Here is a 219,384-nt window from a genome sequence, read left to right on the forward strand (position 1 = left end):
AGAGAGAGAGAGAGGAGAGAGAGAAAAAGAAACTCACCAGTTCTCTGATGCGCCGTCGCGTGGTCCTTGATCACTACTCCACCCTCTCAGGCGGACTGCAGCCGCTCCTCCCCAGGCGGACCGGATTCAGACCTCCGACCCCCAGCGGACAGAACGCCCCTCCGCGTTCCCGGCGTCCCGTGGGGACTCTCCTCCGCCCCTGGCAGTGGCCCTACCACTCCAGGCGGTCAGGGAGTCACTTCGCTCCTCCCCCCGCGGACGGCGGTGTTCTCTCGACCCCTCCGCGTTCCCGGGGGACGGCAGGGCACTCCTCCGCCCCCGGCAGCGGCTCCCTCGCTCCAGGCGGTCGGGGAGTCCCGTCTCCACTCGCCTCGCGGACGGCGGCCGTTCCCCGCGTCCGGGTGGTCGGGCTACTCCGTCCCCCGTTGGACGGCAGCGGCGCTCCCCTGGGTGGACGGCAGTGTCGAGGATCCTGCGACGGGAATCCCTTCTCCTTCCCGGGTTTCGGCACCAGTGTAAGGGGGTTCAGTGGAAAGGAGGAGGCGAGAACCGGCTTGACAACTTAAATAACAATTTATTAACCAAAAAAAACACAACTAAACCCACACAGTACAGCTGTCTACAATCCTCTCTCTCTCGAACTGTCGTCCCCGGCCACCTTTATCCCTCGCGCGCCCATCAGGCTGATTGGGGACCGGGTGTGTCTCATTCCAGCCCGGCCCCGCCCTCCTCGGCTCTACAGTTATATTTTTAAGTTAGAATATTATTGTACACAGTATCTGTACATAAAACATTTTTGTTATATTTTGTGCCAAATTTGAAAACTTAGAGAATGTAAAAAAAAAAAAAAAAATTATATATATATATATATATATGTATGAAGTCATGTAAAATGTATTATAGGTGTTTGTAAATGTATAACAGGTCATAAACAGGTTTTTGTTTTTGAAAATAAAATTTAAAATCATAAAAAAAAGTATAAAGTTACGATTTTAAAATAAAGGTCATAAAATAAAAGGTGGAAAGGTGTTGTATAAGTTAAATGCAATTTCAGTTACATTGCATTGTTATAACATCATTACATATCCTAGAGAATAAGCCATTTATGGCTTTACATGTTTGTTTTTGTACTATATATTTCTACTTGTTTGACAATATTAAGTTACATCTGGATAAAGCTACACGTTTTTATAGCCACAGAGTAATCTGTTTTTCACCAGCCTTAGTCTGTTTCACACTTTAGAGACACTCCCTACCTTTGCCTGCCGAATGTCTAACGAATGTCCAATATAAAAACAACTTTACCGCAGTATGCGCGTGTGATCCGAGAACGCTCGTAACACGGATACACACGTTAAATACATTAAAAAAAATTAGTGAGGTATTCGTGTAAACTTAGAGAGTGATGTCTAAAGGGAACGTAAACACTGGGGGAAAAAGCTGATTTGTATCAAAGCATCAGACTTGTAAGTGTTAATGTAACTTAATAGACCTGCTGCTGTCTGTGTTGTTAATTTCAAACAACCATAAGAAAACCACTCACTGTTCTTGGCTGGATAACTTTATTAGCTTTAAAAAAGTATTAATGTATTATACAGTACATTATACAGTGAAGACCAGTAGTTTTATTTAGCATTTCATTCTGAATCCATTACTTGAATACTTGATACTGCTGTTAAAAACATTTGAAGCTGTTAACAAAAGCACTGTTTTATTAATTTTGTATTTTGTTTTTGTATTTTATTTTTATTTTTTTATATATATATATATATTTTTTTTTTGTTCTATTACTTTTAATTTACTTCTATTCATGGCTGTATTGTTATTTTATTACTGACTGTTTAGTAGTCTTGAATAATTATTTGAGTACAGTTCATACATAACAAAATAGTTATTATTTGTTTTGATAATCTGGTATCACGAATTGTAAAATTTCACTAACAACTACAGAAATTTTGGTATTGTGACAATATATATTGTGTATGGTAGATCTTGCGGCAATAACATGAAAAAGTAGATCTCATTCCATAGAAGTGTGAGCACCCCTGCAGTAGATAATGGAATGAACTACATGGAGATGGGGGCTTTTCTTTCTTTGACTACCGTACGTAACGTAATATAACTATGACAATAGGCTCCTCTCCTGCCCAGTGCAGTTTACATTTCTGTTACGGAGAATCGAGTTGATTGCATAAGTGTACTTTCAGCAGAGCCATTTCTAAGCATGTGGGGGTCCTAAGCGAAATCCTTTTTGGAGGCCACCCGCAATAATATTATTTACAAATTAGACGTTGGGGAGTCCAGCAATACGACCTACATTACACAAATGCCTGTTTTCCCCATTCTCCAATATCCCTTAATATAAATACTAAAACTAAAACAAAAACTAAATGTACTGGAAAAACTAAACATATAACTAACAAACAAAACGAAAACTAAACTAAATTGGAGTGAAAATTTGAAAATGAAATGGTAATAAAAACTAAATTAAAAATTTTAAATTATTATAACCTTGGTTGGAACAAGGGTAAATGATGACAGATTTTTCATTTTAAGGTAAACTGACCATTTAATCTCTAAATGTAAACCTATGATGTGTTGGAGTGCTGTTGGACAACACAGCATTTTAGGTTGTATACTGTAAGATGTAAACAATGTTTTGCCAGTGTAATCGCTCATCTAATCCTATTTTTACCTCATTTAACTCTTCATTTGCATTTGAGCCGTTATCTTCAGCCACCATCTGTTACTCTTCCTTCTCAAGTCTTTATTGTGGCAGTTCATTCATGAGGAGTTCAGATTCCTAACATTGCACAGAAGAGCCAGCTAGTTTCGAAAAAAGGACACTGCTTATTGATTCACTTTCAATTGCCACTCATTTTACTGTGTGTACTGTTTTTTTTTGGTCACACAATGCAATTTATGTTCATCCCTGCTGTCCCCTTTACTCCCTTTTTATCTATTTTTATCAATACAGCATGTACACTAGTGGCCAAAAGTTTGGAATAATGTACAGATTTTGCTGTTTCGGAAGGAAATTTGTACTTTAATTCACCAAAGTGGCATTCAACTGATCACAAAGTATAGTCAGGACATTACTGATGTAAAAAACAGCACCATCTCTATTTGAAAAAAGTCATTTCTGATCAAATCTAGACAGACCCCATTTCCAGCAGCCATCACTCCAACACCTTATCCTTGAGTAATCATGCTAAATTGCTAATTTGGTACTAGAAAATCACTTGCTATTATATCAAACACAGTTGAAAGCTAATTGGTTCATTAAATGAAGCTGAACATTGTCTTTGTGTTTGTTTTTGAGTTGCCACAGTATGCAATAGACTGGCATGTCTTAAGGTCAATATTAGGTAAAAAATGACAAAAAAGAAACAGCTTTCTCTAGAAACTCATCAGTCAATCATTGTTTTGAGGAATGAAGGCTATACAGTGCTTGAAATTGCCAAAAAAAAATGAAGATTTCATACAAAGGTGTACACTACAGTCTTCAAAGACAAAGGACAACTGGCTCTAACAAGGACAGAAAGAGAAGTAAAGGCCAGATGTACAACTAAACAAGAGGATAAGTACATCAGAGTCTCTAGTTTGAGAAATAGACGCCTCACATGTCCTCAGCTGACAGCTTCATTGAATTCTACCTGCTCAACAACAGTGTCATGTACAACAGTAAAGAGAAGACTCAGGGGTGCAGGCCTTATGGGAAGAATTGCAAAGAAAAAGCCACTTTTGAAACAGAAAAACAAAATGAAAAGGTTAGAGTGGGCAAAGAAACACAGACACTGGACAACAGATAATTGGAAAAGAGTGTTATGGATCTTAACCCCATTGAGCTTTTGTGGGATCAGCTAGACTGTAAGGTGCGTGAGAAGTGCCCGACAAGACAGCCACATCTATGACAAGTGCTACAGGAAGTGTGGGGTGAAATGTCACTTGAGTATCTGGACAAACTGATAGCTAGAATGCCAAGGATCTGCAAAGCTGTCATTGCTGCACATGGAGCATTTTTTGATGAGAACTTTTTGAAGAAGTTCTGAACATGTTTTTCAAATTGTAATAGTAATTTCACGTTAGTAATGTCCTGACTATACATTATGATCAGTTGAATGCCACTTTGGTGAATAAAAGTACCAATTTCTTTCCATAAGAGCAAAATCTGTACATTATTCCAAACCTTTGGCCGCCAGTGTATTTCCCCAATATGCACTATTCCAGTCCAGTCCTGCATATGTATTATCATTCAGTTGTTTATCAAAAAAAATAAAAAAAATCCTTGATTATGGGAAGACAATAATAATAATAAATAATCATTTATTGCTTATGACAAAGCAATAAAGCCAATCTGGACTGAGCACAACAGTATCAGTGGTAAAGGAGCTGTGTTGGAGTGTGTTTCATGACCTCTGCTCTGTTACAGGATCTCTTACATGTTCTTGATAACCTCTGTTGGCAACGCATCTAAACAGCGCATTTTGCATAGCACATCTTGTAGTTGTACTTGCCTGTTCATGATTAGGTGGCTCATATTAACAGCATGACTCATACTGCAGATGGCTGTGAGAATTTGTGTCATTGCTGATACTTGGCTGTCAATGTAGCATTTAAAGTGAATCTCACCAAACTGATTTTTGATTTAGTACACTTAAAGGAATAGTTCCCCCAAAAGTGGAAAGTTTGTCAGAATTTACTCACCCTCATGTTGCTCTAAACCCATATGACATTCTTTCTTATGTGAAACACATAAGGGAAAATATTAATGAATATCCCGGTCTTTTCAAGACATTAAAGTCTGCAGACAGGACACTTCAGCTATGCTTTTTCATTGAAGTCTGTTCTTCCTCTGTACATAATCGCTGGCCAGGCAGAGGGAGACAAAGCTTGTATTAGCGGCTCTCAACGGGAGTTCATTAATCGACTCCCCAGTAACGTAACGGGAAAAAACAAGGCAGTCTCTTGTGTTCTGTTCAAGTGACCGATGAGCAGCAGCTTTTACTGAAGAACTGACAAGACGTCAAGCTGATCTGAACGTTTTAATCACACTCAACTGCACATTATCACAAACGCTGATTGTAATCCGTGATACTGCCTTTTTTCCCCTTTACTAAAATGACATCAGGAAGCAAAGCCACAACAGTCTGTTTGTATTGAATTGAATTTCTTTACTCACAGAAAGCTGCACATTCTACACACACTTTCACAAGGTATGTTACACCATGAATCACACACCTGGCTCGTTAGGTCAGTTTATCACTGTAATAGGGTCAGTTTATCAGCCTTTTGACAGTTATATTGTATAGATCGATCTTCATGATTGCTTGCTTCCTTTGGATAGCGGCAGAACAGACACGGATATAAACGTGGCTTCACTCTCTGTGTGTGTGCAGGCGCAGGAGAGAGAGCTCTGTGACTGTGAGAGCAGGTAATTTTCAATGCAGAAATAATGCAAAAGCAACTAATGACGGATAAAAAGAACCACAATGGAAAGTTTACAGTTTTGGTCCATTTTAAAATATAACCTTTTGAAAGCGAATTGAACCATGAAGAAAATGCAACATTGTAACTATTTTATCCTGTTTCGGAACAAATAAAGCAAGCTTCAGGTCTGGAAATGCCCTAAATCTCTCCATAAGAATTGTTTATGCTCACGCGATACTCCTGTTGTAATTTCGGCGAGTTCCACGTGACAGGGATTAAGAGTGAGAGAGTTGCGGTAAGTTGGTATCTTTGTCACCACTGCACCAGTTTGTAATGGCAAGTATGTCATGCATCCGGCTGAAGAGAGCGAGATCTCAGGAAAACAGTCTTCAAGTTTTACACCTTTGGCCCAAATCGAGTCGTTTTGAGCCTGCTAGTGTGACACCACCTTAAATGTTCAGACAATGTGAAGGACAAGCAATGTGACCTTCATGTTGTCCGTTTTTGATGTTGTTTTTCTTTAGCAAAACCATGTTGTTTTCAGGTTAGCTCAATACAGTTTTGCACTGACACTCTATTTTTTCTGTTTTAGATTTGCGTGCTGCTCTTCAGTTGCCTGTACATCTTGTCCCACCTCATTCTCACTCACTTCAAGAAGAATGCGGAGTTTGTCACCGGTAAGTTTGACTGACACCCCCTCCTTGTGGGACCCTCAACAGTTGTTTGTCTTCATATTGTCAGTCCGATCCGTCAAAGCACCTGTGATTGCAACCTTTCTGAGAACTAAGCAACAATAAACTATTTCTAAACTTTGTGTGTCAGCACAACCTGACATGGTCGCGCTCCTGCCCATTCCTAAAATGTTATTTAGTTACTAACTGTACCTTCATGTTCAGATAGTGAAGCATGCTTTCTTCTGCTATTTGGCAAATAGTTTTGGTGCATTTTCGGATCTTTCGCTGTTAAATTATAATTAAATAGAATCATAGACAATATAGATCATTTGATTGCTTCAGAAAGAAGTTATATAACATTTGAGGGAGGACAGCAGAGGGGATGAGGAATGTTCCTGTGAGATAAACATAGCCCCCCTGTGTGAACACTGCCTGAGGTTTCATAAGAGAACACTACCTCATGTTTTGGAGTACACCCCATAATTGAACTCTCTGCTCTGTCTCTCTCTCTATTTTCAGTGGAAAATCTGTAGGCTGTTTCTTGTTTTGTAGTGCCCAAAAAGAATATTTGCCAAAAAAGAAGACATGTTTAAAACACATCAGGCTTTTTTGAACTGTGGAGGATTGTTTTCTTTATTTTTCCATAGTATTATGGTAGCTGATATGTCAAGCACTGACTGCAGTGTCCTGCAGTGACATGCTTTAACCCATCTAAAGCACTACTTTAAACAATATATTTATGACGTCATAAACTACATGTATAATAATTATTCAGTCTCTCAATTAATTTATGTAATGCATTTGTCACACTACAGGACTATTTAAAGGAATGTTCCAGGTTCAATTCAGGTCAAGTTCAATCGACAGCATTTGTGGCATATATTGATTAGCACAAAAAAATAATTTAGACCTATAAATAATCTGTCCTTGTTTATTTAAAAAGTTGTTTTTTATTGACGTTACAGAATTTACCGGTGTAACATCGTCATGACCAAGACGTAGCCTACTATTGGATATAACTTTACACAGAAAAGTTGAGCAAGCGGTCTATCACACTAAAATCATGTAAACATGTATAACCTTTACATTTTGTGGCAATACCTTTGAAACAGTGAGTATTTTAACGTTAAAAAATTGGCCCCATTCACTTCCTTAGTCAAGACCTCACGTTTCCAAAAAAAATTTTTTTTAAACAAGAGAAAAGCAGTGTTATTATCATTAACAAAAACTAAAACAAAACCTAAATTAAAAATGTTTTCGTTAACTGAAATAAAATTAAAAACTAAAATTATTGGGGGGGGGGGGGGAAGAGGGGAAGAGACTAAACTAAAATACTTTTCAAAAACTCCAAAACTAACTGACCTTGAAATAATTTCAGTTTTTGTTTTTATACACAGTAGGGTGAATATGGGCAAAGTGGGACACTTTTGGAAATTTTACTTTTTTCACTTTTTTAATTATGATCCAAATGCCACATAACCTGACATTATACCTTTTACAGAAAGCTGTATATGTCTCCTAATACTGGGAAGAACCTTTGGAGACCCTTTTTTTTTCAACACTGCATTGGTAAAGTGGGACAGAGGAAAAATTATTCTATTGGAAAATCTACAAATTATTTGAAATACATTTTTATATTTTCTTAAATACTTTCATGTCATAAATCATCATATGTAGCATTTGCAAAAACATTTGCCTCAAATTTTTGTCATTTTCTTTACCATTGCTTTTCCCACTGGTGGTCATGAAATGAGTACAAACATTCTGATGTAAAATCATCAGTTTAAAACCTTAAAAATTAATTGTTTACTTTTCAAAGATTAGTTTAGCAGTGATTTTTACCCATTTAAGGAAATAAATATGGATACAATAGGGGTCAAGCTTAACTTTCCCACTTTGCCTATCTTCACCCTATATTATAAAATTTGAAACATTTACAATCTACCTTAATTAAACATAAAAATGCCACTAGATAGAGGAAACACAAGACAATGCCATTAAATGCTTTAGCAGCCATAAAATACTAAAACTAAAATGAAAACTAGCTAAACTGAAACTAGAAAACACAGAGAAAACTAAAGCGTGACAAAGTGTCAAAACTAACCAAAATCGAAATGACAAATTGAATATAAAATAGAAATAAAAACTAAATTAAAAATCCAAAACAATAATAACCCCGTGGACTTAATTATTCTTTGTGCTTATCAACATTATGCCACAAACAATGTCGATTGAGCTTAACATGTATCACATCTGGAATATTCCTGGAGCAACTGCAAAAAAGATAGAAAATGCTGAATGCATTTTTAACTGTTAAAATGTGATTAAAAACGGCTGAAAGGGGGGCCTAGGTAGCTCAGCGAGTATTGACGCTGACTACCACCCCTGGAGTCACGAGTTCAAATCCAGGGTGTGCTGAGTGACTCCAGCCAGGTCTCCTAAGCAACCAAATTGGCCCGGTTGCTAGGGAGGTTAGACTCACATGGGGTAACCTCGTCGTGGTCGCTATAATGTGGTTCTCGCTCTCGGTGGGGCGCATGGTGAGTTGTGTGTGGATGCCGCGGAGAATAACGTGAAGCCTCCACATGCGCTATGTCTCCACGGTAATGCGCTCCACAAGCCACATGATAAGATACACGGATTGATGGTCTCAGATGCGGAGGAAACTGAGATTTGTGACCAAATGCGACCAACAATAATTTATTGCGACTATAATTTCAAATCTAGTCGCCAATGGCGACAGTCGGGTTGTGTGCGTTCATATGCGGTTTCGTCAGAAATCATCTTGTGAGTTACTGAATACATCTTTAGAGTGTGCACCAGTGTGTTTCGCGCCACTTTTCTCCCGTTCTGTTGTGGTGATGAGCTCATTGCACCACACCCAACAACAACAACAAACCCAGTGCGAGAGAGTCGTGACCAAATGACTCTTTTGAACCGGATCTTTTTCATGAATCATCTGAAAAGAACTGAGGGTTTGAATTCAGGAGCTCAGGTTAGCAGTTTGAATCAGATTCACTTTCTCATCAGCCGTCAGTGAGCTCACAACTGGGAGAGCAGACATTTCAAAATAAGAGTCCCATGTGTATTTCGGGCTTCTTTATAATTAAAAGTCCTGAATTGTGTACCACTTTTTTTCTTCTGGCAATTATTGATTGGGATTGGAGTAGCATAGTAAACTGCATCTGGGATTTCATTAAATTTGCACTCTTGTAGTCTCTGTGTCTGGGCCATCTGGTAACAGTAAAAGACTAAGGCAATAGACCTTATTCACGCTAGCGCCATCTTTGATTTTTAATAGGAATGACAACGAGGCTGTGAGGGATAGACTTACAGTCTCTTCAATGGCACGAACGGTGTAAAGCTGTAAAAAGCTCCTAGATCACATCTGATTTTCCACAACTCATGTTTTCTGGAATTCTTTGTATATTGAATGTTCTTGGACAGACATTTTATCTATGTTTTGTCCGCGGAATGATCCAAAGACACTTTAAACTGCAGTAAAGCCCATTGAAGAGATAAGTCTATCCCTCACAGCCTTGTTGTCATTCCCATTAAAAAATCAAAGATGGCGCTACTGTGAATAAGGTCTATATTGTAAAACAATATATATATATATATATTAGGGATGCATCAATCCGATACCTGGATCGGTATCGGCTCCGATACTGATGTTTTTAGATGTATCGGGTATTGGTCCGACGAGCCCGATCCAAATCCTATACTGTGTGTTAGTCATGTTCGTTCCTGTCAAGCTCCAAAAATGACATAAAAGAACCATATAAACACCACTGAAGTAGTTCATATGACTCGTGCATTTTATTCAAAGCCGCTTGAAAACGTGCTATAGCTCTGTGAATCACAAAAGGCTGTGTTTAATAAGTAAATATATAATATGCACGTGTTATTGAATGCCGCTGCTCTGTTTACACACACACTATTTTTAGTCTTAACGCATTGCGCAACATTTGAGCGCTATTCACGAACAACATCACAGATGTAGATGCTCAATAGTTCGGTTCACTTATAATATGCATTTAGAACGGCACCGGAGATGCATTTTACCAGAATTTGAATAAAAAGCGAATTAAACTACTGTGAACTTGCCTACAAACAGACACATACAGGACTTCCTGGAGAGTTCAGAATGTCAAAATAAAAGCGTGAGGTTTTTAAAGTTAAAGGTTCACAATTGAAATATATTACTGTTGTATTTAAAAGAATATTTTAAATTATTACTATTATTATTATTATTATTTGTTTACATATTACAACAATATTTAAGTTTAATGGGTTCCAAAAAATAACTGTGAATGAAAATTGAACTAAAATGGAGATCTGAATCCTTTAAAGTCCAGATACAAGTTGTAAATTTCTTTGCACAAAAAAACAAAACAAAAAAAACTGCCTTCTTTTCTACTGAACACTTTGCTGCAGCATTATCCAGTAGACTAGTTAACAAAGTTTTTCTTAATAGTTTGTACATTTTAAATTGAAATAATGTGTAGTTAAAGGTTTGTGTTTCTTTACATATAATTAGCATCACTCATTGAGGTATAGATATCCTAAACTGATTATGAATAAAAAACAACACTGGTATTGGATTGGTATTGGCCAATACTGAGATTTTAGATGTCGGATCGGAAGAGAAAGTGGTATCGATGCATCCCTAATATATATAGATCAAGCTTTTGACACTTAGGACAATTGAGGGACTTGTTCACAACTATTACACAAGTTGCAAACATTCATTGATGCTCAAGAAGACAACAAACTACTATATGCCTACTATACTTTATGTAATTATCTGTGATGTATATTGTGAAGAGCAGTATTAAATTAAACAATTTTTTTTTATATAAATTATGAAAGATGTGTGAACATTTATGAGACAAAAGGGAATGCAAACTTATCTTGTCAACTATATATACTGTTTATTAAACCTTAGATTAATGGGTTATCAGCTGTCTTCCTTTTCTTCTGCTTTCTGTCTTGTTTCTGAGCAACAATCTAAATCAAGCAATTCTGTGATTTGGTGACTAAAAACAGCCATTTCACTCCTTATTGTTTCAGTTTAGGAGCCAATGGCTCCTAAGTCATTTTTTCCAGTCTGTAGCCCTGCATTGGTTTTTTTGAAGCATATGTGCAAAAACCTGTTCTGCATTAGGCTGTTACACATTTGTACCCTGCAGCTCTGCCACACCTGACATGTTTTGTTGTTTTTCGAATAGTTTTAGATTTATTTTTCATTCTGTCTTCATGTACTCCATGTGTACCTATTAATGAGACTAACTGATCTTCATATACGTATTGTTTTCATGCGTATGTGATGTCAAATAGCTTTTCGAGATCAAATAAATCTAGTTGTGTTCTAATAATCTAAAAATGTGTTATGGTTACTTCACTGCAGCTACGAGATTTGGGTCATTGTATAAGCTTGTATTTATCATTTTGATAAATTTAAGAGTTTCAAGGCTGAACTGTGAGTCTAGACATCAATATGTCTGCAGTAGATTAGTGTTGTTGACCAACTCACATCAATTTCCTTTCCCTTATTGTCCACAGATGACATTGAGGATGCCATTGTCAACAGAATTGCGTAAGTGATCAAAACTCAACTACATGTGTTAAATCTGGATGTTTAGAAAAAAAAATTTCTCTCTAAGGAAACAAAAGTGCTAAGGATACACTTCTTATTAGATTGCCCTAAATGGTTGTAAGTGCACAATTTGCCCTTTGGTCCTCCAGCGTGGCATTTTACAACCCCCTCCCTTCAAAGCTGGCACAATGTCAAAGTAAAGGGCCTGCTGCAATGCTTTAACACACATCCTCTCTGTTATTTCCCTGTTTTTCTCACTCTTCAGGCTGTGGCTGTGTACATTCACTCTCTCTGTGGCCGTGTGTGCAGTGCTGCTCTTGCCCATCTCCATTCTGTCCAATGAAGTTCTGCTCACATTCCCACACAGTTACTACATGCAGTGGCTCAATGGATCACTCATCCGTGGTACGCACACGTAAATGAATAACTAATCAGTTCACTTTGATTGCACAAGCCTAAGTCTGTCGCGATTATTTGATCTAATTGCTATTATTTGAGATTCATCTGTCATTAATATTTGCAAAATGCGCTCCAAAAATTAAGGTTAGGATGGCCGGGGAAGGCTCATTAATCTTGACGAGGAAAGTGCTAACTGAATGGTCAGTGAGACTTTCTGTTTACATGCCATCCTACGTTTCTGAAATTAGCTTGCGGAGTCGCAGGCCAAATGAAATGAGGTGGCGTGCCAGATTCAACCTTGAGTTTGACACTTGTGTTCTACATACTTATATATATATATATATATATATATGTATATATATAAAGTTAAATTACGGTAAAATATTGGCAGTTGTGGTTGCCATAAATTTACCCTAAAAAATACGGTGACCATGTTTCTGGATTTAAGGTATGTAATTTTGATGCCCGTATATTTTACGGTTCACTACCATTTATTTTAGTAAATGATATACTATACTATATATTATTAGTATCTTAATATACTAACCTTCTGGAACTATAAAAGTAAATGTATTGTTAATCACCATGGGAACTACAAAAGGCCACATGATGACTCAAATTTCATCAAGAGTGGCTCTTCCAGGAGCAATAATTGATACACATGAAGAGACATGGGTAACACATGTGACACTAAAATAATGCAATAAACATTAACTAAACTACATTAAAAAAAAACACGGATTACCCCAATGTGCATACAGTAACTGATATTAAAATAAGAAACAACATACCTATTCCCATAAAATATTATGAAATGTGATGGGTTACGCAGGGAATTCTGGGAAAGCCCAGCTATTGTTTTTTACTGCAGTTTTAACAATAGTTGTAATGTGTTCTCTTGTTAAACATAGTAAACTATTTTACCGTTAATTATACGGTAAAATCATCCTTTTTACATAAAAAAATAAATAAATACATTGTACAACAATTTATCATAAAATTACATTTTGTCTTAAATTATTTTATAATTTTTTACCGTATATGTGTTACGGTAACTACCTGTTAACCAATTAATGTTTTTTTACTATATCTTTTTTACATTCTTTAACCGTTAAAATTACGGAATTTATTTTTACAGTGTACCCCTGTGCAATATATAAAGTTTTTAAAGCCTCAAAGGTAATCATATGTCCCTATTTTATTATTTGTTTTCTAAGTTTAAAATGAATTAGTAACTTCTTGGTGTTTGTGTGTGAAGCTAATGTACATCTTAAGAAGGATGACAATTTGTTTTGCAAAAACACAGCCCTAAAACAGACATTTTAGCATCAATGTGGGCATCATTAGGGGTGGGTAAAAATATTGTTTTTCCATTTAATTGCGATCTTGATTTGAACGATCTCGATATGGATTCTTAATCCCAAGATCGATCTTTCACTCAATGCTCAACCCTCCACTACAGTGTGAGGAAATCACTCACATTTGCAACCAAATTTTGCGCTATGCGACTAAAGTGAATATATCTGGCAACTGGCTAGTAAATGTTTACATTTCACTCACCAGTAACTGTGTAGTTTAGTCGTGAAGTGTTCAGCAGCGAGATCCGTTCACAGCATGTTGAGAGTTGTTCCGTGTAATGTGTGTCCAAGACAAGATCCACGCAACCCATTTTTCATTGAATACTGTCTCTTTTAATACGCTTTCTGTTCTTTACAGTCAGTTGTAGATAAAAAATAAATAAACTACAAAAAAACATTTAATTCTAATCATGCATCGCACAGATGAGGTAAAGCCATTCGAGTCCTCTCTAGTTAACATGCGCGCATTTAAAAGCGCTGTTTACAGAAATACCGTTTTTTGTTAGTCAGTACCACTTTTAGCATCTGTTAAAAAAATCTATGAAAATACTTGTAAATAGTACAAATTATGCAATTTAACAATAAATATGTAACAAACATATATGAAATATAATATCTTATTGATTGAATACATTTATTTGTTCATTTTTAAAAAGCCAAAATGTGACAAATGATGAAAAAGTAATAAAATATAATTAGTAAAATTTATATTTTCCTAATGTACCTTGTAAAATGTCCCCTGTATAATTAACAGCATTAGCTGAGAAATTATTTATTTTATATATAAGCAAAGGGACCTTATAATTGTTTGTGAATCTGAATCTAATTGAATCAGGAAATCTGTATCAATACCCAACCCAAGTCATCATATCCTCTTAACTGCAATGACAATTTATTGTCAGGTTAATTTCATACTTGTGACAGCCCTACAAATGCAAATTGTGTGACTCTAACCAGGGGGTATCTGGGACAGAATGGCGTTCAACAAAGGGGAAAAAATGACATCAGTCATTTCCATTTCCAGTGTGCTGTGATCCAGTTTATTGTTTGATCCAATTCACACAATCCATCTCCAGTTTTCCATTGTACTTGTTTTTTTTCCTCCCCTTTTCTCCCCAATTTGGAATGTCCAATTCCCAATGTGCTCCAAGTCCTCGTAGTGGCATAGTAACTCACCTCAATCCGGGTGGCGAGGACGAATCTCAGTTGCCTCCATGTCTGAGACCATCAGTCCGTACATCTTATCATGTGGCTTGTTGAGCACATTACCGCGTAGGCGTGGTGCATGTGGGGCCCACGCTATTCTTCGCGGCATCCACGCACAACTCACCACACGCCCCACCGAGAGCGAGAACCACACATTATAGTGACCACGAGGAGTTTACCCCATGTGACTCTACCCTCCCTAGCAACTGGGTCAATTTGGTTGCTTAGGAGACTTGGCTGGAGTCACTCAGCACACCCTGGATTCGAACTCGCGACTCCAGGGGTGGTAGTCAGCGTCAATACTCGCTGAGCTACCCAGGCCCCCTTCCAGTGTACTTGTTTAAAAAAAAAAAAAACAACAACATCAAAATAAATACTAAAGTTCATTACATTTAAGTATTGTGCTTCCCTAAGGGAGTTACAAAAGGAATCCATTATAACTCAGTTACAACTCCATCAGGTTCCCCAACAGTCTCAAATAGTATTTTCTAGCTTGAAATAAATGTAACTCTACTCACCAATATGTAAATGTTTTTTAATTCCCTCAAGGACTTGGTGTGGAAAAAAATCTAACAGCTCTGTTATGTCTCTGTTCTTATCACATGTGTTGGACATGATAGAGGATCCTCCTGCCAGAGAATCCGAAACGTTATGGTTGTAACTTCAAGGCCAACTACTGTAGCTTAAACTCAGTTGCACAGATTTGTAATTTGCTATTCAAATTTCTATACTTAAGTGAAAATAGGACACTCACGTCCAGTGTTCTATAGTGCTGTGTAACACCAGACGTCATAAGCTGCGAGGATTGTATTTAATAACAATAGAATTAGCCAACCAATTTCAGGCCAAGTTAGAAATAAACACAACAAAAGGCTTTATATGACACTTAACTTGGATGAAGAGGCAATTAGAGTTACCATGGAAAGTGGTTGCCCTCTAGTAGTTTATAAAAGTTATGTTATTCTTCATAATGCATCTATGTATCTTGCAGTTTGTCTTAACACACACTATGAATAATACATTTTTAGAATATTACTGTGACTTAAATGCACACAAGTGCAAATCTGTATTATGTTGAGATATTTAAGTCTCATCTCATTAATTCTCTCTTTCTCTTACTTAGGCTTGTGGAACCTAGTCTTCTTATTTTCAAACCTCTCTCTGGTCTTCCTCATGCCATTTGCCTACTTTTTTACTGAGTCTGAAGGGTTTGCAGGGTCCAAAAAGGTAAAACTATGAATTAATTCATAAGTAAATGCTTCTTCCCATTATTTCAGTTCAGTTTACTGTAGTTTTGTAGCTGGTCTCCATTGATATGTATTTGTTTTAGGGTGTTATGGCACGGGTGTATGAGACTGCAGTGATGCTGCTGCTACTCAGTTTGCTGATACTGGGCATTGTATGGGTGGCATCAGCTCTCCTCCATCACAACACTGCCCGTGAGAGTCTTTATGGTAAGGGCGTATGTGCTGCTTGTGTGCCTGTGCAAAATTATTGCCTATGTGCTGCACTGTTAAGCTTGTATCTGTAGATTGATTGGGTAGTGCACAGCTTATGATGTAGGAGATTGTTACCCAGGCTTGCTAGAATTATTCACCTTTTCTTCAATGCTTTGTAAAATAGATAATTAAAATAGTCAGCTTTAGTAACAGACTCTGCTGTTTCCATCGCTACAGATCTGTGGGAATATTACCTGCCTCATCTCTACTCTGGAATCTCACTCTTTGGAGTTCTGTTGCTCTTGTGTAAGTATATCATAAAGAGTCTCACTGAGATGGTTATAGCTTTTCTTATATGTTGTTGATGGGTTCCTGTGGGTTTTTTTGTCACTTATTGTTCTAACAATACTGTATATAGTTTCATATTAAGGTTTAATTTGATTTCCTGTAGCATCTAATTTCCTTATTTGTCTCAACAGTGTGTACACCCTTTGGGCTGTCACGTATGTTTAGTGTCACTGGGAGCTTATTGGTCAAACCTCGGGTAGGTGGATTAAGATATCTTTTAAAATGACTTCTTGATTGTGGGGTATTTGAAGTGAAGGATAAAATCTTTTGCTGGTCATTGCACAGTAATTAATTGATAAATGCACACAAAACACTTTTGTGTTTGTGTGTCTATGGCATTAAATTTGATCTTTCTTGTCTTCTACTAGTTGTTAGAGAATGTGGAGGAGACAATGAACTGTGCAGCATTTGAAGAGGCCTCTCTCTCCAGGAAGCTGAACAGTGAGTGTCAGGATGTGAAAAAGACATACTGAACTGCTGTTAAGGAAATGGCCCAACCTTATAAAGATTTCTCTCTCTCGCTGTGTCTTAAGATTTCATATTTAAAGAAGCTTTAATGGCACAATAAACAAGGATTTACATTGCCAAAACCTTTCATGTTTGTTTGTCTTTAATGTTTCAGGTAACACCTCCTGCTGGATCAGTGTCAATGTAGATGCCATCAACAAGCAATTTTTGAGTGTACGGGCCAAACGCATTGCTTTAGGTGAAAATATGCCACTCACTATTCAAACTGTTGAACACATTTAAGTTAACTATACTTTATGCATTGCTCATCATCTTATTTTTTTCCCATTCCAGAATTGCGGAAGAGAGCATCTCCTTGGCAGCGCAACCTGGGATACCCACTGGCTATGCTGCTGCTTTTAGCTTTAACTGTAAGAACAAACCTTTTGAAATAAAAAAAACAAAAAACAGACGTGTTTTCAGCTGGTTCTTGAACGTTGAGAAGGTAACAGCAGGCTGCAACTGTGCCATTTTGCTAAAACCAAATTTACTGTCTTACACAGGCGGTGTGTGTGCTGATGGTGTGTTTTCATGTACTTGAACTTCTTTTTGATGAGTCTGCAATGCCTAGAGGAATGGAGGTGAGACATGAGTATAATGCAAAAACAGCTACATTTATATTTGCCATCTCTCATACTGGAATCATTAATGGGCCTGTTACTGTAAGGGAGACCAGGAACTGTTGCAGCCCTCTAAATTTCTAGTGCTTCTGTACTGTGCAAAAGAGGGAGCTATTGTACCATTCTGACTTGTATTAAATTCAGTTTTCTGATGAAGTCTTTCTCAATGTAAATATATTATGGTACTGTTACATTTGGGCATATAGGGGTCATTCAGTTAAGTTATTCAACAAATATGCAATTACAAAACAGATACTTGAAAACAATACATGCTTTCAGTTTCTGAGTTCAAAGTCACTTCGGTATTATTTTTTCTTGGCCTTAAAATAAAAATGTTTAAGTGGTGTAACTGTTTGGAGACAGTAAAAAAATATATAATAAAAGTCTCACTGAAAGCTGATTTTTTTTTTTTTTTTTTTTAAAGAAATATTTGCAAAAGTAGTTTGGAATAATCTTTGAGAAAAATAAGCAAAAAAATTTTTTTAAATAAAAATAAGCAATTAGAAAAATAAGCAATGAAGCACTTTTTTTTTTTTTTTTTTTTTTTAACTTTTATTACCATTTAAAAAAAATTTTGTCCACCAAATCAAAGTCAGATGGTGTAACCAACATTCAAGTATCCATTCTGTTGTCATGTGTCAAAAAAAAGCAATAAATAAAAATAAAAAAAACTTTTTTTTATCTCAGGCAACCTTAAATGTCCATTATCAATAAATGTTTCTTATACTAAAAGATAGCAGGTAGATTTGTACTCGTCTGTGCGTAATTAAGGAATTGCCATTGATTTTGATAAGCTAATGCTCCCAACTTCAGTTGTATTTCCATAGTTCTACAATGAGTGCTTCTCTTTGTTTCAGGACCCTCACCTGGGGCTTGCTTCTTTCTCCATGCTTGGCTCTTTGGGAGCTGCAGTGCAGGTGGTTATTATCCTGTATCTCATGGTCTCTTCAGTCGTTGGCTTCTACAGCTCTCCGCTCTTTACTGGTTTACTGCCGCGTGCACAGGACACCACCCTCACACAGGTACAGAGATGCATTTCCATAAAGACAGCATTAGGGGGACTGGGCTGTCACATATTCAGATACTCTTAGACATGGCTGTAAAGAGCCTCAACATCAATGTTGTATGTCTCTCCACAGATTATAGGGAACTGTGTGTCTCTTCTAATACTCAGTTCAGCTCTGCCTGTCTTCTCTCGCACACTGGGTAAGCGCATTAATAATATTCATCATTCTTGCACTGCTCTTTGGAATAATTGATTCCGATTGGTCAGTGGCAGCATTCTAGGGTCAAATATCGCATTCTGTGTAGTTCTTACATAGTTGTGCTAGACTCATGTCTCTTCCCGTGTTATAAAATCACAGCCAGACATTATCATAAAATAAACTGCTTGTCAAGGTTTATTTTGGGATAATGACTGGTGGATTGTACAGGTTTAATATTTAAAACTTTAGTTAAAAATAGTGTTTTGATTCAGGTTTGTGTGTCAGATATTTGCTAGTTTTAATTTCACATCACAGTGCTAATAAACCTATGTGTTCGACACATTGGTGAACTTAGAATAGCGTGCAGCATTTTCTTTTCTGTCCACAAGAGGGCGCGTGGTAGCAAAGTTCCTTTCGTGTCCACTGTATTACAGATGTTGAAATGAAATACATTTAGCTTGATGTTCCTCTCTTTCCATTTAATGATGTTTAGGAATCACAAGATTTGATCTTCTTGGAGACTTTGGACGGTACAACTGGCTCGGCAATTTCCACATTGTTTTCTTGTACAACATGATGTTTGCTGGACTCGCCTCGGCCTGCCTCATTAACACAGTCACATGGGCCTTACAAAGAGAACTCATCCGAGCCTTTGGTTAGTCATCATATTTGTATTTTCTAAGCATGTATTTGTTTTTATTTGAATAAAAGCTGGTCCCTTTTTCACTTTTTTGTACTTCCTTAAATATTCTTGTGTTGGCCAGCTTGACTTTATAATTCAGGAGTTCATTCTGACATTATCTCACAAGGAAATAGTGTGAGGGGCAAGATTCATGTGCACACATTGTATCTTAAAGAACAAGGGGTGTGCTACACTGCCAGTGTTTGTTGTATGCCTTTGGGTGAGGTGTTCCCATTGCAGGCCATGTTTCTCTATGGGTAGGTCTCTTTCCTCAGATAGAAAAAGCACAATTCTCTCAGGAAAGTGAGAGGGGACAGGAGGGGAGAAGGGTTCCTTAGGGACCTAGGGGCTCTGCCGTCAAACCCCTTCTGGAGCACGCACACCCTTTGCCCTCCGCCCAACACAAACAACACTGCTTAACATAACCAGCAATCCCCCTCCCGCTCACACTTGCACAGACCATCTTCTCAAGGCAGATAGCATCTCCCCTTGTCTCCTTTTCTTTACTCCCCCAACTGGCTTTTGTTCTTTGATTGATTTGCATGTTTTTAGCCCAAACATTGCTTGCCAAAATGACCTTTCCTGTGTGTTAGATCAAGGTTACACCTCTAATGTGGTGTACTCTCCCTTTTCCTTTCTCCAGGTCTCCACCGGCTGCCTTTAACAGTGTCTCGATCCACCATCCCCCTCAAACTTCTCCTGGCCAATGGGCTCTCAAAGATTCAGTGAAGAGCAATCATCTAATTGGTCATATCAATGGCTGTTGAACGCCTTTACCTTCTGGAGAAGATTCCTGTGGCTTCTGTGTCCTTGTGGACCAGTACCATGTTGTGTTCAGTCCATGACTGGTGAAAAGTCACCAAAGCTGTCATCTCACTGGTTGGCTGATCAATATACTTTAGTATGTTGACCAATTGGTTCTTCTCGGTGGGATTTTGCTTCTACATTTTAATGTAAATGTTTACCGTAGTAATATTAAGCATATTGCTACATTTTAAAACAGGAAAAAAGGGATCTTTCTGTAGCACCTTCTTAATGGCAGATCACTGAAGACCACTTGAACAAATGCCTTATGAAAAATTAACAATGGCTTTTGACATGTCCAGACAGCAGAGCTATTTCAGATGATGACATCACAGCCATGACCGGGTTTCCTTTTCCTGGTGGTGGAATGAGAGTGTTGAGTTCTCTCCTGGTGGGCCCCCACGCTTTCCCCTTGTATACTACTATTTTTGGTGTCATCCAACGAATCCAGTCCCTGTTGTACTGTGGGAGCTTACTGCACTGCTAGAGGGAGAGATTCACAGGACGTTCAGTCTGACATATGATGGGGTTTGTCTACTTACTAAAACAAAAAGAAACTTTTTGGGGAAAGGATGAAACTGGACCAACGCTGAACTTGTTAGAGATTATATACCCGGTTTGAGGAACAAATGGGTATAAGGTTTAAAAGAAAAACACATTTTGAGGATACGTCTTGGAGCGTTCAGGTTTTAAAATGTATGCAAAAAAGAAGTAATGCAAGCATGATGGCTGGTTCTGGTTTCTAGCTTTAGGCCAAGTTAACTGTGAATGTTTGGGGTTTTCCCTGTGTTTGTTATTCCATATGTGAATCTTTAATATGCAATATGATATTGTCAAGTTAATACACCATTATGCAAATCTAACTTGATTTGTTCAGATGACCAAATGAGGCATGCTTGTGTCTGTTCTAATTAAAGACATTGTTCCCCCTAAATTAAAATTATCTCATCATTTATTCACAGTCATGTTGTTCCAAACCTGTATGACTGAATGACTTCTTTGGGACACAGAAGCCTCTGCATCAGTCACCATTGACTTTCATTGTATGGAAAAAAAGATGCAATGCTAGTGCATGGTGACTGGAGCTAACATTCTGCCTAACCTCATGATGTGTTCCACGGAAGACAAAGTCATGTGGGTTTGAAGGGTGAGTTAATGATGACAGACTTTTAATTTTTGGGTGAACTATCTCTTTAAGAACATCCAGATTGGGAAGGTCAAAGTTTGGTTAGTTTGGAACTTTTTAGGTTGAGCTATGTAGAAGGACAATCAATGCACATGACCATTTCCTTTTTCATGGATACTAGGGTGCTGTGATTTAGATAAATGTGTCTTTCTGATATGATAATCACTCATCATTATTTTATATGGTGCAGTATTATTTATGGTGTGCACATTTGATTTGCTGATCACTGTCATTTGTATGATTCCGTTATTTATATACAAAGTTTTTCTGTAACAGCATCATTTTAATCAAATCTCTTTCAAGTGGTGGCCAGTAGGGGACAGTATGTCACAAATGCATTACATTTTAGCTCTTTACATCTCAGACTTTTGGAATCTTTAGAAATCTGTTTTTCTCTTAAGTCTAAGCATACATTGTAACTTTCACATGTTGTTTACGAGATACTTGCATAAATCAGAATGTGATATTTTCTTTTTCACTGAGTATTATTTACTGTCCTGTAGCTAGATAGTTTACCAAAAATTAGAATTCTGTCATTTACTCACCCTCATGTTGTTCTAAACCCATGTGCCTTTCTTCTCTAAGGCAAAATGACAGTGTCAGTCACCATTGACTTTCATGGTGTTGGAAAAAAGATGCAATGAAAGTAAATCATGACTGAGGCTGCTCAATTCTGCCAATATCACTTTTTGTGTTGTACGGAAGTCAGGTTTGGTTCAAAAAGAGGGTGAGTAAATGATAAAAATAAAAAAAAAATACTTTTTGGGTGAACTATCTCTTTAAGACCAGTCTTGGTACACATAATTGCTTAAGTGTTTTGGAAAAATGGGCATTTTTAAAGAATGCCTGGGTAAGGATGGTAATGCAAAAGAGAGATGTTTGAGCTCTGATGGGCTATATGTCCTGCATTGATTGATTAATCATAAGGTGATCACTTTTCCAATATTAGTGGCAAAACAATGTGATAGACAAAGAAAATACTGTGTGCACAATTTATTTTAAAGAAATGTCTGACATTTTAGTAGTTTGAATATATTAGCAAATCCAGCTGAATCTCTTAAGAAAAGCCAGCAAATGTGACAAACTGACATTTTGTTAACCAAGAATTGAGTAGAAAACAATAAATGTGTTTTTCTGTTTCTAACCAATGTGTCATTTGAGTAAATATTGTTCTTATTATGGGGCAAGCGCAAAATAAGTTTTCGACTAAATCGTCCTATGGCCATTTCATAGAGGTCAGCATACATTTCTTGCCATTTGAGCACCTGACCATTGCTTTGATTGCGCTGTTGTGGTCATGTTTAGCTCTGGTCTTAGTGTGCTTGTTTTTCCATACATCTTCCCCAGCTGTCCCTCCACCCCGTAGCTGCTTAGCTTTAATCAGGGTCTTTATTTTGCCCTGGGTCTGTCAGCAGGCCTGTAGTAATGCTGCTGGTGACCCATCCCGTGCTTTCCCTGCACGGATGCCCGTGGCAGATAAAACCTCTGCATCATCAGTAGAGTGCACGCCACTCGCTTTCTCTCTCTCACCACCCCCCCACCCCACCTCTATATCGTCCATCCGTTTTCCTTGTTGAGTGTTCATTTCCTTTTCCCCTTTTCTCTTAGAGCAGAAAAAGAAATCCCTCTGATTATGATTTGTCTGTCTTGATTTTTGTTTTCCCTCCATGTCTTGCACTCTTTTGTTGGATGTCTTAATGAATCTAAAATTTGGTAGTATGTTTGATGTTGAATTTCCTCTGCTAAAACCTCTTTATGAAAAAGGTTTTTAACAAAAGACCAGAAGTCATTGTGTGGGGTTCTTGGGTTAATTTCTTGAGTAGATTATTAAAGTTATGGCTTCTCCAGAAATAAACAAGTGAAACTGAATTAAATACACTATTATTATTATTATTATTATTATTAAGATTCATGCAAATTATCATGTTGAATTAAGTAATCTTTAATCTAATAAAACAAATTTATTTAGTTTAAAAAGTATTCCAATTAACCACCAAAATGTTTTCACATTTAGCAGTACTCCAAAAATTATTTTAAGAATAATGCATTTCAATTTCATAACAAAATTCCATCAAATTGAATTGAGTAATCTTTAATAAAATAAAATTCAAGTTTAGGTCAAATTGAATTGAGTAATCTTTAATAAAATAAAATTCAAGTTTAGGTACATAGTTTGTTGTGAAATTTAAATGTGTAAATCTTAAAAATGGGGTGAAATGACTTTTATACAAAGAAGTGATTCATCATGTTGAACATGAGGCCAGAGATGAAAGAGAGACACAGTGAGAAAATAGTGACAGAATAGTTTAAGAATACTGTAGTTTTCTTCAGAATTAGTTGTGCAATATAGTGCACAGAGAAATGTGCATAGATGTTTCTAGAAGGTGGTGAGAGACTCAACTGTTCCTCAAGGGTTGGGAGATTCAAAATAATATAACACCTTTACATTTAGTTTTTTAAACATGTTGTTCCATCACTTTTAAACAAATATACAGTTGAAGTCAGAAGTTTACATACACCATAGCCAAATACATTTAAACTCAGTTTTTCACAATTCCTGACATTTATTCGTAGAAATCATTCCCTGTATTAGGTCAGTTAGGAACACTACTTTATTTTAAGAATGTGAAATATCAGAATAATAGTAGAGAGAACGGTCTATTTCAGCTTTTATTTCTTTCATCACATTCCCAGTGGGTCAGAAGTTCAATTACACTTTGTTAGTATTTGGTAGCATTGCCTTTAAATTGTTTAACTTGGGTCAAACATTTTGGGTAGCCTTCCACAAGCTTCTCATAAAAAGTTGCTGGAATTTTGGCCCATTCCTCCAGACAGAACTGGTGTAACTGAGTCAGATTTGTAGGCCTCCTTGCTCGCACATGCTTTTTCAGTTCTGCCCACAAATGTTCTATCAGATTGAGGTCAGGGCTTTGTGATGACCACTCCAATACCTTGACTTTGTTGTCCTTAAGCCATTTTGCCACAACTTTGGAGGTATGCTTGGGGTCACTGTCCATTTGCAAGACCCATTTGTGACCGCGCTTTAACTTCCTGGCTGATTTCTTGGGATGTTGCTTCAATATATCCACATCATTTTCCTTTCTCATGATGCCATCTATTTTGTGAATTGCACCAGTCCCTCCTGCAGCAAAGCACCCCCACAACATGATGCTGCCACCCCCATGCTTCACAGTTGGGATGGTGTTCTTCGGCTTGCATGCCACACCCTTTTTCCTCCAAACATAATGATTGTCATTATGGCCAAACAGTTAAATTTTTGTAGGACATTTCTCCAAAAAGTAAGATCTTTGTCCCCATGTGCACTTGCAAACTGTAGTCTGGCTTTTTATGGCAGTTTTGGAGCAATGGCTTCTTCCTTGCTGAGTAGCATTTCAGGTTATGTCAATATAGGACTCGTTTTACTGTGGATATAGATACTTGTCTACCTGTTTCCTCCAGCATCTTCACAAGGTCCTTTGCTGTTGTTCTGGGATTGATTTGCACTTTTCGCACCAAACTACGTTCATCTCTAGGAGACAGAATGCATCTCCTTCCTGAGTGGTATGATAGCTGTGTGGTCCCATGGTGTTTATACTTGCGTACTATTGTTTGTACAGATGAGCATGGTACCTTCAGGCGTTTGGAAAATGCTCCCAAGGATGAACCAGACTTGTGGAGGTCCACAATTTTTTTTTCTGAGGTCTTGGCTGATTTCTTTTGATTTTCTCATGAAAATCAAGCAAAGAGGCACTGAGTTTGAAGGTAGGCCTTAAAATACATCCACAGGTACACCTCCAATTCAGTACAAAGCTAATTGTCTAAAGGCTTGACATTTTCTGGAATTATCCAAGATGCTTAAAGGCACAGTTTCTGTGCCACTGGATGTGTGATATAGTCAATTAAAAGTGAAACAATCTGTCTGTAAACAATTATTTGATAAATGACTTGTGTCATGGACAAAGTAGATGTCCTAAACAACTTGCCAAAACTATTGATTGCTAATATTAAATCTGTGGAGTGGTTAAAAAAATCGTTTTAATGACTTCAACCTAAGTGTATGTAAACTTCTGACTTCAACTGTATATGTACTGTTCACAAGGCACGTTTACCTAAAACTGAGAGAGTTAGAATTAAACTACAGTATATTTGGTGGACACATGTCACTCCTATTTAGCAACTAAAGGAATTTGACTGGTTCAAATTGTTTTAGCACATCAGACATGAGGAAGACAGCCTGTCTTTCACAGGTCGTGATAGGCTATCTTTATTGTCAAAACACAAGAATGAAGGGGAAAAAGACCGATTAGGTTTCCCGGTGGTTGTTTGAAGTTTGTGCCAAAGTGCATTAGAAGATATTATTCCTTCTGGAAAATAGAAAACTCATGGCCGGAAAAGACTTTCTTGCTAATCAACTGATAATGGGCCGCAATGCCTGCCTGCAATATGACATCCACACCCACCTTGCACACTCATGGCACACTCTGTTCACACACTCAAGAGCCTTTGTCACATACACCTCAAGAAATGCATTTGACCTGGTGAATTATTATTAATAAAAGCAACACAGCAAATTTTGTGAATAGTGTCAGTCCTCACACTATTGTAAACAGAGAAGATCATTTCCATGCAAATCGGCCCATATTTGGGTGATTCTTCAATAAGGGGTCCTTATTGTACAACTTTAAAAAAAATAAAAAAAAATCTCTGTTGAATCATTTTTTAAAGAAATCATATTAAAATACTACTAACCAATTTTTGGTGGCCTTAATTAGAAATTCTCAAGTAAAGTTTATTTTGCCATACTCTTTGTTTGTAAATTTTTACTCAAGCAAATGTTGCACTGAACTAAGCCATGCATTTAAAAATGTTTTATGCATTATAATGTTTTTTAACGTACTTAGTCATGTACCACATGACACATGGAAGCCTGGCATGCTCATATGTAGTCTAATACACCTTGCTTTAATAACAACAGAATGAAGATCCAGAGCTGTGGACACAGACCTGAACACTTGGTACACAAAACACAATGATGGTAACAATCAACAGATACTATTTTTGATCATGAATGGGTAATTTTAAATAGAAAATGAACTTCAGACTTTAGAAGTTATCAAATGTAACAACAAAATCGACAATAAAAAAGGTGTAAATCAACTTGCAAACCTGCAAGCTCATCAGCTATTCAAGCCAATTATTTAAGCATGCTGGAAACACCTGCTTTGAAAAGTAAACTTTATTTCATTTACCTGTGAAATTTACTCAAATAAGCAAATAAATATGACAAGGTTTCCTCCTTTCGGATTAATACATGATGACACATTGTAAAGATAAAAAACCATTATAAAACAATATTTACTTATGTGGCCATGTGAAGAAATTTCATGAAATGTAACTAGACATAAATTGGACATGGCCCCTTTAAGAACTGGAGTTTTACAACACCTGTTTTCCACTATCTTGTGTTGTCCATGTGTGTTGGTTAGAAACATGAGAACATGTACTGTGCAAGAGAGCTCCTGGTTTTTTTCATTCTTGAGTAAATATCTAATTTTGCACAAAATGCTTATAAATTGCATTAAATATATGTTCAGAAGAGTTGTATGTTAAAATTGAGTGTTTGTTATGGATAATTTTTGAATGATGCATATGGATTGTGTGGAGTTTGACCACATTTTGCACACATGTGAGGACTGGGTATGTAAATATAAAATTACTTATATCTTATTTAATGATTTATAGCCCATAGTGTTTTCCAATTATGTGAACATGTGCAATGAGAATTTTTTGGTTTAAACTGTTATACATTTATTTAAAGCCTGGTTAAAAAAATAATTTAAGCAAGTGTTAAATGCATAAAATGCTGTGAATGTTATAAGCATGTTTTTAGATGATGTTTGCTGATGAAGCATATGGGTAGGCTAATGCCCTGTTTGTATTTTCATTTAACATCAGCCTCTACCGTATTTCATTTCCGTATTTAATTTTTTGTATTTCATTTCCATATTTCATTGTACTGTATTTCATATTTTGTATTTTCTTTTTTCTTTTTCTTTTTTTTTATACAATAAACATCGACCGCTGTTTTTTATTTTATTTAAACAGCCATCAAAATAAAACCCCAAAATATATTTTTGTATCCATGTTGTTTCTTCTACACTGTATAAGCTAATCATAGCGGTAATTTTTACATGTTTGAATTGAGTACAAATGCTGAATATACTTAATATTTATATATTAACATTTATACATTTATACATTATTTATACATTAACGCTTTAATTTATTAATGTAGAAAGTACGTAATATTTTCTGCTATATGTACTTAACACAATATTTTTTTTTTCAGTGTTTTTGCTGGTAAAAAGTATAGCTATGCTGGTCCAGCAGCTAGACCAGCACCAAACCAGAACTTAACAGCATAAACCAGCATGGAAATTGGATGCTGGTTAAGCTGGTCTTTGTGGCAGGGAGGGGACAGAAAAGTTCTCTTAACTGAAGAATCATACATTTATAGTCACTATCAACAAAAATTGGAATGTTAAAGGTGTAAAAAGGTGCATCTGTCATGTTTTGAATACATTTTTTTAAAATAGATACTCAACAGGTCAAAGGAAGTGTTCTAAATTGTGTTTTATTTAATATTTTTTTTAAAACAGATAAGTTATTTGCAGTTAATAAATGAGCCATACAAAAGCATAGGTTTTCATTTTAAATTAATATCCTGAGTAAACAGAGTTTCTGGAATCTTATTTTTGAGTTAGTAATGCACTGATGTAAAAATACTGTTTCTAAATCTGGTCAGCATGATAGCAGGTACAGTACATTATATGAGGTATTATCTCTATCTCTTCTTCTGACCTTTAACCTGTTTGTTTCAGGTCAGGAAGTTCCACCCTGATCTGCCATTGTTCTGCCAGTTGTTGAATTACAAAAACTATTATTTAGGCAAATTTCTATTACTTGTAAAAGACTTGCGCAGCATAAGAATATAGAGGTTTCATGATGTGACAACTATAGGCCATATTGCAGCACAGTGTCACTTTGCACAGCTATGACAGATCTTGCTGTTTATCCATGATCCCTTGTCGCATTGCACTGGACTGCGATAAGCATGTTGTTTAAGGTAAGAGGCAGCCAATGAAGCTGTATGTTACCGCTGTCAAGTTCCAGAGCCAGAAATCATGTGCTTTCAGTGTAGCACCGTTAGACACACCGCCCTGCTTCTTCCTGCACTGATAACAGGGTGAGGGACGATAGAAATGACCACTGGTAGCGGTCTTAAATGAGTGTCAGCACCTTGACTCTTCTTGGCCATGCCCCCAACTCCCTGGTCCCCACCAATAGAAGGAAACTTATTCTGTTTAGTGACTAGTCAGCATGTTCCCCCAAATCTAACCAACAATGCTCAAGTGGCTCTCCCTTCTTTACAAGCCCTTGTACATAAATCTGTTCTGTATAACTTTGAAGATGATTGATTGAACACCATCACCCCAAAGATCAGCTGACTATTCAAGGCAGTTGCAATCGAGGGCTTTTAAGAATGACGCAGCATCTAATTTTGCTGAGGCCAAGGAAAAGAGCATGAGCTGAAAGGCAGTTTACTATTAAAAGGCCAGGTGTAGTCGCAATCCCTCTGTAACGGGAAAACGAGGGCCAGAGTCACTCTGGCAGGAAAGATCTAATTTTCTGCACTGTGGCTGCTCAGGAAACTCAGCCATTCTCTGTTCTATATACTCCCATCCTGAAATGGGGGAGTGAGGCCCGTTATGAGGCTAAGGGGTGGGGGGAATACAGAAATACTAATAGCAATTACACCGTTTCCATTTTGAAACAGTTATGTTTATTTTCATTGTCATCTCCTGCCTTTAATGTTTAATAGCAGCTATTTTCTCTATTTCCCCTCTTTAGAATGGCAGTATCACTGATTGTGTACTTGAAAGTGTTTGTCCTTTTGACTGAGCCATTTGCGGTCATTTGTCATGTCAGGATGTGTGATTGAATCTGAACGACAGGAAGATGATGCACACAGCTACTTTCAACAGAGTGGGTGAAAATATTGAAGATTCTTAATTGTATTTATACTGTATTGTAAAAACTATTTCATGACGGATACAATATTGATTTATGCACATTTTAAAACTACTTTGACAAAATAGTTCCTCCATTTGTATAGTATAGTATCTTATGTCGCTTCAAACCTGCATGACTATTTGTTGTGTGGAAAACTAAAGGAAATGCTTGGTAGAATGGCAGACTCAGTCACCATTCATTGATACTATTTTGTTCAAGTAGTTTTAAAATAAACTGGAAAAACATTAGTATAAGATGACAGAAGTTTAATTTCTGAGTGAACTATCCCTTTAAAATAGTGGTCATAGTCATTGTTTATACATAGTTTATAGGCTGAGAGCTTTCCTAAGGACTAACCTTAACCTTTTATACTCTTTGTGTTTGCGTGTAAATTAATTGTCTGAGATGTCAGAGTTCTGGATGCATCTCACAGGTCAGCGGAAATCATTTTGATATTTTGCAGCTCTTTATTTTTCTTCCTCTTGCTCACATTGCAATATTGACTCAAGATATTATTTATTGTCTTCTGATTTTGAGCCATTGTTGATAAAGCATGGGGGTTAACGGCTCAGAGGTCTTCTGGTGTATGTCAGCCAGTGTCTTCTGCTAAAAGTGAAAAACAAAGAGAGAAATTAATGTGTCATAGAAATGTAGCACATAACTAACAATATCTCTTAGCAGGAAGCTGCCAGAGATAGCCTAGATGTCAATGACCCTCACCTGGATTTAAATACAGTAGAGAGAGGCCAATGGACTGAAAGTTTAAATAGACAGTTTTAAGCACTTTTTATACTATTCCTAGAAGGGAAGACAGGGGTTAGTTGTCACATGGGGACCCTCACCTGGATTTACTGTAAACACACTAGAGAGAGACTAATGGACTGAAAGCTTAAAAAGACAGTTTTAAACACTTTTTATACTATTGGGAAGCCAGGGATTAGTTGTCACGTGGGGACATTTTTACAAGGGCTATATCTCAGTGAGTCAAAAGTCTGTTACACACATGTTTGTTTTCCATAGCAGTGTGTAACAGGGCCAGCCCCAAAATACATTTAAACAACTATTTTTAAAATAAATTTGGGTGCCAGACAGGTTTAGGGCCTGTCAAAATATCTTTTGAGCCTGGATACCTTTTAGAAATCACCGGTTACTGCGATATTAGAAATCTTTTTACTGTACTGGGGAATTACCACCAGTGAAATTATCTCTTTAAAGATTTAATTTTAAACAAAAACTAAAATGCTAATCATATAATTAAATGAAAATCACACAATAAACTATAAACACCATTACTACATCAAATAACTGAAGTTAAACACATGGCTGTGTGCAGGGTGTGAGTGTAAGGGAGACAGGTCAGGCTCTCAGAGTTATGTAAATGAGTGTGTGCTGGGTCATGAAGGCTGCATGTTGCAGTGTGTGATACACTGGTTAGCAGGAACGCAGAGGGAGAGTCAGAAATAAGGGGATGGCAGGCCAGAAGACCAAAACAATCACATTTAGCTTTAGATGCTTGGTTCCATCACAACTCTGTTGCAGAGCACTTCGGCGGCCAGCAGACTCTTTGTAGATCCCCGTTACTCACGCCACTCCACGTTAACAACTAAAGTTATTTGTTTGACGGCAAACGCTTTTAAGTGCAGAGTGCTTGTAATCTGTGGTAGAAATATTAATATGAATATAAAAGTTTTTAAATAGAACTTAAATAGACAAATCATATATCAAATGAAAGCTCTGACTGTATGGTTTATTTTGATGCATTAATACAACAGTTTTCAAGATTTTCAGAATAATCACAAGTGAAATATGAAATACATCAAATACAAACATCCCTTTTATGTGCCTATAACTGCTGCTGTAAGCCCCAAATAGCTAAAAACCTTATATCTGCTTTTACCTCAGGCAGTTCCCTAAAAATGAGCCATTGTTTACTTGTCTCTGAGTTTGCTATGTGAATAATCCAATGTTATATCTTAGATGTCCAGAACAAAATATGCGGTCCCGCAGGAAAAGCATGCTAAACAAATCATCATGTTATTGCCTATCGACAGAGGTGGAAAGTAACGAATTACAACTACTCTCGTTACAGTACTTGAGTACATTTTTTAAATTTTTCTACTTTAAATATAAATAAATAATAGTAGGTTACTTTTACTTTTTTTTTTCTCCCCAATTTGGAATGCCCAATTCCCAATGCACGCCGCATGGTGGCGTATTGACTCGCCTCAATCTGGGTGGCGGAGGACGAATCTCAGCTGCCTCCGCGTCTGAGACTGTCAACCCGCACATCTTATCTTATTTATGAATTTTTGGGAAGAAGAAATCGGAAAGTTATAAGTGCTAAATCTGTTTATAAACTAAAACGTGCTGTGCACAGCACAAAGGAAGCCCGCAGGGCACAGCATCATGAGCACAGCAGCTTGCATAAACTGCCACCAATGTCCTCTCTTCTCTAGCTTCTCCAAGACTTTCCGCCCTCTCACTATACAAGAACTGTAATACTGTGATTTTCTGCAAATTTAATTTTATTCTGGAAAGTAGCTGTTCATTCAGGTACGAGGGAACCGTCTTAACACATTTAACCACTGATCAAACTTCACTTGTTTTTTAAGGTAGGCAATGTTTTAACTGTGTCAAACATTAAAAGATTGACATATATATGGGGATATCTTGTTTACTTGCTACAATATGTCTAAACAAAATTTTAAATACCTTAGAAAGATACAATGCCATAGTGTTGGAAATTAATGGGGATTCGGGGCAAAAAGGCCACTGAAATTTACAAAATTATCCCTGAAATTCAAAATATGGGGGCAAAAAATGACCACGCAACAAGTTCCTGTGTTTTATTAATAATATCTGATATAGTTACAATTACATACATTGCAATCTTCTTTGGTTCACAGACAGGCTCTCCACTTCTATCAATCCGCATCAGTTCAGTATTGTACTCCCAAGTTAAATTCCGTAACCGTTCGCCCCTCTTGTTCAAAATAAACTCTCCTAGCGGATAACACTTTCGCTCACGGTGCTGTACTGTACTTCCCTGCTCTGTGCTGCTGTGTCTGAAAAGCCTCACCTGCTAGAGGCCAAAATTGTGCAAGGGATGGATGTTATATAAAGAAGGTATGAGAAATCACAAAACATAATGTAGCCAAATGCTACAATTTACTTATAAATGATTGTAATAATATCTCAATATGTTAACCATAATGTTAATAAAGACTTTATTATTGCAACTGTAATGCAATGATATTTGATTATCGAGCAAACAGGTTTGTGGATGATGCAGTCAACATGGGATTGCATCATATCCTGCAACATCTGGACAGACCAGGGACATATGCAAGGATCCTTTTTGTGGACTTCAGTTCGGCTTTCAACACCATCATCCCAGCTATACTCCAGAATAAATTACACCAACTCTCTGATCCCATGTCTATCTGTCAGTGGATTACCAGCTTTCTGACAGACAGGCAGCAGCTTGTGAGACAGGGGAAATTCACTTCTAGCACCTGTACAATCAGCACTGGTGCACCCCAGTGATGTGTGCTCTCCCCACTACTCTTCTCCCTCTACACCAATGACTGCATCACCAAGGACCACTCTGTCAAGCTCCTGAAGTTTGCAGACGACACCACTGTCATCGGCCTCATCCGAGATGACGATGAGTCTGCATACAGAAGAGAGGTTAAACAGTTGGCTGTTTGGTGCAGTCAAAACAACCTTGAGCTGAACACGCTCAAAACAGTGGAGATGATAGTGGACTTTAGGAGGAACCCCCCAACACTGTCCCCTCTCACCATTCTAAACAGCACTGTGGCAGCAGTGGAGTCATTCAGGTTCCTGGGCACTACCATCTCACAGGACCTGAAGTGGGAGACCCACATTGACCCACATTGCGATAAAGGCCCAGCAGAGGTTGTACTTCCTTCGCCAGCTGAGGAAATTCAACCTGCCCCAGGCGCTGCTGATACAGTTTTACTCAGCAGTCATTGAGTCTGTCCTCTGCACTTCAATAACTGTCTGGTTTGGTTCAGCTATGAAATCAGACATCAGAAGACTACAAAGGACAGTTCGGACTGCTGAGAGGATTATTGGTTGCCCCCTGCCCCCCCTTCAAGAACTATACACTTCCAGAGTGAGGAAAAAGGCTGGAAAAATCACTCTGGACCCCACTCACCCTGCCCACTACCTTTTTGAACTGTTGCCTTCTGGCCAACACTTCAGAGCTCTGAGAACCAGAACCATCAGGCACAGGAACAGTTTTTCCCCCCAGGCTAATCATCTCATGAACAGTTAAAACTGCCCCTTTGAGCAATAATTAATGTGCAGTACACAGCTTAGTCTTTTTATATTATCCAACACATCCTACCTCTTCTGCCATTACATTCCCTTGCACTGTACATAACCGATTTGTATTTAGATTTGCACTACGTATGTGTATGTGTGTATGTGTGTACACTACCGGTCAAAAGTTTTGAAACACTTACTCATTCTTCATTATAATTTTTGTTTTCATATTTTAGAATAATAGTAAAGTCATTAAAACTATGGAATAACATAAATGGAACTATATGAATTGTGTTGTGACTAAACAAAATCCAAAATAAATCAAAACTGTGTTATATTTTAGCATCTTCAAAGTAGTCACCCTTTGCCTAGAATTTGCAGACATGTACTCTTGACATTTTCTGAACCATCTTCTTGAGGTATCACCCTGGGATGCTTTTTAAACAGTACTGAAGGAGTTCCCATCTATGTTGGGCACTTATTGGCTGTTTTTCTTTATTATTTGGTCCAAGTCATCAATTTCAAAAACTTTTTTTTTTTTTAATTAAATTTTAGATTTATAATTAAATAAATTAATATGGTGGCACAATTATAATGTTGTCTACAAAACTAATTTCAAACATTTAAGCATACGCCCATATTTAGAAGCTGCTAGTTTAGGACCTGTGAGGAGTCTGTTATCAAACTAGAGACTGTGATTAACTTTTTTTGTGCATCTGGCCATCCACTTCCCTCTCTATCCTGGTTAGAGATTCTTTTTTCAAAACAGTAATGCATGGAAAAGCCTTCATCTCTCTAAAACGATAGACTTTAGGAGAAAATAGAATTTCAGGAGAAATGTGCTTCTTTTTGCCTATTTTTAAAACCAAAATATGACTTGCAAGTGTAAAGCAAATTGTAAGAACTCAATACCTCAGCAAATGGTGAAAAAACCCACTGCACTGTGATTTCTGCATGGTAGCGCAACCATTTTCAATTGTTCTAATAATAAGAATATTTTCTTGAGTACCAAATTAGCACTTTAGAATGCTTTTCTAAGGAATAGGTGGCACAGTATATGTTTGCCATCATGGGTAAAGAAAAAATGGAATAAATACCACTTAAAACAATTATTTCAAACCGTAATAATAATTTGCAGTTAATGATTTTGGCAGTATTTAAGATCAGTTGAATCCATCCTTGGTGAAAAGAAGCACCAGTTTCTTTCAAGAACAAAAATGTCTTTGTGTTCTAAAAATGGAAGCGTATATACTATATATAATATAATTTTCTTAAAGTAACTTGTAACGTAATTACTTGAGTAGTTTTTCAGCAAACTGTTTAGTCTTACTTGAGTCATAATATTTCTCAGTACTTCTACTTGTACTCAAGTGAATTGTGTCTTCAGTAGCAGTGCTTTTACTTAAGTAAAAACAATTACACCAATTTTTGGCAATTACTCCACAATATGTGTAAATGGTATGCTTTGAAGAGGACAAGGTGGATTTTCACTCCCCCACAAGTTTTCTAACACCTGTATTAATTTAGAATAATTTTGTGTATTGTAGTCTCTAAACTAAAATGACATTATCATCATGTTTTTATAATAGCTCACTCAGCTTTGTTTTAAGATTTAAGCATTTCAATTTGATAACAAAATTTCATCAAATTGAATTGTGTAATGTTTAACTAAATTAAATGAATTAAACTATTTATAGTTTTTTTTTTTTCTTCTTCATTTTGTTTTATTAAAGAATACTCAGTTCAATATAAGGACATTTTGTTATGAAATTGAAATGCGTAAATTGTCAAATAATTTTTTGAGTGCTGTTGGGTAAACAAATGAACACATTAAAATCAAACACTGACATATATTCAGGCGCAAGTAATACAGTATGCTGAAGGTAGATTTTAACTGAAAGGTTGAACTGTGTGGATGTCAGGACATTTCATAAATGTCAGGTCGGGGCAAGTTGTCGCGTGTTTAATATGTAATAATTGTGTACAATTTATTACAATTTCTGTTGATCAAAACCATGGTATTTTTGCATGTAACCTTTTCAATTTTTGCTCTTTCGTGAACTGTTTTGTGTTTTGTGTTTCATAATTGTTTTACTGTTTAAATTTGTCCGAAAAGCCAATCTATTTAATAGAATGTTCCCAAAATTTTCACTGACTGGAAGTAGTATGAAAACCATCCACATTCTCGCCTCCCAAATGTCTCAAAAAAGAGACAAACATTTTGAAATCACAACACGGCAAAGTAAAAAGAATTGCAAGCAGTGTCTGCTCGTTGTAATACATTGTATAAACTTCATAACTGCATGCATGACTGGAAACGCGCGCGAGGAGGCGTGTGCGCTACTGTCCTTGGAGCGCGCGCTCAGGAAGGGAGGGCAATCGTTGTCCGGTCACAAATACTCAATGGTTAAAAGCGCTCAGTGTCGAGACGGGAACAAACACATGTCGAACCATAGTCAGAGCACTCAGACTCAAAGAATGAAATTATGTTTGAGCGCGACTATAAGGCAAGAGATACAGAGAGACGCGCTTTGAAAGCTATTTCAGAAAACGTTTTGTGCGGAGCTGTCCAAGGTGGAGTAGGATGATGGAATGAAGCACCTGTTGCTATGCATATGTCTGCAAGAGATAACGAGGATGCATTTAATCCATCTCGACTTGGAATGCTGTCACCAAAAGTTATAAATGGATTGGCAACTGTGTTACCTGTGATTTATGTGTAAGCTACTTCAGACCTAGGTGTTTTTTATGTTACAATTGGACACTTTTTAACCGAAATGTGTAACTGCGATCAATCTCTTCATGGCTGGGTGACACTTATGAGAAAAATGCATGTTATGGAATTTGATGTTTAGATGGTAGCTAGGCTGTAAATATTCAGGTTAATCTGGAAACCATTACACGTTGGTCAATGATTTACGAGCCTAATCCTTAGGAGTGCCCATTTTAATTCGAGATCGTGATATGGACATGGAAAAAGTCAGGTGCGTTAATGAGATGCAACGAGGTGCTGGGAGAGACGCTCGCGCTGCAGGCTCTGCGGCTCGCTGATGCCTTGGCACACTTCACGCGCGTCAATGACGCTAGCTCCGTGGTTAAAGCTGTCACGGCTCATCCTGCTGACTGCGTGTTTTTATTCGTGGCTGGCGGTCCAGGGATGCGGGCCGGGCCCCGGCTATGGCAACCGCCCCAGGCAGCGCAAGTTGACTCCGATGTCGTACAAGCAATACGTGCCTGGTGTATCTGAGAACAATCTGGGTGCGAGCGGAAGAGCGGAGGGCAGGATCACGCGCAATTCGGAGCGCTTCAATGAGCTGGTGTGCAACTACAACACTGACATTGACTTCAAAGACGAGGAGCATACCAAAGCCGACCGGTTCATGACCAAGGTAAAGGAAATCCGTGTGTAGGCTAATGGTTAATAGAATCAACTGAACAGGAAGCTGTAGCCTATTAAATTGCGCCCCATGTACAATGTACCCATTTCATGCTTATGCAGATACACCTGGTGGCCCTTTCAACTCTCTCAGCCATCCATGGCATACTTCATGCACAGTTAAACAGTACTTGAAAATAAAGGGGTTTTGTTATTCCTGTAATTCAGCTGTGTTTGACTGTTATACTTTTTGTGTTGCCAATTAATGCAAATTACTATGATGGAAAAAGCAGTGACAGAAGATGAATCTGCAATTAAAAGGTCCTGCAAAATCAGTTTACCTTAAAGAAAGTCCTAATTTGTGCATCTGCAACAGGGGACCACTGAGATTTTGATTTAGATTAGAAAACCATCATAATATAGAATCCTTGACATTGATTGAATGTTTAGCCATGTTTCTGTAGGTATTTTTTATTTACTTACCTCCTCAATGTAAAACGTGACAATAGGACTGTCTGGAGTGCCATGCTCCATTTAATCTTTAACTAAGTTCTTTGTTGGTGAGCTATAAAATGATCACTACACCACTACTTCCTTAGCCTGAGTATGTTCCCCTATATAAACATGAAGGTAGGTGAAGTAGATAACATTGTGAACAACAGAGAATACACTGATTTGTATTATTATTACTATTTTACAATATATACATGTGGCCAAAAATGAAGCAGGTCGAATGTGATTTTCATTTTTAGTTGAATATTTATTATGACCAGTATATAATAAAAAAATACATTATGCCATGAATTGTTTGGCATGGGTTAATGCATCACGGTACCATAGGTCGTTTTGAGATATAACTGATAAGTTTAATATCACTGATCGTAAGTTTGTTGATATCATTGTAGATTAGCATCAAGTTAACTGAGAGTACCCTTCTGGAAGTGCTTAGAGTTGGTGTGTGTACATATGCATATGCCCTCTTGTTGCCCAACTCCGAAAGCTATCCTTTGTGTATCTTTTCAAGCCTCTGTTGGGTCTCCTGTGCAGAATTCTCGCCTGTTGAAGTAATGGCACCATCGGAAAAGCCTCTATTGTAGTTTTGACAATTAAACGCCTCTGTCTGACAGCATTGCGAGAAACATTTCCCTGGTTTGTTTTCTTCCCCTCTTGATTCCTCACTCTTGCTGTTACATTCCCAAGTACATATCTAATTCAAACATTCCATCCATCTACCCTCTCACTCAGACTGGTTCTTGCTTTCTTTTCTCTCTTCTTGACTTTTCGACTTTGTCTTTGTCTTTCGCCTTTTCCCATACCCTCTCAATACCTCGCTCTGTGCTTCAAAACATGACAGAGGTCACATAAATTACTATTTTCACTGAGAAAAGTACTACTTTTTTCACAGCTCCCCCATTATATCTGGTGTAGATAGGCACACCTTTTTGTCCTTGTGGAGAATCATAGAAGAACGCCTAAATGCTGTAATACAAAGTTTGCTTGGGCTGACACTGGGGTCATTCAAAAGGTTGTGTGAAAGTGTTCACATCGTGTGAAGTTGAAAAAAGAATTGACCTTGACTTTACTCTCTGACACAGCTGAAGTGTCCGAAGAATGTTGGGAAGTAGCTTTGTTCTTATTGTTAGACATTGGGGGGGTAGATGTGGCCTTTAGCAGAGCTTAATATTCTGTACAAAAATTTGCTGATGTCTACCAGTGAAAATTTCAGCCAAAATTGAGAAAACATGCTTTCTGCATTTTACACCTCTTATTTGAATCAGTGGCACCATGCACCTATTTTGCAAGGTGGCACCAGTGGCAGCATATACTGTATATGCAACTTGACCAAATACAGTATATATGTGACTTGATTGGACTTTGTAGATATTGTGACTTGATTGAATATATATATATATACACTACCGGTCAAAAGTTTTGAAACACTTATCCTTTATTATAATTTTTTTTCACATTTTAGAATAAAAATAAGTCATCAAAACTATGGAATAACATAAATGGAACTATGGGAATTATGTTGTGACTAAACAAAATCCATAATAAATCAAAACTGTGTTATATTTTAGCATCTTCAAAGTAGTCACCCTTTGCCTAGAATTTGCAGACATGTACTTTTTACATTTTCTCAACCAACTTCTTGAGGTATCACCCTGGGATACTTTTTAAGCAATATTGAAAGAGTTCCCATCTATGTTGGGCACTTATTGGCTGCTTTTCTTTATTATTTGGTCCAAGTCATTAATTTCTAAAACTTTTTTTTTTTTTTTACATTTTAGTTTTATAATGAAATAAATTATATGTTGGCACAATTATATTTTTGTCTACAAAACTAATTTCAAACATTTAAGCATACGCCTTCATATCAAAAGATATTTAAGATCATGAGAAACATTTCAGTCAAGTGTTTCAAAACTTTTGACTGGTAGTGTGTGTGTGTGTGTGTGTATATATATATATATATATATATATATATATATATATATATATATATAGATGCAAATGCAGTACTGTGCAAAAGTTTTAGGCACTTGTGAAAAATTTTGCATAGTGAGTATATCTTTAAAATATAATGCCCTAAATAGTTTTCATTTATCAAATAATGTCATACAAAGTCCAGTAAACATAAAAATGTTTAATCAATATTTGGTGTGACAACCTTTGCCTTCAAAACAGCACCAATTCTCCTAAGTACATCTGGACACAGTTTTTCTTGGTTGTTGGCAGATAGGATGTTTTAAGCTCCTTGGAGAACTTGCCACAGTTCTTCTATCTATTTAGGCTGTCTCGATTACTTCTGTCTCTTCATGCAATCCCAGACTGACTCAATGATGTTGAAATCCGGGCTCTGTGGGGGCCATACCATCTGTTGTAGGGCTCCTTGTTCTTCTTCTATTCAATTCTGTTTGCAAAGGGAATGATACATAAAAAGCAGAATATATTAAAACAACCATCTTAAATGGTTTTGTGAAAAATATAATGTGCTTTTGCGCAGTATTATATGTATATATGTACATACAATATTGCAGTATATATGCAATTTGACCTAATACAGCATATATGTGACCTGGTTAGACTGATCAAAGTTAGACATGTGTATAAGTGATTTCTGCCACAGCTTTTTAGACCATGTTTTATTTACAGCTACAATAATAGTGCATGTTCATTATCAAAGGCATATATTTTTGAAAGTTGCAATCAAAAGCCGCTAGTTCAAAAAACTGAAGCTGGCACATGACACTCAGTTTGAATGGGCATGTATGAATCATTGGTAAGGCAAGAGGGCTGCAAACAGTTAAATAATCATGTGTGTCTTCCATTTGCTATTTGTCAAAACGACTGCCCTCTAGAATTTGACGATCCAATACAGTTATGTAGAGAGCTTGGAAAAAAAACACTTCAGCCATTCTCTGTGGTTTATGTGATTTTTCTCACACTCGTTTCAGCGTTGCAAGGACTGCCTTAATAAATTGGCCATAGCAGTGATGAACCAGTGGCCTGGGGTCCGACTGCGAGTAACAGAGGCCTGGGATGAGGATGGGCATCACCCACCTGGTTCTTTGCATTATGAGGGCCGTGCTGTCGACATCACCACCTCAGACCGGGACACCAAAAAATATGGCCTTCTTGCGCAGTTGGCAGTGGAGGCTGGATTTGACTGGGTACACTACGAATCCAAATATCACGTGCACTGCTCTGTCAAAGCTGGTAAGCTCCAAAAGCTCAGCTATTAATGTGTCTTTACCAACCTTTTCAAACATTGTAAGTCCTGAAATGTTTTTAAGTAACTTATAACTCTTAAAGGGGTAGTTTACCCATAAATAAAAATGATGTCATCATTTACACGCCCTCATGTTGTTCCAAACTCTTTTTTGACTATTTTCTTTTCCTGTGGAACACAAAAGACAACATTTTTGGATTTTCGTTCACTTTTATTGAATGGAAAAAGATGCAATGAGAGTGAATGGTGACTGAGGCCGTCAGTCCCTAACATTCTGCCTTTTGTGTTCTACGGAAGAAAGAAAGTCACACGAGCCAGAAACAAAATGAGGGTGTGTAAATTATTCGATCATTTTACAGTTTTTTTGGGTGAACTATCCCTGTAGAGTATTATTGGAATATGATTTCCAGTCAATTTACTGTAATAACCATTTCTAATTTTTCCAGATCAATCTGTAGCAGTGGAGAAAGGGGGCTGCTTTTCAGGATCAGGACTTGTGACAATGGCTGGGGGTGCGCAAAAACCTATGTCATGTTTGCTGCCTGGAGAGAAGGTGCTTTCCTTGTCCGGGTCAGGTGAAATTGTTCTCAGCCGTGTACTTCTCTTTCTACATCGAGATAGTGAGAGCAGATCCACTTTTCTCATTTTTGGCACAGAAAATGGACAACAAATGGCACTTACTCCCAACCATCTCATATTTGTGACTCCCAGTTTCAAGCTGCACCACGAGTATCATGCTATATTTGCCAGAAGAGTTAGGATTGGGGACTATATACTTACTACTGGAGGGGATAGAGGAATTCGGCCATCCAAGGTAGTCTCTATTTTATTGGAGGAGAGGATGGGGGTTTATGCCCCTTTGACAGAACATGGGAATTTATTTGTGGATGGCGTGCTGGCTTCCAACTACGCTTCTGTTGAGGATCACAGACTCGCACACTGGGCATTTTGGCCGTTCCGCCTCCTGTTTGGCTTTTCCCATTTAGAGATGGAAGAGAACTCACAAACAATGATACTTAAAAGCAGTGCCAACGTCTCTATCTGTTCCACAGATCTGACCTTCCTCACAAATGTGATTCACAATAGTTCAGGCACGTCTTCCAGCACATGCAGCAAATTCCAAGATGCCACAGATGGAATGGAAAATAAACACAGTTTTTTGCAACACTGTGATTGGGCAGATGGCCCAAAAAAGGTTTACTGGTATGCAAGGCTTTTGCACACATTAGGACAAATATTTCTTGACCCTCAGAAGTTTTACTGATGGTCAAAACAGAATATGTGGGCTTAATACCAACTACACCTGTCTGTGAGGGCTATAAAACCATTTGTCTTTTAAAAGATATATTTTTAAACTACTGACCAAAAAAGAAATGCAGTAGGCACTAAAGCTTGTATAATTAAACACCAAATATAACATGCAGTTACAATTATTTCACTCTTAAGAATGTCATTTTTGTTGTCGTTAAGCATACATGTGAAATATTGTGTAACTTAAAAACTGTATTTAAAAAAAAAAAAAAAAAAAAAATTCAAATATGGACATGATTTCTTTAAAATATTCTCCCTTTAGATCATTTTGAGATTCAAAATGCAAATTTGTATTATGTTGTTTGTCAAGAAAATATTTTCAAAGTGTAATAAATATTTATTTTTATACCTTTTGATTCATAATATATACAGTATATTTCATGTTAAACTGTTTGTTCATATAGTTGTGATTATGGCCTGAGACCCTTTGCTATTGCAGCAAACGCTACAGTTGTTGTATTCTTATTTTTTTTTACTGAAAATTCTTGTATTTTGTTGCAAAATAAACCTGATCTGGTTTAATTTTGTTCACACAAAACACCACACTAGAGTTGTACTGAGTCCACAATAACATATCAGTTAATGACAAAACACCTTAATATATTTGTCCTGCACTTGCCATTTTTCCAAAGAATAAAAAGTTTTCTAAGTTCTTTCTAAGACGTTCCAAGTAGAAATGAATTACCAACTAATTATTGATTTAACATTGTATTTACTCAAGTTTATCAAACGTGACTTCATGAAATTGTGCGGCCTGACAAATTATGGTCAATTTCAACTGTCCTCATGAATTCTACAGCCAGTTGCAATACTGGCATTAACAGGTTGCCTTTTACAAATTGTAGAGCACACCCTTGTGGACTTTTTTAAAAAGTACACCGCATGAATTACTAAACCCATTTGTTCTGGAAAAAATGCACCCTGAAATAAAATACATAGCAATAGATTAGCATTATTTGTGCTAATATATAAGACTGTTTGTGTTAAAAATTATTTTTTTTCTGCATAAATTATAAATACGATCTTGGGCAAAGCCTCTTTTGTTTTTTTATTTTATTTAGCAGCCTTATGCTAAAATGCTTTAAATATTATTATTTTTTCCACATCAATCTACACTCCATACCCCATAATGACAAAGCAAAAAAATGATTTTTGATAACTGCAAATTTATTAAAAAGTAAAAACTGAAATATCACATTGACACAAGTATTCAGACCCTTTGCTCTGACACTTGAAATTTAGCTCAGGTGCATCCCATTTCTCTGGATCATCTTTGAGATGTATCTACACTTTGATTGGAGTCCACCTGTGGCAAATTTAATTGATTGGACATGATTTGGAAAGGCACACACCTGTCTATTTAAGGTCTCACAGCTGGAAATGCATATCAGAGCAAAAACCAAGTCAAGAGGTTAAAAGTACTGCCTGCAGAGCTTAGAGACAGGATTGTGTCGAGGCACAGGTCTGGGGAAGGCTACAAAAATTTCCGGTTGCATTGAAGGTTCCCAAGAGCAGAGTGGCCTCCATAATTCTTAAATGGTAGATGTAGACTCTTCCTAGAGCTGGCCGCCTGGACAAACTGAGCAATCAGGGGAGAAGAGACTTGATAAGAGAGGTGACCAAGAACCAGATGGTCACTCTGGTTGAGCTCCAGAGATCAGGTGTGGAGATGGGAGAAGCTTGCAGAAGGACAACCATCACTGCAACACTCCACTGAGCTGGGCTTTATGGCAGAGTGGCCAGACGGAAGCCTCTCCTCAGTGCAAGACACATGAAAGCCTTTTCAGTGCAAGACCCTGCTTGGAATTTGCAAAAAAGCACCTAAAGGACTCTCAGACTGTGAGAAACAAGAATCTCTGGTCTGATGAAATGAAGATTGAACTGTTTGGCCTCAATTCCCAGCATCATGTCTAGAGGAAACCAGGCACTGCTCATCACCTGCGCAATACCATCCCAATGCATGGTGGTGGTAGCATCAAGCTGTGGGGGTGTTTTTCAGTGGCAGAGACTGGGGGACTGGTCAGGGTTGAAGGAAAGCTAAACGTAGCAAAATACAGAGATATCCTTCATGAAAACCTGGTCCAGAGTGCTCAGGACTTCAGACTGGGCCGAAGGTTCACTTTCCAAAAGGACAGTTACCCTAAGCACACAGCCAAGACAATGCAAGAGTGGCTTAGGGACAACTCTGTGAATGTCCTTGAGTGGTCCAGCCAGAGCCCGGACTTGAACCCAATCGAACATCTCTGGAGAGACCTGAAAATGGCTGTCCACCGATGGTCCCCATCCAACCTGACAGAGCCTGAGAGAATCTGCTAAAAAGAATGGCAGAAAATCCCCAAATCTAGGTGTGTAAAGCTTGTCGCATCATACCCAAAAAGACTTGAGGCTGTAATCGCTGCCAAAGGTGCTTCAACTAAGTACTGAGTTAACGGTCTGAATACTTTTGTGAATGTGATATTTCAGCTTTTTCTTTTCTTACATTTGCAAAGTTATGAAAAATCTGTTTTTTGCTTTGTCATTATGGGGTATGGAGTGTAGATTGATGTGGGGAAAAAATTTTTTTTAAAGCATTTTAGCATAAGGCTGCAACATGACAAAATGTGAAAAAAATGAAGGGGTCTGAATACTTTCTGAATGCACTGTATATACAGTGTATATAAATACACGCATATATATAAATAGTACAATTAAGTACTATTTAGCTAAAGTGCTGCATTATTTAAATTAACAGTCGACAATGTAAACAATTAATTGTTTTAAAAATAAAATGATGGTTTTAAAATAACTGTTGATTTTGTTGTAACCGCATGTTTTTTCCTCTTTATTTTTCACAGCTGTTAAGGTATACAAGAGGATTATTTGGGACATGGAGGGGGCAGATGGACATGCACCCCCCACTGGAGTGGAGATGTTCTAAAATCCAGAACAGGCCAATGGCAGGGACTGTAATGTAGGCCCGCCCAACCATTACCTTTAGTGAACCAATCAGATTTCAAATATAAGCTTAGTAAGGCTCTCTTCAAACCTTTCCTGTTCAAACTAATCCTGGTGAAAGCTGGGAAGGAGTTATTAATCTTGCACATGACCATGGGGTAGCATGATCAGGAAATACAGAGAAAAAGCAGTGTCCCATCGGGTTATGTTTTATAAAGAGTCAGTATATCAGTTTGAAATCTAAAAGAACAAACTGAACTGCTGTGCACAGAATAGGCCTGTGCTATGTAACTGAATGGTGCAATATCAGATTTTCAGTTTCCATCTTTAAAACAGGCATGATGATCTAATACAGCATGCTTGAGTAATAGCGATTACATGAATACATATGACTGCATATTCACAAATGGCCATTGTTCATTATAGTCTTCTCCACTGAATTAATTATATAATCTGTTTTGATCTGTTGGGTGTGTTGAGTGCCATTTTGGTTGCTTGTGACCCAAACTATGCCACTAAGGTATTTAAATGGCTTGTCAGCCTAAACAACAACAAATCTAAACCTGCTTGGTTTCTTCCACTAGATAAGAAACAAGTTATTATTCAGCAATGCATACAGTATCTCCTATAGAGAAGGAAAAGACAATATTGATAATATTTCATAAAATATTAAATTATTATCATTTTACATTTGAGCTCATTCATGGTTGTATTGGTTCCCCTTTTCATTCTTTGACAAACACTTTTTTTAAATTAAGAAATATGGAAAAATATGTTGTATTATATCACGCCTTAGTTGTACAGACTCGTAATACGGACAACTTTATTTCAAAATGGGCAGCTCATGCATTTCCACTGTGGGATCAATGAAGTCTGTCTCATTATCAATTTATACTTGTCAGTCTATGGAGTAGCCCAGTAGTTGACCTTTGATCAAGGAATATTTTGTGGTTTCATCTGCTCTCATTTTTACACAGTGTATAATGAATAAATGTGTCTTTACAGAGAGCAGTGTCTGTGAGCACTATAGCCAGGTAATAAACTTCCCTCTACAAATACCTACCTTTTTATAATTTATTTACACAAACAATATATAAACAGAATACATGAAATAACAGATAATTTATGATTTGTTTATTTATTCAGACAGACAAGTAGACAGACAGACAGACAGACAGGTAGGTAGACAGACAGACAGATAGATAGACAGACTGACAGAGAGACAGACAGACAGACAGACAGACAGATAGATAGATAGATAGACAGACAGATAGGTAGGTAGCTAGACAGACAGACAGATACAGTAGATAGACAGACAGGTAGATAGATATGTAGATAGGTACTGTATGTAGACAGACAGACAGACAGGTAGATAGACAGGCAGGCAGACAGACAGGTAAGTATATAGACAAACAGATATGTAGAGATACAGACAGACAAACAGACAGATAGATAGACAGACAAGTAAAGAGACAGACAGACAAACAGACAGACTATAGATAGATAGATAGACAGACAAACAGATAGGTAGGTAGCTAGCTAGACAGACAGGTAGATAGATATGTAGATAGATACTGTATGTAGACAGACAGACAGATGGACAGATAGATAGATAGATAGATAGATAGATAGATAGATAGATAGATATTATTAATACAGAAAGGCAAGCTAAGTATATTAAAATGATATGGGGGAAAAAATGTTACCAAAAAAAAAAAAAAAAGAAAGAAAGAAAAGAAGAAAAAAAAGAGTTTCAACCGGTTTACTCACCCTGACTGTGCTTTAACAGCATCTCTCCAACAGTGTGTGTGGGACTGCACTTACAGAATGAATACCTAAGCACTAACATGACCCAGAGGAAGTATTGCACCCCTAATTTGTTTTTCCTGTCAAAAGCAGGGGTCGCAGTTGTACTCAAAATTGGTGTTAACCTTCTGCAGCCTGTACTCTGACTCTGACACTTCAAACTCTATTACAAGAAGTTCATTCAAACAAGCTTGCCACATTTCTCCAGTTTAAAGACTTTGGTGTGAGTTCATCAAAGCTTCTCAGGCTGGATGATAGAAGCAAGCATGAAAGTACAGTATGATGAACTCATTTGATTCATTGGTATCGGCCAGCCAAATCTTAATATCAGGTAGTTTTGTAAACGTTTGCTCGCCCGACAGCACTTCCCCCATCAACAACAATCTAGTAAACCCTGCCTAGCCAAAGCTAGCTTAATGAAATGAAACGGACCCCAGCGAATATTATCAGGAGGACTGTTCCGATTATGTACGAGGACGTTAGCAGCGCAGTGTAGGTGAGTGATAAAAGTAGTATGTATTTTTAATATAAAAATATAGACTTGCAGAATAATTACCTTAGCGATACTCGGGCCCCCTTCCACGTCCATTAAGCGAAGTGAGCGCGACTCTGTCGGCCGAAATGAATCTGCTGTTGGCCTCCTACGTACCGATGCGTTTACAAGATTTAATATTAAAAACACTTGTACGGGCTAGTACGAGTGTTATGAATGCATGCGATGTTTGTTTTGTTGTTGTCGTTGTTTTTTGCGCTGACAGTTGGCCTTCTTTTATGATTGATCGTTGTGTTTTTAGTTTAGTGTGATGCACAAGTGTTTGTGTCCTTGGTAAATGGGAAAGCCATATTTTTAGCAAGCCAGAGTCCCCGTACCGTCCGTCATTTAGACCTTAATAACACTGAAACCACCAAAGCTAAACAGTAGATTTGAGAGTTAGTATGCTGTTTATCGTTTCCATGGTCGTATCGTGATATTAGGAGCACTTTGTTTATTAGCTGAGGCGTTAAAACTGGTCTATTTGTTGCGATTGGAAAGAGCAACAGCATTCTGGAGTATAAAAGTGTCTAATGGCTAGCAGGCTGGGTTAGCACACCAGATGTAAACTGAGTAATTTTTTTACTTTTTTTTTTTTTTTTTTTTTTTGCAAAAGTGGAGCTGTTAATAAAATAGGAGGTTTGGCTACCACATGTCGGTTTACAGCTACGATTGCATCTATTTTATGTTTCGTAGAGGCTAACTCTTGATGCTTCCAGCCTGTTAGCACTGCATTAAAAGCAATCCGTTCGGTTACTTTTTAATAGTTGCCTCTTTATGCACGTGAAAAACAATTGAAAATGCTATAATACAGAGACGAGTTTATATAGACATTTTGGCATCAACAGCGTGTGTGTGCTTGTCAGCTAGCGTGTTGGGAACTGCTTGGGAAACATGTCAACAAATTAGTATGATAGGATTTAGCATGACACTTTATTCCAAGTTTTAGGTCAAACGTGGACAATGTAGTGTGCTAAATAATTTAGTCAGTGTTGGATTTTAATTTAGATAGCCAAATAAAAATCAAACGCAGTGGCAGCCATGTCCCATATATTGGAATTAGCTACGCACTTGAAAGATGAATTGGGGAAGGAGTGTCTAACAGGATTAGTTATTTGGCGATACACAGTTCCTTAAGTGATGATGATGTTAACTAAACAAAGACATTTAATTAAAACATTGAACTTTTCCACTCTTGTTCTTTCATAAAATTACATTGACAGCAAGCATAGATTTTGTTTCCTGAATAGCCTTCTAGCATATGAGGTGGACCAGTCACAAGGGCGTAGATTTGGCTTGAGCATTTTATGGTTTCCCCTTTAACAATAGCGGTCTTACCTCCTTATGTTAAATTATTTTTAAAGGTGCACTCAGTAATTTTTTCTCATTAAAAAAGTTTTAAGCTTAAAGAAATTAATTGTGATTTTGGAACTTATGTATAAAATCATGATTACTCACTTGCGATGAAGACTCCAGTCATATCAATAACCTTATTAAAGCTGTTTTATTCTATATGTGGAGGGTCCCCTCATGGGGGCTGCCATATTAGTAGGGTGACCATATTCTGGTTTTCCAAAATGGAATAATAGGGTTCAAAACAGTGTTACTATGAATGCAAACTTTAATACAGTGAAAAGACACTCTATTAGCATAACATAAATATACATAAATAAAAATGTCCAACATTCCATATACTGGCCATGTCCATATACTAAAATATAATATTTGATGCCATGAGTGTACCTTCATTTACTATTACTGTTGTTTTGAATGGCCGTGGAAAATGAAGCAATGTGATAACAGTTTTACCAGGTCACAAAAAGTAGTCCGTTAATTTACCTGATGAACTTTCACCTTTTGCTGACCCGTTATGCTTTGCAGAGCTAATGTGCGCATTCGATGTTTGTTTTTTTGTTGTTGTTGTTTTTTGCACTGACAGTTGGCCTTCCTTTATGATTGATCGTTGTGTTTTTAGTTTAGTGTGATGCACAAGTGTTTGTGTCCTTGGTAAATGGGAAAGCCATATTTTTAGCAAGCCAGAGTCCCCGTACTGTCTGTCATTTAGACCTTAATAACACTGAAACCACCAAAGCTAAACAGTAGATTTGAGAGTTAGTATGTTGTTTATCATTTCCATGGTCGTATCGTGATATTAGGAGCACTTTGTTTATTAGCTGAGGCATTATGTGTGCTTCTAAATCACTTGCACCTTTATTAGCAACTGACACATAATTGCCAGCTTTACATGTCATACATTCTGCTTCCCACGGATCTCGAACTGGATGAAAGCATGGGAATTTTTTGTGCAAATCTTCTGTAAATTTGCACTTTCGTTTGGCCATTGTTTCCACTCAGATGTCATTTGCTGCTACTGTCAAGCAACTGTTTGATGCCGAACACCACAGCGCTTCGCGCATTCGCGGAGAGATTGACAGGCAGGAATTCGGCCAATAGTTGCTGCAAGCCTCTTATAATCGACCAATTGGTGTGCGAGAAGGCGGGACTTACAAAGAGGGGTATGCGTGCACACACAATGAAGTATTAGACCAGATGCACATCATAATGCAACTAAAGCCGAATCCCGGACATTTTCGCAAATTTTGAAATCCCGGCCGGACGCTTTTTTAAGGTCTGAAAAAGAGGACATGTCCTGGAAAAAGAGGACGTATGGTCACCCCAATGTTAGAATCACATGACCAGCTGAATACGACTGGCTTAATCTCAGTAACTGCCCTGTTATTGGATATTTTCACTCTTAGATTCAATTAATCATGGCTTACTGTGAATAATGAATTTCTTCAATGGCATCTGTAACTGAAAACTTTTGCGTTTGAATGATGCTGCATCCAGGCCCCTAGTGTGTCAGTGTAAGTCCAAGAAGACGTAAATAAATCATTACTGAGTGCACCTTTAAAATTGATATGTATCTGTAACATTAAGTAATTGCCATATCTCTTGTAAACATTCACACACTCATAACTGGAGGTCATCTATCACACAATTGGGGTTTGAAAAACTGGCCTAATCAAAATTGTGATATCTGAAGAATTTTGTATATTTGTAGTTTAGATGACTTTAGATGAAGAACAGACCTGAAAGAGCTGTATGTGTGTGTGTAAGTACATCTTTAATGGATTTCCTTTGTATCAATCATAAAGCCACTGAACCTGTCACTATAAATCTACAGCTTGCCATATCCCTCTCTTGCTAAATACAATTTTCAAATGTCTAGATGTTGCTGTTTCCCTCAAAGGTCTTTTGTCATGGGAGGAAACAGACATGTAAATTAGGAGATGTTATTGCAAGGGCCCTAACAAAGGGGATGTGCAATAAAGAGAGACAGGACATTGTGTTTCAGTCAGTTTAATTTTTTCTTCTTCTTTATACACATTATGCAACCTGTAACTGACTTCCATTTCCTTGTGAACTGATAATATGAGGTGACATTCATACCAAGCTCTGGCTACTGATGACCTAATTCATGCTCACGTTTTTTAACGTGTGCAGTGTTGTTTTAAATACACTATATATACGTAAGGCTGGACTAATCACATTCGTTGTGGTTCAATTTTGTTAATATGACTAAATATAAGTACAAAAATGTGCACTTGTGCACATACGAAAAATGTTCCGCGCTATCACTCGCGGAACTAAATACTGATGCCAACGTTTCAGGCCGACCCCGTTTTGTGTCTCACAGGAAACGTGCTACACGGAAGTTGTATTTTCTTTGTGTTTCTCTCTTTAGCGTCGTTTTACATAAAGAAAGTAACGCAATATCTTAGTTATGCACTAAGTTATACCGTTTTATTGACCGCGCGTCATCACTAAACACCAGAGCCGTGTATACGTGTCTTTATTGGCCCAATTTGGCGATGGGCGACTGGATTATTTTGCAGAGAGTTTGTTAACCCCGGTCAGAAAGCTAGCACGTTAGCCGCTTCCAGGCACTTCTGTAAACCGATCAGAACGACGTAGCTGCGGGATCTCACAAATTTAATTAACCTACGAACCATTGTTTATCCATCAGCTTTAACCAAATCGGACAAAATGCACCGAACACGCGAATCCACCTCATGGTTCGTATTTAATCACTTGCTTTATGCTGTGTTTTCCTATATCCACCAATGTTTGCGTATTTAGGTGTGGAGTAATGTGAACTTTGCAGGATTATGCACATTTATTACGCAGTTGCTGAACAGGCGCGGTATGGCTAGGTATTTGCAAATGCAGCTGGTCCGATGGTTTGCAATGTCCAGATAGAAGTTACTACCAGATAATCAATATAACTTTCCTATTACTGCTTTTCGAGAGGCTTAAACGTGTTATGAACGAGTGTCCGTTGTATGCATTGCAAGCACGAAAGATACACTTTTTGTTACATCCTAAATATAATAACACAGTGTTTTGTGGCTGTATGACATTGTGAAACTTGAATTTGTTTGTGCACATCTCTTCTTGGGCAGTTTTATGAATTGGTCTCTACTGTTACGTCATGTTACTTTCCTCATTGGTGGAAATCTATCTGTTTCAGATCTCTTTAATAGAGATCTTCAGGAGTAGGAATGGACGAGCAGAAATCAACCTGCGAAGAAAATGATTCAGAAAATGCAGGTCAGTAAATGTATTTAAATTTGATTTGCATAAGATAGGTTTTACCCCTAATTTCTTCAGCCGTTTCATTGGGTTCATAAATGTGGACCACCATGCTGTGAACTTTACTGTATTAAGCATGCATGCAAACTGTACTCTACTGTATATTTTAATAACTATGTATACTCTTTCATGTTCGCAGTTTAATGGAAATGTATAAGTCAAAATGCATTAATATTTAGTCCTTTCAAACTGAACTCGTTAAAATCTAATATATTTTGTACTGTCATTTGAAGCAGGGATGATACATACATTTTTGCACAGCAGTAAATATTTCTTAAAGTGAGTCTTCTCCAGCATCTGGATTTTACTTGAAGTCTCTGTGACACAAGGGCACATTTATATCTGCATCTCCAATTCATTAACTTATGGCTGCTATATTTCTCACAGCTGATGATGGGACCCCTCCAAAGGAGAGCGTCCAGGTTGAGGGGGAACTGAGTGCTCCTGTTTCTGCAGAGGACATCTCAGGCACTACTGTGGACACTTCCAGCTCATCAGTGTAAGGCCTGCTATAAATATTGCGGTTTGCAGTGCTTTGCATAAAATGTAGGTCATGGTTGAATAGCTTGGTTTTATAGAAAAGAGCTATCTTCATTAAATAGAACATAATGTTGCATGGACAAATTGGACCGATATTGCAGACATAGTTCTAACAGGCACAGAGAGAATTAATAATTAACCTAAGTCCAGCTGAGGTATTGTGAACATAGTTGAGGGAATTTCTGACTGCGATTATGTTGGTGTTTTGTAGGGAGACTGTCAGGGCCTGTGCTCTGTGTAACTGTGTGGAGCGTAGTCTGCATGGACAACGGGAGCTCAGATGTTTTGGATCCTCTTCCGATCGGCCCAGCTTGGAGGCCTCCGTCTCCTCTCTGCCAGCAGCTGGAAACGATGACCTGTCTTCCATTGGATTCTCTGAATCCACCTGTCTGGCATCTCTCTTTGATGACACGGGTATAATCAGCAAATCAATAGGTTTGAATTACAGTGATGTCACTTCTGATTTTAAAGGTGCATTTGGTCATATTTTTACTTTGATGAGCAATCATTAGTAGACCAGTGGTAGATTGATTCTCAGTTGCTTGATATGATAGTCTGATATATATACAGTTGAAGTCAGAAGTTTACAAACACTTAGGCTGAAGTCATATAAACTCTTTATAAAAAAAATTTTAACCACTCCACAGATTTCATATTAGCAAACTATAGTTTTGGCATGTCATTTAGGACATCTACTTTGTGCATGACACAAGTAAGTTTTCCAACAATTGTTTACAGACAGATTGTTTCACTTTTAATTGAGTATATCACAATTCCAGTGGGTCAGAAGTTTACATACACTAAGGGTACGTTTACAAGACAACAATGTACTAAAAACAGAAAAGTTTTTCCTTTGCATTTTTGAAAAGATTCGCATACAGACGACAACGTTGACAAAACGATCCCCGTTCACACGGATCCGCGAAAATGACTAAAAACGTTGTATTATGCATTCCAGGCCAGTAGTTGGCGATGTCACTTTGTAAAGAAACACTACGTGCCTGCGCACATAAGCATTCTTCCACAGAGCGGTGAATATAAACAATGAAGATGGTGAAAGCATCGAGCAGTTTTGTCTGGACGGACGATGAGGTTGTTTTATTACTACAAGTGACCCTGGACTATAAAGTGTGCCACCTTTTAAGGACTCCAACTGGTGTTCTCATGTTGGTCTGTTCACCCTGGAGGTAAGGACGAAGTTCTTGTAGTTCATGCCTGTAGACTGAACACGTAAAACGCGTGCGCATGACGTCATCGTTTTCACAAATTCGCGTTTTTGTATGTTTACACTGAGACGATAACGGCATAGTTTTCAAAAACTTGCACTTTGAAACCCGTTTTCAAAAGTTTGCGTTTTCAGGCCCCAAAACGCCATTGTCGTGTAAACGAACATCCAAAACGCATAAAAAGTTTTCAGTTTTTAGTTGAAAACTTTGTTGTGTAAATGAAAATTAACTGTGCCTTTTGGCAGCTTGGAAAATTCCAGAAAATGATGTCAAGCCTTTAGGCAATTAGCCAATTACCTTCTGATAGGTTAATTACAGTCAATTGGAGGTGTACTTGTGGATGTATTTTAAGGCCTACCTTCAAACTCAGTCCCTCTTTGCTTGACATCATGGGAAAATAAAAAAAAATCACCCACAAGACCTCCACAAGTCTGGTTCATCCTTGGGAGCAATTTCCAAATGCCTGAAGATGCCACGTTCATCTGTACAAACAATAGCACGCAAGTATAAACACCATGGGACCACACAGCTATCATACCACTCAGGAAGGAGACGCATTCTGTCTCCTAGAGACGAGCGTAGTTTGGTGCGAAAAGTGCAAATCAGTCCCAGAACAACAGCAAAGGACCTTGTGAAGATGCTGGAGGAAACAGGTAAACAAGTATCTATATCCACAGTAAAACGAGTCCTATATCGACATAACCTGAAAGGCTGCTCAGCAAGGAAGAAGCCACTGCTTCAAAACCTCCATAAAAAAGCCAGACTACAGTTTGCAAGTGCACATGGGGACAAAGATCTTACTTTTTGGAGAAATGTCCTCTGGTCTGATGAAACAAAAATTGAAGTGTTTGGCCATAATGACCATCGTTATGTTTGGAGGAAAAAGGTTGAGGCTTGCAAGCCGAAGAACACCATCCCAACCGTGAAGCATGGGGGTGGCAGCATCATGTCGTGGGGGTGCTTTGCTGCAGGAGGGACTGGTGCACTTCACAAAATAGATGTCATCATGAGGAAGGAAAATTATGTGGATACATTGAAGCAAAATCTCAATACATCAGCCAGGAAGTTAAAGCTCGGTCACAAATGGGTTTTCCAAATGGACAATGACCCCAAGCATACCTCAAGTTGTGGCAAAATGGCTTAAGGACAACAAAGTCAAGGTATTGGAGTGGCCATCACAAAGCCCTGACCTCAGAAAATTTGTGGGCAGAACTGAAAAGGCGTGTGCGAGCAAGGATGTCTACAAACCTGCCTCAGTTACACCAGTTCTGTCAGGAGGAATGGGCTAAAATTCCAGCAGCTTATTGCGAGAAGCTTGTGGAAGGCTACCCAAAACGTTTGACCCAAGTTAAACAATATAAAGGTAATGCTACCAAATACTAACAAAGTGTATGTAAACTACTGACCCACAGGGAATGTGATGAAAGAAATAAAAGCTGATATAAATAATTCTCTCTAATATTATTCTGACATTTCACATTCTTAAAATACAGTGATCCTAACTGACCTAAGACAAGTAATGTTTTCTGTGATTAAATGTCAGGAATTGTGAAAAACTGAGTTTAAATGTATTTTGCTAAGGTGTATGTAAAATTCTGACTTCAACTGTATAAGTCATGTGTAACCTAAGTAAAAAAAAAAAACATGAGTTTCAAATGACACTATCCATTCTCATCTCTTTTTAAGGATAGGTGGTAAATGTGCATATGCAGCATTGCAGATGCCAGTGTTTAAATTGTTGTGGTGAATGATTAAAATTGGGCTTTAACAGTAAACCTCATAAGCATTGCCTGTAAAATGTTTATTTTATTATAACTAGGGTGTGGCGATTTTGCTAAAGCTATTACAGGGTTCCCATGGATCCTTAAAAAGTCTTAATGTCTTAAATTCAGTTTTCCAAAATTTAAGGTCATAAAAAGTCTTAAATATCTTAAACGATACAACAAAAGTCTTAATTATAATTTAAAGAGGTCTTAAATTTGGGGGTGGAAAGACAGGAATCGTGATGTGATCTAATGTGATTATCAAACTTCAAAAGAATACGATCTGATAAAATAAATGCATGCGCTATGTCCTTCAGAGTGAAAACGTGACACTCCAAGCACACCGGGGCTTGTGAGTGTTTTCAGCTGTTGCAGAGCAGTTCACAATCATTAAGCCATATTGGAAATTTATGACAAGCGATGACTGATGATCAACTGTTGAAGATGATGATGTAGTGTTGATGAAATATGACTGTTCACTTTTAATTGTTTATATTGTAATACGTTGTAGATTATTGTAGGAGTGCACATTTTATTTCCATTATCTGTTTAAATGAGCAGCTGGAAGCAGTGAATCGCAAACATTTCAAAATAAGAGTCCCTGATGTATTTCAGCCTCTGAAGTTAAAAGTTCCACACTATTAATCAGATCCCCCCCCCCGCCCCCCCATGGTTATTGGTATTTTGGTTGCACCATAAACTGCATCTGGAATTTTATTCAATATGGACTCTTGTAGCCTCTGTCTGACCCCTCCCCATCACAGGAAGAAAAGACTAAGAACATTTAATATAGGCAACCAATTTGAAAAACTATTAGCAGATTAATTGCCTTTCAACACATTCTTATATCAGCAACCATCCAATATCAATATCGGACGACCTCTAAATTGTATTTATTTGTATAATCGTTCATAAACTAATTTTAATGTGATATAAATGTGGAAAACATGTATTGAGTATTTAAAACTTGCATATAGCCTTTCCTGTTTTACTGATAATCATTAAGGCATTGTTGAATGTGTGCCCCTGCCTGTTTAAGTAACAGTCTGTGATACATGATTTATTTTGAGATTGTGTTAGATTGTGTTGGTATGGGGATATGGTATTCATTTTATTTTTTCAGGTCTTGAAAAAGATGCAGCAACCCTTTTTTGTGTGTGTGTGTGCTTTTTTTCATACTTTTGAATAAGTATGTGTGTATGTATGTATGTGTGTATTCTGAAATGGTTGAACCATTCCATTTAAAAATAAATAAATAAATACTGGAACCAAATTATTTTCTTGACTTTCGGTTCCGTTAACAGTTCTTGAACATGTATTCTTTTGCCAATACGGACAGGACACCGAAATATGCTCTTGACAGCGTTTCCTGCTACCACTCAGCTGCACTGCTACACCGTTATTGAATTAGCAGTGTGAAACATGCAGTGCGACTAGTGTAGTCTTGTTCCTAAATGACTGACTGTAATGAGCTGGTTCATTTGATTCTAAATCGCAAAACATATGGCACTTTCTACCAAACAAATTACTTCCATCAACGCACTCTTTTTTTTTTTTTTTTTTTGTGAATCACAAACTTGCTGAACTGCAAGTCATTTATTTAGTCATGTCCGACTTGAAATTAACCAAGAATTCAGAGTAATTACTGGATAGTTGCTGATATGACAATGTGTAGTTAAATATACACACTGAGTTTTTTTTAAACTAGTGGAATTTTATAAAAATGGACAAATATATAAAATATCTTAATTACATCCAAATAATATTTATGTGAATTTAAATGAGTAAATTAAGTTTACATTCTACAAATGTACAAATAAAAAGCACATGAAGTCATTGTAGTATTCATAATGTTGCTTAATTTTATATTGCCAGCAAAAACACTGGAGATTTAAATTTTACCCAGTCCTATTTATAACTGAAAATCCTTTCCAAATGAAACAGGGAGCTGCTGGGTTCACCACTGGTGTGCCGTGTGGTCAGAGGGAGTGGAACAGACTGAGGGTGAGGTGCTGATAAACGTGGATAAGGCAGTCATCTCAGGGATACAGCGGGTAGGCTGAGAGCTTTCTTTATTGAAGCATTAAACCTTAGAAATATTGCTTAACGGCAGGCAAATTAACAACTTCTTTTACCTGTCCTATTTTATCTCTGTTTCAGCCTTGTGATTATTGTAAACGGATGGGTGCTACCATTCGGTGCCGGGCCGAAGGCTGCTCACGTTTCTACCACTTCCCCTGCTCAGCTGCAAGTGGATCATTCCAGTCCATGAAGCAGCTGGCGCTCCTCTGTCCAGAGCACATCGACAAGGCTGAGGAGATCGGTATGAAATTACAGGAGAGATATCATCAGTAAATAATGTTTGTGGTTGCTGAAATGACTCTGTGCTTGTTTTTCAGCCGGCGAGGAGGCGTGGTGTGCAGTGTGTGACTCCGCAGGGGACCTGTCAGGTCTGCTATACTGCACGGGCTGTGGGCAGCATTATCATGACGCCTGTCTTGAAATCAGTGCCACACCACTTCAGCGTTCTGGCTGGCAGTGTCCAGAGTGCAAGGTGTGCCAGACCTGCAGGTATGTTTTTACACTTTGTGGTAAATAAAAGAATAGTTCACCCATAAAAGAAAGTTCTGTCATCCTTTACTCACCCTCATGTTATTGCTCTCTTCAATGTAGCACAAACAGAGATGTTAAAGGAATATTCCGGGTTCAAGACAAGTTAAGCTCAATCGACAGCTTTTGTGGCATAATGTTGATTACCACAAAAATTTGTTTTGACTTGCCCCTCTTCTTCTTTAAAAAAAGCAAAAATCGAGGTTACAGTGACGCACTTGCAATGGAAGTGAATGGGGCCAATTTGTGAATGTTAAAATACTTTTTCAAATTTAAAAGTTTTAGACACAAAACGCAAACAATGTGTGTTAACTTGATCTTAGTGTGATAAAATCTCCTACTAACCTTTTACTGTGAGAAGTTATAGCCAAATTTACAACTTCGTTGTCATGACGATGTAATGTCAACAAATCCTAAAATGACTGTATAAATGACATTTTAAACAACTTTACAGCTCAAATAATACATGAGTTTTAACAGAAGAAATAATGTAAGTACTTTCATAAAATGATAAGCTTCACATTTCTGCCATTAAACCCTCCAAAAATTGGCCATTGTAAGTGCCTCACAGTGACATCTACTTTTTGTTTTTGTTAAAGAAAAGGAGGGACGGTTCAAAATGAATTTTTGTGGTAATCAACATTTTGCCACAAATGCTGTAGATCGAGCTGAACTTTTATTGAACCAGAAATATTTCTTTTAAGCAGAATGTTAGCCTCGGTCACAATTTATTTTCATTGCATCTTTTTTTCCATACAATGAAATTGAATGGTGATTGTGGCTATCATTCTGCCTAACATCTCCTTTTGTCTTCCATTGAAGAAAGTCATGTGGATTTGAAACGACATGAGGGTAAGAAAATGATTTATGTACACAGATCAGCCACAACATTAAAACCGCCTGCCTGATATTGTGTAGGTCCCCCTTGTGCCACCAAAACAGCGCCAACCCGCATCTCAGAACTGCATTCTGAGATGCTATTCTTCTCACCACAGTTGTACAGAGCTCTAACCCTAACCTTATCTGTTGTTACCATAGACTTTGTCAGTTCTAACCAGTCTGGCCATTCTCTGTTGACCTCTCTCATCAACAAGGCATTTCCATCCGCAGAACTGCCCCTCACTTGATGTTTTTTGTTTTTGGCATCATTCACAGAGTATATCCTAGAGACTGTTGTGCGTGAAAATCTGAGAAGGTCAGCAGTTACAGAAGTACTCATATCAGCCCAGCTGGCACTAACAATCATCCATGCGATTATCTAATCAGCCAATTGTGTGGTAGCATTGTAGTTCATAAAATCATGCAGATATCGGTCAGGAGCTTCAGTTAATGTTCACATCAACCATCAGAATGGGGAAAAAGTTTTATCTCAGTGATTTGGACCGTGGCATGATTGTTGGTGCCATACAGGCTGGTTTGAGTGTTTCTGTAACTGCTGATCTCCTGGGATTATCACACACAACAGTTTCTAGAATTTACTCAGAATGGTGCCAAAAACAAAAAACATCCAGAACGGAAGCGCCTTGTTGATGAGAGTGGTCAACAGAGAATGGCCAGACTGGTTCAAGCTGTCAAAGTCTACGGTAACTCGGATAACTGCTCTGTACAATTGTGGTGAGAAGAATATAATCTCTGAATGCTATTCTGAGATGCAGGTTGGTGCTGTTTTGGCGGCACGAGGGGGACCTACACAATATTAGGCAGGTGGTTTTAATGTTGTGGCTGATCAGTGTATATGTCTGAATTGTCTTATCGGACTTCGTGGATAATTTTATATCTTTATTTGTAGGGGTGGGTAAAAATATTGTTTTTCCGTTTGATTGCGATCTTCATTTGAACGATCTCGATATGGATTCTTAATCCCAAGATCGATCTTTCACTCAATGCTCAACCCTCCATTACAGTGAGAGTAAATCACTCACATTTGAAACCAGATTTCACGCTATGCGACTAAAGTGAATATATCTGGCAACTGGCTGGTAAATGTCTACATTTCACTCACCAGTAATTGTGTAGTTTAGTCGTGAAGTGTTCAGCAGCGAGATCCATTCACAGCATGTTGAGAGTTGTTCCGTGTAATGTGTGTCCAAGACGAGATCCACGCAACCCATTTTTCATTGAATATTGTCTCTTTTAATACCCTTTCTGTTCTTTACAGTCAGTTGTTGATCAAAAACAACTACAAAAAAACATGTAATTTTAATCATGCATCACACAGATGAGGTAAAGCCATTTGAGTCCTCTCTAGTTAACATGCTAATTTAAAGGCATTATTTACAGAAATCTGTTGGAGCTTGTAGATCGAAATGTCATGTTTGTTAATTTCTGTGGTGAACTCATTAAATTTTTTGGGAGCAACAGTGTGCTGACTTTCCTGGGGTTTTTGTGGATGTTCGTTTTTGGTCATGCACCTGTATTCATTATATTGTTTGGATGTGCATACTTTCTACGACTTTTGTTTACAGATGCCGTTTTTTTTTTTTGTTAAGAGAGAGTATCGCTTTTAGCACATGTTCAGCAAATCAATGGAAATACTTGTAAATAGTACAAATTGTGCAATTTAGCAATAAATACGTAACAAAAATAATATATTGAATTGATTGAATACATTTATTTGTTGGTTTTTAAAAAGCCAAAATGTGACCAAAATGATGATGAAGTAATAAAACATAATTAGTCAAATTAATAATTTCCTAATGAACCTAGTTCAAAGGTCCCCTGTATAACTAACAGCATTAGCTGAGAAATAATTTCTTGTAAGCAAAAGGGACGTTTTAACTGAAATAAACCCAAATGAATCGATATTGAATCAAATCGAATCGAGAGCTTGTGAATCGGAATCGATGTATCAATACCCAGCCCTATTTATTTGTGATGTCCAGGCAACCAGGTGAAGATTCAAAGATGCTGGTTTGTGATGCTTGTGACAAGGGCTACCACACCTTCTGTCTACTGCCAGCGATGGACTCGGTACCCCCTGACTCATGGAAGTGCAAAGTAAGCTCATTCCCATGACTAATTCTTACATGCCCTTCATCTGTGTAATATCACCATTTAAGGTAGAATTTAGACCTCTGCATTTGATTTACATAGCAGATGGCAAACTCAACTCTTGTCTTTGGCCCAAAACTGAATAAAGAAATCACTTGAAATTTTCAATTGTATACTTTTAATAAATAAAATGTGTCATTTAAGCAGTTTTAAAGGAATGGTTCTCTCACCCTCATATTGTTCCAAACTTATATAATGTTCTTCTGTGAAACAAAAGATGTTATGTAGAATTTTAGCCTCACTCACCATTCACTTTCTTTGATTGAAAAGAAGATGCAATGAAAGTGAATGGTGACTGAGGCTGACACTCTACCTAACATCTTTTGTTTCCATTTTGGGTGGAACTGTCCCTTTAAGGAAGCAAAAGATGTGGGTTGTGCCTTTTGCGATAGGACTAGGAGACACTGTGGCTTGTAATGGTGATATCAGTTGATGCAGATGTTTGGTTAATAGTAAAATGAGATTTTTGTGAGTAAAATATCACTCAATTGGTTTGGTTGACCTCATTTGCATGTCTGTCTCAGCGTTGTCGAGTGTGTATTGACTGTGGCGTGCGAGGACTGAAGCTTCCTGGCTCTGAACAATGGTTCGAGAGCTACACAGTATGTGAAGGCTGCCAGCGCAGGCGCATCTCTGTCTGCGGTGTTTGCAGTAAAGCCACAGAGCTCTCTGTCTCCCTGCAACATCGCTGTGCCATCTGCCACAGGTCAGTTTGTGCTGTAAAGAATCAGCAAGGTATTTTATGGAGGAGAACGTCTTGTTCTGTTCACAAATTGTTTACTAATTGCTGTAGCTAAAATGGAGTTGACCTTAAAAAGTTATCTTGTGTCAAAAGTCAAGTTTTGCCTCAAAGAAACACGAGATTTGCTTTCATCTGTATCTGCATATTTTTAACTGTCATGTTTGATCTATTTCTGTCCTCCTCAGATGGGTACACAGTGATTGTGCCTCTCTCTCAGGGCCTCCTGAGAAGAAATGCATCTGTGTGCTCTGCAAAGAAGCCCCAGATGAGTTTCCAGTCGAATCAGAGTTGTCATGCCAACATGTGGATGAGAAAGCTGATTTGGAGGTGCCAATGGAGTTGGGTATGTCATCTTTGTTAATCTTTTCTTAATTAGTGGTCATGCTAAGGCAATCATCACTATTACTATCACTCATACATAGGGTTAACGTTTGAACAAATTTTTGCCTTGTGGACGTTAAATTGGGCGAGCGATATCTAGAGATCACAATATGATATAGAGTTGAGGGTTGGCTCCTTTGACTTAGGCCAGTAAGCAAACACCCAGAACACCCTAGCAACCACATAGAAATGTGGTAAATACGCTCAGAACATGTTTGCAAGAGCATAGCAACCCTCTGGCAACCACTGTACACCCTGGTGTCAGCATCTTTTAGAAACACTTGCACTCTTCAGAAAGTGCAAAAAATATTTTTCTTATTTTAAAGGGTTCTTTCTGTTGGTTTCTGTTTTCTGTGGACTGAGAATTTTTGATGGATGCTAAATGTGGATATTGAGCTAATGTGTTTCAATTTAGGGATTGAGTCTGAGGTTGTTGGAATGACAGAAGTAAAAGAAAGCATTACCGAGGAGGAACTACGGCCAGAGGGCAACGAGGTCTCCACACATGTGCACATTCAGGTCTCTGCTGAACTGCTGGCTCCTAAAGCTACAGTTGCAGGTAAAATAAAAAAAGCTACCTTGTGTTTTCAGAAGTGGCCTAGTGTAACATCACTATCACAGGTTATTGAGCTGCATTGAAAGAATGTTAAGTGTTTGATTAATGCTTACACTAATTGTCTTTTGTAGAGATTGATGAAAAGCAAAAGGAAGAGGGTATCAGCAATGAAACAGTCACTGTGGTCACAGAGGCCATTGAGGAAAAATTGGAAGACTATAAGGAACCTCCTGTGAAGGATAGCCCGAACAGCCCTGTCCTTGACACTATAGTGGAAGTCCAACCTGATGTAGCCGAGACTCATTTAGAAAGACGGGATGAGTCACAAGGGGAAGGCAAGCCTCCTCAAACTGAGACAGAGTTGCACAGTACAGAGGAGATCACAGAAACAAAGCTTCCATCGAGTCCATGTTCTCAGTCTTCTCAAAACACACTCCCTGTTTCGGAAGAGGCAGAGCCATTTGCAGTGGACATGGAGATGGGGTCTGAGACACGGCAAGAGGAGGCACTAGATAGGACTCTTCCCCCTGCTCCTGTATCGGAATTTCCCCCTGCATCTGACACTGATGATAGAATGGGCCAGTCTGAGGATGAGGAAGAAGAGGAGGAGCAGGGGGTTGAAGAATCCTTAGAGGAGGCTCTGCAAAAAGATTATAGTCAGGGGGAAGATGCCCAGTTCGGGCAGGAGTCTCAAGAGACTGATTCAAAGCCAGAGCTGGTCCTTGATGAGACATCAAACATTAGCCATGGTGATGAGAGCAGCAGCGGATTCCTTGGCTCTCCAGCTGAGGCAGACTCTCAGATGCTGTCCATGGAGCTGGTACCAGCCGGCAGGACCCGTTCTGATTCGTTGCTCACGGAGACGGAGGACTCGTTGCCTTTTGACCCGCTGAAGCCTGATGGAGATAAAGTGAAGCGTCGGAGTTCTCCAGGACGCTCACGAGTAAAACAGGTAGATTTTAGACATGGAACATTTATTCTCCACATATACCCGATCTTACTGTTCTGAAAGGTGTTGGTTTTTTTGTTTTTGTTTTACTTTTTCCAGTAGTCCATCAGTATTAAATTTAATGCTAATACATTTTTATTTCTAATCCTCCAGGGCAGAGGCAACGGTTTCCCAGGGAGACGACGGCCGCGTGGCGGTGGAGGTGGAAGAGGGCGTGGGCGGTCACGTCTCAAAGCAATGGCCTCTTGCATAGACGCATTTCTTGTTAGTTTTTTGTTTCATCGAGTCTTTCTCTTCAGAATCAGAATCAGAATGAGCTTTATTGCCAAGTATGCTTACACATATGAGGAATTTGTCTTGGTGACAGGAGCTTCCAGTGTACAACAATACAAAAACAATATAAAAAGAGCAGCAAGTTATAGATAATAATAATAAAAAAATAATAATAATAATAATTATACACATACGTACAGACACACATACACATGGGTAGTGCAAATCTAATACAATCTGTTATGTACAGTGTAAATACAAATCTGTTATGTACAGTGCAAATGTTTTTTTTTTTTTCATGGACCATCTTTTCATTTACTTATTGTAGGCCTGTCGCGATTTTTAAATAACCGCCTGATCGCGGTTATTTGAGACAACCGCGATTTATTGGGCATTCAAATTCCAATTACAGGGAATTTTAAGCGAATATACTGTAAAAATGCCATGAACAGCGTGTTTGTGTGTCATTCAGTTGAACTCCGAGTCTGAGCATCACTGAACCGCACCGCGGACGTCAGCCAGCTCCTGTCCGGAAGAGCACTGTGATGCGCGCGCTGTCAGCAGAGGCTCGCACCAAACTCCCGCGAAAATATAAACTAACAATTATAAACATTGATAGTGAATGCAAAGCGCTCCAGTTTCACTTTAAAATGCTGTTGGGTTATGTTCTTGGGTTATACACGCAGTGTTAATGACAAAGAGATGACACACGCCTACTCTATTTCTGTGGAGTGATGAAAAAATTAAACGAAATCTCAGTGTTTTTGCTTCATGACAGATAAGGGCTCGTGGGTTTAATCAGTGCATTAAAATGCGTATGAAAGTGAAGTAGGAAAGACATGTTTTACTATTGCATAATAAAATAAAAATATAATGAAAATATAATAAAATACATATAAAAATTATATTTGATTTTCTATTTAAAAATTATAAAATATGAGTTCAAAAATAAGTGTGAATGTAAAATTGACCAGAAACTAATGTTGACCAAAAAGAGACATATTTTAAGTATTTAGGAATAGTTTGAGATTTAAAACGTTATTTTTCATGTAATTCATAAGTTTTTAAAGCCTTAAAAGGAAATCATAGTTTATTCCTGTTTATTATTTGATTAATATATTTGAAGTTAAATATGTAAAAATGACTTCTTACGGTGTATGAAGCACACGTGCAGAAAAAAAGCACTCCTTATAAAATGACAATTTGTATGACAGTTAATCGTAAAAGCCCTTAACGAGGCAAGTAATCGTCACAGCCCTAAAACAGACAATTAATTGTCATAACCACAATTATTTGACAATTAATCGTCAGCCAAATTTCATAATCGTGACAGCACTACTTATTAGTATATTTAAGGAAGTAATCAAAATCATTAACTTGTTGTTAAAGCTGAAGTGTGTAATTTCTGCACCACTACTGCCACCGAACGTAATTGCAAAAATAAACATTGTTTTCAAACAGCCTTCCGAGTACGCCTGCTGTAGATTGAGCAAACAGATAGTCCCGGCCCCAACTCATGCCACTGGTTGAGGCAATGTTGCTGTGTCAGGCTGGATGTGTCGCTTAAAACAAACAGCAACTTTAAGAGCACCACAGAGGCAGTGTTGACAGTTTTTGAGAAAATTAACCTATGAATGACTTACAGTGAAGTTGTCTTTGCATATTAATCTGGGATAGGCTAAAGTACCATAACAAAAAAAGTTAAACGCTTCAGCTTTTAATTAGATTTGTAGTGTGTGTTTTTTTTTGTATGCATGCAGTATTAATGGTCATTTGGAGTCATTGTTTTTGGTCTGTTGTAATAGTTTGGACTTTGGAAACCTTCAGATTAGTGAATGATAAATGCATGTGTATTATTTACAGTTAAGCATGACTGCAGACACTGGACTTAGCAAAGAGGAAGAAGAGGAGGAAGATGACACCATGCAAAATACCGTGGTACTTTTCTCCAACACTGATAAGTTTGTCCTGCAGCAGGTAATGATCAACTTTTTACTGTTTCACTCTTGCAATAAATGTCAGCATTTTAAAAATGTGTGTATTGAATTCTATTTCTTTCATTGTACTATTTTGCGGCTTAGGACATGTGTGTAGTGTGTGGAAGTTTTGGACAAGGTGTGGAGGGCCAGCTTCTAGCCTGTGCTCAGTGTGCTCAATGTTATCATCCATACTGTGTGAACAGCAAGGTAAGTTTTTGAAGTCTCTATGCCTTCTGCCTTGGTGACTCATTTATACATTGTATTCACTGAAAAGAACAGCCTTTGTTTAGACATCTAAATTCTATTTGTCTCCTCTGTAGATCACCAAGATGATGTTGAGAAAAGGCTGGCGTTGTCTTGAATGTATCGTGTGTGAGGTGTGTGGGAAGGCTTCAGATCCTGCCCGTTTGCTGCTTTGTGATGACTGTGATGTCAGCTATCACACTTATTGCTTGGACCCACCCTTACAGACTGTGCCCAAGGGAGGCTGGAAGTGCAAATGGTATAACATAAATGCCCACTGTGCATTGATGTGTGTGGTTTTGTGTGCAAATTCGGAGCCTAAGGAAATACAGTTGAAGTCATTAAAACTTTTTTTAACCAATCCATAGATTTCATATTAGCAAACTATAGTTTTGGCAAGTCATTTAGGACATCTACTTTGTGCATGACACAAGTAATTTTTTCAACAATTGTTTACAGACAGATTGTTTCACTTTTAATTGAGTATATCACAATTCCAGTGGGTCAGAAGTTTACATACACTAAGTTAACAGTGCCTTTATGCAGCTTGGAAAATTCCAGAAAATGATGTCAAGCCATTAGACAATTAGCCAATTAGCTTCTGATAGTTTAATTGGAGTCAATTGGAGGTGTACCTGTGGATGTATTTTAAGGCCTAGCTTCAAACTCAGTGCTTTTTTGTTTGACATCATGGGAAAATTAAAAGAAATCAGCAAAGACCTCAGAAAAAAAAATTGTTGACCTCCACAAGTCTGGTTCATCCTTGGGAGCTTTCCAAACGCCTGAAGGTACCATGTTCATCTGTACAAACAATAGTATGCAAGTATAAACACCATGGGACCACATAGCCATCACACCGCTCAGGAAGGAGACGCATTCTGTCTCCTAGAGATGAACGTAGTTTGGTGCAAAAAGTGCAAATCAATCCCATAACAACAGCAAAGGACCTTGTGAAGATGCTGGAGGAAACAGGAAGACAAGTATCTATATCCACAGTAAAACGAGTCCTATTTCGACATAACCTGAAAGGCTTCTCAGCAAGGAAGAAGCCATTGCTCCAAAACCGCCATAAAAAAAGACAGACTACAGTTTGAAAGTGCACATGGGGAGAAAAAAAAATACTTTTTGGAGAAATGTCCTTTGGTCTGATGAAACAAAAATTGAAGTGTTTGGCCATAATGACCATAAAGAAAAAGGGTGAGGCTTGCAAGCCGAAGAACACCATCCCAACCGTGAAGCATGGGGGTGGCAGCATCATGTTGTGGGGGTGCTTTGCTGCAGGAGGGACTTGTGTACTTCACAAAATAGATGTCATCATGAGGAAGGAAAATTATGTGGATATATTGAAGCAACATCTCAAGACAGCAGCGAGGAAGTTAAAGCTCGGTCACAAATGGGTCTTCCAAATGGACAATGACCCCAAGCATACCTCTACAGTTGTGGCAAAATGGCTTAAGGACAGCAAAGTCAAGGTATTGGAGTGGCCATCACAAAGCCCTGAGCTCAATCCGATAGAAAATTTGTGGGCAGAACTGAAAAAACGTGTGAGCTAGGAGGCCTACAAACCTGACTCAGATCTGTCTGGAGGAATGGGCCAAAGACCCAGCAGCTTCTTGTGAGAAGCTTGTGGAAGGTTACCCAAAACGTTTGACCCAAGTTAAACAATTTAAAGGCAATGCTACCAAATACTAACAAAGTGTATGTAAACTTCTGACCCACTGGGAATGTGATGAAAGAAATAAAAGCTGAAATAAATCATTCTCTCTACTATTATTCTGACATTTCACATTCTTAAAATATAGTGATCCTAACTGACCCATGACAAGGAATGTTTTCTACGATTTAATGTCAGGAATTGTGAAAAACTGAGTTGAAATGTATTTGGCTAAGGTGTATGTAAACTTCTGACTTCAACTGTAGATGACCAGGTCATTGCTCTGCCCCCTACAGGTGTGTGTGCTGTATGCAGTGTGGTGCTAGCTCCCCGGGGTTCCACTGTGAGTGGCAAAATAACTACAATCACTGCGGCCCTTGTGCCAGCCTGGTAACATGTCCTGTGTGTCGTGAGAACTTCATGGAGGAGGAGCTGCTTCTGCAGTGCCAGCACTGCGACAGGTCAGGCTGCAACTGCTTTACAATATATTAACCATATTAAATAAGGAAGATGGGAAGTATGCGCAACGTTTTTGTCTGTCTGCCTGCATAGATGGGTTCATGCTGTATGTGAGAGTCTTTACACTGAGGATGAGGTTGAACAAGCATCTGATGAAGGCTTTGCCTGTACAGCCTGCACTCCATATGTCCCCAGGCCTATTGGTGAGTTTCATGATGTGTTTGACAGATCTTTCAAGACAACATTTTTATTTTTCTTTAATACACCCTTTATCTCTTTTAGTGGAGTCTCCCATGATGTCTGCTTTCAAAATGAAAGAACCAGGTATATGTATACATTTTGTAATGCGTTTTCTGTTTTCTCTGTTAGCTATATTTTTTAAAATCTGACTTTATCTCTGTTTCTCCACCCCCCCCTCAGAGCCACAGTTTTATCGTCTTGAGGGTGTCTGGCTTACAGAGACCGGCATGTCTTTGTTGCGTAGCATGTCCATGTCACCACTGCACAAGCGCAGACAACGCCGGTCTCGACTGGGCACCTTGTGTATTGATGAACTGAAAGAAGGCGAGATTGAAGGTGATGAGGGGAAAGGTCAGTTTATTAACAAGTTAAATTATTTGTCATACATCAAAACAAGTCATTTAATAACCTCCCGCTTTGTGATTACTTTAAGTTTATGTAATGTTTATTTAACTCTGCAAGCTGTTTAACTGAAACATTGTGATTAATGGGATAGTTCACCCAAAAATGAAATTAACACCTTCATGTTGTTGCAAATGGTATAACTTCCTTAGAACGGAAGGGTGAGTGAAATGACAACAGAATTTTCATTTTTAGTGAATTAACCCTTTTAAGTCATGCAGATGAATTAGAATTGCTGTGATTGGTTGTGTTTGCAATTAAAGAGAACTGGTATTGGTATAGGTGGTGCAGATGCGATGGAGTGTGAACCCAAACTTGAGGCCTCTGGGAGCCCAGACCGGGATGGTGGAGTGGACAGAGAAACAGGGGTAGATGGAAGTATAGAGGGCATGGGGGACTGTGAAGGTCTCAAAGGAGGAACAGAGGAGACTGAAGACGGGAAGAAGAGAAAGCGTAAACCATACAGACCAGGTCAACAGACATTTGTTTTCCTAATGACCGTCTCTATGTTTAATGCTTTGTATTTTTGTTTTGGTGTTGAGGTAACTGAAAGTGCTAATTACGTGATTTTCCACTTGTAGGGATTGGAGGGTTCATGGTCCGGCAAAGAAAATGTCACACACGAATGAGGAGGAGTCTGTCTGCCTCTGGTGAGGGTGTTCCTGAAGGGCAAACAGCTGAAACAAAACTTGAGGAAGGTAGGTGTTGGGGTGGGAATCACTAAGACATGGGCAATACGATATTATGATGATGATATCTAGTTCATGATACAATATTATTTGCGGCTCTTTATTTTTGGTGTATTGCGATTTAAAACTTCAATATATTGCGATGTTTTACTTACTGTTCCTCATTATTCTTCAGTGGAATTCCAAGAACAGTTACCAAATCACCAAATGTATTAAGTGAATATAAATGTTTCACTTTATTTTACAGTATGTGTACTTTCTTAAGTACACTGTAAGATTGGCTCATTCCGATCACAAATTGTTCTTTTTAACGTTCACTTTGCTACACTTTTAGAAGTTATATGCTGCAGTTATTTTAATGCCCCACACTGTAAAATTACATTCAGATTAAAAGAATTGTGAAATGCTAACATTTATTTGAATAGAAAACAGTTATAAATATTTCTGCTGTCACTGTCAAATATCATTGTGACATACTGGCAACAAGTAAACATCATGATAGCACCACACACTGCAGAGATGCATTCAAAAATAAGAGAGATATATCCATTACAAGCTCCAAAACCGCTTTAGTGAGAAATCATTGGTATCTATGATTTGTTTACAGTCTTTGGTGATTTGTTGTAAGATAAATCACTTATTATTAAGCAACTGCATGAAAATGCATTGCCGTTATTGAAGGTTAAACTGTTATTAGTGGTACTGTGACAAACATGCACTTTATTAGGAACACTATGGTCCTAATAAAGTGCCCAACGTGGTCTTCTGCTCTTTTAGCCCATCCGCCTCAAGGTTCGACATGTTGTGCAATCTGAGTTGCTATTTTGCTCACTACAATTGTACAGAGGGGTTATCTGAGTTAACTGTATCCTTTCTATCAGCTCGAACCAGTCTGGCCATTCTCCATTGACCTCTCTCATCAACGCGGTGTTTCCGTCCGCAGAACTGCCGCTCACTGTTTTTGTTTTTGGTTTTGGCACCATTCTGAGTAAACTCTAAAGAATGTTGTGCATGAAAATCCCAGGAGATCAACAGTTACAGAAATACTCAAACCAGCCAATCTGGCACCAACAATCATGCCATGGTCGAAATCACTGATCACATTTGTTTCCCATTTTGATGGTTGATGTGAACATTAAATGAGGATCCTGACCCGTATCTGCAAGATTTTATGCATTGCACTGCTGCCACACGGTTGGCTGATAATTGCATGAAAAGTAGGTGTAAAGGTGTTCCTAATAAAGTGCTCGGTGAGTGTATGTCTCTGTTTAAATCAGGGTTCTCACAAAATAGATTTTGGACGAGTGACTGATGAGAGATTGAGGGCACCTGGAGTGGAGAGTACGCATGTTGGAAAGTGAAACTAAAAGCATGCCTAATCGCTCAATACCTTTCTAACGTTCCACACACCGTCTGACTGTCGTGACTCATGCAACATCATGTATACACAGATTTGTATTTGCATCTTTATTTGTTGTTTATTTTTTTACATCGGTTTGCTGCATCTTTCTCCTCTCTGTGTCTAACTGTACAGCGGGTCTAAATTAGTACCGCAATGACTCTCGAAAATGGACTTCTTAGTATTCATACACATTTTTTAAACAAACCGGCATATTCATCTAAATTACAGCTTAGTCTGAAAGTGTGATTTTTGCGAATGCTTAGTTATTTGCCATTATACCACGGGTCTGTTGAATGCTCGATTCTGATATGTTGACAGATGTTCTAAGGCATTCAATTATTTTTCAGTAAACGCATGGCTATGAAATTGTTCCAGGTTTGGTTCCATATCACTTTGATGAATTATTTCAGTTATTTCAAAGAGCAGTATAGGCTACCACAACAAATTAACCAATAAAAAAATATCGAATAAGAATGACAAACAATTTATATTATATCCTAAATATATGTACATTTCTGCTGAAAAGCTCCGATGCACTCCCTCTCTCTCTCTCACACACATACATATACACAAACAGAGACTCAAGTTGCGACCAACAAACAGAGCCTTGATGTAAATGCACCCACGCGACTTGATCAAAACAACAGTTTTTATAATATCCAAAACAACATTAATTACGCTAGTGGGTCTGTGATAGATTGTGGTACATGTAAAGCACCGAATGTGAGATAAATATCATTAACTTTTTAATGCAGGAAAACCCCTGGACAAACCAAAATGCTGCCAAACTCTGGATTTGTTAGAGTTTTTGTGGGTGATATAAAAAAACAATACAATATCGCAAGGAAAAATATTGCAATACTTCAAAATATCAATTATTTTCCCTTATTCTAGTAAGTGTGCCTACTGTGTGCCTATCTGTTGGGGATTACCAAACCATAAAATTCCAGTTATTTTAATGATGTTGTCTTATTTTTGTAGGCCCTCATCCTGACATTCCTCTAGATGTGCCAGAGGTAAAGACAATAGAGGGAGATGGTGAGCAAGCCAAGAAGCGCAGGGGTAGAAAGAAAAGCAAGTTGGAGGACATGTTTCCTGCATATCTGCAAGAGGCTTTCTTTGGCAAGACATTACTCGATCAGAGTAAGAGGGCTTTTCTTGCTCCTCCAGCTCAAAGACATACACAGGGCATTCTGAGGCCCCCACTCCCTGGACATGGGGCCAGTACTACAGCCTCTGAACCAGGTTAGGCAAGACACTACATTAGTGTTAGTGTTTGAAACTAATAAAGTTAGACTTGGCATAGATTTAAACATTTGTTTAAATTTTTTCTTTATAGTTGAGGCCATAGTCAGGCCGACTGTTCCCCCCATGGAACTAAAGAAGGAGGGTGAGGGATCCAAGCCTCCAGGCGGCGGAGCAGGTAGATTTTTAAGTTAAAGCTGGTTAAATTTAGCAATGAGTGTTGTCAGAACATAATATTTAACTTAAAATTTTGTAGCAGTTGGGCCAGGAGCAAGTGGGCAACTTTACAACAAAGATCAGAGATCAGGAGATACTCCTGGGTCTAACTCACAGAAGAATGAAGGTAAATCCTATTTGTAAAAAGAAAAATAAGAGGTTTCTGTTGGTGTCATTAACAGTTGTGTTAATTACAAGACCTTCTCCCACCAGATCACCCCCAGGGACTAGAAAGTCAGGACTCTGAGCAGTTCTTCCGGAAGTTACTTGGACCCACTGAGGGGAGCTCTGTAAGTGGGGCTCTTCAGCCTAGCATTAAGTCTGAGTGTGAGCAGAGTCAAAGTGGTTTGTCCCAAAGAAACCTCCTTCCAGGTATGGCTTGATCTTTTGATATGCCTATATATGAATCACATATACTCTTTATATACTGTTTGCTGTACCTGCATAAACCTAAAACATCACTGTTAATTAACTTGCAGCTGCTTCCATATCTGGTGCACTGCCCTCGACTGGAATGATGGACTCTTTTTCAGGTCTCTCCCAGTCCCCCTTTTTTGACATGCGGTAAGACAAGTTTCCTGTTACTTCTCCCTTTTGTCTCTACGGATTTCTCTTTCTTTACACTGTTTTTTGTTTGTCTCATCTCCAGTGATCGAGGTGGTCTTTTTAGCCCAGACCAGGAAGAGGAAAGCCCATGGGCAACACCATCCACACCAGCCACCCCTTCCACTCCCCCAACTCCTACTGAACAGGAAGGTGATGGCCTCACATACAATCAGCGCAGTCTGCAGCGCTGGGAGAAGGATGAGGAATTAGGGAATGTATCTACCATCTCTCCAGTACTCTATGCTAACATGAACTTCCCTAGTCTCAAGCAGGACTACCCTGGTTAGTATCAAACTGACTTGATGGCACTTAAAACTGGTGCTACTGTGCTAGTGCATTGTACATGTCCTTTGTTGTATTGGTCCTGCTTGTACATTTGACATTTGTTTTTCCAAATGAGATTACTAGAAAAATGGATTTAGTTTTCTTTTGAATTGTGTCTGTTAATTTTGTCCAGGGTTCCCACCTGTCCTGGAAAACATGGAATTTTGCATTGCAGTTTTCCAGTCATGGAAAATTAGAAAAATACCTAAATGTCCTGGTAAATAATTATTTGTCCTGGAAAATATTAATATAACTGTTTGACCGTGTTGCTAGCAAGGCTTCCGTTACATGCACAAAATTATTGTAACGGTCGGACTCGGAATAGAGTCAAATACACATTTTTATTGTTTTGTCACTGCCGGCGACTGCACATTGTGAAACAACATCAACTGTTAATGGCTCTTACACCCTCATGATTGACTACAGCAGCAGCCAATTGTGTGCTTGGCAATTGCGGTCCAACCGAGGCAGATCGCTTGATTGGTTATAGCTACAGTCAATTGCGTACTTGGCTACAGCAGCACGTGCACCGTGAGAAGCGGCATTCGTTAAACTTCTCATTCATAAACAAACTGAATGACCTGGTACATGTACCGACCGACCGACTGAATGAGAGGGGCATGTTGTTCGTTTACTTCAGCATTGGCATGTGAGTCTACCTTGTTCATCACGGAGAGAATAAAGCAGAAAATGGTTATACATGTTAAAGTGGACCAATCACAGCTGTTGTTGTCTTTGTCGACGTGACGCGCAGTAAAATTTTTGAAGATGTGCACATCAGGCTACGACGAAGGCCACGCCGTAACTGCCGTAGCTACGCATAGCCTACATCGGCCTTAAGTGCGCTTACACGCTAGGGAAAGCTCAAATGGAACGTTTTGCGCATGGGAGAACAAAAGGTCAGTTTGGAAGCCGTGTATCGCAGAGGGAAGAGGCGGTACAGCCCTTTCGGACAGACCTTCTCCACAATTAATATCTTTTTAGCATGACAGAGAAATATAATAGAGGACAGGGAATAAATACACTGCATGTTTTAGTTTGTCGCCGTGGTTTTTTCCGATTTCACAGCGCAACTAGTCCCGCCTCTCTGAGATTCCCATTGGTCAACGGATGCTTACACCAGAGTGCGTTGCAGCAAAAGTTGAAATGTTTTCAACATTTGATCGCATAATGGAAGGTGTGTTTGACTTGAACTGCATCTCTATTTGCTGATCGACGAGATTTGTCGGTTGCAGTCTGCAGAGGAGTTGAAAAGAGAGCTGTCAAGCCGGACACTTTGCACTTCCAGTCACATGCTGAACCCACGGCAGTCACAGAAGATTGCGCGATGTTTGCTTTCTTGATTGCAAACGTGAATTTCAGATAGACAGATGTTTGAATTTTACATAAAATAACCAGACAATAAATAAACATTATTAGTTTGAAAAGGTTAGGTGCTGCTTAATACAGTACCTTTTATGTGTACAAGAAGAAAGTCCAATAAAAGCCTGTATTATTTTAATAGTTTTAAAAAAAAAATTAAGAATAAACATATTACTATGACAAAGATAATATAGCATGATTTAAACATGATGTGCTGTTATTAAAACACGGAGTAGTGAGAGTTTTCACAGAACTGGAGGTGTCAGAATAAACTACCACACTACTCTTATTTCTCCCATAGACTGACATAGCAGAAGTAGTAAGAGTAGTATGTGAAGTATGCAATTGCGCACACAGCCCATGAAACGTGTAACTGTTGTCACGTTGTGAGTCTGGCCAATCATGAATGAGCTGTGTCGTCATTCAGAGCTTGTGCACCCGCTCTGGAGAAACTGCAGCAGCTGCACCAGCTGGCTGCTCTCAAATTGCTCTCGGGGTACTTTGATGGCATACATCACGGTGACGCGGCAGTGGTGCTGGTTCAAGTCGGACAAAATTTCTAACCGACATGCACTGCTTCAAGTCCAGCGTTGATCGGTCTGCACAGCGCTGCATGAATTCAAACACACCTGGAGCTTCACTATCGGTAACACTTGTGTTTTCTCTCTCCGTCCTTCCAACGTACCATCCCCTTTGAAATCAGTGCATTCGCAGCGTTCTCTGACACAGCAGAAACTCTAGTGTGTAGGTGTCCTAATGTGGAGGGCAAAGCACTGCTTGATGCTGGCATTTAGCGGAGCGTTGACACCTTGACTCAACTCATGTGAAATGCACTTTACAATGACGAAAGGACATTATTGAAACTCTAAATTATTATTATACTATTATTGTTGTCTTTTCTGATAAAATTCATGCTCAGCAGTTTAAATACTGTAGGAAACAATTATACAGTACATCTGCTTTGTTCTTATAATGCTTAAACATTCTACTGAAGTCAATAGATTTGACATGCAAATTTAATAAAGGAGAAGGTGAGGATGTTATTGATACTCATTATTGTTATTAGACTATTATTGTTGTCTTTTTGGTTGAAAAGTCATGCTCGGCAGTTCACAAACTGAACAGAAATTATAGATCTTTGTTCTTATAGTGCTTAAATACTATTAAGTCTCTTGGCAGATTTCGGTCGTGAACATCTCAAAATGATTCAATGACTCACTCATAGCACATTAGACTTTAATTTGTTGTCACCTAGTGGCATCTCCAGAAGTGGTCACTAAACTAATCAATTAATGAAACTGAACAAATTTGTGAAACAGAAGCAAGCCACACCAAAATACCCTTTATTTTTGCAGCTAATTTTACACAGTTGTGCAGCTAAATTTCTATACTTGAATAATTAAAATAGCTTAAGTTGGTGCTTTTAGCTTATTCTTTAAAAAAAAATAACCCTGGACAACATGTCCGTGGATCAGTGATTGTCTCAACTTTTTCGACCCTCATGAGTTTGCATCTCTGTGAGTTATAAACTTTTGACAATGATGACAGTAGGCCCACTGATTAAATTTTTTTTCAATAATTCACACTGGATTCGTAGCATGGTGATTCGGCCTTAATACCTCAGGATGTGAATTCATTTTCAATAATTCAACAGTCGGAGGAATATGACATACTGTATTTGGATGAAAATGAATGTTTGAATGTACAATTAATCAAATTAAAATTGTGATATGTCCTTGTGTGATAATTAAAAAAGTGTCTGATTTAATTGAATAAATCAGTAAATCTGCAAGTGATGCGTGCTTCAAAATGAATGTGTAGAGCCAGCTGCTCATACAATGAAAACACCACAGCATGATCATCATGCGTGTGCTTGTGTGTGTGAGATAACGGAGACAGAGAGCACTCTGAAGTGCACAGCACATACAGACTGTATTTATTTAATTAAATCACAGCTTTATGGGGATTAATAATCACACTGGGCCATGGAGCAAGCTGCTTATATCTGGAGGTGAGAAACTACCATCAAAAATACACAGAAATGCCAAAATAAAAGCTCGATGCTTGAATATTACTCTTGTTGGGTACATAAAATGTCCTAGAAATATCCTGGAAAATTGTGGCTTGAAAAGAGTGGGAACCCCGATGTCCTTTTGTACTTCTCAAAACAGGGAGGCTAAAGATTTGGTAGGTAAGCAAGCTCTTTTATTTGCTTTACTCCCACAGACTGGGCAAGTCGTTGCAAACAAATAATGAAGATTTGGAGGAAAGTATCAGCAGCTGACAAGGTTCCTTATTTGGTAGGTGGTTATTTAAAGGTTCCTTAACTAGGGACGTTAACCTTAATAGTGTTAACTTCATTTTAGAGTATTCTTTTTTTTTTCTCCAACTATTTTCTCTCATTTACAACTTGTCCCTTATCCTTGCAGCAAAAGGCCAAAGATAATAGGGCTGCTCAGAGAATAAACAAGGCACAGAAGGTAAGTGGCCATCCCTTCAAATGACATGCTTATTAGATGATTTGAGAACCTGTATTAAAGCTCAACATTGTTTTTTTTGTTCCTTTTCATCAGCAAGCAGAGAGTCAAGTATGCAGGCCTGTCAAAACTGAGCCCGGTTGTATTCAAGGAGATCGTCCTAATCTGCACCTCCAAATACCTCCACCTTCAAGCTCTGTATCAACTTCCTCCCAGCCAAGCTCTGCTGAGAGTCCATATCCCCTTGCTCCAGACTCTGCATCTTCAGCCTTTTTTCCTGATGGACCACATAAAACTCCATGCTCAGCTGAAGTGCAGACAGACCCATTTTCTAAACTTCCCTCCCAGTCTTCACACATTCAGTCTCAGCCATCCACCCCATACTCGCAGCCTTCTTCCAGCCCCTTGCCGGCCTCTTCCTCAGGTTATCCTTTGCCTGGCCCACAGGGTGCTACTCAGGGACGGCCAGTCAGTTTTGGCTCCCTTGACATGCAACCAGGGACTCCTCGCAGGGCCCAGCAGATTGACCCATTCTTTAGACCACAGCAACAGATACCCAGACCTCAGCAGTCCTCTCAGGAGGACTTACGTCTACCTGAGAGTCCTCGAGCTAGGCCTAGTGGGCTTGGAGACACTCAGATATTCTCACCGCCCCATACAACTCATTGTGGTGACCCTTACCGAGGCCAGCACGGAGGTGGCCGACAAGAGCTCAATGCTTCATCTCCATCACCATCTGCTATAGCTTCTTCACCTGCTGGGATGGTTCCAGTTAATGTCCCCTCACCACGTTCTTCTTTTGGCAGACAAGATTTAAGCTCCGGTTCTCCTGCTAGTTTGGACTCTGGAGATGGGCTTTTTAAAGCCCCCATGACTCCTCGTATGCATCAGGGGGATGCAGGTAGCTTGTCTGTTTCACATCCCCAATGTGCATCACCTAATCTTCCTCCTGAGAGCTACCGCCAGTCTCCCTCTACATTCTCTGACCCGTATGCCCAGCCTCCCCTCACACCACGACCTCAATCAGGTGACAGCTCATCTCCTTTATCACAAAGGCTTCCTGCATCTCAAGAAACTTATCAAAGATTGCCTTCCAGCCCTCAGTCACAAGGCAGTTCTCAGTCACCTCTCACACCAGGAGCCATTTCCAATGATGTACTTTCTGTGCAGTCACCAGCCACCCCACGCTTCCAGTCACCTGACCCTTATTCCCGTCCACCTTCACGACCTCAGTCCAGAGATCCTTTTGCCTCAGTGCATAAACCCCCTCGCCCGACTTCTGTAACCCCTGAAGGTAACCCCCCCTTCAGAGGCTCACCCCATCCTAGCCAACAACCCCCTTGTTCGCCCTCAGTAGCAGATCCACTCTCTGGAAAACCCCCTGCTTTCAGCTGCAGTCCTGGTGTAGGGATGCAAATGGGCCAGCAACAAGTAGTTGGCCAGCAGCAAATGATGACTCCTCAGCAAGCTCAGGTACACCTTCAGCAGCCACAGTCCCAGACACAACCAGTGGGTGCTGATTTTAACTCAAGAATAGCACTTCCATCTGGAAACCAAGATACAACTTCTGTGCGGCCATCAGATGCTCCCCATTTACCCACCATGCCAGGGACGCAGGATATGTCAGACCTGTCTGGTCAGGATCCAGCTCTTGTGAGCCTTAGTCCATCTGAGTTAGAAAAGCACAGACAGGTAAAATTTAAGCAGCAAGTAGATTTGTAAACTTCAAATAATTTTTGGATAAAATGAGAGCAGTTTTAACTTCTGTGTTTCATGCATCACAGAGGCAGCGATTAAGAGAATTTTTGATCAGACAAAAAATGCAAAGAAATTCACTTCGCCAAGAGAAGGAAGCACCTGTGGCAAGTAATCCTGCTTCGAGTTGGCCAGGAGAAGAGATTACATTCTATCAGCAAGACAAAAGCCAACGGGCACCACCTCCTTACCCTCAGGTATTCCACAAAACCAGTAATTCTTTTGAAATGTTATTGCATTATTTTATCTTTAATTGGAAAATAGATATGTTATTTGTGTTTCTGTAGCAATATGATTGATCTCTGTATTACACAGTCTTTAATAATGTGGTATGCTGAAACAGCCAGAAGTAGTGCTAGTTGGCATAACATTTTTACCTTATGTCTATCAGGACAGAGCTGTGATTGCTCAGGCAGCCATTGCCAACAGGATGCCCCTGCCAATGGGAGCGATGGATGATAAGCTCTGCCGCCCACCGCCACCAGCAACTATAGAGCCCAGTGCATTAAGGTATAATGAACTGAATTAAACACTATTGGTTTCTATCACTCTAGGTTTTACACATTCTTTGTATATGTTACTTTCATAATGAACATTCCGTTATGTATAATTTCTTGTAGGCAAGCTGTGCCCAATATTTCTCAGGGGATGTTTCCTTGTCCACCATTTCCTGCACAGTGGCAAAGCCAAGGAGCTCCACGGAGGTTCCCACATCCATCTATGACAGAAGCCATTCCCAGGCAGCAACTTAATAATCCCATCAACAATCCTCTCAACATGCAGTCAGTACAGAATATGCCCAATCCTTTAGCAGGGATACCAGACTCTGGAGCAGATGCAGTACAGGGCTGTGTGTCAGGAGCTCCACCTCAGTTTATAGAGTTGAGGCATAATTCCCAGAGGATGCCACTGGGTCCTCAGTTTATGCAAAGGGTGCCTGTACCCAGACCACGCCTGTTTCTTCCACAACAGGAAATTACTGCTTTTGTTCAACAGACTTTACCCCCATCTCTTGATGCTTCAGCAGAGAGGATGCGTGATCCCAGACTTGGGTTACAGCAGGGTGGCATGGACATATTGATGCAACAACAAAGCAGTGTACCTCCTCCTCAGTCTCAATTACAGCCCCAACAGGTGCCAACAACTACACCCAAAACACCCATTTCTCACACTACTACTCAAAAGCTTCCTCAAACAAATACAATAGGAGGTCAACAGACTGTTGTGAATCCAGTTGACTTGCCAGAGTCTGACCTAGAGGATGCTTTTGCTCCCAAAGGACTGGGTGATACAGTGGCAGAAACTGGAGTAGAGGATGATGATCTTGCTACCCTTGACTTGGATCCGGACAAAGGCGACGATGATTTAGGAAACCTTGACAATCTTGAGACTAATGACCCTCATTTGGATGATCTGCTCAACAGTGATGAATTTGACTTGCTAGCATATACTGACCCTGAGCTTGATCAGGGTGATCCCAAAGATGTTTTCTCTGACCAGTTACGGCTTGTTGAAGCAGAGGGGGAAGGATCAGGGTCTTCTGCTAATGTAAAAATCAAGGTTGAAGAGAAACCAAAAGTTGATTCAACTTGCCAGGGCACACATGCAATTTCCACTCAACCACCTTTGAAGACTGAGAATTCATCTACTACGAATTCTTTGAGCTCTCCTAAGGTAGAGTCATCTGATGCCATTGGACTGTCTTCTGTAAAACTTGAAGACAAGGGATCAGTTGAACAACGACAAACTTCTGTTAAAGATGACATGGTGGAAGCTGTGTCAGTGATGCTCAGTGGAGCAAAAACCTCAAAACAATCAGAAACTGGAACAGCTTCATTGAGCACCGTCCGTTTAGGTGGTATACCTTTTCCTCTTCCCAGCCAAGCAGATACTCTGTCTTTTCCACCAGCTACACCACATCCAGACCTGGGTGATGATCCACTTGGATTGCCAGAAGCTGGCCACCACTCCACAGCAGATGATCTCGACAAAGTAGAAAGCACACTAGAAGCAAGTGAATTACCTTTGTTGATACAAGATCTTTTGGAGCATGAAAAGAAGGAGCTTCAGAAGCAGCAACAACAGTTAAATTCTCTGCAGGAAGGGATTGGCAGTCAGCTTCACAACATTCAGAATCAACAACAGCCTCCTCAGGGGCCAAATCAAATTATGATGCCACAACACCACCATCCGTCCCAGGGCCTTGTGCCTCAAGCAGGAATGGTGCCCAGGCCACCACATATGTTTCCTCAACAGCAGCAGCGGTTAATTGGTGCTGCCATGACTTCAACTCCCCATTCAGCAATGGGACAGCAGCAAGGCATTATACGAAGTACACAGCCTGGCAGAATTCATCCTGGTCTTGCACCTCAGCAGCAGACAGCACCTCCCCCACATCTTGTAAAGCAGAATTTGGCCGACAACTTGTTCCCAGATAAAGGTGTGTTGAAATGAGTTCCATCAACCTTGTATGGTTATTTATTTATTTATTTGTGTGATCCAAATATTCAATATATTCTTGAATTTTTTTTTCTAAGATCTAGATAAATTCATGACTGATGATATAATGGATCCTATTGCAAAGGCAAAGATGGTGGCCCTGAAAGGGATTAAAAGGGTATTAGCTCAAGATCCTATGGGTGTACCACCTGGGATGAATAGGTACCTTTTTTAGTTCTTCTTTAACTCGCTTGAAGAAAACATTTAAGATCAATTTCAAATTGAGTTGCATTTCAATTTTTTCAACTTGGACAGGCAGCAAGTTTCACTTTTGGCTCAGAGGCTAACCTCAGTCCCAGGAAGTGAGGATCCTCAGGTTCAGCTTGCACCTGGGTCTTCCAAGGTAGGTTTAGTTTTCTTTTATATTTTAAATTTCTGCTTATCTTAAGGTAATATCCTTAACTCATTCCTCTTATTTCAGGAGGGAGACTGTGGCAACCAGGTTCAAGCAAGACCAAATCCTCCACAATTTGGCATCATCAGTATGTTTTACATTGCTATTTGTGCAATATAGTACAATTAAGCCTCAACCCATTCCAATTATATTTATATCATGCTTTCAATGTTCTTGTACCATCAAACTCATCATAACAGATGATGCCGAGCAACAACAGTATGAAGAATGGCTGGTGCACACCCAGCAGTTGCTACAAATGCAGCTGAAGTTCCTAGAGGAGCAGATCGGAGCACATCGCAAATCTCGCAAAGCTCTGTGTGCCAAGCAACGTACTGCGAAGAAAGCAGGGCGTGAATTTGCAGAAGCAGATGCTGAAAAGCTCAAATTGGTCACAGAGGAACAGAGCAAGATCCAGAAACAATTGGACCAGGTATGCAAAAATCAATCTTTTTACAAACAAATGAGGAAGGTTTGTCTTTTTTGTTATTCTCCTCATGACAAGGATTTTTTTTTTCAGGTGCGCAAGCAGCAGAAGGAGCACACCAATCTTATTGCAGAGTATCGAAGTAAACAACAGCAGCATCAGCAAGGGTCTTCCATGCTAGCTCCTGGTCCCTCTACACAGGCGCCCCAAATGCTTTCCAAGATTCCTGGACAAATGATGATGGGCCAACAGGCAGGACCAATTATTGGTCAGTCACCTGGAGGGATCCCTCAAGGAGGTATGCCGATTAGAATGCCACAAATGCAACCCTACAGTGGAGCCCAGCCTCCTCTGCCACTTGGTGCTGGCACTGTGCAACCGGTCCCACCTCCAGGCTTTTTCCCACAAGGCCCTGGAGCCCAAGGACCAGACCCAAGAGTTCTACAGGAGCAACAGTTTCGGCATAGGATGCAAATGGTCCAAAAGATGCAACAGCAGCAGCAACAACAGCAGTTGATGTTGGGGCAGCAGCCTGGAATTAGCCAGCAGCCCGGAGCCATTGGCAACCAGCCAACCCAGGTTTTAATGGGCAGTACGCTAATGGGACAGCAACAACCAAACATACAACAAGGATTAATTAACCTGCAAAGTCAGCAGGGGTTAATGCAGCCTCCTCCAAGTATGTTGGGGAACCAGATTATTGGGCAGACGCAACACAATGTCATGGGACAGTCAATGACACAAACTGCAAATATGATAGCAGGCCAACCACAGGGCATAGTTGGTAATCAGGAAATGGTTCAACAGCTTCAGAGACCTCAGGGTTTGATGGATCAGCATGGGCCGGGTGGCCAGCATGTTATTAGGGGGCCACCATCACAACTCGCACCTCAGCAGCAGAGTTTAATGGCTCAGCGCATGCTCATGTCACAACAACAACAGAATGCTGCAAAAAAACTTGCTCAACTTCAACAGCAGCAAATTACTCAACAGAAACAATCAACACAGACTGGTCCATCCGAGCCTCGAACTTTAGAAGCTCCATCAGGGAGTACCGAAGGAGTTGCTGAGAATTTGCAACAGGGGGTTCAGGGCTTTACCCAAGATCTTCAGAATCCTGCCCATAAAGATGGAGGAATACTTAGTCCGAAAACATCCCCCCAACAGGGTGGACCATCTACGCCACTTCAGATGCAGCAACAGGGATCTACTGGAAAGCAGCAGCAATGTGTTGTTGGACAGCCACAGCAACCACATGCTTTTCTGGGTCAACAACAGACAGCACAGCAGCAGCCAACCCAGAACACATGTGTAACAGAACAACATGGCTTTGGGAGCAACCAACAGGTGGGATCCCACATTCAAGTACAACCACAACAACAGATGCAACTTGGCCAACAACAAATGCAACTTGGTCTTCAGACTCAAAACTCCATACAAGTAAAACAGGAAGATCAACAAATGTGCTTAATGTCCCAACAGCAAGGTGGTCAGATTGCTGCACATCAACCACAAGATGTGCTTGGTCAGAATAGTGCTCCGACTCAAACTACAATGACTGGCATTACAAATCCACAGCAGCAGGCCCTGTTGACCAAACAGATGGGCATGCCTAGGGGTCAGCAGATTATGATGACTCAAAGGCCTGGTCTTCCCACAGGACAAATACGCACCCCTATTAACATTCAGGCCTTCATTGCGCAGAACCCTCAACTTCGTCACCTGACTCCCAGCCAACAGTTGCAGCAAATTCAGGCAATGATTGCTCAGCGACAGCTGCAGCAAGGCCAGATAATAAGAATGCAAGGTCAGGCCCAGGGGCACATTCGTCCCCAGGTCCCACAGGGGTCAGCAGTTGGTCCTCGAATTCCAGGTCTTGAAACACAACAACAGCACCACTTTGGATTAGCAGGTAAACGGAGTCCAGCTGGGACTCCACAGCAACCAGAAGCATTGGGACAACCTTCTGGGATGACTCCACAGTACCATCAAGGCACAGTGGGGACTTTGCAACAGCCCTTTCAAGGACCCTCACCACAGTACATCAGTAGCGCGCAGCAGCAGATGTTGCAACAGCAACAAGTACATCAGCATCATATGATGAGGGGGCAAGTGCCCAGGCCAATAATGGGTCAGATACGTACCACAGCACCGGGACATATGGCAAGGCCAATGTCTCCTCGCCAGTTAGTGAGTCAGGGTTCTCCTGTAAGCCCACTTTCCAATCAGCAAAGGCTCATGAGAATGTGTCAGACTCCACCGGGCCCACAACATCTTCAGCAACAACAGTCCCATGTTGCAACAGCACTGAGCCCCTTTCAAGCCTCTCCCTCTCATGCAGGCTCTCCTGCAGGGTCTTCAGTTCCAAAAGCTGGTTCAAGCCCAGCATCTTCAAATAAACAAGAGCCAGGCACCAAGTCTCTCTCTAGTCACTTATCATCACCATCTAGGTCAGATAGTGTTGCTGGAAAGAGTAGCCCCTTTAGCCAGACAGGGATTTCAATAGCCTCACCTCTGAGATCTCCAACTGCCAAGGCTCCAAGACCTAATACTGAAGGACTTACAGCTCCCTTTACACTCAATGGTACATCTCCTCAGTCAAAACAGAACCTACCAAAAGCACCAAGTGCTGCCCAAACATCTGAGGGTCATATGTCTCAGCCAACTTCAGCAGCCAGTGAGATGTGCAAGATGATGCTGCAAAACATCAAACAGGAGCCGCGTGAATTCCAGTGTGACACAGGAGGTAGTGTTGAAGCCCATTCTGAGGCTATTAAGAGAGAAATTGCTGGAGAGGCAGTCAGTGTGAGCAGTGCCACTGCTATGGCAAACTCTGCTCCGAATTCTAGAAATCAAGCAGGAGATCTTGGATCCCAAATCCAAAGAACAGAAACAGGCCAACAGCTACTGCAGAAACTCCTCCGAACCAAAAACTTACAACTGGCATCTCAGAGACCCTCAGATGGTATTCATAATGAAATAAACGGTCACATCAATAGCAAACTGGCAATGCTGGAGCAGAAACTTCAAGGAACTCCACGCAACATGGAGGTACGGCCCAAAAAGTATTTTCAGTATGCATAGGCCAGCATTATTCAATTGTTAAGAATCAAATTGTGATCTATAATCATTTTTTAGGATCTGCAGTCACTCACAAAGAGAACTCCAATAGTCAAGGCCAAGCGTACTACAAAAGCTGGAGACCGTGGTCCAAACTCTCGTAAGAAAACAAAAAAAGAAGAGGTTGGAAAAACTGAGGCAATAATGAAGCAGCTGAAGCAAGTATGTGCTATTGGTTCCTTGCATCTTTGCATCCTATTTTATGAGTGATACATGGTTTTGAATATGGATGAATGTCCGTACATTGAGTCATTGCTCTAATGGCTTCATGTTGGTAAAGGTATTGTTATTTTTAATTATGTGTTTTGATAACCCACAGGGACTTTCTCTTCTTCCTTTGATGGAGCCTTCCATTACTGCTAGTCTGGATATGTTTGCTCCTTTTGGCAGCAGCCCAGCCAATGCCAAGACCCAGTTGAAAGGCTCATTTGGAAATGCCATGCTGGAAAATATTCCGGATTACTATTCCCAACTCCTTACAAAGGTGCACTGTAATTTTTTTGTTAGTATTCATGTATGCGACAAAACACTGTCCAGGTGGACTCTGTGTGAATTCCTAATCTTGATTTCTAAGGAACAACTAGCAACTCAAAAACGAATTAAAAACTGTTGAAAACAAGTTCCTAAAATGCATCCAGATTTCAATGACTGACACTTTTCAATTATAACAGCCAACCCAGGTTTTAATGGGCAATACGCTAATGGGACAGCAACAACCAAACATACAACAAGGATTAATTAACCTGCAAAGTCAGCAGGGGTTAATGCAGCCCCAAAGTTTGGAAAGTATGGAAAATGCTATTGATAAAAAGAGTGATTTTGCAAAAATCACCATGTCTTCTAATAAAACTTGAGCATTTGGGCACTGAAGACACAAGTTTAAGTGTAGTATGTGCAAGATGCAGGTCTTTAGCTACGCAATTGTAAGGGGCCTTCATTGGCATATTTTGCGCTTCATAATGTGCCACACATTCTTAATTGGAGACAGAACAGGACTGCAGATAGGCCAGTCTAGTACCCCCACTCTTCACTTATGCAGCCATGCACTTGAAATCCGGGCAGTATGTGGTTTGGTATTGTCCTGCTGGAAAATGCAGGGACGTCCTTTGAAGATGGCGTTTTGGGAAAAAGTTGCCTCTCTCTTACTGAAGCTAGAACATATTTATCTTGTTCCTAGTGTGTCTGTTGATGAACTTTTGCAAGAGTTTGACTATTTAATAAGCTCTGCTACTAAGGAGCCATGTGAAGGGCGAAGGGCAGACGTGTGAGAGAGCTCTGCGCACTTTGCTAATTTGTTTTAAATATTTTCATTATATAATCCGGTGAAATTTGATACACCCAGTTACACATTTGCTGTTTGAGGTAAACATGGCAAAGAAGTCAAAATCCTTGGGCTCTGGAGACATTAAAAGACACTTACAGGTTCAAGATGAAAGCCCAGACAGGCCTGTGGACCGGGGACTCGATTTGGATGGCACGGTGGGAGAAGGAATCCAGCGTCAACTGTCCAACATGTCGGTTATGTTGACGAAGGTACTTGGAGGATCTCGTTGTAATACGTCGATGTATTATGGTGATGGAAATTTTTTTTATCTGAGTTAGTCACAAGAGTGACAGATGTTGAGAAACGAATCGATCATTTGGAGTCATCAGAGAGGGAAGTAGCCGTTAATCCGCCCGTGACCAAAGTTGATTTGGAACGTGTTCTTGAAAAGCTTGAAGATCTTGAGATTAGAAGCCGCAGGAATAACATTCGAATTGTTGGAATTCCTGAGCATGAGGAGGGCAGAGATGTGGTGAAGTTCCTAGATGAGCTTTTCCCGAGTCTGCTCGACATAACAGGCCACAAGCTGGAAATCAAGCGAGCTCACAGATCTGCTGAGGGAGAAAGGCCCCGATCGATTCTGGCCAAATTTTTTAGATCATCTGATAAAAATCTCGTGTTGCGCCAGGCGAGGAGCAAAGGAAAGCTTTCTTGGAAGAATTACAATAATTTCTTGTTCCCGGACTTTGCGAACTCGACAAGAGAAACGCAATCGGTTTAAGGAATGCAAGAAACTCTTACATCAGCGGAAGATCACTTTTGCTCTGATGTTTCCGGCCAGACTGAGAATAAACACCAAGGACGGTATTTACATGTCCCAATCAGGCAATGTCTTTTATTGAAACAATGGATGAGTAACCATTGGGTGTTTTTCTTGTGAGTGGATTGACTCACTGATTGAGAAGTCAAGTGTAAGTGTAAGTGCATCCGGAAAGTATTCACAGCGCTTCACTTTTTCCACATTTTGTTATGTTACAGCCTTATTCCAAAATGGATTAAATTCATTATTTTCCTCAAAATTCTACAAACAATACCCCATAATGACAACATGAATGAAGTTTGTTTGAAATCTTTGCAAATTTATTAAAAATAAAAAACGAAAAAAATCACATGTACATAAGTATTCACAGCCTTTGCCATGACACTCAAAATTGAGCTCAGGTGCATCCTGTTTCCACTGATCATCCTTGAGATGTTTCTACAACTTGATTGGAGTCCACCTGTGGTAAATAAAGTTGATTGGACATGATTTGGAAAGGCACACACCTGTCTATATAAGGTCCCACAGTTAACAGTGCATGTCAGCGCACAAACCAAGCCATGAAGTCCAAGGAATTGTCTGTAGATCTCTGAGACACGATTGTATCGAGACACAGATCTGGGGAAGGGTACAGAAAAATTTCTGCAGCGTTGAAGGTCCCAATGAGCACAGTGGCCTCCATCATCCGTAAATGGAAGAAGTTTGGAACCACCAGGACTCTTCCTAGAGCTGGCCGCCCGGCCAAACTGAGCAATTGGGGGAGAAGGGCCTTAGTCAGGGAGGTGACCAAGAACCCGATGGTCACTCTGACAGAGCTCCAGCGTTTCTCTGTGGAGAGAGGAGAACCTTCCAGAAGAACAACCATCTCTGCAGCACTCTACCAATCAGGCCTGTATGGTAGAGTGGCCAGATGGAAGCCACTCCTCAGTAAAAGGCACATGACAGCCTGCCTGGAGTTTGCCAAAAGTCACCTGAAGGACTCTCAGGCCATGAGAAACAAAATTCTCTGGTCTGATGAAACAAAGATTGAACTCTTTGGCCTGAATGGCAAGCGTCATGTCTGGAGGAAATCAGGCACCACTCATCACATGGCTAATACCATCCCTACAGTGAAGCATGGTGGTGGCAGCATCATGCTGTGGGGATGTTTTTCAGCAGCAGGAACTGGGAGACTAGTCAGGATTGAGGGAAAGATGAATGCAGTAATGTACAGAGACATCCTTGATGAAAACCTGCTCCAGAGCGCTCTGGACCTCAGACTGAGGTTGAAGGTTCATCTTCCAACAGGACAACGACCCTAAGCACACAGCCAAGATAACAAAGGAGTGGCTACAGGACAACTCTGTGAATGTCCTCGAGTGGCCCAGCCAGAGCCCAGACTTGAACCCGATTGAGATTATATATATATATATATATATATATATATATATATATACACACACACATATACACATCTCTGGAGAGATCTGAAAATGGCTGTGCACCGACGCTCCCCATCCAACCTGATGGAGCTTGAGTGGTCCTGCAAAGAAGAATGGGAGAAACTGCCCAAAAATAGGTGTGCCAAGCTTGTAGCATCATACTCAAAAAGACTTGAGGCTGTAATTGGTGCCAAAGGTGCTTCAACAAAGTATTGAGCAAAGGCTGTGAATACTTACGTACGTGTGATTTATTTATTTTTTTTTTATTATTATTATTATTTTTTTTTTTTTTCGTTTTTTATTTTTAATAAATTTGCAAAGATTTCAAACAAACTTCTTTCACATTGTCATTATGGGGTATTGTTTGTAGAATTTTGAGGAAAATAATGAATTTAATCAATTTTGGAATAAGGCTGTAACATAACAAAATGTGGAAAAAGTGAAGCGCTGTAAATACTTTCCGGATGCACTGTAGACACTACGGATGACCGCAAAATATCTACATGCCCACACAAAGGATGTCTTTTATAAAGTTGGCGGACTGTGTAAATCATGGGATATACTTTTATGCGGCCTCCGAGTGAATTGACTCTTGACCATCCGAGGAACCGGGATGCGTGTTTCGTTTCCTTTTGTGCTGGTTCCGCCTAGCAGTTGGAGCTTGTTTTGTTAAATAACACTTCTTCGGGACAGTTATTCCTTGTTAGCCTCTTGTTGGCTGGAGTATGATTTGTGGAGTATTTTCGTGGGACATTGGAATGATTGTTATCTGCTGCACTCATCAGCTGGCTCACTGAAGATTTGTTCGTCTGACCGAGGAAACTGAACGGCTTTATATCGGCTGGAATTTGTTTTGTGAAGGAACACACCTTCGAGACAGTTCTGTGAATGAGTCTACACGTTCTTTGTGTTTATTCTGCCTGTTGGCTGGGGTTTGTTTTACAAAATATTTGATGTTATGTAATTTTGCTTTACAAATTTGTGAGGCAAAATTGAACAATCCTATGGCAAAGTTGTCGCGGGGGCTCTCGTAGGCGTACATGGACTCTTTGAGTTTAAAGGGATTGATGTCGGTTGGTGCTTTCGTGCGTGGGGTTAATGCGCACGTTTTTCTGTTTGTTTTGTTCGGGGTTTTATTGTTGCATTAATGTTGAAATGTGGTCTTCATAATTTTGTTTTTGGCACACAATTTATTTTTTCTATTATATCAAAATGTCAAATGTTAATATGAGTGTACTATCTCTCTCCACATGGAATGTGAATGGGTTGGGGCACCCCATAAAAAGAAGGAAGGTTATTTATTTTCTTAAACGTAAGAAATATGATATAGTGTTTCTTCAAGATATGCATCTTTCCCCACAAGAAGCTGAAAAATTTGGACCAAGTGGTCCTCGGTATCCTCTGTGGGCGTGGCTTGGGAGGCACTTAAGGGTCAGATCATACAGTATGCCTCATTCATCAAAAGATCCAAAGCACGAGAACTCATGGAGTTGGAAGGAAATATTAAAAGTGCAGAGGCAGAGCTGAAGCGCCGTATGTCATTTGATGGCCTCAGAGAATTGACCCGATTGAAATATAATACTATTTTGTCGCAGAAAGTGGAGTTTTGGTTATTCAGGGCAAGACAGTCATACTTTGAGTCGGGACAAAGCAGGGAAGCTTTTGGCTAGATATATAAAGTAGAGAGAGTCTCTTTCTGTCATTACCTCAGTGAAATCTGCTGGTGGTGAAATTTTTACCTCAGCCATTGATATTAATAACGCCTTTAAAGCATTCTATCTTGATCTTTATAGTTCCACGTCTTCGTCTACTGATGAAGATATTAGAAACTTTGTGGAACCATTAGATCTTCCTAAAATGAAGACTGAGCAAAAAAACTTTCTTGATTCTGAGATAACCTTGGAGGAGCTTGACGAGATAATTAAGTCCCTACCTACTGGCAAGGCTCCAGGGCCAGATGGTTTTGCCGCAGAATTTTTTAGATCCTATGCTACAGAACTGGCTCCACTTTTGTTAGAAGTTTATACTGAATCATTAAAGAATAAAAAGCTTCCTCCAACCATGACACAAGCCCGGATCAGTCTGATTCTTAAAAAAAGACAAAGATCCAAGCGAGTGTAAGAGTTGCCGTCCAATTACCCTGATCCAGCTAGATGTAAAAATTTTGGCTAACCGATTAAGTAAGGTTATGACATCTCTTATACACATAGATCAGGTGGGGTTTATTCGGGGCCGCAGCTCATCTGATAACATCAGGCGTCTCATCAATATCATGTGGTCAGTAGCGAATGATCAGTCTCCGGTCGCTGCCATCTCACTTGACGCCGAAAAGGCGTTTGATATAGTAGAATGGGATTATCTTTTTAAGATTTTGGAAATGTATGGGTTCGGGAGTACATTTATTGGTTGGATTAAGTTACTTTATAGATACCCTGTAGCAGCGGTACAAACAAATGGATTAATTTCAGATTATTTTACTCTGGATAGGGGCACTCGACAGGGTTGCCCACTTTCCCCATTATTGTTCTGTCTTGCCCTGGAACCATTAGCAGCCGTGATAAGAAAGGAGGATGATTTTCCAGGGGTGGTTGCGGGAGGTGTGGCGCATAAGCTTCTGCTTTACGCAGATGATATTTTATTATTTGTCTCTGAACCTACTAGATCTATGCCTTGCCTCCACAGAATTATTAATTCCTTTTCCAAGTTCTCAAGATACAAAGTCAATTGGTCAAAATCCGAAGCTTTGGCTCTGACAGTGTACTGTCCAGTAACGGCTTTCCAGCCGGGCGCCTTCCAGTGGCCCAAACAGGGCATTAAGTATTTGGGGATTTTATTCCCAGCAAATTTGTGTGATTTAGTTAGTGTTAATTTTGACCCTTTAATAAAAAGGTTTTCGAGCGATATGGGCAGGTGAGCTTCATTACATAAATCGATGATTGGGAAGGTTAATGTTATTAAAATGAATTGTATTCCAAAATTTAACTACCTGCCACAATCATTTGGAATGGTAAACGTCCCAGATTGCATTTTAATAAGTTACATAGGCCGATAGACAAAGGTGGGCTAGGCCTACCCAAGATTTTGTTTAATTACTATGTGTTCAGTCTCAGACATTGGCTCATTGGTCACTTCCACCTGAGATAGCCCCTCTCTGGTTTGTTATTGAACAGGCAGTTCTTGCCCCTATTTCGCCATTACAAAGCATCTCTATCAAACTAATCAGAAAAGTTAAGTTACACCCCGTTATTTCGCATTTACACTCGGTATGGACTAATGTGTCCAGATTGTTTAAATTGGGCACTTATTTAAATGTTGCCTCGAGCATATGGCAGAACCCAAGATTGTGTATTGGCAAGTCCCCTTTCTGCTGGCCGGAATGGATTGTGAGGGGGTTTCTACACTCAGTGACCTATATGAAAGTGGAGTGTTGAGATCGTTTGAAAACTTGGTCCAACATTTTGGGATCCCCAGACCTCAGTTTTATAGGTATTTACAACTGCGCCACATGCTTTGTACTATTTTTGGGAGTAGCACACAGCCCCCTAAGGAGGCAGATGCTTTTGGAGAGGTAATTGTGGCTTTTGGAAAAGGTCATGAGGCATCAGTGTACTACTCCCTGTTAATTCAGAGTCTGGGGGATAGAGCCTTAACGTCTCTCAAGAAAGTATGGGAGAACGATTTCAACTTTGCATTGGAGGAAGGAGTGTGGGCTAAGATTCTTAAAAACATTAAGTCTGCATCTAGAGATGCAAGGGTGCGTTTTATACAATTCAAAATTTTGCATAGATTTTATTGGACCCCCTCTAGACTGTATAGGCTTGGTCTTAAAGACACACCCACCTGCTGGAGATGCCAATTGGAGAATAGAGACATGGCCCATGTTTTTTGGTGGTGTGTCGAGATCCAGAAATTCTGGTCGAAGGTTCAGAATTTTGTCTGCAAAGTGGTGGGCACTCGGGTTTCATTTGGCCCCAGACTTTGTGTTCTGGGCGATGGGGCGGTCATTGATGTGGGGGATGGCCATATTGAGAACTGGGTTCTGACCTGTGTGATGATCGCTGGGCAGGTTATTTTGAGGGGATGGAGGTCAGCTGGTGCGCCCCCATATCCGGAGTGGTGCACGGAGATGGGGAGGGTAGCAGCTTAAGAGGAGGTGTCATTGGGAAGACGGGGTGATTTAGATTTGTTTGTCCGGAAATTTGGAATTTTTGGGGGGCTCTCGGGTGGGGTGTGGAGAGAGTATTGTAGTATAGTTTTTGAGTATGATTATTATGTGTGTGTGTGTGTATGTATTTACTTATGTGTGTCCACAGAATTGTTTTTTGGGGAGGCGGGGTTGGGGGGTTTAAGTGTGTGTGTGTGTGTGTGTGTGTGTGTGTGTGTGTATATATATATATATATATATATATATATATATATATATATATATATATATATATATATATATATATATATGTGTGTGTTTCTTGTTATTATAAGATTTAATAAAAAATGTTGATTACAAAAAGATGGCGGCGTTTTGGAGCAATACAGTCATCTTTTCTAAGGGACTTCCCTGCATTTTCCAACAAGACGACAGCAAACCAAATACTTCCCAGATTACACGTGCATGGCTGCATAAGCAGAGTGCGGGTGCTAGATTGGCCTGCCTTCAGTCCTGTTCTGTCTCTAATTGAAAATGTGTGGCACATTATGAAGTGCAAAATACAGCAATAAAAGCCCCATGTAATTGTGCAGCTGGAAACCAGTAAAATGGATGAATGAGGGGAAATTCCGCTTGCCAAACTTAAACTTTTGTCTTCAGTGCCACTTGTTTACCACCTTGACTGTCCCAACTTTTTTGGAGCTGTATTTTCTTTTGGTGCTGCTGTATACAAAAAAATTAAATACCCAAGGTAAAACATCAAATAATATGTTGTAGTGTTTTCAATATACCACATGTTGAATAACATTTACAAAATTTACTTTTTGTTTTTATTAGCATTTTCCTTACTGTCCCAACTACTTTGGAATAGGGGTTGTATTTTTTCCACTTATATTTGGTTTTTGTTTCATTTTCTGAAATGTCCTTTATTGCTTTATTTCTTTAGAACAACCTCAGCAATCCTCCAACACCACCTTCTTCACTTCCCCCAACTCCACCCCCTTCCGTGCAGCACAAACTTCTAAATGGAGTGACCCCTGTAGAGGAACTAGCGGAAGGTCAGAAAGAGACAGATGCAAAGGAAAGCATGGGTAAGGCATAGTATTGATTTTCCAGAAGAACAACTCATTTAATTTTAAAATGCCTTGTTTTTTTTTTTAAAGACATTCAACTTTTTTGGTCCTCCATGTACTTCTAGGTTCTGTTCCAGAGGAGGTAAAGAGTGTAGACATACTAGCAGCTCTTCCCACTCCACCACACAACCAGAACGAAGATATACGGTAAAATAATGAAATGCCCAAAGTGATATAATCTACAGAACAACAAATCCTTACTTGTGTGCATGTATGTCAGTGCACTAATTGATTTTCAACTCAGGATGGAGAGTGATGATGACAGTGATGCTCCAGACAGCATTGTACCTGCTTCCTCTCCTGAAAGCCAACTAGGAGATGAGGCAACTCGCTTCCCCCATCTATTGGATCCCAAAGAGGAGGATGATGAGAGGGTCATCTCTCCCGTAATCCCCCTTGTTCCTCGTTCTGCCATCCCTAGTATGTGGCAAGTTTTGGAAATGATTATAGTTGCTTGCTTGACTAGTAAATCTTTCATGATTGACTCTGCTCACCTGCTGATCTATACCTTGAACAGGTTTTCCTGAGACAAAACCATTTTCCTCAGCAGATGGAAAGATTGTACCCTCTTCCAGTCAGTGGGACAAAACCAAAAGCAATGAAGTGTCTGTAACTTTCATGCTTTCATCAGCTGCAGCGAAGGTATTTAAATCTTGGAATGTCTGAACCCCTCTAAAAAGCACTGGGTACGTGACAATGATAAGAAATGTTTTGTTTCTCTTCTCGACAGAATCTCAACACAGTAATGTTGGCTGTTGCCCAACTGCTGCACATACAATTGCCAAGTTCTTATGAGGTGACCTTTCCCCAGAGTCCTGGAAGACCAGGTGTTGCACCTGGAAAAATATCGGACTCCTCCAACCCAGGTAATGCACTCCTGCTGTCTTTCTAAATGGCTCTCAGAATTTTGACAATGTTTAGCTTGTTTTTTTTGTTGTTTTTTTTTTGGTTTGTTATTGAAGCTATTCTGAAAGAGAATTGTTTTAACCATCAGGAGCACTTGGTATGAAGACAGAGCCTTCTGCAAGCAGCGATGCCGAATGGTTAAGGCAGTTTGATATTTCCCTCCCAGGGTGTACCTTGAGGAAACAAGTGGACATCCTGGCTCTCATCAAACAGGTGAGGTTCCTGACATTTCCATTCTCTTTATTTGAAGGTGGGTTAAAATTTCTTCCTCAATAGTGCAATGATAATAGAGCTGGATTTTGATCTCAGGAAATCTCTAGTCTGTTGTCATTACTAATTAGCGATTAGCCTTTGTGTTAGCAGCCCATAATCTTAAACTTGACGCTATCACCACGTTTTACCACATTTAAATTTTCACTTCTTCAGAGTGTATTTTCTTGCTTTGGAGAAATATGCTACAGTCCTTTTGTTTTTTTATTGTTTGCAGGAAAGTCAAGAGCATGAAGATAGACCTGCTCAGCACTGTTACATGACTAATGTTTCGGATCTTGACGTGCGCCATCTGCCTGTAATTCCTTTGGAGGTGTCTCCACCTCCATCACCATCCCCACCTCCTCCCCCATCATCTGCTGTTGAGCCTGAAAATATCACTCAACCTGAGTCCAAACCAGAACCAGAGGTTCGTGTTCAGACTACGTCATCCAGTCCTTCAAGCCCAAACACCCCTGTTGAGACCAAACCTGAGAGTGCTATAGTTAAATTGGAATCTCACAGCTCCCCTGTTACAATGGAGTCTGAATCTCAGGAGCCTGTTGTTCTCCCGCCAGAGCCTTCATCTGAAGAACAACCCTCTGTTCCAGCCAGCTCTCCCTTGCCTTTGGACTCTCCCACAGTGGAGATGTCCCTTAAACCCATCAAACATCATAGCAGGCCCCTTTTTGATGAAGAAGAACATCAACGCCCCAAGGTCAAAAAATGGAAGGGCCTGCGATGGAAGCGTCTTCAGATAGTCATAACTATTCGCAAGGGTGGATCTAAGAAGGAGAACAGCCGTGAGGTTTCAGAGCTCATGGAGCGCCTCCGTATTACACTAAAACCAGACAAGCTGCCCAGAGACAAGCGCAAGTGCTGCTTCTGCCACGAGGAAGGAGATGGCGCCACAGATGGTCCTGCACGTCTTCTTAACATTGATGTTGATCTGTGGGTGCATCTTAACTGTGCTCTTTGGTCTACTGAAGTGTATGAGACTCAGGGTGGGGCTCTTATTAATGTGGAGGTTGCCCTTCGGCGTGGACTACGTACCCGCTGTGCCTACTGTCAGAAGACAGGTGCTACTAACAGTTGCAACCGTTTGCGCTGCCCCAATGTCTATCATTTTGCCTGTGCCATTCGGGCACGCTGTATGTTTTTCAAAGATAAAACTATGCTCTGCACTCAGCATAAGCTTAAAGGACCCAGTGAAGAGGAGCTCAGTAGTTTTGCTGTGTTCCGACGTGTCTACATTGAGCGAGATGAGGTGAAACAGATTGCGAGCATCTTGCAACGTGGTGACCGCATTCACATGTTCCGTGTTGGTGGGCTCATATTTCATGCCGTGGGTCAGCTCTTGCCCTCTCAGATGTCTGCCTTTCACTCACCCACTGCTATCTACCCTGTGGGCTACGAGGCCACACGAATTTACTGGAGCACCCGTGTGCCAAACCGCCGATGTCGCTACCGTTGTCGCATTAGTGAGCTGGAAGGCAGGCCCCTGTTTGAACTGCGAGTTCTAGAGCATGGATATGAAGACCTGCACTTCCGAGACGCTACTCCAGATGGTACGTAAAGTTTAATTTTTTTATTTATTTTTATCCCCTTTTCTCCCCAATTTGGAATGCCCAATTCCCACTACTTAGTAGGTCCTCGTTTGTGGCGCGGTTACTCACCTCAATCCGGGTGGCAGAGGACAAGTCTCAGTTGCCTCCGCTTCTGAGACAGTCAATCCATGCATCTGATCATGTGGCTCATTGTGCATGACACCGCGGAGGCTCATGCTACCCTCCACGATCCACACACAACTTACCACGTGCCCCATTGAGAGCGAGAGCCACTAATCGCGACCACGAGGAGGTTACCCCATGTGACTCTACCCTCCTTAGCAACCGGGCCAATTTGGTTGCTTAGGAGACCTGGCTGGAGTCACTCAGCATGCCCTGGATTCGAACTCATGACTCAAGGGGTGGTAGTCAGCATCAATACTAGCTGAGTTACCCAGGCCCCGTAAAGTTGAACTATTAACACTTTCCAAAATGCTTGTAAAATTAAATCCTAGTGGAAATATTCATCTTGTTAACGTCATGCCACTGCTCCTTAGGCATCTGGTGCAAGATTGTGCAGCAGGTTGCCAAGCTGCGTGATGAAGCGGCCATGTTGAAGCTCTTCACTGAGCATGTCAAGGGAGAAGAGATGTATGGACTCACTGTCCATGCAGTGATGCGAATCACTGAATCGGTGAGAAATGAGTCAACTCTTTAAAAATAACATGAACAATTAACTATATTATTAAGTGTTAATGTTACACACCTCTCTCCTGCAGCTTCCTGGTGTGGAAAACTGTCAAAATTACACATTCAGATATGGTCGCCATCCCCTCATGGAGCTTCCTCTCATGATCAATCCTACTGGCTGTGCACGATCAGAACCGAAAATACTCACTCACTGCAAACGGTAAGAAATATGATCTTAAACATTTTAATATTACCTGCACCATCCACCATGCACACCTCATGTGTCATACAAAGGAAATAGAAGACCTAACAGATTATTTTTGGTATGAAAACGATTGTCAGGGTCTTATGTAATTTTATTCTGCTTCTCTTCAGACCTCATACTCTTAACAGCACGAGTATGTCCAAAGCCTATCAGAGCACATTCACAGGAGAGATCAACACCCCCTATAGCAAGCAGTTTGTTCATTCTAAATCCTCTCAATACCGCCGATTGAAGACAGAGTGGAAGAACAATGTGTACCTTGCCCGCTCTCGTATTCAAGGACTAGGTCTGTATGCCGCTAAAGACCTTGAAAAACACACGATGGTCATCGAGTACATTGGCACCATCATTCGCAACGAGGTGGCAAATCGCAGAGAGAAGATTTATGAGGAGCAGGTTTGTATACGTCAAGCAATGCCATATTTGCAACATATACCAGATTTGCTTTTATTGTCTTAATTCTCTGAACTACATTGTTTTCTACAATCAGAACCGTGGAATCTACATGTTCCGCATCAATAATGAGCATGTGATTGATGCCACCCTAACTGGCGGTCCTGCCCGGTAAGATCAAACTAGTTTTTCCCTTTTTTATTTTTATTTTTTATTTTTTTTATTCTTGTAAGTCCAGTTGTTTGGCTTGGGTCTTATTTCTTAGTGTTTTTTTCCCCCTAGTTATGTCAATCATTCATGTGCACCCAATTGTGTCGCGGAAGTTGTGACTTTTGACAAAGAGGACAAGATTATCATAATTTCCAGTCGCAGGATCCCAAAGGGTGAAGAGGTTGGTTACAGAAAAATTTTAAAGCTTTTTTCAAATTCATACTTTTATTTCTTCTGCTGAACACAAAAGGAGATATTTAAAGAGTATTGCGATTGGTAATTTACATACAGGTGCATCTCAATAAATTAGAATGTCATGGAAAAGTTCATTTATTTCAGTAATTCAACTCTAATTGTGAAACTCGTGTATTAAATAAATTCAGTGCACACAGACTGAAGTAGTTTAAGTCTTTGGTTCTTTTAATTGTGATGATTTTGGCTCACATTTAACAAACCCACCAATTCACTATCTCAAAAAATTAGAATACATCATAAGACCAATAAAAAAAACATTTTTAGTGAATTGTTGGCCTTCTGGAAAGTATGTTCATTTACTGTATATGTACTCAATACTTGGTAGGGGCTCCTTTTGCTTTAATTACTGCCTCAATTCGGCGTGGCATGGAGGTGATCAGTTTGTGTCACTGCTGAGGTGGTATGGAAGCCCAGGTTTCTTTGACAGTGGCCTTCAGCTCATCTGCATTTTTTGGTCTCTTGGTTCTCATTTTCCTCTTGACAATACCCCATAGATTCTCTATGGGGTTCAGGTCTGGTGAGTTTGCTGGCCAGTCAAGCACACCAACACCATGGTCATTTAACCAACTTTTGGTGCTTTTGGCAGTGTGGGCAGGTAAATCAGCATCTTTAAAAAGCTGGTCAGCAGAAGGAAGCATGAAGTGCTCTAAAATTTCTTGGTAAATGGGTGCAGTGACTTTGATTTTCAAAAAACTGTGTGCATTGAATTTATTTAATACACGAGTTTCACAATTTGAGTTGAATTACTGAATTAAATGAACTTTTCCACTACATTCTAATTTATTGAGATGCACCTGTACAATAGCAGTTAATGGAGACTCACTTTAAAGCATAAAAAAAGCACTCAGAATTGTCACAAGTAGTCAGTGTGATTTGTAAATTATATTTTAAGTCATCTGAAGGCATACAGTCACTTTGTATGATGAACATACTGAAATTTAAGTCACACTCAAATCAAATGATTAAGCAACTAATGTATACAGAGCCCAAATCAAATACAGCGACACATCAATAATATCAAACCTCAATATTTCTTGTGTCATGACCTTTGAGGCCATATTTTATTTGGGCCCTGTTTACTTGAGTTGATCAATGATTTGAGAGTCATGGATTTGGAATGATTTGAGGTTGAGTAAATAATGACAGAATTGTTATTTTTGGTTGAGCCATTTCTTTAATTTGGCAGTACTGGTTCACTCTATAACTCTCTCTTTTCTCTAAATGGTTTTATTGTAGCTGACGTATGACTATCAGTTTGACTTCGAGGACGATCAGCACAAGATCCCCTGCCATTGTGGAGCCTGGAATTGCAGAAAGTGGATGAACTAACAGGGACAGAGAAAGAATCAGACCTGTCTTTGCTCCCTGGTGCCAGAACACTCCTGCGCCAAAGCCCGTTATATTCTTACTATCCAGATAATAAGCTGTTCTGAATTAAGGAAGACAAGTTCACTCTCACTTACCTGAAAGACAGGACTTTGTTTTTCACAGGAGCCAAAGCATTGAAGATTTGATGCCACAACCTTTACAGATGAGCTCAAAGGTATTGGACCTGCTTGAATCTTTCTTGTTGATTAAATTCACCTCTGCCAAAAGCAACTCTACTTCCTCTACTGTTTCCTCCTACAATAAGCTGACTCTGGCTTTAATCAGTCCCTGCTGCATCTACCAAAATAACAAACTATAGCATATCAATACACTTAGATGAGAACTCAGTGAAGATATTTGATTAAAGCCATGTAAGTACTCAAAAAGGAACTAATACACTTTAGCTTGGACCTATACTTCCTGCTACCATCCCGTGACCCCAGAAAAATGCTCTCCTATCAAATCATCAAAGAAGATTGACATTGTGGACATTGGCAAGACAATCCTGGAGTGGCTCTGCTTAGAACTTTGTATCTATGATTGATGAGATATGATAATGTTGAAATACTATTGACCTGTGGCTCAAAGGCACCAGAAGTTTTATTATATTGAGTTAAAAGGTGGATTTATTTCACCCAGTCTACCTCATTGAGTTTGTGGGAAGTCACTGCTTTGTAATAAACTGTTAAGTGCTACTGTGGAAAGGGGAAGGCAGGAATGTGTCCATGGCAATTGCCTTCTCAGATAAGCAGGGAAACTTCAGCAGCAGGCTTGCTCCAATCTATATTTTGCTTTCTGATGATTTCTAATGATTACAGTAGTGAGCCAATGCAACTATTATTTGATTATATAAATGAAATACAATACATGACAGTTCCAAAATGATGATGCATTACTTAGAGCAATCAAAACTCAAACGGGTGTCTCCAATGCCACCTTATCGGACTGTAGATACAATGTACCTGTTTCTCTGTCTCAGCAGATCATGTTTTGTGTATAAACGCTCATCCAGATCCTTTCATTCTTAATAATGGAGCAAATTATGTTAGTGATGGATGACAAGGGCCACAGCGTAAAGTTTGAGATGACGCAGATCCATATGGGTGCAATTTATCTTTTTTTTTTTTTTTTTTTTTTTGTAAAAAGTTACTTGGCAAACAAAAGGTAACTAGTGATGCAAGACTGCCACTGCATTTGACATGTATTCCCATCTTGAGTCCTTATATTCTGTGTTCATTAGATCTCCATTTCGATCTCATCACTCCAATCCAGGACCGATAGGTGTAAGCCTCTTCCCTTCTGTGATAGTGGACTGTTGTAAACTTACTGTAGTAAGTATCTCTGCCTGCCGACAGCTAGTGTATTTAATCTATGTATTGTGGTTTGATAATGGTAGCACAGTCTACAGGCTTGACGCAGTGTCAGAGGGAGACTTAAAAAGGGCATTTCTATTTTCTTTTATATTAAATTAATTTAAAGCAGTTAAATTTCAAAGGGAGTTGAACAAAGTCTCCAACATAGCCCAAGCTACTTTGTTCCTTTCTCCCCTGACTTATGACCTCACATTAAAAGTAAATGCAAAATGTATAAACTGTACATAATAGGGGACTAAACTCTTTATCCAGCCCCTTTTTAAACAAATTCAAAATTGTAGAGAAATAAAATTCCTGAAAAAAGCAACCACTGGATATTTTATCAGAAAAAAATAAATGTGTATATAACTACAAATATATGTAAAATGGCAAACTAAGTAATATCTTTATGTATATGAACCAGAGTGTTTTTTTGCATTTTAACTTTTTTTTTTTTTTTTTCTATCTGCTTTTTTCCTACAAGACCATATATAGTGTAACTAAACGAGGGTGTGTCTCTTTGGTCACTTGAGTGGTTGTGGTGAATGAGACAAACATTTAAGATGGGATTCATGTTAGAAGGTTGTTCTTCATGGAAATAGATACTTTTTGAATGAAAAGCAGTAAAATGGTGCATAGCATTTGTGTATTTATGTAATATTGTTCACGTATATTTCTTTTATTTATGCGACTGCTTGTGAATTACTGAACCCTGTCCTTGAATCAGTGACAGTTTTATTAGTATATACAGTAAATGGAAAATCTTGAAGCTCCCAAGATGATACTGGTTTTGATTCGTGTCCTGTTGTTTTTCCCCCCCTCCTTTCCTTCCTGTAGAAGTGAATGTTTTATATGACTTGTGTAAATGCCTCATAGCCGAAGTGTGGTTTGACTTCATTAATCAGCAATCTCTCCATAATTGCATGTGAATTGCACTCAAAATTATTTTTATTTATACATCAGATGTTTCAGAGCTAGTATTGGATGCAGTTAACTTCTGTTTTCGTTTAAGGGTAGTCTATTTAACAAAGATGCTCACTGGATTTTAGCCCAAGTAACTCTTGCCCCCTTTTGTTATATAAATATCTTAACTTAAGGTCTCTCTACAAATGTTGTAATTAAAGAATAGATACTAATTTTGCTTTGAACCTGACATACTTTTTTAAAAAAAAGATGCTGCAACTGTACAGCAGAGCTACTTTTAGGGAAGATGAATAAATGATCATTTTTATTGTATGTGGCATGTTTTGTATGAATATAATTTTGAATTGTACATATTTTTTGACATCAGAGGTTGCATCTCTTTATATACGGCTGTCCCCCTACCCTCCCAACCCATTTATTTCTTTGTCTCTGCTTTATTTCTTGTAAAGGAAAATAAAATGCATTTTAAATATAAATTTGCACACCGGGCATAATTTTCATGAATAAGTGTACGATTGTAAGGCTTAACTTTGATTTGCTAGCTTAGAAACTCTTTTCGTATTTCACTTTGAATAGCATTATCTTATAAGGGAGGTGATGTCATAATTATTGGGTTAAAGTAAATACAGTTTACTGAAAAACAAAGTGGTCAGTGGACTAAAGCTATTGGAAACAATGAAACACAGATAGGAAAAAAGACTTTATTACTGTATACCATTTATGTACATTTGTCAGAACTAATGGACAAATATTTGACAATTTCCTCCACAAAGTAGCAATAACCACAACTTGTGCCAATCCAGTATCATCTAAATGTCTTTCCTCATCCTAATCAAAGGTGAGTACATAAACACAATTGCAAAAAGTTGTGGAGAAAAAAAATAGCAAACGCAATATAAATAACAGCGGAACAACTAGCCTGCATTTTTTTTCTCTCCTTGTCATTACATTTCTAAGGACAGAATTCCCAGTGTATGACGTAGAGCACCATGATAAAAAGTTCAGTCAGAATTGTTAGTTTTAGGCATTCTCAATTCAAGTGAAAGTACAGTTTCATGAAATCATGCTACTGTCGTCAAACATACTCTTATCTACAGAGAACAGATTCATAAGATATGGCCTGTACAACATAAAACGCACACGCCAATCAGAAATGGACTACAACAGATCCTGCCATATGTATCTTACACATAATATAGGACCCCTGCTCTCAGCATTTCTACAATTATGTAAACCCTTGAATTGAAAATGAACAAGATGTGGGTGCAGACTATGCTTTAGGTTTGTAAGGGGTGGAGGCAGTGGTGAAATTGGCATTCTAGGGATGAGCTAATGATGAAATGTTGCTGTTTACAATGTTAAGTGATTTGTCTTGGCAAAAAGCAAACACAAAAATCACAAGGAAACATTCAGTAGTACATTTAAATTAAATTGAATAACTCTTCAATGCATGGCAAACCAGAGCAATACAAGTGTTATAATAAAAGCAAACAGAAAGATGCAATATTATACTTCAATACTTCATATGTTTTGTGAAGTGGTGCTACTACATCCCTAAAGGACACAGAGCAGAGCAAACATTAAAACAACAGTGCAGTTTCTCATGCCAACATTCCATTTCCTATAGAGTATTTATACAACATTCCCATTAAAATAATGGAGTTTAAGGGGGGAAAATTTTTGACTTTCCTTATGCAACTCTCTTATGTGCCAAAATTACTAATATTCCAAGTACTGAAAACACTGGTGTTATAATGGACCTTATCAAGAACAATGCAAGTTATGACTAAACATGAGCAATCTATCATCCCACAGTGAACTCAGCATTTACACAGATTTGAAAACCCCCAAAACAATTAAACATAAACACACACACACACAGGTTTGTTTCACTATATTAGTGAGGACATCTCATAGTCTTCCATTGATTGCACAGCAGGCTAATTATATATTCTATACCCCAACCCTATGCCTAAACCTAACCCTCACAGAAACCTGTGTACATCAGTAGATTTAAACCCAAACATGATTTGGCTGATTTATGAACCTTTTTTTACTAGTGAGGACCACTTAAAATGTGTGTTTACTGGGTTTTCAACAAGTTTAACTATATTAGTTAAGACATTTAAAAAATTTTTGGCACTCTAGTATTGGGGGGGGGGGTGTGTGGTAAGCCTGTGCCTGTGAGTATTTAAAGGGATTGCATACATTGCATGTTCTGCTGGGAGTAAATAATTTTTCTGCTCCTCTTACAAAATTAAAGAAAGAACAAAGAACTGCAATGCATTTTTGCTTTGCTACACTTAGCTTTTAACATGAATTGCTAGTAACAGAAGGAAACAGTGTTATCCAAGTTTTTCACATTCTCACAACAGCAGCAGATCACTATATATATATTCTTGTACATTTATGATGGAATGTGATGTACAGTATATTAGTGAATGAGGATGAACAAATGAAATCTAAATGTATTTTTTTCAAGAAGTCACACAGCAAAGTCCATTCTGGATGAAACATTGAAGTGGTTAAATATAAAAGGTGAACAAATCAAAATGCCTGTCATTCCTGCCAAAAAAAAAAAAAAAAAAAAATTTAAGCAGGTCCATGGAGGGAGGTTGTGCTGACATCAGCGGTTGGGAGGTTTATCCATGATTGAAAATGTTGAAGTTACCTTTCTTAAAAAGATGGTGGAAAGATGGAGAAATAGAGCAGGGCTGGGATGGACTGACACTCAGTAGTTTCATCTAAGATGAAGAGGTAGGCCTCGTCACAACTTGAAAAGGTTAAAAGAGGACTAAAACTGGCAGGCTGCTTTTTGCTTAAGTCTTTTTTTTTTTAATTCACTTGTGTGTCTCTATAGGGATCTGCAGTCTCCCACATGGTTCAGATCTTAAGGTCTTCTTGGACACTGAGTTGAGAAAGTGTCTTCTTAATCCGTAGAGCTGTAAGACGGGCAGCCCCGTTGGCATACCAACACTCTCGCATGATCTTCCCCATTACTCTCAGTGCCTGTAGAGAGACCCAAAACAAGATGACTCTTTCCATCATTTCACTGTATCCTCAATGTCTGGCAAAAACAAAACTTTGCCTGCAAACTAACACCTGAATTGAGAACCGTTCTGACTCTGATTTGATCAACCAAGTTTGAAGCCACTGTAAAATTACTATAAATGCACACCTGCCTCCGCACAAAGGCAAACTGCAGTAACTACACCAACACTGAATTAAAACAGGCACTAATATTAAAAGGTGTTTTCATTGACTTCATGCCTTATTCTATGAGTGGAATTCACTCAAGATCAGTAAAACATGCTTTTTTTTAACCACTCGATGATGATTTTTTTTCCTCCCCAATTTAGAATGCCCAATTCCCAAAGCACTCTAAGTCCTCGTGGTGGCGTAGTGACTCGCCTAAATCCGGGTGACGGAGGATGAATCTCAGTTGCCTCAGCATCCGAGACCGTCAATCCGTGCATCTTATCACGTGGCTTGTTGAGCGCGTTACCGCAGAGACGTAGCGTGTATGGAGACCCACGCTATTCTCCGCGGCATCCACACACATCTCACCACACGCCCCACCGAGAGCGAGAACCACATTATAGCGACCACGAGGAGGTTACCCCATGTGACTCTACCCTCCCTAGCAACCGGGCCAATTTGGTTGCTTAGGAGACCTGGCTGGAGTCACTTAGCACGCCCTGGATTCCAACTCACGACTCCAGGGGTGGTTGTCAGTGTCAATACTCGCTGAGCTACCCCCACTTGATGATGATTTAAATATATATGTAGTAGAAAATATTTAAGTTGTAACATTCTGAATTCTGAAAGATGCACCGATTATACTCTGTTATTGTAATTTATAATGATACTGATAATACTGAATATATGGGTATGTAAAAGAGTGTTAATGGGTAAAATACAAACAAAAGAATGATGATACGCATCTCTTACTATGGGCAGATGTGTGAAAGGCTTTTTGGCTGCAGATGGCATATGAGTGAAGCAGCATATAAAACAAAAGAGTGAATGGGCACTTAAGAGTTTTTGAGTAGATTTAATTCCTTTGTTAGACTAATTAATAAAACAAAAATGCATGTCATGTTCTTGGAAAATGTCTCTATGCGAACAATCCTACAGATGAAGGTACATTTGCACAGGTTCACTAATAAATGTATACGCCGTTGTGTTCATGTTGACTGATTTTAACTGACTAAACAGGAATTAGCTATCTGCCTTAAAGTAAGTAGAGCTCCAGGTCACACCTATAGATGACGTGGACCAATGGCAGTAAGATGTTTTCCTGAAATTTCACCGAGTCGAGCTGTTACGAACCACCGAAATGAACACAAAAACACCTTAGTTTTGGCCAGATTTTGTTCTAAATTATGTCACACACATTCGTTCTTTGATTTCCAAGGCAGTGTGCAAGGGCCTAAAGTGGCAGGTTTTTGAACAGAATAAGTTTCAAAGCTGACTAGAGTTCATGCCGATTTTTACCTCGTAGCTCTGCCACCAGTTGGGCACATTGGGTCGTAGTCTCTGGTCACACACCACCTTCCTCATCTCCTCTATAGAGGGATCGGAGGGCACCAGATCATAATATGGGAGCTGGTAATCTTCATGGATGCCTGTGAAGATATCATGCAAGTCAATACTTGTGGTACAAGTTCATTGTTTGAATGGCTCAATTCAATCCTTGCAAGGAATCTTTCCATTAGGAATTAGATTTACTGCCCAATTGTATCAGATTTCCAAGTCCAATGGGAAAGTGCTCATATTAATCATGGCTTAAAAACCATAGTTCTTAAAAGTGGAGGATAAGTCAAGCTATATGCAAGTTCCTTTTCTCACCTCCAGCATTACACCGTCGTGCAATCTCCCAGTATACCAGTCCCAAAGCGTATATATCAGCACACTTGAAAGAATCAAAATGTTTCATGTTGATAGTTTCATCTAGTACCTCTGGGGCCATATATCTAAAAATTAAAATTATTCACGTTTAATAATGCTGTACACAATTGTTATGCCAAGTAACTTTACATATTTGCAGTAACGTGTTGTTTCAGAAAGCAGCTGCAGTGGATAACAGTAGTTTTACCTTTTGGTGCCGACCCTCTGATTGGGTGCGATGTCTATAGTGTCAGTGATGGACTCGTGCCGTACAGCGAGCCCCAGATCTGCTATGGCACAAGTACCATTCTTTTTCACCAGGATGTTTTTAGATTTGAGGTCACGATGTGCAATGCCTGGTTTCCCTGTGGAAGGGGACAGTCACAGTTTAGATCAGTTTTGTGAGTCCAGGAATTGAGTGATCTTACAGTTCATATGCTGTTGTGTCTAATTAATTAATTTGTATTTACCCTGTGTGCCCAGTATCTCCATATGCAGATGTGCCAATCCGCTGGCAGCTGAGAGCGATATCTTTATCATGCCCTCGATTGTAACAGAATAGTGGTTGAGATAGTCAAATAATGAGCCGTGTTCATGGTAGTCTGAGACTAGCCACAGTTGTGTCCATGTGCCATTGTCTAAGTAACGGAGAAAAATTGGGTGAGATTTAAGGAGAAACCTTAGACTTATATGCTTGATGAAGACTATTGAGGTGTGATATGGAGGACCATTTCTGCCTAAATTATAAATTAATAAATAAAGAAATATATATTTAAAAACATTTTTTTCCCCTCAAGTGTACATATAAATAAATACATGTTAAAATCTGACATACATGAATATTTGTACTTTTATTTCCTTTTGTATTATTGGATTTCTTTATTTCCTAATTTATTTTTTCTACATTTATTTATTTTACATGTATTTATTTATTAGAGTAGGCCTAATTGGTTACATATGTATTAATGACATGTTGATCTGGCCGTGATAATTCTGAATGAATAGCCGTGCGTCTCTGTCTCTCTCTCCGCCCCTTTGCCACCCTCCACGAGCTGCCTTGTTTGACTTTCTATATGCGCTCTGCCCGGACCTGAATAAAGGCAAGCTGCTGCTATCATCAACATCCGCATTTGCATTAATTGATACTGGATCATTTCATGTGAACGCGCTGCTTTTTTACATTTTAGAAATCCTGGCCGAGTCTGTACATGTATGGTCACTCTAGGTACACAGAGTTACAAAGATATAAAATTAGTCAAACAGTAGTGATATGAGATTTTGGTCATTTTGCCCACCTACAGTATAAGTCATTCATTTAATACAGACAATTCAATTCCTATTAGACTTGCTCCACTCACAGGTACATTTTACAATTTCTTAATACATGTTCACACCCATTTGTGCATTTAATTTGGTCAACCACAAGATGTCACTGTGGCCTACAAACTTCACTCTGGAGCACTCCGAGCTCGATTGCTGTGCCTGAAGTGGAAAGCACGCCCCCTCATTACCATATGGACACAGAAATGTAGAAATAAATAAATGTAGAAATAAATAAAAATGTGGAAATAAATACATGTACAAATAAATAAATGTACAAAAAATTAATTAGGAAATAAATACATGTGGAAATACAGCAATATGGAAATAAATAAATCCAATAATACATAAATAAGGAAATAAAAGTATAAATACACATTTATGTCAGATTTGGGCATGTATTTGTTTATATGTACACTTTTTTCATTGTTTAAATTTCTTTAAATATATATTTACTTATTAATTTCTAATTTAGGCAGAAATGGTCCTCCATAGTGGGAGTGTAGTACACATTTATCTGGATCAATACACTGATAGATGCATACTACCTTTATTATCAGCAGCAATGAAGCCCAAGATATTTTCATGCCGGAGCATGATGGTCTGGTAAATCTCAGCCTCACGGAACCAGGAGCGCTCCTCTCTGGAGGAGAAGATCTTCACAGCCACATCTCCTCCTCTCCATCTCCCCCTCCATACCTCCCCAAAACGCCCTTTACCTATGATCTCCTGCAGTACGATTGTCCTAGCTACTGTCCGCTGAACAAATAGGGGCAGACCTGCAATAACAATAATTCATCAGTACACATGCAAAAACCCTCATGCACCAAGATCCACTTTACATCTGGTACTAAAATCAGCTTTGGACAGTACTAAATACAGATGTAAATGGTCACCACTCCAATCCAATCACTCAAACCACATTCGGAGGTAGTCAGAACATGTATTTGTAGTGTAAACACGAATTCATCCTGGACAACAGCAAAAAAAACAAAAAAAACCACTGTCTACTCACTCTCTCATTCATTGCACTAAATTTGGTTGTATACATGGGAAATAACAAAGCAATTAGTTGTCCAACTGAAAATTGTGGAAAAGCACTTGTCTGAATTTTTTTGCCAGTGATCGTTAGTATGACATCAGTATGTGTTAATCTCTGAAGAAAGCTCTGCAGATTTTTGCAGAATTTCTTCACGACCCTGACCCTTGCATTTTTGTTTATTAAATATTTGGGCTAATCTGATGATCCTTGAGACTATCAACAATAGTGAATTCCTTAATATCCATTTAATAACAAATTTAAATAAGTTTAAAGAAATTCCACAGAATTCTGCACAAAATCAACACATAAGTGCGAAAAAAGTCAGCAGATTTTGTTGGGGCCTGGCAAAGAAAAATCACATGGAGCATGTGCATCTGAACTGAATTTCAGGTATTACAGGAGCTAGACCAGTACTAGGTTCCAAACTTTGGGGGGCCAATGGCCTCTTGCCCACCCCCATAGATCCAGCATTGAAGCTAGACAAAAATAACCAAACATTCCACTCAAAATGTTATGTTTGCATTGAGATCAAATCTTGGAAGCATATCTGGAAGAAACAGTGTGACTTCCCTCAAAATGTGGTCACAGGAGACAGATTCTCTCCCACCTGAGCACTTGTGGTCAGATCACCCAAGACAGATGTTAATACGAGGTGTAAACAGGATCTAAAACACTTTCAGGCTTACAAAGAGAAAATCAAGGTTGTGACTTACCAGACCCTGAACCCGAGGTGGACAGATCAAAGATGAGGTCCTGTAAGGTCTTGTCTTTGGCCAAGTAGAGATGATCACAAGATGGATCTTCCACGTCAAGTCGCTGCCGATGGTTATAGTTCCGTTGGTGGTACTGAAAAACAAGCACTCCCACGATAAGTAGCAGACAGAAGAGAAAAACTGGACCTGCGATCACAGCCACCAGCTCTACTGGACCCCAGCTGCCCCCTGAGCCTGTCCAGCTGTTACCTTCAGGAATCCCTGTGAGATAAAGAGGTAAAATACACATTACCACACTCTGGTTTCAGTCATGCCTAGACAGTCAAATGAATAGGGTACTTATAGTATTTCTTAGAGACCATTACACATTGATAATTTAGCCTACCATTGGGCACTTGTAGGTCAATGCTGTTGCAGAAATCTGTATAACAGCAGTGTGTGTTGAGCAGGCCCTTGGAGCTCAGGCAGTAGATGGGCTGTCCTGGTGGTTGCAGGCTGACACGAGGCAGACATATTCGTACGTGCTGCTCCTCCTGACCACTGATGTAGGAGGTGGAGGTCATGCAGGCCCCATCGGTCTCGCACACATAACCGGTCTTCTCACAAGCTGTGCAATTACACTTAAGAGCTGTAGAAATAGAAGAGAGTGGTTAAAGACTACACTGTATACGACTCTAAATACCAAGGGGTATGGTAAACATGGCCCCATTAGCCCCTGTTGATAGATACTGTAACTACAGCATATGGCAGCAAAGAGCATCATTCAAAAGTATCTGTGTATTCTGACGAAATGAATTTCATTCATATATTTCATTATATTATAGTAGATGGTCAGTTTTATAAAGGTGTTATAGACCTCAGAGTAAATATCTTCAATATGTGTTTCTAAATTCCTAAATCACTTTCAGTGTATAATTCAGGTGAACTGTACTGGCCTAAAATATCCACCAGAGGGCAATCAATACCCAAAAGATCGATTGAGAATCACTTCAATTAACTCAAGAAGAAGCACTGCATACAGAATGCCATTTGCTACCAAACTCCAGAACATGAAACTGAATCCTCCACTGCAGAGCAACAAAAACAGACTGTGTATAGCAAAATGCTGGCACTGGACAGCCTGATCTGGACCCCCACTGCATCACATTCATCAGCAGAACACCCTCACAGACTGTACTGCTGAACTGCTCAGTGTTCAAAAACAATTATGAGCACAACAAATTATGAGCAAGATCATTAGATTTGACATACACCATAGAACTATCATGGTAAAAGTAAAAAAAAAGATACAATAATGGTACATTATCAATAAAACATGGTATTACCATGGTACATGACCAACAAAGCTGGTATTACCAAGGCACCATGTCCAAAAACACAAAGTAGTACCATAGTACAAATAAAAAACAAAAAACTTGGTACTACCATGGTATATGACCAAACAAAACATGGCATTGCAATAATACCTTACCAACCAATATGGTATTATTATCATGGCACCATGTTCAAAAACACATGGTACTGCCAAAACAAAAATGACAAAACACACAAACAAACAAACAAAACAAACAAACAAATACATGGTATTTTCATGGTACATGACTGGTGATGGGGGCGTGGCCGAGCAACATCTGTGGAGAGCAAGGCTGAGAGAGTGAGTATGGTAAGGGTTGGTACCTGTGGGAAATCACCTCTAAAAGTTGTTTTGTGGTTGCAGTGAGAGCGGAGGGTGATTTAAAGATCCAGACTGCCGGAGGAGAGAGAGAGCCGAGCTTCCAGCGAGAGTGTGTGTTAAAGAACATTCCGTTATAAAGCATAAAATTTGTGTGTACAAATAAAAGACTCACATTGGATTGTTACCCGGCTCCCGCTTCCTCCTTGAGAGAAACAAAGAACCTTGTAACACTGGTGCTGAAACCCGGGATGGAGAAGGATACGCTGCCACGACATCCTCGCTGCTGGAAGAAGTCTTCAAGTCCCTCGCCAGCATCCACCAAGAGCAACACCAGGCCCTCATGGAACTGCGGAAGGAGCAGGAGAGGCGATTCAAGGTGCTCCTCCAGGCCCAAGCGGAGGACCGGCGGGTGTTGCGGAACTTGCTGCCCCAGGTGGGGGGCTTCAGCCGCGCCCCCAGCAGCAGTACCCCATGTGACACTCGCTAAGATGGCATCACAGGACGACCCAGAGGCCTTCCTGGAGCTCTTCGAGCACACAGCCAGAGCCGTGCTTGCAGTGGGCAGTCCATCTTCTGCCGCTGCTGTCTGGGGAAGCCCAACTCGTGGCACAACAACTCATGGTTGCCAACCTCCTGGAGTATTCTGATTTGAAGAAAGCCATCCTGCAACAGGTCGGCCGCTGCCCGGAACAGCAAAGCAAGCGTTTCCACATACTGAAGCTGAGCGAGGTCGGCCACCTGTTTGCCTTTGCATAACAGCTCCGCGACGCCTGCCGGAGGTGGTTGCTGGCTGAGGAGGAAGGCGATGCCGACGAAGTCATCAACATCATGGTGCTGGAGCAGTTCGTCTCCCGGCTGCTGAAGGGTATGGCGAAGTGGGTCCAGTGCCACCATCCAGCGTCGCTGGAGGAGGCGATCCAGTTGGCTGAGGACCATATATCGGTGTATATGGGGGATGGCGAGCCCTGTTCTGTCACTCTCTCCCTCTCCTCTCCCTCAACCTGTTCCCCGGAAATGGGAAACTCCTCTCCTAAAACTGGTTCCCCGGTCCCGTGGGCTATTCATCCTGCTGGCTTCTCCTAATCCTCTCCGCTTTCCCCAACAGGCTAATGAATCCGCTGCCATGGGTGTGAAGTCTGGGCCGGTCTGCTGGAGCTGCGGGGAACCTGGGCATACCTGATACCTGTGAGTATAAAGGGGGGTACATATCAAGTCTTGGTGGATTCAGGTTGTAGTCAAACCTTCATTCACCAAAGCTTGATTCAGTCTGAGGCTTTGGATACAAGCTGGTGGGTGAAGGTAAGGTCTGTGCACGGGGATATTCTGATTACCTGTTCAATTTCGGGGACAAAAGCATAGTGTAGATGCTGCGGTTAATTACCACCTCACCCACCCACTAATCTTGAGTATGAATTGGCTAGCATTTACTGCTTTATTGAGGAGAATGTGCGTGGATGGGTCCTGTAACAAAGTGTTTCGGTGTTTCAGTGTTTGGTTTGCGATTCACTGGCTGGGGAGGCGGAGCCAGGGCCGTCTATGTCAGCTCTGCGTCAGGAAGCCATAAGGGAGGAGGAAGTGCCGGCACCTGCAGCCCATAGAGGATTCCCTGCAGGGGATTTCCCTCTGGAGCAGATGCGAGACGAGACCCTTAAGCACGCCTTTGATCAAGTGAAAGTGTTTGATGGTCAATGCCTCCAGCCAGACATTGCATTAGCATATCCATATGTTGCAATCATTAAGGATCGGTTGTATCGAGTGACGCAGGATGCTCAGACAAAAGAGAATATAACCCAGTTGTTAGTACCGAACAGCCATCAGCAAAAGTTATTCCAGAAGGCTCATTATAATCTGATGGCGGGTCACTTAGGGCAGGAAAAAACACTGAACCATCTAATGGCTGTTTCTATTGGCTGGGCATTCATGAGGATGTTCGCAGTGTGCGGCATGCCGTAAATGTCAGCTGGTGAATCCGCCAGCTGCCCCAAGAGTGCCATTACACCCCCTTCCATTGATCGAGGTCCCCTTCGAATGAATTGGTATGGACCTCGTCGGGCCATTATTTGCAATTCGAGTGGTCCCCCAAGCCTCCATGGGGTTCTAACCATTTGAATTATTGTAAGGTGTCGACCGCGCGTCATGCTTGACGTCCTATGGGAAAATTGGGAGGAGGGACCATCAAACAGCAAAAACAAAAATTCAATACGTTCTTGACCTGAGAGCAAAACTCCACACACTGGGGAATTTAACACAGGAGAATTTGCTCCAGGCTCAAGAATGTCAAAACCGGCCGTATAATAGGGGTATTCGGCTACGGGAATTTACACTGGGAGATAAAGTTCTTGTATTACTCCCCACATCGAGCTCTAAATTACTCACCAAGTGGCAAGAGCCTTTTGAGGTTACACGGCGAGTCGGGGAAATCGATTATGAGGTTAAACGAACGGATAGAGGTGGAGCACGTCAGATTTACCACCTTAATCTCCTAAAACCATGGAGAGAGGCGGTCCCCGTGACTTTGGCGACAGTGCTTCTGGAGAGGGAGGAGCTCGGACCAGAGGCGAACTTAAAAGCCACCGATCGAGTCACTTGCGGTGACCACCTCTCACCGTCACAAGTCACAGAGGTTGCCAGGTTGCAAGGAGAATTCTCAGACGTGTTCTTGCCTCTTCCCGGTCATATGAATCTCATTGAGCACCATATCGAGACGACCCCAGGGGTAGTGGTACGTAGTCATCCCTACCGTTTACCCGAACACAAAAAAAGTGGTTCGGGAAGAATTAAAGGTAATGTTGGATATGGGGGTAATAGAAGGATCCCACAGTGACTGGGCCAGCCCAATGGTGTTGGTTCCGAAGAGTGACAGCTTGGTCCGGTTCTGTGTTGATTATAGAGAAGTCAATGTGGTGTCTAAGTTTGATGCATACCCGATGCCTCGGATTGATGAACTGCTCGATCAGTTAGGCGTGGCTCGCTTTTATTCAACACTGGACTTAAAGGGATATTGGCAGATCCCCTTAACTCCCATGTCCCATGAAAAAAACTGCATTTTCCACACCGTTTGGCTTACTCCAATTTGTCACCCTTCCTTTTGGTTTGTCTGGGGCCCGGCCACATTTCACGGCTCATGGACAGGATCTTCAGTCCGAACGCCACTTACGCCACAGCCTATCTGGATGACATCATTATTTAAAGTAATGATTGGCAGAGGCACCTGCAGCATCTGAGGGCTGTCCTGAAGTCATTGAGATGGGCGGGACTCATGGCAAACCCTAAGAAGTGTGCATTTGGACGGGTGGAAGTATGGTATATGGGCTTCAACAGACGTTCACGCAAGTGAAAGCTGCACTTTGTGGCGGGCTGTTATTACACTCTCCTGACTTCACTCTCCCTTTTATCTTGCAGACGGATGCATCGGACAGGGGGTTGGGAGCGGTACTGTCCCAGATAGTGGAAGGGGAGGAACGCCCTCTGCTGTACATTAGTCGCAAGCTCTTGATGAGAGAGACCTAAGTACAGCACAATCATCACAAAAAAAGAGGAGTGTGGGCAGTCCTCACCCTCCGGTACTATCTGTTGGGACGTGCTTTCACCCTCTGTTTGGACCACGTCCCGCTCAAGTGGCTCCATCGCATGAAGGATACCAACGTGCGGATCACCCGTTGGTATCTAGCTCTCTAGCCTTTTAATTGCGATGGTGGTCCACAGGCTGGGGGCGCAGATGGCTGTTGCGGAATTCCTCTCCAGGAATGGGAGGGGGGTAAGTGACAGGCCGGGTGGCTTCCAGGGCTGAGTAGGCAATGGGGGTATGTGGTGATGGGGGCGTGGCTGAGCGACATCTGTGGAGAGCGAGGCCTAGGGAGTGAGTACAGTAAGTGTTGGCACCTGTGGGAAATCACCTCTAACAGCTGTTTTGTGGTTGCAGTGAGAGCGGAGGGTGATTTAAAGGGCGATCCAGACCACCGGAAGAGAGAGAAAGCTGAGCTTTCAGCGAGAGTGTGTATTGGAGAGCATTCCGCTATAAAGCATAACATTTTTGAGAACAAATAAAAGACTCACATTGGATTGTTACCCGGCTCCCGCTTTCTCCTTGAGATAAACAAAGAACCTTGTCACAATGACCAACAAAAATGGTACTGCCATGGTACATGACCCAAAAACATTGTAATAACATGGTAATGTTTTGTAAGTGATCATTTGAGGATTTTATACTGTCAACATGATGACTGCCTGCGGGCATACATAAATATCATTAATCTTCAGAGGCATTCAAAAAGTCAGACACCTAAAAGGTGTGCATTGCTTTTTGTAACCATTTTAGAACAGTCAACACCATTGTGTATTTTTGTGTCTCTCCAGCAAGTCAGACAAACTCAAATGGGATACGAGAAGCAGGGACGGCCACTGCTGGTACACACTGACTGCCAAGGGTGACCGAGGTCGAGACACGAGGGGTGGCTGTCACACTTCACTGGCGCCCTTAGTTTTATCAGTCCAGAGCTGAGCTGCATACGATGGCAGGCCACTTAAGACAAATCACACCGGTTTTAAAATAACATGACTTCAGACACTTGATGGTTGATCACAACAGGGCCGCTGAGGGACAATACGCTCTTTAATACCAAGTCTTTTCTGGGTTTCCTTGTCAAGAATGTTCTATTCTAATCCTCTCTTCTCATTTAATTGCTTTTCTTTTGCCTTTCCCACATGTTCAGGACTCTGATGTGTGTATAAGCCTTTTATAGGCAGATCCTGTTTTTACCTTTTACTCCCTCTGTCACTCATCTCTCTGTAACACACACATTCATTCATTAAGGGGCTGTTCAGACAGAACACGTTTTTGCGTAAACAAAGAGCTGGACGCAGCACAACGAATGGAACAGAATGCAGACGTCTCAAGATAAATCTTTAAAAGTCGAGGTTTGTCCATCTGGCACATGTTTACATGGAAAAACAATGGAAAAGGAGGTGCGAGATAGTGAAAAAAGGTCCAGTCTGGAAAGGAACCCTCAATCTGGAAAGTCTTTGAGATTCGCATTTGCTGCTACTAAGGTTATGGTTACCTGCAGGGGTAGGTTTAAGATTAGGGTTATGGTACAGTTTCTGTGGGACTCAAAATAAACAAAGACACTGTATGAATATCTAATGCAACTCTTGCAAGACTTTTCCAAGGTCGAGTATTCGTTTCTAGACTAGCGTTGTGAAGTCTGATTTATTTTAACAAACTGGTTCACTCGGATGGTTCATTTCAGAAAACGGTTAAAAAAAAGCATTCACAAGGAATCAAAAATGTTCTCAGACATCCCGCATTGAATTTAGAAATTTATAGTGAAACTGCTGTTAATCACAGGATTTTCACTATTAGGTTAATAGATTGCATTAAATGTCAAATGCATTAAATGTTGTTTATCATTCATTATTGTTAACAATTATTGTTAAGAGTATCACTAACTATAGTGTAACCGATATTAATAATGCTGTTTATGAATAATATTAATTATTAACCTTTTACTCCTTCAAAGTCCTTACAGTTGGGTGATCCAACAAAGATTTGCGAATCAGTGTGATTTAGTCACTTAAAAAAATCAGTTCAAAAGAACATCACTATATTTAGGCATGACCTTGAAAAAAAACAATGAGATGTGAAGCAACGATAAAAGACATCTAGCATCATGTTTACATAGAAAAATGATTGAAAAACAGTGCAGAGAGTCGCAATAACTGGTCCCCTAACACTTAATTGATCTGACTCACTACAGTTCCACTACTTTTCATGCACAGATATATTGCAAAACTCATGACGTGTAAGTGCCAGTGGCCTAAACACACCCTTCTGAACAAGTGTCACTTCGCTTTTTCAGTGTATGCATGTATGTGGGTGTACTTTGTGTCAGTGTCAGAGATGAAGAGAGGGAGAGCAAGAGCGTGTTTGTGTGCTCTATAAATCTTGTAAAGGCTGTGATCTACAAGACACAGAAGTACACTGCCAGTAACAGTTAGTGGAGCAGATCCAATTCAACTGAAGTTCACATGCACAAGGAATTTCCTGCAGATTACACAGAGGTGACCAGGCCCTGATAAAGTGGGAAAAACAACGCTGCACCATAAGCCACTAATAGCTGCTCTAATGGAGCACATACAATATCTTTAAATCACCCAATTGGGGGTGGGGGGTGGATAAAAGGACTATAAGTGTCTCATTGCCTCATTCTCTAAGAGTCTGAGAAAACTAAAACATTGATATCACAACAATTACAAACAGGATAACCAAACTTAACAATCAAGTCGTCAAAGACGTCACAATTGCACACTACTTAAATACCTTTCTTTAGAATTGGCAAGTACCGGAAGTACATTTTGCATGTTAAGAATAACTCAAAGCTATGAAGAACTTTTCAGGTCAACCATTATGTACATGTGATCTGGACATACTGTACACATATCTTTCATAAATGAATCTTATCTATGACGCAATATTTCCTCCCCATGTTGTAAACAAGATAATGGCCCTCATTTCAACATGCCAAACTTATGCTGACAACACACTATACTTTTATGAGGATATTTCTCAGCCACATTTGATGACGTCTGACAAAGTCTGCTGATCTATTCTAGTGAATTACTCAATAATACAGTCAAACTTAAGTCTGCTTACAGAACTAAACTTTCCTGAAATCCAATTCCTGCAATACAGTCAGAAATTTCCAAAAGGGTTCCCACACTTTTTGACCAATGAATTTCCAATTTACTTTTTTATGACATTAAAAGGAATATTCCGGGTTCAATACAAGTTAAGCTCAGTCAACAGCATTTGTGGCATAATGTTGATTACCACAAAAAATTATTCTGAATCATCCCTCCTTTTCTAAAAAAAAAAAAAAAAAAAAAAAATCGAGTTACAGTGAGGCACTTCAAATGGAAGTGAATGGGGCCAATTTTTGGAGGGTTTAAAAGACAGAAATTTGAAGCTAATAATTTTATAAAAGCACTTACATTAAGTCTTCTGTTAAAACTCATGTATTACTTGAGCTGTAAAGTTAAATCCTAATTTTTACAGTCATTTCACAGTTTTAGAATTTGTAGACATTACACCGTCATGGCAACGAAGTTGTAAAAATGGCTATAACTTTACAAAGAAATGATTAGTAAGCAATTTTATCACACGACAATCATGTTAACATGCATATTGTTTTTCTTTTTTTTTGGGGGGGGGGGGGGGATTTTTCCCCTTTTTCTCCCAATTTGGAATGCCCAATTCCCAATGCGCTCTAAGTCCTCGTGGTGGCGTAGTGATTCGCCTCAGTCCGGGTGGCAGAGGACGAATCCCAGTTGCCTCCGCGTCTGAGACAGTCAACCCGCGCATCTTATCACGTGGCTTGTTGAGCGCGTTGCCACGGAGACATAGCGCGTGTGGAGGCTTCACGCCATCCACAGCGGCAACCACGCTCAATTCACCATGCGCCCCACCGAGAACAAACCACATTATAGCGACCACGAGGAGGTTACCCCATGTGACTCTACCCTCCCTAGCAACCGGGCCAATTTGGTTGCTTAGGAGACCTGGCTGGAGTCACTCAGCACGCCCTGGGATTCGAACTAGCGAACTCCAAGGGTGGTAGCCAGCGTATTTTACCACTGAGCTACCCAGGCCCCAACATGCATATTGTTAATGTCTTGTGGCTATACTTTTGAAAAAGTGAGTATTTTAATGTAAAAAATTTGGCTCCCATTCACTTCCAGCGTTAGTGCCTCACTGGAACACAGATGTTTGCTTTTTTTTTTTTTTACACAACAACATAAGTAAATGTTGACAGAGTTTATTTATTTACTTTTTTCTGAACTAAACTGTAAAGTCGTTTATGATTACTTGATAAGGATTTTTTTAGAAATCATTTTAAAGAGGGGGGGCCTGGGTAGCTCAGCAAGTAAAGACACTGACTTCCACACCTGGAGTTGCAAGTTCAAATCCAGGGCATGCTGAGTGACTCCAGTCAGGCTTCCTAAGCAACCAATTGGCCCGGTTGCTAGGGTGGGTATAGTCACATTGGGTTAACCTCCTCATGGTCGCTATAATATGGTTCTTGCTCTCTGTGGGACGCGTGGTGAGTTGTGTGTGGATGCCGCAGAGAATAGCATGAGCCCTCTTACACACTTGGTCTCTGTGGTAACACGTTCAACAAGCCACATGATAAGATGCATGGATTGACAGTTTCAGATGCAGAGGCAACTGAGATTCATCCTCTGCCACCCGGATTGAGGTGAGTCACTACACCACCACAAGGACTTAGAGCACATTGGGAGTTGGGCATTCCAAATTGGGGAGAAAAGGGAAGAAAAAAAAAAAAGAAAAAGAAAAATCATTTTAAAGAGATTGTTGGGTAGATTTCCACTGGTACGCAGGGGCGTAGCCAGAAATTTTTTCAGGGGTGGCCAGGTAAGACCCAGTGATTTTATTGGGGTGGCCAAAAAAAATTCACTACTGACTGTGACATGCTGTACCAAAAGCAAATTCTACATGCAGAAATTCTGTAAATTCTACAGAATTTATAGATCACAAATGTACACAAGGAATTTAAAGTTATCAATTTATTTCCAATGCCATACAAAAGAAGGAAAAAATATATTGGCTGCATATCTAAAAAAACAAGGCTGGGTTGGTGTGGATGTTTGATGCATGTTTTTACTAGCTGTACCAATGTAGTTGTGAGTTCAGAACCCAACTTGATCTGCTTTTCCATGTTGCTGAATGTGCCGATATGTACTGATCCTACGTTTGCATCGTTGGCACGGCTACATGTAGTTTATTTTTCCACTATACTGCAGTGAAATCAGGAACAAGTGACCAAGTGTCCCCACGTCAATAAATAATGCAATAAAGTTGGCTTGAAGTTGGATGTTCTTGATTCACAAATAGTCGCAAATTTAGGGGCCATCTCTAAAGATACAGCAACATTGGAGCATACAAATCCAAAACATTTACAAACATTTCCATACTTCCAACAGAGTATACAACTTCAGTAACATTTGAAGCAAATGACTTACAGGCATACAACCAACTCCAAAGTGCACATGTAGGTGTCAGCAACAATGTCCAGTTATATGTAAGCATTTCTTTATTCATCAGTATTGTAATAGGCCTTGGTGTCGGGATCTGGATTATATTTAGTGGAAAAGCAGATCAAGCTGGGTTCTGAACTCACGACTACTTTGGTACAGCTAGTAAACATGCAAACAGCCAACCCTGCCTTGTTTTTTTTTTTTTTTTTAGATATGCAGCCAATAACCTACAAACAAGGGAGTCTTAAATAATGCCTAAACGAAAGACTCTGCTAACTAAATTCATCTGACAAGATACATGTTTTAATGGACTATGATAATGGCCTACTTGGACAACACATCCTAGAGCTGGCAAAAAATACTGAATTCTAATGACTTTGCTTAATTTATTTATTTTGTTTTTTTGCAGCATATTTTATTGTTATTTTTTGATCTGTGCTTATTATTTTGATCTGCGCTTTATTTTTGCACTTATTTTTTATCTGCGATTATTATTTTTTGATTCGCACTTATTATTTTTGGATCCGTGACCGCAATACATTTGGCGGAATTTAAATCCCATACACTCCAACGGTCGTGATATGACATCACACCTCTACACACAGAGGTTTGTGCCATGTGGGCAGTTTGCTGCTGTTCAGCCTGAATAGTGCAGACTGTTTGCGTCATAGAGCGGCAAAAAAAAGTCACCTCTCTGTCAGTGTTGTCAAAAGTGCTTTGCACAACAGGGGTGGCCAATCAGGGGTGGCACTGGTCACCCATGGCCACTACGTAGCTATGCCCCTGTTGGAATGTAAGGTACCAATGTTTTGAATTAACATATTTAAACAGATACTTACTAGGAGTAATATTTAATATTTTAGATGAGAAACTAGAAAATGTATACTCAGTATATACAACTTTCCACAACTATGTGATTTTACTCAATTCCCTGACTTTTCCAAGACTGGCAATCACAATTACCTGATATTTCCAGGTTTTCCATGACTGTGTGAACCCTGTTTAAATGACCAATCAAACTTCATGCAAAGCTAATAAACTAAAAAAAACGTTGATTTCATGGCGTGCGTGGCTCCAAACCTGTGACGAGGGATCACACGTTTTGCGCCAAGCGATCTCTTGTATGCATATAACTGGTGGCCTTACACTGGCTCTTTGTGTGGAGATTAGGGCGACATGAGGAGGGATTGGGCGGGCTGTGGACAAAGGGTGGGAGTAGGGTGTGTGGAGGAGGATGGGGGAAGTAACTGTTATAGTGGCTGGGGGGCAAGGGACTCCCCCCAACATGCTTTTAAGAGCTGTTGGTGAAACAGATACGCAAGGACAGGGCAGAGCAAGGTAACAGAGAGGTGGGAGGGCGACTTATAGAACGCCCAGCTGTGACAGGATTTTGGCCAAGAGACTAGATGTGCTAGTCTTTAAAACCTAGTCTAGACTTGGCTTAACTCAAAAGAAAAGGGGAATTCAGTCAAGGACAGCATTAAAATTTCACTGCCAGTGTGAAGTTCCTGTCATTCCATACATGTTCAGACAGGAAATGAAAACCATTGCAGCAAGACGTGAATGAAATCGCTGCCATTAACAGTGTGCTTGGCTGATCAGAGCCAGGCTCATGGGAGAAGTCTTTAGTCAATGATGAAGCCGCAAACAACTTCACATTACATGGTATTGTGACCGAAGCCGTTTTCTGAGAATCACAATCTCTCCTTCAGAAGTAACTTTTAAGTTGGTCAAAACAAGGAGAAAATGACAATTCTGACAAACCTTTCACTTTTATTGGATAGAAAAAAGATGCAATAAAAGTGAATGGTTACTAAAGCTATCATTCTGCCACATATCTCTCTATGCATTCCACATAAGAAAAAAGGATTTAAAACAACATGTGGTTGAGTAGACGATGACATACTTTTCATTTTTGGGTGAACTGTAACTTTAACAGCCCACACAGTTTGTGGCTCAAACACTTGGGAGCAAATATTGCCCCGTGTGACAAAACCAGTCTTCTCATATCCATTACAAATGGATGGCAAAACCAGCACTAGTCTCTTGTTGTAGGCATAATCTTGCTTCACCTCCTCTAGATAATGAAAGCCCATCATCCTCCTCTCTGGCCGCTTAGAAGAGCAGAATGCCAGGGGCTACTGAGAGCGGGCAGACTGAGAGAGTGCAGTTACCCAAGATGCATAGGGCTGAAATGAGATCCATCGAGCACCCAGACAGGGAGCTGATTAAGACATGCCGACGCCACCAGACAGAGCGCACACACTCGCAGACATGCACTCTAAAACACACATTGAAATACATGCACTCACAAAATCAATGCAGTGAAAGGAAGGGGAGCTTCTTCAGTACCCTCACTGGTCAAATTACTCATCTGCTCCAGAGGCAGAAACCACTTTCCCCCCCAAAACCCTGAATCTACAGAGCTTTATAACCCCTTCATACAATTCAATAATAATCAGACTGTTTACTCTCTCTGGCAAACATAGGAAGAAGTTATTTACATACTTTACATAAATCTATACATCTATTTCTATACTATATATAAAAGTATGAACTGAATTACATTACCATTGCCAATAGGTTGGACACAGTTTCTTTATTTTGACTATTTTTCTATATTTTAGAATAATAGAAAAGTCATCACAATTATGAAATAACACAAATGGAAGTATGGGGATTACATAATGTCCAAACAATGTTCAAAACTCTCCTATGTTTTAGATGTTTTGATAAATTACATGGAGAACAGCTCTGTACACTCTAGTCATTTTCTCAACCAAATTGATGAGGTCAACCTGGGATGCTTTTAAAACAGCATTGAAGGAGTTCCAATGTAGGCTGGGAACTTGCTGGCTGATTTTCTTTCACAATCAGGTAAAACTCAGTTATTAAGAGAAATTACATTTTAGTTTTTTAAAGAAATTTCAAAATGTAGACGATTTATATTGTCTACAAAACTAATTTTTAGCTTTTTGATCAGATGTATTTTTAAGACCATAAGAAACATAAATTCAGTCAAGTGTGTCCGAACTTTTGAATAGCAGTGTATATAAGATTATTATGTTTGGAGATGGGCAGTTCAAGTAGTTTTGGTCAAGTACTCCAAGTCTAACACACACAAAAAAAATTAGTAATCAATTACTTGAAATTCTCCTCATGTGTTCCAGAAGAAAGAAATGTCATATGGTTTTGGAAGGATATGAGGGTTTGTAAATGATGACAGAATATTCATTATTGGGTGTACTATATCTTTAATATAATTTTTAGTACAAAAAATAAATAAATAAAAAATAAATAAACATGCTACTAATTTCAATGCAGCCATCCAAATGTAGGTCACACTAGGGTCTGTCTGTGAGTACAACCAGCACTGCCTGCCGGCCATTCAGGTCATTAACAAGGTCATTAATGAAGCAGAGAGAAACCTCAGTCTGCTGTGACCGTGGTCTCAACCCCAGCAGCGGGCCTCGCCAGACATACGCTTGCACGCACACACCCTCCCTATGAACCCACATATCTCTTTATGCTGTACACTTTCCATGCTCTGATCTTATATTCAAGCACACACATGCAAAATATGGCTTAATGTGCTCCCTTTCATTTCCATAACACCACTCCACAGCACCTGGAGCCCTCCTGTGATATGGGCTTCAAACGTCTGCTCAGTCCTGCATCCACAACACAAGTTTAAAGTTTTGTGGTTCAGGACCTCTGACTATTACAGAAAAAGTTCCTAAAAAAAAATAAAATAAAATAATAATTATTATTATTATTTCGGTCATTACTTATTCACTCTTATGTCATTTTTCAAACCTGTTTGTAAAGCTATTTTTTTTTTATTTTTTATTATTATTTATTATTTTTTTTATAAAAAAAATAGCTTTACATACAGGTTTGAAAAATGACATAAGAGTGAATAAGTAATGACCGAAATAATAAAAATAATTATAATTTTTTTTTTTTTTTTTAGGAACTTTTTCTGTAATAGTCAAAGGTCCTTTTTTTTTAAAGAATCTTTAAACAGATCTTGCCATACAAATATAGTTCATAGTGACCAGGGCTGTATATTCCAAATCTTCTGAAGCCATATAATTGGTCTGTGTGAGGAACGTTATCTTTATACTGATAATGTTGCCATCCCCTGAAGCTTGCGTCAAGCTCGTTTTCATGTCTAGAATCCAAAAACAGCACAACAAATTCAATTGTACACTTAGGGCCCTATATTTCCACGATACGGAAAACACGGACAGAATCTACATTAAACAGAATTAACTATTAAACGTGGAATGTCATGGAATTTGACATTTGGGATAAATTGAATGGAGGAATACACAATTAAAGTAAAATCATGATATGCCCTAAAATGATAAAGCACAAAAGGACTGAGATTTAATTAAATAAATATACAGTCTGCATGTGCTACGCACTTCAAAGTGAAAGCTTGCCACTCATCCACTGATATCACAGCATTATAAACATCGAGCACATTCTGTGTGCGTGTAGATGACAAAGAGTAGAGCACAAGTTCACTGTGAAGTACGCAACACTGTTACTTCCGGTGCGAGTATGCTGTGTGCTCTTGGCTGCCGCTTCACATCGGAGCTGTTCGTTTGTCTTTTGTTTTGCTCCGTCTCATTGTTGTAGTTGTTTAAATGCACGATTCTTTTCATTTAACACATCCATAAAATGGACATTATTAGATTTCATTCCAACTATTTTTTTTTTTGCCTGTTTTCGTGGTTTTCCGCTGGTGCATGGGAGCAGGCTGCATTGTCTCGCCCGGCCTACCTGATTCCACCGGCCTGCCTGCCGGGCGGCGTGATTGCTGCAGATGGTGCGGCTGCATTCTCTAATGGAGGGGTGTCCTGCCATAGTACCTGTCGTCATCATGTGTTCCCTTTCGGCATTTGGAGTCCAGGAGTTTGTGCTCATTTAGTCTCTGTGGCGTTGTACATGAGGCAGGTCGCCAAGGGTTGCTTGTGCCCCCACTCAACGAGGGACTACTCTGGTCATGTAATTTTTTACCCTACTGCTTGTTTTGTTTTGAACTGTTTGGTCGGACGTGCAAATCCACATTTTTACTCAGAACTATATGTTTGACTCCTGGTTTGTTGTGTTGTGCTTGCAAACTTGCCTTGCTTTGTATATAATGTTTTATTGTTTTGTTATGATGTATTTATGTTTGTTGTTGCATGTAAATTGCTTTGAGCTTGGGAAAAGCACTATATAAATTAAACTTCTGGAAGTGAGAAGCTGTCAAAAACATCCAAACTAAAAGTCTTCATTCATAGTGTTGGGGACCGAGAACCGGTTCTTGTTCAGAACCGGTTCCATTCTTGAAAAAAATACCAGAATCGTATGATCTTTGTTACTTTCGGTTCAGTTAACGGTTCTCCCGCATCAATGCATCTGGAACACCGTCCTGAAATACTCTAACAGTGTCACCAGCAATGCATAACTGTAGCAGCGCTGCCCTCTACTGACTCTACAGTGTAAAACACACAGCTCTACCAGTGCATTTGATTCCCGATCAAACCGCTCTCGAGCCGGCTCTTTTGAATCTACAACACGAAACATATGTGCTTCCGGTATATAGTAGTTCGATTCCCAAAATAATTATTCAAAGGAGCCGGTTCTTTTGAATCTACAGTGCAAAACATACACCGTTCCGGTATTGTCCGATTCCTGAAGAATTATTCTAATGAGCCAGTTCTTTTGAATCTACAGCGCGAAATATACAGCGCTTCCAGTATAGTCCAGAATACAAGTAATATTTTACCGATGTGCAAGTTATGAATGTCCAACTCTAAATGAAAAAAGAACTGTTGAAGTCTTACAACATTAGGTTATATAACACAGTTTAAACTGTCTCTAGAACTGTTACTATTTATTAATGATGACATGTGTCTGTATTAAATCAAGCAGTGCAGTTACTGACTGGTTGTTCATATGTCAATGTATAATTAAAGATACATGAGTTTTGTTGTAATAAGTGGAATTTTATGAAAGAATAAATGAATTTCATTTCTTGTTGGTTTAGATTAGTTTATTTAAAATATAGTTTATAGGGTATATAATTGGATTGTAATTGTCTCTAAAATGTCTGCAAAAAACCCCTTTTCCATGAATTGTATAAAATGTATTTCTGATTTGTTATATCTGCTCTGTAGAAACCAGAAATTATCTCAACACTTGCTAACAAACAGCAGAGGGTAGTAAATACAATTAGAATTGCATTTCTCATTTCCAAATAATTATACAAAAATAAATAAAGAAGATGCTAAAAGAATTACTGGAATTATTACTGGAAACATTAAGGAACCAAAATTGGAACGAGGAATCGGAATCATTAAATTCCTTACGATTCCCATCCCTATTCATTCGGTTTTCCGGCAAAATAAAAACTAAATTTAAGAAAACGAGTAAAACTGAAGAAACTGCAACATAAATATATTACTACTGTATAGTAAAATGTCATATTCAATGTAGTATTAATAAAAAACATTAATAATAAATAATAATACACTAATAATAATCACATATACTTAAGCATCTCTCACAAGCAAGAGTGCTGTTGTGCAAAATATATACATCAAAACTGTGACGATCTGCTGCGCAGCACTGTATTTGACAAAAAACTCCAATGTTGTGTTTTGGAAAGTGCTGTGAGGATTTGAAAGCACTTCATTTGATAAAAATAATGCAATGCTATGTTAAAAAGTAATTGTTCTGTTTTAATTTGATTTAAGTTCTTTGAATTTATTTGATAAGATATTTTTTAAGAAAATCAAACTTTAAAACAGAATTCAGAAAAATAAAATGGAAAACAGAATTTGGGACACAATAAAACGTATTTTAAAGGATCCTATTCACTCAAAGACCAATTGTGTTTGGCTTCAATGACATTGACGTGCCATTTTTTTAGACATGAGTTTCGGCCTGTTCCTCACACAGAAGACTTAGAATATAAAGCACGAGTCGTATGGACCACTTTTATGATACCTTTATTGTGCTTTTATGGTGTTTTTGGCCTATCTGGTACACTATAGTCCTTGTATGCCAAGAGCAGTGTAAAGATTCTCCAAAATTTTATACTTTTGCTACACTAAGGAAATAACAGCATCTTGGTTTGGAATGACAAGAGGGTGAGTAAATAATGACACCATTTAGATTTTTTGGGAACTTTTTCATAAGTGAACAGCTAGTACAAAAGGTACTTGTACAAACAACTACAGCTGAAGTCAGAAGTTTACATTCACCTTAGCCAAATACATTTAAACTCAGTTTTTCACAATTCCTGACATTTAATCGTAGAAAACATTCCCTGTATTAGGTCAGTTAGGATCACTACTTTATTTTAAGAATGTGAAATGTCAGAATAATAGTAGAGAGAATGATTTATTTCAGCTTTTATTTCTTTCATCACATTCCCAGTGGGTCAGATGTTAACATACACTTTGTTAGTATTTGGTAGCATTGCCTTTAAATTGTATAAGTTGGGTCAAACTTTTTGGGTAGCCTTCCACAAGCTTCTCACAATAAGTTGCTGGAATTTTGGCCCATTCCTCCAGACAGAACTGTTGTAACTGAGCCAGGTTTGTAGGCCCCCTTGCTCGCACATGCTTTTTCAGTTCTGCCCACAAATTTTCTATCAGATTGAGGTTAGGGCTTTGTGATGGCCACTCCAATACATTGACTATTGTCCTTATGCCACTTTGCCACAACTTTGGAGGTATACTTGGGGTCATTGTCCATTTGGAAGACCCATTTGTGACTGAGCTCTAACTTCCTGGCTGATGTCTTGAGATGTTGCTTAAATATATCCACATAATTTTCCTTCCTCATGATGTCATTTATTTTGTGAAGTGCACCAGTCCCTCCTGCAGCAAAGCACCCCCACAACATGATGCTTGGGATGGTGTTCTTCGGCTTGCAAGCCTCACCCTTTTTCCTCCAAACATACCAATGGTCATTATGGCCAAACAGTAAAATTTTTGTTTCATTAGACCAGAGGACATTTTTCCAAAAAGTAAGATCTTTGTCCCCATGTGCACTTGCAAACTGTAGTCTGGCTTTTTTATGGAGGGTTTGGAGCTTTGGCTTCTTGCTTGCTGAGCAGCCTTTCAGGTTATGTCGATATAGGACTCGTTTTACTGTGGATATAGATACTTGTCTACCCGTTTCCTCCAGCATCTTCACAAGGTCCTTTGCTGTTGTTCTGGGATTGATTTGCACTTTTTGCCCCAAACTACGTTCATCTCTAGGAGACAGAATGCATCTCCTTCCTGAGCGGTATGATGGCCGCGTGGTCCCACGGTGTTTATACTTGCATACTATTGTTTGAACAGATGAACGTGGTACCTTCAGGCGTTTGGAAATTGCTTCCAAGGCGAACCAGAATTGTGGAGGTCCACAATTGTTTTTTCTGAGGTTTTTTCTGAGGATTTCTTTTGATTTTCCCATGATGTCAAGCAAAAAGGCACTGAGTTTAAAGGTAGGCCTTAAAATACATCCATAGGTACACCTCCAATTCAGAACACCTCCTATCAGAAGCTAATTGACTAACTGTCTAAAGGCTTGACATCATTTTCTGGAATTTTCCAAGCTGATTAAATTATGAAAATTAAGTTTACACATTTTTTCCACTTTGGCACTGCTATTATAGGGGAGTGGAACACATCCATAATCATTTCTTGTAAGCCAATGAATCACTCATACAATTTTAAGTTTAGAATGAGTTACAGTGTCATTCCTGGAGTGTTTTTCACCAAACGTCAATGTAGAATATCAGGGATTGTGTGAACCGGTGCAAGTTTTATATTTCAGTTTGGTCTACATGTGAAAGGAAAAGAAAAATCTGGGGGAGAATGAAAGATGCTGAAAGAGAGACGCACCCTGCCTCACGGCTGTCTGCCTAGCTCACAGTGCCCATATCACATTGCTGTTGTTTTCTCACACAGGCCTGTGAGAAGTGTCACGTGGACATCTAGAAGCTCGAACGGTCACAAAGTGCCAGTTTATTGAAAACATACGAAAAACGATCAATTCAGATAGCCAGCTTACTTAGACACCAATCAGCCATACTCGCCACCTCCTAGAAACTCACCACCAAGAAAACAGGGCCTGAAGACATTGAACAGCCTTAGATTCCCTGGTTTCACCACCTCAGTGGAATAATTACCATAACATGGCTGGAGACTCCAATCTGTTCCCTTTCCACAGTCTGTATCCAACTACCAGCAGCTGTGCAAACCCATCACTGGCAGCCTGAAGGCACCTCTCGCACTACAATCCACTCACTGTCGTGCCTGACATTGAGTTGACCCAGTCAGACTTACTACAGGTGGGATCTGTCTGTTTAGTCTTTCCCATTAAGTTCTATTAAAGAGTTTGGAAGCATTTTGTGCATCACAACCTTTCGTGAATCCTTCTAGGAAAAAGTTGAGTCACCAATTAGAGATCACAGATTTCAGAACCTTTTTTAAGGTCAAATGAAAATGGTCCCTGCTGTGGTAAATTTCATTACACTGTCTTCCTCAACATGCCCAGAGTGTAACAAATTGCAACAAGGAAAACTTTCATATTTTAACTAGTGGATCGTAACAAAAATCCACACTGACCTCACTGTAAACCTCATTATTATTCTAGTTATAAACATCCACTTGTGTCTCAAGAAGGTGGCTAAATATTAAACAAACATCTTTTGTCTACACGCAAATATCATCAGAATGCCAATGCCACAAAATTTTGTGCAGAAAATATAATCCAGAAAATCCAGTGTTTCCAGGCACAAACTGTTATCTTGCTCTGCCATGCAACCACAAACATGTTTATTTGTGCTGGGGATGTAACAACCATCAGTTTTACCATACAAAAGTAAGGCAGACTCCCTTGACAGGCCACTGAATAGCGCTCATTGGCCACATTTCCATTACAAAGGCCCAGACTCCAAATCTGACTTCAGTCTGACTTTGTTGAATGACCAGCTTCCCATCACACTCTACAACAGAGATGTGCATGCCAGGGGTTCTAAAACACAACTTAATTTTTCAGTAAGCAGTAAACTTTGTAAATAAATAGTAATATACTTAAGTTGGGTTATCCTTCGAAAATAAACAACAAGTGAGTTGGTAACATTTCCTAGGCCTAATGGCTTGACAATAGAAATGGGGTCAGTGGGGACTGGTTTTGCAAGCCAAAAAACACGATTCTCAAAGATGGGATGCCACAGAGTTGTTGTGTAAACATGAGTATGCCACAGCAAATGATAGACTGAAAACAACAATTATGATATAATCTAAAACTATAAATAAGCTCTGTCTTCTTAAAGGCATCTTATCCTGTGTGTGAAGTTTAAAATAAGTATCTTAACGTGCAAAACACCATGAACACTCATTCGTTGTGACATCAGTTCTGTGAAGCATTGTGAAATACTGGAGGTCATTTGGTCAGATTAGTGCCTGTTTGTTTTGACAGGCCACAGTTTACCTCGAAATGTATCATAGTTACAGTTGAAGTCAGAAGTTTACATACACCTTAACCAAATACAGGTGCATTTCAATAAATTAGAATGTCGTGGAAAAGTTCATTTATTTCAGTAATTCAACTCAAATTGTGAAACTCGTGTATTAAATAAATTCAATGCACACAGACTGAAGTAGTTTAAGTCTTTGGTTCTTTTAATTGTGATGATTTTGGCTCACATTTAACAAAAACCCACCAATTCACGATCTCAAAAAATCAGAATACATCATAAGACCAATAAAAAAACATTTTTAGTGAATTGTTGGCCTTCTGGAAAGTATGTTCATTTACTGTATATGTACTCAATACTTGGTAGGGGCTCCTTTTCCTTTAATTACTGCCGCAATTTGGCGTGGCATGGAAGTGATCAGTTTGTGGCACTGCCGAGGTGGTATGGAAGCCCAGGTTTCTTTGACAGTGGCCTTCAGCTCATCTGCATTTTTTGGTCTCTTGTTTCTCATTTTCCTCTTGACAATACCCCATAGATTCTCTATGGGGTTCAGGTCTGGTGAGTTTGCTGGCCAGTCAAGCACACCAACACCATGGTCATTTAACCAACTTTTGGTGCTTTTGGCAGTGTGGGCAGGTGCCAAATCCTGCTGGAAAATGAAATCAGCATCTCTAAAAAGCTGGTCAGCAGAAGGAAGCATGAAGTGCTCCAAAATTTCTTGGTAAACGGGTGCAGTGACTTTGCTTTTCAAAAAACACAATGGACCAACACCAGCAGATGACATTGCACCCCAAATCATCACAGACTGTGGAAACTTAACACTGGACTTCAAGCAACTTGGGCTATGAGCTTCTCCACCCTTCCTCCAGACTCTAGGACCTTGGTTTCCAAATGAAATACAAAACTTGCTCTCATCTGAAAAGAGGACTTTGGACCACTGGGCAGCAGTCCAGTTCTTCTTCTCCTTAGCCCAGGTAAGACGCCTCTGACGTTGTCTGTGGTTCAGGAGTGGCTTAACAAGAGGAATACGACAACTGTAGCCAAATTCCTTGACACGTCTGTGTGTGGTAGCTCTTGATGCCTTGACCCCAGCCTCAGTCCATTCCTTGTGAAGTTCACCCAAATTCTTGAATCGATTTTGCTTGACAATCCTCATAAGGCTGCGGTTCTCTCGGTTGGTTGTGCGTCTTTTTCTTCCACACTTTTTCCTTCCACTCAACTTTCTGTTAACATGCTTGGATACAGCACTCTGTGAATAGCCAGCTTTTTTGGCAATGAATGTTTGTGGCTTACCCTCCTTGTGAAGGGTGTCAATTATTGTCTTCTGGACAACTGTCAGATCAGCAGTCTTCCCCATGATTGTGTAGCCCAGTGAACCAAACTGAAAGACCATTTTGAAGGCTCAGGAAACCTTTGCAGATGTTTTGAGTTGATTAGCTGATTGGCATGTCACCACATTCTAATTTTTTGAGATAGTGAATTGGTGGGTTTTTGTTAAATGCGAGGCAAAATCATCACAATTAAAAAAACCAAAGACTTAAACTACTTCAGTCTGTGTGCATTGAATTTATTTAATACACGAGTTTCACAATTTGAGTTGAATTACTGAAATAAATGAACTTTTCCACGACATTCTAATTTATTGAGATACACCTGTACATTTAAACTCAGTTTTTCACAATTCCTGACATTTAATCATAGAAAATATTCCCTGTATTAGGTCAGTTAGGATCACTACTTTATTTTATGTGAAATGTCAGAATAATAGTAGGGAGAATTATTTATTTCAGCTTTTATTTCTTTCATCACATTCCCAATGGGTCAGAAGTTTACATATACTTTGTTAGTATTTGGTAGCATTGCCTTTAAATTGTTTAAGTTGGGTCAAACATTTTGGGTAGCCTTCCACAAGCTTCTCACAACAAGTTGCTGGAATTTTGGCACATTCCTCCAGACAGAACTGGTGTAACTGAGTCAGGTTTGTAAGCATCCTTGCTCGCACACCCTTTTTCAGTTCTGCCCACAAATTTTCTATCAGATTGAGGTCAGGGCTTTGTTGTGGCCACTCCAATACCTTGACTTTGTTGTCCTTAAGCCATTTTGCCACAACTTTGGAGGTATGCTTGGGGTCATTGTCCATTTGGAAGACCCATTTGTGATCGAGCTTTAACTTCCTGGCTGATGTCTTGAGATTTTTCTTCAATATATCCACACAAATTTCCTTCCTCATGATGTCATTTATTTTGTGAAGTGCACCAGTCCCTCCTGCAGCAAAGCACCCCCACAACATGATGCTGCCACCCCCATGCTTCACGGTTGGGATGGTGTTCTTCAGCTTGCAAGCCTCGCCCTTTTTCCTCCAAACATAACGATGGTCATTATGGCCAAACAGTAAAATTTTTGTTTCATCAGACCAGAGGACAATTCTCCAAAAAATAAGATCTTTGTCCCCATGTGCACTTGCAAACTGTAGTCTGGCTTTTTTATGGCATTTTTGGAGCAGTGGCTTCTTCCTTGCTGAGCAGTCTTTCAGGTTATGTCGATATAGGACTCGTTTTACTGTGGATATAGATACTTGTCTAACTGTTTCCTCCAGCATCTTCACAAGGTCCTTTGCTGTTGTTCTGGGATTGATTTGCACCATTCGCACCAAACTACGTTCATCTCTAGGAGACAGAATGCATCTCATTCCTGAGCAGTATAATGGCTGCGTGGTCCCATGGTGTTTATCCTTGAGTACTATTGTTTTTACAGATAAACGTGGTACTTTCAGGCATTTGGAAATTGCTCCCAAGGATGAACCAGACTTCTGGAGGTCCACAATTGTTTTTTCTGAGGATTTCTTTTGATTTTCCCATGATGTCAAGAAAAGAGGCACCGAGTTTGAAGGTAGACTTTCAAATACATCCACAGGTACACCTCCAATTCAGTACACCTCCTATCAGAAGCTAATTGGCTAATTGTCTAAAGGTTTGATATCATTTTCTGGACGTTTCCAAGCTGATTAAAGGCACAGTTAACTTAGTGTATGTAAACTTCTGACCCACTGGAATTGTGATATAGTCAATTAAACGTGAAACAATCTGTCTGTAAACAATTGTTGGAAAAAGTACTCATGTCATCCACAAAGTAGATGTCCTAAACGACTTGTCAAAACTATGGTTTGCTAATATGAAATCTGTTGAGTGGTTAAAAAATGTGTTTTAATGATTTCAACCTAAGTGTATGTAAACTTCTGACTTCAACTGTATGACCGAAATTTGCCTCACTAATGTAATATTTTATGGGGTGATTCACATGAAACATGTCAAGAAAAAGTCCTGGTACTGTTAATCCAAAATCAAAAGAAACATATAATATATATATATTTTTTTTTTGCATATTAAAGAAGCCTAATTTTAGGGCTTTTTACACTGTGACATTATTTTCATGACAGCACATTTTACCCCCCAATTCTCATTACCGCAATGTGAAAAAAGATAATCATTATGATATTATCATTACCGCAACATAAAAAAATAACGATACAAAAATACAAAATAATGTGTTACGGTAATGACAATCATTACTGAAAACAACTGGATTTGTAAAAGTAACGTCCAGAGGCATTACGATTGTGAGAACCGGGGAGTAAAATGTGCTTAAGGGAATATTCTGGGTTCAATACAAGTTAAGCTCATTTAACAGCATTTGTGGCATAATGCTGATCACCACAAAAACGATTTTCGACTTGCCCCTTCTGTTCTTAAAAAAAAAAAAAAAAAGAAATAAAAAGAAGCAAAAATCGGAGTTACAGTGAGGCACTTACAATGGAAGTGAATAGGGCCAATTTTTGGAGGGTTTAAAAAGTAGAAAAGTGAAGATTGCAATTTTATAAAAGCACAAACATTTATTTTTCACTCAAAACTTGTGTATTGTTTGAGGGGTCGTTTACATGACAACGTTTTCAACTAAAAACGGAAAACAGCGTTTTGGCTGTTCGTTTACACGACAACGGCGTTTTGGGGCCTGAAAACACAAACCTTTGAAAAAGGGTTTCAAAGTGCAAGTTTTTGAAAACGATGCCGTTATCGTCTCCGTGTAAACATACAAAAATGCGAATTTGTGAAAACGATGACGTCATGCGCACGCGTATTACGTGTTTTATAAAAAATAATGGATTAATAGGCATCAGTTTGAGATAATTATCAATATGAATACTCGTGTCTGTACAAATAACAATAATCAACAATTTATTCATTTGGAGTGTTTCGTATGGAGTGTGAACATTGTACAGTAGGCAGAACCTGCAATTTGAAAATCTTGAAATGTATGTATGGATTCAGATGGGAAAAATGTATTTGTATTTTAAATGTTAATTATTTATTTACTTAATTTTATTTGATGTACCTTTACTCTGCAATTCATTCACCCACTGCTTATGTATATAGCCTATAGACAGAGATGTGATGCCATGTACAGTATTCAATGATATGCTTATAATATGAAAACATGAGGCAGTGAAAATGCATGTTAGATCCAGTGTACACAAGACCTCTCTCTCCGTCAGAAGATATCCATATATCAGAGTTCTGTCTGATATCCAAAACCAGTCAACATCAACAGCTTGTTATGTTAACTTACTCTCCTACCAGCCCAAGAGTCAGCAGGGGGAATACAGAAGAAGGCAGGAGATGAAGTGATGGTAAAAATGAGCAGAGTTTATTGAATAATCTTGAGAGTTCAGTCTATAGGCATGTGCGCGAGACATTCAAAACTACAATGGCGGACTACAGGACTGTGTTTGTGCTGCTCAAGATTTTGAGTTTATTGACGCTTCTCCAGCAAAGTGTAGATTTACTGCATCACTACTACAACCAGCGATCGCCATCTTCATTGTTTGTATTCACCGCTCTCTGGAAGAATGCTTATGTGCGCAGGCGCGTAGTGTTTCTTTACAAAGTGACATCGCCAACTACTGGCCTGGCATGCATAATACAGCGTTTTTAGTCGTTTTCGCGGATCCGTGTGAACGGGGATTTGTTTTGACAACGTTGTCGTCTGTACGCGAAACTTTTCAAAAACGCAAAAGGAAAAACTTTTCCGTTTTTAGTGCATCGTTGTCGTGTAAACGTACCCTGAGATGTAAAGATTTATGCTTTTTTATATAGAAAAGGAGGGGTGAGTCGAAATTATTTTTTTGTGGTTATCAACATTATGCTCAAATTATATCAATTAATTGATCTTAACTGTACTTGAACCCGGAATATTTCTTTAAGTGTCCTGAAAATAATGTCACAATTCAAAGGGACAACAAACGCTCGTGCGCGGTTAGTTGCTAATAATAATAGTCACACCAATAAAACTGCGTAAAAGCGACCCAACTAGTGATAAAGATTAAATAAGCGCTGCAATACTGAACCGGTGATAAATGAATGAGAGGTTATTTACGCCGTAGATGACTGGTTTAAAAATCCCAGACACAGCGCCATGATGAGCTTCAGGCTGCCCCGTCGTCCAGCAGCGCAGCCTGGTCACACTCTCTCTACACACCAGCAGCCTATCAAATAAATAAATACACACAGAGAGGGGTGACACAAACACTCAACTCACCATCGCCGATCGCTATAAATCCACACAGCGCGAGCAGCGCTACAGTAATTCGTCTTAGAAACATGACTGCAAGATTCCCATCTCTTTGCATTAACGCATTTGCTGTGTGATATTGGCAAGCGAGCGAGACTTTAACTCAACCACAAACCAACCATCCACGCACCGCCTGCCAGACTGGGACAGACAATAGTGGGTTAAAGGGGTGTGCCTAGTTTTTAAGGGGAGGGTTCCACGCCTTGGCTCCTTTGTTGTGGTGAAATGTCTCTTTACAAGGACTTATTTGTGAATTGGCGTGATGGTCATGTCCAGGATGCAGTTAAGGTTTCATCATGATAGTTTTGGTGTTGATTCAATGTGGTATGTGGTCCCAAACATTTTAAAGCTTGTTTCTTAACATGGACAAATGTGCTGAAATGAGTAAATAAAACAAAACGGTTTAAACCACTAGAATGGGGAAATGCATCCACATATTGAGAATATTTTGTGTAATTTTAATTGTATCTCTTTAACAGAGCAGGGTCATAAAATGTGCTTTTCTCATATGCTTATTATCAGAGAATGGCAGTATACATTTATCATAATTTTATATTTGTGTCGCCTACTCAGGCACATATATCCAGTTATCCCATCAACCTGTATGCTCGGTTTGGATAGCTCAAAAAACATACCTAACATCCAGTGACGTAGCCAAGGGTGGGAAAGCGTTGGCCTGGGCCACCCAAATTAGACCCAGGTCCACCCAGAATATTAGAGATTATTCTTTGACATCAAATATATATTTATAAAATAGTAAAAAATGAAAAGGAGAAAAAAAGCATGAATTCTGATTTCTGAAAGTGTGAAAAAAACTGTTTGAATGCAGTGCTTCTCTGTTGTTAAGGAAAATGTAGTAAATAACAATTTGGGCAAAAACTTCTGTCAAGCAAAAAACATTTTTATTGAGGCCCACCCAAAAGTAATTTTCTTGCTACACCCTTGCTAACATCTAATTTTTGGGTTGATACTTCATTGTTTATCTTATGAGAATGGATTATAAACAAAATTATTAACTTTATAGTTTGCTTCAAACGTCCTTCATAATAATTGTTACATTACTTATGTTTAGGGTTTTTTCTCTGACTGGAGGTCACAGTACAGCAATTTATTTCTGCCATTTCTTTATTTTTGTTTTCTACAGTGTGTTTAACTGGGGTCACATTGAGCCCAAACAGAAACAACATGACTATATTGGATAATGGTTACATTTATGAATAATGCATGCCTACTTTCTGAGACCAGATGGGTTAAATCTTCGATACAAACTACCGAGTTTAAATTAATTCAGAGGAACACAAATCTAAAAGGAAATAAAGGCTAATTTCAAAATTACATTATTATTTTTACACATGCAACAGTTGAGTTCTCTGGGACCCCAAACATAAAAACATACAGTCAATCTCAACAGAACATGAGAGTTAAAGAAGAGATCTCAATAGGGAAGGCAAAAATAAAATAAAATAAATAAATAAAAATTCTTTATCTTGAAAGAGGTTTGACTTCTGAAGAGAGGGGCAGATTGAGATCTGCAATTAGTTTTTTGTTTTTTTACATTCTCTAGAGTTTCAGCTTTTAATATGACTCTGGAGTCAAAGTTACCTTTGTGAGCGAAAGCCACATTGTGCGATGTGTGATCCAAAGGAGCTTACAGAACCCCTGTGAGTAGTATGGAAAGCATTCAGATCTCCCATAAAAAAACACAGCATGGGTTAAGCTATAGAGACCCTCAATATCAAATCATTGATTACAAATAATAATAATAACATTTAACATTTATAAGTCCTTGTATGTAAAAGCTCTTTATGATGAAAAATGAAACTGTTTCTTCAGGGAAAGTCATTGAATGCATTTCTATAGGAGCGCTCTTACTTTCGCCAGGACCTCAGGATGTTTACGTCTTTAAACAGCAGAGCAGAGGGGAACTTGTGATTTTAATTTAGTGGAATAAAGAGACATTTAATGCACTAGCTATTTGTCCTCTTAATGGCCACATGACAAGAGAGGACCCTGTGCTACTGAGATGGTGCATTAAGCCTTATGGGTACATGAGAAACGATGAAGATCTAATCTAATTATGCAGAGATTACTTTCAAGTTGCTCTCAAGACAAGGGTCAAATACAATGCATTTAGAATGGCCTACAGAGTATTAAACCTCTATTGTTACCATTAAACTCTTTGTTTGACTACATAGAGATCTTGTCCTTGCCTGTCTATTGTCTATAAAGTGGGGTCATATCTCTCAATTATCAAATTTATCTGCATATTTCAGCTGGGCGTTCATATCCGATTTTTCAAACAAAGGCATCTGGAATGGGTCCACTCACTGTAAAAATGTCATGGAAGATGGAAGGGCACCATTTCAGAGGAGAGGAACTGAGTGTAAGAAATGAGTCTGGCCTACCTCTTTTATGCATTACAGGGCATTGATACTCCACTCAGCCCCCAATGTTCTGTTAAAAATAACCCTCTCTCCAACTGACTGGACAGGCAGAGTAGGGCAGTGCTGGGGAATTATCTCCAGCAAAGCCCCTCTCTGTGCTCCACCACAGACGGATATACTGAGGGCTCAGAAATAGATAAACAGGCAGACAGAAATCAATGCCCATCCTCTCATTAAGCCATACAGTCTGACAACAAGACAAACACGCCATACTGATGGGAAACTTTGCCGTGGAAAAAAACAAGATAAACATCTTATAAATATCCATCAATCAGGGGAACATCTGCTCTTTTGGTCTCCACCGTGTGTCTGTTTGCGTAGGAAGGGATTTATAATGGAAAGACACCCATTTGGCAGTTTCATTTCCATGAATAAGATATGTGAGAGATCTATTTGCACGGGGGTAAATATAGGTCTGTCTGAAACATGATCGTGAAGGATGCATTCAGTATTGTATTCGTGAAATGTTGTTCAACAACGCCGAGGTGTGTCTTGGTAGCTCCCATGGGGTATCAGGTCCTTTAATGTTTCTTGTACTAAACAACAATTCTAACAATTGCAAGACTGCATGGCTTGTAAAACAGGGTGCATATTGTTTATCGATTGAAGAGATGGATTGAAGCCAAAGGAAATAGATAATTTATTTCCCCTTTAAGCCTACTGCATTGATGCTGCATTCATAAACCACAGTTCGTGGCACAGTTTGCTCAGACCAGTTTGATGGAAAAAGATGCAACAAGAACCAAGACTTTTTAGTAAAATTGCAAATTAACGCTTCCCTCTAGTGGACAAAATTATCTTTGCATTTGTTTTCCTTTTAGGCCTACTTCTAAAGGGAAATATTAAAATAATTGGGAAAGTCTGCTTAAATACTCTTAAGTTTTATTAATCTGTAAATAGATGTGTAGTGAAAATAATATTAGACATTTGTGCACAAACCTCATATAAACATTTTCCAATAAGATTATAAGTTCTCAAAAAGCAAATATATTGTAAATGTTTTTCTTACATTGTTTAAAAAAAAAAAAAAGATACAGTACAGCTAGGTAATAAAAAGCATTTAGCATTTAACACTAATATTTCCAATGTTAGAATAATTTTTTGGTGCAAGTTGTATAGCAGTTTTATTTCATTCTTGTAAAAAAAAAAAAAAAAAAAAAAAAAAGGTCCATTCCAATGTCTTTCATGGAGAGAGAGAGAGAGAGAGAGAGAGAGAGAAAAAAAATCAGCTACATAGAAGTGCAACAAACAGTATGAAGCATGTACCAGCCTCCCTTCTTAAGACTAATGTCCAGGAATGTCAGAATTTCAGGAAACTCTGCAGTTACGAAGTTCAGAATAACCCACATCCTTTCGGGTAAAACATCACAACATGGCAAAACTCTCTCACTCTCACTATACCAAAAATAATTTGGTTGGTCAAAATCAGTCCTGTTTTACTTTCAGTAACAAATGAGTCACCGTGTTGAAATATGCAAGTCGCCCTAGAAGAGCAGTCGTGTGGCTATGTTCCAGAGGAAACATTTAACATCACTGCTATGGACTCAACTTACCACAGAGAGCCAATGTCAGGATAAGATAAACTATGTTCAGTGGAGGCTTAAGATTAAGACAGTACTGCACTGAAGATCAGAAGAAGCTTAAAAAGGCACATTAAGAAGGTCTGAATGGATATGTCATTATGGTCCATTAGAATTTAACTGCCTCTGTAATGCATGATGGCAGGTTTATTCTATAGGTCCAGTTTGAGCTTGTCTATGTCGTAGTCATGGTCCTGGTCCAGTTTGGAGAGAGTCTTGCGCACACGCAGGGCAGTGAGTCGAGCCGAAGGGCTTTGGAACCAGCACTCTTTCATAATCTTCGCAATTGCAGACAGGATCTTGAAAAAAAAAAAATACAGAAAAAGTTTATAATCATTTGCTTTGTCATTTCTGGTGGTTATATGTTTGTGATGTGACAAGTTTCCAGTGACAAGCAATTTACATGTCCACACACACCAAGTGCAGACCTACTGTGCAATGTGACACAATCACTGCCAAACAGATATGTGATGGTTGAAGGAATAGCTCACCCAAAAATTATAATTTCTCTCATCAACTCAACCTCTCAAACTCGTATGATTTTCTTTCTTCCATGGAACACAAACAAGGATATTTTAATTGAGATATGATGTCTGTTGACCATACAGTCAAACATGATGACCAAATGTTCAAGCAAATAAAGGCAGCATAAAGGTTATCCATAAAACTTCAGTGGTTTAATACATTTTTTCTGAAGCGATACAATCGGTTTTGGGTGAGAACAGAACAAAATATTACTACTTTTCCACTATAAATCTTGACATCAGCATACTCCTTGGAGATCATGATGTGTCACATTCATACGAGCAGACAGAGAAGTAAGTTTGAAGTAAGTTTGGAGCAGAAGAAATAGAAATAAACCTTGTGTAAATTGTCAGCTTTATGCTAAGCTAAAATGCTATTTCTAGCCAATTTACATGCACATGATATCAGGCACGATCATATTTTTTTATCAAGAATATTCACGTTGGATCATAATTTATTTTTTTCTAGTAAGACCTTTGATATTAGGGCAAAAATCATATTCTTGATAATAATTTTTATTTTGTTTTCCTGTAAAAATGTCTAAAAATCCTTAAAACAAGATCAGTTTGATTTATCTTGTTTTAGAAACAACACTGCATAAGATATTTAGGTTTTTCAGAGAATGTATTTTTAACATGTGTACTTTGTCTTGAGTTATTATAGTCAAAACAAGTAAAAAAATCTACCAGTGCTGAAGAAGTAATCTAAAGTATTTAGAATACATTACTAACCTTGAGTAATCTAACGGAATATGTTACAAATTACATTTTACAGCATGTATTCTGTAATCTGTTGAGGAATACATTTCAAAAGTAACCCTCCCAACCCTGGTTACAAGAAAAGGGATTTTGGACCAATTAGAATTAACAGTGGGCGGGGCTCTTCACCGCAGAAAACAGACAACAAGTAATCAAACAAAATTTACTGATGCTCACTGCTTGTTGCGATCATGGTTGGTTAGGATACAATGTTACTTTATAATACAGATTTGTGGAAATGTGACTGACTGCAAGTCAAATTACAAGAACGGCTTTCAAAATTCAGATTCACTAACTTCTGTCACAAAACTAAGAGAACTGTGTTGCTGTGTCCTATCTGTTATATATGCTATGTAAAATGTGTCATAACTTTCATATTTGTCTTTCGAAACTATTGCTTGACTGTTTTGTTTTTTCGATTTTTTTGGCAATTCTGCTTTGAACAGATATGTTGTAGGAGGGAGTGCGTGTATGTGGCAGACATAAAACAGTCTTATGTGGCAAACAACTAAAACTCGCAACGAGAGATATGACTTAAAGGATGAATTCTTATCAAGCAACACATTTTGCAACAATCTTGCAACTTTTACTACTCCTCTGCGTTTCTCTGTCTCTTGCTTGTTCTTAGTCAGTTACATGCTAGCTGAGCTTCAGCAATGGCTGCATTCATGTGTCTAGGTTATAGCCAAAATCTTTTTGCATCAAGCAGGATAATGCCCTCTGTGGGACTATCACAATGAAAGTCCACAAGATTATTTTCAATGACATCATGTTGATAGGATATTTTGTCCAACACACATTCTGTGATTCCTAACAAATTGCTGCAGATTTCTTCTGTCAAGCAATGCTTTGTCTCAGGTCTGTCTTGAGTCCAAGTCTTGAGCATTAAGTCTGTATCTCTGGTATGTTTGAGTATCTTACCGGATGAGAGTGTAGTCGATTGTGTAGACAAGGCCTGTGCTGGTCAACGCACACCACTTTCTTCATCTCCTCAAAACTGGGGTCAGAAGGCACCATGTCAAAGAACGGCGGTCTGTACTCCTCCACAATCCCTGAGAAAACCACAGATTTAAGGGAGTTTTATTGCGGTTTTTGTCCAAATTTGCTGACTGATCACATTTGTATTTTCACTGACAAAAGTGCAGATGTGTGCCGAGACTGAGAGTCTGTTCTGGCCATATCTATAAAACTGTGGTTTGGACATTGAGGGAGGTTTGCAGTACTAATACTTTTGTGGGAGGATGGCTGGAATTTGTCCAGAGTTCATAAGCGTGCAAGGCAGCTGACATATTGGGGAAAAACTCTGGGAGGAAAGATTAGTATCAGTAAAAAATTGTGAAGCTACATATTCTGGACTAAAAGACAGTAATAAAAACAGATATATGTGACTTAAACTTTAGAGCGATCCTGACCCTATAATGCAATATACATATAGTGGGGTTCAAAAGTCTTGAGTCAACTACTGAAAATGCTTTGATAAAATGCTTAAAAAAAATTTCATTTCAAATGATATTTTCAGCATACCAATTTTAGTGAAATTGAGCTGAATTAAAAAAAGTAATATTCATTTATGTATTTCCAACTATTTGTTATGTGCCTATTTTGCTTTAATGACAGCATGCAGTTGAGCTGGCATGGACTCTGGAAATCTGAACTTTTGAACAAAGGAGTTAACATAGGCAATGTCACAAATGATTTTGATAAGTGACCTAATATAGTTCAACATTTCTTATGCATAATGTTTCTTTGTTTTAAATTGGTAAAAATCCTAAAACTATCTGCCAGGTTTCATTTTCAGGTTTAAATTGTATTTGTAATCCCAGATTTTTGAATGTGGATTTTTGTGCCCTACTGTATATAAATGGTTGGTAAGGTGCTGCTTAAAAAGTACGTTTGTGTGTGTGAGAGAGAAAGAGAGAGAGAGAAAGCGCATCTGGACTATATGAGAGAAGTGCTGACACTCGATAAGATTGTTTATAATTACTGGACTGCTAATCGTGGGTGGATAGAGGAGGCAGACACAGACATGGAGAAAAAAACAGAGGGAGAGATGGAAGGGAAGTAAGATGAAGAAACGTGTGAAAAATAAACAGAAAAGTCTACCACATCTACCAGGATGGTGTAAATTGTTGCTTAGCAACAGAAAAAGGAAAGTTAGGAAAAGAACGTTGAGATTCAGGAATCGAATAACTTTTCACAGGAAGCTGAAGAGGTCAATAAAACTTTAATTATCAAGAAATTTAGGGCATTCTTAATAAATAACCATTTCTTTGCACAGAAGTCTATGATCAGTCCTTAGGCTTCATCAGAGTCTTTCATATCAATATGCATGTTTTGGAAGCACTTTTAATCATTCATTCTGTAACAGATCACAAGAGCACAGAATGACAATGATGTCATCAAATAAAGGTTAGCAATTGCTCCATCTTACCATTAACAATAGTTCGGCGGGTTATTTCCCAGAGGACAAGGCCCAGCGCCCAGATATCAGTCTGTTTGTAGGACTCAAAAACATCTACACGAATACTCTCGTCCAAAACCTCTGGTGCCATATAGCGTTTGGTTCCCACTCTTGGATTGTTGCCCACATCCAGATAGTCATTAGACTGAGAGTGAATGACAGCTAGGCCTGAGAGATCACAAAGAACAGAATATGTTTAAGAAAAGACCATTTTTATGATCTCAACATCCAGCTGAAGAAAAACAAACCCCACCTTAAATCAGTGTAAGCTGGTTTTCTGGTCTTAGTTGGTTTAAGCCAATCTCCCAGCCTGACCAAGCTAAAAAGTGCCCAAAAGCCCTCTAAAACTATCTAACAGACCAGTCTGACCATGCTGGGACACCAGCTAAGACCAGCAAGCTATCTTAGGCTGGTTAAACCTGTTTCTTTCAACAGAGCAGGCCAAAATCATCAGAAAATTTTACCCCAATATTAAACAAGTGTGATTGAGTCAAATAAATATTATCAATTAACAATGATGACTGTCCAACAACAGACTACAGTTAGTAAGGAATATGTGTTTGATTATAGCACAATTATAGGGATCTACAATAATGGGAGTTCTATTTTCTCACCTAGGTCAGCAATGCAGCATTGGCCATTCCTTTTTACCAGGATGTTGCGGCTCTTCAGGTCTCTGTGTGCGATGGCCGGTTTGCCCTGTGTAGTGAGGATTTCTGTGTGGAGATGCACTAAGCCACTGGCAATAGACAGGCACATGCGCAGACAGCCCTCTGGGCCCAGTATGCTGTACTGCAGGAAGTCGTAAAGGGAGCCCAACTCATGGAAGTGAGTGACCAGCCACAGTTGAGTGCTGGAGTTTTTAGATGTCATGTCTGATGCAATGAAGCCTTATAATGAGAAGAGAATGTGTGTGTGTGTGAGTCAGAGAGAAGGATATTACATTTTTAATCAAAAATTATTGCTTCATTGGGGAAGTGGCGTTTTTACATGTCCGAACGTATTATGGCAGCAGAAATACTCTCAAAATGATTTTTTTCCCCCATACAAGTGAAAAAAAATGCACACTGTGGGTGGTACTTACCCAAGATGTTTTCATGCCTCAGTTGGACCGTGTTGTAGATCTCTGTCTCTCTAATCCAGGACTGCTCATCACGAGAGGAGAAAATCTTGACAGCCACACTCTCCCCCATCCACGTTCCTCTCCATACCTCTCCATAACGGCCTTTACCTATCAGAAACATTCAGATGATAATGTTTATACTGAAACAAGACACAGATTGGGATAGTGAGACATGGCTGTGAGTAAAGCATTATTAAAGTGTTGTTGCAGCATTATATACTGCATGAGATATGAATGTTTCACTCACCAACACACTCAACCAGAGAGATCTGTCGAGCCATTGTCCTCTGCACCAGATAGGGTAGGCCAGTCCCACTGCCTGATGTACAAAACTCATCAAAGATATCCTAAAAGGAGAATTACACACACTTATATCACTGTCGAACATAAACTTTTTACATACATACAGGTACAGTAAAACTATGGAATTTAGAGAATTCAAAGGTTGCTCTTTCATTGATTAAGAAAGAGTTGGGTGTTACTTCAACTTCTGGCAATTTCATGTCCACGTGCTTGTTTTTATTCAAATGACCAGATGGCATTGTTCTTTTTTGTTTTTATAAGAAGGTCTGATTAAAACTGAATTGGAAACATTTTATCAGGTCTTCATCATTTATTTTAGGTGCTTTTCAAATGCCTTTTATCTATAGATTTGACTGCTTTAGCCTAGTATATAGCCTATAATATTGAAAGAACCAGATTTCGATATTAACCTATTACAATCCATTTAAAAATAAAAATTCTTACATGTTTAAAACTATAAAATTCCAAACTAAGAGTGAAATAATCATATTTTGTGAAAATGATTTCTATAAATATTTCAACAATTACGACTGTCCCACAATTTTGCCCTCATTTCCACCACACCAAATAATTTAGCACCTAATATTTCTTTCTTTCTTTTTTTGTTTTTTCCAAAAGTAAGTGTACTTGTTTACCAAGTCAACAAAAGTGTCAGTGAAGAGCATCCTTGACATGTAATATGAGAGAAGTGATGTTTGAAGGAAACCAAAAAACTTCAAGGTATCACTTATAAGCAGAGTAATTTTTGGGGAATCATTTCTAATCAAACTGTAATTTTGTCAAATTATGAAGAAAAGGGTGAAAATGTTATTTCATTGTGTATTTAAGATACATAAAATGTTAACTATTAGCTGTAGCAAGACAAAGAAATCAGCAATTTTATATATATATATATATATATATATATATATATATATATATATACAGTTGTGCTCAAAAGTTTGCATACCCTGGCAGAAATTGTGAAATTTTGGCATTGATTTTGAAAATATGACTGATCATGCAAAAACACAGTCTTTTATTTAAGTATAGTGATCATATGAAGCCATTTATTATCACATAGTTGTTTGGCTCCTTTTTAAATCATAATGGTAACAGAAATCACCCAAATGGCCCTGATCAAAAGTTTACATACCCTTGAATGTTTGGCCTTGTTACAGACACACAAGGTGGCACACACAGGTTTAAATGGCAATTTAAGGTTAATTTCCCACACCTGTGGCTTTTTAAATTGCAATTAGTGTCTGTGTATAAATAGTCAGTGAGTTTGTTAGCTCTCACGTGGATGCACTGAGCAGGTTAGATATTGAGCCATGGGGAGCAGAAAAGAACTGTCAAAAGACCTGAGTAACAAGGTAATGGAACTTTATAAAGATGGACAAGGATATAAAAAGATATCAAAAGCCTTGAAAATGCCAGTCAGTACTGTTCAATCACTTATTAAGAAGTGGAAAATTTGGGGATCACTTGATACCAAGCCAAGGTCAGGTAGACCAAGAAAGATTTCAGCCTCTGCCAGAAGAACTGTTCGGGTAACCTCAGGAGAAATACAGGCTGCTCTGCTTAATTGACATTTAAACCTGTGTGTGTCACCTTGTGTGTCTGTAACAAGGCCAAACATTCAAGGGTATGTAAACTTTTGATCAGGGCCATTTGGGTGATTTCTGTTATCATTATGATTTCAAAAGGAGCCAAACAACTATGTGATAATAAATGGCTTTGTATGATCACTATCCTTAATAAAAGACAGTTTTTTTTTTTTGCATGATCAGTCATATTTTCAAAATCAATGCCAAAATTTCACAATTTCTGCCAGGGTATGCAAACTTTTGAGCACAACTGTGTGTGTATATATATACAGTATATAAAACATTACAAAAGTAATTTCCATCTCTGTCATTTCCATGCCAGAAATTGAGAATTTTCCAAAACAGAATTTGAGATGAGGTAGAAATGATGCTGCAGTGGGAATTTTCATGACATAAAAAAAATGACAAAACAACATACATTTACTGTGATGCATGTACATACACCGTTGGGACATTGTTAGTATACAAATGTAAAAAAATTATTGAGACAAAAATGTTTTAGCAAGACATTACTTTCTAGAAATCCACAATGCTAAGAGTGCCTGTAGTTGAAGAACCCAGCTATGTTTTATTTATCAGATGTCTACTTTGTCTCAGATGTTTCTTCTAAAATGGAAAAATACAATTATAAACAAATAAGACATGCAGTAAGAGTAAAGAGCTATACAATTAATGACATCATAGCTCAGACAATTTGGCCTTGAATAATTTTGATGAGAAATGTTTGAGTTCATATTAAAATCTCTGACATGATTGCAGATTTTGGTATCTCGGCAAATCTGAGAGCACTCTAAGAAACTCTCTTCTTTGTCAAGATCTTGATCACTTTGTTAAGATCTCTTATGTAACTCTAGAGATCACTGAGGTCAATTTTTAGGAGAAAAATCTGCGAAGCAGAAGACTTCAGCAAAAGCCTCCATTGGCTTTTTAATCACATTGCTGCATAGGGGAAACTACTGAGGTTTTAAAGAAATCTCATTTGTGATTTTTCTTTCCTGTGGGAATTTGAGCACTGCAAAAATCAGAAACAGAAAAGACTGTATCTGAATTAAGGAAAGTGAAATCAGTCAAAAAACGCTATGAATGCAACACAGTAGCACAGGTCCCAGCAGTTGTGCTTTACCCCATAAGTCGGGTCCCCTCCATTGGGAACTTTGATCAAGGTAGTGTCATGATCCATCGGCTGGTGGTGCTGTCGCCTAGTGCGCAGCCACAGTACAAGGCCGCAGGCTGCCATTGACATCACCAGCAGCACTAACAGAGGCACTCCCACCAGCAGGATCATTCTGATAGGCTTTTCTACCGGAAACACACAGACACAACAGGACATGAGTTACACCCTTATACCAGGCCAGCTGAGAAGACATATTTCATGTGCTTTTATGGAGATGAACCTGTGAAATTTGTCATTGTGATTACAGATGCACAACATTACAGATGTTTTAGACTTGCTGACACATAGAAAATAACATTTGGCTGCTCATGTGATCTCAACATATCAGCTTTTATAAGGCTACTAAAATGACTGGAGATTTCATCTCATGAATTCAACACTAGGAGGTAGCAGCAAACCTCTATTGATGCTTCAAGTCACACCACGTAAAGCAAAAGCCTCTGTGGTTTCAGTAATGAATGTCTGTATTGCCACAAAATATCTCTCCAATTTAATATTGAATGGGTAACTGAATTGTCTTGTCAAGTTGAATTGAGGCCAAGTTCTTGTATTGTACTGAAGTCTAGCTCAGTATTTCCCAACTTTTATTGTATTGCCCCATCAGTAACATGACTAAATCAACATGAATACATAAGGTTCCACCAACAAAACACATTTTTAAGGGTTAGGTCTGGTATAAATGGCTCCTTTAGGTAACACTTTTTACAGTGAAGCACAAGTCTGTTGCATTGTGCATTTACTGACCTGTTGGTTCAGGCACACTGAGGTTAGCATTACAGAAGTTTGTGAAGCAGCACTTAGAATACACGCCAGGAACGTCAGGCACATGGCACTGCTCGCTGGTTGGAAAACAGCCTCTCACAACCCGCTTATGGACCGAACTGTAGAAGCAGATACGGTCCGAGCAGGTGTTGTTAACACAGGCATATGTGTTCTCACATGTGCACTGTAAATTGCCTCCATCGCCCTCATCTATGGACAAGAAAGGGACATATAAATGTAAGAAAATGTGTGATAGCAACAGAACAAATATTTCTGTTCATTTCAGTTAATGTACAGTATGTAGGCTCACTCACCATCCTCTGGGGGAGTGTCCAATACATGATCTGATAAAAGAAACATGTTTAAGGCAGGGACCTCAAACTCAAATTACCTAGTAGGGACAACTATCCAGGTGGGGCCAGCTGAACAAATGCATATACGAATGTTTTTACAACCTTGAGTTTTTGAGTATTTGAAATAATGTGAGCACATGTTTGTTTGTGGTGTTTTTTTGTTTTAGACCTTTAATAAGCCCCATTCAGAAATATATATTACAATACTGTTTAACAATTTTTCAAAGGAATATTCCAGGTTCAGTACAAGTTAAGCTCAATTGACAGCATTTGTGGTATAATGTTGATTACCACAAACATTTATTTGAACTCAAATATTTTCTTTAAAAAAGCAAAAATCTGGGTTACAGTGAGGCACTTACAATGGAATTGAATGTGAAGCTTATAGTTTTATAAAAGCACTTTAATTATTCTGTTAAAACTCATGTATTATTTGAGCTGCAAAGTTTAAATTGTAATTTTTACAGCCATTTGAGGGTTTTAGGGTTTGTTAGACCTTACATCATCATGGCAACGAAGTTGTAAAATTGGCTATAACTTTACACAGAAAAGGTTAGTAAGTGATTTTATCACATAGAATCATGTTAATTGGAAGTGCCTCACTGCAATATATATATATTTTTTTTTTCTTCTTTTTTTTTCTTTTAAAGGAGGAGAATGTCAAAATAAATGTTTGTGGTAATAATTATTATGCTACAAATCCTGTCGATTGAGCTCAACATGTATTGAACCCTTTAAGAAAACTATGCGCTAACATTAAAAGCCGAACCAAAATGCAAAAAGTGAAAATCATTTTGCTGGCTGGATTTAAGGATTAACTTTTAAAAGGACATTTTACCCAAAAATAAACACTCTGTCACCATTTAATCACACTGATGTTGTTCCAAACCTCTAAGACTTTTTTTCTTTCCATAGGAAAACAAAAGGAGATGCAGACAGCCTCAGTCATCATTCACTTTCATTGTATGTAAAAATTGCTATAAAAGTGAATAGCAACTGAGGCTAAAATTCTGTGTTTCATTTTGTGTTTCATGGAAGAACGAAAGTCATACAGGTTTGGAACAACATAAAGGAATTTTCAGTTTTGGGTGAACTATTACTTCAACACTGCAGGGGGCTATATGAAACTGCAGGTCTTCTTTGAGAACCCTGGTTTAAGTTGTGTGTTCCTGTGTAGTAATTAATACTATTCCTGAGAGTGATATTCGTGCATGTTAAAAGGTGTCCTGTCAAACACAGCTGTCCAGACATAGCATAGGAAGGCTTATTGTTGTTCTGCTCAAGAAGCAAATCTGTACATCACCCTTCAGATTTTCATGTAACACTCCCAATTCTGCACACATTATGAGACTCTCCATTACTTTTGCAAACAGAATGCCATTATGTATCCTCACCTGTAAGAGCTGTGTACCTCCCTGAATACATCAAAACAACCAGTACAGAAAGCATCTCAGAAGTCTTCATCTCTAAGAGAATGGGAATACAGAAAGAGAGAGCAAGTCTTAAGAGAGATCAAAGCACTCCAACACACAAAACACTTCCAGCTCCTTACATATCCACTGAAATGTCCATGCCCCCTCCACCATACTTCAGAGATTTACCATTTACAAGGAGGGCACCATTCCATACCGCAATCCTATAATGCTGCAATCATACAATCAAAAGTGGCACTGCAAATGGCCAACATTCCTTAATGTAAAAAAAGGCACAATAACCCCTATCCACACCAAAGGAAGTCATCAGTTAAAGAACGACAGATTGAGAGGGCCAGTCAGTCTGTCTGTGCTGCAATTATCGTGAGGGTGGGAGAGGGATTTAGTGGATGCCACTCGGCTCTGAATTGCTCTCCTCTGTGCTGCTGGTCCTTGCAGACACTCTGGCTGCTGCATACAGAGTAAATATTGATGGCTTTACTTCCTGCCATTCAGAGGCCGCACCCGGCTAGCCTTCCAGTGACTCCGGATTGCTTGTTCCTCTTGATCTGGAAGTCGACTGGTCACGCAAGCAAAAATGGCTGTGTTTTAACCTATTATATGTAAATTATGGAAAACCTGTAATCCAGAGTGTTGCTAATCATTCCAGAATGTTATCAAGCAATTAGTGAAAACTGCACTGTGTTTACAGTGTATGGACTTGAAAGCCACATATAATGTCCTATTCTAAGATGTTTGTTGGGTTTCACATCATAAAACAATAGATAGACTATGCTGTAGAAAGAATAGAAAGGGTCAGGAAACCCACCTATTTAAGCCTCAATTTTTTTGCACTTCAGACTGAGAAAGGAGTCAATTTTGGGCACTTTCTGGTTGTCCATAATTAATGTGACGAACTACACCTGTGCGAACTTGAGGGGGAAACCGACTAAGTACATCCACTAAGACAACAGAGTTGTGAGAAAAGGTCTATGATCATTTGTTTGCAGGTATCACTTGGTTTTCTTTTTATATCTAATGCAATGATATTCATACATTTTTAAACGTGACAAGTAATTTTTGGGGCCACTGTATATCAGTATATTTACCAAAATGTTTCAGAAAACAACAGAACACATTTCTGTGTTGCCCCAAGACTGTAATTAAATGCGTATTTAGTTTATTTATGTGATGTCATGGAAAACAGAGTCAGATGTTTTGAAATACATTAGTAATTAGAGCCAGAGTTGATCTGTCCAAGTTGATCCTTGCCTTCTGAAACATTTATATGCACATAAAACTACATTCATCAATATCCTTATATACTTTGTGTATAATGACTGTTAATTTGTCTATTTATTCTGTGACATTTGTAGTTGCTATCTCAAGTTAAATATCAGTGAATGCCATCAGGGAATGCAAGCCCACGCACAAACATACTATGCATATCTGGAAATGACGCTGCCTGACCACTACTTAATATTCCAGCTGGATTCCTGCTTAATATTCCTGACTCCTGCTGGATTCCTGCAGAATCCTGCAGGAGTCACTTTGTCTGAGGAGTTGCCTTTTAAGTACTTGATTTAAGCCCACCAATGTAAGTGCAGGTGGGCTAGTGTAAACAACTTTGTCACGTAGGCTCAATGCACAAAAACTGGTAATTACTGGGTGCTCTGGGCCACATATAAGATGGAAAACAACCCCACCCATTTGGAAATGCTCTTGTCTCACTGGGTATATGCTGACCTTTACTTCCAAGCTGCCAGGATGTTTCTTAGATCAGATAGTGTCAGTGTCTTGAATCAAAGCCTAATCTGAACATGATGAAATGCGATTCCTGTTTCGATGTCCTGCTCGTCAGCATTCTCTCTCAGAGCATGTAATGTTGTCGCTGGCAATGACAAAGACAATGACGTGTGATGAACCCAAGTGCAGTTTATTAACAAAAGTGATATCCAATAAACCCTAACTCCAAACGTGACTACAAAACAAACATGAACGACTTAACTAAACTTGACTTGACATGACATGACATGACATGACAAGACTTGACTATAGACTTGACATAAACATGACTTGCCTTGACTTGACTTGACTTGACTTGACTTGATCATGGAACCAACATTACACAAACAATACTCGACAATGGACAATGGCAAACATGAGGGTTAAATACTTGGACTAGGGAGAACACATGACAATGAAAACCAATGAACACTTAGGACTCTAAACAAGATAACGAGACTGCTAACAACCCAGTGAAACAATGAACCAATGGGGACAAGACACAAGAACATGGGAAACACATGACAAGATCACATGACAAGGAAACAGGAACAAACATGGCATGGAACAAATTTATCAAAGTAAAAGACATGAACAAAAACCACATACAACCCTGACATATCCCCCTTCTAGGGGCGGCTCCCAATGCCCCAAAACAAAAACACAAAGTTCAAGGGGTGGGGGGGGGGTTGAGGTGACCTGACGTGGTTACGTGGCAGGACATGGAAACATGATGAAACAAGGTGTGGGGAGTGGTCTGGTGAAAACATGGCATGGAGCATGGGACCAGGGCGGAGCCCATGGGGGGTGGAGCTATGAGAGGCTCAAGGGGTGTAGCCATGGAAGGCAGAGCCGTGAGAGGCTCAAGGGGCGAAACCATGGAGAACTGGATACCCGGAGAGTAGCCGAAGACTCGAAGGGCCAGGGTGGAGCCGGAGTCAGGGAGGACCAAGGCGGCACCAGAGGCTCGGAGGAGCAAGGCGGAGCTGGGAGATCGGAAGACTGAGGCGGAGCTGGTGTGGCTGAGGACCAAGGCGGAGCCAGGTGACCGACAGACCAAGGAGGAGCTGGAGGGATGAGGGACCCCAGTAAAGCCGACAGGCTGAAGGACCGCGGTGGAGCCGAGGTGATGTCGAGAGATCGACAGGCCAAGGCAGAGTCCAGGGCTCAGAGGGTCTAGGCGGAGTCGGAGGTTCGAAAGTTCTCCTTGTCTGGGATATCTCAGAGGGCGATGATCGAGCCGGTGGCTTGGGGGAAACCGGCTGATCAGGAGAACTCAGGGTGGGCACAAGGACGGGAACCAATTCCAACTCAAATAGCCCAGTGAGTGATGGCTCTGGAATGGATGAGGCTTGCAACGCTGGCTCTGGGACGGACGAGGCTTACAACGCTGGTCCGTTGACTGTGGCAGTCATGGGCGTTGGCTCGTTGACCGTGGCAGGCTTGGGCGTTGGCTTGTTGACCAGAGGTGAGCCTGAGACAGTGCATGGAGCAGACTGAAGCTTGGCTGTGACATGGCATGGAGCACACAGAGGCGTGGCTGTGACATGGCATGGAGCACACAGAGGCGTGGCTGTGACATAGCATGGAGCACACTGAGGCATGGCTGTGACAGAGCATGGAGCAGTCTCAGGCGTGGCTGTGACATGACATGGAGCAGGCTCAGGCGTGGCTGTGACATGGCATGGAGCAGACTGAGGCGTGGCTGTGACATGGCATGGAGCAGACTGAGACGTGGCTGTGACATGGCATGGAGCATTCTGAGTCGGACCCTGGCTTGGCGGCCATGACAGGGAACCCTGGCTTGGCGGCCATGACGTGGGACCCTGGCTTGGCGGCCATGACGTGGGACTCTGGCATGGCGGCCATGACGTGGGACTCTGGCATGGCGGCCATGACGTGGGACTCTGGCATGGCGGCCATGACGTGGGACTCTGGCTTGGCATCCACCTCCCCCACAGTGAATGATGAATCACATATTAATAGGGCAAGGTCAATATACTGAGCCAGGCTGTGGGGACTCTGACAGCCTGGCATCAGGGAAGAGATTGGCTCATTCAGTCCGAAGTGAAAACAGTCCTTGAGGGCAATCTCATTAAAATCGTCCCTGCAGGCCAGAGCACAAAAGTTCTCCACATATTCCACAATGGAAACGTTTTCTTAGCGTAGGCAAAGTAACTGAACCGCTGGGTTCATCTTGGTGGGTCGAGTATTCTGTAACGTTGTCGTTGTCACTGGCAATGACAAAGACATGTGATGAACCCAAGTGCAGTTTATTAACAAAAGTGATATCCAATAAACATTAACTCCAAATGTGACTACAAAACATAAACACGAACGATTTAACTAAACTTGACATGACATGACATGACTTGACTATAGACTTGACATAAACATGACATGACTTGACTTGATCATGGAACCAACATTACACAAACAATACCCGACAATGAACAATGGCAAACATGAGGGTTAAATACTTGGACTAGAGAGAACACATCACAATTAAAACCAATGAACACTTAGGACTCTAAACAAGATAACGAGACTGCTAACAACCCAATGAAACAATGGGGACAAGACACAAGAACATGGGAAACACATGACAAGATCACATGACAAGGAAACAGGAACAAACATGGCATGGAACAAATTTATCAAAGTAAAAGACATGAACAAAAACACATACAACCCTGACAGAGCAGTAGAAAGACCCATGGAACAAACAGTACTTTCTAAATCTCCTTTCATTTTTTCTCAGGCCATATTATGTGAGCTAAAATAAACCCCCATTATGAAAATTATTCAAACAGTAAAAAATGTTTTGTCAGGTAACTTAGAAATATGCTTCATGTGGTAACATCAAAATTATCTGGTTTTATTCAAGTACATTTCTTTTTTTACATAATCTGACTAAATAAATCTGACAAATTAGGTTACAACAAGGTTACAAAAGGATTTTTTATGGGTTAGATCATGTATAAATAGATCCTTGAGGTAACAATTGCTAGTTACTACTTTTTCAGAGTATGCTATTTACTGTATACATCAGCTATACCGCACACATTATAACCCATATATTTACATTTAATTTACTGGATGATATACCTTTTTATATCCAGTATATACACTCACTGAGCACTTTATTAGCAACACTTTACTAATACTGAGTAGGGCCTTTGCTCTCAAAACAGCCTCAATTCTTCATGGCATGGATTTCACAAGATGTTGGAAACATTCCTTGGTCCATGTTGACATGATTGCATCACACAATTTCAGCAGATTTGTCAGCTGCACATTCATGCTGAAGAAAAGTGAACTCATTGTCATGTTCATGAAACCAGTTTGAGATGACTTTTGCTTTGTGACATGATGCATTATCATTCTAGCCATTAGAAGATGGGTAAATTGTAACCATGAAGGGATGCGTATGGTCAGCAGCAATAATCAAAAAGTCTGTGGCATTCAAGCGATGATTGACTGGTATTTAACAAGCTCAAAGTGTGCCATGAAAACATTCCCCACACCATTACACCACCGCCACCAGCCTGGACTGTTGACACGAGGCAGGTTGAGTTCATGGATTCATGCTGTTGGCGCCAAATTCTGACTCTACCATGTGTGCCTGTGTTGAAATTCATCAGACCAGGCTATGTTTTTCTAGTCTTCAACTGTCCAGTTTTGGTGAGCCTGTGCCCACTGCAGCCTTAGCTTTCTGTTCCTGGCTGACAGAAGTGGAACCCAACGTGGTCTTCTGCTGTTGTAGACCATCCGCCTCAAGATTTTACGTGTTGTGCATTCTGAGAGACTACAATTGTATAGAGTGGTTATCTGAGTTACCGTAGCCTTTCTGTCAGCTCGAGCCAGTCTGGCCATTCTCCGTTGACATCTCACATCAACAAAGCGTTTCCAACCGCAAACTGTCGCTCACTGGATGTTTTCAGTTTTTGGCACCAGATGATTAGATAATTGCATGAATAAGTAGGTGTACAGATGTTCGTAATAAAGGGCTCAGTGAGTGTATATATATATATATATATATATATATATATATATATATATATATATATATATATAGTATAAAGGGAAAGTAATCACCCTTTTGCCTTCACTAGTTCATTTTAAAAGGTCCTGCAGTGTCAAACTACATTTATAAATATTGTACCAAATATTCCTTGTAATCTTAAAATGATTTTTTAAAGTAAATATAGTGTATAACATGGACATTTCAACTTTCCAAAAGTATTTCATGTCAACTACCCATAATATAACCCTTTATATATATATATATATATATATATATATATATATATATATATATATATACCTATATAAGATGCACTTCATAATGCACCTCATTGTTAACTTAAAATAGTACCAGAAATAGATAGAGTCAAGAGTTTGAAATTGTAAGGGGGAAATTCAGCATCCAGCAGCATATCTCATCTTGCAGCTGTAGGAACTTGCCTGTTTTGACTACAGTTAGAAAGGACTAGTATGCCTGAATGTATTTGCAAGAACCCGTATTTCACAGCAACATAGATAAATGATTTGACTTCTCAGTTCATGATTGCTCGAAGAGGGTTTCATTTGTGGCTCTGTGCCTGCACATTGACTGTAACAAGGATTCTTGTAAAACATGTCTGGTGTGCAAAGATGTTGAGGCAGTATGTTGGTATGAAAATTACAGTGCTTCCTTCATTCCTTCTTACAACAATTAATTCTTCTTATACTTATGGTTGATCAGTCTTTAGAAAAAGGATTATATTGCGGCCCACATTTGTTATATGACTGCATCACCCAAAAGTGAGCTCAGGTACTCCATCATTGACATCTAATGGACACTAGAGTCAGACTCACACTTAGTAATTTTGAGCTCACACTTATTCCTAATTTGGTTTTTTTTTTTTGGTTTTTTTATCGGATACTCTCATCCCTTTCCAATGAGAAGATATGAACATATACTGTTTTTACAGGCCAGCCTATATGTCAGTTCAGTTCAGACAGATCTGAATGGATGCAATAATGCATAAGTTAGTGTGTTCCTTTTATACAACATAGCTGGGTGTTTTGCAAACCTCACTGTGTTCCTAAATGCAATTATAATAAAAAAAATTCCAACTGATAAATCAGCAAATTGATTACATAGTTTAAATGTCTCTTCTTTCCTTCTGTTATCAGAGAAAATTCATCTGTGAGAACAACAGATGGGAATTTAAAATAAATAAATAAAAGAAAGGGAAAAAGACAAATATAGCTTGTGCTGTAGGTCATTTTTTGCATGTTTTGCATGTTGCCCTCAATAATGTGAGGAGTATCACCAAAAAGTTATGATGAACAATGTGTGACATTTTCATTCTAAAAGTTTTCCAACATTTTTATAGACGATTATTCGTATAAATTATATAGCTATAGTCCCCTGAATTACACCACTTTTACCATATAAGAGCAATTTCCGTGATTTAAGAGATAAGAAAACATGATAGGTGATTTACCTGATTTTCCTCTTGCGTTCACTCACGAATCAAACAAGCTTATCAAACGTCATCTGTTTGTGAAAATCTGCTCTCGTTACTCGAAGAGTAAAACTTAAAAAAAATTTTTTTAAAAAAAAATCTCTTTACTGCGTATACTGAAAACAGTACCGCAAGTCATATCCAGATGTGCTCGATCTTTAACTTTTCCCACATCCTGACATTCCCAATGCTGTATAAGTTAAACTTTTTCGACCAGTTCTCACTCTACGATCAGCCCTGTTTCCTCAAGCGAAATATTGCGTAGAATATTGCGCAGAATATATCCTGCTGTATTACTTTATATCTCCAGTCAAATCTCGAGGTGATAAACCGAAAACAAGAAGCTCGTTCTCGGAGAAAAAACAGTCATGTTCCGCTTAGAAATAAACATTCCCAGATCAAATCCTTCAGGCTCTATCTCGTTAAGTCTAAACCAAACTTTGAGCAATGTTCCTGATTCAGGGGTTAGATTACAGATTTTAAAATATACAGTTTTGTCCCACCCCTCATTGTCCACGCCGGGGTTTGCTAGGAATGTGCTCTCATAGCTGTTTCCCTGTTGCTGGCAAACCTTTCATTTTTTTTCCACTTCTGCCCCCATCTTATAGTTGTTTGCTTACGAATAGAATTGTATAGAGAATTCACGTATTTTCATTACATCTCTAAAAGTTTTCTCTCTACATTCATTCAGTTGACGCTTTACATTGTCAAAAGAAGAGAGGAAATGAAGCATATTATCATAAAAATACATGTCTGTTTGTTATACATATACAGTAAAGCTGTCAGTATGACAGTGTTCATGCACATTTTAAGGGTGGTGTAGTCTAGTGGTTAAAGATCTGGGTTGGTAATCGGAAGGTTTTAGGTTTAAATCCTGCAAGGCGTGTTTAGATGCACACCAATACGCTGATAACTTCCCATAAATAATCTTATTTAAAAATCAGAGAAAGCAAGAAAACCAAGTTTACACGATATTTGAAATAATTGTGTTATTCTCTGCTTTTGACGTCAAACCGTGAAGAGGCATGCGGACAACTCTTGTGTACTTTGGATAATAAGCCTTTAAGAACTGAGGTTAAGGTGTTTACATGCAATGCGAAAAAGGGGTAATGGGCAGAAATTTAGGTGTTTTCGACTGGTTTATGCTTAAGCTATTTATGACCTTTCACCAATAAAGGAAAAGTTTAACGCATTTTCATGACCACACATCAGCTTATTAAGCATAATTGGTATAATAACATGCATGTAACCATGCCCACTGTCTTGGTAATAATGAGGCAGTCACTTTAGATAAAAGTATCACCTAAACAAGCAATATCACATGAGCAAGAGTGCTGTTGTTCCATATATCAGCATAGTTGTGATTCTGCCGTAGGCACGAATTTTAAATAACTTGTGTTTCAGGCAAAATTTTGCCAGTTAGCTTATGCATTTCTTCTCTACTAGCGAACATATTTAAAAAAGAAGCCAAAGCATCAAGCACAACTCCACTTTCTTTTTTGAATGAATCTTTTAAGGGAATGAATCTTTTAAAGCTACACTATGTAACTTTTGACCCTCTAGCGGTTAAAAAATAAAACTGCATGTGTCTTGCGGAAGAACATTGTTTTGGTAATGATGTAAATTGTTCTTTGGCTCTGCTCCTCTGCGCGGATAAATGTGGTTGGAGGCACTGGTGTACACATGGATACAGGACATCTTATCAGAGCGAATGGACAAATAAATAATGAAAGAAAGAAAAAGATGGATATCCGAAAACGTCATCTGAGCAGGTAAGTGCCATATCTTATGCTGTTGTTTTGACTTATTGGAAACACTGATGTTTTGAAATAAATGATGTTACAAAAGTTAGGCAAAGTTTGTTAACATTAGACACAATGATTGCCAGTCTGATAAGGTCAAACGTTGTAAAGTTTATATAACGGCAGGATATTCTGGCCAAATAGACCGCGGTAGTAACTAATTTATAGATTGTCATTAACTACATTTCCATCCAAGGATTTTTGGCGAAAAAAGGTTTTGTGTATCAAAATAAAGCTGATGGAAGCGCAAATTATAGCTAAAATTTCACAAGTGTCGACATAATATTTTTCCGTTTAACTCTAGCGCATAAACTCTATGTCGATACTCCAAATGTCGCAAAAAAACTGGTTTGGAAACACTTCTTGTCCAGAAAATTGGCATTAACGTAAAAATGTAGTGTCACATGACAGAATTTACCCCAATCGTTAGCCTGTGTTAATCATGACGACAGTAGGCCTATACATCCTTGAAAGCCAATTAATTGTACGTGATTATGGATTGATCTTAACTGCACAGATCCGATGCTGCAAACATGACACTTACAGGAGTGCCAACACAAATATCTCCTATCATGCACATCGACAAGTGCACGGAGAACAAATTAATGGCCACTGTTTGTGATTAATTTAATCGCGGTAGCCATCTGTTTATTTATTAAAATTGCTTTTCCACACCATTCAAAATAATAGATGGCAGTCATGGAATTAGCCCATAATACAAAAAAACATATCATTTCTGTGCACAAAGTTGTTTTCAAATAAAAATAAATACACAATACTACGAGGAAAGCATCAGTGTGCTTTTTGAAACATTAACATACAACCCAATTCTGTAAAATTACTGTTTATACTTTTGAAAAAATGCTGCCAAAATTCCAGGTATTTTTTGTTTTGTTATTCAAATTTGTATTGATTCATAAACTAACACAAGAAATACAACAACATCTATATAATGAATCAAAAACTTTAAACATTAAACCCCCACTATATCCCCTCCCCCTACCAAACTCTCAACCCACCCTGACCCCCCCACGAACACCCCTGTGGTCAATAGAATATAGACACACACACAGAAACTAAAACAACAACATAAAATAACATACAATAATCAAGTATAATAATAAAAAAAAATAAAAATAAAAAAATAAATAAATAAATAAACTCTAAATTACTCCCTCCACCGCCCCACCTCGAGATTCCCTCAAAAATGCTAAATAATTGCCCCATTTCTTATTGTATGTTTCCCTAACCCCCATCCTAATGCTCGACCCCTCTTCGAAGGCAGCCACCCTCCCCATCTCCGTGCACCACTCCGGGAAAGAGGGTGCTCCATCTGACTTCCAACTCCTCAAAATAAACTGCCTACCAATCATCACACCGGTCAAAACCCAGTCCTTCATGTACTTATCTACCAAATCCATGACCTCCCTATCTCCCAAAATACAGAGTCTGGGGCAGAACGAGACCTGAGTGCCCAACACATCACACACAAAACATTGCACCTTCAGCCAAAATTCTTGGATCTTAAGGCACCCCCAAAAAACATGGATGGTGTCTCCATCTTCAGTATGGCATCGCCAGCATATGGGTGTGTCCTTAAGACCAAGCCTATACAATCTAGAGGGGGTCCAATAAAATCTATGTAAAATCTTAAATTGCATAAGGCGAACCCTTGCATCTCTAGATGCAGACTTTATGTTTTTTAGAATCCTTGCCCACACTCCCTCCTCCAATACCAAGTTTAAATCTTTCTCTCATAATCTTTTAAGATACATTAAAACTCCATCCCCCAGACTCTGAATTAACAAGGAGTAATACACTGATGCCTCATGACCCTTCCCAAAAGCAGCAATCACCACTTCCAGAGTATCTGCCGCTCTAGGGGGATGTATGCTACTCCCAAAAACAGAGCAGAGCAGGTGGCGCAGCTGTAAATACTTATAAAATTGAGATCTGGGAATCCCAAAATGTTGAATCAAATTTTCAAAAGATCTCAATACTCCACCCTCATACAGGTCAGCAAGTGTATTAACCCCCCTCACAATCCAATCTGACCAACAGAAAGGGGACTTATTAATACATAGTTTAGGGTTCAGCCATATGCTCGAGGCTACGTTTAAATAAATATCAGAATTAAACACTCTGGACACTTTTGTCCATATCGAGTGCAAATGCAAAATAACGGGGTGCGACTTAACCTCTCCAGCTAGTTTAATTGAAAGGCTTTGCAGTGGCGAGATAGGGGCAAGAACTTCCTTTTCAATACAAAACCAGGGAGGAGCTCTCTCAGGTGGAAGCGACCAATGAACCAAATGTCTAAGACTGAATGCATAATAATAAAATAAAATCTTGGGTAGGCCTAACTCACCTTTGTCAATCAGCCTATGTAACTTACTGAAATTTAACCTGGGACGTTTACCATTCCAAATGAAGGACTTCACTATGCTATCAAATTGCTTAAAATAAGAGAGAGGGACATCTACAGGGAGAGACTGTAGCAGGTAGTTAAATTTTGGAATGCAATTCATTTTAATAACATTAACCTTCCCAATCATCGATAAGTGTAATGAAGCCCACCTGCCCACATCATTCGAAAACCTTTTTATTAAGGGATCAAAATTAACTCTGACTAAATCAGACAAATTTGCTGGGAATAAAATTCCCAAACACTTAATTCCCTGTTTGGGCCACTGGAAGGCACCCGGCTGGAAGGCTGTTACTGGACATTACGCTGTCAAAGCCAAAGCTTCAGATTTAGACCAATAGACTTTGTATCCTGAGAATTTGGAAAAGGAGTTAATAATTCTGTGGAGGCAAGGCATGGATCTAGTGGGATCGGAGACGAATAATAAAATATCATCTGCGTAAAGCAGAAGCTTATGCGCTACACCTCCCGCCGTCACCCCTGGAAAATCATCCTCCTTTCTTATCGCGGCTGCTAATGGTTCCAGGCAAGACAGAACAATAATGGGGAAAGAGGGCAACCCTGCCGGGTGCCCCTATCCAGAGTAAAATAATCTGAAATTAATCCATTTGTTTGTACCGCTGTTACAGGGTGTCTATAAAGTAACTTAATCCAACCAATAAATGTATTCTCGAACCCATACCTTTCCAAAATCTTAAAAAGATAATCCCATTCTACTATATCAAACGCCTTTTCGGCATCAAGAGAGATGGCAGCAACCGGAGATTGATCATTCACTATTGACCACATGATATTGATGAGACGCCTAATATTATCAGAAGAACTACGGCCTCGAATAAACCCCACCTGATCTATATGTATAAGTGATGTCATAACTTTACTTAATCGATTAGCCAGAATTTTGGACAAAATTTTTACATCTAACTGGATCAGGGAAATTGGGCAGTAACTTTTACACTCACTTGGATCTTTGTCCTTTTTTAGAATCAGACTGATCCGGGCTTGTGTCATGGTTGGTGGAAGCTTTCCATTCTTTAATGAATCAGTATAAACTTCTAACAAAAGTGGAGCCAGTTCTGTAGCATAAGATTTGAAAAACTCAGCGGCAAAGCCATCAGGCCCCGGAGCCTTGCCTGTAGACAAGGCTTTAATTACCTCAACAAGCTCCTCCAAGGTTATCTCAGAATCAAGAGAATTTTTTTGCTCAGTCGTCAGTTTAGGGAGATCTAATGGATCCACAAAGTTCCTAATATCTTCATCAGTGGTTGAAGACGTGGACCTATAGAGATCAAGATAGAACTCTTTAAAGGCATTATTAATATCAATAGTCGAGGTAAATATTTCACCACAAGCAAGAGGGAATGATAGAAAAAGACTCTCTCTGCTTTATATATCTAGCCAAAAGTTTTCCTGCTTTATCATCTGTCTCAAAGTATGACTGTCTTGCCCTGAACAACCAAAACTCCACTTTCCGTGACAAAATAGTATTATATCTATATTTCAATCGGGTCAATTGTCTGAGGCCATCAGATGACATACGGCTCTTCAGCTCTGCCTTAGCACTTTTAATATTTCCTTCCAACTCCACAAGTTCTTGTGCTTTGGATTTTTAATGAATGAGGCATACTGTATGATCCGACCCCTAAGAACCGCCTTAAATGCCTCCCAAGCCACGCCCACGGAGGATACTGAGGACCAGTTGGTCTCCATATAAACACTGATTTCAGTCTTTAGCATATGTTGGAAATCAGGATTTTGCAAAGAGACACATTAAGGCGCCAACTATAAGATTTATTTTTCTCTATATGTGGCATCACCTCTAAACTCACCAGAGCATGATCTGAGACTAAAATATTTCCAATTGAGCAATCAACAACAGATGAAATGAGGGATTTGGATATCAAAAAAAAAAAAATCTATTCTAGAATAAATCTTATGGACTGATGAAAAAAATGTATAGTCCCTACCAGATGGTTTCAAAAGTCTCCAAATATCTGTAAGACCAAGATTTTTACACTTCCTGTGAAGTGTCAATGTTGCTCTAGGGGGCTTGCACACTTTTGCTTCACTATGATCAAAGACTGAATCCATCAAAAGATTAAAGTCTCCTCCCAATATTATATCATGAGGGGTGCCAGCGGCTTGCAACATCCCTTCAAGATCTATAAAAAAGCCCTGATCATCAGCGTTAGGTGCGTAAATATTAGCCAAAATCAACCTTTGCCCCTGAATTTCAACTAACACAATAATTACTCTTCCTAATTTAACTTTAATCTGTTTGAGACATTTGAATTGTAGATGTTTATTTACCAATATAATGACTCCCTTGCTCTTACTTGAGCCAGTACTAAAGAAAACATGTCCACCCCATATCTTCCCAAATTTTTCAGCTTCCTGCGGGGAAAGATGCGTTTCTTGAAGAAACACTATATCATATTTCTTACGTTTAAGAAAAGTAATAACCTTCCTTCTTTTTATGGGGTGCCCCAGCCCATTCACATTCCATGTGGAGAGAGATAGTATACTCATATTAACATTTGACATATTGATATTGTAGAAAAAATTAATTGTGTGTCAAAAACAAAATTATATAGACCACATTCCCCATTAGTGAAACAATCAACCCCCGAACATCCCCCGGAACAAAACAAACAGAAAAAAGAAAAACGTGCCCATTAACCCCGCGCACGACAGCGCCAACCGGCGGCAATCCCTCAAACTCAAAAGGTCCATGAACGCCCATGAGCCCCCACAACAACTTTGCCATCGGATTGCTCAATTTACATAACAGAAAATACTTTGTAAAATAAACCCAGTCAATAGGAAGAATGAACACAAAGAATGTGTAGATTCATTCACAGAACTGTCTCAAAGGTGTGATCTTCCACAAAACAAATTTCAGCTGATATAAAACCATTCAGATTCCTCGGACAGACAAACGAATGTTCAGTGAGCCAGCTGTTATGAGTTCAGCGGATGACATAATCATTCCAAAGTCTCGTAAAAAAACTCAAAACAAACTACAGCCAGCAGGAGGAATAAGTACGAAGAATGAACAGATTAATTCACAGCTGTTCCAAAGGAGTGTTATTCACTAGAACAAGCTCCTGCCACTAGGCGGAACCAATACAAAATAAACAAAACCGGCATCCCGGTTCCCGGATGATCGAGTCAGTTCACTCGGAGGCTGCATAAAAGTATATACCATGATTTACATAATCCGTCGACTTCATAAAAAACATCCTTTGTGTGAGCAGCATGTAGATATTTTGCGGTCATCCATAGTGTCCACTCTCAATCTGTCCGGGAACTTCAATGCAAAAGTAATCTTTCATCAATGCAAAAGTTTCTTTAAGGAAAAGTGTTATTCACAAATCAAGCTCCAGCCGCTCAGCTGAGCCAACGCAAAAAATCCAAAATGTCGCCCAGCTTCCTCAAGAGTTAGTACAGCGAGTCAGGCCCACTCACATGAGAAACATCCAATGGTTTACTCAGACACTGATTCTATAAAAGACATTGCCAGATTTGGACATGTAAATACTTTGCGACCGACCTTCGTTTCTATTCTCAGTGTAGCCGGGAACATCAGAGCAAACGAGATCTTTTTCTGATGTAAGAGTTTCTTACATTCCTTGAACCGATCGCGTTTCTCTCTTGTCGAACTCGGAAAGTATATTATGGTTCTTCCAAGAAAGCTTCCCTTTGCTCCTCGCCTGGCGCAACACAAGATCTTTATCGGATGATCTCAGAAATCTGGCCAGAATCGATCTGGGCCTGTCTCCCTCAGCAGATCTCCGAGCTGGCACTCTGTGAGCTTGCTCGATTTCCAGCTTGTGGCCTGTTATGTCGAGCAGACTCGGGAAAAACTCGTCTAGGAATTTCACCATATGTCTGCCCTCCTCATGCTCAGGAATTCCAACAATTCAAACGTTATTCCTGCGGCTTCTATTTTCAAGATCTTCAAGCTTTTTAAGGAGATGTTCCAGATCAACTTTGGTCGCCAACATCACCGACATGTTGGACAACTGACGCTGGATTCCTTCTCCCGCCGCGCCATCCAAATCAAGTCCCCGGTCTGTAGGCCTGTCGGGGCTTTCATTCTGAATACGTAAGTGTCTTTTAATGTCTCCAGAGCCCGAGGATTTTGACTTCTTTGCCATGTTTTGCAACAAAGGGCAAATGTGTAACTGGGTGTAACAAATTTCACCAGATTATAATATGAAAATAATCGAAAATTCAGCAAAGTGTGCAGAGCTCGTTGCTCACACGTCTGCTCCTTGCATGGCGTCACGTAACCTCAAAATTCCCTGTATTAAATTAAATAAATTACCAAATGAATAAAGCATTAAATTAAAATAATTAATTACCAAATGAAAAAAAAAATATATATATATATTTTTTTTAGACCTATGTATGCCTTTTCTTTACACAAACTTAAATTAGCCATACCCTGTTCTGTAGATGAAAAAAGTGGCTGAATGACTCTCAGAATGTTCTACACTTTTTTTCAAGACTGTAAACTATCAGAACTATTTTTCCAATGCTGAGTTCACTTTCAGAAAATAAGCTTTTGAACATTTTAAAACTTTTCAATATTTTAAATCTAACGCTCTTTACCTCGGATCGCATTTGATGAGATTCTTCAGAAAATGTAAATTACATTATGACGCTAAAATTAATTTTAGATGGCAATCAAGTTCAGTTGGTCGTTAAAAGTTGCTGAAAAATATGCAGGATATGGTGCAATTGTGAGGGCAATGCTTTAGATTAGATGATTGTTCAAAATAGCCTATTGAATATCAGGAATGTATTAGATGTAAACCCTGATATTACACTGCATAATTTTTCTTTAATATTTTGGTTCCCTATCTGTCACTCACTCGACGTTGTGTTGATGTAGTGACACTAGGGGTCACTCTTGGGAGCCCGAGACACCTCTGGTCTTTGATAAAAGGCCAATGAAAATTGGTGAGTGGTATTTGCATGCCACTCCCCCGGACATACGGGTATAAAAGGAGCTGGCGTGCAACCACTCACTAATTTTTTAATCCAAGCTCACTCTCGGGACATGTTGTGTGCACATAGGGACTTGGTGCTCTCGCACCACAGCCGATTAGGGCTTCGGGTCAACTGGGAAAAGAGCAAGCTCCTCCCGGTTCAGAGCATCTCTTTTCTCGGTTTGGAGCTGGACTCAGTCTCATTGACAGCACGCCTCACGAACGAGCGTGCACAGTCGGTGCTGACCTGTTTGAAGGCGTTCAAACAGAAAACAGCGGTTACACTGAAACTCTTTCAGAGGCTCCTGGGGCATATGGCATCCTCAGCGGTGGCCACCCCGTTCAGGTTGATGCATATGAGACTGCTTCAGCACTGGCTTCAGACTCGAGTCCCGAGATGGGCATGGCGCTGCGGGACACATCGCGTGGTCATCATGCCAGTCTGTCACCGTCTCTTCAGTCCTTGGACCGACCTCACATTTCTACGGGCAGGCGTTCCCCTAGAGCAGGTCTCCAGGCATATCATGGTCATGACAGATGCCTCCAAAACGGGCTGGGGCACTGTTTGCAACGGGCACAAAGCCGCAGGCTTATGGACGGGCCCGCGGCTGCATTGGCACATCAACTGCCTCGAGTTGTTGACAATTCTGCTCACCCTGCGGAGGTTCTGGCCGTTGATCCAGGGCAAGCACGTGTTAGTTCGGACAGACAACACGGCAATGGTAGCATGTGTCAACCGCCAAGGCAGTCTGCGCTCTCGTTGTATGTCACAACTCGCCCACCGTCTCCTCCTCTGGAGTCAGCAGCACCTCAAGTCGCTGTGAGCCACTCACATCCCGGGCGACCTCAACACTGCAGCGGACACGCTGTCACGACAGGTTACCCTCAGGGGAGAGTGGAGACTCCACCCTCAGGTGGTCCAGCTGATCTGGAGTCGATTCAGACAGGCATAGGTAGACCTGTTCGCCTCCCAAGAATCCTCCCACTGCCCGCTCTGGTACGCCCTGTCCGAGGCACTTCTCAGCATAGACGCGCTGGCACACAGCTGGCCCCCTGGCCTGTGCAAATATGCGTTTTCCCCAGTGAGCCTACTTGCACAGACTCTGTGCAAGGTCAGGGAGGATGAGGAGCAGGTCGTCCTGCTAGCACCCTACTGGCCCACCCAGACGTGGTTCTTGGACCTCACGCTCCTCGCGACAGCCCCCCCGGCGAATTCCCCTGAGGAAGGACCTTCTTTCTCAGGGACGGGGCACCATCTGGCACCCGCGACCAGACCTCTGGAATCTCCATGTCTGGATGGGACGCAGAAGACCTAAGCGGTCTACCACCTGTGGTGGTAGACACGATCACTCAGGCTATGGCCCCCTCTACGAGGCGCCTGTATGCCATTAAGTGGTGTCTGTTCGCTAAGTGGTGTTCTTCCCGACAGGAAGACCCCCAGAGATGTGCAGTCGGATCAGTACTTTCCTTCCTGCAGGAGAGGTTGGAAGGGCGGCTGTCCCCTTCCACCTTGAAGGTTTATTTTGCTGCTATAGCAGCACACCACGACACAGTGGACGGTAAGTCCTTAGGGAAGCACGACCTGATCATCAGGTTCCTGAGAGGTGCCAGGAGGCTGAACCCCTCCAGACCGCGCCTCGTTCCAGCATGGGACCTCTCTGTAGTTCTTCAGGGTCTACAGAGAGCCCCCTTTGAGCCTTTGCAGTCAGCTGAGCTTAAGGCACTCTCCTTGAAGACTGCCCTCCTGACTGCACTCACTTCCATCAAGAGGGTAGGAGACCTGAAAGCGTTTTTTTGTCAGTGAAACGTGCCTGGAGTTCGGTCCGGGCTACTCTCACGTGATCTTGAGACCCCGACTGGGCTATGTGCCCAAGGTTCCCACGACCCCTTTTAGGGAGCAGGTGGTGAACCTGTGAGCGCTGCCCCAGGAGGAGGCAGACCCAGCCCTGTTGTTGCTGTGTCCGGTGCATGCTTTATGCATCTATTTGGATCGCATGCAGAGCTTTAGTATCTCTGAGCAGCTCTTTGTCTGATTTGGTGCACAGCGGAAAGGAAGCACTGTCTCCAAGCAGAGGATCGCCCACTGGCTCATTGACGCCATAGCTATGGCATATAACGCCCAGGACGTGTCGCCCCCAGTAGGGCTATGAGCCCATTCTACCAGGGGTGTAGCGGCCTCCTGGGCCCTGGCCAGGTGTGCCTCTCTAACAGACATTTGCAGAGCAGCAGGCTGGGCTTTGCGAGGTTCTACAACCTCCGGGTGGAACTGGTTTTGTCCCGGGTAGTGGCACGCAATACAACCAGATAAGCCCGGGATAGCCGGCCGGGTGTATCGCTTGTACATAGCACCTTTCACCTCCTCTGAGCTAAAGACATGCGCCATTAATTCCCAGTAGTGTTCACAAACTATGTTCCCTGGTTGACTTCCTCCGAGCCCTGTGGCAGTCGAGTTTTCGGAGAGACTCGCTGCTGGCCCAGTACACATGCTAACAAAGAGCCCTGTTCTGGGGTAGGTGTTCCGCATGTGGCGGTTCCCTGTAAGGTAACCCCATGCGATGTATATCTTCCGCTACTTCGTTTCCCTGTTGGCAAACTGCATCTTCCTTGGGCAGAGCCCCCTCTGCCACAGTCTCCATGTTTGTAGTAACTCCTCCCCCGTTGGGTAGGATCTACCATGAGACTTCTCCACATGACATACTTCCGACATAGTTCGGCAAGACCATGTAACGTATTTTCCACTTAAAAATCCCCCCCTCTCTCTGGGCGAGGTGTGGTCTCCGCGGTGTCCTCCCCTTGGGAGGCACACCCCCCCGACGATATTCCCCCTTTTTATAGGGAGTGGGAAAAAAATAAGGGGAAAAGATGCCACGACTGGGCTAGCCTGTCTCTATCTTTTGGGTAGTCGACATGTCCCCAAAGGGCCGTTCGACACTCATAACTATGTTGGGGAGGTTATGTGTCGGCCTGGTGCACTGGCTATGAGGCACACAGTGGTCTGCCCGTCACACACCGCCAGTTCACATAACACAGTTCAGCCAGTTGCGGCGTTTTGTATAGGGACCCCTAGTGTCACTACATCGACCCAACGTCGAGTGAGTGGCAGATAGGGAACGTCATGGTTACTTGCATAACCTCCGTACCCTGATGGAGGGAACGAGATGTCGTGTCCTCCTGCCACAACGCTGAACTACCCGCTGAAATGGCCGGACCTTGTCTCGGCTCCTCAGCATAAAACCTGAATGAGTGGTTGCACGCCAGCTCATTTTATACCCGTATGTCCGGAGGAGTGGCATGCAAATACCACTCACCAATTTTCATTGGCCTTTTATCAAATACCAGAGGTGTCTCGGGCTCCCAAGAGTGACCCCTAATGTCACTACATCGACACAATGTCTCGTTCTCTCCATCAGGGAATGGAGGTTATGCGAGTAACCATGACGATTGCATTTATTTGTGAAATTAAAATGATAGCAAGCTGGCTAATTTCAATGAATTGTCTCAATACTCTCCCCATTTTACCAAAACTTTGGAGGAAAAAACATTAGGGACATCTGGGAGGCAAAAGGTACACATTTAGCGATAAACACACATTTCTGTATGGAAATGGCTTAAGAGCAGATTTCTTTTGCTATAAACCAAAACTTATGTGACAAAGTGTTTTTTTAGGCATGACGTCATCATGTACATCATTTTTATCGATAAAAGGCCATTTGAATGGAAACAGGCAGAAGACGGCAAATTTCCCAAACTTTTTTTTACGCATATTCACTTTGTCCATAACATAATAACACGAAAAGTGGATGGAAACTAGGCTATAGTTACCAACCAGTGGTCAACATAATTTCAAGACTCACATGTCCTTGGCAAGCCTAGGACTAAAGGATTTATTTATATTAATTATTGCCATTATAAAGAAAAATACACATGTGTGCTAGCAAGTGAAATGTTCTGCACCGATTACAGTATAATTATTGTATTTCACTACACACACTCAGACGTGTGTGTATGTGTGATTACACAACTATACATAAATCACATCAATAAAATATCTTACCTGTTGAGCAAGAAAAAAGCTTTCTCTGGGTTGCTTTTAAATTCTGAAAAGCCAAGCGATGTTGATTCGGGTTTTATTACAGACTCTGTTGCTTTCCCTTTTTGCTTGCAGACTCTGCTCTGTTTGGGGTTTCTTTGTTTTTACAACAGGTGATTCCCAGGAGGTTTGCTGTTTTGAATAATCCATGACATATATATGCAATTTCCTGTGAAATCTGTCCCAACAGCTCTAAAATATAAATTATTATTCTAGGTTTATCAAAGTGTATTTGGGTAAAATAAAGACATGGTTTGGAAGATGGATTTTTGTTGCACTCTCTCATTAATAACATTTTGTTATTTTTTAACAGAAGAAAGTTACATAGTGTAGCTTTAAGGGACTGAATCTTTCAATTGTTTGGTGATGAAGGATTCTTGAGTTTTTTAATAGGTTAAGTCATTGATTGAATGATTCACTCGTTACATAAAAGATGCTCATCTGTCCCCACCTACTGAAGTAAATATGTATTCTCCTGGAATGGTCACTGAACAAATCAGTAAATAAAATAAAAAATTACCAATTAATACAAATTTCCACGAATATTTGGAAAGTAATGAACATGGAGAAGTAGAGAGAAACAAATTCCAGTCCTGATGGACTAACGTAGCTCATCCAATTAGATTCAAAGCCCAGAACTAACTGTTGTATAAATGACAAATAAGTAATTAGTAATGAAACTGGTGATCCTTTGTTCATGAATTTGTTGTTGTAAAGGAGATTGGACACCGATGGACAGTGGACACATTTGATGAGACATTGCTAAAGACAGACTGACCTGAGGTCATGATGACATCTACCACAGGAGCTTGAAGCCTCCCATGTGGTCCAGTGAGGCAAAGAGGAATCTCAGTTAGCTGTACATGTGTATCTGATAGATATGACAGAAACGGAAATGCCATCTCTCATTAATTTCAACATAATCAGGAGTAAATTTCCAAGGTTAGTATTAACTTAACCTACATCATTAAGTTACACTCTCTATAGTGCATAAGGCAGGAGAAAATGTTCATGCAGGGGATTTTTTTTCTTTGCAGATCTTTTTTAATCCACAGTCTTGGCTCCTGTTTTCAGACACAGCTGGCATTCCTCAGATCAGAGTATGAGGACAGTTGTAATGATGGCTGGCAAGGTAATGACAGGCAGACGAAGACAAGATGATGTGAAGAACCCAAGTGCAGTTTATTACAAACGTGGAATCCAAAAACCGTAAATAAAACGTGAAACAAAACAGCCATAAACGACTTGACTTGACCATAGAACCAACATTACACAAACACAATACCTCACAAAGGACTATGGCAAACATGAGGGTATAAATACATGGACATGGGTAACAAGACAACCAATAAACAGACAGAACTATAAACAAGATAACAAGACTAATAAACTTAAATCAATGACAAACTAGAACTGATAACGAGTTAACAAGACAATAAACCAATGAAAACAAGACACATGAACATGGAGGGAAACAGGATGATCACATGACTTGACATGGAAACAGGGAATCACATGACATGGCAGGGAAACAGGAAATAACATGACATGGAACCACATGACCTGAACAGGAACTAAACTTAAAAAAAAAAAAAGACATGAAAACAAGGACAAACTACATAAACGTGACAACAGTATTTGAACAGTATTCATTTATTTATTTACATTAACATATCTTCCCGTGATATGTTTGGTTTTTAATTCTGTCTTTTCTCAGAGATCTATTAACAGAAATACTATATGTTTGCCCATGACTGACATGCCCGGTTCAGTGGGGGTGCTTGAGGGTGCAAAAAACCATCAAACAGATGTTAAAGCACCATCAACTGGATAACGTTGGTGCTTCATTGCATCTTCACTTTAACTTCTAGAGCATCCCCACTAAATTCAGAAGCTCCTCAGAGATTAAAATCTGAAACCAGGGCTGAGCAATAATATAGAGCAAAGGAGGCAACTTCGTTACTTCTTCTTTATTACTACTTATTTGAAAGAATCAAGATAATTAAGTAATACATTTTCATAAAAATAAAATTTTGCTTCATATTACTAAAGAACACAATATACACAAAAAACTGAAATGTACATTTAAGAGTGCCTATCAAAACTATTAAAACTTTTTATTGCACTCAAGAATTCTTCATTCTGATTGGTCAATTGCATCATTCTGTGGTCAAATGTTTTGCATAATGATTGCTAATCTGTTGACTATCTTGTCTCAGGCAAACAATTTTTGGCATAGCTGTGCTAGTTTCATGCAGTAGCATAGCCAAGGGTGGAAATTAGACCCAGGCCCACCCAGAATATTAGAGATAATTTTTTTTTACTTCATATATATATATATATATATATATATATATATATATACACACACACACACACACTGTATATAATAGTTAAAAAAATGTATAAATTCTGCTTTAAGAATGTGAAAGAATTGTTTGAATGTGCTGCCTTTCTGGAAAAGTTGGAGAAAAATATTTGGGCAAAAATGTGGCACATCCATTTTTATTGAGGCCCACCCAAAAGTAATTTCCTGGCTACGCCCTTGGTTTGATGTCTCTCATATTAGTCTGCAATCTTTTTCTTCTCACATAATCAAATCATTTGAACTCAAATCAATGCTTCATATCCATTTTTTATTACGCAAAACACAGTCAGGCAGTCATTATTACAAAATAAACCCCTTCAGAGTGATACAAGACCTAATCCTGATCAACCTGTAAGGGTTTATTTAATGAAAATCACGGCTTGGATGTATATTTTCCCTTATTTAATGTAGAGTTCTGTTAGGCCCTCAACTTTCTGGCTGATAGAATTTCACACAAAAGTTATGCCTTCAGCTTTGACCTGTTAAGGTCAATCACAGGATTTAGCTCTAAATATATTTCTATAGTACAGCCCATGGGAGTTTTGTTTTAGTAGCACCGTGCAATTTATTTCAGACATTCCTCAATCAGGAAAGGGATCGGAGGACAAGATGCTGGGCAAAAATACTTCTTAAAAAAATCTCTAAAAATCATGTCATTTTACATGTCTTTTGTGTTCACTGAAACTGTTTAAAAAAAATATTTTGCAAAGATTGTTATTTTGGTATACATAACTTTTTACCTCACCAGATGTCAAGGCAAGGATCTTATCACTTACATAAGCATGGCACAATGATTGGATTACGTTCCAAGACCACTCGTCCTCCTTTGTATCTTGACCTTATAGTTCCAATTATATACTTGCCTTAACAAGCTCACTGATTAGTTTACAACCTCCAGTGATATCATTAAACTTGAATAGTGCAAAAGCATGCGTTATTAGTAAGATGTGTTTACCTTTAATGAATTTAAACCCTTATTACGTTAATAATACTTTCATAAAACATTTCCTATTTGTATCCAACTAGAATATTATGAACAACTTATATTCAGTGAAAATAAACAGACACACATTACATATTTTGCCTGGTGCAAAGGTACCTTAAAGGGTTAGTTCACCCCAAAATGAAAATTCTGTCATCATTAATTCATCACAGAAAAAAGAAAGTTGTAAAGGTTTGGAACAACAAGGGTGAGCTAAAGATGACAGAATTTTCATTTTTGGGAAAATTATCCCTTTACTGAAATGGAATTTTGTCTAACAATAAAAGTAAGTAAATGAAGAGAGTTGCATAGATATGTAATAGATTTTGTGTTTCATAAAGTCAGTTTAGTGCCCTTATAATGTACACTCAATGCAATAGCAAGTTTGCTTCCCCTGAGACACTGCAAGACAAACTGATAAACAAATGCATATACCATACACTTAAATTAAAAAAGCAGATTCATTATTCTACATATACACTGAACAAAATTATAAACGCAACACTTTTGTTTTTGCCCCCATTTTTCATGAGCTGAACTCAAAGATCTAAGACTTTTTCTATCTACACAAAAGGCCTATTTCTCTCAAATATTGTTCACAAATCTGTCTAAATCTGTGTTAGTGAGCACTTCTCCTTTGCCGAGATACTCCATCCACCTCACAGGTGTGGCATATCAAGATGCTGATTAGACAGCATGATTATTGCACAGGTGTGCCTTAGGCTAGCCACAATAAAAGGCCACTCTAAAATGTGCAGTTTTACTGTATTGGGGGGGGGTCCAAAAACCAGTCAGTATCTGGTGTGACCACCATTTGCCTCACGCAGTGCAACACATCTCCTTCGCATAGAGTTGATCAGGTTGTTGATTGTGGCCTGTGGAATGTTGGTCCACTCCTCTTCAATGGCTGTGCGAAGTTGCTGGATATTGGCAGGAACTGGAACACGCTGTCGTATACGCCGATCCAGAGAATCCCAAACATGCTCAATGGGTGACATGTCCGGTGAGTATGCTGGCCATGCAAGAACTGGGATGTTTTCAGCTTCCAGGAATTGTGTACAGATCCTTGCAACATGGGGCCGTGCATTATCATGCTGCAACATGAGGTGATGGTCGTGGATGAATGGCACAACAATGGGCCTCAGGATCTCGTCACGGTATCTCTGTGCATTCAAAATGCCATCAATAAAATGCACCTGTGTTCGTTGTCCATAACACACGCCTGCCCATACCATAACCCCACCGCCAATATGGACCACTCAATCCACAACGTTGACATCAGCAAACCGCTCACCCACACGACGCCATCCATGCTGTCTGCCATCTGCCCTGTACAGTGAAAACTGGGATTCATCCGTGAAGACACCTCTCCAAAGTGCCAGACGCCATCGAATGTGAGCATTTGCCCACTCAAGTCGGTTACGACGACGAACTGCAGTCAGGTCGAGACCCCGATGAGGACGACGAGCATGCAGATGAGCTTCCCTGAGACGGTTTCTGACAGTTTGTGCAGAAATTCTTTGGTTATGCAAACCGATTGTTGCAGCAGCTGTCCGGGTGGCTGGTCTCAGACAATCTTGGAGGTGAAGATGCTGGATGTGGAGGTCCTGGGCTGGTGTGGTTACACGTGGTCTGCGGTTGTGAGGCCGGTTGGATGTACTGCCAAATTCTCTGAAACGCCTTTGGAGACGGCTTATGGTAGAGAAATGAACATTCAATTCACGGGCAACAGCTCTGGTGGACATTCCTGCAGTCAGCATGCCAATTGCACGCTCCTTCAAAACTTGCGACATCTGTGGCATTGTGCTGTGTGATAAAACTGCACATTCTAGAGTGGCCTTTTATTGTGGCCAGCCTAAGGCACACCTGTGCAATAATCATGCTGTCTAATCAGCATCTTGATATGCCACACCTGTGAGGTGGATGGAGTATCTCGGCAAAGGAGAAGTGCTCACTAACACAGATTTAGACAGATTTGTGAACAAAATTTGAGAGAAATAGGCCTTTTATGTAGATAGAAAAAGTCTTAGATCTTTGAGTTCAGCTCATGAAAAATGGGGGCAAAAACAAAAGTGTCGCGTTTATAATTCTGTTCAGTGTAGATTGTGGAGTAGGGTTGCCAACTGTCCCATATTAGCTGGGATGTCCCGTATTTCGACGGAAATGAAGATGTCCCATACGGGAAGCCTATTGTCCTGTATTTCAGCAGGAAGATGCTTGAGCAGGACACCGATCAGATGCCGAAATGTCCCGTATTGAATCAACAATATATTCAAAGGGGCTCAAGTGTCCTGTATTCGTGTGACAAAAAGTTGGCAACCCTGCTGTGGAGTGCAATAAAAACAAATTACAACAAGAATAGAAGACATTATAGATATTACAGTTTCATTTTTTGTTAATGCATGATCTTCTGTAAAGCTGCTTTGAAAGGATGTGTGTTGTGAAAGGCGCCATACAAATAAAAATGACTTGACTCGACTTGAATACAAACAAAAATAACACTGGTATGGACCGTATGGAAACAATTATCTTTAGGCTGAGAAAAAAGTTCCATTGTAAAATCATCCTTTGACATAAACAATGTTGCCATAGTAAACTTAAGAGAAAAAAAAAAAAAGAATAGAAGAGAATATGCTGGATAAAAATGGATGTAAAACAGTGAATACATTTGTAAAACATATAGAGCTAGTGGTTGTTGCAGTATTAATCAGATTATATACATATTAATAAAATGTCTAGAGCCTTTAGTTCTGTCATTAATTATGTGGAATGATATATACACTAAGTTAAAAGAAAAATATTGAGGACAATATCTATCCATATCCACTGAAACATTGTCCATTGTCTTTTCCCTTTAACCTCCTAGGAGCATTTGAGAGCTGTGACATCATGGCAATTATCTGTTGGCAGCTATTTTTTCTTTCATTTTTTAACCTTCTTTTTAGTTTCCTTTTTAGTCTTCTCTTGTTCTGCTTTTTCCTTTTCCTTTTTCCCCCTCTCCACTTTAGCCTCCTTGTACTTCCATATCGGTGGCTCTAAATGATATTTGGATTTCTTCTTCTTCTTCTCCTTCTTGGGTGTTGGCTCTCCAGATTTGGTCACTTTGATTTGGGGGATGCAGCCAGCAGGGAACACACTATTGCGATGAGCCATGCTGCACGGGACAAACTTGCGGACGCCATTAGAAGCCATTGAGAGCACGCTGCCTCTCCGCTCCGAGTCAGAGCAGCAGGAGGCCAGCGAGACAGAAGAGACAGAGGTTCCTGAAACAGAGATGGAGCCGTTACTGTGCCGTGTCACATGCTTCTCCAGGTTTTTGTCTGAGTACATCTGCATCAGTTCAGGCACAGCCAGGCGTCTCTTGCCAATCTCTGGTGGGCTTGTGGGACACAGAGGACGACATCCAGTGACCACCAAGGGACTGTGAATGCTGGTGGTAATTCGCACCATATGGTCCATGATGCTATTGTCCTGGGGGTCTTGTGGAAAACTGAAGCTGAAAGTGGACTTCAGGCGATGGGCGACTTTCTGTCCTGTGCTTTTTGAGGCTGTGGTCTTGGCCACTAGCTGTTTCAGATCTGGCCACTCTGGGACAAATTTTTCACAGAACTGTTCTGCCTGAGGCCTGCTGTTCAGTCGCCTAAGCCTGTGTAATGTGTCAAAGCGACCTGTTTTCAGAGCCCATTCTCGTATATCCTTTCCCCTTGTGGCATCTACTACATTAATGTCAGCCCCTGGAAAAAGAAAAGCATAAAGGAGATGTAAGCAACAACACTATTAAGCTACTTTGTTAAGATAGTATACACACATTTGAGCAAAATACATGGGCTCTCAGAAAGGACTCCAAAATGTTTCAATAATTTGTGCACCACCACGTGGCCACTTGGAGTATAGCGTAATTTTCAATGATCATCTCTGAACCATTAAAAAAATACTCAACAATGTGAAAGAAAATCATTTAAAACTTAAGCACAAAACGTCTACATGATGTTTGCAGAAGAGACATTGATCTTGTTATCTTGCAAGTTAGACTTAATTCAATGATGTAATTAAGGACATGATAGACAAAGACACTGTTATTCCAGACTTAAATAATTAGCTTGCTTGCTTGCATATTGTTTTCAAACTTAAACTTAATTAAACTTAATTAATTGTTTTAAGATTAGTGAAGCACCTGCCTACCTTCATTGAAGGTGTTATAAGTGTACTTAATTGCCACCAGTGCAGGTCTAAATAAACACTGGTAAGCCCACACATGGCTAATCCATTACTAGCTGTGAGGGCTAATTGATTATCCAAGGGATAAGAAGAGAAAATTTCCTCAGGTTTGTCTTTTAAACCTGCTTGCACTTGTGTCACGTGTCACCACATCACGATGCTTTAAAAGATGTTTTGCTGTTTCCTTCACGCTACCTTATTCCTAACACTACTAATACAATGTACTAATTGTTTTCTTAGAAACACATCTATTTATATATGTCTATATGTATTGGCATTTAGGGACTCTATGTACATGTAACGTAGCTTCCTGGTTTTAATTGAGTTAGCATATGAATTTTAGGAATGTTATGAGCTTTCTTCTTGGCTACGTGGCACTTAGCAAACATAATGTATGCTTGACTTATTGTCCTGGTATTTGTCAGTAACTTGATTTATGATATTGTGAGTTGCTTTGGTAAGAAAGCATAAATGTAATGTAATAGACCTTACAACCTCTGGTATATTTTTGATTTATAAATCAGATACCTAGCATTCTGTTGTGAACTAGCATATTCAGTATATTACAATTCAGTGTATCATGTATCAAGTTTGATGTATGTTGCACTTTTCTTTTTTTTAATCATTATTGTTGTCTGTAACTATGTTATGTGTTTACTCTTTAGTTAGTGTCCATTTTATTCTGCACCTTTTATAGTAAATTTGTGCCGTAACTACCATAGACAATGACTGAGACACACTCCAATGTTCAGATTAATAGCTGTCAATATAGGGTTTTCAATTACCAATTTAAAAAGTTTTATCTTCAATGGTTAGTTACATTGATGATTTTAAGGATGCTCTGAGATGAAACTCACGCATTACACAGTTTGCTTAAAGGAACCTGACAGGAACTCACTTGTTTGAACTGACCAGTCTGTAAACTATTTATTATAGGACTAAAATTACATACCAGCCATGAGCAGTGAGGCCACACAGTCATCACTACCCTGCATGGCTGCCTTGAGGAGTGCGGTAAAGCCTCGGTTGTCCCTGAGCTCCATCTCCACCCCAGAGAAGAAGTTCAGGATGTAGGTGAGGATGGTTTCAAAACCTGCAATTGTTATAGTGAAAAATATCATTTACATCCTTAATGCCTCATATTTTACTCTGTTTACCATGTTAATGCAGAGCATACCAGCTTGTGCAGCGATCATGAGAGCAGTGTTGCCATCATTATCCTGGTGATTAATATCCAGAAATGGGCACTGGTTCAGTCCATACACAACATCCACAAAGCCTTTTGAGACTGCCAACATCAGACCATTCTATCAGAGAACAGGAAGGAGATTAGTCAGAATAAAGTGATGCAGACCATCTCTGCTGCAAAATTTCTGTTATGCGGACGATGCTTAATCAGTAACACGAATATCTTACTTCCTACCCTGCCATTTATGTCTAGTTCCATGACTTCATCACTTCTAACACCCCTATCCAGAACTCTGCGGAGGGCTGCCGCATTGTTCTTGGCGCAGGCCTGGTACAAGGTGTTGGCAGGGCCTCCACTGGCTTCTTCCCGCTCATAGATAGGGAGGACAGAGTCATCCGACAGCACGCTCCCGGAATCTAAATCACTCTCTGAAACAGAAAACTCAGAGGTGTCCTCATCTGGACCAGAGCCCAGATTTGGATCCTCATGCACCATGATTTTAACCTCAGCCATCTGGCCAGCACGAGCCAGGACTCACATGCTCGCCAGGCACCTTGTCATCGTCAGCATCATCATTGCTCATTGGGCTCCTGTGATTCAAAGAAATATAAAAAGACAAAGTTGAAACCCAATTATGATTATACACTATTAGTCAAAAGTTTGGACACACCTACTCTTCTTTATGATTACTAATTTTCACATTTTTAAATAATGGTCATTATAACTATGAAATTACACAAATGAAAGTTATGACTACAAATGGGAATTATATTGTTGACACATTATGTACATGTTAAACAAATCAAAACTCTTATATTTTAAATTAGTCAAAGTAACCACTCTGTTGGACCCCCTCTAGATTGTACATGCTTGGTCTTGAAGACACACCCACCTGCTGGCGATGCCAATCAGAAGATGGGGACACAACCCATGTTTTTTGGTGGTGTATTAAGAACCAAGAATTTTTGTTGAGGGTTCAGAATTTTATGTGTGGTGTATTGGGCACTCAAATTTTATTTTGCCCCAGCCTTTTTGGAAGGCTCTCAGTATGGGGCAGTGGAGAGGGATCTGTAGTTTTAAACGTGTGTGTGAAATTTTATTGTTTTTTGAAAGTGTACTTTTAATTTCTTTTTCCTTTTTTTTGTTGTTGTGTGTTTTTGACCCTGGGGTGCGTGCAGGGAAGGGTAAATTTTACATAATTTGATTCCACATTTCTGTTATGTTTATTTAATATGTTCAATGCAATAAATAAAAATAGTTAATTATAAAAAAGTAACCACTGCCTTCTAAGCCAACACTGAACGTTAGCTTATGGTTCCTGTTGATTTTTTTAACCAGTTCTTATGTTCTATGAGTATATTTTTTAAATAGCATTTTTATTTATTTATTTATTTATTTTATAATTCTATAATGATTCCTGTATTTTTTTATTTGGGACCAATTCCTAATGTTCTAGGAATGTTCTTTTTAGGTTTTGTTTTTTATAACCACAAATAAACATTCTTAGAATGTTGCAGGGAGGCTTTTGTGACAGCTAACTAGAACTTACACAGAACATTCCCTTGAACCCCTTATAGTTATTTTTAAGTTATTTTATAATCATAAAGCTCTGCACATTCTGAGCATTTTCTTAACTAACTTAAAGGAACTGTAAGCAATATTTTTATGAAATGACAAGCAGAAAATGTCCTTATTCCCTGAAAGATATCATGAAATAGGTGCACTGAAACATCACACCTGTCTCTGTGACAGCACTAGTCTCTGTAAATAGTGAAAAACAATTGACCGCGGGCCGCGGTCAGTTCGACGGTTGTCAAGTTTGAGAATGCAATTTAGCTACCGTTGCTTTATGCAACATGAAGTTCTAGAACTGTTAAAATCATTTACAGCACCTTTTTTTTCACCTGGGATGCTTTTTTTTTTTTTTTACACTATTGAAGGAGTTCCCATGTACAGTATGCTGAGAACTGGTTGACTGCTTTTTTCTTCACTATCAAGTGCATCTCATCCATTTTTAAATAGTTTTCTAAGTTTTTATTAAAATGTTACTATTGTTAAGAAATTCATATATAAGCAAAATGCTTAAACATTTCAAGCATTTAAGTACAATCCTTTAGATCAAAAGGTTTTTTAGACTGACATTCAGTCAAGTGTGTCCAAACTTTGACAGGTAGTGTACTGTACATCAAAGCATAGTGTTGAGCACAAGAGCTTCCCACTTTTCTTTGAAAACACTGTTGCAAATGGATTTCTTTTATGAAGTGTCATAGTAGGTAATTGTGAGAAAAGTTGACCCTCAGCACCTCTAAGTTGACGTTTTCAGTTGATCTATAATTAAGCAAGCTGACATTTAACGGCTAGTACTCAGTTCCTATTTTCATAGTGTGTGTGTGTCAGTAACGGAAATCACGTGGAAAGGGTTCCCTGTTTTACTCTTCCGAGTGTCTGAGGTCAAAAGCTGAACATCACTCCTATATTCTAGAACATTTGGTATCATTTATGTAATTAATGCAGAATCTGTATGTATGTCTTCTTCAAATAAGGTAATGACTGATCTCCTTGGATAATGTAGTTAGTGTACAGCTTTTCCTGTTCCTACAAAGGTATATAATGATGTGCTGAACAACAAAGTATGAGAAATCTTTGATGCATACTTAAGTGTCTGAGTCATTTCTCCCCTCATGAGGATCCGGATTGAGACAGCGACTGCAGACCTGACTTGATACTTAGGGGCCAATCCTAAAAATTCCTAACAGCCTTGGTGTCAGAAGTGGGATATTTCCAGACAGGTAGGGCAAGATTATATAAAATTTTTAAGAACTCCTGTCTGCTGAAATATTACACGCAAAATTTGGTAGAGAATTTGACAGTCACGCCAATAGTTGGGAGTCCTCTTTTTATAGAGTTGACGATTGCCTTATTTTGAAAGACAAATAAGAAGGAGACTCTTAATCTCAAATTCACGACTATAGTCGGGTTTTCCTTATTTTGAAAGATAAATAGGAAGGAGAGCTCAATCTCAAGGTCAAATTTCTCTGGTTGGTCTGCCGCCCTGTTCTCCGTCCAGATAGTATTTTTAATAACTTGCTTCATTCCTCTTGACTAACCATTACATACCTGAATACTCATACTGTGGTGACATTGTGGGACAGGAGATAAGCCGTCCTTTACTGGAGGAAACACCAAAACATTTCATAATAATCAAGGTTATAATACTGAGATGTAGATCAGCAATTTGGCTGGGTGGTCAGAAAAAACAAAAAACAAAAAAAACACAATTAGACCCGTACCCTAGAGACGGCCAAATCGATGGTAAAAGGTGGGTGGGGAGATCCACAATGGGATTCCCCACTGGACCCGGCGCTAGGAATGCCCGCAGAGTACTGAGCCCTCGTTATATTTTCTACTTTCTGTTTTGCATTTTGACGATTCTACCTTGCCCTTTCTTGAGCTGTATGTTGATCGTAAACCTTATACATTCTTGGTAGACACTGCCACATCTAAATGTTCCCTGGAGGGGCATTGTTACGAAGGCTCGATTACGGGACGTACCATAAACTCTGTGGGAATTAACGGTGTCCCTGTGAAATGTCAGATGACACCAAAATTGCCTGTTACCTCCCCAGACAATCCAACTCTGTTCAAAATTCATGATTTTGTTATTCTACCTGACTCTCCATTCTGCTTACTGGGGCGTGATCTGATGCACAAAATTGGTGCCAAGATATCATTTGACTCTAACTCCCTGCAACTTTTATTTCCTTCAGTATATTTTCAGTCCGTGTGTACAAGGACTTGTGGTGAATTTCTCAGCTCAACGTCTGTGAAGTCTTCTGATGTGGAACAGGAACTACTCAATGTCAACCCAGCATTGTGGGCCACCAACAAAGATGAGGCTGGCCTAATTGACGTTAGGCCATATGTGGCTAAACTTCGGTCTAACATACCAGTATACTGCAAACAGGACCCACTCTCAAAAGAAAAGGAAGAAGGTATTGATACAATAATACAACGGTCGCTGTCACAAGGTATATTGGAACCAACCCATTCACCATATAACACACCGATTAATCCTGTCAAAAAGGCTAATGGTACGTGGCAACTAACACAAGATTTGAGGAAAATTAATGATTGAATTGTTCCATTGTATCCTGTGGTGCCAGATGTGTACACAACTATTAATTCTGTTCCAGCAGACCACACTTATTTTATTGTGATTGATTTGTGTTCTGCCTTTTTCAGTGTGCCAATCTCGCCTGTCACGCAGCCCCTGTTCGCGTTCACGTACAGAGGCCAACAATACACATGGACAAAACTGCCCCAGGTATTTAGAGACTCGCCTGCTGTGTTCTCTGCTGTAGTGCACACTACTTTGAAAGACACCAAGCTGCCACCACAGACCTGTCTGCTGCAATACGCTGATGACATCCTGGTTTCAAGACATCAAAAGACAAGCTGCAATGGGTGAAACCAAGAATTGACTATCTGGATCATGAGCTGCAGAAAGGAACTATTCGTCTCTCCACAGATAGAGTCAAGACAATAACCACCTTTCAGCGTTCAACAACAAAGACCCAAATGCAAGGTTTTCTGTGCTTAGTTAATTATTTTTGAGCCTGGGTCCCAAACTGCTCATTGTACGACAAGATATTGAGAGAGGCCACATTCTCGGGGGCCGAAGAGCCCATTAAATGGACTGCTGAAATGGACATGGCTTTCAAGCACTTGCGTAACAGTCTAAGTTCCCCATCAGCTCTAGGTCTGCCAAACTATGGTGAACCTTTCCATCTGTACGTGCATGAGGCTAGAGGCACAGCAGCAGCGATCCTCGCCCAGTCCCATGGTGGAACATATAGACCGGTGGCGTACTTGTCGAAGACACTAGATGCAGTCGCCAAAGGCCTCCCTGTGTGTCTGTGGGCGGTTGCTGCTGCGGCATTGATGGTACAAGATGCAGAGCGCATTGTTCTTTCATACCCTATGACTATGCACACCTCGCATCAGGTAGGAGCAATTATGCACAATATTAATACACAACACATGACAGCACAACGTCGATCGGGGTATAAGGCTGCTTTGTTGGCTACTGCTAATTTCACTATTAAACCAACCACTGTTGTGCATGGTTCAACTTTGTCATTGCATAAGTTGTTAACCAATGACCAGTTTTCTGATGACTCACATGATTGCTTGGATTGTCTGCATGCATCCACCTCTTGCAGGCTGGATGTTTCCTCATCCGCCCTGGAGGAGGGGGATCACTGGTATATAAATGGGTGTAGGGCTTTACTGGTTGTTTAGATCAGTGTTACTATCAGAAATAATTAATAATTATTTCTTTAGTTATTAATTAATATTTAAATTAATTAATTGAATCTAACTCATTAAAACCTCATATGGGGCTCTAGTAAATGTAGTGTGCTATGTTTAGGAGCAAGTTTGGTTCAATATATCAAAGATAATTATTAATTATTAAAATCAATAGAACATTGATGAGAATCAATGTTAGTTTTTTAATCCTTTAAATCAACAATTATCAAAGATAATCGTTAATTGTTAACATCAATGAAACATTAATTAAAATTAACACTAGCTTATTGATCATTCAAATTCAACAATCATCAAAGATAATTATCAATTATCAAAAATCAACAGAATATTAATAAGGATTAACATTGATGGGACACCACCCTGGAATCAGGGACTAATAACCAGATAGTAAAACAGTCTCAATATTAGATTGTTTTCTTAGGAAAATCGACATCCGAAGAATATCGATTTTCGGGAAAAAAAAAAAAGGAATGAAGGCTTGAATCCGATCACTGACATCTCGTCAGCATGACACAGGCATATGCAAAACAAACCAAAACACTTCTCTTTGTAATATAAACAAAGTTTATTTATGCAGTAATATCAGTTAATAATTTATACAATACAGTCAATAAACTTCCGACTTACAACTACAAACTAAACAGTGATATGATTAGATATGGAAACTAAAATAATCCTATAACACATAAGGTGTGTGTGTGACAGTGTGTGTGTGTGTGTGTGTGTGTGTGTGTGTGTAAGGAGGGACGCGCACAAAATGGCGGACGTGACTCTCGTGGAGAGTATGTCACGCCAGACTTCCGGCCAGGGAATATGACCGCGAATGGGGGCGGAGAGAAACCAGTCAATGGCGTCTACCAGTTACCGCGTGTATCCGCTTGTACGATAGCTTAGGGACAAAGCTGGGCTTTAGCATTAAGCTATCTACGAGCCAAAAATGTGTACCAGAATGTTTATGAGGGGTCGCGTGCGTGTGTGTGTGTGGTTAGTACGAGAGAGAGAGAAGTGACGGCCCTAAAGCCGATTTCGCGATCGTGGGAGAGAAAGCAGCTGTTAGTTCATCGCTCAGAGACGCGGTGGATGGCTCGTAAACAGTCCCGCGTTCTTTGACTCTTTAATGGATGAACTCAGTTTACCTGTCTCACCCGCGATGGCGAAATTGCACAACAGTCCAATTTGGTTGGACTACAATACAGCAAAACAAATTTGTGATAATTAATACCCTGAGTATTAATAATGAGCGGACATGGCGGTCTGTAAACTGTACAAGCAAAAACCTTGAAACACAAGAATAACACACTATAATATTCTATCTCTGCCCAGACGTAAACCTCTTACTTGAATCGTATGAAGACGCAGGTAGAATGTGTTTTCCTCCGTCCTTTAACTCCGACCCGGTTCCTTGAGGCTCGGGTGATGACGGGAGGCCGTTTCCTCGCTCTGTTGGCGGGCACGGCTGTTGATTCTCGGCGGGCTGGCGGAGAACTCAGAAATGTCGACTTGATTGAAGATGGAAGAGAAATCTTTAATCTCTTCACTTATGCAGACAAACGGGTGAAGATGCGGATTGCTCAGTGGTCTCCTTCGGATCCGTTAGAGTGTTCGGTTGAACACAGAGTAATCTCAACTTGTCCAGCGAAATGGAGATTGTATGGCCACGGTTTCTAGTTGGACGTTACTTCCTTGTGCCACGAGGTTGCACCTGAGAGCAGCGGTGAGCTGCGTCTACACACTGCAAACAAAGTTGCTGGAAGCAAATCCCGGAAGCATTTCAGAGGTATTTCTACTCCTGATGATGTCATGGTTTGAGGGACGTTCTGTTGTGTGCCTCATCCAATAGGAGTTGAGAGTTCGATCCTTTAGTGAGCAAGGCTTCATGGGATTTGTAGTCTGTTTTGGACTCCCTTTGTTTGATTTTGGCACGATTTTTATCAGTAAGATTTACGACTTGGTGTGTGGGGGCTGAGTTAGGTTTTATGACTGTGTAAGGCCTGCCTTTGTCTTCTATCTGAATACATGAGGCCCAACATGGGTCATGTTCAAAACCGAATGATGCTGTATACTGGTGTGGTTATGACGTAACTGAACTTCCAAATCGTATTATCGAAGCATATTTACTTCCATACAAATCCGCACAAGCAGCATGAGTTGTTTGCATTGATTAGAGCATGCCAATTGGCCAAAGACAAATCAATCAATATATACACAAACCAATATCAATATCAAATCAATCAATATAGACTCAAAATACGCATATGGATGCTGCATGATTTTGCCCGTATGTGGGAAGAAAGAGATTTTAAGACAGCCGAGGGCAAACCGATATCCCATCATAACTTAGTAGCAGAGCTCCTGAGAGCAGCACAGTTGCCTGCTAAACCGGCTGTAATAAAAGTCGCAGGGCACATGACAGGAGAGTTTGAGGAGCCAAGGAGAAACAGATTGGCTGATGAGGTTGCAAAATGGGCAGCGAAGGAAGTTGTGGTAAGCCCTGATCTAAATCAAGCTGATGAAACTGTTTTGATGATGCAGTCTACTTTAGTCAGAGATATTGACATCAAATTGTTGCAGGAAAATCCATCTGAATCTGATCTCCAACACTGGGCCTCTAATGAAGTAAAACCAAATCAAAATAATTTGTTACGAGACAAACAAGGGCACCTAGCTTTACCAAAAACAGCCATAGTGATACTTTGTCAACATTATCATGGTATTTTTCATGTGTCAAAAGAAAAGGTAATCCAGTCAATTAATCAAACTTATTGCATAAATGGGGTGCAGAATGCAGTAAATTTGATCTTGGATTCATGTATAACGTGCACACAGAATAACAGACATAAGCCTATAAAACACGACTCGTTACTGCATCCAGAACTACCATTCCAACATTTGCAAATTGATTTTATACACATGCCACCGTGTCGAAACAATAAACTATTATTAGTCATTGTGGACTGCTTCTCCAAGTGGATGGAAGCCTTCCCGTGTGCGAGGGAAAATGCTAAGACCGTGGTTAAAATTTTAGCTAAGAAATAATACCGAAGTTCGGTATCCTGTCGATCATTGAAAGTGATAATGGCACACCGTTTGCTTCATAGGTAACACAGCTCTTAGCAAAAGAACTAAACATAAACTGGCATTTTAACATATCGTATCATCGGAGAACTAACTGCACTCTGAAAGAATGCCTACACAAGGCCTGTACTGAAACAGGAAGAACATGGGTTGATATAATGCTGGCTGTGTTGACTGAGCTCAGAAATTCACCATACTCTACCTAAGCTTTCTCCATTCCCAACCCCATGGATCAAAGGCCGCACTGGCTTTCTCTCTCCACAGGTGACACTGAGGTGTTGATCGCAGAATATGTGGATTCCCTCATTAAGACATTAAGTGGCATAAATGGTAATGCCTCTCTCTCTCTCTCTGCCTGCAGATAGCCCTACTCACCCATTTGTCAGCAGGTTCTGATCAGCTGTCTAAAACCTACTAAGCTGGGGGAGCCAAAGTATCTGGGCCCAGCTACTGTTCTGGTGGTGATCAGAACCGGAGTGCTAACGGATCTTCAATCACAGTGGATACATGCAAGCTGTGTGAAACCTGCACCTGAGGAGAGCCCGAAAAAACGATGAAAGTACTGGAGGAGCTGAACACGTAGCGCCAGTGCCTAACCGGGAACTTGAGAATTAGGAGGGCCAGAGGAGGGATGAAAACTACATAATATTGATATGCTTCATTATGTACACTTACATGCTGTCAAAATCAGCTGAGATTCTGAGTGATCCTTCCAGGATCAAAGTGGGCATTGGGAGAAAAGTCTCAGCACCTCTAATTTGACCTTTTCAGTTGATCTATAATTAAGCAAGCTGACATTTAACGGCTAGTACTAAGTTCCTTTTTTCATAGTGTGTGTGTGTCAGTAACGGAAATCATGTGGAAAGGGTTCCCTGTTTTATGCTTCTGAGTGTCTGAGGTGAAAAGCTGAACATCACTCCTATATTCTAGAACATTTGGTATCATTTATGTAATTAGTGCAGAATCTTTATGTATGTCTTCTTCAAATAATGTAATGACGATCTCATTGGATAATGTAGTTAGTGTACAGCTTTTCCTGTTCCTACAAAGGTATATAATGCTGTGCTGAACAATAAAGTATGAGAAATCTTTGATGCATACTTAGGTGTCTGTGTCATTTCTCCCCTCATGAGGATCCGGATTGAGACAGCGACTACAGACCTGACTTGATACTTAGGGGCTAATCCTAAAAATTTCTAACAGGTAATTTTTTTAATTATATAAATTATATAAAAAATAATTACAAACTCAAACTGTTATCCTGATATCTTAGAAATTAGGCAGAGGTGTGTCAAGCAGAATTGTTTTGTAGATATTTTTGTCAACATTTATAACCATAGTTGCCAGTTCTGCTTATTATAAGCGACATTGGGCTTATTTTTTAAGAAAGTCACTTGCAAATATGAGCAGTCGCAGGTTGCAGTTTTTTGGGCTTACAGTGATGTGAAAAAGTATTTGACCCCTTCCTGATTTCTTCTATTTTTGTGTAATTTTCATACTAAATTGTTTTAGATCTTCAAACGAGATATAACATAAAACAAAGGCAACCTAAGTAAACACAAAATGCCCAAAAATTTTTATTGAAGCAAAAAAGTTATCCAACACCTGTATCACCCATGTGAAAAACTAACTGCCCCTTAAGCTTAATAGCTGGTTGTGCCACCTTTAGCAGCAACAACTGCAACCAAACGCTTCCAATAACTGCAGTCTTTCACAACACTGTGGTGGAATTTTGGCCCACTCTTCTTTGCAGAACTGCTTTAGTTCAGCCACACTGGAGGGTTTTCTAGCATGAACTGCCCGTTTAAGGTCCTCCCACAGCTTCTCAATCGGGTTCAAGTCAGGATTTTGACTTGGCCACTCCAAAACTTTAATTTAGCTTCTTTTGAGCCATTCAGAAGTGGACTTACTTCTATGCTTTGGATCATTGTCTTGCTGCATAATCCAGTTGCGCTTGAGCTTCAACTCATGGACTGATGAACGGAAGTTCTCCTTTAGGATTTTCTGGTAGAGAGCAGAATTCATGTTTCGCTCAATTATTGCAAGTTGCACTGGCCCTGAAGCAGCAAAGAAGGGAAGGAGAATAGTGATAAAATAGCACACAATTGTCTGAAAGAAACGCAACAGTTATGTAAAGTAAGAAAAGACCTCTCTACAGAACCACTGGATTACAATTATGTAATCTATTTTGTTGACGGTTCCTGTGTTAGACATCCAGAGGGGCAAAAAGCAGGGTATGCAGTGGTGGAAGCAAAAGGACACAATGCATGGGTACCAGTAAACAGCAATTAGTGCAACAGCCATGTTTAGCACAGTTAGCAGAGTTATTAGCCCTCACAGAAGCATTTAAACTGGCAGACGGATAACAAGCTACTATATATACAGATTCAGCATATGCACATGGCATATGTCATTACTTTGCATCAACGAGGGCACAATGAGGTTTTACGAGAGCAGACGGAACCCCGATAACACACTACCATGCGATACAAGATCTAATAGATGTAATAAAGAAACCACAAAAACTAGCAATAATAAAGTGTGCGGTGCATAAATGAGATGATTCTTTCCAAACACAAGGAAACAATGCAGCAGACACTGAAGCTAAACAAGTATATGGACAATATGTCATAATAAGGAATATGACCCACCCCCCCCGCAGATTTGACTGACTTAGGGGAAGTGCAGACAACTGCGTCAGTATATGAGAAATCTGTGTGGGGACAGAGAGGGGCATACTATGATGAAAAAAACTAAATCTATAGAGGACCTCAAGGTAGATTTGTAGCGCCAAATAAACTATTACAGACATCGATAAAAGATGCGCATGGGCTGGCCCATTGCGCAAGGGGGAGGTAGTGAAGGCAATACAAAAAGCATGGTGGTCACCATATTTGGTACCAACAGTTAACCAGTTTCTGAGTGAACGTGATGCGTGTGCACAATACAATCAAATAAAACAATGTGCTACTCCGATAGGACACATACCAGAACAAGAAGGACCATTTAAGCACATAATGATGGATTATGTAGACATGCAAAAAACAGTACAAGGAAAGCGATACATGTTAGTCTTAATTGACAGATTCAGTAGATGGGTAGAAGCAACACCAACAGTGAAACCTAATGCTGAAAGTGTAGTGAAGTTCCTGTGTAGAAAAGATTCAGAATCTCTACAATAATAAGCTAATTACAGCAGTATACAAACACCTACACATAAAACAAAGACCAAGATTTGTTTATCATCCACAATCACAGGGAATGGTGGAAAGGGTAAATGGGGTACTTAAGGTGAAACTAGCAAAAATAAAAGCACAAACAGGGATGACATGGGTATCAGCACTACCAATAGCACTAATGAGCATGCGAATGAGCACTAACAGGGAAACGCATCTAACCCCGCATTAATTGCTTACAGGGCGCCCTATGCCAGTGATTTATTACAGATCCCATCCGAGGCCTGATTTGGCAATATTGAAAAATGAAATGCAAAACTATGGACATGCACTAACTGCCATCCACAAGCTTTTATATGTATAGGTGAAGGAGGCGAGAATGGAGAAGAAGCTGGAAGGACCAGTGCCCCTGGTGCAACCCGGTGAGTACATGTACGTAAAAATACACAAAAGTAAGTGGAATCAGCCCAGAAGGGAAGGACTGTTCGAAGTGGTACTGACAACCCCAACAGCAGTTAAGGTGAAAGGGAAAATTATCTGGATACATCTAAACCACTGCTCAAAAGCGCCAGAGACAGGAAGAACTCTATGGGAGATAAGAATGAATCTAGTGGAAGAACGAGAACCAGAGCAACACATGGCAGGTGAGCTCCTAACTCAGGAAAGAGCAGAAGAGCCTCCTAGGGAGGAGGCCCTGAAATTAGGAGTGGGGCACCAGAGAAAGAACCCACCCAAAAAGCGGTGGTGTAGAGTAATTGGTCACTCTGTAATGTGCAGAAGCCGTGACCATGATAAAACAACAATATTACTAATAAACAATTAAAATAAAAACAACCAACCCAAAATATCATCAGAGCCATGACAAAAAGAATAAAGATCCTTAAAACAGGGGGAACACACAAAAAATGCTGAGATAGGGAAAAAAGAGGGAATAAGAAAATAGGGAACATAAAATGGGAAAAATGAGGTACAACTAAAATCAAATTAACAATAGCATTCATGACCCATATAATGAAATTGGAACAATAGGGCAGGCAATAGATCAACTAAAGAAACTACAAAGAGAAATGAATATGGAAGAAGTACATGGATACAGATCATGGCTCTGGGGATGGTTTAGGAAATGGACAGTATTATTCCAAGCTATATTACCAATAGTAATTGTTGGAATAATTGCACTATGCATGGGACCATGCATATGCCAGCGTATACAAAATCAGGTAGCAAAGATGACAGTGGCACATGGACAGTTTTTAATGGAGGGAAAAAGCTTACTGGGAAGTGATTCGGAAAACGATGAACAGGATGAGGACTTTACTGAAAAAGATGAATAAAAGCTGTGCTGTCATAAAACTACCATTTGAACTCAGACAGCAGGAGCTGCATGGATTAGAACCCATGCAACCAGGAACATCAGTTACCTGTATACTGGAGACAATTAAGATAAATATACTTGAACATTAGATAATACAAAGTAGAACATATAATCATCCAATAATCATACATCAACATGATTGTGTATTTAGGGTGCAGGGGGACTTTAAATTTGTTACCACCGATCATAAAAGCACCCAATATAAAATATGATTTTTGTGCAACCACGTATAATAAACAAAGTATTCATTTATGATGGGTTAATATGGACTAACATAATTTATTATAGAAGATTATTATCTTCGGCAAAGTGGTAAAAGAGTGAAACTTTTCAAAGTCTCAAAGGAGGGAAATGCGGGAAAGAAAGCTGAACCAAAAGTGTATAATCACATGATCATTATAACCTCACATAACGTCCTGGTTACTTTCGTAACCTCAGTTCCCTGATGGAGGGAATGAGACGTTGTATCGATGTAGTGACACTAGGGGTCACTCTTGGGAGCCCCAAACACCTCTGCTTTTTAAAAAAAAAGGCCAATGAGAATTAGCGAGTGGAATTTGCATGCCACTCCCTCGGACATACAGATATAAAAGGAGCTGGTATGCAACCACTCATTCAGGTTTTTTGCTGAGGAGCTGAGACCAGGTCCCGGCCATTTCAGTGGGTAGTTCAGCGTTGTGGCAAAAGGGACACAATGTCTCGTACCCTCCATCAGGGAACGGAGGTTACGAATGTAACCAGGACGTTCCCTATCTGTCACTCACTCGACGTTGTGTCGATGTAGTGACACTAGGGGTCCCTATACAAAACGCCACAACAAGCTGAATTGCGTTACATGAACTGGTGGTGTGTGATGGGCAGACTGCTGTGTGCCTCGTAACCAGCACACCAGGCCGTCATGTAACCTCCCCCAACACTCTTATGAGCGTCGAACGGTCCATCAGGAACAAGTTGACTGCCCAACTATAGGGACAGGCTAGCCCAGCCGAGACCTCTTTTCCCTCTCTTTTCTGGGAGCCATAAGTGTCTGCGTCGGGGGGTGTCCTTCCCAAGGGGAAGACACCGCAGAGACCACACTCCACCCAAAAAGTGGGGTATTTTGAGTAGAATACGTCACATGGTCTTACCGAGTCTTGTTGGAAGTATGTCATGTGGAGAGGTCCCATGGTAGATCCTACCCGAAGGGGGAGGAGTTTCTACAGAGCATGGCGACCGGGGGCAAAGGGGCCTCTGCCCAAGGAAGGTGCAGTTTACCATCAGGGAAACGATTTTGCAGAAGATATCACATGGGGTCACCTTCGGGGAACTAGCACATGTGGAGCACCTACCTCAGTATAGGGGCTCATTAGCGCACGTACTGGGCCGGTCACCAAGTTTCTCTGCAAACTCAACTGCCAGAGGGCAAAGGAGGAAAGTCATCCAGGGATCACAGTCTGTGAACACGACTAGGAGTCAAGAATGCACGTCTTCACCTCAAGGGAGGGCAAAGGCTCTATGCACAAGTGGTACACCTGGCCAGTTGTTCCGGAACTTACCTGCTCGTGCCTGCCAATACACGGGACGAGACCGGCTCAACCTGGAGATTGTAGAAACTCGCAAAGGTGTTGGGTGTTGCTCTGCCAAAGAGGCGCCACTGGCCAGGGCCCAGGAGGCTACCACACTCCTGGTGGAGTGGGCTCGTAACCCTGCAGGGGGTGCATGTCCTGAGCCTGATATGCCATCGTGATGGCGTCAATGACCCAGTGGGCAAGACTCTGTTTGGAGACAGCGCTTCCTTTCTGCTGTCCACCAAAGCAAACAAAGAGCTGCTCTGAGCTTCTAAGGCTCTGCGTGTGATCCAAATAGATGCGTAAACTTGCACCGGACACAGCAACGCCAAGGCTGGGTCTGCCTCCTCCTGGGGCAGCGCTTGCAGGTTCACCACCTGATCCCTATAAAGGAGTCGTGGGAACCTTGAGCACATAGCCCGGTCGGGGTCTCAGGATCACGTGAGAGTAACTCGGACCGAACTCCATGCACGATTCGCTGACAGAGAACGCTTGCAGTTCCCCTACCCTTTTGATGGAAGTGAGTGCAGTCAGGAGGGCAGTCTTCAAAGAGAGTGCCCTAAGCTCAGCTGACTCCAAGGGCTCAAAGGGAGCTCCCTGTAGACCCTAAAGGACTACGGAGAGATTCCAGAGGTCTGGTCGTGGGTGCCAGATGGTGCCCCGTCCCTGATAAAGAAGTTCCAAGTAGGCTCACTGGGGGAAACGCGTATTTGCATAGTCCAGGGGGCCAGCTGTGTGCCAGCACATCTACAGTGCATCCGGAAAGTATTCACAGCGCTTCACTTTTTCCACATTTTGTTATGTTACAGCCTTATTCCAAAATGGATTAAATTCATTATTTTCCTCAAAATTCTACAAAAAATACCCCATAATGACAACATGAAAGAATGTTCATGTACATAAGTATTCACAGCCTTTGCCATGACACTCAAAATTGAGCTCAGGTGCATCCTGTTTCCACTGATCATCCTTGAGATTTTTCTACAACTTGATTGGAGTCCACCTGTGGTAAATTCAGTTGATTGGACATGATTTGGAAAGGTACACACCTGTCTATATAAGGTCCCACAGTTAACAGTGCATGTCAGAGCACAAACCAAGCCATGAAGTCCAAGGAATTGTCTGAAGACCTCCAAGACAGGATTGTATCGAGACACAGATCTGGGGAAGGGTACAGAAAAATGTCTGCAGCATTGAAGGTCCCAATGAGCACAGTGACCTCCATCATCCGTAAATGGAAGAAGTTTGGAACCACCAGGACTCTTCCTAGAGCTGGTCGCCTGGCCAAACTGAGCGATCGGGGGAGAAGGGCCTTAGTCGGGGAGGTGACCAAGAACCCGATGGTCACTTTGACAGAGCTCCAGCGTTTCTCTGTGGAGAGAGGAGAACCTTCCAGAAGAACAACCATCTCTGCAGCACTCCACCGATCAGGCCTGTATGGTACAGTGGCCACACGGAAGCCACTCCTCAGTAAAAGGCACATGACAGCCCGCCTGGAGTTTGCCAAAAGGCACCTGAAGGACTTTCAGACCATGGGAAACAAAGATTGAACTCTTTGGCCTGAATGGCAAGCGTCATGTCTGGAGGAAACCAGGCACCGCTCATCACCTGGCCAATACCATCCCTACAGTGAAGCATGGTGGTGGCAGCATCATGCTGTGGGGATGTTTTTCAGCGGCAGGAACTGGGAGACTAGTAAGGATCGAGGGAAAGATGAATGCAGCAATGTACAGAGACATCCTTGATGAAAACCTGCTCCAGAGCACTCTGGGCCTCAGACTGGGGTGAAGGTTCATCTTCCAAAAGGACAACGACCCTAAGCACACAGCCAAGATAACAAAGGAGTGGCTCCGGGACAACTTTGTGAATGTCCTTGAGTGGCTCAGCCAGAGCCCAAACTTGAACCCGATTGAACATCTCTGGAGAGATCTGAAAATGGCTGTGCACTGACGCTCCCCATCCAATCTGATGGAGCTTGAGAGGTCCTGCAAAAAAGAATGGGAGAAACTGCCCAAACATTGGTGTGCCAAGCATGTAGCATCATACTCTAAAAGACTTGAGGCTGTAACTGGTGCCAAAGGTGCTTCAACAAAGTATTGAGCAAAGGCTGTGAATACTTACGTACATGTGATTTTTTTCCCCGTTTTTTATTTGTAATAAATTTGCAAAGATTTCAAACAAACTTCTTTCACGTTGTCATTATGGGGTATTGTTTGTAGAATTTTGAGGAAAATAATTAATTTAATCCATTTTGGAATAAGGCTGTAACATAACAAAATGTGGAAAAAGTGAAGTGCTGTGAATACTTTCTGGATGCACTGTATATATATACATATGTCACATTTATGTGTTTTGTTCTTGTTTTCATGTCTTTTTTTTAAAAGTTTAGTTCCTGTTCAGGTCATGTGGCTCCATGTCATGTTATTTCCTGTTTCCCTCCATGTTCATGTGTCTTGTTTTCATTGGTTTATTGTCTTGTTAACTCGTTATCAGTTCTAGTTTGTCATTGGTTTAAGTTTATTAGGCTTGCTATCTTGTTTATAGTTCTGTCTGTTCATTGGTTGTCTTGTTACCCTTGTCCATGTATTTATACCCTCACGTTTGCCCTAGTCCTTTGTCAGGTATTGTGTTTGTGTAATGTTGGTTCTAGGCTCAAGTCATGTCAAGTCTAGTTGTTTATGTCTGTTTTGTTTAACGTTTGATTTACGGTTTTTGGATTCCACGTTTGTAATAAACTGTATTTGGGTTCTTCACATCATCTCGTCTTCATCTGCCTGTCATTGCCTTGCCAGCCATCATTACAGAATATCTGACCTAACCATGAACCCAGCAGTTCAACTCCTATGTCTATGTCAAGGGAATAGTCCCCTGGAGGAATATGTAGAGGACTTCTGCGCTCTGGCCAGCAGGGTCGACTTTAACGAGATTGCCCTCAAGGACTGTTTCCGTTTTGGTCTGAATGAGCCGGTCTCCCCCCTGATGCCTGATGGTTGGAGTACCTACAGCCTAACTCAGTATATCGACCTTGCCCTACTGATAAGTGGTTCACCGTTCACTGTGGGGGAGGCGGATAACAAGCCAGAGTCCCACATCACGGCCACCAAGCCAGCATCCCACGTCATGGTCGCCTGAGCCAGGGTCCCACGTCATGGTCGCCAAGACAGGGTCCCACGTTATGGTCGCCGAGCTTGTGCCACCTTCTGCCCCGGATCCTGAGTCAGCTCCATGCCATGTCACAGTCATGCCTGAGTCTGCTCCATGCCATGTCACAGCCATGCCAGATTCAGCTCCATGCCATGTCACAGCCATGCCTGAGTCAGCTCCATGCCATGTCACAGCCATGCTTCAGCCTGCTCCATGCCATGTCACAGCCACGCCTGAGTCTGCTCCATGCCATGTCACAGCCATGCCTGAGTCTGCTCCATGCCATGTCACAGCCTTCCACGACTCATTGCTCAAAGTCCTTCATGGCCCTTGTCTCCAAGTTGAATTATCTACCACTGATATTGGTGCATAGGGCTATGAAGACTCTTTCCCACAAATTGTCAGTGCCTGCTGATGCCCACGCCCACGCCTGCCACGGCCAACGAGCCAACGGCCACGACTTCCACGGCCAACGACCCGATGGCCACGCCTGCCACGGCCAATGAACCCATGCCTGCCACGGCCAACGAGCCGACGGCCACGCCTGCCACGGCCAACGAGCCGATGCCCACGGCTGCCATGCTCAATGAAACGAGTTCGCGACCACTGAGGTCATTTCCCAGGCATCCTGGACTCTTAGTCTTGAGCCTACCATGGTTCCGCCTTCTACGGCTTCACCCCTCGAGCCTACTACGGCTCTGCCTTCCATGGCTCTGCTCCTCGAGCCTCCCACAGCTCCGCCTTCCATGGCTTCACCCTTCAAGCCTACCACGGCTCTGCCTTTCATGGCTCAGCCTTCCATGGCTTCGCCCCTCGAGCCTCCTACAGCTCCGCCTACCACGGCTCCGCCCTTAGAGTCTTCCATGGCTCCAGTCTCTAGTCTGGGGTCACCACCCAGGCCTCCTGACCCTGTTTCAGCTCTGTGGTCATCAACCAGGCCTTCTGATCCAGTCCCTACTCTGAGATGGCCTCCTGGGTCTCCTGGTCATCCACCTGATCTGCTCTGGTCTCCTTTGTTGTTCCTCCCGCTCACCACCAGAGGGCTCCATCACCTGGGGATTGACTTTAACTCTCTGGACTCCATTTCCCCATAATCTCCGTACCTGGAAATGATTACCTATTCACCTGTTTCCAATCTACTTAGCTATTTAAGACTCACACTCACTCTCTCTCATTGCAAAGTCTTGATTTGCCCAGGCTGACATTTGTGTTTTCTGAGTTTGTTAAATTACCTGTGTATTATCCTGGACTGTTTGCCCTGTTTTTGATCCATTGCTGCCTGCCTACTATTACTGCCTAGTTTACCTGGATTTAACCTGTGGTTGTCTGCCACCTGCCCTGACCTCTTGCCTGGTTATTGAATACCCCTCTGGACTGCCTTTGATATTACTGCTGCTGGTGATTTACCCCTGCTTGTCTGTATTACTACGTTTATTATTATTAAAAGCTGCACATAGATCTCAACTCCGTTGACTCATCATTACAACAGCAAACAGAATATAGGAAAAAAGCATGTATTTGCTTCATAGGCTAAACTTAGGTTAAAATATAAAAATTTACATTTTGAAGCCAGGGCTCTGGAATGAAAGCATAATATAATATAATCCATGATTTTATGCTTTAATGGCACTGGGATTTTAATGGGTTTCAATTGGGACATTTTTGTCCTTAAGGTCCTGAGTGTAACTATTTTGTGTACACAGTGTATTATAGATGTATTATAGGACCCCCCAAAATACACACCTTTGGCAAAATGTATACCGTTGGCATTAACACAGCTAAAATGATAGAAAAAACAAAAATAAAAAAGACAAAAATGTCCCTAAGGTCGCACAAGAGTTAAATGCTCCATGTTTTCTTTTCTCTCTCTAAAAGCATTACTTAAGTCTTTACAACACCCCAGACAAGCACATACTGAATGTGAATTCAGAAGGGCCTGCTTTTTTTTGTTTTGTTTTTTGTCTAGGGCCCCCAGAGTCCCTAGGATCGCCTCTGACTGTTGGAATTTGACTGAGAGACCTGTAATTAAAATGATCCATTCAATTTATTTTTATTTAGGCCTTATTTTGTGTTAATGTTTGTTTAAGATGACCCATCCTCCTCTGGCTTTACATCAAGAAGATAAGATATGCCAATACTATTTTTCTATGGTATGCGTAATATCAGTAATGTATTCATTGAATAGATTAAGTGACCTTATATTTTCAAAATGACAGGAAGGCAGTGTATACAGCTGTAAAGATAATTATTAAATTGCAATTATTTAATTATAGATTAAAAGTCTTTGCAGTCCATCCAAAAGTTAATGGAGGGATGCAGGCAGGAGTTAGTGAAGTGTCTTTTGCTGTTGGGCTATATCAAGTCATAGGCAATTATCAAGTCATTTATATATATATATATATATATATATATATATATATATATATATATATATATATATATATATATATATATATATATATATATATATATATGCACACACACACTACCGGTCAAAGCTTTTGAAACACTTGACTGAAATGTTTCTCATGATCTTAAAAATCTTTTGATCTGAAGGTGTATGCTTAAATGTTTGAAATTAGTTTTGTAGACAAAATATAACTGTGTCACCATATTAATTTATTTCATTATAAAACTAAAATGTAATAAAAAATAAAAAAGTTTTTGAAATTAATGACTTGGACCAAATAATAAATAAAAGCAGCCAATAAGTGCCCAACATAGATGGGAACTCCTTCAATACGGTTTAAAAAGCATCCCAGGGTGATACCTCAAGAAGTTGGTTGGGAAAACATCAAGAGTACATGTCTGCAAATTCTAGGCAAAGGGTGACTACTTTGAAGAAGCTAAAATATAACACAGTTTTGATTTATTTTGGATTTTGTTTAGTCATAACATAATTCCCATAGTTCCATTTATGTTATTCCATAGTTTTGATGACTTTACTATTATTCTAAAATGTAAAAAAAAAAAAGAAATATAATAATAATAATAATAATAATACTAATAATTATAATAAAGAATGAGTAAGTGTTTCAAAATTTTGACTGGTAGTGTATATACAGTGTTGGGGAGTAACGGAATACATGTAACGGGAATACGTATTTAAAATACAAAATATAAGTAACTGTATTCCACTACAGTTAAAATTTAAATAATTGATAATTAGAATACAGTTACATACAAAAAGTATTTTGATTACTGAAGAGATTAATTTGCATTTTATTGTCATTTGTTTCAATTTAATATTTAGTCCTTTCAGATGGAAAACATTTATACATATAAATGATGTGATCCAAAGAGCATTTGAACAGCGGTGAAACACTTTCTTATGATGTGTTACATTCATACGAGCAGACAGGGAAGTAAGTTTGAAGTAAGTTTGAAGCAGAAGAAATAGAAATAAACCTTGTGTAAATTGTCAGCTTTACACTAAGCTAAAATGCTATTTCTAGCCATTTTACATGCACATGATATCAGGCACGATCATATTTTTTTATCAAGAACATTCATAATTTCTTTTTTTCTAGTATGATCTTTGATATTAGGGCAAAAATCATAGTCTTGATCATAATTTTTGTGTTGTTTTCCTGTAAAAATATCTAAAAATCCTTAAAACAAGATCAATTAGATTTATCTTGTTTTAGAAACAACACTGCATAAGATATTTAGGTTTTTCAGAGAATGTATTTTTAACATGTGTATTTTGTCTTACTGTACTGGCAGAGTTTTTATAGTCAAAACAAGTGAAAAAATCTACCAGTGCTGAAGAAGTAATCCAAAATATTTAGAATACGTTACTGACCTTGAGTAATCTAACGGAATTCGTTACAAATTACATTTTACAGCATCTATTCTGTAATCTGTAGTGGAATACATTTCAAAAGTAACCCTCCCAAACCTGTGTATACAGTATATATACATATACACCACACACCACACTGGCATCCATTCAGGAAACTTTGCTCAGGAGAGATAATGTCAGTTTGGTCACATTTTTATTTTTTATCATAATTTGCAAGAATATTTAATGTCATAAATAATTATGCATTTTGTCAATTACAAAAAAATACAATAAATAAGGGTATCTTATTTTGGGCTTGTTTTTCCAGCCCAAGTTGATTGTTTCATTTAAAAAATCTGGCAACACTGTTTATAACCCCTTCAGAATAAAATAAAAATTATACCACTTGGCCCTTTGTACACCCTTTGTAGCATTCTGAAGAGGATGAAGAGCCTCAACTAAGATTCTGAGGTGAACATAGCTGCGATTGACAGATGGTAATCTGTAACTCTCAAAAATAATCTGCTGAAGCTGCAACTTCTTTTAGCTGTGCTGTAACTGGCTCAATGTCTGTGAAAAGCTCCACGAAAGCTATATCAGGGTTAGTGCTATTTATAGGCGACAAGTAGAGAGCAATAGGAGACCATATTTACTCCATAATTTGTACTGATTCATGGCTGAATATGTGAAGTATGAAGTTTAAGCAACAAACTTGATGAAAAGTATATAAGGAGGAACCTTTCTGGAAATAAGCAATGTTGATAGCAAGGTCACTCTGCAAAATGGAGAGAATGCCAAACTACATGCCAAAGTGCATGCCAAACTGAAAATATTGCAAAATAAAAAGGCAGCATAACATACACTGTTTTATTGTCCTTAGATTCCACTGTTGTTGGGTTTGATGAGAATAAGATGCTGAACGGAACGCTGGGTCAATTCTAATGATTTGCTCATTGTATTGTGCTGAAGTGTCACTGGAATGAAGGCAAGAGAATAGAATCTGTTCAAGCTCTACCCTCATGAGTCATGTGTCTGCTTATATGTCAGCTAAGGTCTGACTCTTGACTAAACATTCATTCCCCATTGGATCTTTTCCCCTTAATTTCATATTTGCACACCTAATGAGTATCAACAAGAGTTGTTTAAGAAATAGGTCTCAATTTCTGCCATCATCTGCTCACCCTCAAGTAGTAGCAAATCAATATGACCTTTTTTTTCTTACATGGAACACCAAAGCAGATACTGGGCAGAATGATAACTTCAGATGCCATTCACTTACATTGTTTCTCTTTCAGCAGCCATATCACCCTGTAGCTCAAGACCAGTTACCCACTGAAGCTAAGCAGGGCTGAGCTGGGTCAGTACCTGGATGGGAGACCTCCTGGAGAAAACTAAGGTTGCTGCTGGAAGTGGTATTAGGGAGGCCAGCAGGGGGTTCTCACCCTGTGGTTTGTGTGGGTCCTAATGCCCCAGTATAGTGATGGGGACACTATACTGTAAAAAGGCATTGTCCTTTGGTTGAGATGTTAAACCATGGTGCTGACTGTTTGTAGTCATTAAAAATCCCAGGACATTCTAGTTAAACTCTGTGGGTTACTGTGACTTCCTGTTCTGGTTGCTGCTGGCATGCTGTACGAGTGTTTGTAGCTTGATAGCCTGTTAAGCATTGCTTATTCACGTTCATCATTTTATCCTTTGCCATTTTACTGCATGCTTAAGGTTTTTCCACTTTTCTACTGTTTCAACTGCGTGTATTTTACCACGAACAACTGTTTTCTCTCTTTTTTCTTTTCCCGCTTGTCTACATCTCGCGACTTGACTGCATGCATTCATTTTCTCTACTGTGTTTTACACTAATTATTGCATCAATCTCAAACATCTGCTGATTAGGAACCACATCGATCCCAAACCCTCGCCACTCAAGAACAACCATAACAACAACAACAACAACAACAAATAATTGCAGTAAGTCATGGCATCTGCTCATGTTATTTCTTCCTGAATTGCATGTCACATGTTTACTATAGCTTCTTCCACCAGCAGTGAGGGATTTACATGTGATAAATGTAAGGAATTAATCAGGCTAATGGAGAAGGTTAATGAGTTAGAGACACACATCCGAATGCTAGTGGAGGTGAGTGAGAAAGAGAAGCCGGTAGATACTGTTTCGGTTGTGGGTAGTACAACGAGCAACACGCACAATTTGGTTTTGGATGTAAAGCGCCCGCAGCAGGGCGTTTGGGTGACGTCTTGCTGGCATACTCGCTCAGCAAAGCGACACCACTCCCGTTCCTGTTAGGGTTTCCAGTTGATTTTCCCCACTTAGTGATACCCCCACTGAGAATCATATTGAAAGAGCCTAAATAATTGGTGATTCTATTGTGAGGAACAATAGAATCATATTGAAAGAGCCTAAATAATTGGTGATTCTATTGTAAGCAACGTAGAAATAGAGACTCCAGCCACCATTTAAAAATGCATTTCCGTGGCTCGAGCATCTGACATCAAATCAAATTTACAAGTGCTGGCTAATGCTAAACGTAGATTTTCTAAAATTGTTTTTCATTTCGGCACTAACGATGTCTGGCTTTGCCAGTCAGAGATCACTAAAGATAATGTTAAAGAGGTGTGTGAACTTGCAAAAACGATGTCAGACACTGTAATATGCTCTGGCCCCCTCCCTGCTTGTCGTGGTGATGAGGTTTATAGTAGATTAGTGTTGCTGAATGGCTAGATTTCTGAGTGGTGTCCGGAGAATAGCATAGGATATATAGACAATTGGAAGAGTTTTTGGGGTAGACCTGACCTACTAAAGAGAGACGGACTCCATCCCTCCAGGGAAGGTGCCTCTCTCCTCTCTAGTAATTTGGCTCATATTCTTAATAGTGATAGTATTTGACTAACTGGGGCCCAGGTCAGGAAGCAGACAAACTGGTTAAACCGAATGTCTGCTAGCTGCCTTGAGATGTCACACAGGTCACATAAACTACAACACGTAGTCTCTATATGATATCTAGATGATACAGTCTCTATGTCTGAACCCCGAACTACCAAACACAAAACTCTCACTAAATAATTTAGAAAACATTTGATTAAGGTCAAACTTGAAAAAAAAAAAAAAAAGTTAAGATAAATATCATATAAAGGTAGGGCTACTAAACATTAGACCTCTTCCTACCAAAGCACTAATTGTAAATGAAATTATTACAGATCATAGTTTGGATGTGCTCTGTTTGACTGAAACCTTGCTTAAACCAGATGAATATATTAGTTATATTATGTAGATTGAGCTTTAATTATTGGTGACATAAACATTCACATAGATAATGAAAATGTCACATTGGGATTAGCATTTATTGATATTCTCAACTCTCTTGGAGTCAGACAAAATGTGACAGGACCAACTCATTGCCATAATCATACGCTAGATTTAATTCTGTCGTATGGAGTTGATGTTGATACTATAGAAATTCTAACACAGAGCAATGACATCTCAGATCATTACCTCGTCTCTTGTTTGCTGCAATCAGCTAATGTCACTCAATCTACACCATGCTATTGTTCAGGTAGAACTATTCTTTCGACCACTAAAGATAGCTTCACTAACAATATTCCAGAATTGTCTCACATACTCAGTAAGCCAAAAAGTCTAAAAGAACTTGATGTAATAACAGAAAATATAAATACAGTCTTTTCTAGAACTCTTGATAGTGTCACCCAACTTTGATTAAAGAAAATTAAAGAAAAAAGCCATGCACCATGGTACAATGATCATACTCATGCTCTCAAGAGAGCAGCTCGGAAAAGTGGAAGAATACAAAACTAGATGTATTTCGTCGTGCATGGAAGGATAGTGTCTGTAGCTACAGACAGGCACTAAAAGCTGCCAGGTCATCATATTTGAACAAACTCATAGAAAATAACCTCAACAATCCTAGGTGTTTATTCATTACTGTGGCTAAATTGGTTTGGAATAAAGTATCGAATGAACTAGATATTCCGTCGAAATAGTAATGACTTCATGAATTTCTTTACTGATAAAATTGAAATAATCAGAAATAAAATTGGAACTATGCAATAAACTGTCACAGCACATCAGAAAACAGTGTCTCATAATTTTCCTCATGAGCAACTTCAGTCCTTTGCTGTCATAGATCATGAAGAGCTAACAAATCCTATCAAAAAATCATAAGCTACAACATGTATGTAAGATCCTATACCAACTAAGCTCTTAAAAGAGGTATTCCCTTTAATTTCAGAACCTCTTCTTAATATTATTAACTTCTCGCTATCCTTAGGACATGTCCCAAGAAACTTTCAAATGGCAGTTATCAAACCACTTATTAAGAAGCCACAGCTTGATCCTGGCGAATTGGCTAATTACAGACCGATTTCAACTCTACCATTTATGTCAAAAATACTAGAAAATGTAGTGTCCTCCCAACTATGTTCATTTCTAAAGAGAATTGGTATATATGAACAATTTCAGTCAGGATTTAGGCCCCATCACAGTACAGAAACTGCACTTATCAGAGTTACAAATGACTTGCTCTTATCAACTGATCGCGGCTACACTTCTCTTCTAGTGCTTTTAGATCTTAGTGCCGCCTCGACACGATAGATCACGAAATTCTCTTGAATAGGCTGGAGAATTATGTTGGCATTTGTGCACTTGCATTAGCATGGTTTAGGTCCTATTTATCAGAATGCTACCACTTTGTATGCGTAAACGAGGAATTGTCAAATCAAACAAAAGTTAAGTATAGTGTGCCACAGGGATCAGTTTTAGGGTATCTGCTTTTCTCCTCACACATAGAATAAGTTTCCGCTGTTATGTTGATGATACCCAACTTTATATTTCTTCTAAACTCAATGAAAATTCACAATTCTCCAAATTAGAAGAGTGTATTAATGAAACCAAAGATTGGATGGCCAGAAATTCTATCTATTCTAAAGACTATCATTTAATTGCCAACAAAAGCCTTCATCAGCCAACTAACAAAGGACAATGCATCTATGTGAACTTCTGCAGTTAATCCAGGATGGACTTCAAAGACATTAGTCATTAATCTTGAAGTTCATAAAAAAAAAAAAAAAAAATATATATATATATATATATATATATATATATATATATATATATATATATATATATATATATATATATATATATATATTTTTTTTTTTTTTTTTTTTTTTTTTAAACACTGGACCTTAACGCTTACATAATTTATAAATTTTAAACCATGACATGCACTGCACACAAATAACTAATATTGGCATTATATTCATGTTGTTTAGCCAGAGGGGAACTGGCCCCCACAGTGAGCCTGGTTTGTCCCAAGGTTATTTTTCTCCATTAACCAACATCTTATGGAGTTTTGTGTTCCTTGCCACAGTCGCCTTCAGCTTGCTCACAGGGGTTCTAAATACAATAATTATTTAATTATTTAATTTTTGTACACAATTTACAATCATATTTAATCAAACTACACAATGATCACTCTAAACATTTATAGATATTACAGTTTCATTTTTTTTAATGCATGATTTCCTGTAAAGCTGCTTTGAAACGATGTGTGTTGTGAAAAGCGCTATACAAATAATAATGACTTGACTTGACATCTCAAAAAGAGTAGGATGTAACCCCAGTGTCCTGGCCAAATTCCCTCCCATTGATCCTTATCAATCATGGCCTCCTAATGATCCCCATCCATTAATTGGCTCTATCACTCTACTCTCTCCTCTCCACCAATAGCTGGTGTATGGTGAGTATACTGGTGCACTATGGCTGCCGTCACATCATCCAGGTGGATGCTGCACACTGGTGATGGCTGAGGACTGTAACGTTCATTCGTTCATTCATTCATTCATTCATTCATTATATGGAAAAATAAAAAAAAAATAAAAGTGAATGGTGTCTAACATCTCATATTGTGTCCCACGGAAGAAAGATAGTCACATGTGTTTGGCACAACATAAGGATACATATGGATGTTTTATTTATTTGGACTTTCCAAATAATTACAATACTTGAGATAAATTGCGCAGATGGATAGTGCCATCAGATATTTAGAAAATTAAGGAATCTGAAATTAATATTTTGTTGTTTATCCTGTATTTGTGGTGGTGTGGTTTAGCAGTTAAAGCACAAGGCTTATAACCAGAAGATTGTGGGTTCAATACCTGCAAAGAGCAAGCCACAAGCTATTGCCATTTTGTGCTTGAGGAAAGCATTTAACCTCAGGTTACTGTAAGTTGCTTTGGATAAAGATATCTGCTTACGACTACTTACTTTCTTATTTATTTCTGTTGAAGAAAGAACATACGCTGAAAAAAATGTGAATAGCTTCATGTAGTAACATCTAATTTAAATGGTTTTATTCAAGTCTACAATATTGATCTGAATCAACCTGAATACATTAGGTTATACCAAAAAAAAAAAAAATAAATACAAATACAAATAAAAATAGGCTACCACTTTTTAAAGTGTGTGTAGCACTGATCTTATGGAAAGCAATGCAATGTGAAGTTTGAATGATAAAGTACATGTCCACACACGGAAACATACCATAGGCTGAATCCTATTTTAAAAAGGAAGAAAATTTTTGCTCTCACAGTGTTTTGCCAGCTATATTTAGTCATCGTTACTTGTCGCACAGTGCAACCAATGCTGACTGATAGAGAAGCACTGTGTGCGTATGTGTGAGAAAGAGACAGAGGGATGTAGCAAGGATGGGAAAACATTCCCAGTTAGTGCCACATAAACATTCTGTACTCTGAGAACCAGATTTCACTCCACATGCTGGTTTAGCTCCCCAGACCCTACAATTACAACAATGTCCCATTGGCAGCCCAAATACAAAACTGCACTACCAAATACCAGTCAAGCTTTGACTTAGGTCTTTCCCACGTATCTAAAAGTGTTGAATATGTAATAAGATGTCTGTATCTCTATACATACATTTATATACACCACAGTTTTTAAGACATTACCAATGCAATACATCTTTATAAGGCAAATTCACAAGAATGAATAATAAACTGGCAACTGGTTTCTACACAATCTTATCAATTGTTCTTCTCTATTGCTCCACTTTATGTAGCCTTTAAGCAATTAAACTTGTTTCCCCAGCCTTTCAAAACCCCATATGCATCAAGTCAATAAAAACATCAGTTGTTTCTCACCATTAAAAGTGCTCAGAAGAAGGTATAATTAGATCTGACCATTGCTCCTGCTGTGTCTGTAAAGTCCTCCGAATATGGATTCTTACTGTAGGTTGTCTGATCCCGTAAGACAGAGCCGTGCCCCTGCCTGTCCCCTCTTCCCAGCCCTCAAAGCCCGCTTGGACAATTAGGACTCTGAGGAATCTTTCCCAATCTTGACACAGGTGCTCGGTTAAGACAGGCAACATGCCCCCTCTCATCCCGATTACAGGAGATTTGCAGATTAACATGCAGAATTTGCAGCTGCGAGGAGTCTGTTATCACTCCTCTGAGTCTGCATATTTCCATTCTCTTTGAGTGATTCCCAAGAAATGGTCAATGTTTTACTGAGAGAAACAAAGTAATGTGTAATTAACTTGCTAGTTACTACTACACAACACAAACACTAAAGAATTCAAATTTCCCAACTTAAAAGACCAGATAAGACCAGCATGTTTTTCCATGCTCGTTCAAGCTGGTTTACAGTATGCTGGTTTGGTGCTGGTCTAGCATTTGGACCAGCATAGCATAGGAATTGCATATAATTACACATCCCCCAACTGATTTTCTTGTGACTTGAAATGGATGGCTCTTTATCCACTCACACCTGGCACGTCTTCAAAATGTCCATGTCTTACATGCCCTTAAATAGCTATGAAGCTGAATATGGTAGAGTTTAGCCAATTAAAACATGATTAAGCATATCAGTCCAGCCCAGGAACACCTCGTGTCACTCATTTTGTGGCAGTCATTTTGAGGGAATAATACTGAAATTAATCTATCTTTAAAAGTGACCATGATTAATCTATTACTGTCATTGTGGCTTGTGGCAGACCAGTTCAATGCATGGATGTTTTCATAGTTACACACATAGTGTACAATTTTTAAGCATCAACACAATTAGAAAATAATAGAACAGAATATATTTTGTGATATTTTTACGAAGTTAAAATAGTGCCTAAATAATTAGCATGTGCAGAGTAAGATTTGCAAAAGTGTAAATGAAGTTACAAGCGTGATATATTTTTCTGCATGCACAAAGTAAAATTTGTGAAAGCGTAAATCAAATTACAAGTGTAAAAATAAATTGCATGTGCACAGAACTTTTTGTAAAGGTGTAAATCAAGTTTCAAGTGTAAGAAAAAATATTAACAATACTATAATGTTTTGCTAAATAAACTACTGCAAATGTGTAAATGACTTGTGTTTGTGGCATAAATATTTTCCAGAAATAATCCAATATACACTATTCTGTCTTCCCTTTGTTGCGCTCAAAATTTTGGCACAAATTTCTCACTGAAAAGAGTTTAGCAAGCACAAGGGGGAAGGCAGGTCTACCTGTTTCTAGTAACCAATCAAATTAGGTTTTCGTTGAACAGTTTACTCTGACCTGATTGGTTTAGTAACGTGACAGACCACTTGTTCTTCATATGGCTAGACATCATTCCTCTGGGTATCTCTCCTCTCTTAAATATTAATATGAAATATTAATACATACAGTACATATTCTTTTATTGCGAGTGTAAAGTTGAGCTGACACCACTGATTTATATAAATCTCAATCTGGAGTTCAAATGTTTTTTGTTGCTGTTCATTATTTTAATTGCTTTCAATTATCATTGGCATGGCAAATGGATGGATGGATGGAACTTGCTGGTATCATTGAACTCATTCTAAAAAACAAAATGATCTATCTATCTATCTATCTATCTATCTATCTATCTATCTATCTATCTATCTATCTATCTATCTATCACAGAGTTTTGTTTTATATGGCTTACTTTATTAATTTTTTTCTTTCTAGCATGAGTTCTGTGGTACCAGCTAATTCCATCTATTCACCAAAATGCTTGCCAAAGATAATTCATATTAAATATAATAAAATTGTGTATGTATTAATATTTCAGTTTAATATTTAATAGAAGAGAGATACTCAGAGGAACGACGCTGAGCCATATGAAAATGTTTATGCCTCAAGCACAAGTCATTTACAAGTTTGCAGTAGTTTATTTTACACATACTGACTGATTCTGTGTGGTCAATCCATTTTGCTGTTCATGACACCCTTTCTTTGCTTGCATATCGTTGATAGCAGGTTTGCAATGTTTTTGGCCATGTTTAGGCACAAAAACAGTGCCAAAAGTGTAATCGTGAAAAAAAGGAAGTCAGAAGAATACACACCAAATTTACTTTGTGTTAATACGCAATTACAGATTCACAACACATGATTTACACTTATGCAAAGCTTTAAATGTATTACTAATAACTTTTTCTTATGCTTGCAACTTGAGTTACACTTTTACAAAACGCTCTGTGCACATGCACTATATTTTTACACTTGCAATTTCATCCTATCAATGGCATTGTGAACAACAACACCAGAAAATAGACTCAGCCCATGGATTTCAAATTCAATTAAGTTTATCCAGCAAAATGGGCTGACGCATTTGGTGGTGAGCCACTAAACACTAGTTTTTCAGAACCTTGGTATGAATTATCTCAGCACAATATGGGTGACTGAAATGAGGGCATTCCATGTGGAAATTGTGCAAGAATGGAACAATTGATTTTTTTGTGAAATTCATGATTTCTTTGTATATGTAAGAAGCAGTACAACTAATTGTTAAACAACAAGAGGGCACTCATTTCACATGTCACAGGCAGCTTTTACATTTAAAAACATGTAAATCAATCTGATAAAGAGTAAGTGCATTCATGTTGCCAAGTGTGTCTACATATGACGCTGAAATTACAAAAAACACAAATTTCAGTGAAAGTTCTGATCCCCACTCTATGCAGAATATCATTTAAAAAATTATATTAGTCTTCATCAATGATATTTCATTCAAAAAACTTTAACTCACTGTCTTATTCAAGTCTTATTCATGTGTAATCCCTGTTTAAAATGTTTGTTTAGTGGGAGGCAAAGACAGTCGATCTTGCTTGTAGTTTGAGCTTTAGAGCAGCTTTAGAGAGAGCAGAAGGAGAGGTGAGGAGCAGCCATTGTTATTTTCTCAGACTCTTGACCTTAAGCAGAAGAGTAACTGTAGTGCAAAGTCTCAGGAAATGAGAGAGAAAGAGGAAGCTTTGCTGACCTGGAGATCATTCAGCAGGGAAGCTCTTGTATAGGCTCTCACCACAGCAGAGACACAGAGTATGTGAGTGATATTCAATAGGGGACAGAGAGATTCAGTAATAATAAAAAAGAACTATATGTGTATGTTAAATATCTGGATCTGTTATATATCATATAAATGATAGGTTGCAGTGTTTATCAAATCAAATCAAATCACTTTTATTGTTTACTGTTATTTGTAGATGTTTCTTCTTCCATAAATGACTTTTACGCCCTCACTAATTTATTTGTTTACTAACAGATGTCTAACAGTGAGTTTACATGCATCACATTTTTCTGAACCATTACAGCTGCATCTCAAATTATGTGTTTCATAGCATTTTGTTGTGCAAATGAGTGGTGGAAATGACATTGTAAACATGTTTGGAATAAAAATGACAGCCTCCTTTATCTTGATATACCTAATTTCATACCTAGCATTGTATATGTTCGTAAATACACAATCAAAAAACACTTTCACACATTTTTCCGCATAATTTGGCAAAGATACAGCTTGCTTGGAAACAATGCACAATAAAATATTCTGTCCCACTTTGGATTAGGTGTCTTTAACTACTATATACTAACATTACATCACTGTACAATACAATTGTGAAACTACATGCTGTTCTGCAAAATTCTCACAAGATTCACATTTTCTGCTACTGAGGATGAGGTACAGGTAGGTTTAGGGGTAGTGTTAGGGTTTTAGGGTGAGGGTTGGGGTAGGGTTATGTTTAGGTTTAGGGGTAAGGTTAACAGTATAACTAAAGATGTAATTAAATGCAGAAGCTTTAAATGTAAGTACAATGCAACAACACGTATGTATAATAAGTACATTGTATCAAATGCTTAGTAGTTAAAGACACCTAATGTAAAGTGGGTCCAAATATTCTGTTCACAAGTGATATTTAACTTGATTTTCTTTGTTTTCTTCATACATATTTCATCTCATTGAGCATGCTCTAACTCACTCTATTGTCTACTTAGTAAACAGGTAGGCTACACTAACTAAAAACAAAAATAATAATATCTGTGGCAAAACATTTGCCTGTGGTGGAAATGATGCCACAAATGTGGGACAGTTGTAATTTGTATAAAAAAAATCACTCAATTAATATTGAGATGGTTTGTTTATTTCACAATTTGTATGTATTTTTATAATTAAAAAATTAATAATTAATATTTAATTATGGATTTTCCTATTATTAAGATTGTCTGAAGTCTTGGACAAGGGTAAATCAATACAATTTACACACACACACACACACACACACACACACACACAAAGGCATTTAATAAGTAGCAATTATAATGGCATGCTAATTTTCCAGTAAAGTTTTAATGTGCCTTTAAACTAGCAAAAATAAAAAAAAATAAATATATATATATATATATATAAAAATATATATATATATATATATATATATATATATATATATATATATATATATATATATATGTATATATATATATATATATATACAGGTGCATCTCAATAAATTAGAATGTCGTGGAAAAGTTCATTTATTTCAGTAATTCAACTCAAATTGTGAAACTCGTGTATTAAATAAATTCAATGCACACAGACTGAAGTAGTTTAAGTCTTTGGTTCTTTTAATTGTGATGATTTTGGCTCACATTTAACAAAAACCCACCAATTCACTATCTCAAAAAATTAGAATATGGTGACATGCCAATCAGCTAATCAACTCAAAACACCTGCAAAGGTTTCCTGAGCCTTCAAAATGGTCTCTCAGTTTGGTTCACTAGGCTACACAATCATGGGGAAGACTGCTGATCTGACAGTTGTCCAGAAGACAATCATTGACACCCTTCACAAGGAGGGTAAGCCACAAACATTCATTGCCAAAGAAGCTGGCTGTTCACAGAGTGCTGTATCCAAGCATGTTAACAGAAAGTTGAGTGGAAGGAAAAAGTGTGGAAGAAAAAGATGCACAACCAACCGAGAGAACCGCAGCCTTATGAGGATTGTCAAGCAAAATCGATTCAAGAATTTGGGTGAACTTCACAAGGAATGGACTGAGGCTGGGGTCAAGGCATCAAGACACAGACATGTCAAGGAATTTGGCTACAGTTGTCGTATTCCTCTTGTTAAGCCACTCCTGAACCACAGACAACGTCAGAGACATCTTACCTGGGCTAAGGAGAAGAAGAACTGGACTGTTGCCCAGTGGTCCAAAGTCCTCTTTTCAGATGAGAGCAAGTTTTGTATTTCATTTGGAAACCAAGGTCCTAGAGTCTGGAGGAAGGGTGGAGAAGCTCATAGCCCAAGTTGCTTGAAGTCCAGTGTTAAGTTTCCACAGTCTGTGATGATTTGGGGTGCAATGTCATCTGCTGGTGTTGGTCCATTGTGTTTTTTGAAAACCAAAGTCACTGCACCCATCTATCAAGAAATTTTGGAGCACTTCATGCTTCCTTCTGCTGACCAGCTTTTTAAAGATGCTGATTTCATTTTCCAGCAGGATTTGGCACCTGCCCACACTGCCAAAAGCACCAAAAGTTGGTTAAATGACCATGGTGTTGGTGTGCTTGACTGGCCAGCAAACTCACCAGACCTGAACCCCATAGAGAATCTATGGGGTATTGTCAAGAGGAAAATGAGAACCAAGAGACCAAAAAATGCAGATGAGCTGAAGGCCACTGTCAAAGAAACCTGGGCTTCCATACCACCTCAGCAGTGCCACAAACTGATCACCTCCATGCCACGCCGAATTGAGGCAGTAATTAAAGCAAAAGGAGCCCCTACCAAGTATTGAGTACATATAGAGTAAATGAACATACTTTCCAGAAGGCCAACAATTCACTAAAAATGTTTTTTTTTATTGGTCTTATGATGTGTTCTAATTTTTTGAGATAGTGAATTGGTGGGTTTTTGTTAAATGTGAGCCAAAATCATCACAATTAAAAGAACCAAAGACTTAAACTACTTCAGTCTGTGTGCATTGAATTTATTTAATACACGAGTTTCACAATTTGAGTTGAATTACTGAAATAAATGAACTTTTCCACGACATTCTAATTTATTGAGATGCACCTGTATATTTACTCTGGTAGTTGTAATAAAATAACCCCTGGAACATAAAATTGCCCTTTACAGTGTTTTACTCCTTACACCAGCAGAGGGCAGCAAACGGCACAACTACATCATCAACCACTGTTACGAGATGAGGAAGATGTCGTTTATGTGGCGATCTCAGCAAGTATACCTGGCTGCAGCTTGCAGAACGGGTTGGGGCAACACATAATTTACTCTCATTGGATCGGTTATCTTTATTGGTGTACATAATAGGAGATGCGTTTTAAAATAGTGTAGCCCGATAATTTTTATTATAGTGCTGTGGCTCGTAAGTGATATGAAATTGTGTTGTACCTCATGGTTCATTGCAAACAGATGTAGTAGGAGACTGACTGAGCAGTCTGTTGTTGTTTCAGTTGCGTTGAAAGCGGAGGGCAAAATTACTAATCCTACTATGGCGAAGATTCAACTCTAATGCGGTCGTAATCAGTGTTGAAATAATTTGGAAAGATAATTCTTATTTTAGTGCTATGACTCGTAAGTGACTTTTTTGTACCTCACGTGTCATTTCAAACAAATGTAGTAGGAGTCTGCTGTCATTCAAATCTGTAAATCAAGAAGTTGTGCAATTTAACAAAGCCTTCATTATAACGCATGGTTAGAGAAATGAATTATGAATTCAATTAATTATAAAATATGTTAATTTTTTAATATCACAGAGTGAAAATGAAAAAAAGTGTATCGGTGTCGTTGTTATATAAACATTTTAATTTATAACCGAGCATTATAAAAACCAACAGCACCATCTACTGTAAATTAACTGTAAATTATACTCCAATCTCACAAAAGTTATAAAGATGTAATATAAACGTATTTTCAAATGTCCTAATACAGGGTGACAGAATACAAAACCCATGTCGTTCATTCGTTCGTGCGTTCGTACAGTCATTCGTTCATAAGGCATGTGCTTGTATGCAAGGGGAAATTCTCAAAAAACAAAAACGAGAGCATGCATGCACTTTTAGTTTCTGCCATAACAGCTCATCATCATGAGTGATTATTTTGCATGATTAATAATAGATTCTTTCATTGACAAAGTTTGCTTTATGCACGCCGTCTGTTTCTGCTCGATCTATTGATTACTCTGCATTTTAGGAATCGAGTCGTTTTAATTTATGCCATCAACAATAGCAAACAAGAGGCTGATGAACTGATGAAAACTGTTCATGTTCGGCGGAACAGTCCTCACTTTTAACGTAGGATAAAATCCATGGAATTTAATATTAAATATCACAAATAAGTAATCAAATGGTTTGGCTCGACTATTCGATATCTCTAAAACAATGATAACACACCAGCAAAGACGACCACATCTCCTATCATTTATGTCTATGAAAGATGAACGAACCAATGAGACTATGTTATAGGCATATGTAGCCCCGCCTCATTCTGCAGGCTGCTGCCAGGTCCTTCTCGTTCTCAGGCTACTCCATGTATAATCACAAAATCAACCTCAGCACTCTGTTCAACTGCTATCTTTGGAACCGGGGCGGACTGGTCATAGAGAGAACCGAGACTTTTCCCGGTGGGCCAGCTGCGAAACGGAGCCGAACGGGCGGCGATAAGATGAAACAGGCTGCCACGTTAAGACCAACGGGGCGACACCTCCCAACACCCCATTCCCCCCCACCCTGTAAAATCCAGGGCAGATTTCTCTTCCCAGTTTGCCCATGTTTGGAACTATTAATTTTAGTGCACTTCATTTATCATTCTTGCTATGTAACTTTTCATTAAAATGTTCTGCCCTATGTAATCATCTAAGTGGACACAACTATAAATAAGACGACCATGTGGAGAGACTTCTGACCCACAGTTTGTGAATCCACTTTCAGCAAACCGCTATGCTCAAGTAGCAAATGTTTAGGTGTCAGTCAATGTACAAATAGTTTTTACACACAGGCACACCCACACGCCTAGGCACTCTCTCTCTCTCTCTCTCTCTCTCTCTCTCTCTCTCTCTCTCTCACACACACACACACACACACACACACACATGTTGGTGCAGCTATCATTATGAGGACTCTCCATAGACACAATGATTTTTGTACTGTACAAAGTATAGATTCTATCCCCTAACCCTACCCCTAAACCTAACCCTCACAACAAATTTTGTGCACTTTTACATTTTCAAAAAAACATTGTTTATAATTTAATTATTGGGACACTAGAAATGTCCTCATAAACCACATTTATAGCATAATACCCTTGTAATTACCAGTTTGTAACCTAAAAAAATGTCTTCATAAACCACCCCAACCCACACACATACACACACACACACACACACACACACACACACACACACACACACAGTCTTGGTCATTCTACCTGTCTTAATGAGAAACATGTGCTAGTGTATGTGTATGTACGCATATATGTAGGTTTGTGTTGGGTCTGCAAGAGGACGAACCGCTGAGCTCTAAGTTTAGTCACAAAAGCTGTGCATGTGCCAAGATATAAATAGACTTTTGGCAATGTTTCCACAGCCCATCTTTACACTGCTTGGCTCCAGCTCGAAGGGGCTCGAAGGTGGATCACATTCTGAATTTTCCTGTCCTCCTCTTCTTGCACCCAGTGTCCGTTAACATACACAGTCACAGAAGAATTTGTCGAAGGAAACATCCGACCCAAATTTCAGCGGAGGGAGACCAGGCTAACATTTGTAATACTATAAACGTGTGTCCTGACTCTGAACCAAGTGAAGAGGGAATGAGCGGTAGACTTTGGAATGTGTATGTCTACTTTGCTCAGAAAAAAACACATAGGCCGATACATTGTGGGCCACCCACATATGTATATCATGACACGGTCACTCGTTAAGCCTAGAAATATAGAGGATAAAATAAGAACTGAACAAGCACAGGTTCTAGACAAGCAAATGAAATGCACGCAAATTCCAAAGAAAAGCCTCCTTGTCCAGTTTTACGACAGATAAATTAGATTCATGTGCAGATGTTTCTGGAACACTTCCCCAGCCTCCTCTCAGCCTTTCTTTTTGTAAGTTTTAAAGTGGACAGCCATTCTGAATAATCTCTGACAGCTTCTGTGCCAGACTCGATACTCTAAGCCCAGCACGGCTGCCTTATTTGGGTTTGAACTGCTTTTTGAGCTCATACCATGCCATGAGCCATGTGTCATCCAGTTTGATGGAAAACAAAGAAAAAATATCCAGCAAATAATGTT

The 219,384-nt window shown here is 39.5% G+C and overlaps 6 protein-coding genes and 1 long non-coding RNA gene across 17 annotated transcripts in view; 4 read left to right on the forward strand and 3 right to left on the reverse strand.

Moving 5' to 3' along the window:
• Positions 1-21,942, forward strand: part of LOC127419351 (limb region 1 homolog-like protein) — a 36,554-nt gene extending 14,612 nt beyond the window's left edge. For both annotated transcript variants that reach the window (XM_051660710.1, XM_051660708.1), the window contains exons 2-16: positions 6,023-6,107; positions 11,670-11,703; positions 11,969-12,108; positions 15,790-15,893; positions 15,997-16,120; positions 16,343-16,411; positions 16,585-16,649; positions 16,822-16,894; positions 17,076-17,159; positions 17,255-17,331; positions 17,464-17,541; positions 18,438-18,602; positions 18,720-18,786; positions 19,279-19,440; positions 20,111-21,942. In XM_051660710.1, the coding sequence (XP_051516670.1) occupies positions 6,023-6,107; positions 11,670-11,703; positions 11,969-12,108; positions 15,790-15,893; positions 15,997-16,120; positions 16,343-16,411; positions 16,585-16,649; positions 16,822-16,894; positions 17,076-17,159; positions 17,255-17,331; positions 17,464-17,541; positions 18,438-18,602; positions 18,720-18,786; positions 19,279-19,440; positions 20,111-20,196 (1,413 nt within the window). In that variant the 3' untranslated portion in view covers positions 20,197-21,942. The remainder of the gene's footprint in view (positions 1-6,022; positions 6,108-11,669; positions 11,704-11,968; positions 12,109-15,789; positions 15,894-15,996; positions 16,121-16,342; positions 16,412-16,584; positions 16,650-16,821; positions 16,895-17,075; positions 17,160-17,254; positions 17,332-17,463; positions 17,542-18,437; positions 18,603-18,719; positions 18,787-19,278; positions 19,441-20,110) is intronic.
• A 14,287-nt stretch (positions 21,943-36,229) lies between these two features.
• LOC127418717 (desert hedgehog protein A-like) lies at positions 36,230-46,759 on the forward strand. The gene is made up of 3 exons (XM_051659443.1): positions 36,230-37,212; positions 40,658-40,919; positions 41,379-46,759. Exons 1-3 carry the CDS (start codon positions 36,874-36,876, stop codon positions 42,194-42,196), a joined length of 1,419 nt encoding a protein of 472 aa, XP_051515403.1. The 5' UTR covers positions 36,230-36,873; the 3' UTR covers positions 42,197-46,759.
• Positions 46,760-46,976: 217 nt separating this feature from the next.
• Positions 46,977-103,172, forward strand: LOC127418716 (histone-lysine N-methyltransferase 2D-like). 8 transcript variants are annotated; one of them, XM_051659438.1, is made up of 55 exons: positions 46,977-47,479; positions 50,580-50,630; positions 52,050-52,129; positions 52,559-52,670; positions 52,923-53,146; positions 57,645-57,754; positions 57,861-58,023; positions 58,100-58,271; positions 61,193-61,307; positions 61,886-62,067; positions 62,289-62,446; positions 62,900-63,043; positions 63,172-63,992; positions 64,143-64,253; positions 66,126-66,239; positions 66,344-66,448; positions 66,562-66,743; positions 68,435-68,599; positions 68,691-68,800; positions 68,880-68,921; positions 69,018-69,188; positions 69,522-69,710; positions 69,821-69,937; positions 72,312-72,575; positions 72,670-72,753; positions 72,832-72,918; positions 73,005-73,163; positions 73,271-73,355; positions 73,441-73,679; positions 77,310-77,383; positions 77,513-77,563; positions 77,657-79,252; positions 79,345-79,512; positions 79,707-79,825; positions 79,936-81,755; positions 81,853-81,976; positions 82,070-82,157; positions 82,236-82,296; positions 82,409-82,641; positions 82,729-85,686; positions 85,774-85,917; positions 86,075-86,239; positions 94,351-94,495; positions 94,603-94,684; positions 94,782-94,957; positions 95,055-95,179; positions 95,268-95,403; positions 95,532-95,656; positions 95,931-97,260; positions 97,797-97,933; positions 98,019-98,149; positions 98,305-98,590; positions 98,685-98,758; positions 98,870-98,978; positions 100,289-103,172. In XM_051659438.1, exons 3-55 carry the CDS (start codon positions 52,081-52,083, stop codon positions 100,379-100,381), a joined length of 15,024 nt encoding a protein of 5,007 aa, XP_051515398.1. In that variant the 5' UTR covers positions 46,977-47,479; positions 50,580-50,630; positions 52,050-52,080; the 3' UTR covers positions 100,382-103,172. The 8 variants fall into 8 exon arrangements, 7 of the variants coding, with proteins under 7 accessions (XP_051515398.1, XP_051515397.1, XP_051515399.1 ...); XR_007893539.1 differs by lacking the exons at positions 46,977-47,479; positions 50,580-50,630 and adding an exon at positions 51,235-51,594 and having other exon boundaries at positions 100,289-100,595; positions 101,661-103,172; XM_051659437.1 differs by lacking the exon at positions 50,580-50,630.
• A 211-nt stretch (positions 103,173-103,383) lies between these two features.
• acvr1ba (activin A receptor type 1Ba) lies at positions 103,384-137,643 on the reverse strand. The gene is made up of 9 exons (XM_051660336.1): positions 137,460-137,643; positions 111,047-111,289; positions 110,662-110,922; positions 109,455-109,685; positions 108,057-108,224; positions 107,795-107,951; positions 107,548-107,672; positions 107,194-107,324; positions 103,384-105,705 (listed from the first exon to the last, which is right to left on the reverse strand). The coding sequence occupies exons 1-9, from the start codon at positions 137,548-137,550 to the stop codon at positions 105,580-105,582; spliced, it is 1,533 nt and encodes a 510-aa protein (XP_051516296.1). The 5' UTR covers positions 137,551-137,643; the 3' UTR covers positions 103,384-105,579.
• A 3,435-nt stretch (positions 137,644-141,078) lies between these two features.
• On the reverse strand, positions 141,079-159,784 carry acvrl1 (activin A receptor like type 1). 2 transcript variants are annotated; one of them, XM_051660338.1, is made up of 12 exons: positions 159,257-159,784; positions 153,723-153,867; positions 151,959-152,030; positions 150,526-150,555; positions 150,194-150,421; positions 149,399-149,574; positions 146,631-146,730; positions 146,345-146,491; positions 145,875-146,150; positions 145,231-145,428; positions 143,721-143,851; positions 141,079-141,815 (listed from the first exon to the last, which is right to left on the reverse strand). In XM_051660338.1, the coding sequence occupies exons 3-12, from the start codon at positions 152,026-152,028 to the stop codon at positions 141,669-141,671; spliced, it is 1,503 nt and encodes a 500-aa protein (XP_051516298.1). In that variant the 5' UTR covers positions 152,029-152,030; positions 153,723-153,867; positions 159,257-159,784; the 3' UTR covers positions 141,079-141,668. The 2 variants fall into 2 exon arrangements, with proteins under 2 accessions (XP_051516298.1, XP_051516297.1); XM_051660337.1 differs by lacking the exon at positions 153,723-153,867 and having other exon boundaries at positions 159,257-159,783.
• Positions 159,785-178,001: 18,217 nt separating this feature from the next.
• On the reverse strand, positions 178,002-210,103 carry LOC127419165 (photoreceptor ankyrin repeat protein-like). Its single transcript, XM_051660339.1, has 5 exons — positions 209,969-210,103; positions 181,583-181,938; positions 181,337-181,466; positions 181,112-181,252; positions 178,002-179,675 (listed from the first exon to the last, which is right to left on the reverse strand). Exons 2-5 carry the CDS (start codon positions 181,859-181,861, stop codon positions 178,864-178,866), a joined length of 1,362 nt encoding a protein of 453 aa, XP_051516299.1. The 5' UTR covers positions 181,862-181,938; positions 209,969-210,103; the 3' UTR covers positions 178,002-178,863.
• Positions 183,760-190,854, forward strand: LOC127419185 (uncharacterized). 2 transcript variants are annotated; one of them, XR_007893619.1, is made up of 4 exons: positions 183,760-183,891; positions 184,035-184,137; positions 185,116-185,439; positions 185,591-190,854. It is a non-coding gene; the product is annotated as an uncharacterized LOC127419185 (long non-coding RNA). The 2 variants fall into 2 exon arrangements; XR_007893620.1 differs by lacking the exon at positions 184,035-184,137 and having other exon boundaries at positions 183,762-183,891.
• Positions 210,104-219,384: the final 9,281 nt, after the last annotated feature.

This window comes from Myxocyprinus asiaticus, chromosome 28, assembly GCF_019703515.2.
Source record: "Myxocyprinus asiaticus isolate MX2 ecotype Aquarium Trade chromosome 28, UBuf_Myxa_2, whole genome shotgun sequence".
Lineage (NCBI taxonomy): Eukaryota > Metazoa > Chordata > Actinopteri > Cypriniformes > Catostomidae > Myxocyprinus > Myxocyprinus asiaticus.

What these genes read in the sequence shown, in the direction of transcription:
- LOC127418717 (XM_051659443.1), top strand. Translation starts at nt 36,874, where the DNA reads ATGCCTTGGCACACTTCACGCGCGTCAATGACGCTAGCTCCGTGGTTA. An exon ending in CCGACCGGTTCATGACCAAG is followed by an intron (nt 37,213 to 40,657) that starts GTAAAGGAAATC and finishes CACTCGTTTCAG; the next exon opens with CGTTGCAAGGACTGCCTTAA. An exon ending in GCACTGCTCTGTCAAAGCTG is followed by an intron (nt 40,920 to 41,378) that starts GTAAGCTCCAAA and finishes TAATTTTTCCAG; the next exon opens with ATCAATCTGTAGCAGTGGAG.
- LOC127418716 (XM_051659438.1), top strand. Translation starts at nt 52,081, where the DNA reads ATGGACGAGCAGAAATCAACCTGCGAAGAAAATGATTCAGAAAATGCA. An exon ending in CAGTGCCAGCACTGCGACAG is followed by an intron (nt 68,600 to 68,690) that starts GTCAGGCTGCAA and finishes CTGCCTGCATAG; the next exon opens with ATGGGTTCATGCTGTATGTG. An exon ending in TCCCCCTTTTTTGACATGCG is followed by an intron (nt 73,356 to 73,440) that starts GTAAGACAAGTT and finishes TCTCATCTCCAG; the next exon opens with TGATCGAGGTGGTCTTTTTA.
- acvr1ba (XM_051660336.1), bottom strand. Translation starts at nt 137,550, where the DNA reads ATGCAAAGAGATGGGAATCTTGCAGTCATGTTTCTAAGACGAATTACT. An exon ending in CATTGCTGCTGATAATAAAG is followed by an intron (nt 108,225 to 109,454) that starts GTAGTATGCATC and finishes TCCGTTACTTAG; the next exon opens with ACAATGGCACATGGACACAA. An exon ending in GGAGATACTGGGCACACAGG is followed by an intron (nt 107,952 to 108,056) that starts GTAAATACAAAT and finishes CCCCTTCCACAG; the next exon opens with GGAAACCAGGCATTGCACAT.
- acvrl1 (XM_051660338.1), bottom strand. Translation starts at nt 152,028, where the DNA reads ATGAAGACTTCTGAGATGCTTTCTGTACTGGTTGTTTTGATGTATTCA. An exon ending in GAGGCATGAAAACATCTTGG is followed by an intron (nt 146,151 to 146,344) that starts GTAAGTACCACC and finishes TCTCATTATAAG; the next exon opens with GCTTCATTGCATCAGACATG. An exon ending in CCGCCGAACTATTGTTAATG is followed by an intron (nt 143,852 to 145,230) that starts GTAAGATGGAGC and finishes TGGTTTTCTCAG; the next exon opens with GGATTGTGGAGGAGTACAGA.
- LOC127419165 (XM_051660339.1), bottom strand. Translation starts at nt 181,861, where the DNA reads ATGGCTGAGGTTAAAATCATGGTGCATGAGGATCCAAATCTGGGCTCT. An exon ending in AACTAGACATAAATGGCAGG is followed by an intron (nt 181,467 to 181,582) that starts GTAGGAAGTAAG and finishes GTTCTCTGATAG; the next exon opens with AATGGTCTGATGTTGGCAGT. An exon ending in GGCCTCACTGCTCATGGCTG is followed by an intron (nt 179,676 to 181,111) that starts GTATGTAATTTT and finishes TTCTTTTTCCAG; the next exon opens with GGGCTGACATTAATGTAGTA.